Genomic DNA, 247,677 nt, shown 5'->3' with positions numbered 1-247,677 from the left:
CTCCAAACACTTCCCATGGGACGGACCCTGCCCGGTCCCTTGTGATGACTCACCGGCCTCTGAATGGCTCCCTTTTTTCAGTTGTTCTGGCTCCTTGCTCCTGTGTGGGTCCACGGGAACCCTATTAGTGGTCTTGCTGGCCTGGGGGCCACCAAGGCCCTTTTCTCCCCTGCTGCCTCGAAGCAACTTTATCCGAAGGGCACAGCTGCAGCTTTTGCTAGTGCCGGCTCCTGCTCCATGTGCTCAGCAGCTCTAGCCTGGAAGCAGCATGGATTCAAAATGGTTGGAGTGTTTTTTTCTTTCTCTCATCATGGCTTCTCCTGCCTTCATGTACTCTGTAGGTCTCTCCTCCTCTTCCCCTGAGCTCTAGCGGCCCCAGCTTGGCTGTCATTGCTTTTTTATAGTTGTAAATTGGTTGATATATGGGAGAGAGTGACATAGGGGACTGTCTATTCCATCCTGACTGGAAGTCTCCACCAAAAGGTTTTATAGGGATAGGTGTGTGTGGGGGGGGCTGATTCATGGTGATCTAAGAAAGGACGTGCAAGCATAATCATAAAATTGCAAATAAACATCAAAGAACTTCTCAGATGAGAGCCAATTCATGGCTACCACCCTTCATGAAGTCAAGTCGCAGATTCAGTTCGTGTTAACCTCAGAAAGATCTAGTTAGTAAGCTAGTAAAGAATGGCCATCTGTGTTAATAATTTCTTCTATAATTATTCTGTGTACAGTGTAAGCAAAAGTCATTATGTGAACAAGAATCATTGTATTCTAATGTCCAGCTACAAACTATGCAGTTTGGGTTACGAGAGTAAGAAAAACAACTTTTTAATTTAGAAGTTTAACAAAATGGAATCACTTCTGTTCAGCCTGTTACAATTTCATCAAACCCAGGAGACAGTCAATAGAAACATACCCAGAAATTACAGCATAATAAAATTAGAATACAAGGATTTTAAAACAGCTATTATAAATAAGTTCAAGTATTTAAGGGAAAACACATGCAATTCAGGAGGAAATTAAAGATTTTTTTTAAAAAGTATTTTTTGAAAAATGCAATGTTTAAAATTAAATTTTACTTCATGAAATTAGAAGCAGATGACAGTGCAGAAGAAAATATTAATGAACTTGAAGATATATCAACAGAAAGTATTCAAAAAGGAACATGGAGCACAAAGAAAAAATAAATGCAAAAACCCAAAAGAACAGAATTTCAGTGACCCATATGACAATATCAAGCAATCTGACAGAGATGTAATTGGACTCCCAGGAGCAGGATCAGCAGGGTGAGGGATAGCAGAAAAAAATTTTTGAAAAAATAACAGCAGAAAAATTTGAAAACTATAACCTCAGATGCAAGAATCTCAATGAGTCCCAAGCAGGACAAACAGAAAGACAACAAGCCAAGGCACATCACAGTCAAATTCCTGAAAATCAGTGATCAAGAGAAACTTGAGACACAAACAAAAGACATTATGTACAGAGATATAAGCCTAATAATAACTACAGACTTCTTTTCACAAACCAAGCACATCATAAGACAATGGAAGGATATCTTTAAAGGACTGACAGAAATTGTCAATATAGAATTAGGTAACCAGTGAAAATACCTTTCACAAATGAGGGGAAAATGAAGATGGTTTTACAAAAACAAAATCTGAGAGAATTTGTTGCCGTCAGACGTACATGTTAAGAAATGTTAGATAAAGTTCTTTGGGCAGAAGTAAATTATACAAAGGAATATAAAACATCAGAAATGGTAAATATAAAAAAACCCTTCAGACTTTTAAATTTCTTTGAAAGATACTTTACTGTTTAAAGCAAATATAGTAACAGTAGATTGTGGGGTTTATGAAATATGTATGACAACAATAGCATATAGGAGAGAAAAGAGAAATAGAAAAACTATTGAGAAATACAAAATACATGAAGTGGTGTAATATTATTTAAAGGCAGATTGTGATAAATTAACAATGCACATTGTAGGTCCCAGAGCAACTAATATAAAAAGAAATTAGAGAAATATGGCTTATAAGACAATGTGAAGGTAAATAGAATTATAAAGAAATGCACAAGTAATCCAAAAGAAGGCAGAAAAAAGAGGAGAAAAAGGAGGAGATCAAATCATATTATGATTTCATTAAATGTAAATGGTCTAAACACTTCAATTAAACTACAGAGATTGGCAGACTCACTATAAAGCCATAGTAATCAAGAGGGTATGAGACTGGCATAAGGATGAACATATAGGCTAATGTGACAGAATAGAAAAACCTGAAGTTGGCCCACACATATATGGTTAACTCATTTTCACTCAAAGATTGAAACAGATTTCACTCAAACTGAATTCATTTGAAGATGCCAAAGTAATTTGATGGGGAAAGGATAGTCACTACAACAAATGGTGCTGGAACAACTAGATATTCATATGCAATAAATGAATAAACCATAAACCTGTTTAAAACCATATACAAAAAGTAATTTGAAATGGATCTTATACCTAAATGTAAAAACTAAAATCACATACACACAGACACAAACACTTCCAGAAAAAAATCATAGGAAAAAATCTTTGCAATCTTGGGGTAGGCATTGATTTCCTTGATATAACACAAAGGCATAAATAGTAAAAGAAAAAATGATAAATTTGATTTTACCAAAAAATGTTAACTTCTGTTCTTCATAAGACACTATGAAAACAAATAGACAAGCCCCAGATGGGGACAAAATATTCACAATACAAAGGACTTGTATACAGGTAACACATTGTTAAGAAAATAAGCAACCAAAAAATATGGGCAAAGAAAAAATAAAGATATACAAATGGCCAATAAGTACCAGAAAAGATGCTCAATATTATTAGTCATCAAGGAAGTGCAACTTAAAACCACAATGAGATGCCATTACAGACCACTGAGAATGAACAACTTTATAAAGACTGGCAATTAAAAGAAGTAGGAATATAAAATGGTATAATTACTTTTGAAAATAGTTTGTTTCCTATACAAGTAAGAATACACTTACCATTTGATTCAGCACTTCCACTCCTAGGTTTTTACTCAAAGGAAATAAAAATATATGTCCACACAAAATCCTGTGCATTCACACTTTATTCAAAATAGCAAAACCCTGCAAAGAATCCAAATATCTATCAACATGCAAATGCACAAATATATGCTCTGTCCATAAACAAAATACTATTCAGTGATAAAAAGTAACAAACTACTATACTGATACACAAAGCAACATGGATTTATCTCAAAAATATTAATCAAAAGTGAATAAAAGAATTCCAACACAAAACAGTATTTATCATATGATTCCTTTTATATGAAATTTTAGAGCAGATAAAACTAATCTGTAGTTACTAAAAGCAGATCAGTGGTTGACTGGGGTCAAGGATTGGAGAAATTTTACTGTAAAGGGGCACAAGGGAACTTTTGGGGATATGAGAAATGGTCTACAGCCTGATTGTGGGTGGTTACACAGGTGTATACATCTGTCAAGCTGCAATTAATGTCCAGATCTTATTCTTCTTGGCCAGCAGCTAATTAAGGCATATTCTTAATGTAAAATGCAAGAGCGTAAAAGGGGAAGCCCAACTATATGAGCACTTTTCAAGCCTTTGCTCATATTGTATCCACTAACATTCCATTGCCAAGGCAGTTTACATGGTTAAGACTAACATCTTGATCCAGGGAAGTATACTCTGTCCACAGTGGGAGGGGTAGCAGGGTGAATAATTGCTCAATAATAGCCCCGACTATCACAACACTGAAATCGATTTTCCTGTATCAAATATTCATATTCATTCAGCAAATATTTATTGAGCATCTACCTACTCAGGGCCAATTCTAGGCTCATTAGTGAACAAAAAGACTGTCCTCAGAAAGTTTATAGTCTACATTTTCCAAATGAAATATTTATGTAAAACCCCAGTATACGAAATGGATGAAAGCAGAGCAATTCTGGCTGGAGTTGGGATGGGGGTGCTGGATCCTACTCCTGAATCATCTCAAAGGAGCAAGGAATTCAGTGTGAGAACCAGATGCTAAGTCCTCTACACAGCCAACAGTTGGTAACAAAATGCAGCTATTACCCTGCCGTGCATTAACTCAAAAGCCCTCTGTGACTTGCTTTGTCTGTATGAGAAGTCCAAACTCCATGGCTTGGCAGTCAAGGCTCCTTTTCCAGTCCTTCTCCACTCAGTCTGTCACACCCCTGGAGCAGCACGTTAGGACTGATGGTTCTGTCTGTGTGCTCCCATGATGCTGATCACATTCCATTTTAACTGGCCACATGTTTGTCTCCTCTGTTGCACTGTGAGCGCTCTTTCTACTTGCCTCCACGTACCAAGGACCTCACACAGTGTCTATTTCTCAGCAGGAGCTTAGTCAATACTCACTATGACATGCCAGGCTGAGATTTCAAATCAAGAGCCTTTATGCATGGGGTGTGTGCATATTCCCAGGTCCTACAGCTTTTTCAAAAACCTACAAAAATGTTTCAGACTGTAAAAAGGACTTTAGTTTCAAAGTGTCTTAAGAACACTGTGAAGGTCAATGTATGATTTCAAAAGCAAAGTTATTAAATATTTTCATTATATTTACATATAATTAATAATGCACACACACACACACACACACAATGTGGAACACGGTGCACTTTACTGTACTCTGTGACAGCGTGGGGTCTCTGGAAGTGAGAGTTCCTAGGCCCTATGAAGGTCATCACATAGCTCAACTTCCCATCCAGAAAACATACAGGAAATATCCTGGAATAAAGGAAACAAGACTCACAGTTCTATAAATCTGGAGCTTTGCTACTGAGTGTTAATGATATGTACATTTACTGACTATATATGCAAGAAAAATGGGGAGTCCATCAGCATAGTTTTCTGCACTGTGTGCAAGTTATACAGGAGGGTATTTTATGGGGATTCAGCAGCAAAGGGGGTAGATGGGCTTTGAATTCACAGTTGAGCGCCACTTCTCAGGCCTGTTGAGCCACAGAGTACACCCTCCCTCCTTCCAGTGAGCAGCTTAGTCCACGCTTCTTTCAGCCTCTTGTAGGCACGAGAGAGAGTCTGACCGCCATCTGGAGGCCACGCTGAATAAACGCGCGCACATGGCGGACCAACATCTGTCCTCCACACTCACTCACTGAGTGCCTTGGGCTCAGTGCTAGGTTCTAGGGGTGAAATGGTAAGATGAAATCAAAACCAAAACCAAAAAACAGATGCAGACCCATCCTCGTGGTTCCCACAGTCTGGAGGGGCAAGAAGGGAAATCACAAGATCGCACCTATATATGTGTGTGTGCAAACTATGTCAAGTGCTTAAAAAAAAAAAAAAACAACGGACAGTACTTTGGAAGCACATTACCTAGAGTGGGGGACTAAGAAAGACTTCCTAAGAAAGTGATTTTTTAAAGATGAAATCTGATGTCTGAGGGGCGACTCATTCCAGGAGAAGGACCAGCTGTGCAAAAGTCCTGAGTCAGAAAGGGGCATGTCTATACCTGAGGAGATGAAATGAAGCCAACATGGCTGGATCTGAGCAAGAGAAGGGGGGACAGGGTGGGAAGGTGCAGGTGGCGAGGGAAGCAGGAGCCCGATCGAAAGGTGTCTTGTGGCTAGTGTTGAGAACTTGGAGAAGTTGGTGAAGGGCACAAGACAAAGCACCAGAAGGCCTTTTTGATTTTGAGTAGTGTTAGTGTGTGTCAGGGTTAAAGAACTGCCCGGCAGAGGAGAAGACGATTGAGCTGAGTCCTGTAAGAGAAATATAAATTTATATTTATATGTGAATTGGAGCAGGAACAGGGCATTTTATGAAGAGGAAACAGTGAGAGCAAAAGCGTGAGGGTGTGAAATAAACATTTCTGTTCGGGGTGCACCAGGTGGCTTGGTTACGCCAGAGCACACAGTGGGCATTAGGTGAAACTGTGTGTCTGTGTGTGTGTCTAGGGGGTGGGGAGAAGGGAAAGCACCGATAATTCACGGCAGGCTTGGTCAGCCCGGCAAAAGATTCTGGAGTGTGTCGCATATTCAGTTAAGGCCACTGAAAGGTTTGAAGCCAGAAAGAGACATGAATAAAGTTGTAAATTAGAGAGGTTAAAATGGCAGCAAAATGGAGAATATAATATGTGGAGGTGCGATGGAGCAAAGGGCACAGAAGGCCTTAGACAGCAAAGAAAAAAACTGCACAGAGAGGCCAATAAGGAGAAAGTGTCAGGAAGGAAGAGGTCGCTGGAGTTGGGTGGGTCAGGAGGTCAGAGACTGACTTCTGGGAAAAGCCCATTGGGTCTGACAAATAGGAAAAAATGGACAGCTAAGCCACATTTTTGAATTAGTGTATGGTAAACAAAACAAAACAACAACAATCGACTATTGCTATGGGAACTTAGTTGTAAATGGAGGAAGAAAATCCAGGGAATGTTATCAACAGAAAAGGAGACTCAAGCATGTCTATAGACTGGGGAGAGGTAGTTCAAAAAGAGAGAGCGATTAGTCTCACTGCTGGCCAAGATGGAGTGACAAAGAGCAGATTCCGTCCCTTCCCCTCCATATCTGAAGCTGAAAACAACTGGACAAAATATATGAAACAATGGTCTTCAGATGCTGGACATTAGGCAGCATAGGACAGTGATCCTTAAGAGAAAGGAAACTTCAAAAGTGAATTCTTAGACTAACGCAGCTTACTTCCTGGAGAGTTTTAGTGCAAGGAGGGGGAATCCAGGCAGAAACCAGCAGTCTCCCGGGCTGAGAAGACAGAGTTGAGGGACCAGGGAACACAAGGTGGTTAGAGTTTGCAGTGTAGAGCATGCGAAAGGTAAGAGATGCACAGAGAGAAAACTCTGGAGAGACACCAAGGGCCCCATCAAGTCTTCAGCTAAGTACTGATCAGCACATGTGTGTGAAAAAACTACCTAAGGTCAGGGAAAGGATTAAAGGATGCAATCCCTAGAGCTCAAACAGAGCTGTAACTCCAGTGTGTTTCTACCATTCAGAGTGGATAAACCTTGTAATCAATGAGACAGCAGGTAGGGTGCTCAGAAAAGTATGGCCTCAGTAGGGGGGCAAAATAAATCCTATAAGAAATGCTATTCTTATCCCATCCAAAGAAAAGGCTTAAAAGCAAGACTTGAAAAGGATAAAACTATTTCTAGATAAATTAATACATCCCAGAACAGCATTCAAGGATATTCATAGAAACAGAAAAATTTCCAGCACATACCAGTTTAATTCACAATGACTGGTCTCCAAAAGATTACCAGGCATACAAAGAAGCAAGAAAACTTGCAGGGAGATGAAACCCGGGAGGAGCCTGGAAAGTTTCCCTAGTTGAGGAGACAGATCTGAAAGACCAAGGAAACCAAGGCAGCTAAAGTTTGCAGGACAGAGTACTGGAGAGAAGAGAGATGCATAGAAGGAAAACTCTGGGGATCTGCAGGAGTTTCAAGGAAATACTGATGAGTGTATGCATGTGAGGAAACTACCTAAGGTCAGGGAAAGAACCATCTGAAAAGATTAGAGGCAATAGTGCCCTGTGCTCACACAGGGTCAGGAAGAGTACCTATTCCCAGCAGACAGAATGGAGAAACCTCATGGTTCAAAGCCATTGGGTAGAGTACACAGAAGGGTCTTGCCTCAGGATCCAACTATGTTCTACCTGTAAGAAACCCACTTTAAATGTAAAGGCACAAGTTGGATGAGTGTAATTGGATGGAAATGATATACCATACAAACACTAATATAAAAATATCAGAAAAAGCAGATTCCAGAGTAAATAATATTAGCAAGAATGAAGAGGGTGATTTCATTATGATAAAGGAATAAATTCATCAAGAGGACGTAAACATTTATGTGCCTAATAACAGAGCTTCAAAATACGTGAAGCAAAACCTGATAGAACTTTGGAATAGACAAATTCACAAATATAGTTGCAAATTTCAATATTCCACTCTCAACAACTGTTAGAACAAATGGAATGAAAATCAGTTAGAGCACAGAAGACTTGAGCAATAGCACCCGTCAACTTAACCTGACTGACATCTACAGAACACTCCATCTAACAGGTGGAGTGCACATTCCTTCCTAGCATACATGGATCTACTCAGATAAAGCATCACCCAGGCCACAAAATAAGTCTTCATAAATTTAAATAACCTAAGTCATACAAAGAATGTTTTCTGACCACGAAAGAATTAAATTAGAAATAAAACCCGAAAATTTCTAGAAATTTCCCAAATACTTTAAAACTAAATAACATGGTTACAAATAACCCATGGGTCAAAGAAGATATCAAAAGAGAAATGAGAACGTGTAGAGAGAAAAAAAAAAATCAAATTCAAAATTTAGGATTAGCTAGAGTAGCACTTAGAGATGCATTGCAGTAAAAGCTATACTGGAAAAGAAAAATGTCACAACACAATGACTTTTTCTTTTCCATTAAGAAACTTGAAGAAAAAAGAACAAATTAAACCCGAACATATCAGAAGAAAAGAAATATTAGAGATAAGAGAAGGAATCAATGAAATAGAAAACTAATATGAGAAAAAGAAAAAGAATTGTTTGTTTCTTTTAAAAAAATAAATAAAATTGAGAAATCTCTAGGTTGACTGATCAAGAAAAAAGGAGTGAAGACACAAATTTCCAATATCAAGAATGAGAGAGGTGACATAACTACAGAGGGTCCTGCAACCAATCCTCCACAGAGACTGAGGGACAACTGTATACAAAACATGCAGAATCCTATGCTGAAACCCACAAAGTGCTGATGAAAGAAAAACAACCTAAATAAATGGAAAGATATTCTGTGATCATCGATTGCAAAACACAATATAGTTGTCAATTTCCCCCAAACTTATCTATAGATTTAATGCAATTCCAATCAAAATCTCAGCATATTTTTTTAAAGATACAAACTAATTCTAAAATTTATATGAAAGACAAAGGAACTAGACTAGCCAAAACCTTTACTATAAGGCCATAAGAATCAAGAGAGTGTGGTATCCATGAACAGGCAGACACACAGATCTACACAACAGAACAGAGATTTCAGAAACAGATCCAAACAAATATGGCCAGTTGTTCTTTGTCAAGGGTGCAAATGTAATTGGATGCAAAAAAGACAGTCTTTCAACAAATAGTGTTTGGAACAATTAGACATTCACATACAGAAAACAAACAAACTTGGACATCTACCTTACATTTTAAACAGAAATTAAGGGCTGGCCCGTGGCTCACTTGGGAGAGTGTGGTGCTGATAACACCTAGTCAAGGGTTAAGATCCCCTTACCAGTCATCTTTAAAAAATAATAATAATAAAAAATTAACAGAAATTAATTTGAAGTGGATCACAGATCTTCATGTAAAATGTAAAACTATTGATCTTTTAGAAGAAAGCAGGAGAAAAATTTGTGACCTAAGTTTAGCAAAGGGTCCTTAGGACACGAAAAGCATGATCCATGAACAGGAACAAAGATAAACTATACTTACAAATTAAAGACACTGTTAAATGGGGAAAAAGATAAGCTACACACTGGAAGAAAACACTTGCAATCACATTCTCGACAAAGAACTCGTACACAGAATATATTTTTAGAACTCTCAAAATTCAACAAGAAAAACAACAACAACAAAAAATTGGAAAAAATAGGCAATAAATTTAAAAAGTGACCTCACCAAGGAGAGATAGATGGAAATAGGTACATGAAAAGACGTTCAGCATCGTCAGTCATTAAGAAAATGCAAATTAAAACCATATGAGATACCACCGCCCCTACCTGTTACTATTACAATGGCTAGAATTGAAAAGAGCAATATCATAGAGTGTTGGCAAGGGTGTGTAGGAATTGGAACCCTCATACACTGCTGAAGGGGATGTTAAATGGTATAGCTACGGTAGGAGACAATTGGGCAGTTCCTTTAAAAGCTAAACATTTGTTGACATTACCACCCAGCCATTCCACTCCTAGACATTTTCCTGAAGAACAGAGGCATTTGCTCATACAAGAACTTGCATAGGATGTTCAGAGCAGATTTATTTGTTATAGCCCCAACCTGCAAGCAACTCAAATGTTTATCAACAAATGAAAAGATAAATTGTGGTATATTTATATAATTAATGAAAGATTACTAGGCAGTGAAAAGGAATGAATCACTGATATAAACAGCAAACATGGAAGAATGTCAAAATAACTATGCTGAATGGAAGAAGCCAGAAGGGAAAGAAAGAATACCTGCCGTAAGATTATTCTATGTTTATAAAAATCCTAGGAAATGTAAATTAATGCTTAAATGTCAAAGCAAAGCAGTCATTATAGGGACTGGGTTGGAGGCAAGAAAGGGCAAAAGAGAGTGATTACAGAGGGGCATGAGGATACTTTGGGGTATACCATATACGTTCATAATCTTGATTGTGGTGATGGTTTCACAGGGGTATGCATGTCAAAACTCATCAAATTGTACCCTATTAAAAAAACTAGAAAAAAAAAATGCTTGTCTTTATTTACTATAAATCCAAGCCACTATCCCACTGGATAGAGGAAAATTCAGTTTCATCTAGTGTTGACCCCTCTTCCCTGAGAGCTGCATCAGAATCTAGGAGGCTTACATGGTGCCCTGCAAACAAGTAAGATCCCTGTCCCCACCTCTGGGGCACCCCTGCCCAGTCCCCTGGCCTGAGACTCAGTCCTCTGCTCTGGGCCCTTCAGGTTCAGCCTCTGAAGTAAAGATCACTTAGTCTCCTTGATCTTCTTTTCCTGAATCCTTTACCAAAAAGGTTTTGTGAAAGATGCTGAAGAACTGAAAAATTCCTACTGACTCTGGGAAGGCCTTAGCTCCCAGCTGTTTATCTCCATCTCAAAGGCTAAACCCTGATTCACCAAGAAACGGCCCAACAGCTCCAGACTCACAGTCCTTGCATCCTACCCCCTAACTCACACAGCCCATTTCCCCATATCTTCAGAATTTGAACAGTGCCTAAATATCTAAGCAAGGTGAACTCTTACTGAAATCCCCAGTCTAACCTCTGAAGTTTTCAACTCCTGGCTCTCTGGGACTGTTCTCACATTGCAACATCTTAATAGAGGCTTAAGCTAATGGTTCTTGGATGTTTCCCCCTTCCTTCCATAGTTTATATGTAATGTTTCTTCTAAATCCAGAAAGTAAGTATCTTTCCCAGGAGGAAATCGGTCTCACCAAGGGCCCAGGGACGTCCTCTTACAAGTGATGTTGTCAGGGCAGCTCTGTGCACGGCCGGGCCCTGGCCACGCTGCACCCACACAACCCACCGTGTCACCCTGTGCCCCCACAAGCTGATTCAGCCTAAAAGGTACTTCTCACGGGCTGCCAGAGTCTCAGGGCCAGCGTACAGGTCAACAAAGAGTTTGACTTGGAGAACATTTCTTAGCTTTTATAACGCTTCCTGAAGCAAGGCAGCAAGAGTTGGGGGGGGGTTAGTGTTTGATTTTTGCAGGCCCAGCTCATCACAGTTCCCGTCTGTGGTTTCTTGAAGTCTGTGCCTTAGTAGTTTTCTCCTCCACTGCATGCAGAAGGCAGCAACTTCCAATTCCTCTGGGTCTGAGGAAGGTTGTCTCAAACCCTGGAGGAGAGAAAGATAATTACGTACTGGGTGACACTGTGCATGCTTTCGCAGTGTCAGCTGACTGGAGCTCTTTCTGATGGGATTCCTCCGAGTGGGGTTGGGACTGGCTTTCTGATGTTCTATCCCTAATTTTATAGAGATAAGGAATTGTGTTTGGAGAGGTCCTCTGAATTGGAGCCCATCCATTCTGAAAGGAGAAGCAAAGCAGAACAAAGGGTTTTATTTATATTTGTCATAGTGGGATGTTCTGAGAATGTAGCCAATTTTTAAAAATTCTCTCTCCACCCTAGATCCTGCTTCCCTTTGCATCTTGCTTTACTCGGTTCGCTTGATGCAAAATATCCATTGGTCTTTAGGCCAGAGGCCCAAGCAGAGCCAGGACACAGGTGCACGCTGCCAACACTCAGCCTGGAGATTGGAGGGTGGGCAGTGGCCCTGCTCGGCTGGTGCTACCGGATCAATAGAAGGCTGTGGATTGTGGCCATGGCTCTCAGGGAGGGAGAGCCACTGCTCCACAGGGGCTAGGACTGAGTTTTTCTCACAGCCTTTTTTTTATTCAAGGGGCTTTGGAACTTGTAGCTGAGATATGCACATTCTTTGAATGCTTTTAACTGAATGCGTTCAGTCTATGTACTCTGAACTTAACTGGTACAAAGTTTCTTCAAACTTGAAATGAAAATTCTCACTCTATTTTTTAGCACCTCTATGCACTAGCCCACTAGTCTAGATCTGTGACTTCATGGAGTTTACATTCTAATAAAAGAGCCAGCCAAATAAATAAATGCAAGGAAAGAAAACAAATTTATACTAGAAAGGAATCATGCAAGGTACAAAAATAGTGGAAACTGGGTGTGATTTAGTTTAGATATAGTGAAGGTGTTTCATCCCTTCTGAGGAGGTGAAATTTAAGTTCAGGTCTAAAGGACGAGAAGGGGTCAGGCCTGGGAAAATCTGGTGGAAGCGGAGGGAGTGGGGGGCGTCTCACACAGGTAGAAGAGCACACACAGGCTCTACGCAAGGTGTTCTTTTACGCACTCGAATATTTTCCATTTCCAGCTTCCCCTTAGGATACAGAAAGCTGGAAAGTGTGTTGCTCCCACGCTAACAAGAAAAAGTCAGTTAATCCACAAAATCGTCACTTTTCTTGAACCCATTAGAGAGCTGAGGTTGAAGGGCAACTAGCCAAAAATCTAAGAAAAGACAGACACCTCCAAGGAGAGACAGGGATAAGCACCAGGTTACCTAGTACAGAGCACAGGAGGAAGATGGGGATACTGTATAATCTGATAAGATTTTAGTTACAATTTTTAACAAATTGCTAATGGCCAAGTATAGACTACTGTGAGTGTATAGAACCCATGGCAGACACAGCACAAGAAAAGGCCACACCTATTCACAGGTTTTTGATTAGGGCCTCACCTGGTGCCCATGACAAAGGCCTGGGACAGGACGAGAGACTGGGAATGCCTCCCTGTGGTGCCGGCTTTGGGGAGGGGGCAGGCACCACTGCCACAAAGGCACAAATCCCTGCAAGATCTGTCTCCTTGATGGGACAAAAGCCATAAGCCACTGAGGAAATGATAGCAAATCAGACATAAGGCAATGCTAGCAGGTTTGATGCCGGTGGTGCACCGATGGTGACTATAACAACAATAAAACCCTAACTCAGACAAATTCCTGACCATAGTGACTCACCTACCACACTGAAGGCCTAGAAAAGATACGCCCATTTTTAGGCATAAATGCTACACATTTATTCTCTACCAGTCTACGCTTAATGTCAAATTTTCAACGGAAAATTACGAGAAATGCAAAAAAGGAAAAAACAAAACAAAACAAAACAAAAAACCCCATAAAAACCAACCCACTGTCAAAAGACAAAACAATTAAAAAAAACAAACAAACCAAATCATCGGACAGGAAATTAAAAATAACCATGAGTAATGTATTAATGACTTTAGTGGAAAAAGCAGACAAAAATGCATGAACAAATGGAGAATTTTAGCAAAGAGATAAAAACTACTAACAAGAATCCACTGGAAATGCTAGAAATAAGAAAAATCATGGTAGCCAATATAAAGAATGATTGACAGGCTCATCCACACACTGGATACAGCTGGAGAAATACTCAATGAAATTGAATGTAGGTTGATAGAAATTAGCCAAACTGTTAAAAAAAAAAAAAAAGGTGAGCTTATAGAAGTAGAGAGTAGAATTGTGGTTATTAGAGACTGGTAAGGGTAGGGGGGAAGTGGGATAGGGAGAAGTTGGTTAATAGATACAAAATTACAGCTAGAAAGGAACAATAAGTTCTAGTGGTGCACAGCAGTGCTAGGTGTCTTTGTTTTCAAATGGCTAGAAGAAAGGTGTTCAAATGCCCTTACCACAAAGAAATGATAATTTTTTTGCCATGATGGATATGCTAATTACCCTGAATCACACATTGTATACTTGTATTGAAATATCTCTCTACCTCACAAATATGTGCCATTAATACATGTCAATTAAAAAAATAAATAAATTTTTAAAAAATTAGCCAAACTGAAACACAAGAAATCAGGTGACAGGTTTAGGGAAAGAATGAAGTTAACTTTAATAGCTAAGAAGAAGGTAGACATCTCTGTGACTGTCTGCAATTTACCGTGTTCCTGCAGGCCTGTGACCCTGAGCCATGGTGCTGTGCATGTGTACTCTGTGCCCAGGCCCACCTTCGGGGTCAGCACTTACCTGGAGACTTGCAGCCTCTGCAGCTCTTAACAGTCTTGAAGACAACCCGGAGGAGCTGCTGTGCATTTTCTACTAGGAGCTCTTCAGAGGAATTGCTTCTTGCTAGGGAGGCCTTTACACTTGGGAATTTATAGAATGAAAGCAGATCTTACACCAGGTAAGAGACGCAGTACCAAATAAACAAATACCAGAAGGTTTTACCATGTGAGCCTCTTCCAGAAAATTGAGATGACTTTGTGGGGCTATTACAAGAAAGAATGCTCTGAAGGCCTAATTCAACATTTTAAAATAAAATTTTTGTTTTAATACTAAGAAAGTATGACTCACATAATATATATAAATTAACAAGAAGTCTGTTTTTAATGAAAATAACTGAAGAGAACTAGCAGAACAAATACTGGCTGCCGCACATAATGAAAGGGAATGAGAAATTTTGTATGAAATTGTATTCGGGGTTTAGATTAAACGTCTAATCAAAGATCAGACTAGTACTTCCTAATTGAATTACCTGCCTCAATGGTATTTGTTTTAAACTGAATGTAACTAAATTTAGTTAGACAAGTTGTTTTCTACCATTGAAAATGAAAGTACCATGAAACATAAGTGACTAACTTTGGCAAAATGTCTGGACTTTGAGATCCTTTAGAAGATTGAGAGCTTGATAAATACACCTGTATTGATCATGCCTTTTAATATTCTGTATTTCTATGCTTTCACATCGCGAGGCCTTGCTGCGATTGGAGAGCCTGCCCCTCCTAAGGCTAGCTACTTCCTAGAGATAGTAGACGACTTGCCTGCAAGCACACGTTCCAAATGCAAACGAGCCAATCCAGAGCCCCAACACCCCGCACGTCCTCTATCCAGCCCTTACACTCCAGACACTGTTTATCTGCCCTAATCATCGCAGGGCAGGTGCCTCACAACTAGAGACAATCCCTATGTGCCAAAGCCAGCCCACTGAAATGATCCAAACGAACCAACCTAAACCTGCTTAACCTGCTTACCCTGCCTTGCCCATTCCTTCCCGTGAAAACCACAATAAATGTCGCCCATGATCTCCCCTCCCTCCTTCTGACAGCCCTGGTGCTTCCACGTGTGCCTGCTTGGCTTGCTGTGCCTCCTGTTTCCAGGAATCTGTGAGTACAAAAACTTCTTTCTTTATAATGGTCATTTCCATGTCTGTGTGTTTAATTTCCATGTCTACCTGATTAAAGAAATTCCCAGGTATCCTTACAACAATACCCATATTTGAAATGTTAAAATTAATTATGATTCCTGTATCTTAAGTAGGAAAATTGTGGTAGTAAATCTTGAAATAATTATGTACCTAAAATATTATTTCCTGGAGAACAGCAGCCAGATTTTATTTTGAATTTTAAAACAATTTATATACCCTGGTTTTGGCAATGTTACTTCTGTACTTCTATGCCTCGCAACAAATGATAATAGTTTTAACTATCAGGCTTTTCCATTAAATAAGAATATTACTGGAACTGGCTGGTTAGCTCAGTTGGTTAGAGGTTCTTGGGTTCGAGCTCTGTATCAAGGATCCCTGGTTCAAGGTGTGGGGTTTGATCCCTGTATCAGCCAGCAAATAAAAAAAAATTACTAACAGAAGTTTGTTACTGGTAAATGTGCCACTGCAGGTACTAGGGGACTCAGACTGAAATGAAACCATTCCATAATTATATTATGATGTTCTATAGTATGAACAGGAAAGTTGCTATAAGTAGGCAATTAATGAAAACTGCTCAATTTCAGAGTTTGGGCATATTAAATGGATTAATGTTAACATAAATTCTGTGCAGGAACAGTTTTTCTTGGGTAGATGACATTCACAGTGCTTTCACTTTGCAATAAATGTCTTTAAAGATGTTGGGAAAATAGAATAATTTAATCAGGCCTCCTCACCTTAGGTACAGTTGGGGGTGGTGCAGCGCATTCTTTGTAAGCAAATTGTGTGTGTGTGGGTGGAGTAAGTGCGCATGCACAGCGCCACTGTTTTGGGTGGCATCCACCCCACATGGCCATGCTCTCAAACCTTCCAAGGACCTGTTTGCCAGTTACCTAGCTCACAGACCTGCATGTAAGGGGTCTGGGGACCCAGCCTGGAGTGCGAAGGGTTTGTGACGCAGTCTGTGAATGGGCTTGAGAAGTCTGTGGGCTCCAGACCCAGCCCTAGCTCGACAATTGGCTCAGTCAGCAGGATTACGGGCAGGTAAAAGAGCCCGACAAAAGATAATTGGGGTTTTTTTGTTGTTGTTAGATATGATTAGTGTAAAAACAAATGGAGAACTAATGGTCAAAATTTAGACATTGTTTTAAAGTAAGGAGATCAGTCATCTATGTGGTTAACCCTGCAGTGCTGTGAACACAGCAGTGTCATTGGAGTAAGTCAAGGGAGGAGGGACAATTGTTGCAGGGCAACATAATTTCTAAACTAAAATTTTCTAATTTAAAAATTCCTTGCATGGTTACTTTATGTTTACACCTACTCAAGAACTAGTTTTCTGGGCCAGCCCGTGGCTCACTCGGGAGAGTGTGGTGCTGATAACACCAAGGCCCCGGGTTCAGATCCCATATAGGGATGGCCGGTTAGCTCACTGGCTGAGCGTGGTGCTGACAACACCAAGTCAAGGGTCAAGATCCTCTTACCGGTCATCTTTAAAAAAACAAAACAAAAAAAAAGAACTAGTTTTCCATGTTAAATCTTTTTTTTTCTTTCTTATATGCGTTATCAGATATAATATAGTTGTGATAAAATGAGAAATGGCTCTAACTTGGTTTTTGTGCTCTGTAATGATTCTCTATATTTTCAACATTTGTTTAATATTCCCCAAATAAATGTAAACCCTTGGAAGATAAGAAATCAAAATAAAGTATATGGAAACAGACCCCACCTCCACTGCCTCCAGGTCCCGGGAAAGCAGAGCTTCATGGCTCTCACCAAAGAGGCTCCTCCCTGGAGATGATGGGAGCTGGCTGCTCATTGTTTGAATCTGTTCTACCACGCTCAAAAGCTCCCAAGAACATCTTTGATCTATGCAGTTCTTAGCAATGATGCAGATAAGTTTGGCAAAGTTTTGTCCAGAAGTCGCAATTTTCCTAGCAGAGATAATGAGTTGATCTTTGGTCTACAGCAAAAAAATGAAAGAGTTAGAAGTAGGTGAACACTGCCCTCACAGGTTTCCCCCAAGAAATGGGTGGCGAACTATAAAGCATCCAAGACTTGTTTGGCATATCTTACTTCAGCCCCCAAAATGAACATATTGTAGCTTAAATCACGATTTCCTGAACCTCCTCCAAAGGCTACGAGACTCCTGGGTTAGTGAGAAGCTTATTCTCCTGAAAACCAGCAGAACAAGGTGGCCTGGGACCATCCATCTGTGTGGGTCCACTGAAGGGAACGCAGCCCAGCCTCCTGGTCATGATCTAACCCATTTTGCACAGTAGCTGTGGCCTGCACTGTGCTTCCAGTTTGTTTTCAGCAGGCCCTGGGCCGCGCGATGAGGCCCCAAAGAAGGGCTGCATGTGAGGAACACCCAAATTGAAGGGGATCTTGGCTGGGGCCAAGGTGTGAAGGACAGCAGTCACATGTAGAGCTTCCCAGATGGGGATTTATAATTAATAGACAGGTGACAGAAGCCACCTATTAGTTAGCCGATTTGGGCCTCACCTTTCATTACTTGAAAAGAGAAATTTGGACTAAATCAACAGTTTCCCATTCCTTTCCTTTCCTTTTTCTCTCTTTCTTTCTTTTTTTAAAGCAACAGAACACTTTACTCAAATAAAATCTTAAACGTAATGGCTAATGTTGAGGCAACTAACACAAACAGAAGATGGGATGCTCCAGCAGATACAGAGCCAGCCCCAACCAAACCTCACCTGCTCATTAACAGGCCACAGGAAAGTAGGCAGAGGTCAGAAGAGGTAACTCCAGGGAATGTCACAAGTCCTGCTGTTGTGGCCACCCAGCAGAGTTAAGATGGAGTTCCCTTCTCAAAATTTCGTTCAGATGTCAAGATTGATGATGCCACATGTAAACCAGGAAGTGTATAAAAAGGTTTATTATTTGCATAATGAGGCTATCTGGGGAGATCAGGTCAGGCTCCCAACCAGGTCTGAAAATGGATTGAGGGAGCAGGGAAAGAAGACTGGCTCGGCTTTTATGATGGTTAGGGGCTGGGGCTGGGATGAGGGTTTCCACCCACAGGCCAGGGGTTATGTGGCTTGAACCTCCCACTGTTGCCACAGGAGGCAGGGTCTGGGCTTTCTTATTGGCTTGCCCACGTGTGGGGCAGGAGGAGGAGAAGAAGGAATGAAGCATCAAAAATGGGCTCAGACTATTTACCTGCCCTGTTGAGGGACCCCTTAATGCCATGAGGAGTGGACACTAAGTTAATGGACAGGACTTAACTTTCCTTTTCCTGTACTTGTCAAAATGGCTGGACCTGGTGGAGACCCACTTCTTGGATCCTTCTCCTCCACAGATCATGCTTCTCTAGTCAGAAAGAAAGTAATCCTAAGAAACTTAGTGTTAGAGGCTCAGTTTATTAGAGATGTTTGCAATTCCAGTCAGAAGGGAGTGAATACGGGCATGTCCAGTGTCTAACTCAAAGCAATTCCAAGCTCCATGGCAGGCCAGTGGGAGAAGACTTTGGAAACAAGCAAAGCTTTTTTGAAACACAGGACTCAAGTAGTTGTTTTTAAACTAGCTAGACCTGCACCAGGTCATTTGGCACTGTGTTGTTCCTTTTTTAAAGATTGATGTGGCACCCCCAAACCAAAATACCCAAGGCAGCACCACTTCTTTATGACGTCCTGGGGGAATACATGAGTCCTCATACCCTTGAGAATTTGTTTTACAATATGGCACCCCAATCATTGATCAAGTCCTAAAATATATACCTTTCTTCTCTCTGGATGAGGCCTGGGTCTGGGCAAACTCTGCATCTGCCAGTTTTCTCCCTGTACTAAATGTGGGTTTGATTGTCTGATTTCAGAATCATTGGCCTTTAGGATAAGAATAAAAAGGAATACTCCAAGGATCAGGAAGGGAAGGGTGAGAGACAGCCCTCCCCGCTCCCACCTGTTTTCCTGTGTGTTGTGACACATAACGCTACAGTTCCCTAACTGGGATAGTGACTTCAGGAAGGGCTGCTGCTCTCTGCTGGCACACAGAGCGTGTTCAACAAGTACCTGTGGAACAAACGAAGATTTAAGCTATCGTGATGTTGTAGAAAGTCTTCAGCAAGATCACTTCCATGTGTGAAGGGGAAGTGCTCCACTGAAGCGGTCACTCCGGAATATTCCGGAACTTATAACCTGGGTCTCAAGGGTACCAGAGAAAACTCAAACCACACAAGAATAGTCTTGTGTAGACCTCTGCCAAGAAAGGAGATGCTTATCTTTTCTGCCTCTCCAAAGGAAATCTTCTTCCCATGTTCCCACTGTCCTCCTTGCTTTCTCCAACTCTACCCCTGGCCTCAGGGCTGAAGCGATGCTAATATGGCAGACTCTCAACTGCTGTGTGAAGGTTAGTTCTAGATGTCAACTTGGTTAGATGAAGGAATGCTGGGAAACCTGGTAGAGCAATCTTTTCAGGTGTGTCCATGAGGGTGTTTCCAGCAGAGATCAGTATGAGAGTCTGAGTGGCCTGTGTGGGAAAGACCCACCCTCAGTGTGGGTGGGAATCATCCAATCCACTGGGGGGTCCAGAGAGAACAAAGACAGAGGAAAGAGGTGACTCTCTCTCGCGATCCGCTGGAGCTGGGACACACTCTTCTCTCCTGTCCGTGGACATCAGAGCTCGAGACTCTTCAGCTTTTGGGTTCCAGAACTTATACCAAGGACACCATCAGCTTCCCTAATTTTGAGGCTTTTGGACTTGGACTGAGCCATGCTACCAGCATCCAGTTTATAGACGGCCTATCGTGGGACTTTTCTTCATAGTCACGTGAGCTAATTCCCCTAATAAATCCCTCTCATATAATTATAACATATCCTGTTGATTCTGTCTCACTGGAGAACCTTGACTAATACATGGTGTCTTAAAATCTGACTGTGCTGCTTCAAGAAACCTTAGGTCCCCCACTCCTCAATGGCCAGTTGCCCCTAACCAGCCATTTTAAACTCTTTTCTCTGCTTTACTCAAGAGCACCATGTAGTTTGGTTGTTAAAATCTGGCAGGAATTAAGGTCAGCATTTGGGGATTGTGGGGGAGAATTCTGCACAGCCACTTCATCTTGCCACGTACTAGCCTCACTATTAAAAATGGTCCTTTGGTTCTCCTCCTGTCATTTCCTTTCATGTGTACATTTTCCCCAGGGGTGGAGGGTTTGCATATCCCTGGGCCACACACCCCTGCCAGCACCCAACTGTTACTTACTTTAGAATGTCTGAGATGTTTGGAAAGAAAAGGGGAGTCAGTGAGAAGAGGAAACCACTCACTTCCGACCTAATGGCTTTGGGGTAACTTCCAGGGAGCAGCTGACGGGTTGTGGTGGGTGGGGGTTGGGAGGAGGGACGGGATGATGGAAGGTCTGAGTCTTGGGTGTGGCAGGGGCTGCTGGGTTTCGCTTTGAGTCACCTAGTCAGGGGATGCCTGGCATCCACCCTTCTCATGTGGACTCCCCTGCACACTAGGATGAAAAAGTGGGGCCCCACGCAGCCCAGCCATTGGTATCCAGCAGACCCAGGCTGGAGGGAGTTTTCTAAATGGTTCCTGGTGCCATTCTATCTCTTCCTCTTGGTCCACCCACTCAGTAAATGGACTTCTATTTTTTTACTGTTGGTATGTTGATATTAAACAATGCTTAGATAAACTTAATAAAGAAGAGGGATAAAGAGAATTAGAACAGGCCACACATGATTAAAATTGGCCCCCTCAAAGCCAGTGGGAAGCAGCCCCCTTCCCTTCCAGACTCTGCTGGCCTTAATGGCTTTCTTCTGGAGGCTGCAGTCCTCGTTACCTCTATTTTGAGGACTTTTTAAAGATGTGAATGGCCCCCATTTAGTTCATCCTTCTGGGATATGAATGAGTCCTTGACATTACTAAGTCACAGCTTTTGGGAAATTATCTTCCCTGGTGGAATAAGACAAAGCCTTAGTTACTGACTGTAGTGGATGGATTGAATTATATCCCCCCAAAACTCACTGAAGCTTGAATTGTGTACCCCAAGTTATATGTATTAGAAAGTTGGCCCCCACCGTGACTGTTAAGTGGATGGGAAGTTCTATGATGGTAATTGATGGTGGGGCCTTGAAGAGGTGATTAGATTATATGATCACGCCATAGTGAATGGATTAATAAAGGTGGTCAGGGGTGTGGCTCAGAGTGTTTTAAAAGGGGAGCACAAAGAGTCTGTCACTCTCTCTGCTCTCTCTGCTCCACCATTTCACAATGTGATACCTTGTTGTCACTGAAGTCATCACCAAGGAACGCCTTCACCAGATGTGTTCCCTGGACTTTGGATTTCCCAGCCTCTGAAACTGTAAGCAATAAATTTCATTTCCTTCATAAATCACCCAGTTCTGTGTATTTTGTTATAAGCAACAGAAATGGACTAATACACGGACCCTAAATGAGGTGGGGAAGAAAGGTGAGGTGAGCTTTATGATATACCCAGACAGAAAATGAAGAGAACATGCAGAAATGCTGAGTGCAGAATGCCCCCCACCCCCGAGTGTGGCCCTTCCTTCCCGGGAGCTGCTCCGGGCTGCCCCAGCTCTTGGGGGGGCAGCAGTGGGAGCCTCAGTCCTCCCGCCACCACGGCTGCTGAAGCCCAAGTACCAGAATGCATCCTCTCCTCCTCAGACTCGGAGCCATCAGGAGCACCTCCTTGGCCATCTCTTGAGTGACCTGGGTGATTCTGTTCTCACTGTTCACGCTGCCATCCTCCGGAAGAGGCTGGCCCAGCTCAGAGTGCAGCCTGGCCGGACAGATGCGGGAGCCAGAGGTGTCACTCTGCTGCTGCAAGAAGACGGCAGGTTAGAGCCAGTGAAATTCCCTGAGTGTCAGGTCTTTTCATCACTTTTTAAAGAAAGAGGAGTGAAATCAGGAGGGTTTCCTTATTCCCCATGTGCCACCAGCTCTTGGCAATCTTCAGATATGCAGGAAAACAGTGAGAAGAGGAGATATCAGGATTCTCTATTAATTTGTGCTCCATTCATCCAGGATTTGCGTAAACTGAAACCTGGTACACTCAGATCCCAATATAGTTAAAATATCACATTTTCTTTCCTGTGTATTTTCAAGCCTTATATGGGAGAAGGGAGAACCTGCAGAATCAAAGAAATTCAGGGATTCTGGAATGTTCCAACTTTGGGAACCCAAACTCTTTCATATCAGTTATTCCAGAAGAAGAGACTTTACAGTTGTAGTGTGAATAATTATACCTTTTTTCCCCATTAGCTTGTCTGTTGTTACTTTCCAGTGAGAAAGAGAAAAGAAGCAGCCTCTGACATGTGGAGGTGAGCTGGAGGACCTTTAGTGGAGCCTCCTCTAAGCCTTTTCCACACCCCAGAATCAAGACAAGTTGTTCTGCGCTTGGAGGTAAATACCATAGCAAAGGGTCAAGAATGTCCTCGATTGTCTCTTTGCCTCATGCCCTGGACCCTGAGCTCCTTAAGTGCAGGCGCTGAGCCCTAGGTGTGGGTGGGAGATGGAAGATGGGCAGGAGGAACCTCTGGGTCTTCCCCCACCCCTTTTCCTCCCCAAATACCCCAGTGTGGCATACTAATGCCTCAAAAGGGAAATGACACCACTGCTGTGAAGTGCGAGATCACAAACATGATCGTAAATTGGGAGATAGAAGTTCATGATTCTATTTGGTCCGAGGCTATAAGTGTAGCAAATACTTCACCAAGAAAGAAATGGAAATCAAAGGATGCCTGTGCCAGCCCCTGTGGACAGACCTGCTGTGTGGCTCTTGTCCCTCTGCCCCTACCCTGTTGGCCAGCGAGATCTTTGTCTTCCTCCCTCACTGCCTAGCACACGGGAAGGCCACTGTGGCCAGCGATGTGGCACCAGGAGACCATCTATCTAGGGAAGGGGTCAGTGGATCATCTACTTCGGGTGTTTAAGTGAGCAGTCGTCACGTGACAGATGAGAGGACTGGTTAACTCGGGGCCCAGGAGCAGGTGAATAGCAGAGAAGGGAGGGAACTCAGCTGATGCTAGACTCGGCTGCAGTGACTGAAAAGCAAGAAGACAGAAAATGGCAAATGTGCTTTGGTGGCCCTTGAGCTGAGGGTTAAGAAACTGGGAAATATCCTTTGCAACTCCTGTCCTATATTTAACTGTCAGGGACCTGAAGTATCCAAAGCTGGAAATGTCTCCAGCCTCATCAAGAATAAAGAGGCCTAGGACTGTGTGTTGGAGATCCCCATAGCTGGAAAAAATAACTTCCAGGTGGTGACCTACAAGTTCCCAGAAGATGCACGGCCCCTTCCCAAACCCATGTCCTCCCTCAGCAGGTTCTGACGGCTGTTTGAGGTGCTTTTTGGGGTGAGTTGAGGCCATGGCTCTTTACCATGTGAGCCCCAAGGAGTGGGAGAGCGGAGCAGACACACCCCAGAGGGCCGTCCCCCTCCTGTGACTGCCCACACACCTGAGGGCAGGCCCTCGGGGCAGAATCCTTCTTCCTGTGGTTTCTCAAAACTGGAACTGTGTGTGTAGAAGGCAGAAACATTGGAATGAGAGGCTTTGCTCTCCGCCCAGAGGAGGCTGGTCTCCAGCACGAGAGATGCTGCAGCTTCCTGGACAGGGGCTGTGATGGGGGCCGAACCAGCTGTGTTCTCTCCATTCCAGAAGCCAGGAGACCTGGGCAGCCAGCATCACCCAGCCCTGTAGCTATGGGAGACACTCTATAGAGAGGTTTTGGTGAGAAGGGGAATGTATTGGGTGAATTGACAGAAACAGAATGTGTTGTCAGTGAATCCAGTGGCATTAAGTATGTGTCAGAAAGACCCTATGGAGAAACAGACAAGAAAAGGAGGATCCTGCAGGATATTTATTCATGAGACCAGGAAATACGGAGCAAGGTGAGGCTAGACAACGGGCTGGAGTCTCAGCAAAGAGGACTGAGGCTGCAGGGAGAAAGGAAACCTGCTCTCTTCCTGGCTACTTTGGTAATAGGGTCCCTTCCTGTGGTAATGACATTTTAAGGAGGAGAATAGAGTAATGGGATGGAGAAACACGTGGTCTGGGGGTTTCATCTTGGGAGACAGCCCAGGGAATGGTTGGGGAGGGTCTGTGCTGCCAAGCATGAGGTCAGAAAGGGAATAGACCAAGCCGTGCATCAAATGCTGGGCTGCACACGTCTGCTCGGGAGCTGCTCAGGCACTGCCAACCTTCTGCATCTCCCACTGACTTTGGTCATGGTCAATAAAGTAAATCAAATGTTTGGGATCCACAACACCTAAGTGTCCTGCCTGTGGCTCTGGAAGGAAATGACTTTGTGTAGAAGGTGTTCAATATACCTAGCATCCTTCCAATAAATCCTTCTTTCTGCCTATGCTAATACAAGTTGGACTGCTGCCATTTGCAAAAAAAAAAAAGACCTGTGATTGGAGGATAAGGTAACATTCAGAGAGGTCAAGGTGGCATGAAGCAGCCTGATCCATAAGAGGAATCTGTCAGTCACAGCAACGGAATTATTTCCAGTGAGTCATCAGGAAGTCTTCGTGGAAGACAATAATAATTATAGCCACTATTTATAGGATACTTACTACATGCCAGGCAGATGCAGATATTTTGCATGAATGCTTTCATCAACCCTCCATCAGGAAATTATGAAGGTTCCCATTTTCTAGACTAAAATGTTGAAGTCCAAATAGGCCATGAAGCTTCTCTGAGGTCTCAAAGGTAGGAAATGGTAGAGAAAGGCATAGCACAGGCAATCTGATTCCTGAGCTTGGGCTCTTAAAGCTGCCTTGCTGTGCCTGATGTGAATTACACATATGGACACCAAGACAGCTTTGTCTGGAACTTGGCAGGATCTTTGGTTACTAGAAAGAGGGTTGAGGTGGGAGTGAAGGAAGGATGCAAAGTATCTTACCATGCCCAGGTCCGCTGTGGTTGACCCGATGATGGCTGGCTCAGCAGTGCAGGTCCCCAGTGAACTATCTGGAATACTTCTGGGGCCCTGAGAATCCACACTGCCCACCACAGCAGCTCCTGCTGCACCCTCCTTGCTGTGGAGCTGGGGCTGGATAGGGTCCTGTTCTGGGGCTCTTGCTGGCTCCTCCCCAGGTTTTAAGCACTGGGCCAGGAGTCTCCAGGTCTTGGTGTGACCACCTTTCCAGGCTTGGAGCTGGGCCATGGCAGAGTGGGCCTTGGCTGCCCACTCCCACTGAGTGTTCTCAGAGCACAGGGACTCTCTGGGCCACCTCCTTAGTGAGGACAAGAATGCTCTTAAGAGCCATAAGAAGGTCATCCTGGCAGGTTCCGGACTCTTGACTTCCTGCCATGATTCCCCAAACAGTTTGGATACCAGACACCATTATTTCCAGGGAGCTTTCTGGGCCAGTCTGGGGATCCTTGCAGACAGAGAGCCTTGGGCAGACAGCATCTTGGAGGGCACATTCATAGTCTGCATTGATGCTGCTGAGGTGGCCAGTCAGGACCTTGGCACGAAGGGTGAGCTCCAAGTAGAGAAGTTCAAAGTGTGTAGACAGGCTGGGAGATGGTTTGGGGGAGGAGGCCAGGATCTGTGCCACATCCAGCAGAGCATCTGTGAGCACGTGAACTTCCCTGTGTGGAAAGGAGACCTCACCCTTTACCTGCTCATCACCACACAGCAGGCCAGACAGCCTGGCAGCCTCTTGTAGCCTCTGAGAAACATCTGCTGTCTGATCCAACCCTTCCTGCAGCCCCTGCTGGTCCTTCACTGCCTGTCTCAAGAGAAGCAGGAACAGGCCTTGTCTCCCATTGAGCATCTCCATGTACTGGACTAGGTCTTGGACAGCCACTGACCACAGAAGGCATTCATCTTCAATGCTCTCTTCCCATGATCTGAGGGCTTGAAGCCCATCAGAGGCCAGAACCTTGTCCAACAGCTGTTTAGCACGGGTCTCCACCTCTTCCAATCTGCTTTGCATTTGTAAAAGTGTTTCTGGATGCCCAGTGGAGTCAGGATTCTTCTTATCCAAATCCGTGTGCCCACTTTCAGCTGCTAGTTGAACCATTGAGGCTAAATTCTGCTGAAGCTCCATGAACACTGTCATGTTCCCTGGCAGATCAGCTGTTGGGTTACAGCAAAATAGTTGTTGACACAAAAGGTACCAGTCACCAGCCATGGCTACCAAACCCTGCCTGGTTTCCCTGGTACTCCCCGACAGCTGGAGAGCCACTTACAGACGCCCATCTGTTCTAGCAGTTGTACATTGTGCTATCTCCCTTGGCAGGTCAATAATAGAAGGTGCCAGTGTTGAGATTTCTTGGCATCCCGTCATCCTCTCTGACCCCAGTGCTCCCTCCGCAGCCAGGTCCTCTTGAGCTGCACCCACAGTTACATCCTGTCCCAGCACATTGGTGCAAGCCGAGATCACTGCCTGGTGGTCATGGCTCTCTACAGCAAGGTTGAATGGAGAGCCCTTCCTCTGTGGATTGCTGTTGGGAACCAAGGGGTGGGAAGGATAGTCTATTGGTGAACAGGAGGTACTTGGGTCATTTCCCCTAATCCAGGCACTCTCTGATATTTTAACTCAGGAGCTGTGGAATTCTGGAGGCTGGGGAGAATGAAATAAGGCTGTCCCTTAGCAATGTCAAACCTTTGGACTTGGTCTCGAAGGGGGCTGAGTATATCTGGATGGTTAGTCCCATCCAGCCACTCTTGGATGCTGTGAGCTGAGTAGATCAGATGTTTTGCCATCGTTAAAAATGTATCAATGTCCCGAGAGCCATACCCAATTGAACAGTGTTCAGTGGCTGCACCCAAGACCTGAGAAGACTGTTCCAGCTGCTGGATCAAGACTCTCAGGCCATTCTGGAAAATGGGATCTCGATCTTGGGCCACAAACCTTCTTCATTACCTGCACTAGGTGTGTGGCTCGACCCTGTAAATATGCCACATGTCCAAAAAACTCCCTGGAATTTCCATCCCTCAAAGCCCATGTAAAGAAGTCCAAGTGCTTGGTCATTTCCTGGATGGACATGCTCAGGAACTCAGGAATACTGAGAACATCATCAAAACATGCCAACAGGCATTCAGATGCCCTGGCCCAGGCCTTAAGCAGGGCCTGCAGGGCGGTGGGGCTCCAGTCCAGACCAGACTCTTGGGGGCTTTGCGAGAAAAGCTGTTGCACTCTGACCTCAAGCCCCCAAAGGCCTGCCAGGGCGGCCTCCACGTCTCTGCCAGTTTGTTGTCGGGGGCAACCAACCAAGACCAAGTGAGCCACTCTGAGCATCTGCTCGGCGTGGTCACAGAAATCAGCCAGGAAAAGCTGGAGGCTCTTCGGCAAGGCCTGGCTACCCCACGAGGATCTTCCAAGGGGAGTCGCCAAGGCGGCTTGGACCAGCCTTTGTAGAGGACTTTGAGTGTCCGTGAATGTGTCCAGGATCTGGCGTATCAGCCCGGTGCGGACTCCTTGGGAGAGGGCCTCGGTCGCGGCGCTCCGCAGCGGGTCACTAGGCGCAGCCTCTCGGGCGGCGCGGCGCGGAGCAGGCGGCCAGGCGCACGCAGTGCAGGATCGCGGCCGCCGCGCAGGTGCTCGGGCCCGGGCGGAGCTGCCGCAAGTGCCGGGTGAGCGCGCTGTGCCGAGGAAGGCGGAGCTGCCGCAAGTGCCGGGTGAGCGCGCCGTGCCGAGGAAGGCGGAGCTGCCGCAAGTGCCGAGGAAGGCGGAGCCGCCGCAAGTGCCGGGTGAGCGCGCCGTGCGGAGGAAGGCGGAGCTGCCGCAAGTGCCGAGGAAGGCGGAGCCGCCGCAAGTGCCGGGTGAGCGCGCCGTGCCGAGGAAGGCGGAGCTGCCGCAAGTGCCGAGGAAGGCGGAGCTGCCGCAAGTGCCGGGTGAGCGCGCCGTGCCGAGGAAGGCGGAGCTGCCGCAAGTGCCGGGGAAGGCGGAGCCGCCGCAAGTGCCGGGTGAGCGCGCCGTGCCGCGTGCCGGCCGCCGCAGGAGCTCGCCGAGGGAGGCGGCCAGCGGCGGGTCGCACGGATGCCGGAGGTGGCCGCCCAGGTGCAGCAGCGCCGCCGCCAGGTCGGCGAAGGGGCCGCGTGCAGGCAGGTCAGGCACCAGCCGGCCGCCCGCACAGTCTTCCTCGCCGTCGCCGCGTCTTCCAGGAGCAGGACCCGTTCGGCAGTCAGGGGAAGGGAGGCTTGGAGATGCTGCCGTTGCTGTAGCGACGGTGAGAGCAACCGCGGAAACGTCCCTCCTCCAATTTTACAGATCAGCGTCCCCACACCTCCCAAGACTAAAGGTTGTACAGTCTTTGACATCTGACTTAACTGAAAATGGACGGCCTCCGAAATTTGAGATACGTTTAACGTGGGGCCCAACCTGGGTCTGGAGTGCAGAGCTGCAGGTTAGGGTGGAGCAGTGAGCCGTCTACGTGGGAACCCGCACGTCAGGGAAGAAGAGTGTTTAGCGAGGACTTTCTGTTTGGATGAGGGTAATGGGGGCTGGAGGAATGGCATGTCCAGGAAGTGCCTCTGAGAAATCTGTCCTAGCCTGGCCCTGCCGCTCCCAGACGGTTCGATGCACCCCTTCAACCGAGCTGGCACCCAGATGCTTCCAACAGCCTGTCCTTCCTCTCTCCAGCAGATGGCCAAAGCCCTCTGCCCCTGTCTCCCTGTTTCCAACCTTCCCTTAATAAGGAGCTGTAAGTTACAAATACCCCTCCTCCCAACAACCCACACTACTAAAGTTTATCATAATGAACAGTAATACCCCATAATATATAAGGCATATAGATTTTAACAGAGAGAATCTGTTATGTCCCTAAAGAGTTATGCCATAATGGTGGAATGTCAGGATAGACAATGGGGCGTATTTAGAGGCTTGAGGCATTATCCTGGCTTCATGAGATCCTTGCAGAGCTGTAGGACAACACAACAAGGCTTTCATTCTGGAGCCAGGTTTGCCAGATAGGTTGAGAATGGCAGAGGTGTCAGTGGCCTCTCCCCATAGCTCCTGGATATGGGCAGGGTGGACAATCACCACTTTGGTGACATCTTTTCATTAGAGGTTGGTGGCTAAGCATGGGGAATGAGGGGGCTGACATGGGCTTAAGATCAGAGACCCTAACTCAGTGTTTCTACCCAGCTCCCTATGGCAACTTCCACATTTAGCATTTATCATTTTGGTAATGAACTCTTTGCCCGTGATCTTGGCAGAAACTTGGGCAGGTTTCTCTCTCCAGGGCATGTGTCCCTTATAGGAATAACATGCCCCACCCATGCTCCCCAGAAATGAGCTCTCTGTCCAGACCAACCAGCCAGCTAGCTCTGACATCAGCCTAACCTTTGTGGTGTTCACCAGGATCTGCTGAGCTATGGTCACTAGCTCCTCCCGGTGGCACTGACTTTCTGGTTGAAGATGGAGCTTCTGAGCCACCAACATGATGTTGCTTCCAGACAGGATCAGAGACTGGGCAGCAGGCTCCATCTCCTCCCTGAGCCACTCCTCCTCAGAGTCTCCAGCCAGCCTGCCCAGACAGGTTACACTTGTAACATGTTATGTGACAAAAAAGGAAACATACCCATAAGGACATTATGATACAAAGAAGCTACTGAGCACTAAACAGCCGTTAGAATGGAGATATACATTCATATTTTTGGTCATAGAACCTCTCCAAGACATAGTGTTCAGTTTAAAACAAGCAAACAAACAAAAACCCACCAAGTTACAGAATAGCATGTGTGACAAGATCCCGTTTGTTTTCATTTGTATACAGATCTACACAGAGAAGTATCTATCTAGAAGGATAATCATCAAAATGTGGTTATAGCTTGGAGTTTTAAAATATGCTTTGTTCCTTTTTGAATTGCTTTGATTTTCTCTGCAATGAACTTGTATAATTACTACAAAGCAATATATCTATTTTTTAAAGAAAGAGAACAATGTCTGGAATCTCATTTCAATCCATGCTGTCAAGAGAGATTTTATGTAACAAAATTCAATTTCCATGAATGATCACAGATGTCCACAGCAAGTGTTTGGTTCATGTGATCTCAATCATTTCTCTTTCCATAGTAATACCTAACCCTACAAAGCAAAACAGAAATCCCACTCCTTCCAGCTGCCACCCTTAGAATGGTTGGTTATTCTTTAGAAATGAGGCAGAACTGTGTGTCCTTGGGATTGTGGGCTGGGAGGACATGGGAGTGCCAGTGCGAGTGATTGACAAGAAGCTCCTCCCAGCTTCTGGTTCCTAACGAGTGGCAATCTCGTTTCAACAGCCCTGGCTCCTTCCTACCCCAAACATCCCAGCTACTCTCATGTGAAATATCCCCCGAATTCCCAGCGTGTAGAATCACACCACTAACACCAAACAACCCAGCATGGCAAAAATGCTGAAACATCGGGGGGAGTGGAGAAGGGCAGAGAATGCATGTCAGCTGTCTCTTCCCTTCTTTTACTTTTAATTCCTTGTGGAGAATTTGCACATCAGCTGCAGTTGACACTCAGGTCCCTCAGCCCATGAATAGGACTTTATACCGTATCCTGGCAGCTGTTCAGCTGCAGAGCTGGGGCCCCCACCCAGGCAGCCTACCTTCCTGACTTTTCTGATTTCTCAACGTGAAAATGGAGAGGAGAGAAGAAACAAAGCTTCAGAGGATCAGGGTGTGGGTATGAAATGAGGTGTGGAGTCCAGCGCTGAGGCAATTCAATGGCTATGTCCTAACAGGACCTGAGTACAAGGCACATCACACAGCGAAAGTCAGTAGAAACCCTGCATGACCGGCTAATAATCCTCTGATGGCCTGTCCCCACTCTCCTCCCCCGTCCCTGAGAACTTCAAAACGTTTTTCATTCTTCTTTCTCCTCTCACTCCCACGCCTACTTTTAGATTTAGCTGAGGTAGTTTAATGTTCTTGATTTGAGGATGCAATTAGAATTTCCCATAGCTCTGCATCTTCTCTTTCAGGAATTTTGACTCTTAATCCTTCCAAGATAGTACACTAGCTTCCTTTACATTCTCTCCTTTATTTCCTCTTGTCCTAGCAGATCTGCATTTATATTCTTCTCACTGTCAGGTTAATGATAGCTGTCTGGGTAGAGCAACTGGACTCTCAGGCCTTCCCTCTCAGCAGCCTATAGACTTAATTCTAGTATCTTTGGCCTCCAGGGCTGCAGGTGACGAACCTGAGGCCACTCCATCTGATACCAGTCTAAGAGATTTTCCTCTGTAAGTAATTTGTGGTTTTTTGGCTTTTTGTTTTTTCTGTCTGAAAGCACTAGGAATTCAGGAATCTTACCAATGTATGCTTTATCTTTTCTCCACAATTTCACCTAGAACCCAGGGTGCAGTTTTTAATCTACAGATTTGAATCATAAACTGGCTCGGAGAAATTTTCTTTTACCATTTGTTTAATTTTTGTCTCTCCTCAACCTTCATTTTTCTCCTTCTAGAAGCTCCATTATTTGCAAGTTGAGTCTCCTAGATCTATCCTCCGATTCTACTCTTTTCACGCATGATTTCTGCTTTTACACTCTGGTTTGAATTATACTGTTGGGAGTGGGAGAAAATATTTGCAAAATATACATCTGACAAAGGATTAATATCCAGAATATATAAGGAACTCAAACAACTTTACAAGAAGAAAACAAGCAACCCAATTAAAAAATGGGCAAAAGAGCTAAGTAGGCATTTCTCTAATGAAGATATACAAATGGCCAACAGACATATGAAAAAATGCTCAACATCACTCAGCATCCGGGAAATGCAAATCAAAACCACATTGAGATACCATCTAACCCCAGTTAGGATGGCTAAAATCCAAAAGACTATGAACGATAAATGCTGGCGAGGCTGCGGAGAAAAAGGAACTCTCATACATTGTTGGTGGGACTGCAAAATGGTGCAGCCTCTATGGAAAATGGTATGGAGGTTCCTCAAACAATTGCAGATAGATCTACCATACGACCCAGCTATCCCACTGTTGGGAATATACCCAGAAGAATGGAAATCATCAAGTCGAAGGTATACCTGTTCCCCAATGTTCATCGCAGCCCTCTTTACAATAGCCAAGAGTTGGAACCAGCCCAAATGCCCATCATCGGATGAGTGGATACGGAAAATGTGGTACATCTACACAATGGAATACTACTCAGCTATAAAAACGAATGAAATACTGCCATTTGCAACAACATGGATGGACCTTGAGAGAATTATATTAAGTGAAACAAGTCAGGCACAGAAAGAGAAATACCACATGTTCTCACTTATTGGTGGGAGCTAAAAATTAATATATAAATTCACACACACACACACACACACACAGACACACACACACACGCACACAAACCGGGGGGGGGGGGGGAAGAAGATATAACAACCACAATTATTTGAAGTTGATATGACAAGCAAACAGAAAGGACATTGTTGGGGGGGAGGGGGGGAGGGAGAAGGGACGGAGGTTTTGGTGATGGGGAGCAATAATCAGCCACAATGTATATCGACAAAATAAAATTTAAAAAAAAGAAAAATAAAAAAAATAAAAAAATAAAAAAATAAAAAAATAAAAAAATAAAAAAAAAAAAGAATTATACTGTTGGCATGATCTTTCAGACCATTAATTTGAGTTGTAACATTTTCAAACTTCTGCTTCAAACCTTGAAGGTATTAGACCACCTCTTCCACCAAGAACACCTGTGGAAGATGAACGAAATATATATTTTTTAAAGCACCAGCGGTTTAAGGTGCTAAAGAGCAAACAAGGCAGTCAGCAGTTATTCCTAAGTAACACACACCAAGAGGCAGAAAAGCTATGCAGAAAGTGGCAGGCTTGCTGAGACCAGTCGTACTATGGTGCTGAGAAAACAAAAATTAGAGTGTAGGTCTTGTCAATCTGGAGGGAAACTGATACACACTCCAGGCCTTCAGCCAATACCCCCAAAATCAATCCCTTAGGACAAAGAACATACTGGAAATAAACATCCCCTCACAGAGACTGAAACTAATCTTGAATCATCTCAAGGCTTTCTCTGGATAACAGTGACTTGTCCCTACTTTAACTACCCACCAGAATAAAATTAAATCTTTCTGGAAGGAGGTAATACTCTCTAGAACCACTAAAACTTTGCAAACACACTGCTATGGTCTGAATGTTTTGTCCCTTCGAGATTCATGTGTTGAAATCCTAACCCCCAAGGTGATGGCATTAGGAAGTGGGGCCTTTGGGACTAGATTAGGTCATGTGGTCAGAGCCCTAATGAATGGGACTAGAGCTTTTATAAAAGAGGCCCAAGGCAGTCTCCTTGCGCCTTTCACCATGTGAATGCATAGCTAGAAGCGACCATATATTAACCAGAAAGCAGAACCTAACCAGACACTGAATCTCCTGGCACCTTGATCTTGGATTTCCCAGCCTCCAGAACTGTGAGAAATAAATTTCTGTTGTTTATTAGCCACCCAGTTTGTAGCACTTTGTTGTAGCAGCCTGAATGGACTGAGACACACACAGTACTGTATTAAGTCAAAAAAAATTATCCCACATGAAAGATAAAGGTGACAGCTCAAACTACTGGGGCAAAGATAGACTTTATAATAAATGGTGCTGGGAAAACTGGGTAGCCATTTGGAAAAAATATTTTAAAAGATCCATATCTCAAACCATACAGAAGTGTGAATTCTAAATAAATTAGAGATCTAAAAGTAAATTCAAATCGTACAAGTGCTAGAAGACAACATGAGTAAATTCTTCTGTAATCCTGATATAAAGAAAATTTTCTATGACTCAAAATCTAAGGGCAATAACAGAGTAGACTGATAAATTTAAGCATGTAAAACTTAAAAATTTGAATGAATGACAATTGACACTGTTTTAAAAAGTCAAAAGACAGATAGAAAACTGGGAGAAAATATTTGCAACATATGTGACAGACTGAGGGCTAATAACCCTAATAACATATTTATTTTTAATTGAATATCAAGCCTAGAAAATAAGGAAATGCTTTTAAAAGAATGAAGATATGTCACAAGGACACAGAAGTCAATTGGAAGGTGCCCCCAATGACCAAAGCTGGAACAAATTGAACAATAAAAGATATACTGACAGTGTTAGATGACAGCCCATAGAATTAAATACATATCCATAAGTCAATAGTGTATAAATAAATAATTGCATAAATAAATAAGTGGGAGATAAACAATAACACTTCTCTACAGAAGAATTTTAATTAATAGATGTAGATGGAATGAGGGAAATAAAAAAATTATCATTTGGCAAACACCATAGTAACAATTCTTGTAGGCAAGATACACTGATCTATGCTAGAATCAATGGATGAAAGTTTGAGGAGAAACAGAACAGCTACAGAAGTAACTCCACTAAGATATTTATCAATTACAATGGGAAAAATAATAGAGAAATCTGTTAGACAACACATCAACCAAATGATAAAGTTTAAAATAACCAGTAATAAGACATATCAACATCACGACAGAAATGCATATAGGACACAACATCACTTCTATCATATTCTTGCCACAAATCTAATCATGGAATAGAAATCTAATAAACCCAGACTGATAGATATTCTACAAAATAACTGAACAGTGCTTATCATCGTGTCAGGGTCATGAAATACAGAAAGAATGGGAAACTGTTACAGATTGGAAAAGCTTAAGGAGAGACAACGTTTAAATTCACTGTGGAATCCTAGATCACATCCTGGAACTCAGAAGAACATAAGGGGAAAAACCAGTGAAATTTGAATAAGGTCTGTAGTGCACTAGTACCAATGTTAATTTCCTGGTTTTGAAAATCCCACTATAGATATACAACTTGTTAACTTTAGGGAAAGTCAGGTAAAGGGTGTATCAGAAATCTGCTTCATTTTTTAGCAGCTTTCTTGAAGTATAACTGACGTATACATATTTAAGTGTGAAATTTAATACGCTTGACACGTGTGTTCACTCGTGAAACCATCACCCCACTGCAGGCAATCATTTGTCTGCTTTTTGTCACTATAGATTAACATGCATTATCTAGAGTTCTATATAAATGAAAAAATGTAATGTACTTTTTTCTGGTAGGGCTTCTTTTATACAGCATAATTCTTTTGAGATTCATCTAAGTTATTTGTAGAACAATAGTTCATTCCTTCATATCACTGAGTAGTATTCCATCGTATGCCTATGGTCACAGTTTGTCCATTCATCTGATGGACATTTCAATTGTTTCCAGTTTTTGCTATTATAAATAAAGCTTCTATGTGCATTCGTGTACAGGGCTTTGTATGGACATATGCTTTCATTTCTCTTGGATAAATACTTATGAGTAGTAGGTGTGTATTTAACTTTTAGAGAAACTGCCAAAATGTTTCCCAAAGCAGTTGTACCATGTTGCGTTCTCATTAGCAGTGCGAGAGTACCAGCTCCTCCGTGTCCTTGCCAACACTTGGTATAGGCAGTCTTTTTAATTTTAGTCATTCCAATAAGTGTATAATGCTGACTTGTGGTTTTAATTTGCTTTTCCCTAATTGCTAACAATGTTGAGAATTTTTTCATGTTCTTACTTGCCATCTGCATATCTTCGATAAAGTGTCAGTTCAAATCTTTTAAACCTTTTTTATTAGGTTTGTTTGCTTACTTTTGAGATTTGACAGTTCTTTACATATTTTGGATGTAAGTTCTTTATCATATATATACTGTAAAAATATTTTCTCCTAGTCTCTGACTTCTCTTTTCATTTTCTTAGTAGTGTCTTTTGAAGAGTGAAAGTTTTTATTTTGATGAAGTCCAATTTGTTCTTTTATGAATTATGCTTTTAGTGTTGTATCTAAGAAATCTGTTCTTGACCCAACATCTCAAAGAATTTCTTCCCCAATGTTTCCTCATAGAACTTTTATGGGCTTAAGATTTACATTTAAGTCTTTGGCCCATTTTGAATTAATTTTTGTATATGGTCCAAAGTTCATTTTTTCTTTTTTTTTGCATAAAATATACAATTGTTCCACTGAATTACCGTTGTGCCTTTATAAAAATCAGTGTCCATATATGTGTGTCTACTTCTGGACTCTATTTTGTTTCATGTTCATGAGTAGAGAGAATAAATATTGTTTATCCCAGACTGATCTAGAACTTCAACATAATCTGAATTAAAATCCCAGCAGCCATTTTTCTTTATAGAAATTAGCAATCTTATTTAAAAATTCACATAGGAATGCAAAGGACCTGGAATAATCACCTTTGAAAAAGAAGAACAAACTAGAGGTCTTAAACTACCAGATTTCGAGACTTATTATAAAGCTACCATGTTCAAGATAGGGTGGTATTGATATCGAGATAGACACGTGGAATAAAATGTCCAGAAACTGACCCACACTTATATGGTCTATTGATTTTCACAAAGGTGCAAAGGCTGCAGAGAAAATAGTCTTTTCAACAATGTTGGAACAGTAGGGTATCCATATTTGTAAAAATGAAACAATCTGTATCTCACATCGTATTTAAAATTTTACTCAAAATGGATCATAGATCTAAATGTAAAATCCAAAACTACAAAGCTTCTAGAAGGAAACACTGGAGAAAATTTTTGTCACCTTGCAATAGGCAAAAGATTTCTTAGGTACGTTACCAAAAACACAATTCATGGACAGGAATTATTGACATGATGGACTTCATCAAAATCAAGAATTTCTGTAAAACATTGTTAAGCGAATAAAAAGCCAAGACACAGACTGGGAAAAATTTTCAAAGCAGATATCTCATATAGGACTTGTGTGCAAGATATATAAAGAGCTCTCAAAACTAAAAAAATAAGAAACCAAATAACTCAATCAATAACTACAAAAATATTTGAAGACACTTCACCAATGAAGCCATACAGGTGGCAAATAAGCACACAAGATGTTCAGTGATATTACTCATTAGGGAAATTCAAGTTAAAATCACAGTGAAATACCTACTAAAATAGTTAAAGAGAAAAGGACTGATTATTTCAAGTGCTGGAGAGGATGTACAGAAATTGGAACTCTCATACCCTGCTGTATATAATATGACACATCCACTTTGGCAGTTTGGCAGTTTCTTAAACAGTTAAACATTCATCTACCGTAAATCCTAGGTATTGAATTCTTAGGTATTTGTCCAAGAGAAATAAAAGCAAATGTCCAAACAAAGACTTGTACACTAATGTTCTTAGCAACTTTGTAGTAGCCAGAACTGGAAACAATTGAAATGTCTATCAACAGGTGAATGGATAAACAAATTGTGCTTATCCATATAGCAGATACTATTCAGTAATAAAAAGGAATATACTTGCATCAATGAGCTCAAAATAATTATGCTGAGTGAAAGAAGCCAGACCAAAAAAAAAGTATATAGTGTATGATTTCATTTATACAAAATTTTAGAAAATGCAAACTCATCTATAGTGACAGAAAGTAGATCAGTTTGGGGGCGGGTGATGGGGTGGTCATCAGGGTGTGTGTGAGAGAGCACAAGGGGGCATTAGAAAACTTTTGGGGGTGATAGGTATGTTCACTATTTTGATCATGGTTATGGTTTCTTGAGCATATACATATGTCAAAATGGGTCGAATTGTTCACCTTAAATACATGCAGGTTATCGTATGTTAGTTATACCTTAATAAAACTGTTTAGAAAAATAGGGCAAAATGAAGACTTCAGACAAAAAAAACAAAACAAAACTGAGGTGCAGTAATTCTTAACTAGTAGATCTGCACTAAAAGAAGTATTAAAGGAAATTCTTCAGGCAGATGGAAATGATCATAGAAATCTAGGAAGGAATGAGGAACATTGGAAAGGGAAAAATTAAATAAATATTAACAGATAAAATAATAATAATGATGTCTTGTGGGGGGTTGAAGTTTATGCAGAATTAAAATATAAGACCACAGTAGCACAAAAGAATGGAAGGGAGTTAAATAAACGGAGTTAAAATGTTTAAGGTCCTTGCATTGTCCGTGAATTGATAAAAGTGCTAATTTATTTTAGAGTACAAAAAGTCAAGGATGCATGCTGTAATCAGCTAATTCATGCATAGTATACACTATAAGAATAATTTTAAAATGCATACCTGCCAAACTAATAGAAGAAAAATAAAATAATAAAATATGCTTGAGGAATCCAAAAGAAGGAAGGAAAGGAAAAAGTAACAGAGAATAGATGAGACTCATATATTTCAGAAATTATATGAAATACAATTGTAAGAAATATCCCAATTATAATACAAAGATTGTCAGACTAGGGGAAGAGACATATCTGAAACATAAGGTCACAGACCAATTGAAAGCAGGATGGAAATGATGTACCATGCAAACACTAGCCAAAAAGTTGGGGATACCTATAGTATTTAGACAAACCAGACTCTAAAGAAGAATTATTAGATATAAAGGGGTACATTTCATACTGATAAAAGGGCCAATTCGACAGGAAGAAATAACAATTCTAAATTTGTAGGCCCTTTATCATATAAGTGCAATATACAAAAGCAACTAGTAACAATGCTAGAAGGAGAAATAGATCCACAATCATAGTACAAGATTTTTAGCACACTCCTGTCCGCCAAAAATAAATAAATAAATAAATAAATAATCCATAGGGATAGAAGATTTGAACATGTAAATTTGCCCCAAATTATATATACCCAACTCTATAACCCAGTTAATTTATAATATGTACATGTCTATTCAAGCATACATGGAACATTTACAAATATAGGTCAAATGCTGGGCCACAAAACATGGCTAAAAATTATATAGAGTATTTATTGGACCATAGTACAATTACTCTAGAAATAAGAGCAAAACGATGACTAGAAAATCTCCCACTGCGTGTCCAGCAGAGGCTGAAGTTGGAAGTGGGGGGGAGAAGATGTGGGAAGCCACCATCTGTCCCAGAGCTGCTGCGATGCTTGTGCCCACTGTGCACTGTCCAGCCCCAGAGGCACTGCCCACATGGACCCTGGGGTGAATGATACCCTTGGGTGAAGTGCAGCCCGGAGCCCTTCCCTGTTTACCAATCAATATGACCCATATTGTATATGCACATGTACATGCATATGCATATGTATACATGTATATGGGTAGATATACTCACACAGATATATCTTTATATGAGTTTTAAAAAAAGGAAAAATGAAAAGATGGGGAAGAAAAAAGGACAGGAAGAGGGAGTGAAAAGGAGAGAAAAGAAAAATATCTGAAATAAGTATATAACAAAATGTTCTCAGTGGCTATCTCTAGGCTGTAGGCTCATGGGTAATTCTTTCTTCCTTCAGCTCATTTATATTTTCTAAATGTTCATCATATGATGTATTTTTAAATAAAAGAAATCATATGCTGCGTTGGTCACTTCTCCCAGGATCCTGCCTGAAGCCCTGTCCTCCTGTCAAATACTGGTCCAGGGGCTGCTGATGTGGCAAGTTCTTTCTGGCCTCCCGAGAGCTTACCCAGCACAGAAGAAGGCTCGAAGCTGCCAGCCTAACACTCGGCACGCTTTGTGCTGATTGCTGCCTTCCCTGAGAACTGCTCCAGGGGCTGCTCTGAAAGCCGGCAGAGCCAAGCTCAAGTCCAAATATGAATTATTTGCAGTATTGCCCTAGATGGGCTGGACTGTTTCCCATCATCAGAAGTACGGGTAATTCTCTGTATAAATAATTTACCTTGCCAGGAACAGGCAATACAGCAAAAGCATTTACGATGAAACCGACAAAAAGGATATTAAACTTCTCTCAAAATTTAGTGTCTTTTTTTGTGATTACAAAATGCATTGTGAGGGGCCGGCCCGTGGCTCACTCGGGAGAGTGTGGTGCTGATAACACCAAGGCCATGGGTTCAGATCCTATATAGGGATGGCCGGTTCGCTCACTGGCTGAGCGTGGTGCTGACAACACCAAGTCAAGGGTTAAGATCCCCTTTCCGGTCATCTTTAAAAAAAAAAAAAAAAATGCATTGTGTTAGAAAACTTAGAATGTACAAAAAAGTATTAAATTAGTGTAGAATCACCCCATTCTCAAACTCCTAAATAAATTTTTATAACTATTTTGGCAAATTTCTTTCCATGATTTTTTTTTCTTTTTACCTAATTGGGGTCATACCATGTACAGTCCTCCCCACCCCGGATCCATATCTTTGTGTGTGTGTGTGTGTGTGGTAAAATATGCATAACATAAAATTTACCATTGTAGCTATTTTTAAGTGTACAGTTCTGGGGCATTAAGTATGTTCACACTGTTGTGCCACTGTCACCACGGTCCATCGCCAGAACTTTTTCATCTTCCCGAACTGGAACACCCATGAAATAACAACTTCCCATTCCCCTCTCCCGCCTCCCTGGCAACCACCGTTCCACTTTCTGTCTCTATGAGTTTGACTACTCTGGGCGCCTCACACACAGGAATCATACAGTATTTGCTTTCTTTGTGTCTGGCTTATTCCACTTTGCATAATGTCCCTGAGGTTCATCCATGTTATAGCATGGGTCAGAATTTCCTTCATTTTTAAGGCTGATTAACATTCCAATGTATGAATATACCACATTTTGTTTATCCACTCATCCATCTATGGACATTTGCTTTGTTTCCACCTTTTGGCTATTGTGAATAAAGCTGCTATGAACACGTGTGTACAAATATCTGCTTTCAATTCTTTGGGGTATAGACCCAGAACTGGTATGTTAGATCATACGTTAATTCTATTTTTTATTTTTTTGAGGACCCATGTGCAGTTTTGAATCCTCTTTCTATTAATTTGCTTAATTTTTGAGCATAAGTATTTTTTCAACAGTATTTTCGTAGCTTTTAATTTTTTTATAATTTTAAATGTATAAAAGTTGCAAGAATAGTACAGCATACTCCAATATAACCTTCAACCAAATTCACTAATTGTTATTATTTTGCCACATTTACTTTATCATTTCTCTCTCTCTCTTTCTGTGTGTGTGTGTGTGTGTGTGTGTGTGTAGACAGTTCCAGGCATGACGCCCCTTTATCCCAAAATGATTCAGTGTGGATTCCCTAAGAACAAGGACATTCACTTTCATAATTACAAAACAATCATCAAAATAAGGAAGTTAAGCATTGGTACAATACTATTATCTAATCCAAATCCAACATTCAAATTTTGCTAACTATCCCCATCTGAGAATGTGCATTACATTTAACTGTCAAGTCCAGTGGTGGCAGAATTGTAAAGAAGCCCTTTCCCATTCCCCCACCCCCAAGATTACAGTCTCTGTTAGTCAGTAAAAACACTAATCTAGGTACTGCTGTGCAGGGGCTTTGCAGATGGAATTAATGTTGCTAGTCAGCTGACCTTAAAATAGGGAGGGTGTTCTGGACTATCCAGGTGGGCCCAGTGTAATCACAGGAACCTTTAAGAGCAGAAGAGTGAGAGATGAGGCAGAAGAAGACTGAGATCGAAGTATGAGAGGAACTTGACTTTCGTTGCTGGAGAGGGCCACGTGGAATGCAGGCAAAGGCCAACCTCTGCGTGACAGTCAGCAAGGAGACAGGGACCTCGGTCCTACAACCACACAGAGCTAGAGCTAGCCAACCTCCTGAATGAGGCTGAAAGCAGATTCTCCCCACAGTTTCTAGATAAGAGCCCGGCAGGCTAACACCTCAATTTCAGCCTGTGAGACCTGCAACAGAGGAACCATCCAAGCTCACCAGCTTCAAACCTACAAAACTGTGAGGTTATAAATTTGTGCTGTTTTAGGTTACTAAGTTTGTGATAACTTGTTCCCATGGGAATAGGAAATGAATACAAATCTCTTTAATCTCCTTTAAACTGGAACTTTTTCGGTCTTTCTTGACATTTGATATTTTATGAAGAGTATTTGTAGAAAGTCCAATTATTTACAGGAAGTCCTTCAATTTGGGTTTTTCTGATGTTTTATTAATAGATTCAGGTTATACATTTTGGGAAGTAATTCTCCAGAAGTGACACTGTGTCCTCACTGTATCACATCAGCATGTGATGTTGTTTTTGTCCCAGTAATGTTAATTTTGATCACGTGGGTAAGGTGATACCTACCAGGACTCTCCTCTGTAAAATTACTACTTTCCTTTTTGTAATTAACAGAAACTTTGCAAGAAGATACCTTGAGACAATATAAACATCCTGCTTGTTTTTTAAAAAGCTTGTGGAATTTTTATAAGATTGCATTAAATTGATGGTGGGGGTGGGATTTAAACACAGGCAGTCTAGCTCTAGCACCTACATTAAATTTGGGGCAGTGAAAATGTAAAACTTTTGTGGTAGTATTCAGTTTTCGTCTACAGAGTTTGGTTTTGCTGTTGTAACTGCTCCTTTATATTAACCCTGAAATTGGAACTTGAATATGGAAATAATTTGCATGCAGGTTTAGTAATAAAGACTCAGGCCTAATGCACTGAATGACAGACATGAAAATTATGTTTAGACAACTCTGAAAATCATTGTCCCAATAATAAAAAATAATTAATCTGTGAAATGAAATGAGTGAATCTAGAAACTTTTTTGATGGGATATAGACTGCTTCTTAGTGGAAAGCTCATCCAACTAATTCTCAAATATTTGCATTACTTAAATTACACCCCAAGTAATAAATAATAACATATGAAATAGATTTGCTTTGTGCTTTGTCAATTTATTTTTTTTGCATCTAACTTCTTTCCAAAAGCATTTAAGAAGACTGTAATAAAGCTCTAATTACACTTTCTCTCTTCTGCAAATTTGTCAGTTAAGAGCTTGAGTTCTTTGAAAGTATTTCCTTTTGGGAATTTGTCCAAAGTCTTCACTAGCTCCAGCCAATTCCTCTGCCATTTTCTCCAAAGAGGCACATCTTTCCTCTCCATTGAGATGAGCAGATGGCAAAGCTGAATCATTGGGGAGACGATTCTCTCAATGCCCTTGTTCTGTGTCACCGAGCCGATGTCATCCAAGAGGAAAGACTCCATCTCTTCTAGTCTGTGAACAGAAGTTGTGACATGGTTGTGGCTCGTGATGACTGACATTCAAAACTACTTCTTTTTGATTTGATGTTCATCTAATTTTACTTCTTTTAATACAACATATTAAAGGGATAAGTAGGCGTTATTTTCAGGACCTTTCAAGTATGGGGTAGGTTGTGGCTGAAACATGTGAAGAAGTGGAATAAAGACACAATGAGATATGTTCAGAGAAAGGCAAACAGAATGGCAAATGGAACCACAAACTGTATGAAATGTTTAAGAAATTCTTCATCTAATTATGAAGACGTGGTTGAGGTCTTCCTTATTCATAGTACAACATACAGTAGAGGGAACAGATTTTTATCTAACTTTTATTCTATGGAGCTGCTCAGAACAAGGTGGCAACAGAAAGGTCTCCTTCAAATTGCATCTCAGAGCAAAATTCTTAGAGATCCTAGGAGTACATGAGGATATAATAAACTTTCTTCCCCTGGCAGGATACCAAGCTGGATGACAACTTGAGGGTATTATATAGAAATTTCAAGTATTGTGGGAGTGGGTGAACAAAATTCCAGTGCCAAACTTTTTGATTTGTTCAATGTTATCCTCTCTTTAAAAATCTCCTCCCTAATAGTGATTAAAAGAGGAAGGCTCAGACTTGCTTTTCTGATTAGGACATAATAGATTACAACAGGTCAAAGTTCCTGCTATACTGTCTGGAAAAGTCAGATAAATTACAAAAATTACATTCTAAAAAACATCAGAGAGTGTGGAAGCGAGGATCATGAGATTCTTTCCAGCAAGGAAAGAATCTTTCAGAGATGAAATGTGTAAATAGTGTAAATGACTATTTATTATTTTAGGGGCATTTGCTGATTCTGGGCACAGGCTGAGGAATAGAGCCTGGACCAATCAGAAGTCCAGTGCTGGAGAAAACAAATTAAAAAAATTTATGATTAGAAGAACTCCACACTTAGACACATTACATAGTCCTGCTGCTGAAAATTAAATACAAAGAAAAAATTTAAAGCATCTGGAGAAAAAGACTACCTTTATTTATTTATTTATATTTTTATTACTATTTTTTTGGTGGCTGGCTGGTACATCTGAATCCTTGACCTTGGTGTTTTAACACCGTGCTTTAACCAACTCAGCTAACTGGCCAGCCCTAAAAAGATTACCTTTAAAGGAGCAGTATTAAATTTGACAGATGACTTTTCTTCAGAAACAAAAGAATCAAGAAGACAATGGAATGGCAGCTCTAAAGTTAAAAAAGAAACAGTTAACCTAGAATAGTATATCCAATGAAAATACCACTTAAAAAATTGATGTGCTGGAGTGATAGAACTGTTTAAATCTTGATCATTGTGGTTACATGACTGTATGCATTTGTCAAAACTTGCAGAACTGAATATTAGTGCATACAAATTACAAGTTAATTTTTTAATGGAAAAATAAAGGTGAAACAGAAGCATTTAAGGTGAACAAAAACTGAAGGGATTTATTACCAGTAGGACTGCACTGAAAGAAAAAAGGGAGATTTTCAGGAAGGAGGAAGATGATCCAAGAAGGAAGCAAATGAAGAAGGAAAAGAAGCAGACCAGAAGGGGTAATACACAGGTAAATATAAAAGAATATTGCTTATGCAAACAATAACACCACACCTTGTGGAGTTTAAAATATGTGTAGAACCACATACTGGCCAGCTGCCAAAAAAAAAAAAAAAAAGTGTATAACTAAAATGTACGACAACCATAACACAGAAAGCAGGAGAAGTGTTCTAGAGTTACAACATCATCAAGAAAGTGCTAAAAATATCCATCTGTGTTAGGACATAATAAGGCAAGGACAAATATAATCTCCAGGGTAACCACTGGAAAAGTGAAATAATGTTAATTAAAAAGTTATTACACAGAATTAATACAAACATTAAAATTTTGATTATTTTTAAAGGCAGGTAAAGGAAGAAAATGGGAAAAAAAAAAAAAAAACAGGTGGCAAAAATAGGAAAACATCCCAGTAATTTATAAAGGCTAATATATCAGTAAGTACATTAAATGTGAATGGACTGGATTCATCAAGTACAAGACTAAAATTTTCATTCTAGATGAAACAAATTTCATCTACATAAACTGCTTATGAGAGACATAGTTAAGGGCAAAGAGGTTGAAAATAAAATAGAGCATACAATGAAAACTCTAACTGAAAGAAGACTGGTGCTGCTGTATTAATGTTAAACAGAGTAGACTTACGGTAAGAAGTATTACTAGAGATGAAGAGTATTACTTCATAGATATGACAGGGTCAAATTCAATTATTTATGCTATTATCTCCAAAGCTAAAAAGCAAACCTAAGAATGTACAAATAAGGAATTAATAAAGAGCAAAATCAAGGTAAAAAGGGGAGGGAAAGGTATAATAGAAAAAATCAACAAAACTTAAAAGTTGGGTTTTTAAAAAGATTAATTAACTTGCTAAACCCTTAATATGACAGATCAAGAATGCATAGATTGAATATGTAGTGATTATTAATAAATTTAAAAAGAGATCATCGTTATAGATTTACAGATGCCAAAAATATGTTAAAAGGATATTGTGAACAGCTTTATATCTATAATTTGAAAACTTAAATAAAATGGACATAATTCTTCCAAAATACATCATAACTAAAGAAATTTAATCTATGTCTTCACTTATGTATTCTTCCAAACATCTAAGAAAGAAAAATATCAATCTTATACAAATTCTTCCAGATAATGGAAGAAGAAGGAACACATATCAACTCATGTTGTGAGGCCAACATTATCCTGATACAAAAGCCAGAGGTTAGAAAAATTATAAGCCACGCTCTTACATGAGTATAGATACAAAAATCCTAAATAAAATGTCAGCAAATTAAATCCAGCAGTATATAAAAAGATAATACATCATGACAAGATGAGACTATCCCAGGAACATAAGTTTTGTTTAGCATTTTATTTTATTTACTTATTTTATTTTATCAATATACAATGTAGTTGATTTTCATGTCCCTTTACCAATTCCTCCTTCCTCCTTCCCTCCCCCCCACCTACCCAACAACATCATATATGTTCACTTGTCTTAACAAGTTCAAGGAATTGTGATTGTTGTGTCTTCTTCCCTGCCCCCCCATTTGTGTATTTATTTATTTATTTATTTATTTATAGCTCCCACAAATAAATGAGAACATGTATTTCTCTTTCTGTGCCTGACTTATTTCACTTAACATAATTTTATCTAAGTCCATCCATGTTGTTGTGAATGGTAGTATTTCATTCTTTTTTTTTTAGCAGAATAGAATTCCATTGTGTAAATATACCCCAGTTTCTGTATCCACTCATCTGATGATGGACATTTGGGCTGGTTCCTACTCTTGCAGGAGAATGAACTTAGACCCATACCTCTCACCACATACCAAAATCAACTCAAAATGGATTAAAGAATTAAATATACACCCTGAAACAATAAAACTCCTTAAAGAAAACAGGGAAAATACTCCAGGAAGTAGGATTGGATACAGACTTCATGAATATGACCCCAAAAGCACAGATAACCAAAGGAAAAATAAACAAACATTTAGCATTTTAAAAGCAACAAATGCAATTTACCACATTAACAGGATAAAGGGGAAAAACCTTACTTGTGATTAACTAAATATATGCACAAAAGCATTTGATAAAATCTATTACCTTTTCATGATTAAAAACGAAAATTCTCACCAAATCAGGAATAGAACTTCCCTAGTCTGCTAAATAATATTCTCCCTCACAAAAACTGAAAGCAAACATTGTATCTAATGAAAAATATTAAAAGTGCCCCCTGAAACTAGGAATGAGGCAAGGATGTATAAAACTATAATTATTCACAGATAACATGATTGCATATATAGATATCCAAAGAAACCTACAGAAAACTAGAATTAATAAGTGAATTTGGCAAGGACACTGGATACAAGGTCCATACACAACAATCAGTTGTATTTTCATGTACTGAGAATAAACTGTGAAAAGTGAAAACTTTAAAAAATGCTATTTACAGTACCATAAAAAGATCAAATACTTAGGAATAAATTCTACTCAACATAATTAGACCATAAAATGAAATAATCAATGTAAATACTGGAAAATAGGCAAAACCATTCAAGATACTTAAGAAAAAAAAAAAAAGAAAAGAAAAGAAAAAAATCTTAATAAGAAAATTTGGTTAAATAGTTGCAAATATTTACTCTATTAACAAAAATCAGAAATAGATACAGACAGCCAACTGATTTTCAACAAAGATGCCAAGAACATACTTCAGGGAAAGGACAGCCTCTTCAACAAATGGTGCCTTGAAAACTGTATATCCACATGCAGAAGATTGAAACTGGATCCCTATCTCTCACCATGCACAAAAATCAACTCAAAATGGGTTAAAGACCTAAATTTAACACCTGAAACTATGAAACTACTAGAAGAAAATATAAGAAAAACAGTACATGAAAGTGAGTGGGCAGCACTTTTTTGAGCAAGATTACAAAGGCACAGGAAACTAAAGCAAAAATAGACAAATGGGACTACGTCAAACTAAAAAGTTTCTGCACAGTGAAGGACACAATCAACAAAGTGAAGAGACAGCCTACAGAATGGGAGAAAGTGTTTGCAAACTACAATTTGACAAGAGGCTAATATTTAGAATACAAAAGGAATTCAACAGCAAAAAAAAGAACAACCCAATTAAAAATGGGCAAAGTCTTGCCCCATCCTATTACCTGGAGTGTTTCCCCTATATTTTCCTATAGGAATTTAATCGTTTCAGGTCTTATATTTAAGTCTTGAATCCATTTTGAGTTGATTTTGGTATATGGTGAGAGGTATAGGTCCAGTTTCATTTTTCTGCATATGGATGTCCAATTTTTCCAGCACCATTTATTGAGGAGGCAGTCTTTTCCCTAATGTATGTTCTTGCTGCCTTTGTCAAAGATCAGTTGGCTGTAAGTATGTGGGCTGATTCCCAGGTTTTCTATTCTGTTCCATTGATCCAAGTGTCTGTTTTTATGCCAGTACCATGCTGTTTTGGTTACAATAGCTTTGTAGTATAATCTGAAGTCAGGTAGTGTTATGTGGGGCTTTATTTTTTTTGCTTAGGATTGCTTTGGCTAATCAGGGTCTTTAATCCCTGATTAAAGACTATTGTGTATATATACCAAGGAATGGATATCATCATGTCTAAGGGATACTTGCACTCCCATGTTCATTGCACCTCTATTTACAATAGCCAAAATACGGAACCAATCTAAGTGTCCATTGATGGACAACTGGGTAAGGAAGATGTGCTATATCTAAACAATGGAATACTACATAAAAGTGGCTGTAGAAAGGAATTAAATTCTGCAATTGCAGCAACATGGATGAGAAAATTATGTTAAGTGAAATAAGCCAGACAAAGAAACAGAAATACTGCAGGTGCTCACTCATAACTGGGTGCTAGGAAGGAAGGAGGAGAGGAAGGGATGGAGGAAGAGGGAAGGAGGGAAGAAGGAAGGAATGAAGGAAAGAAAGAAAGAAAAGACCACAACAATGTGTTGAACTTTCAAAAGGCAAGAACAAACCTAAGGATATTAGAGATGGGGGGATGGAAGGAGAGGACTTGGGAAATGATAGGTTGGGCAAAGGGCATAAAGAAATATCACGATTTGTAAGAATGAATATGCTAATAATAAATAAATTTTTTTAAATGGGCAAAAAGACCTGAACAAACATTTCTCAAAAGAAGGCATATAAATGGCCAACAGGCACATGAAAAAATGCTCAACATCACTAATCATCAGGGAAATGCAAATTAAATAGATATTTGATTGTTCTGAGACAGTCATTCTTTCTCTTCAAAGAATCAATGACATTCAGTCACACCCAATCAATTCTACTGTCCTCATAGTTACCAATCCTCCTGTACCCCTCAAAATCCAGTGACATTGCATAGGAAGTGCATCTGGTCGTTCCTTGTCTTGATTCACCACAGGTGAAAGTCTCAGTAGTTACACTGCTAAATCAGAGCAGGGCTATCAATACTCCACCTGCAGTGAAGATGCGGTGCCCACTACCACCTGGCTGGTGAGTGATCCGACCCCAGAATCCTGTCGTTAGCATTTGCTTCCCAGAACCACTCCTGGTACTGACCCTCTCAGGTTGGGCTCCCTGAAGCAGAGCAGGAGATAGGGATTTGTGTGTACGTGAGTTGCTGAGAGAGCAAAGCAGGATAGGGAATGGGACAGAGACAAACAACTTCTTGGCCTGACATATGGGAGAGATCTCTGGAGCATAAACCATGTTGCAGAATTACTCCCCTTGAGGCAAAGAGCCAGCATTTTGTACCCCCATATCTTACTCATTTGGGGCCGCTATAACAAAATACCATAGATTGGGTGGCTTAAACAACATTTATTTCTCACAGTTCTTGAGACTGGGAAGTTCAAGATCAAAGAGCTGGCAGATTGGATATCTGGTGAAGGCTCTTCTCCTGGATTGCAGATGCCTGCTTTCTTGCTGTATCCTAACACGACAGAGGGAAAGATCTTATGTCTCTTCCTCTTTTTATAAGGGCTCTAATTCCATCCTTATGACCTAATCTAACCCTAACTAACTCCCAAAGGCTCCACCTCCAGATACCATCACACTGGAGAGTAGGTCTTTAACATATGAATTGGAGGAGGTGGGACACAAATATTCTGTCCATAGCATCCCATAACATTCAGTTTGGGGACATACAGAATCCTGACAGAGCTTCTTAATTATTCAAAAAGAGAGGTGGTTGTATCTAGTAATGTATTTTTATTTTTAATTTGGTACATCTTACATACTCATTTTTAAATGGATAAGCCACACAATGTTTTTAGCATAAACTCTGATAATGAAACATTTTAACACACCAAAGTGTATTATAAAATAAACTATTCCAGATAACAAGTTTAACACGTAAGAGAAAGGGGCGTGTGATTATTCTTGCTTCTGAATACATCTGGAGATCAGCCAACACCTTCTTATTCAGAGCATGAGTTGTAAAAATCCTATAATCCATCTCTGATTGATAATGATGACAGTGTAGTCACCTATAGAGAACCAACAAGGGGAAACATGGACATTTTTACTTACCTTGATGGGAAGACACTTTTCACTCTCGAAGTGAAAGATCAGGTCATTGGATTCACCCTAAATGTAAGAAATCCAGTTGTTTTACCAGCCATAGGAATCTATCTCCATCTACACTATGGTTCAAAACCGTGGCATCTCCCAGCAACTGTTAACTGACTCTACTACTGACGTCACAGACAGCATTGCTAACAAGCAAACATCATAACTTATGCATGAAGCTATGGAAGGTCTGCTGTTTCTGCAGTATGGAAGGCTGTGCTTATTCACAGAAATAACTGACTAGAGTCTGAGAAAGAGGCTGAGTTTTAATGAATCCAGTTGTAAAGATAAGGCTCAGCTGTGGGTCTTCAAAACGTTTTGTTCTTGGAACTGAAAGAAAATTAGGTACTGTTAATAATAAAAGCCAGATGATGAATCACTGAGCAGTTTAATTAATGTGGCTGATTCTTTCTAGTTCCCTCATGTGTGCATTTTCATAAGAATTTGGTTTGTGAGTAAATATTCAGGCTGCCGTTTCTTAGGAACAATAAAGGAAATGGGAGCTGCCTTGGGTTGAATGTCCCCCAAAACCTTAATTTCCACTGTAACTGTTGAGAGTGGGAAATACTATTATGATAATTGAAAGGAGGGACCTTGAAGAGGTGATTGGATTAAAAATGGTGGTCAGGGGTGTGGTTCTGAGGGCTTTAAAAGTAGAGTGCTTAACAATGGAATACTACTCAGCTATAAAAACGAATGAAATACTGCCATTTGCAACAACATGGATGAACCTTGAGAGAATTATATTAAGTGAAACAAGTCAGGCACAGAAAGAGAAATACCACATATTCTCACTTATTGGTGGGAGCTAAAAATAAATAAATAAATTCACACACACACACACACACAAAAAAAAAAAAACCGGGGGGGGGGGGAAGAAGACATAACAACTACAATTCCTTGAAGTTGATACGACAAGCAAACAGAAAGGACATTGTTGGGTGGGAGGGGGGAGAGGGAGGAGGGAGGGGGGTTTCAGTAAAGGGCCACAATAATCAACCACATTGTATATCGACAAAATAAAATTAAGGGAGAAAAAAAAAGTAGAGTGCTTGAGGAACTATTCTCTCTGCTCCACCATTTTGCAATGTGATACCCTGCTGTCACTGTCACCACCACCAAGAACTTCACCAGCTGTGTTCCCTGGACTTTGGACATCCTAGCCTCAGAAACTGTAAGCAATAAATTTCATTTTCTTTGTAAATCACCTGGTTCCATGTATTTTGGTATAAGCAACAGAAATCGACTAATACAGGGACTTAAACTGGAGAGAAAATAGATTAAAATAGGGCTGGCCCCGTGGCTCACTCGGGAGAGTGCGGTGCTGGTAGTGCCGAGGCCACGGATTCAGATCCTATATAGGGATGGCCGGTGTGCTCACTGGCTGAGCGTGATGCAGACGACACCATGCTGAGGGTTGCGATCCCTTACCGGTCACACACACACACACAAAAAAAGATTAAAATATATATTAGGTGTGTACTGTGTTCCAGGTGTTTTCCATATTTTATCATGCTTATTCCCCAGTGCAATTTTATTAAAGTATTTTATTATTTTTTTCATTGAAAAGTAAAAAATTGTATGTTTTATGGCATACAACATGATGTTTTGATATATGTCTATATTGTGGAATGGCTGATTTAACATACGTTTTATTAACTTTACCTTACAGATGAGGAAACCAAAGCTCACAGAGGCTCACCATCTTGACTACAGTCTCAAAGCTAATGAGTGTATGGAGACTGGATTTAAATCTACACATGGGTGATACGAAAGTCTGGTCATTTGTGTGTATGTGTGTAAGTGTGAGTGTGAAGATTGAAGCATATAAGTGGTGCCAAACCTGTGAGAATTATTTCCTATTCAAATTATCATTTACTCCTTGACTTGCAATAAGTTTCTGAAGACTATAGTGTTTGAGTTGTGTTTGGTCAGGAAAACAGAAACCACTCTAGGTATTTACAACAGAGGGGATTTGATTCAGGGAATTAATTACGAAAGAATTGGGAGGATGAGTGATTCAGGTGGGGCTCCCACCTATGATCTAGTGAGGAGATCATCAAACCATCTTCCCTAAAAGCAACTATAAAGATGGATAAAACTGCCCCTAAACAACCATTTCAGCATTCTGGGAATTGACCAAAGGCATGCAACAATCTGAGAAGTGTTTGTGCTTGAGCACCTGCTGGTCTTTGTGGAGATCTGTGGCATTCTAGTCTGGGGCTGATTCCACCTATCCCCCCACCCCACCAGCCTGAACAGCATGGGGGTTCTATCAGGGAGGGCAGCACATGAGGACCAGCAGCTTCTTTATTGCCATTGAAGGGGGCTTGCTCTATTAGGAGCAGTGGATGACACTGATACCCAGGATCCTTGTCAGTGAAAGTGATTCCCAGAGGCAGGGGATTGGGGGAGGGCCAAGGTCTCATATCTACAAACCTGTGGTTGAGGTTGTGATTGGGGCAAGCGTATTCCTGGCTGATGCTGTGCACATGTATAGCAGAAACTGAGAATCCCTAAGCTATTTACACATTCCTGGCTGACTTTAAGGCTTTAGATATGAGCACTGAAGACTAAAAAGGGCCCGTCACAAAGTAGACCCCAGGGGAGACCTGTGAAAAGCCTAAGCTTTGAATGAGCTCCCCTATCAATATACAGAAGCATCAGCAGAGGATGCAAGCCTGACTGATTCTAGGTGTTTGATCACAGTCCCTCTAATCATTGGCTGACACAAGGCAACCCTAGGAAACTAGGCTAAGAATAAAAACAAGAATATAGTATGGAGCAAAGACATCAATGGCTGCATACCATAGGGAGAAATATTTCACAGATACAGTCCAGGTAAAATGCTAAACAAACAGCTACGAGAATAACTTTTAGCAGGAAAAAATATCAGAATCAAGAGTTGCTACAATGACCAGTTTTAAACAAAAAATTACAAAACACGCAGAGAAACAGAAAAGTGTAATCCATACTCAGGGGGAAAAAATGGTCAACAGATGCTTCCTCTGAGTGACCTATGAGTGTTAGGTTTATCAAAGATTTCAAAGCAGCTGTGGTGACTCAAACAAACTGAAAGAAATGAAGAGTTCCTATAGAGGTACTCACATAAGTAATCATCAAGACAATACACATATTTTTCTATTTTTTCTTTTAATTGATTTAAATAAATAGTGTCTTCCCAAAATTCATGTCCACCTGGAATCTGTGAACATGACCTTATTTGGAAATAGGTAATCAGTTTATCTACTTTTGGACATGATGAAGTTAAGATGAGGTCATACTGGATTAGAATGAGCCCTAATTCTATGACTGATGTCCTTATATGAGTAAGAAGAGGGAAATTTGGACATAGAGACACACGGGGAGGATGTCCTATGATAACAGAGGCAGAGATCAGAGTGATGTTTCTACATGCTAAGGAACACCAAGGACTGCTGGCAACTACCAGATGCTAGAAAGAAGTAGGGAAGAATTCTTCTGTAGAGCCTAGAGAAAAAGCATGGCCATAATGACACTTGATTTCAAACTTCTGGCCTCCAGAACCATGAGAGAATCAATATCTGTTGTTTTAAGCCACCCAGTTTGTGGTAACTTACAACAGCAGCCCTAAAAAACTAATGCAAATGCCTCTGTTATTATAAGGCAAAATAGACTTTAAGACAAGGAATAATACATTAATAAATAGCCTATGGTCAGAGAAGAAACCAGAACTTAGAAAAACATTTGAATTGAATAAACATAGAAAGCACAACATATCAAAATATATTTGATGCAGCTAAAGCAAAATTTACAGCTTTAAGTGCCTATATTAGAAAAGATGACCAGCCACCCAAAAAAGAAAAGAAGAAAGATCTCAAATCAGTAACCTAAGCTTCCACATTAAAAAGTCAAAAAAGAAGAGTAAGCTTAATCCAAAGTAAGGAGAAGAAATAATTAAGATTAGAGCAGAAATCAGTGTAATAGAAAGCAGAAAAATAATAGAGAAAAATCAAGAAATTAGTAAAACATTAGCTAGACTGGCCAAGAAGAAAAAGAAGTGAAATCAGGCATAAAATGGTCCATTTCACTATTGTCCCTACAGAAATTAAAATGAATATAAGGGAATAGTATAAACATATTTATGTAAACAAATTAGACAACTTTCATCATAGGCAAATTCCTAAAATAACATAAATTGCAAAACTGACTCAAAAAGAAATAGAAAATGTATATAAATCTGTAACAAGTAAATAATTGAATTGACAACTTAAAATCTTCCCAGAAATAAAAGACCAGGCCCAGATGGTTTCACTGGTGAATTCTACCAAACATTTAAAGAAGTAATAATACTAATTCTTCACAAATTCTTCAATAAACTAGAGGAGGAAGGAATGCTTTATAAATGATCTTTTGAGGCGAGCATTACCCTAACAACTAAAAGCCAGGCAAGGACATTACAGAAAAAGAAAACTACAGATCAATACCCCTTGTGACCAAAGATGTAAAAATCCTTTTAAATATTAGCAAACTGAATACAGAAATATATAAAAAAAAGATTATTATACACCATCACCTAGTGGGAGTTAGCCCAAAATGCGAGGTTGATTTAATATAAAAAAAATCAGTGAATATAAAACACCACATTAATAAAGGACAAATATTATCATAAACATCTTAATGGATGCAGAAAAAGTATTTGACAAAATCCAACACCCAGTCATAATAACAACTCTTGACAAACCAGGAATAGAGGAGAAATTTCTCCAGACTGTGATGTATTGACACAAGGACAGGCATATACATCAATGGAACAGAATTGAGAGTCCAGAAATAAGTTTTTGTTGCTCCATATGAATGTTAGTATTAATCCTGAACAACAACAAAAATAAAGCTGGAGGCATAATACTTCCTAACTTCAAATTATACTACAAAGCTATAGTAACCAAAACAGCATGGAACTGGCATAAAGATAGACACTTGGAACAGTGGAACAGAATAGAGAACCCAGAAATCAACCAATAAACTTACAGCCAATTTATACTTGACAAAAGCAACAAAAACATACAATGGGGAAAAGACTGCCCCTTCAATAAGTGGTGCTGGGAAAATTGTATATCCATATGCAGAAGAATAAAACTAGAGCTGCACCTCTCACCATATACCAAAATCAACCCAAAATGGTTTAAAGACTTAAGTATTATGTTGAATGAAATAAGCCAGGCACAGAGAGAAAAATACCACATCTTCACCCATAAGTGGGAGTTAAGAGAGAAAGAAGGAAGGAAGGAAAGACCATAGTGGTGAGTTGGACTTGCAGAGGGAGAGAGCATACCTAGGGTTACAGGGTGGGGAAGGAGAGGGTGGAGGGAGAGGGATTAATTGAATGAAGGACATGGTAAATAATCACAATTTATGATAATGGGCATGCTGGTAGTATTGATCTGGCCATCACATCTTGGGCACAGGTGTGATGGTCAGCTTTGTACCCCATGAATATGTGTAATCAATGAAAAAAAAAAAAAAGAAAGCAGTCCTTACATTTATAGTCAATTTATTTTTAACAAAGGTACCAAGAAAAATCAATACAGAAAGAATAATCTTTTCAACAAATAGTCTGGGATAATTGGATATTGACACTTAAAAAATGACCTTAGATCCTGTCCTCACACAAAGATGAACTAAAATGGATCATATACTTGACTGTACAAACTAAAATTATAAAACTTCTAGAAGAAAACATAGCAGATTCATGGCCTTGGGTTGGGCAAAAATATATTGGATATGACACCAAAAGAATGATTCATAAAAGAAATAATTGGGATTAATAAAAATCTAAAACTTTTGCACCATGAAGAAAATGAAAAGATAAACCACAGACTGGGAGAAATATTTACCAATCATATATCTGATAAAGAACTTGCATCCAAAAATTATAAAGAACTCACAAACTTAATAACAAGAAGACAACTCATTTAAAAAAGGGCATAAGATTTAATAGACACTTCACAAAAGAAAGCACATAAATGGCAAATAAGCAAATGAAAAGATGTTCAACAAAAACATAATTATCAGAGAAATACAAATTAAAACCACCAGACACCACTACACAGACAATTAAATGACTATAATAAAAAAGACAGACAATACCAAGTGCTGTCAAGGATGCAGGAAAACTGGAACCTTTGTACACTGCTGGTGGGAATGTAAAATGGTAGATTCACTTTGAAAAACAGTTTGGCAGTGTCTTAAGATGCTAAACATAAATTAACGTACAACACAGCAATTCCATTCTTAGGAATCTACCCAAGAGAAATGAAAACATATACAGGGTCTCCAAAAAGTTCATGGAAGGATGTACATCATCTTTTAATTCTATTTTTCCACAAACTTTCTGAAGTACCTTCATATATCCACGCAAAGATGTATATGTGTGAATTAATTCTAATAGCCCCCAACTGGAAACACCAAAATGTCTATCAACTGATGAAAGAATAAACAAAACATAACATTTCCATACAGTAGAATACTGTTTGGCAACTAAAGGGAGCAAACTGATACAAACTAACATATGGGTAAACTTCAAAAACTTTATACTAATAATAGAAACCAGACACAAAAGACTTCATTTTGTAAATTGCATTTATGCAAAATATCCAGAAAAGGCAAATTTATAGAGCCAGAAATGAGGACAGTGGTTCCAGAACGCTAGGGGTGAGAATGAGGATTCAGTGTAAACAGGCTGAGGAAACTTTTCTTGGGAGATGAAGTGTTCTAAAACTAAATTGTAGTTTTACAATTACACAATTTGGTAAATTTACAGAGTTATTGTAACTCTAAAATTATTGTAAAGTCATTTATAACAAATGGCTTTTATTATATGTGAATTATATCTGAATAAGGCTGTTATGTTAAAATGTTGAAAGGGCTGAAGGACCAAAAGGGGAAATGGGATTACCCAAAGATCAGTGACTGCAGGGGGCCACCATCCACTTAAATTGACGGAAGAAGGAAAGGTCTTTTCTAGCACCCAGTCACTGTGCTGCTGAAGCTGCTGGGGTATACCACTGCATCAAGAACAGAAAGAAAAAGCCTCCCACTGGCAGAACCTAAAATCAGAAGCCAGATGAAAAGAGAGTCTAGTAAATGTAGTTTGCAGGCTTCCCACCCCTGTGATATGGAGAAACACACAAGGGTGAGAGTGGAGTTAACAGCCATTAGATGACTGACTGGCACACCTGGGAAATAGCTCTCCCTGCCACCCCACCTTAAACAAACAAACCACACATGACTTTTTATTTTGAAATAATTATAGATTTGCAGAAAATTGTAAAAGAAAATGCACTGGGAGGTCCCTTCTACCGTTTCCTCAGTTTCTCCCAGGGGTAACATCTTGAATAACTGCAGTACATTATCAAAACTAGGAAATTGACATGGTACAATTCACAAAGCGTATTCAGATTTTATAGATTTTACTTCTCTCCCTTTTAAAGATCTCTAAGATAAAGAAAAAAATGCAAGTGACTAATCCAAAAAAACATTTTGGGCCTTTCCCCTCAGATTTTTATTTTGAGCTTTGCTTTGTGGTGAACCAGGACGTTTGAGTTGAGCCTCCATTGGTATTCTGAACAGGATGTGAAGTAATTTGCCTGGGGGAGCAAGGGCCTGGTTTCCAAAGTGGAAAAGGCTTGGAATTGAAAAATGATAATTTCAGTAGAAGATTCTGAGGAGAAAGTATGAGAATTGATCCTTAATTCTGCTCCAAGGCTGGGTATGACCTCTTTGGAGAGAGAGAGATACTGTCCATTTGGGGCACATGGGTGGTCTCTCTAACTTAGGGTGTGTACCAGGCAACACAAACCAGGAAGGAGAGGATTTACCCTGAGGTGCGGCTGCAGGGTGGGGGAACACAGAGCAGGCTTAGCAAGGCTTGGCTTGAGAAGACAGCACCCTCTCAAAGTCCTAGGAGTATCTGAGGGGAAGAGATCTTCACAGGTGGCAGAGTCTGAAATTACATAGGTGAAGGAATGAACTAGTGAAACCTCGATGTTAATCACTGATGTGACCTTGCGATGCCCAGAGGCAGATGAGCTTTAGTGATAAACTGGGTAGAGGAAGACGCTGCCTTTGGCCTTTCCTCCAGTCACTACATGTTGGAACCAGCTCAGATGGTATGCATTTGCCTTCCATTCTAAATCTAACTCAAAACTAATTTCTTCATAGAAATTTGCCTGCCTCTCTTATATGCGTCTTCCATTCCTATTTCCTTAGCATCTCCAGTTATTATAGCTTAAGGGGCGCAAGTTATCTTAAACCTGTATTTTCATTCGTAATTTTTCTCTCATTGTTTACTTTGTGTGTGCTTCATCTCACTGAATTGTGAACTGCTTGGATTATGAGATCGTGTTCTTTTTTGCCACTATTGCCCAAGCACAGTGGGAGTTAAGGGCATGGACTTTGGAGTCAAGAGAGGTAGGAACCAATCCCTGAGCAAGTTACTTAACTCTTGGGGGGCCTCATTTTCTCCTTTGTAATATGGATAGGATAATCATAGTACTTACCTCATGGGTCTATAGTAAGAGTTAACTGAAAAAAAAACTTGTAAAATGCCTAGCACAGTGGCTGGCAGACATTATCTACTGAAATAATAATAATATAATTGTAACTATTGCTAGAGCTGCTCACAACATGGCATCTGGCTTCCCCAGAGACAGTTATCAGAGAGAGAGAGAGAGAGAAACTATGTCTTTTCTAACGTAATTTTGGACGTGACCTATCATCACTTCTGCCATATTCTATAAATCATGCAGACAAACCCAGGTACAATGCGGTAGGGGGCTACACAAAGGTGTGAATACCAGGAGCTGGGATCTCTGGGGCCAGTTTAAAAGCTGGCTGTCCCAGCCCCATGACACTGGACTGCTTTTGACTGGTGATATGTGTGGTGCGACGTCAGCATCCTCCTCTTTTGCTCTCTTTCTCTGGCACCATGCCCAATTGTGGGAAATAAGCAACACTGGAAACTGGCATGTATGTTACATTCTGTCTTCACTGAGATGCCTTTACTTTTCCACAGTTTAAGAATAGTCTGGCATGTTCTTTCCTAAAATTCTGTGCATATGTCCTTTAACAGTTTAGGCCTTTCCCCTTGAAACAGGAAGCCTAATTCTTTGGTGGTATGTGGAGTGGCTACTTCCTGGATGTCTTTGTTTTAAAAGATGCCCCAACATCTATAAGTTGGTGATTCACAGACCTGTTACACTGTGTGCAAACCCTGGGCAAGCATCACATTGTAGCAAACATGACCTGAGCAAAAGGAGAATGTGGGGCTCCATGAGAGGCCTCTGGACATGAGGCACAGGTGTCACCTTACAGTCATTGGCACCCTGTCACCCTAGGAAGTTTTTACAATGTCCTCTGGATGCAACCCATTGGGTTGTTTTCCTATATCTTTATGTGGGAACCATTGCATTCATCTCAGAAAGAACAGAAAACAAAAGGAAAAAATGACTCATGTGACACACGGACATCAGTAGTTTCCTCCTACATGGTGAGATGTGAGGGTTTCCAGAAGGAATTCATGTTCCCACATCTGTCACCCCCAACCCAGAACTCCAGCAGCACAGACAATGGGAATATGTGCTCCTCCCCATAAAAATCCCTCTACCTAGCGTCCACTAAATCCCTAGGAACGTAAGCTCTGTAAGGGTAGAGACTTTGTCTTATCTTTTCCATGCCTAGAACATTGTCCGGAATTGATACTTGTTAAATGTTGAGCAAATGGTTCATGCCTTCAGAGTAAGTCATTTCCAGCATTCAAGAGTCTGTGTTCAACAATCAATGCTGCTAGAAAGGACAGCATACCAGTTACTGTAACCACAGCATTAATAAGTTCATTCAAGTGGAAGATCCTTTTGTCCCAGTTTTAAGAAATACGTGGAGGGACACAAAGTCAAGGCGCCTGTCTTGAATGACCTCACAAACTGTTGTTCGTTGGCTTCCTGAGTGAGCTGCCTGAGAACAGGAAAGTATGACACCAAAAAAACAGATTAGTTCAGCAAATATTTATATATTACTTAATGTATTATATTTATATTAATTTATATTAACTTATGATATTGTCATTCGAGCAGAGACAACTTGGCACGAATCTTAACATAGAATGCAATGAAACAACACAACCCCTGTATTACCAACCACTGACAAACTTTGTACCCTCTACCAATCCCTCTGTTCCATAGACATAATTGAGAGACACCATCCCAAGCTCTGCTGTTCCCATTTCCACTGCTCTGTATGGTCTCTTCTGTAGTTGGAAGTAGGTGCCCTCCTGGTCTGTGTTCATGGGCCACAACCTGCATACTCAGCCCACTCTCAGAGTCAGGTAGGAATCTGGTGGGGAGGGAGCTGTCCTTAAAAGGACAGCACCTGGGACATGCAGTGGGGCTTTGGGTGGTGTGTGTGAGGGGATGAAGGCTGAAGATCTAGGCTGGGGCAGGGGAGAAAAAGTGTTAAAAGATGTGTGAAGTTGAATTTCACCAACTTACCTATGTGCCTGGAGATGCCTCCTCTTGGATAGTAAATGAAAGTTTTCAAGCTCACCAGCAGGGATAACCCCTCTCTACATACTCTGCTTTCTTTCTATCAGAAATATTATTTTTAGTCTATTATGTAAGTGCAGCATCTAAACTTGGTAACTTCCCATTTATGGAGAACTTATTATATCTCAGGCATGTGCTAGGCATTTTACATGTCATTTAATCCTCATAATTGTCACATTATTATTCATTCTTCAGAGATAGACTTCGAAGCCCAGAGAGGTTGAGTAATTTGTCTTGAGTCACACAGAGTAAAACTTGCAGAGCTGAGATGTTAGTACAGGCCTGGCTGGCCCCAGAGCCACAGAGTCTTCATCTCTCTATCACACGGCCTGTGCAGAGTAACAAGCCCAGATACAGTCACCTTCCAATGAAAGTGGCTCCAAGCTCTGTCCACCTCATGAAAACCTCAGGCCTCATGATTTTTAAACAACACCATCCTAAAACCCAGGACCTGGTTGTGGAGCTCAAAGCCCCTCTCTATGGTTGGAGCTCTGGGTGGCCTAGAACATACTCTCGAGGAAGTCCAGCCACTCTTTGAAGAATTTTAAAGGTAAGAGAATAAAAAAAAAAAAAAAAAAAGGGGACCAGTTGCTTGAGCTGAGGATACTGTCTCCAGAGGGGCTGAGACCTTTGGGAGAGGTGCATGGGGGGGGAGTGTTTATGGAAGGATGAAGGTCTCCCCCATTCTGGAGGCTAAAGAAATAATAAATCATATTATTCAGTGCAACTGTGAGATAAAAAATGCTGGGTAATTAAAGGTTTTGGCTAATATAGATTTTATGACCTATTTGGTACATGGTTCACCCATTTTGAGAGTTAATACATTTCCAGCATTAGAACTCCATTTGACATACTGTAATTTAACTTTGATGATGACTAGGACACTTCAAAGACTTTGGCTGACGGAGTGTGGTGAATATGGCAGGACAGATACAATGGGAAGACTTAAGGAAAGGCCCTGAATTTGTAACCGAGGACTCTGGCTTCCATGAGCCATTGCAGTGCTTGATGTATGGCTGGACGTGATGAATGGCATGTTTTAGAGAAATCAATTTGGTAATGGGGTTCAGGGAAGATTGGTGAAGTGGCTAAAGCAAGAAAAGCAGCTATAAGGTAGTTGCAGTAACCAAGGCATGGAGTGACTGTGGTGGTGTTAGAGACAATGGGGAAAAACAATTTTGAGTTGTTTTGGTGTCCAAGTACAGGTCACAAAGAAAAGGGGAGGGGGTGAAGGGTGGTTCAGGATTTTGAGGCTTGTTTCTTAGGAAGCAAGTAGGCCCATGTTAGAAAGCTTTAGAGGCTCTCACTCTGGCCCCACTCCAGCCGTGTTCCTCCCTACAGATGAGGCATTTGTGAGGTCAAGGAGCTATGGCTACCCAGAGACTGTAACCCTCACCCTTTCTAGAATATGCTGGGAACTAGAATTTACTGTCCAAATATCCAAGCCTGTCTCCTGAACCTGCATGGGATTCTTCCCTGGGTCCGTTCTCCCAAGGGTCAATGGCACTGCTGGTATGTGTACCCTAGGCCTGCGCAGTGGCCAAAGGGCAGTAGTTTGTAAGGGGTGATGGGTGGGTGGAGATTGGATTTCCTGGCTATGGTGTCCACACATATTCATGCATGGCCTCTGCAGTGCAGGATGAAGTCTGGGGTGGAAAGAACTGAGGGAAGGCCATAGGCAGCGGTCAGGGCCATCTCTCCCAGTAGTATCAAGTTCCGGCATGGAACTATGAGTCTAAGAAATCTAAAACTCCTCGCCTTCCGGGTCATCCTAATAACAGTATATTTGTAAGGTAGAAAGACAGACATTTTATTTAGCAGTTTATTGGCTTGGTTTATAACTTTAAGTTTATTATTATTATTCTTTTTTTGGCAGCTGGCCAGTACAGGGATCAAATCCTGGACCTTGGTTTTATCAGCACAAAACTCTAAGCAACTTAGCTAACTGGCTAGCCTATAGCTTTTAAATATTTAGACATACAGTAGACATTTAGACATATGGCTCTCATTTGTACTCTTGCCTTACAACTATTAGATGTGAGACTGCTTTTTAGCCAAACATATTCCTTATTTAGTTTCTCAGTATGACTCTTCTCTAAATCTTCTCTTTGCTGGGAGCTTACCTCTTAGGTTGTCCCTTATAAATATCCAGATCAGGTCTTTTGTTAATTGGCTTGCCAGTTTTTTGTTTCTTTGTTTGTTTGTTATTAATTTGTAATTCTTTTTATATCCCAAAATGAGTCCTTTGTCAGATATGTATAAATACATATACACATATATACATATATCAGATATCTTGTCCTACTCTATGGCTTTCCTTTCTTTTTCTTTTTCTTTTTTTTCCTTTTCATTCTCTTGATGGTGTCTTTTAATAGATGAAAATTTTAATCTTAAGGTTGCCAGTTCATGAATTTTTTCCTTTATTCATAGAGATTTTTGTATCCTCTTTAAGAAATCTTTACTTAGTGTTAGATCATAAAAATTTTTCTCCTGCTTTCTTCTAAAAGCTTTATTGCTTTACCTTTCGTATTTAGATGTATTAGATCATAATGCATCTGCAACTGATTTTTGTGTAAAGCCTGTCGAAGGGATCAAGATTAATTTTGTTTTCCATATGGATATGCATTGACTCAGCTCCATCTATTAGAAAAGACCATCCTTTCCTCAACTAATCTGCAGTGTCACCTTTGTTATAAACCACGTGACCATAGATATGTGGGTTTCTTTACATTGGCCTGTTTGTCTCTCTTTATGTCAAAAATCACACTTTCTTAATTACAATAGCTTTGTACTTAAATACCATAACTTTTATAGCTAGGTCTCAATATCTGGTAGTGTAAGTCCTTCAACAATCTTCTTCAAGACTGCCTTTGCTATTCTTGGTCATTTGTATTTCTGTGTAAATTTTAGAATTGCCTGGTCAATTTCCACGGATAGCTCTGCAGAGATTTTGTTTGGAATTGTATTGAATCTACACATCAATTTGGCAAGAATTCACACTTTAACAACTTTGAGTCTTCCAGTCATGAACGTGGTATATTCTTTCATTTATTCTGTGCTTCAAAAATTTCTCTTAATTACATTTTGTAGTTTTTGGTGTAGAGGTCTTGCACATTTTTCATTAGACAGTCATAAGTATTTGACATTTATTTATGCTATTGTAAATTGTGTCTTTTTAAAATTTCATTTTCTATTTCTTTGTTGTTGACACATGGAATTACAATTGATGTCTGTATGTTAACCTTGTATCTAGTGACTTTGCTATATTCCGTTATTCATTCAAATTGTGGATTTTTTAGGATTTACTATGTATACAACCATGTCATCTGTGAAAAATTACAGTTTTATTTATTTTTTCAAATTTTGCCTTGCTGAACTGGCTATTTGATGTTATTATAAATGAAATTGTTTTCTTAATTTCCCTTTCAAATTGCTCTGCAACTTTGCTGGATTTATTTACTAGTTCTAACATTTTTTCTTTGCTGTGTGTAATCTTTAGGTTTTTTTGTTTGTTTTTTAGGGTTTGCTACATATATGTCACCTGTGAACAGAATCAATCTCTTTAATATATATGGGATTATTCAGATTTTGTATTTTCTGTATTTTTTTGGCAAACTAGGTTTTTTAAGGAAGTTGTCTATTTTGTTCAACTGTTTAATTCATTGGCAAAAATTGTTTATAGTATCTTAATCTTTTTAATACCTTCAGGATATCTAGTGATGTTCCTTTTTTCATTTTAATATTGATTATTTGTGCTTCCTTTTATTGGTTGGTCTTGAATGCTTAACAATTTAAATAGTCTTTTAAAAAAAGCCTCCTTTGGCTTTGCTGATTTCTTTATTGTATATTTATTTCCTATTTCCTTGGGTTTTCCCCTTATTGTTTCTTTTCTTCCATTTACTTTGGGTTTGATTTGTTATTCCTTTTCAAATTTTATGAGATGGAAGCTTAGATCATTGATTTTCAGTCTTTCTTCTTTTTCTAATATATGTAATTTAGGTTGTAAATTTCCACTTAAACTCAGCTTTAGCTGTACCCTACCAGTTTGGATATGCCATGTCTTTATTATCATTCAGTTAAAAAATATTTTCTCATATTATTGTGATTTCTTCACTGACTAATGTGTCATTTAGCAGTGTATTGCTTAATTTCCAAGGAGCTCAATTCCACTGTCAGTAGAGAAAGTCCTCACAATTATTTCAATCTTCTGAAATGTGTTGAAGTTTGCTTTAGGAGCAAGCATATAGTCAATTATGGTAAATTCCTTACATCTTTTTATTTCTATTATTGTTATTGATTGGATGTCCTGCCTCCAGGAGAAGATACGCCCAAATTCTAGGGTCTGGACTAGGAACTGATGCACATCACTTACCCAATATATTCATATATCCGCATGGCCAGGCCTAATGCAAGGGGGATGGGAAGCTGAATTCTCAGACAGGGTCCTCCCTGATATTAAAATAGCTGCAGTTGTTCCACACAGATAGTTTTTCATTTAAGCAACACCAGCTGAAAAAAGAGAGAGAGGGAGAGACAGACGCAGTGAGACGGAGAGTCTTCCTCTGTAGCTCTGGTAGAAAAATCCCAGAGAGAATCAGATCAGCCTGATTTGGATCATTTTCCTGTTTTAGCAGTCACAAAAGGGATGGAGTAATCCTGTTGGGTCAAACCTGGATATTCATTTTCCTGTGCCCACAATGGGCAGAGTTAATCCCACCAAAGCCACATAAAAATGGGTTCCAAGGGAAAAGATGAGTGCTGTTATCAAAAAGAGGGGATAAAGAGTACTGTACAAAAACTAAAAGTAAAATAAACAAAATAATGCTCACTGCAAAATGAGAAAAAGGAGAAAAGTAACCACTGGATTTGGAAATTCAGAGGTCACTGGTGTCCCTAATGAGATCCATGGCTGTGGTGTGGAGAGAGAGAAGCCAACTACGGTGCAGGAGGAATGAGTGGATGGAGGAATGATGGGTCACGGTGAGAGTGGATGTCACTTTAAAGATGATCAGCTGTGATAAGCAGCAGAAAGTGCCCTGGCTTGGGTTCCCCCCAAAAGTGGCCCTGGAACAAGGATTTGAGTGCAAGTCGTTTATTTAAGAGGTGATCCCAAAAAACATCTGTAGACGTGTGGGGTAGTGGGTGAGTCAGGGTAAGGAAGCCAACATAAGGTGTACTGATGAGCAAGTTACAGCTGTGGACAACTGGAGCTCCCTCCTGCAGAGCCACTGAAACAGCCTAGGATATCGGCCTCCCTGCAGATTCACTGGAGGTGTGAGGTACCCAGGGCATTACCGCCCAACTTTTGTACCTCACTGATGGAAGGAACCCGGCACCTCTGGGCCTGCCTCCTTCCTGCTCTGAGCAAGCTCCCGCAGCAGCTAGTGGTGAATGCCCGCGGGTGCAGGCGGGTGCGCAACAGCGGCGAGTCCCGCCCCATCGAGTAGGGGCGGGGGAGCGAGAGGAAGGCGCTTTCCCAGCACGCGCGGTGGACACCGTGAGCGCCGGGAGAACAGGCTGGGCAGGGGTCCCAGGGTGTTCTTTCTCTGAATAGCAGAAGATGTGAGGCGCATGGCTGACCTGGGTCATTTTTGAGGGAATCTAGGAAGTTTTGCGGGAAACCTAATAGTCATTGTTCGCTGTGTCCCTCAAAATGCACCACAAACGGTCTTCTAAGAGGAAGTTAGACTGCGCTATCGGGACCGAAGGGACGTCAAAGTCCCACTGCCCCCACTCGGAGGGCGCAATCCAAGTCTGGAGAAGGAAAGCGAGTTGCCCAACGCCGGGAAACGGCGGGACGGGGAGCGGAGTCCAGGGCTCCCCGGGGTTTGTCCCGCACGGTCCCCTCCAGCGGAGTCTGAAGTCACCGCCCCTGCCCGGCCTGGCGCCACCCAGCGGGTCTCGGCAGATGACGCGAGCGCTCAGCAAAACCTACCCCTCAGACGCACGAGCCCTCAGCGGTCGGCAGGCGCCGAGGGAGGGGAGCGCACGGCCCGCGGCCGCACCAAGGGCCTACGGCTTTTTGGTTTCGCCCAGAAAACCCCGTCTCGGAACAGGTGGAAGCGCCGGGGCGAGCCGGAAAGGGATCTGCCGCCGCCCCGCCCCCGGCCAGGAGTCGCCAGGAGTCGCCGCCGCTGCCGTGTCCCGTGCTGTCTCCGCTGCTCGTTGCAAGCGCTGCGGCCGCAGCCGCGCCCGGCCCCTCGGACCCCCCGACCCTCCGCAGCCCGCGCGGGCCGGGGGCGGGGCGGCGGCGCGCGGAATCACGGGCAGGGGCGGGGCCGCGCCGGGGGCGGGGGCGGACGCGGCGTCCCCGCGGCGCTGGCGTCTGGGCGGAGGCGCGGGCGCCCGGGCCCCGGGGAGGCGCGGCCGGAGCGCGGCGGGAGCGGCGGGGCCGGCTAGTCCCTGCGGCGGCCGCCGGTGCGCGGCGCTCCGCCATGTACACCTTCGTGGTGCGCGACGAGAACAGCAGCGTCTACGCCGAGGTCGCCCGGCTGCTGCTCGCCACCGGCCGCTGGAAGAGGCTGCGGCGGGACAACCCCCGGTTCAACCTGATGCTGGGAGAGCGGAACCGGCTGCCCTTCGGGAGGCTGGGTGAGCCCCGCCGCGCCTCCCCGCCCGCTGGGCGGCGCTTTTGTTTCAGGGCCTACATCTTCCCTCCGGGGCTTCTCGGGCACGTCAGAAATGGATCCGGGAAGATCCAAACGTGCCGCTTTTACTGTCTTCTCGTCTCCTAAGTCGGTTCGGAGCCCGAGTCGCGGTGCGGCCGCCCGGGGCCGAGCTGCCTCCCGACAGTGACTAGTGCCTGCAGCCCGGGGGCGTCGGCCGCCGGGCTGGGACCCGAGGCCGCGCGTGTCCCGGCTCCCCCGGCGCGGCGCCCGCACATCCCATCGGGCAGGTGGCGGGGCTGGGGCGGGGCAGGCTCCGCAGAGCCGGTGGCTGACATCCGGCGGGAGTCATCTTGCCGCTTTTCTGCTCTGAGGATTCTGCCCTGCCGAGGGTGGGCGCAAGAAGGGGACTTGTAGGTGTTAAACCCCCGGAGGATCTGCTACCCGGAGGCTCAGATGAAGGGTAGAGGACTTGGGAAAGACCTCCGGATTCCAAAAGCGGGAGCTTCACGGGGGGCCCTAGCCCAGGGAAGGGTGGAGGGGGGTCTGGCTTTAAACCTCTCCTTGTTTTCAGCAAAGAACGTGATTTCTCAGTTATGCACTGAATTAAGGTTTTGCGTGAGGCTGCGTTCGCCCTCTGTCTCTGCCCTGCTGTCCCCGTGGGAATTACCTTCGTGCACATGGTTGAAGTAGGTTTGGCACCACCATACCCGCCAGGGAAGGGGCAGGAGAAAGGAACTGCTCCTTTTATTTTTTTTTGCGACCGGGAATCCGACCTTGGTGTTACAACACCGCGCTCTAACTGAGCTAACCGGCTAGCCCTCTACTCCTTTCTAAAGGATGTAACCCAGAAGTTGTCCAGATCGCTTAACCTCATATCTCGTTGACCTGAGCATAGTCTCACGGCCTCCCCTCACTACACAGTCATCTGGGAGGTGCAGCTTGGCTCAGAGTAGTCATGTTCCTTGCCAAAGGCCCCTGGGGTGGGGGACAATTGTATTCCAAGGACAGAAGGGGAAAATTGATACTGATCTCTGCTTTGGAGGACAACCAAAGGAGAATAATGTTCTATGTCTAGGAGAGGAGACAGTTTTTAAAAATAGGTGTGGTCAGAGGATGAATGGGCAAAGACTGAAAATAGGTCATTCGGAATTGACTGGCCATTGGTGAGCTTGCATAGAGCATTTGGGCGAGGGTAAAACTGTAATGGTTTGAGGAATGAAGGGTGTTGTGGCATAACCTTAGTGAATTTTTTTTTTCCTTTGGGATAGTACTGGGAACAGCTTTGCATTGCTATACACAGTTATGATGTACAGTGGTGTCTCCATGGAAGGGCTGATTCAGACCCCCAGAAATCTTAGAATACAGTATGGGGAGTGTACCTGGAGAGTCCCTTTTGTTAAACTGTCTCTGCAAGAAGCCTCAGCAAAGGGAATACCTTCCCTGCAAGGAGGAGGAGGATAACCCGTTTTTACAGTTGAGAACAGTTATTTCCTCCTTGCTTCGTCCACTTCCCTTCCTGACTCACTTTCCTCTTTGGACCTGACTGTGAAAGCTAAAGTGGAATCCTGGTGTTAACAACAGACAAAAATGCCTCTTCCGGGGCTGGGGCAAAGGTGATTGGCACTGCTGTGGGTGCTCAAGCCTCGGGATGAGAACAGAAACCTACAGAGTCCTAATCCTAAACAGGTACCACAAATTCAGCAATCAGCAAGCATTTGGTTTTTATGAGAAAGGAAACATCATCCCACAACCAAAATGGTTATGTACCATCATTGTTAGAGATATTTACCTTTTGCCTAAAGTGCACTGTGTGAAACCCAAGGAGAAGGCTCACAGAGCTGGGGTAAGGCTCAGGAGTACCTGGGAATGAGAAGGTACGAGTCAGGTCTGTCTGCCCTAGGGAGAAGTGAGAGCCAGTTAATATCTGAAACTTGTGGTTTGATTGTATGCCATTCTCAGATGAATTCTTCTTACCTCTGGCATCTTCAACTCAAAATCCCTTTGTTTGGTCTTACTTTGAGTTTTGTTACTGGAAATGAAATGCATTTTGTTAAGATTTTAAACAAAACATTTTTAATTATAAATACAGATTTGTTTGTCTTTGTATCTTTCCTGCTCTAAGGTTATAGAGAAGGGAACATATAACAAGAACTGTTGAAAATGAGTTTCCCTGTGGGATGATGCACAGAAGGATGTTTTCAGGGCTTCTGATTTTTATAGACATGGCTTCTCCACTACCTTCCTTTGCCTTCTAGTGGCTCTCCTAGAAGCTTGCAGAGGTAGACAAGCTTGAGACCAACAGCATCGTAGTTCTGCTGCCTTCCTTGATGGCTGTAGGAAGCATGGTTGGAGATGTGGAAAGCGTGGTCTATTGAAGCAGCCTTAGTGTACAGAGATTACAAGAGTGTATGTGTTAAGCCAAGAGAGGAGTGTGGTGGGATCAGGGGGAGGTGAAATAGAAAATACTCCCAATACCCTTTACCCTAACAAGAAAAAGCAGAGGAATAGTGGTCTTTGGCAGACCTGTGATGTTGATATTATAATATCCACTATAAAGTGGGAGGGGGGAATACTGCGAGAAAGAGGGACCTCAGGGACAGAGGAACAAAAATGTTCCATTTCTAACAACCAGTCTTGAAATGAGAGAAAGCAAAGCTGGGTATAACACAACTGTTCTCTCTCCTGCGTGCTGGTGCTGATGCTGGCATCCCCACCTGTCCTGTTTCCCTTCTAAGCCTCCTATTTCCTTCATAGGTCACGAGCCTGGGCTGGTGCAGTTGGTGAATTACTACAGGGGTGCTGACAAACTGTGTCGCAAAGCTTCTTTAGTGAAGTAAGTGTTCTTTAAGACCTGTGTTTCCAGTTTTTCATATAAATGTTTTTAATTCTCATCCTGAAACACTTAAGCAAAAATGTGGGATTATTTAAAGGGCAAAAATTCTTTTGTTTAAAAAGCCAGCAAATATCAGTTCTGAAGCTTCCTCTAAGCTGCTTTGGTGGCATTCCAAACTGTTGCTGTCCGGTGCTTCATAAAGCCTGCTCTGAGGTGAGGCTCACTGGAAGCAGAGCCTGACTCAGGGTTTCTTGTGTAAGTGATTTCTTGGGGGAGGGCTCTTAAGAGAAGCCCATCAGGAAGCAAGTTGAGCAGGGCAGGGCAAGGCAAAGGAGAAGCCAAGCAAAGAGTTAGTTTCAGCTGAAGTCCTGCCTCAGCCTGACGTCACGGAGCACTGGAGCGAATGGCACCCCAGAGTTGTCGCATCCTGAGGCAAGGGGACCCGACTCCTGTATTCCAGTATCAGTCAGTCATCGGCCATGGGGAGAGGCAGAAGACATAGTTTCCCATGCATTTCTGTGTAGGGCCTGTTCCCTGGAAAAGGGCATGCAAAAGCCCTTAGCAGCCAACTCTCATAGCAGCTAGGGGGCCTTCAGAAAGGCTGCCAAAGCTGTCTGGGCAAGGCATAACAGTATGTAGTCCACCGCCCATCTCCAAGTAGTGGGTTATAGCAGGTATCACAAGAACAGCATCATAAGGTGGAAAGAGACAGTATTATACAGTGGCTAAAATCTAAGGTCAGCAGCTTGGGTTTTAACCCCAGCTCTTCCTCTTGTTAGCTCAGGCAAATCTCATCCCTCTAAACCTCCCTCATAAGGCGGTTGTGAGGATTAAATGAGGCGATGTGTGTAAAGTACATGTAGCACAGTGGCCTGCTATATAATGTGTGTGAATCTGTGCCTTAGTTTTCTTCCCTGTAAAATGGGGATGATAATAATAGTAACTACCTCAGGGTCGTTGTGAGGATTGAGTTAATTTATGTAAAGGCTCTGAATAATGCCTTTCTTGTAGTTCACACTATACAAATGAAAGCTCTCCTCTTTATTCCTATTATTATGGTTGTCATTGCTATTACTGCTATTGTTTCAATAGGGAGACACTGGGTATGGGCCCTAACATCAGGGCTGTAGTAGGTCTCCAGTATTCTTTCCATGGTGACTGGTGAACATGTATGTGTAGCCAAAGTGGTGAGTTAGGTAAGAAGACACTGGAGAGTACGACTCAGTGCAAAACTCTTTCCCACTAACGTTTCTGTCTGGACTCTAGATATTCACCAGGTTGAGTTCTCACAGGAACATTTCGTTTTTTATTCAGAGTCGCTGGCCCTGGTAACTTACACAGCCACTCTTCTCTGTGATGGGTTTTTGTGATTCGTCAGCCATTCCTAAAGACACGTGAAGCTTCCTGAAGTCTTCTTATGACATATTCGTATACTTAGAATGCACGCAACAGTTTCACTGCAGTCAGGAGAAGTGGGACATGATTGTTTATTCAGATTATTCATTTTTTTTTTTTTTTGGACTGGTAAGGGGATCGTAACCCTTGGCTTGGTGTGTTCCGTACCACGCTCAGCCAGTGAGCGCACCGGCCATCCCTATATAGGATCCGAACCCGCGGCCTCGGTGCTACCAGCGACGCACTCTCCCAAGTGAGCCACGGGGCCGGCCCCATATTATTCATTTAGAAATGTTTATAAAATGTTTATTTAGTCTTTTCTACTATGATTTTTTTTTTCTCTAAAGAGAGGTAGAATTTTTCTTTCATAAGTAGGAAGCAGAGGATGCTGTAAAACAATTTTCTACATATTTACATATTTAGTAACTGTAATGAGGCAGAGTGAGTACAGGACTAGAGTCATGACCAGGTCTGAGCAGATATCTGTGACCTTGGACAGTACCACTCTGAGTCCCAGTGTCGCATCTGTAAAATGGGGATGGGTGGTGGTGACAATACTTGCGCTTTGCCCCTTGGTGGCATGTGACGTGATCTGTGGTGGCACCTTATAAATGATGACATGACGTGGAGGCTGGGGTTGTCATCATCCTCATCAGTTTCCTCCATTCTGTCAGGTGTCCTGCAAGGGACTGTAGTAATTCCAGGAGATGATGGTTTACTTTGTCAGGGTGTCTCTCTCCCATGATTTTGTATGGCTTGAAAGGACTCCAGAGAGGTAGAAATGTAATCTCCTTCATTTTATAGGACAAAATCTCAGCTTATAGAGGACAGCCAGGTTGCCCACAGCCACAGAAGTTTGCATTGAGCCAGGACAGTTCTAATCTGTACAAATGGGACCCATGGGCAGTGTGACTGGGTGCCCTCAGAAGGCTTCCCAGAGGCTCGGTGGGGTTCTACGCTGGACCCTGCACAGCCCACTCCTTTCTCCTGTCCCTTCGGGGAGTTTCAGAAATTCATCGAGGCCCCCAGGCCATTTTCTCAGAGCCTTGAAGGGCTTTTCTTATCCTGGCGCAAATTGGAGGCTTTCTTTTCCTCTTGTAAGCATCACTCCCTTGTAGTTGTGAATAGACCTCCCTTTGCGGTGGCTTCCCAAATGGGCTGATGAGGAAATGGAACAACTACAAAGGATTTGCTGCAGAGCCTGGCCCTGGTTCTGTGCAGGAAGTCAGGGCTTGCAAATGAGGGTCACTTACAGACCAGTGCTGTCCAGCAGCAGAAATAGAATGCTAGCCTCACATGTAATTTTAAACTTCCTAGTAGCCACATTAAGTGCAAAGAAACAGGTGCAATTAAATTAAGCTATTTTATTTAACTGAATAAATCCAAAATACTATTATTTTGACATTTTGACATGACAATTGACAACTAATGAGATATATATAGATATATATATATATATATTAAATTCTGAGTCTTCAAAATCTGGTATGTATTTTACATTTGTAGTATATCTTAATCCATACACTACATTTTCACTGGAAACCCTTGATCTGAATTTAGATTTTATAAAAAATTTATGGTTGAAGAAGTAGATTTACATACCCAAGCTGTTTCCACATACAAAAAAGTTTTTCAGTAACTAAACTGAGAACCAAAAATATCATTTTCCTTTGGTATTCACATACATTGCGAAAACTCATTCATCTTTTTTAGGAAAATTGATTTGACTTTTAAGCAAAAGCATATCATTTTCAAAACTCTGTCCAAGTTATGTAAATTTACCTACTCTTGTGTCAAGTCAATATTGTTACTATCATATTCCAGGGGGTACTGAATATATTGAAAACTCCAAATTTATCAATATCAACAGGGCGTTTTTTCATTTTTTTAGCAGCCAATTTTCATAATGCTGTCTATTACAAATAAAATCTTCTCATATTCAGTCATTTTATAAAAATATGTAAAATTATTCTTATTGACTTGTGTTTGTTATATTATTATTATTATTGATTTGTATTATTATTGACTTGAAGTTGGAACATAAGCTTTCATACCTGTCTGTATAGATCATAAATAAGGTCTTCCTTTCATTCCCTTGGAGCTTTAAATTTAGCTTCTTCATATGCAGTGTGGATATAGTGAGAGAATGTAAATAATGCTGCCATTTTTTATCTTTGATTATTGAATGAAATAATGAATTTTTGAGTGAAAATAATGATTTGGTGAACATTCCTTTAATTTCAAGAAAATCTGAATTGGAGTTAACAGTACAGTAAATCTTTGTAAAACTTCCATCTGTCAGTCCACCAGTATAGGCAAAGAACACAGTATCATTAAATTCACTGTCTTTTGTTTCTTTCAACAGTTCCATGAACTGGCAGATCATTGTAACATTTGCAAGTATATACTGAACCATTTCAACAGCTGTATCCATAGCACTTGTCATAGTCTGCCTCAGAAAACTGAGCACAATGTTTTCAATATGTATCACACAGTGCAGTGTTTCCAGTATGTATCATACAGTAGAATGAAGTAATAAAGGAAACATGAGTTTATTAAAATCCCAGCAAATCCATATTTTAATACAACTTAGTCCTGTCTGTCATGATAGTAAGTAATTTTTCTCATGTAGGTGAAATTCTTTGACAAATGTAGAAGATTCAAGATACCTGCACCATGAGTTTCATATTTTTTAGGCTGTAATTTGACAATATTTTTTCATATACAAGAGGTCTTCAAAAAGTTCATGGAAGGATTCGTATTATCTTTTTTGGTGGAGAGTAGGCAGCTGTCTGGCATGGGGATCCATATATTATCTTTCAATTAAAAATTTCCATGAATTTTTTGAACTTTTTGAAGTACCCTCATATTCGGAAATCCTTTTAGACAAAACATATCCAAAATATTGATTGGGCAGCATCTTATATGTCACACAACTCATCTAAAGCTTAAAAAAAATGAAATATTTTTCAAATTTTCAATCAATCTTTGATACTGTTAGTTAGAAAGGTTTTGTAGTCTGTGGGAAATTGTGGCTTAGCTGAAGATTATTGACTTTTGGAAAATATCTTTTTTAAGTCTTTTCCTTCCAGCATATTTTCATCAAAAACGGGTTTTTTTGGTGAAAGAATGTAAGCCATTCTGTAGTTGATCAAAGTTATAAGCTCAGATCCTGCTAAAAATTTGTTAAAATTTTTTATTGTTGGATATTTAGTTGTGATTTCAGCCACTAATGTCATTTATTCTTTTTTGAGAGAAAAATGCTAATGAAATTTATTGTGTGTTTGCTGAAAGTCTCCTTTAAACAGCAAAATGCTTTTTCTCTTTACTCAGCCACAGCATATTGCAGGTCCCATTCATTGTGAATCTGTGACATCCCTTCTTCCAGTTATTTTTTCTCTCCCTTTACTGTCCTGGTGATAGTTCTAGTTTCTGTGTCTCTATTCAATTCTGCATCAGTAGTATGCCTGTGTTTTAAATTTTAAGATTTGTTCATACTTATGTTTTTAACTAGGAAAAGAATTATTTTTCACCTTATTTACCAATTATGATTTACTAGCCAGCACTGTCTCTTGTGCTCTCTGCATTACAAACACAGCATAATGTTTCATCAGTGCACAGAAAGAAATCACTTGAACTGAATCAATCTATTGTCCCTGACTAGAACAGCAATGTGTTTGTATGTGATACTAGAAAGGACATGTGGGCCTGACATGCATGCTGCGATACAACCATAAAGTAAAATGTCATCTTACCAAATCAATAAAATTGTGCTTAATGGAAGAATATTTTACAGTGCATCAGTTTTTAAATTAAAATGAAATAACGTTTAAAATTCACTTTCTGAGTCACATTGCAAATGCTCAGTAGCCATGGCTCATGGCCACCATAAGGGACAGTGTGGATATAGAGTTGGATGTTAGTGACTCAGAAATTAGTTTATTTTTGTTTTTTTGTTCCTTTTTGAGTTCAAGTAACTTTCAAATTCTATTGCCTTTAATTTAAATATTACTCTATTTTTAATCTCCATTTAAAGTTTCTTTTCATTATTTCTGCCGTTTGCTCACAGACTGGGTTTGGTAGGTGAATCTTAACACTAACAGCTCTGTTCTAGACAGATGAAGGAGGTGCATTAGCACCTGCACGTGTCTGTGGGTAGGGTCCTCGCTGGTTTTGATTCCTTGGGAGTAAGGATAGATTTAGAGATAGACTTGGCGGTCCAGGGCTTGCTTCCTGGCTGGTACTTACTACTTTAATGATCTTGAGAAGTTTACTTCTCTGTGACCCATTTCCTAATCTGTGAAATGTGATGGTAGTGCCAATGGCTCTGGGGGTCTGATTGGAGAGTAGATACAGTGGCCCTTAGCTTTGTTAAGTTCCTTGCCCAGGGCTAGGCTTTATCTTCTGTGGTATTATGTTATTTTGGGAGCAAGAGGCATGTTTCATTGTGACCACTGGTGTCCTATGTCCCATTAGAAAGAGTCCTTCTTCTGTCACTGAAGCCAGGCCGAGCTGAAAGCAAGAAATGAAGAATTTTTAAAAGTCTTTAGGTAATTCAGATTCCTAAGTAGCCTTTTCTCCACCAGAGAGTTGGGCCAAGATAGTATTTTTGCTAGTTATCCAAATATTTTCCTGTGTTCCCCACTTCATTTTTTAGTGTTAGTCTGGCTCAACTGCAACATTTTTGTTAAAAAGGTGTTGGCTCAGGATTATGTCAAGTTGAGTTTCCTTAGAGATGGGTTTTTTAAAAGAGGTACAGTTCTGGACATTAGCCTCTGAGTTACCTGGGGCATGCCTTTAAAGCTGCATCTAACAGCTTTGTCCTGCGAGACCAAGAGCAGACAGAGGGGTTAGAAGGAGACCAGGTCATGCCTGCCTCCTTGAAAATCTCTAGGGGAAAGCAGTGGCCTTTCTGAGTAGAGTGGCAGAGCGCACAGAGAAAGGAGACTGACCCTCTGTCATCTGTCAGGCTAATCAAGACAAGCCCAGATCTGGCCGAGTCCTGCACGTGGTTCCCTGAGTCCTATGTGATTTATCCAACCAATCTCAAGACTCCAGTTGCTCCAGCGCAGAATGGAATCCAGCCACCAATCAATAACTCAAGGACAGATGAAAGGGAATTCTTCCTGGCATCTTTTAACAGGAAGAAAGAAGATGGAGAGGGCAATGTTTGGATTGCAAAGTCATCAGCTGGTGCCAAAGGTGAGTTGGCATTGTTGTCCCCTTCCCTATTCTCTGTAGATTCCTGTCATGCTTTGTTAAATGGTACGTTAGATTTACAAACATATTTAGATGAATGACTCTATTTTAGTCTGAATCATCAGGGTAGAGACCATGTTTAGCCACAGAGTTTTAAATACCCATGTATGTGCTGGTGCCTTCTAAATGTCTCCAGTCTAGGTCCTTCCCTTTAAGCTCCAGATCCAACAGCACCCTCACCATCTCTGGAAGACACTTCAGATTTAACGAGTCTGATATAGAACTCTTTATTTTTCCTTCCCAACTTTGCCCACCCCAGCCCACTCCTCTGTCGGTCTTCCCACTTAGTATATGATCCTGCTGTTCACCCCGTCTCTGAAGCCCAGCACTGGGATTCACCCTCGACTGCTCTTTCTTTACAGTCTGTACCTAATGCATTAGCAAGTCCTGCTAGCTATACCTTCAAAATATATTCTGATTGAGACTTTTGCTTGCCATTTCCACTGCTCCACTTTAAATCAAAGCCCCCATTCTCTGTAGTCTGTGTTATTACAGTGCTGCTCACAGCCCTTCTCCTCCTCCCAGACAGTGATGTTTTAAAAATATAAATCTGATTATGTTACTCCCTGCTCAACATTTACCAGCTGGCTTCCTAATACAATTGGAATAAACTCCAGATTCTTGACGGTAGCCTACACCATTTGACATTTGCCTATATCTGTGATCTCATCTCCTTCTGTTCTCAGCCTTGCTCACTGAACTGTAGTCACAAAGACTGCCTAGTGTCCCTCAAATACTCCAAGTTTCTCTCTGTACCTGGACTGTGCTTACATGGATTATTGTCCATTTCTTTGAGCTTGAATGCTGCCTCATCAGAGAAGGCTTTTCTAGTCTAGAATAGCCTATATGCCCATTACTTTCTGTCCCTTTCCCCTGCCTTGTTTTTCCTTCTTGCACTGACCTCTTTCTAGCACAATATTACTGATTTATCTGCCCATCTCCCCCATCATATGTAAACTCCATATAAACACACTTTCTGTCTTGTTCATCTTTGTACCCTCCTCATAGGCACTCAGTAAATGTATGTTGAATGAATACCTAGAAGAGGTGAGGTTTATAATTTTAACTCAGGCTTAAAGTAGATGCAGTTCCCAATGTAATGGGCACATGAACAGTCTTTCTCTATAACTACCATCATATGCTCTTTTAGAAACCATTCCATTTTGAACTTACTTCTTCTTTTATTGCCTTGGAAGACCATCTGGCCATGGGTACTCATTTCTATTCCTGGTCCAGTGGACCTCACCTTCTTTTCCACCAACCATGAGACAGGAGGGCATCACCTGGAATCTCCTGAAAGTGGGAGAGTTGGACTCTTGCCACAAGCCAGGTACCTCACCTACTTCCCTTTACCCTCTTGTGACCTCTTCCCAAGTACTGGCCCCTAGTTTGGTTCTGATGTTAGATGGGGGAATTGGAAGAGGAAATAAACATCCTTAGTGTTCTACATTCCTACTGTGGATGGGCTTGGAGTCAGAATGGCCATTGTGAGGATACATGGGTGGTCCCTGGGCCCTCACCAAAACAAGACATGGAGGCACACCAAGAAGCAGGGAGAGGTAAAGAGAACAAAATGCCAAACAAAAAATTTTTGCTTTATGAATTGAGGAGAGAAAGGGTGTATATTTGTTTTGTTTAGGAACTAAAAAGTGAAACCAATAGGATGAATGAATGTCTTTTATTCTTGTTAAACAAATGTTTATTTAGTACCTATGACATACTCTACATAGCTGACTCAGCCTTCAGACCATATCCAGCATCAAGCCACTGTTCTCCACCTCCACTGCCCACCTCTGATGCAAGCCACCTTCATCGCTCACCTGGAGGCTTGCTCCCTGTCCTTCTGCTCTTGGCCATTCTCCAGAGTCTACATACAACATGGCAGACAGAGATTTTACTAAAGCATAGTCAGGCCATCTCAGACCATGTCACGTCTGTGCTCAGCACTGTCTCCTCTTGTGCCAGGACAGCACATGGCACCCAGAAAGGTTCAGTGTACATAGTATTGAGTGAATGAATGAATGAATGAATGAATGAAAAACAAGGAAATAATGAATGTTTGGAGATACAGGAATAAGTAAGACAGACTTGATATTTTCCCCTCAGGGGCCCATAATCTAGTCAGAAAGAAGGCTAAAGATCCATTATTTCCAGATAAGCTAAGAGTTGAGATGGCAATAACAAAAAGAACAACAAAAATACTGTGTCCTTGAAGCTCCTTAAAGCTTCCAAAGTTCCTTCATAATTTTTCCTCGTTAGTGAAAATATGAACAAGTAAGTGCTTGCTATACGATATGCAGTTAACAAACATATGGAAGCGTGCTACACCAGTTTCCAAAACTCACAAAATAAATTTAAATTTTGTGTATCATTTTACACCTACAAAATAAGAAAACAAAAACTTTTAGTTACACTGTGGCTGAAAGTTTGTTGTGAACTACCCCCGTTAGTGACTGTTCACAGCCCTTTAAAATGCAAAAGGATAACGCAGAGCAAGAGCCATAAGGGTTCGTATCCTTTGGCCCAGTAATTTCATTCATGAAAACTTAGTCCAAAGAAATATTTAAAAAGAAACAAGAATGATCTACAGCAAAGACATTTACTACCATGTGACCTGTAATAGCAAAATATTATTTAGAAACAACCCCATTGTCCAGCAGTCAGTAAACAAATGTGTGATTTTTTTATGTCTACACAATGGGATATTTTTCAGCTGCTAACATCATTGTGAAGTTAATGTAGAAACAGTGAAAATATTAACAATATAAAGTGAAAAAAGAATATGAAATGAGTACACTGTGATTGAATCAGGCATTGCCCATATGTAAAGAAAGGTAGTATGAGAAAATAAAAATAATTATGTTAGGAAATAAGACTGGGTAACTTTTCCATTTCCTGTTAAGATCATGTTTTTAAAATGATAGTTTTTTAAAGTTATAAAAGGATATCTATCTATCTACTTACTTTTTCCCCATTATTTTCCAACTTACTAGCATTAGGTATATTAATTTTCAATAAGAAATAGTTTACATAAGCAAAATAAGGTTGGAGCATATGGGAGGGAATGGGGTCAGATTATAGTAGAGCACAGTATCAGTAGGTGATATAGTTTCAGGACATTAGTAGGAAAATGGTGTTTTAGAATGATTATTATAGAAATATTTTGCAAGGTGCTATAGCGGAGGGGAGATTAAAGTCTGAATTTAAGAATTGACAAGTGGAAATAAAGAGAAACCAGAAAATCTGAGTGTGGTTCTTTAAGGGAAATGAAACAGGATGAGTCATGTGTGTAAGAAAAGAGAAGAAAGGAACTTTTCCAAGTTGATTTGTAATTTCTTGTTTAAGAAGCTAACCATATGGTGGGACAAATGGCATAAGTGGGATAGTTGAGAAGGGAGTTGACTTTTAGGAAAGATGAATCATTGGATTAATGAACTTCATGAAACTCAAGTGCAGATGAACTATAAATCTAAAGCATAGGTGGGAATGTGACAGGATATGAGAGCAACACACAAAAGGCACTTACTTGCCTTTCCGTATTCTAACAATGAATACGGGGAAGCCAAAATTAAAAACATAATACCACTTCCAGTCACTCCAGAGAAAATGAGATGTTTAGATATAAACCTAATGAAACATGTACAGGTTCTGTATGCTGGAAATTACAAAAAGATTCTGAAAGAAGTCAAAGAGGATCTAAAAAAATGGACAGACATACCAGTATGTTCATGGATTGCAGGACTCAACTAGTGAAGTAAAGATGTCAATCCATCCCACAGTGGTCTGTGGGTTTAATGGAATTCCTATCAAGATCTCTGCAAGGTTTTTGTGTTGACATAAGACTTCTTCTGAAATTCACATGGAAAGGCCCAGACACTAGAATAGCTTAAATGATCTTGAAAAGAAGAATAAAGTGGAAGTAATCACTCTACCTGATATTAAGATGTGCTATATGGATACAATACTCAATACACTGTAGTGTTGGTGGAGGGATAGAAACATACACCGGTGGAACAGAAAAGAGGACTCAGAAATAGACCCAAACATATATGAGTATGCCCATCTGATTTCTGACAGAGGTGCAAAAACCATTCAATAGAGGTAGGAGAAACTTTTCAACAAATGGTGCTGGGTAAAGTTGATATCCATAGGCAAAAAAATGAACATCAGCTAAACCTTACACCTTATACAAAAACTAACTCAAAATGAATCATGGACTTAAATGTAAAATGTAAAACTATAACATTTTTAGGAAAAAATAGGAGATAGGACTTGGCAAAGAGTTCTTAAACTTGACACCAAAGGTACAATCTATAAAAGTAAAAATTGATAAATTGAACCTCAACAAACTAAAATTTTTGCTTTGTGGAACACCCCTTTAAGAGGATGAAAAGACAAGCTACAGACTAGGAGAAAGGATTTTTAAGCCACGTATATGACAGAAGACTCAGATCTAGAATATATAAACAACTTTTAAAACTTAACAGTAAATAACAACAAGCACAATCTAATTAGAAAATAGGCAAAAGACATGAAAATACATTTCATAGAAGAAGCAATACAGATGGAAAATAAGCAAGTTAAAAGATTTTCCATATTATTAACCATTAGGGAAATGCAAATTAAAACCACAGTGAGGTGTCCCTACACTCCTCTTAAAATGACTAAAATAAGATATGTTAACAGCAAATGCTGACAAAAATCTGGAGAAACTGGATCACTCATATATTGCTAGTGGGAATGTAAAATGTTACTGCTACTCTAGAAAAAAGTTTGGCAATTTCTCATAAAACTAAACACATAACTACCATACAACCCAGCAATTGCGCACTCTAAGGCCTTTGTCCCAGAGAGATGACAACTGATGTCCACACAAAAACCTGTACATGATTGTTCATGGTAGTTTTATTTGTAATACCCCCAAACTGGAAACAACCCGAATGTCTCTCAGTGGGTAAATGATTAAACAAACTGTGATGAATTGATACCATAGAATACTACTGAGTAATAAAAAGGAATGAACTATTGATATATGCAACAACTTGGATGAATGTCCAGGGTATTATGCTGAGTGGAAAATGCCATTCCCAAAAGATCACATACTGTATAATTCTATTTATATAACATTCATACTGTATAATGATATTTATATAACATTTTCAAAATGACAAAATCATAGAAATGGAGAACAGATTAGTAGTTGCCAGAGATGGGGGTAGGGTGGGGAGGTAGGTAGGTGTGGCTTTGAAAGGGCAACATGAGGGATCTGTGCAATAATGGAACTGTTCAGAATTGGAGAAGATAGATATAGGTAAATCATATATCCAGTAAGGGAGCTGTATCCAGAATGTATTTTTTAAAACTTTGGTTGGAGTGCAGCCTTTCAGTACCAAGGTCACAGGTTCAGATCCCCAGCCAGCCACCAAAAAAAGATAAATAAATAATAAAAAACTTATAACTCAGTAATGAAAACATAAATAATTCAGTTGGGAAATAGACAAGAATCTGAAAAAACATTTCTCTAAAGAAGATATGCAAATAGCCAATAAGCATGTGAAAACATGTTCAACATTATTAGCCATTAGAGAAATGCAAATAAAAACCATGTGAGATAATATGTCATAACCAAAAGAATGGCTGTCGTCAAGAAGGCAGATGATAACAAGTGTTGGTGAGGATGTGAAGAAATTGGAACCCTCGTACATTACTGGTGGAAATATAAAATGGTGCAGCCACTTTGGAAAACAGTTTGGTAGTTCCTCAAAACGTTAAGCATAGAGTTACCATATGACCAGGAATTCCACTCATAGGGTATATTCCCAAGACAATTGAAAAACAGGTGCCTACGCAAAAACTTGTACACAGATCTTCATAGCAACATTATTCATAAGAGCCAAACAACAGTGGAAACAACCCAAATGTTCATTAATTGATGAATGAATGAACAAATTGTGGTGTATCCATACAGTGGAGTATTATTCAGCCATAGAAAGGAATGAAATACTGATACATGCTACAACATGGATGAACTTTGAAAACTTCATGCTAAATGAAATTAGCCAGACATAAAAGGCCACATGTTATATAATCCCATTTATGTGAAATGTCCAGAAGAGGCAAATCCATAGAGACAGAAAGTAGATTAGTGGTTGCCAGGGGCTGGGGTGAGGAGGGAATGGGAAGTGACTGCTGATGTATACAGAGTTGATTTGGGAAGGCGATGAAAACGTTCTAAAATTAAATTGCATTAATGGTTGCAAAACTCTTGAATGTGCCAAAAACCATTGAGTTGTGTACTTTAGAAGGGTGAATTATATATGTAAGTTACATCTCGAGCTGTTAAAAAGAATATGATATCATTTATTTAATGTTAATTCTATTGCAATGCTGCAAGGGATGTATTTGTACATTTGTCTTTATGCCCTAACCTTCCTGATATTTCTATGAAGGTAAAATGTTGGAAGTGAATTTATTGGTCTTAGGCAGTATGCAGTCTTTATTGTGGTAGCCAGTGACCAATAGTAAAGTAGCATTTATTTTGAGTTCTTAGAAATTTTGAATATCCGTAAAACTGAAATTTCATGGTTGGAGCCTGCCAAGATCATGCTGACGATCCTATATGGAGAAAGAGTTGGTTGGATAACCCTGGGTGCTCTCGTGGGGAGAGGGAAGAGTGACAGGTTGGAGGAGGGAAGGGGAGGGAGAAAGAAGACAGAGCAGGCCACTAAAAGCCTCCTGTATGTTTTTTTTGCTGTCAGTATTTCCTTCCTGGCTTTTCCTCTTAGAGTGAACTGGACTAGTTTCTGTTTTGCTTTTGCTGTGTCAGGTGAAGGCATCCTCATCTCCTCGGAGGCTTCAGAGCTTCTGGATTTCATAGACAACCAGGGCCAAGTGCATGTGATCCAGAAATACCTCGAGCATCCTCTGCTTCTAGAGCCAGGCCATCGCAAGTTTGACATTAGGTAATGCGTCAGTGTCCATAGCTTTTGTGTTTATTCACCTGAAAAAAATGCTGTGGTGTATGGTGAAGAGAGGGACATGGAATGCGAGAGAATATTTGACTGTGTTTAATATGTTACCAAAATTGACTGCAGCTGAATGGACCTGAGCTTCTATACCTAATTTTCTGTTTTTCTTCCAATAATTTTTTTTTTCTTTCTAGAAAATGTTACTAAGATTATGGATTTTCTTTTTGTATTCTCTTTTACAAAAATGACTTGTGGATCAAAGAGAGGAGTGTAAATATATTGGGGCTTGCTTAATAGTAGAAGCTAAGAGATAGGCGTAGAACACATAATTCAGATTGCCACATAATTTGTCCTCCATTATTCATGTCCAACTTTTCATGGATTTCATGAACACTCCTCAGGTTTTTGGACTGGTTTCTGAGCAAAGGGCCTGGCATGATGAAAGAGGTTGTGTGGTGCTTTCTAAAGCTGCACAGCCCTCTCACCAGCTTGCCTTTGGCCTCTCTGTCATCTCAAGGAGGACTCTTGGTCTCCTTGATGCCGTCATAATGACTTGCTGCCTCTTGAACATCAGTCCTATATCAGATCAGCTTCAGGATGAACACCATTCCTCTTAAGATCAAATGGGGGTTTCATACATTCACCTTAAAAACCAGCCCATCCAAATCTCTTCAAAATACTGCACCTTTTGAATGGATCAAAGACTCCTTGTCATTTATGGTGAAATGTTTTGTTTGCCTCGTTATAGTGATAACCCACTATCTCGGCTAACTCATGGTTTGCCACGTATAATTTTAGAAACTACCTCTTTCTCTTATTCTTCCCACCTCCTCCATCCCCCCAAAATGTCAAGGTATGGGGATATAAATATATAAATATGTATATATGATATGGAGAAACTTTGGATGACTTGAGTAAAACATGTTTTTATTGAATTGCAGAAGCTGGGTCTTGCTGGATCATCAGTATAATATCTACCTCTATAGAGAGGGTGTGCTTCGGACTGCTTCAGAGCCATATCATACTGATAATTTCCAAGACAAAACCTGCCATTTGACCAATCACTGCATTCAAAAGGAGTACTCAAAGAACTATGGGAAGTATGAGGAAGGGAATGAAATGTTCTTTGAAGAGTTCAACCAGTACCTAACAAGTGCTTTGAACATTACCCTGGAAAGTAGTATCTTACTACAAATCAAACATATAATAAGGTAACTTCATTGTACCTTTTTTTTTTTTTTGGCTATGTGTTTCTTCTTGAAGGAGCTTTGGATGTTTATGCCTTTCAAGGAATTATTCTACTTAAGTTGCCTAATTTGTGAGCAAAAATTATTTGTAATATTCCTCTAGTTTCCTTTTAGTTTCTGTAGGATCTGTAGTGATGTCACTTCTTTCATTCCTGATATTGATAATTAGTGTTTTCTCTCTATTTTACTTAGATTGGCTAGCAGTTGATCGATTTTTTAAATCTTTTTTTGTGTGTTTGGCAGCTGGCTGGTAAGGGGATCCAAACCCTTGAGCTTGGTATTATCAGCACCGTGCTGTAACCAAGTGAGCTAACCTATTAGTCTTTAAAAAAAAAAAAGTTCAGCTTTATTGTTTTTTATATTTTTGTTATCAGTTTCTTTGATTTATGCTCCTTATTTTCTTCCTCTGTTTTCTTTGGCATTTAATTTTCTCTTTTTCTAGTTTCTTAAGGTGAAATTTTAATCATTGGTTTGAGAGATTATTTCTTTTAAAAAATATAAACACTTATTGCTATTAATTTCCCTCTGAGTACTACATTAGCTTCATCCCACAGATTTTGCTAGGTTGTGTTTTCATTTCCATTTTATTAAAGTATTTGCTAATTTCTCTTGTGACTTCATTGTTAACTCATGTGATTTAGAAATTTTTGTTTAGTATGCAAACATTTGGGAATTTTTTAGTAATTCCATTATGGTCAGAGGAACATATTTTGTACGTTTTCCTTTCTTTAAAAATTAAGGTTTTTTTTCGTGGCCTAGAATGTGGTCTGTCTTAGTGACTTTTCTGTGTGCACTGAAAGAATGTATATCCTACTATAGGTAGGCAGAGTGTTCTATAAATGTCAATTAGGTCAAGGTGGTTGATAATATTGTTCAAGTCTTTTATATCCTTGCTGATTTTCTGTTCTACTTATTCTATTCATTATTGAGAAAAAAAGCATCGAAGTCTCCAAATATAATTATGGTTTTGTCTATGTCTCCTTTCAGTTTCATCAGTTTTACTTTATATGTTTCAAAGATCTGTTAGGTGCATATATATTTAGGATCTTTTCTTTGGGAATTGACCATTTTATCATTATGTAATTTGTTTCTATCTCTGGTATTATATCTTATTTTCTAGTTTGTCTAATTTTAGTATAGCCACTCCAGCTTTCTTTTGATTAGTGTTTCCATGGTATGTCTCTTTCCATCCCTTTATTTTTATTCTGTTCTATATTATATCCTGTATATTCTGTATGTGAAGTAGGTTTTTGGTAGACAGCATATAGTTGCATTTTGTTTTCTATTTTCATACAATGTGATCACCGGATCAATGTGGAGATTATTTTTGCTGTCAACAGTTACATATATTTTCATACATATGATAGATCATCAGGTCGGATTGAGGAAAAAAAATAAACAAACTATATACTGCCTATAAGAGACCCACTTTAAATATGAAAGGAGAAAAATATTCTTTTATATTTACCCAGATACTTACCATTTCTTTTGCTCTTCCTGCAATTCTGGATTTCTGAATATCACTTCCTCTCAGATTGAAGCATTTTTTAAGAGCAGTTTTGCTGGTGATAAATCCTCTTCATTTTCCATTATCTAAAATGTGTTTATTTCACCTTATTTCTGAAAGATATTTTCACTAGATTTACACAAACAATGTTAAGCAAAAAGTACAAGCTATATACAAAATGCATACAGATTGATTGTGTTTATATAAACTGATAAACTAGCAAAACTAAATAATACATTATTTAGAGAAATATATACGTATGGTAAAAATATGAAGAGAAACAAAGGAATGAAAAACAAAATTCAAAATAGTGGTTATCTCTGGAGGGGAGGCAGGAGAGATACAGGGAATGTACTTAAAGATATTGGATGCTGGGTACATGTGTATTCATTAATATTACATATATTTTAAACTCACAAGACATTTTTATTATTATGTATAGTTAATATTCATTTCATTTTCCTCATACATTTTAGCCTTTTATGTTGCTTCTCTTTCTTTCCTACATTTCCTTGCTTTGATCTAGGATCATTTACTTTATTGTTAAAAAAAAACCCTGATTTTTAGTACTTTTTAAGTAAGGTCTGCTGGTGATGAATTACCTCAGTTATTATTTATCTGATAATATATTTTTTCTTCATTTTTTAAAGACATTTCTCTGGAAATAGATTTCTAGATTAGCAGTTAGTGTCTTTTACCACGTTGAAGGTGGCATACCAGCCTCTTCTGGTGTCTCTTTTCTGGTGAGAAGTCACCTGAAATCTTAGCATTGCTCTTAATGTAATTTTTCTCTGTTTTTGAGATACATTTTTGTTGTTTTTTATAAATTTTAGTAAGAGATGTGTGGACTTTTCTTTGTATTTATTCCTGCACTGGGTTTGTAGTGCATTTTGCATCTGTGGCTGGATATCTTTTATCAGTTTTCAAACGTTCGTGGCCATTATCTTTTCAGTAATGGCTTTTGCTCCATTCTCCTCTCTTTCTGGGTCACTAGTTACATGGATGTTAATCTTTTCACTGTTTCTCACGCTCCTCTTATGGCTTTTGTGTATCATTTTCTCTCTCCATGGTTCTGCTCATTCTTTTCTTCTGATTTATCTTTCTGTTTGCTGGTCCTTTGGTTATTAAAACTCATTAAAAAGTTTAAAAAGTTAAAAGCTTTTAAAGTCTGCTGTTAAACTCATTCTTTGACTTCTTGATTTTAGTTATTGTGCTTTTTAATTCTGAAATTTCTGTTTGCTTTCTTTTTTACATTATAGTTTTCTGATGAAATTCTCCCGTGTGTCTCATATTTTTTTGAACATATTAATGGCAATTCTTTAACATCCTTATCTGATAAGTCCAAAATCTGGATTACCCATCACAGAGGTCAGCGGACTGTACCCTATAGGCCATATCTGGCTTACAGCCTGTATTTGTAAGGTCTGTAAGCTAAGAATTGTTTTTAAACTTTTTAAAGATGAAAAACAAAAAAAGAAAAGGAGAAGGAGAAGAATATGCAACAGAGTCTGAATGTAGCCTGCAAACCCTAAAATATTTTCTATCTGGCTCTTTATAGAAAAAAGTTTGCCAATCTCTGACGTATAGGTCTGTTTCTGTTTCTGTTTTGTTTTTTTCTCTTTGTCTTATTTTTTAATATGCCTGGAAATAGTTTCTAAATGTCAGTATTCATGTATTACAGTTTACTAAATCCAAGAGAGATTTTAAAAAATCAGGTATAACATGCATAAAGTGTGGTTTTTAATTATACATACACTTACCTAACTGTGATACAAATTGAGATATAAAACATTTACAGCACCCCGGAAGTCTTTTTTGAGCTCCCATGAAAGTATGTATTCTCTGCCACAGATAGCCACCCTTCTGAATTTTATCACCATAGATTCCTTTTGCTTGTTCTTAAACTTTATGTAAATAGAATCATATTGTATTTCCTGTTCCACTTTTTTCAATATTGTATATGTGGCATTCATCCATATTGTTGCACATAGCAATAGTTTATCCTTTTTTATTGCTGTATAATATTTTACCGTGTGAATATTCGACAGTTTGTTCTTTCTATAGTTAGTAGACATCTGGGTTTTATCTCTAATATTTTAGACCTATAGTCTCTCTGGAATTGTTGTATGTTCAAGTTTCATGTTTTTCCACAAGGATATCCCATTGACCCAGAGCCATTTGTGCATAAGACTGTCCTTTCCCCACTGCATTGTGGTGTGCCTTTGTTATAAATCAGGTGGCTGTTTATGTGAAGGTCTGTTCCTGGGATCTCCCTTCTGTTCCATTGGTCTATTTATCTGTCATGTCATTGCCACCCTGTCATGATGACTGAGACTTTTTCTGTAACGTTTTCTTGCATAGAATCTAGCAGAATAACTACAGGACTTGGAGTCCCATTTCTTCAGGGATTGTAGGTGGTTAGAATTCTGACACCATATAAATCAAATATGCTGGAGAAAAAATTCCTATTCAGGCAAAAGACACGTTGGAAATTTGCTATACCCCCTCCACATTGTTCTATGCAGTCAGAGAGTATTGTCACATGGGTACTATAAATGTCCCTCACAGCTCTCATGTTTTCTTTTTCTTCAGCCAGCCAACCGCTAACTTCCCACTCCAGCCAAAAAAAAGATACACCAGATAAAGTCTCTGATGATGCAAAGCATCCTTTAAAGTGAATTATTAATCTTAAGCCTGCAGCAGATAAAAAATAATATTTGGTTTTGACTTGGTTCTCAGTTTTTCCTTCACGTGTAAGCGTATAATGCTCCTTTCACCTTTTATGCTTTAATATTGTTGGTTTCTCTCTGTCTCTGTCTCTTTTTTTAACCATGAGCATCTATGGAACTTGAACTTTTCTTAATTATAATGTTTTTAAGGGTGTTTTAATTAAAACAAAAGCTAAAGATTTTTTCTTGTAGAACAGAGCTAAGATATTTTCTTAAAATGTGATGTGTGGCTTGCCAATGTGGATTAAATGTGGATGGGAGAAGATGTTTTTATTATAATTGGTTCTTAAGTGGCTAATCTGTCAAATTATTTGTAAAGGTTTAAACATGCCATAGAAATATTTTAGTTTTTGGGAAAAAGAAAAGGAGATTGAAGTTGGTGGGGCGGGAGTGGAGAAGGGTTGGGAGAGCAAGACCCTGACTCCAGGTTCAGCAAGGCCTCAGTCCTTTTTTAAAGTCACGAGTCAAAACCTTCCTGTAAGGATACGTCTTGGAGTCAGTCAGTTATGTGGAAGCCAGTTCCCTGCATCTTTTTCCTTCTAGATATACAGCTGTGGAGGATAGTTATCTCTGGTGATCCTAGAGTCATCATGACACATTTTATTTACTAAGATAAATATTTTGCCTCAACGTTCAGTTGATGGAAAAAAATCAGAGAAGGTCTTCATAAAGCAGAAATGGCATAGGTTTTCTGGGATGGTTACACTAGGTAACAGGTATTTATTATTCATAAATAATAGATTTGCGATGATCATACTTAATGATGAACCAATAAAATATGCTTGTTCACAAGATTTATTAAATGTGGATTAAATATGGATGGGAGAAGACATTTATTAAATGTAAATAACGTTTATTAAATGCTTCCTGTGTACCAGGAGTTACGCCAAGTTCCTTATGTGATTATTTCATTGAACAGTCTCAGCATTAGGAATAAGTACTATTTTTACCCCTGACTTTATAGGTAAAGAAATCAAAGTTTGGCTTAGAGAGGTTAAAAAAACTTGTCTGAGATTTTGGCCTGAACTCAGACCTCACATATGAGATTCACTTTTGGCTTTTTTCTGTGTCACTAAAATGCCCCATTTTTTCCCAAACAGTAGTTGATGCTAATAATAATTCTATTCTATATTTCAATATTTAGTTTCAATGTGTATAGCTCTTAAATCTTTGAATTAGCATTCATTTGGCATTAGAACTAGAGCTAGTGAAAGAAATTAATGAGGCCAATATATCTTGTTTTTGCAAATTCTGCTCTCCAACAAATGGTAGTTCATTTTTTACATGGCAGAAATGCATGGAAATGTTTTGTTATAAACAAATGTGGCAGCAGCTCACCTTTTGGAGAAATCTGCACTTATAAAGGCCGCAGTGGCCCGGCACAGTGCTGCTCCTTGAGGCCTGGGAGGTGGCCTTTGCCTGGAAGAACAGGAGAGGTTGCAGAGATTTCTAACAAATTGCTTGATAACTAGCATTCTCTTGAATAATCTATTGGTAATAAATTGAAAAGACAGAATCATGTCAAAGCCGATTTAGATATGCATTTGATGTAAAATCTTCCAAGCACATCTCAGGTGTTCCTTCCACCTCGTGTACCCCATTCTCAGCGAGCTCTCCCCCTCCCACCCTGCAGGAGCTGCCTCATGAGCGTGGAACCTGCCATCAGCACCAAGCACCTCCCTTACCAGAGCTTTCAGCTCTTTGGCTTTGACTTCATGGTGGATGAGGAGCTGAAGGTCTGGCTCATCGAGGTCAATGGCGCCCCTGCTTGTGCCCAGTAAGCCTGAATGCCATTGTGTTTTAAGAAAGTTGTGCAGTTGGAATAGTCTGTCTTGGTAAGGTGGTGAGCTTTCATTTGAAGGGTTCAAGCGTAGACCCTGCTATCAGGGAGGATGTCACAGTGCTAGGAGTGCTTGGGGAGGACCCTGTCTGACAGGGGCTTTTCTGAGTTATTTCCTTTCTCCTTTCCCCCATGTGTGTTGGAGCAATTGGTCTGTGCTCGAGTGGGTGGTAGATGCCAGAGAGACTCTAATGTAGCAAGTTGAGTGAGCAGGGTCCTGTGAATGGGTAATGACCCACAACAGGGCTCCCCAGGCAGGAAGGGGTCTGAGAAGGTATCATAGACACAGTGGGGCTGGAGCTGGATGCAAGGGAAGAGTGTTCAGATGCAGAGGGAGGTGGAGAGCGCCTTCAGAGAGGGTCGCAGCATCCAGTGGGACCTTGCTCTGTGCTGGGCTCCATGCAAGCCTGGGAGATGCACATATGAACAGAACCTGCCCTGGGGAGCTTCTCTTCTTCCTGGGGAGAAGCCTGGCTGTAGAGGTCCCAGTGTCCTGGAGGAACAAATGACGAAGGTGAGAGGGTAAGTTGGGACCTTCCATGGAAGGCCTTAGTGTCAGGGCAAGTCATTTAGACTTAATCCTCTTATGCTGTTGGTTCTTGTGAGGATCCGCTTTCATCATGCCAAGACCCTTTGCAGGTTCTCATGCCTACGTCTTGGAGAAATTGAGAAATTGAGGTGATTTTTCAAAAGGTTAGGAAAAAGTCCTATACCTCCGCAGGACATTGTTAACACACAGGTAGTTCTTTGGTTAGGAGCTGGGCCTTTGCCACTTGCCTGATGGCTGTGACAGGTGTGATTCCATCTCATTTGTCACTCTCTGCAGTTCCTGGTGCTTGTTAGGTACCGCCTAGCCCTGCACCAGGCTGCGGGCTCACAGTGGTGAGTAAAGAGGGACAATGGGGAGAGACTATGGGAAAGACAGAGGACCAGACAAATATAGATGACAAACTAGGACAAGCACTTTAATGGAGAGTAAAGGATGTGGAAAGGTAATATAAGTGAGCAAAGGCCCCCACTGGGAAGCGATGTTTGGATGTGAGATCTGAAGGAGGAATGCGAGTTAAGTAGGCCAGGGGTGGAGGAAAGTGGGTTTTTACATCTTCCCGTCACTGCACTGACAGGTGTGTGCCAGTCTCTCCTGTCAAAGGTTTGTGCCTCTGTGGTGCTCTGGACCCTGCCCTCTCTCCTCCTGTCCTCTCATCTTCCTCAGTGTCATTGTCACCTTCCTTGCTGTGCAGTTCCATCAGCATGCGCCTACACAGCTTTTCCCAGCTATTAAAAAAAGTCCTCCCTTGATGCCACCTCCTGCTCCAGCAATCACTCCTCCCTGCTGCCGTCACCGCCGAGCCCCTGGAAAGCAGTGTCTGCACCAGCCTTCTCCTCTGCCTCTGTTCCCACCCATGCTCTGGTCCATTCCACGCTGGCTTCCCTCCTGACCACCCTACAGAAACTGTTCTTTGACGGTCACCGTCCAAGACCATATGGCCAAGTCCAGGGGCCCCTTCCTGTCCTCACCTCCCTGGACCTGCCAGCAGCGTCCGAGGCAGCTGACCGCCCACTACTGTGGCTTCAGGCTCACTGTGTGCAGGCAAGCTTGTCTTCATCTTGCTTATTAAGTGCCTCAGGTCTCAGCCCTGGGAGTCCGTCTCTTCCCTCTGCACACTCTCTCTGTATGTGACCTCATTCAACTTTATGATTTTAAAACCACCAAATTAACGCAGCCCAGAGTTGCAGACTAGTATCTGCACCTGCATTCCCAGTGCCTGCCAGAATGTCTGTGGACATCTGATAGGTGTCCCGCTTAACCTCCTCCCAGACTTGCCCATTTCAGTCAGTGTCTACCGCCCACCTTTCCCAGATCCTAGGCCATAACCTGATTGGGATCCTGCCTCCACCTTCCACTACCCTCAGGTTCTGTCTGCGGGGCATGTGGGTCCTGCCTCCAGCCTCCTGTGTCCTCTGCCCTCTTACTCCCACTGCCATTGCCCTGGTGCAGGTCATCTTCCCTTGGTGGTGGAAGTTTTAGCAAAGAGCCTCCTAACTGGGATCTCCACTTCTGCTCTTGCCCCTGTGAAATCCATCCTCACCCGAGCAGCCAGAGTGATAAAATGGAAACCAGACCTCCCGTTGTACCTGGGGGACAAACCAGACTTCCTCCCTCCACCTGCAAGGCCACTGCCTTGCCCACCTCTCCAGCTTCACCCCAAGCCACCATTCCCCTCAATTGCTCTTATCTGCCATAGGGCCGTTGTGGTTGCTGTCCCCTCCGTGTGGAGTCCCCCCACCAGTCTTATCATGGCTGGCTCCTTCTCTGCCAAAATGACATCTCAAGGAAGCCTCCTTGAATAATCCAACTTCTGATTTTCTCTAGTCAGAGCCTTAGTAGTCTCCTTTATTGCACTAACTGCCATCAAATTAACTAGTTTTTGTTCTAGCATGTGTACTCCATGAGGGCAGTAGCCTTGTTTTTCTCATCCATCGAGTCCTACAGCCTAGCAATGTGCCTGGCACATAGTTCTCTGTAAATAGTCGTCAAATGAACAAAGCATATGTTCCTGGTTAACACCTTTACTCACCTGAATAGTAATTGGTTTTATTTAAGTGGAGATGTGTTTATATCGTCCCTCTACTCCCTGGTGTCATTGGTGCTTAAATGCAAAAGACATGTTAATCAGTTAGGCCCACCCTCAGCACACCAGCTGGGAGGGGGCTGTGGGGAGGGCTTACTGTAGAGAGCTCTGAGAATGTACACATGGGGCTTTAAGTGACACAGTGAGTGTATCAAAGACAGGGATGCCATCAGGTCTCAAGCTGTGAGCCACGAACCAGCATGTAAGATGCTGTCAGGCATACAGTGTATTGTGTAGAAAGGAATACGTAATCTCACTGGCCACGGGGGAAAGCGGTTCTCTTGCCTGAAGCTCATCTGGATGTTAACTAAGCAGTGTTCTCCAGCGTAGCTCTTTGATGGTGAGCATACATTATCCTTGTCAAGACACAGGTAATCTTTTGCACTTCCTTATAAGACTGAACACTTTCCATAGAGATTGAACACTTCATTCACCATTGGCCCTAAAGGCTCTGGGCCTCCAGTCTCCATATTGGAAAGGGTGGATCTGCCTCTTTTACTCCATATAAGAAGTGAAGGCTGCCCAGGCAGAGGGGAGGGTGGAGAGACAGCAACCTCTCCTTAGTTGAATCGGAGTGGGTGAGAGTAATGGCTTCGACTTTCTTTCCCCACCTGTAGTGCCCATGTGGAAAAGGCTTCCAGAAATGGCTAATGAGTGTCAGGAGATACTGAACACAGCATGCTTTGACAGCTCGTAGCTCTCAGTGCCTTGCTGAGTCCCAGGTTTACTAATGACTGTCACTCCCTCATGCACCTCCTTGTCCCTGTCACTTCAGAAGTGGGAGGTTGAGTGGTTTGGCCTCACCACACTGTTGAAAACAGTACCTGATTGGTGCAGACAGAAAGGGCAGGGGCTGGAGAGTTGGGGGGTGGGGAGAGAGGAAAGAGCAGAGCCTAGCAGGAGAGGTGAAGGGTAGTGGCAGTGAGGACTTCCCAGAAGAGAGTGCAGAAGCATGGCAGCCCAGGAGCTCTGTCTTCCCAGAGGGCCTTGCAGGAGGCTGGAACACAGAAGTGCCAGCCCAAGGGCCGTACAAAGGGCTGAGGGCAGTCCAGAGGGCAAGGGGTAGGAGAAGTTGTTCTGTGATGGGAGGGTGATGTAAGGGGCTTGCCACTGCAGCGGGAAGGATGGGAATTAGACCGCGAGGAGCTCCTAACTGGTGGAGATTGGGATATAGCATCTTCTGGAAAATAGTCAGGATATAAAGACCTGTGTCCTTCCAGGCAGGGTGGCCTGGGCTCCTGCCCTCGGCTCCAGCCACCAAATGTGTCCTGTGTGAGTTGGGTAGGTGGACAAACCTGGCCCAGAGCATCATCTCAAATGTGGGTTTCTTCTTTGGACCGCATGTCTGGTTTCTCCCTGTGTTAGAGTCAGTCCTGAGACAGCTGGCTCTGGGGCCTCACGCGCTGCCACATGAAATGGCAGAAAGCCCACAGGGGTGAGTGGCTATAGGAGATGGAGGGCCTCAGAACTACCCTGAGAGGCTGGAGGGGAGGTTTTCCTCCTTAGCTTTTCCACTTTGGTAGTTGCATTGCCTCTGGATGAAGACCAGACCGCTGAAGCCGTGCCTCAGGGCTGTATGTGATCTACACTGCACTGATCCATTTGTAGTACCCATTTCTGCAGACACCCTGAGTGCTCTCTCCTCGGTGCATGCCTCTCCTTCCTTTTTGCTGCTCCTCTTCCCCTCACCCCCAATGCTCACACATGCTCTCTCCTGTTCCTCCTATCCCTTCTGTCCCCCCCCCCCTCCTCTCATTCCTTTCCTCCCCTCTTCTCCTCTGCTGTCCTTCCACCTCTGTCTCCTCTTATCTCCTCTCCTCTCCATTCTCCTCCCCTCCCTCCTCTTTTCTACCCTGTCGTCCATTCTCAGTCTGACTTCTGTTCGTTCTCCAGGTCTCAGCTTAGCTGTCACTCCTGAGGATTCTTCCCCAGTGTCCCCTCCACCATACTGGTTGGTCTTTTTCCTGGGTAGTGCCCGCCAGTCCACATGCAGCCTCGCAGACAGGCAGGAAGGCACGTGTGCGCTGAGGAGATTGCCTGTCGCCCTGCCAGGCGGAGCAGGCTTGTCTGCCTTGCTCACCTGTGACGCTTTCTGCAGCCGTTACCTGAGGGCGTGCTTCATCTGGCGCCTCCTGCAGCATTTGCATGTATGATGGAAACCAGTTTTATAAATGTGGTCACAAGATGGAATTTCTAGGGCAGATCTTGGTTAAAAACAGCAACAACAACAAAAAAAGGTTTGATTTTTTGCTTGTGCTTTGATGAACGTCCTCAATGACATTTTTTGAAATGCATTTCAGGAAGCTGTATGCAGAGCTGTGCCAGGGCATCGTGGACTTAGCCATATCTAGTGTCTTCCCGCCCCCAGACGTGGAGCAGCAGCAGAGCCAGCCAGCCACCTTCCTTAGGCTGTGACAGACGCTGGTGCTCAGAGCTGCCTCAGAAGAAGCGCGGGCCCTGCTCCAGGGGAGGCGGATGACCCAGGCCAAACAGGGAAGACGGACAGCGCACACAGATGCCATGGTGGAGGCCGTGAACATGATGCTACGCTGAGAGCCAGCTGCTCAGGGGGCCTCCCAGGCAGAGCTCTGGCCGGTGCTGTGGAGGCTTGAAAACTGGAGCAGGTGTCTGGGAGGAAGGCAGATATTCTTCTAAGGGGAAAAAACAGGGATATGGTTATGGTATGTTCTTATCCTTTTAAAACATCTTTTGACCCTAAGGCAGCATTGGAGCAGAACTTGTCCTCCTGGGACCTCTGGTTGGCGTCTTCCCTCCTGCTGTAGCCTTCGTGCCTTAGCAGTGTGCCCACCTGTGACCCCGCTGCTCTGGGACACGGATTGGACGTTCGAGCATTTTGGAGGTTGCCCGTGTATTCCCCACTCGTCCCTCCACAATACTGCCCCACCAGACTTGGGACAAGCATGCAAGTCCCTAGTTTCATGCTGTGCGTTTCCCCTCGGCAGGGCGCTTCTCCTCATCACGTTCCTGATGGTGTTTGGTCAGTCACCTGTCAGGCTTCGTGGGGACTGGGCGCCAGAACAGCAATCACTGCTCTCAGTCTGCTCTCTGCATGTTTTATTTTATTTTTTTTTTATTTATTTATTTATTTTTTTTGGGTTTTTTCTTTTTTATTATAAAATATTCACAACAAAATTTACCATTTTAACCCTTTTAAACATATACTTCAGTGGCATTATGTACTTTCATGTACATTGTTGTGCTATCACTATCACAATCCATTTCCAGACCCCTTTTCATTATCTCCAATTGAACTCTGTACCCATTAGACAGTAACTCCCATCCCTCCTTCCCCCCAGACCCTGGTAAGCACCATTCTCTTAATGTCTCTATGAAGTTGACTGCCCTAGGTACCTCATATAATTGGAATCGTACAGTATTTGTCCTTTTGTGCCTGGCTTATTTCACTTAGCATAATGTCTTCAAGGTTCATGCTTGTTGTATCATGTGACAGGATTTTTTCCTTTTAAAGTCTGAATAATATTTCATTGTATTTCTTTTTTTTTTTTTTTTTACTATTAGCAAAGTTACTTTTTTTTTTTTTCTTTTTTAATTTTATTTTGTCGATATACATTGTAGCTGATTAATGCTCCCCATCACCAAAACCTCCCTCCCTTCTCCCTCCCCCCCCTCCCCCCCAACAATGTCCTTTCTGTTTGCTTTCTCTGCATGTTTTAGAAACAAAGCAGCAAGTCTGCCCTGAACCTGTAAGCATCAAATATGCATGAGAGAGAAAAAACATGATATCAGGCTTTACTTCATAGCTTGGGTGTGGTGGGTCTTTGAAATATGATGATTCTCAATTAATTTGTTTTAACCAGAATTCTAAAGACAGTTTTGCAAAGTTCCCTTTTCTTCACTTTTTAAAAAAAAAAAAAAAAAAAAAACCTCTGGCCCTTCCCCAGACACAGGTACCTTCCCTTCTTTTTGTTTTTCTTGTGCTCCAAGCTTCTTCTGCAAGAGCTGGAGGGGCAGGTTTCGTTCCAGTTGGGATCTATGTCTGCTTGTGCCTGTAGGTATCAGGGGAGAGGCTCTCTGATAAATGTATGTCCTGCCTAAATGGGAAAGTCTTCTAAAATGGCAAAGAAGTGGTTTCAGAGCTCCACGCAGCATCCTATAAGTCTCAGCCACTGTGTCTTGTTAGGTATGGTTTCCATGTACTGGATTAACTAACACTTTGTAGGCTCTTCAGGAGGTTGTGTCACTAGCAGTGGGAAGAATATGATGTCATTTGTGTTCAGTGTGAGTTGTGCAAACAGGCCCTTCTTATAGTGTCTTGGAAATCACAGCAGACCCCTTGAAACTGCACTCCTCCCCAGAATGCGGTGTGTTGTTTCTTTGTACATATGTGTGCTCTCTTCTTTGTTTCTACTTGGCACAAGAGAACATTTCTGCAGTCAGGTGAGACTTTTGCAAAAGGGAAGAAGGAGCCACACCTCCTCAAACATGATGAGATGTAGGAGCTTACAGTGCAAAAAGTTATAACGGTAAACGTTATTTAACAGTTGCAGCAATAGGTGATGGGATGTGAAGGGGTTATGTCAGGGTTAAATGGAGGAGGGCCCAACTGGGTTGGCTCTCATGGGAATTTGAAATTACAAAATGAAAGTCCTGGTGGTTACCTAGAATGCGAATAATAAAGCTTGCATCCGGAGCAAAATGAAACAGTGGTGGCAATCAGTCCTTTAGGCCCATTGCAGTTAGTGTTTGGGAACTTCTGAGAAGGGCGTGAGATCTGATCAGATCATGGGAAGAGGTACCCATTTTGAAAGTGTAGGGTGCCGGTTCCTTGGTAAGTCTGGGGCCTGGTGATGGGGAGAGCATGGAGGTTTTTGTACTGCTGCCTCATGCTAACACAGGCTTGTAATTACCTTTTGCAACCAAATTACAGGGACATTCTAGAGTTTTCCAGCTCTCACAGTGACAGAGCTAAGAATTCAGATGTTAGGAAATCTGAATCTTGATGGATTTTCTAAGAAACTGATTTCAATGGCACAGATGTGAGGGAAGTACTGCTAAAAAAAGAAAGATATGCTTTATTCCTCATGTGGTTTCAAATAAGTATCTGTTTTATGCATTTATTTTTGATTAGGTGGAATGGTAGGCTCACAGTTGTTCTCTGCCTTTGCATGTTGCCCTTGGCACAGATGGGCATGCCTGGCCCCCAGTGAGTCTTCATGTGTTTAGTCCATGGAAGTGCTGCCAGTTGCCGGGGGAGGAGGCATTATTGATTTGGGGATGTCAGTTCTAATCTTGGCTCTGTTCTTTGACTGCACAGTAGCAGATGAGCCCGTTAACTTATCTGTGCCTTAGTTTCTTATCTCATGGAAGAGATCATTGCCTAACCTGGGGACTACCTCATGGGCTTTTAGTGAGGAAAAATGAGAGTAGGAAGACTCAGAGCCTTTAGTACCAAGGTTCTCAGCACTGACTACATGCTGGAAACATTTGTGAAGGTTTTAAAAAATGTTGGTGCCCACACTTTTCCCCTCCTCCTTCCCCTGGCCAATTAAATCAGAACCTCAGGCAGCAATATGTCTCGAGATGCCTTGAACTACTACTTGAGAAGGAAGGACAAAACACATTATTGCCCTGGAAGAATCACATAAAGTGTACTGCTTTGTAAAAAATTCTTTTTGGAAACACAGGCATTTCTTTAAGAACAACCAGGTGTTGATTTATGTGTTCATGGTATGAGCAAGTGTTGTCTAAGCAGGTTCTCTATTTGCTTCTCATTGTAGCATTTGGAAACTCAAACATGCTTTCATTTATGTAAACAGCTTATAAAGCCTTGACAAGAAGTGTAAACAGACATGAAATTATAAATCTGCTAAATATGTGTTAAGGTTATTAACTAACTGTTGAGAGAAAAGCCCCTTTCCTCACATTTAACTCTATGGTATTTATAAACTCCATCTTACCAAGAACACTTAAGTGCCTCAGTGTCTGTATGATTTAGTGGAGCAGGTGCTGGTATATTTACCAGCTGACATGATGTTTCCCTAGCTCCTCAGGATAATGGTCATATGCATGGAATATCTGGGAGTGCTGGAAATATACTAGGAACAACAGGACCAGGAAGTGTCAGTGAAGCTAACAGAGCATGCTTTTATTAACAGTTGAGGTTGTGTCAAGCAGTGGAGGATCAAGCCCTGTTGTGGGCATGGAGAGGGGGCTCTACCAGCAAAGACAAGGTGCCAGGGTGAGACCCATGTAGCATGTGGTTGCTTTAGAGATAATTCAGTGGTATACATGTCTCTGATCCTGGACACAGAATCTGTACCTTAGAGGAAATGAGTTCTGAAATAAGGTAATTTTGTGAATGTTTAAAATGCCTGGAGCATTAAAGTAAAGTAATGATATTTAAAGTGATTTTGTTCCCTTTGATGCTATCATCTTATTGTGGGTCTTGACTGTCTTAGGATATCACTGGTTATTTAAATCCATGATGCCATTACCCAGAGGTAGGCAGACTTTTTCTGTAAGGGGCCAAATAGTAAATCTGCTAGACTTTGAAAGCCATGTAGGGTCTCTGTTGCGTATTTGTTTTTTCCCCAACTCTTACATAATGCAAAAACTATTCTAAGCTCATGGGCCACATAAAAACAGGCCAGATGTGGCCATAGTTTGCTGACCCTGGGATGTTACCCAATACATAAGCTGGCAGATTGTCCTTCAAAGCTGGTGAGCTGCTCTAGGATGAAGCATAGAAACAATTTCAGCTGCCAAAATGCAGTTCATCCTTTCTCACGTCTTGACTATTGTCTGCATCATGATGCAAATTGTAAAGTGAGACCTATGGTTGTGAAAGAGAGTTATGTGTGCTTCAGACATGGGACAGAGTTGTAGGGGCTTCTGAAATAAGGGTACTTCCATAATTAGCCAGAAGGCTAAGATGTCCTTATTAAGCATTTCTCAAAGGCCACGTTTATGAATATCCATAAACCTCACATGTCAGGCACTTAGTCTTATGGTAGCAGAGGCTACATTTATGTAAATTGTCATAAACTTAGTTGTAGCTTCTTGTGTGATGAAGCTGAATGCTTTGGACTCCTTTCCCATGTACAGTTGGCCTACTTTTTGTGGCTGCTTTCACTTCATAAATCTACATCTGGCACAGAGAAGTGTCCTTCCAAGCCAGAAATCCTAGCATAGGCATCCCACTCCAAGTCAATTTCAGATGTGATGTGACACACTCCCACTGAACTCAGCTGAAATTGCATGGAGGGTGCAGGGACAAACACACAGGGACCCAGGCAGGAAGCTACACAGGAGCCTGAGAGTGGGCAGGTCCAAAGCCTTTGGAAGACTTCTCTTGGAGTCTGGTCCTACTTGCTGTCAGTAGCTGTCCCTTCTCATTTAAGAACCTTAAGTTCTTCCACGGCCCCAGAGGTTCAGTGATTCTTTGAAGATGTTTTCCCCAAAGTATCCCTAAAGGCAAAGAAAAATGAGCCCCTGTCGTATGGGAAACTTCATGGCACAACTCGAAGATTGCTGTAGGCAAAATTCTTTTTAAAAAATACATGAGAGGACGTCGTGTGAATCAGTGGGAGTAGCCGAGTAAGAACTTCTGCAAGTCCTCTCTTCCATAAAAGCAATGCGAACACTGGGAAAACTCCAGAAATTAACCAAAGTTTGGAGCATTTATTCAAGAAAAATGGTTGCATCTGAGTAAGAACGGTGATTTTTCTAATATTTAACTTGCTGTATTACCATTCTCCTTTCTGCAGTTCCACAGTAGCCTTGTAAACCAACAGCTGTACAGTCATGGTGAAATCCATCAGCCTAGCATCCATTGTAGGATACAGAATAGGGTTGGAATTCCTCCATATCCTCATTACCAGAGAGTTGTTATGATTTTTTTTTTTTTTTTTTTTTTTTTTAAAGATGACCGGTAAGGGGATCTTAACCCTTGACTTGGTGTTGTCAGCACCACACTCAGCCAGTGAGCGAACCAGCCATCCATATATGGGATCCGAACCCGGGGCCTTGGTGTTATTAGCACCGCACTCTCCCGAGTGAGCCACGGGCCGGCCCCGAGAGTTGTTATGATTTGACCTTTCTGGTAGATCCATGTAAGTCCCCACTCTTAGGGCTTAACTTTATTTAATGTGACTCAAAGCTAACCCAATGTGAACAACCTTTTTCCTGGGTACATTTGTCAAAAATGATCAAGCAGCAATTGTTTAACATCTCAGCTTCCTGAGGTGGCTATGAATATGACAATAGGAACAACAAACTGACCAAAAAAAAACTTAGAAGAAATGCTGGGAAATGAGAAGCCTGTATTAGGTTTTGAAAAGCTTTGACATATTCCTAAGAATATAGAAGGCTGCACATGTGTGGGGCTTTGCACATGGCTCGGAGAGCCCTGAGAATTCCCTCAGCTTTCACCTCTGGCTGATTTTGAGGCTCTGCTTATGTAGGAAGTGAAGACTAAGGCAGAGCAGTACAATGCCTGCCTCAGTATTGAAGGCATGCCCCCCGCCCCCCAGAGCCCTGAAGCAAAAGGCTGGGAGACTTATTGGTTCCAGGCATTTAAGGAAATCTCTTTTCAATCATTAGTTAACCACTAAGCTAACGGAGCAGAGACTTCAGTGGCTGCACACAACAAACAATATAGGCTTTACAGAATAGTTCAGGAAAGTCATTAAAACAAACAACAACAGTAAACCCCAGAAAAGAGAGACTATCAGTTTCCAAAGTTGCCCCATGATATTATTAACATTTTCCAATTTTTGATACTAGTTATGGGACCTGCACATACATGGGGAAAAAGTCAGTGAAAAAAAAAAAAACTGTCCTGGAGGAAGCCCAGGCATTGGACTTATTACACATAGACTTTAATTCAACTATTTAAAATATGTTTAAAAAACTAAAGGAAATGAGAACAATGTCTCACCACAAAGAATACCAATAAAGAGAAATTTTTTAAAAAAAAATAGGATCAAGTAGAAATTTTGAAGTTGAAAAATACGATAGTGCAAATGAAAAATTCACTAGAGGGATTCAAAAGCAGGTTTAGATTGGTGAAAAAAGGAATCAGTGAATTTGAAGTCAATTGAGATTATGTAGTTGGAGGAATATTAAAAAAAAAAAAAGAAAGCAAAATAAACAGTGCTTCAGACACCATCAAGCATACCAACATACACATAATAGGAGTCCCAGAAGAGAGAGGAGAGAGAATGTGTAGAAAACATATTGGAAGAAATAGTGACCAAAAAACTTTCCCACTTTAATGAAAAACATTAAAATGCACTCAAGAAGTTCAATAAACTCTAAGTAGGATGGACTCAAAGATATCTGCACCAAGACGCATCAGCCACTAGGGAGATAACTTTAAATATATAATAAAAAAGAAGAAAAGGAACTAAAATGTTACACTAGAACATATCTATTTAAGAAAAGAGAAGGCAGTAATGAAGAAATAGAGGGGAGGAAAAGACAGGCATAGAAAACAAATAGCAAAAGGGCAGATATATCCTACCTTATGAGTAATTTCATTAGATGTAAATGGATTAAACAAAAGGCAGAGATTGGCAAAATGGATAAATAAACTGCAATCTAACCATATGCTATCTGCAAGAGATAGATACACTTTAGTTTCAGAAACATAGGTTGAGAGTAAATGGATGGAAAAAGATATACCATACAAATAGTAACTCAAAGACAGCTGGAGTGTCTATACTAGTATTAGACAAAGTAGGTTTTAAAAAAATTGTTACTGTAAACAAAAACATTTTGTAATGGTGAAAGGATCAATCTATCAGGAAGATATAAAAGTTATAAATATATGCATCTAGGAAGAGAGTCCCAAAATATCTGAAGCAAAAATGGGCAGAACTGAAGGGAAAAATAAATAATTCAGCAATAATAGTTGTAGCCTTTGATGCCCGTTCTCAATAATGGATAGAACAACTAGGCAGAAGATCAATAAGAAAATAGAAAACTATAAACCAACTATACCTATCAAATGTCTATAGAACCGTCCACCCAACAGCAGGACACAGGGTACTTCAAAAAGTTCATGGAAAAATAGAATTAAAAGATAATACAAATCTCTCCACAAACTTTTTGAAGTACCCTCGGACACAATCTTCTCAAGTGCACATGGAACACTCTGGGGTAGATCGTATGCTAGGCCATAAAATAAACCTCAGTAAATTTAAAAGGATTGAAATAATAATACATATGTCATCTGACCATAAGAAAATAAAATTAGAAATCAATAACAATTTTTCTTTTAGTTTCTGTATTAATAAAGAAATATACAAGTAAAGAGATTCAATTACTAATTTTAAAAACTTCCCACGGGGAAAAACCCAGGACCAGGTGGCTTAACTGCTGAATTCCAAATGTTTAAAGAGGGGGCCGGCCTGTGGCTTACTCGGGAGAGTGCGGTGCTGAGAACACCACTGCTGCGGGTTCGGATCCTATATAGGGATGGCCAGTTAACTCACTGGCTGAGTGTGGTGCTGACAACACCAAGCCAAGGGCTGAGATCCCCTTACCGGTCATCTTTAAAAAAAAAAAAAAAAAAATGTTTAAAGAGGAATTGACACCAATCTTTCACAAATTCTTCCAAAAAATAGAAGAGGAAGGAACACTTCCTAACTCATTTTATGAGGCCACTATTAATACTCTTATACCAAAATCGGACAAAGACATTACAAGAAAAACAAACTCTTAGGAATATAGATGAAAAAAATCTTCAACAAAATACTAGCAAACCAAATCCAGCAACATATGAAAAGGATTATAAACTATGACCAAGTAGGACTTCTAAGGATACAAAGTTTGTTCAATTTACAAAATTCAATGTAATACACTGTTTTAATAGAAAAAAGGACAAAACATATATGATCATATCAATATACACAGCAAAGGCATTTAACAATATGCAACACTCGATTAAAAACACTCAACAAACTAGGAATAAAATAGAAACTTCCTCAACCAATAAAGGGCATTTTTGGAAAACCCACAGCTTAATATTTAGTGGTGAAAGACTGAAAGCTTTCTCTCTAATACCAGGTACAAAACAAGGATATCCATTCTTGCCATTTCAACATTGTACAAAGGTTCTACAAAGAGCAAGTAGAAAAAAGGAAGGAAGGTAAAAAGTATTGGAAAGGAAGAAGTATAAGTATTTCTCTTTGCAGATGACAAGATCTTACATATAGAAAACCCTAAGGAATTCACAAAAACTATTAGACCTAATAAAGGAGTTCAGCAACATTGCCAGATACAAGATCAATATACAAAACTCAATTGTATTTCTGTATACTACCAATGAGCAATTAGAAAATGAAATTTAAAAAAAAGAAACAACAACTCTGAGGCTGAGGCTGGCCGGTTGGTTTAGCTGGTTAGAGTGTGGTGCTGGTAACACCAAGGTCCAAGGTTCGATCTCTGTACCAGCCAGTCACCAAAAAAAAAAAAAAAAAAAAAAAAGTAAAAACAAATAAATAAATTCCACTTATATCAGCACCAAAGAGGATTAAATACGAGTAAATTTAACAAAAGTTCATTTGTATACTAAAAATTACAAAACATCTTTGAAAAAAATTAAAGAATACCTAGATAAATGGAAAGATATCCTGTGTTTATGGACTGGAAAACAATTATTGTTAAGATAAAGATATGCCCCAAATTGATCTACAGATTGAACATAATCCCTACCAAAAAGTTGCCCTTTTTTGTAGAAATTGACAAGTTGACTCTAAAATTCATATGGAAATACAAAGAACCAGGAATAGCCAAAGCAGTCTGCAGAAAGAACAAAGTTGGAGGAAGTACACTTCCTGATTTCAAAATTTATTACAAAGCTAAATTTATCAAGACTATGTGGTATTGGTATAAGGATAGACATACAGATCAAGGGAATAGAATTGAGAGTCCAGAAGTAAACCCTTCCGTGTATGATCAATTGATTTTTGACAGGAGGCTAAGACAATTCAACGGGGCGGGGGGCGGAGAATAGTCTTCAACAAATGGTACTAGGACAACTGTATATCCACATGCAAAAAAAAAAAAAAAAAATGAAGTAGTATGTCTTTCTCACACCATATACAAAAATTAACTCAAAATAGATCAAAGACTTAACTGTAAGAAGTACGAAACTCTTGAAAGAAAACATAGGGGTAAATCCTCATGACCTTGGATTAGGAAATGATTTAAGTAAGATATCAAAGGACAACCAACAGAAGGAAAAAAACTTTATCAAAATTAAAAACTTTATTGCTTCAAAAGACAGCATCACAAAGGTAAAATGATAACCCACAGAATGGGTGAAAATATTTGCAAATCGTATACCTGACAAGGACAAGGTAGACTATTTAAAGAACTATTACAGGCCGGCCCGTGGCTCACTCGGTAGAGTGCGGTGCTGATAACACCAAGGCCACGGGTTCGGATCCTATATAGGGATGGTCGGTTTGCTCACTGGCTGAGCGTGGTGCTGACAACACCAAGCCAAGGGTTGAGATCCCCTTACTGGTCATCTTTACTTAAAAAAAAAAAATAATAAATAAAATAAAATAAAATAAAGAACTATTACAAGTTCAACAATAAAAAGACAACCCAGTTTAAAAATGGGCGAAGTATCTAAACAGACGTTTTTTCAAAGCAAATATACAAGTGGGCAATAAACACATGAAAGATGCTTAACATCACTAGTCATTAGGGAAATGCAAATCAAAACCACGATTAGATAGCACTGCACATGTAATAGGGTGGCTATAATGAGGACAGACAATAACAAGTACTGGTAAGGATATGGAGAAATTGAAATCCTTACACACTGCTAGTGGGAATGTAAAATTGTACAGCTCATTTGGAAAACAGTTTTGTGGCACCTCAAAAAGTTAAACACAGAGTTAACATATGACCCAGAGATTTCTATTCCTAGCTGTAATACCTAAGAGAATTGAAAACATGTCCATACAAAAACTTGTGCACGGATATTCACGGCAGCATTGTTCTAAATGGCCAAACAGTGGAACAACCCAGATGTCTGTCAACGAGTGACTGGATATACGTACAGTTCAGCCATAAAAGTGGTGAAGTACTGATACGCTCTGCAACATGAATGAGCATTGAAAACAGTGGAGAGACAACGAGGATGGTCAATACTTTTAAGACGGTACAAAGGGGAGCAGAGAAATGGTGCGCTCGCCGAAAAGGGACAAGGGATGATGATTGAGTTTTTTTGTTTTAAGAGCTCTTCTAGCAAGTTTGTAGGCTGATGGAAATTATTGCTCCTACAATAATCCCCTTATTCTCCTGCCTTCTAGGAGTCCTTGACTGGGGGAGAGGGAATGAAGGGTTTTCCTCCGAAGGGGCGAGACACTGCAGAACATGTTACAGCTGCACAGCACTTTGGTAGATTTGGTGATGTCAAAATAAAATAGACACAGAAGTAACTTTTTTAAAAAGCCATGTAGGAATGAAAATTACCAGCTGAACTAGGAAAAGTGAAGTTGATAGAGGGAAGGATTCCAAAGGGGCAGGACACTTTAGGAAGTGGTAGATGAGCTCATTGTCTTAATTGTGATGTTGGCCTCAGGGGGTACACATAAGTCAAAACTTATCAACGACATACACTTTAAACGTGTCGTTTATTGTATGGCGATTATACCGCAGTACACCGTTAAGTACACACACGATGAAGCTGAAAGGCATTGCCTGACTAATCAGTATTCTGGGGAGATAAGTGATCGTAGAGACCCAAAGGATTTCAAGGGTAAGTTCCCTTGGTGGCCCCCCTCCCCCCCCCACTTTCCGTCTGAGACCGCCCGACACCCCCCACCTTCTCCCCCGTCCCCAACTTGGGGCCAGAAGATGCGGGGAGGGGGTTAGCGTGCGCTGACCACTGCCTGACCGTCCCAGTGATGAGCCTTCACTAGGTAAGAGTTGCGTAGAGAGGCTGGTGCCGACAACACCTGAAGCCACGACTCCACTGAGTGTCTTCCCACGGTAGACGGCAGCACTGGATCAGAAAGCGGTCAAGGGGAATAGAAGGAACCTTCCAAGGCCGCTCTCTTCCGGGCACAATTGACTTGACTGAGCGAATGAGAGCCAAAGAGGTCACAGGCTGAATTGGGCGGGGAGCGGTTCCCCACGCCCAATTTCGGTGTCATCAGCGGAGGAGGGATACGGGTGGGGCAGCGGCGGAGAGAAGGGGACCCGCCACGCTCCGGCTCTGTACAGTTTTGTTTTTGTTTTTCCTTTGGCTCTGTACAGTTTTAAGCGGTCCATTCACTACACGGTTTGGGTTCCAAGTCGACTCTATATAACCGGAGGGCAGAGGGCGGGCCGAACAAGAGGGAACCACATTTCCCAGCAGGCCGCGGGCGTCGGGACTCCGGAAGTTCCTTCCGGCGGGTGCCGACTGGCCGCTGGCGTCCGGTGTGCTGGCGGCCGCATGGATCCTGACGGCCGGTGGCGGAACCTGCCCAGCGGGCCTAGCCTGAAGCACTTGACCGACCCCTCTTACGGGATCCCGCGGGAGCAGCAAAAGGCAGCGTTGCAGGAGCTGACGCGGGCGCATGTGGACTCCTTCAACTACGCTGTGCGCGAGGGGCTCAGCCACGCGGTGCAGGTGAGCGCGGCGTCCTCCCGGGCTCCCTGCGGCCCCGCGTCTGCAGGCGCCGCTTCCCGCGGCGAAGCCGAGCTCGAGGCGGGCGAAGAAGGGCTGGGTGGGTCCCAGAGAGATGGCTGGGAGGCCACAATGTCGTTCCAAACACTACTCCTTCACAGTGCCAGGCTCATCGTGGGTACGCGGGAGAGCAGAACAGTTGTAGAACTGGACCCGGGGCTTGGCCTCGGAAGACTTGTCTTGTTGACCAGGGGACGGTGTATTTGAGATTTCTGGATTTATATGTGTTTGTGAACCCTAGTGCTTTGTAGGGCTGTTTCTGGGAGCTGTGAGAGTGAGGAAGTGGCCTGTTTGGGATGTGCTTCCTAGACATTTACAGCGTACACGCCTTTATATCACTTGAAGATTTACCTCTCCAAAACTTGCCTCAAAAGGCTCTGAACTTTTTCGTAGATGGGCTGTGACGTGCAAGTCCATCTTTCAGTTAACTTCTCTTAGAGCTTTAAGGAGAGAAGCTACTGGGCACCCGTTCTGAATTAGGCAGGTGTTGAGAAAGATATAAATGAGTCATAAAAGCGAGATTGAGTAGAAAAATGTGATAGCATTATTAGATGCCATATGCTGTCAACATTAAATGATCGGTCTGGAGGGTAGTGGTGGCAGGTGAGGATGGTGGGGTAAGATCTGGGAGATACATCCCAGTGTCTACAGGCACTAGGCTCTGACGGTGAGGAAGAGGGGATTAGGCACGTTAAAGGGAAGAGGAGAGTGCATTCTCTCCAGGGGAGGGGTAGGAGCAGAACCACATGCTTAGGGGACAGTAACCTGTGGTTTTGTTGGGTAAGGTTTACGTTGTGAGAGATAGGCATAGAGATAATGTGTGGAGAGCTTTCATGGCTAGTCTGATACTTAACTCTATTTTGCAAATAATATGGGAACCATTAAGGTTTCTTTAATGATTAATACTCCTTAACCTTTTTGAGAAAGAGAAGAGTGATGAGAAATACTAGTATCATTCCTGGACTCTTAGGATATCAAGTCTGTGAGAAAACCTACATCTAATTAAAAGTTAGGGCCGGCCCGTGGCTCACTCGGTAGAGTGCGGTGCTGATAACACCAAGGCCACGGGTTCAGATCCTATATAGGGATGGCCGGTTTGCTCACTGGCTGAGCGTGGTGCTGACAACACCAAGCCAAGGGTTGAGATCCCCTTACCGGTCATCTTTTAAAAAAAAAAAAAAAAGTTAACTGGTGCTGGGTTTATTGAGATAATGAAAAAAGAGGCCAGGATTGAGATGATCAAGGAAGACTTGCTCTAAAAATAAAAAAAGGAGCACCTATACATAGAATTTTTATGAAGGAGTAATATGTAGATTGGGAGTTCCCAAACTTTCTACTCTTAAAATTCTTGAGGGACCCCTGAAGAACTTTTGTTTTGCAATACAGTTGCCCCTCTATATCCATGGATTCTGCATTCTTGGATTCAACCAACTGTGGATCGAAAATATTTGGGGAAAGAAAATGGATGTTGTGTCTGTACTGAAGCTGTACAGACTTTTTTCCTTGTCATTAATCTGTGAACAATACAGCATAAAAACTATGCATATAACATTTACATTGTATAGGTATTATGAGTAGTCTAGAGATGATTTAAAGTATATGGGAAGATGTGCATAGGATATATGCAAATAATATGCCATTTTATGTAAGGGACTTGAGCATCTATGGATTTTGGGATCCATGGGGGTCTTGGAACCAATATTCTGCTGATACTGAGGGATGACTATTAGAAATTAAAATTGAGAAATTAAAAAATACAAATTCATTCAGAAATAAATCAATCACATTAACATTTTTGTGAAAAATATTTTCTAAAGCAAAAAAAAAAATTAGTAGATGAATAGCATTAAAAAAAATCTTTTAAATGGCCTATTGGAAGACAGCTGGATTCTTAAATCTGTTTCTGCATTCAGTCTATTGAGATATGTTGTTTTGCTTGAAGTAGATGAAGAAAATTGGCTCTGTATAGATAATGACACCACAGCTTTGCTGGTACCGTAATTCTGTTTGAAAATGTCCCATAAAACACAGTAAGGTAAATGACTGATATTTATAAAGCCAAGGGGAAAAACAGTCATACTGTTCATTTACAGTTTTACATGTTCTCAGGTGAGGTCCGATAAGGCAGCATTCATTTAGTGCACTTTTTTTTTCATTTTTTTGCTTTTTGTTGGTGTTTTTGCTATTTAAAATGTCTCCCAAGCGTGTTACTAAAGTGCTTTCTAATGTTTCTAAGTCTGTGCTGTGCCTTATGGAGAAAATCCGTGTGTTAGATAAGCTTTGTTGTCGTGTGTTGGTCGAAAGTTCAATGTCAATGGTCAACAATATACATTAAATGAGGTGTCCTAAAACTAAAACACACATAAAGCAACATTATGTATTGACCAGTTGACGAAATGTTGTGATGAGAGACTCACAGGAACCTAACTTTCTATTTCCCCTAGGAGCGACTCAGTATTTGTTTATTCAGTGTTTGTGGCAACTTTATAGAACAAAACTATTGTGAATAATAATGATTGTATTTAGACACAGATAGTGCAGCTGTGGCTTGAAAAAGCAAATCTTTTAATCGCCCTTTTTTAAACTTATGCTCCATCCTTAAACATGAAATATAAATTTTATTTTAAAATGGAGTATTAAATTCTGAAATAATACCAGCTTTAGGTCAAATTTAAAAATTTAGAAAAGGCCAGTTGAACTACATGAGGGTGGAGAACCTCCTTTGTATTCTTGGCACTTATTTGGCATAATTCATTATTCTAATGCTAAGGCTAGGCGTTTGATCATAGTTAATATGTAAGACAGCTTCGACTTGCCCCTTCCTCAGAACAGCAGAGCTTCATCCAGGGAGAGGAGCAGAGATAAAAACCACTGTGGAAGGGGGAAAACCACCCTGCCACCACCTTCACCTTTGGGTGGCTCTGGCTTCCGTATGAGGCTGCCATGGAATGAAATGTACAAATATTTGCCTAAACTGTACCGTCCAATATCAGGAGAATGTTTCCATATCCTTGCTCTATCAGCAGCAGTCCCATTTGTCTTGCTATGTACGTAAAGGACACGAGGTTAAGAGTAGACAAGGTAGGCACTTGGTTTGGAGAATAGGAGCTTTGTTTTATACTGTAGAATCCGGCACATAGTAGACACTCAAAAAAATCCATGCATTATAGTTTTAAGAACTTAATGAAATTAGGAGTAGACTAGATGTAGCCTTAACAGTCTTTTTAGATGTGTCACATTGACATGACAGGCATCAACGCTTGTAGAACATGTGGGATTTGGAAGAGTCTTAGAGAAAAAGTATGTTGGAAATGCAAGCCATTTTACGGTATGAATTGTATTTCAGGCCATACCTCCCTTTGAATTTACTTTCAAAGATGAGCGCATCTCTCTTACTATTGTGGATGCTGTTATCAGTCCACCCACAGTTCCCAAAGGGACCATCTGTAAAGAGCTCAACGTTTATCCAGCAGAATGTCGAGGCCGAAGGAGTACCTACCGTGGGAAGTTGACAGTGAGTACAAGTGATACTGTGTGGCCCTCACACTGCACATTTTTGAGAATAGGGCTGGTGTCTAATAAAGTTAATTACCAGAATTCTGCTTTCTTAGTGCTGTCATCTAAGAAATTCCGTCTTCTGAATCTAAAGCATAAAACCATTTAATTGTGGTCTTCTTCCTCACTCTTTTAAAATACCCATTTGTTCTTGTAGATCCAGATTGAAAATTTTTTTTTGCAAAGTTCATGTGCTGGAACAGATATTTTAAGTAATTTTTTTGTCTCATTTTCATTTAGGCGGATATCAGTTGGGCAGTGAATGGAATCTCAAAAGGAATCGTTAAGCAGTTCCTTGGCTATGTTCCTATCATGGTGAAGTCCAAGCTTTGCAACTTACACAACCTTCCTCCACAAGCCCTCATTGAGCACCATGAGGAGACAGAGGTAGTGGCGGGGACTCAGGCCCTGTGACAGTAGAGGAGGCCTGGGTTGGGAGTGAGAATCTAAGAAGCTTGATAGTAGGAGGCAGTTTTTCCTTTTGTGCTCCATTTCTGGATAAAGTGGGGCATTAATACCTTATCTGCGTACTGTGTGTGGCTCTTAATGACTACCAAATGAGACAGTATGAAAACATGGCTATACAATTAGAGAATATTGTTTTAGAGGAAGAACTGGTAGGTTTTTCCCTTATTTTCTGAATCATATGTATCTGGAGATGTACTTCCAAGAAATCTGGTTTTTTAAAGCTGTTTTATCCCACAAAACTATTGTCAAAAACATAGACTTTACTGACAGTAAGATTCTGTGAGCATGTTAAGTGGCTCACATGCAGATGCTCCCTGACTTACAATGGGATTATGTCCTGATAAACCCATCATAAGTTGAAAATATCGTAAGCCATTTATATACCTTTAATGCATTCCGTACATTTAATACACCTAACCTACCAAACATCATAGCTTAGCTTTGCCTACCTTAAACATGCTTGGAACACTGACATTATCCTACAGTTGGGCAAAATCATCTAATACAAAGCCTATTTTATAGTAAAGTGTTGAATATCTTATGTAATTTATTGCATACTGTACTGAAAGTGAAAAACAGTGGTTGTACAGGTACCATCGTAAAGTCAAAAAATCATAAGTCTAGCCATTATAAGTTGGGGACCAACTGTACCTTCCCTTCCTTGTTTCTTTCAGCTGTGTAAGGTGGCTTAGCAGTATTGAGTTGAGTTAATCAAGATGTACAGACTCTGCCTTCAAAAGATAGACTGTGTTATGCAGTGGGAAGAGGGTGTTCATGTCAGGTCTGGGTTTGACACTCAGTTGTGTGGCTTTGAGAAGTTTAATCTTCCTAAGCCTCAGTTTCCTCTACTGAAAATGGGCATAATACCTATCCCATTCATTGTTGTGAGGACTAATTGTTATGATAACATAGAGCACCTAGCATGATATGCCTATTTACTAGGCAACTAGTACATAGTAGCTCTTTATTACAGAAATGTGTTGTTGACCGGAACTATTAAAAATATTTTGCTGTTTAGCTAATCTAAATTTCTGGTGTTTAGAGCTTTCATATACTCAAAAGTTTTTTTAACTTACTTGGGAAATCATATTTGTATGGAAGCAAAATGTTTACTGTTTTTATCTTTCAGCTTCTCTTTGGAGTAAGTATTTTTGTAATAACATTTGAATACTGAAGTCATTTTATGGGACAGAAAGGCAGGTTAGATCGAGCCTGTCAAGTAGAAGGTAGTGCCCTGTTCTCCTTCTGTGCTTTTCTCCCATGTCCCTAGGATCTTGCACATCTTTAATGTGCGTGAGAAAACTGTTCTTTCACATACTGACAGTGTCTGTACTATTTTCAAGGGATCCGTGGTCCTTTTCACTTGTGTGTTCCTCTTTTGCATGTTGCACTGCATCTGGCTAGGAATAAAGCTTATGTTACAGTTAGTCATGTATCATTGTTTAATTCATCTCTTTGGCAGGAAATGGGAGGCTATTTTATAATCAATGGCATTGAAAAAGTCATCCGAATGTTGATTATGCCTCGGAGAAATTTCCCTATTGCAATGATAAGACCAAAATGGAAAAACAGAGGGCCTGGCTATACACAGTTTGGTAAGTTCTAGTGATTATTGGAATGTTCTTTTAGGAAAATTTAAAGCCATTTTTTAAAAAAGTAGATGCATCTAAATAGAGTCTTTGATATTTTTCTCTCTCTTTTTTGTTTGTTTTTTTTCTTTTAAGCATTTCTGTGTTAAGATTTCATAATGGGGGTAGGGAAGGAAATGAAGAGATGTTGGTCAGAGGGTACAGACTTTCAGTTATAAGATGAATAAAGTTCTGGGGATCTAATGTACAGCATAGTAACTATAGTTAATAATACTGTATCATTTACTTGAAATTTGATAGGGGAGTAGATTTTAAATGTCCTGACCAACCCCCACACACATACACACACAGATGGTAACTGGGTGGTGATTGATGTTTTATGTTTTTTTGGTGACTGGCTGGTACGGGGATCTGAACCCTTGATCTTGGTGGTATAACACTGCACTCTAACCAACTTATCTAACCAGGCAGCCAATGATTGACGTTTTAATCAATTTGAGTGTGGTAATTTTCTTTTTTTTATTTTTGACTGGCTCCAATTGAGTGTGGTAATTTTCAATGTATATCATATCATTACAATGTGTATACCTTGAGTTTATCAATTAAGTATTTTAAAATTTTTAAAAATTAGATTTAAAAGATTTAATAGTGGGAAATATTTCTATTACAGTATTCTATTTCTTTTATGTACCATCTTTTCATAGGGAAAGAAAGTGTATTTATGTTACTGCTTATGAAGATGAAAGCTAAACTGACTTGGCCACAGGTGGGCATAGAACTAGGAATTCTTCTGATTCAGGCAACTGTGGCACTCCCCTTGGGGATCTTTAGCTGACAGCCACCTAGTTTCTGTTTGAGCACTCTCTATGACAATGTCTGGCTTTACAAGACAACACATTATATTCTTGGGCAAACCCTACAATTAAACAATTTATCCTTATAATTGAGATTAAAAGCAGCCTTTAATTGTAGCCATATATACTATACCTAGAAAAACAGCATCTCAGCATGTCAGAATGTCTAGTCAGGACTGACTGGTTAGGTCAGTTGGTTAGAGTATGATGTTGATAACACCAAGGTCAAGGGTTTGGATCCCCTTACTGGCTTAGCCACCAAAAAAATAAAATAAAATAAAATCCCAAATGGGCCAGGACAAAGATAAGCAGTTTGGGATGTATCATCAATTTTCCTCCAGAATGGGTGTATCATTAACAACACTGTATGAGGTACCCATTTCCACATTTTCTTGCCAACATTAGATATTATCAGATTTATTTTTTTGCTAATCTGAAGGACCAAAAATCTTACTGGAATTTACATTTCTCTGATAGCTAGGAAGGTTGCATACTTGTGCTTTCCTCTTTTGTGAATTGCCTGTTCTTGTCTGTATCACAGAGGTTTTGCTGCTATAACAAATAAACCCAGTATCTCAGTGGCTTACAACAACAAGCAGTTAGTTCTTGATCATTTTTCATGAAGGCTGAGGTTGGTTTATAGCTCTGCTCAGTTTATCTTCCCAGTGCTGGCCCCAGCACCTGGAACAGGCTGCTCCCATGCAATAGAAAGGAAACACAAAAGGCTGAACATTTAAAACATTTGCTCAGATGTGGCATAGGTCACATCCTCTCACCTTCCGTTGGCTAAAGCATGTTTCACAGCCAGCCCTGGGTGTGGAGCAGGGAAGTATCCTCCTCCAACAGGGCATATGGAGACATTTAACATTGATACAGGGAAGGAGCTGATAACTGGGAATGAGATTATCTACTGAACTGTCTCACTTTTCTTTTGAGTCCTTTTATCCTTGACTTATAGGATTGTTCTATAAATTCTGGATTTATTTTATTCTTTTTTTGGCATGGGGTGGCTGGCTGGTATGGGGATCTGAACCCTTGACCATGGTGTTACAACACCTTGCTCTAACCAACTGAGCTAACTGGCCAGCCCTTTCTGTTGCATTTTCTACCTTTATTAAAGTAGACTTTCTTACATTAATAAATAATTCTACTTTTTTTCCAATACACTTTTTATTTTCTATTTAGCTCTTTCATCTATCTGGATTACTCTTTTTCCACAATTTTTATTCTTCCAACATCATTATTGAAGTTAGTTCCTTTACTACTGATTTCAAATACCTCCTCTATCGTGGGTTAAATCGAATGTACAAGGGTACTTCAAAAAGTCTGCGGAAAAATAGAATTGAAAGATAACGCGCATCTTTCCATGAACTTTTTGAACTTTCCATGAACTTGTATAAAGGAGTGACCCCCCACTTTGGGAATCCATTCTGTTCTATTAATCTGTTTTCTGCTGCTGTGCTGATACCACCTTTTTCTAATAACTGTGCTCTACAATATGTTCTGATATCAGAATGGCTGATTCCCCTTCATTGTTCTTCTTTATAAAAAATGTTTAGCTATACTTACACATTTAAAAAATCTAAATGAAATTGAGAATAGGCATATTACATTACTAAGTAATATACTGTTAATATCTTTGCAATGACTCTGCTGTATTCTACTACATAGGTGTACCAAAACTTATTGAGCCAATTCTGTATTTAAAAACTCATAATTATATCACTTTCTTTTCCAAACCACAATGTGATAAAACCCTTCTAGCTAAATCTTTGCTGATTTTAAAAATTATTTCATGGTGATGAATGTCTAGGCCGAATTGCTGGGTTAAAGATACTGATATTTTCCCGGGTCACATTGTCTTTCCGTGTTGCCCTCCTGAAATGCTTTCCCAGTTTACACTCCTAGTAGCTATGGTTGGAGCACAATTCCCTACACACTCCCCAACATTTAAAAACAATAATTTACTAAATTAAATACCAGGGTAAGGGGTGCACATCTATGTTTAAAATATAAGTTAAGTTATATAGCTCATTATTTGGAAATATTGAACAATCATTAGTATTCTCTGAATCTTGGTGTCCAAAATCTCAACCTACTTTCAAGAAATATTATGAATAATTAAATGATATAAACATTTGAAGGTAAATTAGAACAATCAAGAACACTATGGAAAGTAAGTTATTAAAATATTGATGAAGTAATGGTAATGACTGAGGTTTATATTCTCTTTCCAAAAGCAGCAAATGGTAAAGCTGGTTGTTAGACTGTATTTCAGGCAATGTATGAAATGCTTGACATATATAATCTTATATTCTCACAACAATCAGATGACTATTTTTAGCTCCATTTTGTGGATGAGCAACCAGGCTCAGGGAGCTGAAAGAATGCTCACTCACCCCAAATAAAAAAAAAACACCTGGATAAAAGTAAGGGCGGGAATTGGGTTCTGGTCTTTTTCAAAGCCTGTGCTCACTCCACTGGAGACTGCGTTGTGGTCACTGGCTGTTATCTGACCCTAATCCCTGGAGAGCCAAGTGCCCCATGGTCCTCTGGAAGGGGAGAGGCTTATGGAGGTCACTAGATAGAGTTTTGGCCGGAGCCCATCTCACAGTGGATCAGGAGGGACCTTGAACTAATCTTGTGGTTATTTCCCCAGTTGCACCAAATATACTTCACAACTGGCAGAATCCTCACAGTTCTTCCCTGACCCAAAGAATAAGGGCCACTATAATGAAACAGGCTGAGTGAAAGCTCCTAGGACTGCTCCCTCCTAACCTCCACCACCAAAATACCAAAACAAAAGGTGGGCCTGGCCAGTTAGCTGAGTTGGCTAGAGCACGGTGTTATAACACGAAGGTCAAGGGTTTAGATCCCTGTACTGGCCACCCGCCAACAAAAACAAAATGTCTAATCATTTATTGTTTTGTATCAATTCATGCAAGTGTGTCTTAGCAATCTTTGTCTGAAGCTGAAATAAACTTAAAATCTAAAATTCTGCTTTTCTTCATTTGTACTGGTAGATCAAGCCACCATCTCTAACTGGACTCCACAGTTTACTAGGGATATAAAGTTCTATATGACCATGCTCTGCAGAGTGCTAGATATTAAGTGTGATAAGATACAGACCCTGGTCTGGAGGAAAACTTTGAAGTTTGGTTGAATTCATAGCTCCAGTTATGTTATATCAATGTTTCTCCGCCAGGGAGATTTTTGTACCCCACAGGACATTTGGAATGGTCTCGAGACGTTTTTGGTTGCCAGTCTTGTTTAAACTTAGTGATTTGGCTCTAGTTATGTCTAAGAGGGTAAAATTTAGTTCAGAAAAAAATGATCGAAGCAATCATAGTGTTACTGAGTTTCAGCTTTTTTGCTGTTTGTTTCAATAGGAGTTTCAATACACTGTGTGAGGGAAGAACATTCGGCTGTTAATATGAACCTTCACTACTTGGAAAATGGCACAGTTATGTTGAACTTTATTTACCGGAAAGAACTGTTTTTTCTTCCTTTGGGATTTGCACTTAAGGTATGACTTAATGGATGAAGAAATTTGTTATGAAGAGATTTATTGGAGGTAGGATTCTGTGCAGAGTAGGTGGTTCTCCCCATTAATGTACATGGTGTACTAATAATCTAGTGCTCCGTAATAAATTACCTCAGAATTCAGGAGCTTAAAACATCAGTAAACCTTCCTCTCTCTGTTTCTGTGGGTCAGGAATTTGAGTGTGGCTTGGCTACGTACTTGCGACATGGGGTGTCAGGAGATTGCAGTCATTTTGAAGACTTGACCAGAGTGGGAGGATCCCCTTCCAAGGTGTTTCGCTCGTATGGCTGGCCAGTCACAGTGCTGGCTGTTGGCACGAGGTCTCAGTTCCTCTCCACATGGGCCTTTCCATAGGCGGCTTGAGGCAGCTGTCTTCCCGCAGGTGGTTAGCCAAGGGGAGAAGGTGGAAGCCGCTGTGCCCTTTGTGATCTGTCCTTGAGAGTCATATTCTCTTGGTCACACAGGCCAGCCTTGATTTAGTGTGGGAGGAGACTGTATGAGTTTGTGAATACCAGGAGGTGAGGATCATTGGGGGCCATCTACAAGAAATGCTTTACTTTGGAGAGTTCGCTTCGATTCAGTAGTTATGGAGTACTACTTTTTCTTGGGTATTGAAAACAAAAAGAGAGAATTGTTACTAAATGAATAAAATATTTTAGTTCTTATTAGTGAGTGAATAAAAAGAAAGTCTTTTTTTTCTATCCTAGGCACTTGTCAGCTTTTCCGATTATCAGATTTTTCAAGAGCTCATCAAAGGAAAAGAGGATGATTCTTTCTTTAGGAACTCTGTTTCTCAGATGTTACGGATTGTAATGGAAGAGGGTTGTTCCACACAAAAACAGGTCCATAACTATCTAGGTGAATGCTTCAGAGTAAAACTCAATCTTCCTGACTGGTACCCAAACGAACAAGCAGCAGAGTTCCTGTTTAAGTATGTGTGCTTTGCCTAAACTGTTAGGGGTGGAGGGGTAGCAGTGGTCCTTGTATTGATTTTGGAGATTGAGTCATCTGATAAGCAGTGAACCTGGGGGTAGAATTCTGGTCCTGACCAGTAGGGGAAGCTTTATTTCTGTGGCCATTGTCACTTTTCTCTCTTTTTATGATAGTTCTGTTTTATTTTATACTTTTTTTAACTTTTATTTTAAAATAACTTCAAATGTTCAGAATAATGTCCAAATAGTACAATGGACATTTACTTTCACTAATTGTTAACATTTTACTTTTTTTATTTCTTTGCATAGATACACATTTTTCTTTATTGTTTGAAAGTTGCAGGCATTATGTCCCTTTATTTCCCCAAAGCAAGGACTTTGTCTTATGTAACCACTGTATAATTATTAAAAGAGCCCAGACTCAGACCAGCGCTGTCCAATATGTAGCCACAAGCCACATGTTAAGCACTTGAAATGTGGCCAGTGCAGCTGAAAAAATGAATGATTAATTTTATTTAATTTTAACTAAATTTAAATGCCACAAATGTCTACTTGTTACCATATTGTCCAGCACAGCTCTAGACCAGTGACTATATTTTCACTAATGTTGTCTGTAAAGGTTAAAGACAATTTTTCAAAGTGAGTAAGGATTTTTATTTTAAGTAAACATGAACTGGGGACCTTGGTTAATAGGACATTAATGAGTATTAGCAGCTGAATCATTTTAAGCTTTTTCTCTTTATTTTGACAGCCAGTGCATCTGCATCCACTTGAAATCCAATGTTGAAAAGTTTTATATGCTTTGTCTCATGACTCGGAAGCTCTTTGCTTTAGCCAAAGGAGAGTGCATGGAGGACAATCCTGATAGTTTAGTGAATCAAGAAGTCCTTACTCCTGGTCAGCTCTTCCTGATGTTTCTGAAGGTAAATGCATGCTGCTTTCACCCTTTGCCAGTTGTGTCACTTGTGAAATGATGTGATGGCATCAAGCAGTATTGTTTTCTGCCTGTTTATAATTTCTAGTTTTGGCATTTTGCATAGTCTGTTTTTGTTTGTTCATTTAGCAGAAAGGAACTTAATCAAAAATCCTAGCTTATACCAAGTTCAAAAATTTGTTTAATATTTTTATATAGTCCAAAGACAACATCAAATCTTGGTTATAGCATTAATGATAAAGTGTAAATGGCCTATATATGTACATACTGTTGATCCTCGTTATCCACAAGTTCCGTATTTGCAAATTCACCTACTCGATAAAATTTATTTGCAACCCCAGTATCAATACTCTGTGCTTTTAAAGTCATTCACAGACCCAGGCAGAGCAGTGAAAACTTTGGGTCTTCTGACACACACATTACCGTGCTCTGCCTTCTTCTTTCAGCTCTCATTCTGTAAACAAGGGTCCCCTTGAGGTCTGGTTAATGCCATGTTTTTCACATTTTTGTGCTTTTTGTTGATGATTTTCACTGTTTAAAATGGCTGCCAACCAACCATAGTGCTGATGTGCTAATATTCCTAAAATGCAAGAAGGCTGTGCCGGTCCTGTGAGTTCAATGTTAGTGAATCAACAGTACATATATTAAATAAGGTGTCTTTCCATAGTAACACTCATAAAACTAGCTTATGTATTGATCAGTTGACAAAAATGATATGACTAGAGACTTGTAGGAACCCAGCTCTGTATTTCCCCATTGGAGCAGCGGTTCAGTATTCACTAATTTGGTGTTCAGAGTGGTGGCATAGAACATAACTACTGTGAATAGTGAGAGTTGACTTTGCATGTGTGTGTGTGCACGCATGCACATGCATGCACGCATGCATAAACACACACATATATACGAGGTATATAGTATGCAAGGGTACTCCAAAAAATTCGTGGAAAAGGAGAATTAAAAGATAATAGGAATCTTTCCATGAATTTTTTGAAGTGCCCCATATATATGTAAATAGAGAGAGAGTTGGGATGGCACAAAAATGATTCATAAGAAAGTTGATTCGGTGGCATTTTGTATTTTGCATATTATCCCTAAAAAAGATGTAATCTAAAAGGTAATGTAGGGCCGAGCCCGTGGCGCACTTGGTAGAATGCTGCGCTGGCAGCGTGGCGACGCTCCCGCCGCGGGTTCGGATCCTATATAGGACTGACCTGTGCACTCACTGGCTGAGTGCCGGTCACGAAAAAACGACAAAAAAAATAAATAAAAAATAAAAATAAATAAAAGGTAATGTAATGGGATGGAAGGTGGAGAGGCCTGTAGTAAAAATCTAATTTCTTTTCTAGCCAGTAATTCTTAAATTCTTATTGAAATGTAATAATTTTTGTTTCTGTCTGTTTAATCCATAAAATTGATTGAAAAATTTCAGCATCCTAGAATTTCCCTGGAATTCTAACTATTGAAGTCAGGCAGCAGAATAATAAGAGTTTTCAAATAAAATAAAACTGAAAAAAAAAAAAAACAAAGAATAATAAGAGTTTTCTGTTATTGATAGCCTTTCAAGTAAAGGCTAATGTATTTCCGATCTCCTTAAACTGAAGCATGGTGAGTTATTGTATCCCACACTGTTAGAAATGTGTCCTTAGTAGCAAGGCATTACTAAGGTGACCTGTTTACGCAACAGGAGGAAACAAAGGGAAGATTGGGACTTTTTCGGAGAATTCATTGCTTAAGAGTATCTTAATTTCCTTACCTTTCACCAGCGATATTTAAGCTTCTAAAACTCTGATTTTGAAACATGAAAACAATCTTCTGAAGATACATGACAGTGGCATAAGACGAGTGACAGACTTCAGCCCTTTCACTGAGTGCTGGCAATAGAGACGGAAGTGTGACTTGTATGATTGGCTCTGAGGGCTGTTTAACAAGGGCGAGGGAGGGAGAGGCCCTGAAGAGCTGCCCTTTCTGCTTTTATAATAGACAAGGTAGACGCCGTTCATCGTCTGTGGGGTCCCCGTCTCTGTCATAGGCATTGTCTGTTCATCTCTTCAGATGAGCACAACTTTACACATTTACACCTTTACCAGGAAGGCTGGTGAACATCATAAGAAGGTTTCTTAGAGGTCTCTTGCTCACTTCTGCTGCTTGTACTGACATGTGCAGGCTGCACAGATAAGTCCCCTCACCCATCCATAATTCCAGCTCCAAAAAGTGCTGGAACCAAAAAAATGTGAGTTGGCAGCAAAACCTCACCTGAACTAACAGAAGGCCACATATAACTTTTATTTATCCTACTTGGTGTGACTACTCGTGTGTTTTACTGTAGAAACGTGTTTGATTACAAGTCAGTGCCTCAGTAGCCACCATGGGTGTTAGGTAACACAAGGATCTTCAGAAAGTTTGCAGAAACATAGAATTAGAAGATAGTATGAATCTTTCCATGAACTTAAAAAAAAAATTATCAATTTTATTTATTTATTTATTTACTTCTGGCAGCTGGCTGGTACAGGGATTGAACCCTGTTGGGGTTGGACCTTGGTGTTATCAGCACCACCCTCTAACCAACTGAGCTAACCGGACAGTTCTCCATGAACTTCTTGAAACACGCTTGTATATGGTTTATGTATCTGTTACTTTTCTAAAGTCTGAAAAATTCTTAACACTGGAATACATTTGGCATAAGTATTTTTAGTCCTATAATGCACTTCTTCCTGAAGAAAAGTTTGTTGTGAGGCTTGAATAATGCAGAGTGCCAGTTAAATAATGCAGAGTGCCCGTGTGTGCCCGATAAATGCTCGTTCCTTGCCTTAGTGAGTTAACTACAAAGAGACGGTAGGCAGACCTCTGACAAAGGAGAGCGTTGAGCTTATGCTTCCAGCTTTGTCTTGGGTTGCAGAGCTTTCGCCTGCCCAGGCTCTGTTCTTCATCTTTGTGGTTCTCTTTCTTTTCTGCCTTTTTGTCTTCTGTTCCTTTTCTGCCATGTCTCAGATTTTATTTTATAGTGTCAGTCTTTCCTACTAGTTTGTCAGCTGTTTTGGATGTTGGATATAATTTGGGGACTTCTGAGCTCTTCTTGGTTGTTTTTGTTCTTGGGGGCACAGGGACTGCTGCTTTGGTCTCAAAGCTTTGCTGTTGTTGCTGCCTGACTCTGGGATTGAAGCTGTTCCAGTAAGAGCATTTAAATTAAAAGCTTACCTAAGGCCAGAGCAAACAAGTTTGATTCTTTCCATTAATGTGGGTAATCTAGAGCAGTGGTTCTGCCCCCACCCCAATGTCTGGAATGTTTTGCTCTCACCACATCCCCCAAGGGACATTTGAAAATATCTGGAGACATTTTTCTTGTCAGACTTGAGGGCTGCTACTGGCATCTAGTGGGTAAAGGACAGGGATGCTGCTGAACATTCTACAATGACAGGGAAGTCCCCTACAACAAAGAACTCTTCAACCAAAATGGTAATAGTGCTGAGGTTAAGAAACCTTGATCTAGAGTAGTTTGCATCTTCTGTCTCCAGAAATGCCTGACCAGTGATACAGACAGTCCCCCACTTATGGTGGTTTGACTTACGAAGTTTTGGCACTTTTGCACCATACGTTAGAAGGTGCAAAAGTGATATGCATTCAGTAGAAACCTTACTTCAGTACAGTATTCAATAAATTACATGAGGTATTCAACACTTTATTATAAAATAGGTTTTGTGTTAGATTATTTTGCACAACTGTAAGCTAATGTAAGTGTTCTGAGCATGTTTAAGGTAGGCGAGGCTAAGCTATGATGTTTGGTGGTTAGATGCAGTAAATGCATTTTTGACTTAGTGATATTTTCAACTTATGATGGGTAATTGGAATGCAACCTCATCATAAGTTGAGGAGTGTCTATATGTTAAAAAGCCGTTTTTCAGGTTTGTGATTTAGATGTTTTCCACGTCAAGTGTATGAATTAGTGCGCCTTTGTTATGGATTGTACAAATTATGTGGGGGTAGATATGAAATTTGTTGATAATTAAAACACATACTCTTTTAAATTTAAAATATTTTTCTTATTTCAGGAAAAAATGGAAGCTTGGTTAGTGTCTATTAAAATAGTTCTTGATAAGAAAGCTCAAAAGACCAGTGTATCCATGAACACTGAAAATATGGTGAAGATTTTTAATCTGGGAACAGACCTTACAAGACCATTTGAGTATCTTCTTGCTACTGGGAATCTGCGTTCTAAAACAGGTGAAATTAAATAGATAGGCTTCATTTTAGTTATTTTTCAAGTTATTTGCTTAATGTGGATTTACATGTTTCTGAGAGAGGTTCTTTTTAAAAGTAAATCTCTCACTTTTACTAAGGACGGATTTCATGTTGTGGTAAATTTTGACAAACGTATATTAGTCTGAAGGGCTTTAGACAAGGTGTCTAAATAGCTTAAATCCAATTCTTTTGGGAGTGGGAGGGACTGGCCAGTACAAGGATATGAACCCTTGACCTTGGTGTTATCAACACTGTGCTCTAACCAACTGAGCTAACTGGCCAGCCTTAAATCCTTTTCTAATGACCAAATACATTTCCGGAGATCCCTAGAAAACTAAGCACCCCTAAGCTCTCTGAGGAAGAGATACATAGCAGGAAGTCTGGAGGGGTTGCTATATATGCACATCCCTAAGCCAGTTGCATCAGAATGACCTGGGAAACTTAAAAAGTAGTAATTGGGGGCCCAGAAATCTGCATATATTTTTTTTAGATGCTACTTAATGATGCAGATTCTTTTGCTAGCATGCTGACATATGCTGTGTATTATCCAGCCCTTGCAGATGAATTTAATTACTTGCTATTTTAGTGCTCGTTTAATGTTTTCCTACAAAGGAAGTAGTAATTGAGGAGATAGTGACCCAGTTGGCCTAATAGGACTTGTGAATCCTGGAGATTTTTAAAATTATTTTTTACAAACTCTTTCCACTCATCAGAGCTAATAGAGTAAATGTAATAACTCACTCTGTCATCTGTAGAGTGCTTTGAGGGTTTGTCATCTTATTAAAGCCTTGAAAATGGACTTTTTTTTTCAAGTTTGGCCTGTTTTTGAGTGACTTTTGTTTCATTAAGGTCTTGGCTTCCTGCAAAATTCTGGACTTTGTGTTGTGGCTGACAAGCTGAACTTCATACGCTATCTCTCCCATTTCCGCTGTGTGCACAGAGGGGCTGATTTTGCTAAGATGAGGACCACCACAGTTCGCAGGCTGCTGCCAGAGTCCTGGGGCTTCCTTTGTCCTGTGCACACCCCAGACGGGGAACCCTGTGGTCTGATGAACCACTTGACTGCCGTGTGTGAGGTTGTCACACAGTTTGTGTATACAACATCTGTTCCAGCTTTGCTCTGCAGCTTGGGTATGTGGTGTGCAACGATAAACAGTCTTGTTTGGTTATATAGTTTTTAACAGATGCAAACTGTTAAGTTTGGAGTTTCAGCACAGAATTCCTGCAAGAACTCTTTTTCACTGTTCTGTGCAGGAGTTGGGTTGCTTTCTTGGCTTCTTTATAGAAAGTTGAATGCATTTTTTGAAAAATGAAAAGAAGAAATTAAATGTTGTAAGCATTTTGTTCTTTTCTTTCGAAAAAAAAAGATGTGAAAGCATTGATGTTGATTGGCAGTTAATATTGAAGTATAGAGGCTATTGTGTAACTTTTTGGTTCACTCTCCTTACATCTGTTAGTGGACCTTTGCATTTCTAAGTAGAAAACAGTGTTGGTTTGCAGGAAGACAGTTAAAAAAGAAGTTGTTCACTGTACCCTGATATCACATAAATAACACATAAATTTTGTTCCTGATAGCTTTGCAGCTGCTCTCTCTGCTTTGGCTGGAAAGCTATCTTATTATTATTCCAGATTTGATAGTTGGCTTGAGTTTACCTTCTTCTTTAGGCTTTGTACAGTCTTCTAGTCCTGGGGTTCTCCAGTAGTGATTTGTAGACCATAAGTATTTTGTGTGCATTGGTCTGTGAGCAGGCTTTCCACTGGAATTAATGTTTATGCAGTAAAACTTCCAGTTCACAGGGGTCAGATGATAGGTCTTCTCAAGCAACCAGAAAAGCATTAAGTCAAGGGTCAGGAAATTTCTGCCTAAAAGTACTTCTCCCAATTAGAGAGAAACCTATGAAAAGGGAGCCTCAGAGAAAGTAATCAAGAAATAATGAAGATTCAGAAGATATAATTAGTGTAATTTGTATGTTCACCCTCCACAAAGAAAAGAATAATTTTGTTTGCTACCAGTGATTAAAAATGTCCAAGTCCAAGAGAAGGTAGAAAGGAGAAAAAAACATGGAGAGGTGGAAAATATATCCCACTGCAGAAGAAGAGATGGGAAGGGTTATTTGCTCTGGCACTAGGGAAGAAGACAGAATAGAAAGTGCTAACTATAACTTTTGATAGAGATGGTCATATTAGAGTGACAGATGAAGCACTGAGTGGGTAACCTGTGATACTCTGTAAAACACTTACTGTCTTCACAAGGTATTTATGGTTCATGGAAGAGTTCTTTTTTTTATCTAATTATAGTTGATTCTCATTGTTTGCTGTATTTGTATTCTGTAAAGTCACTGCCAACACTAAATTAGCAAATTCTGCACCATTGCTTCTAGAGGGAAATACAGGATTAGGTTCTTGTCTCTGTTCACAGCATTTTCATCAACTGATCAATATATAATATAGCCTCATTTTGTGTGTGTTTCTGTTGAAAGATACCTCATATATACATTGTTGAATCATTAACATTGAACTCTATAAGCTTATCTAACATACATATTTTCTCTGTAAGGCAGCACTTAGGAATACTAGACAGCACTTTAACACTACGCTCGAGGGCCATTTTAAACAGCGAAATCACAAAAAAATGCAAGTAATGTGGCACTGAACAGACCTCAAAAAGGACACTTGTTTGTAGTATGAGAGCTGAAACAAGAAGGCAGAATGTTGTCTTGTTTGATCTCAGCTGGTAGCGTGTGCATCATTTTTTGCCACATGTCCTTGAATAACCTCAAAAGTACCCCTGGTATTGTTTTTGTGGTTACAAATAAAATGTAGCAAGTAGGCAAATTAGCAAATATGGAATCTGCATATACTTGCAAGGAGGATCAACTGTAATTAGACTTTTTTGGAAAAAGTTAATACATTTACATGGCTCAGAAATCAGATTATAAAAAGGTATACAGTGAAAAGCCTCCCTTATCCCTGTCCTCCAGTTACTCTCCTCACAGCAATCAGAGTTACTAATTTCTTGTGTGTCCTTGCTGAGGTGACTTAAACTTGTATGGGCACCACAAAAACATATCTGTTTTAGAGACAGGGATGATTAGATGCCTAAACTGATGAAACAGTTGTTGAACCATCTGGAGGGAATTTGCAGTGTTGGATAAAGCGTTCTGATGCGATCATTCTGTTTGTTCCCTTCACCAGGGGTCACTCCCATCGATGGAGCTCCACATCGACCATACAGTGAGTGCTACCCAGTCCTGCTGGATGGCATCATGGTTGGCTGGGTCGATAAGGAGCTTGCTCCTGGCATCGCAGATTGTCTCCGTCATTTTAAGGTTATCATGAGTCTTTGTCAGTTGTCATATCCCTTGACCTTAGATTTTCAGTCCTTTTCTAGTTGGTGAGGTAGCCCCAGGGCAGTCTAGAGTGATAAGCAGGCAGGGGGTTGAAGCTAATTCCAAAAGTGCCTGTAAATTCCCTCTGGTGGCAGTCTTGCCTTGTACTGACTTCTTTGATTGGGGTCAGTGACAGATATTTGACACATATGCATTTTTTGGTAGTTTCCTTGAGGCACCAGTCTTCTTATCCAACACATTTTAACTTTTTTTCCCCTTGTTAATACTAATGGCTTATAAGGGATCTAAAAATAGGGACATTTCAATAATATTAAAGACATAGGTCATAACCTGTTGCCTTCTAGGTCTTGAAAATATGTTTTTAAAGTCAAGTAGAATGACATTCTTTGAATAAATTATCTTTGGAATTTCCTTTGTTTTCAGTGCCCAAGAACAGTTTGTGAAGCATGGGGTTATCTGGTCTGCTGCTGGCTCTAGTGCTTTCTTGGGGGCTAGTTTCCTGATATTTTTACTTCTAATACTTTTAGCTTTCTATCTCTGTTGAGTTCAGTTTTGATAACCTGCTTTTTACCCATTTCATCTTGGTTTAGTAGACATATGCAAAGTAGACCTATAATTTGTAAGGTTTTGTTTCATTAATTTTCTCCCCTTGTCATTTCTTAGTCAATATATTCATCCTTCCCCCACCCCCCTTTTCATTCTTGATTAGATTAATTAGTGGGTATTGATTTTTAAGAAGAAAGAATTATGATTTATTAATTTGATCTTTTTTCTGTACTCTTACCTCATTAATTTTCGTTTTTATCTTTATTATAATTTCTTGTGCTTTCTTTGGTTTATTCTTTTTTTAAGCTTTAGAGTAAAAACTTATTTATTTATTGTGTGTATATATGTGCTGTGTGGTGAGAACACTTAAGATCTACACTCTATCAAATTTTAAGTATTCAGTATAGCACTGATGACTGTACAAGTTGAGTATCCCTTATCTGAAATGCTTGGGACCAGACGTGTTTCAGATTTCCGATTTTTTTAGATTTTGGAATATTTGCAGAATATGTACTGTTTGAGCATCCCTAGTTTGAAAATTTGAAATGCTCCAATGAGCATTTCCTTTGAGCGTCATGTTGGTGTTCAAAAAGTTTTGGATCTTGGAGCATTTCAGATTTCAGATTTTCAGGGCAGGGATGCTCAGCCTGTAGTCATATGCTATATGTTAGATTTCCAGAATTTCTTTGTGTTGCATAACTGAAACTTTGTACCCTTTGACCAACATCCCCCTATTTCCCCCTCTACCCAACGTCCTTTCATTTTTGTTGATAATGCTTTTAGCTGTGAATCCCCATAAGTTCTGATACATTGGTTTCATTAGTTTTTTCAAATTTCTGTAATTTCAGTTTGTATTTCTCCTTTACAGCAGGAGTTGTTTTTTGTTTTTTTCTTTAATTCCCAGGTAGAAGGGCCTTTTCATTTAGTAAGTTTAAAAATAAAACCAGTATGTTTTAAACATCAGAGAACAGAATTTTATTTAGTATGTCTACATGCACATTCTTGGTTTACCTTATCTCTAGTTTCAGTCATTACTAGTTTGTGTGACAGTGGAGCTGAGCCCTCAGGGAAGTAGGGCTCGTGTCATCTCTGGATGTGGGGTGAATGCCATTCCATGTGGGGGTGAGACTGGCAGGGTCAGCCATGACTTTGGGGCACTAGGTTTGTCACTTGCGTAGCTTAATTTCTTAAGATAGTGCTTTTCGTATTTGGCCACCTTCCCCATTCTACCCGTCTTCCAGCAGGGTAGGATGGGGGTCATGTAAAACTCATCACTTATTCTTTACCAAACTCTCTTTTTGTCGAAAACAGGTGTTGAGAGAAAAAAGAATTCCTCCCTGGATGGAAGTGGTTCTTATCCCCATGACAGGAAAACCAAGTCTGTACCCAGGATTGTTCCTTTTCACCACTCCTTGTAGACTGGTACGGCCTGTACAGAACTTAGAATTAGGCAAAGAAGAACTAATTGGAACTATGGAACAGGTACATAGTGTGTGTGCTGGGTGGGTATATGTGCATGTATAGTATATAACTTTCAAAGACTAAACTATCACTTTTTAAAATGTCATTATCATTGTTACAGTAACAGACATTTGAAAGAAAGTTCTGCCTTCTCTGTGACAAGCACTAAGCAGTTTCTATGGCTTAACTCACTTGTGGAGCCTGAGAGGGGGTTGGTGGTCACACTGCCTGCCCTTCTTGTCTGTCCCTCTCCCAGAGTTCCTTTGCACCCAGCTCTGCCTTGGCTGGTGAGACTGAAACATTCCATTAGATTCACTGTTAATAATCTTTGCCTACATCTTTGCAGTTGCAAAATTGTGGGCTTTGTGCTACTGAAAAAGTTTTTCTCTTCCTTTTTCTCTTCACAACTGGACTGGGGTGGATTTAGAATGGAATATGTAAGGCGAGTGGTATTTCTAAGTGGAAGTTTCCCTCTGCTTCCTGGTGGGTTCCTTCAGCATTCATGATGCTGGGTCGGGCAGGTTTTCTTTCAAGTTTTTGAGTACTGAAGAAATAGTAAGAGTTAGTATGTGAGCAGTCCTGGTTCTTTTGTGCCTTGAATGTCCTCGTCCTTCCTCTTTTCCAGATCTTCATGAACATTGCCATCTTTGAGGATGAGGTTTTTGCTGGAGTTACCACACACCAGGAGCTCTTCCCTCACAGCCTGCTGAGTGTGATTGCCAACTTCATTCCCTTCTCCGATCACAACCAGAGTCCGCGGAACATGTACCAGTGCCAGATGGGTAAGGTGGGGTGGAGGGTGGTGGTAGTCACAGTTACGGAAGAAAGACGTGTAACTTTTCTCAGTCTAAACCCTTGACCTTGATACTACCAACACCGTGCTCTAACCAATTGCGCTAACCTGCCGACCCGCTTGTAACTGCTTGAAATAATTTCAAACCCAGAGAACAGTTGCAAGGATAGTCCAGAAAACTCCCATAAACCCGTCCTCTGTATTCTGTTACCGTTTTCCCCATTTTCACTTTGCTTTTCCATCTGAAGGTAGGTTGCAGACATGATGATGCCCTTTACCCCTGAACATTTCAGCATGTTTTCCTAATAACAGGGAACTTCACTTACATAACCAAGGACACTTATTAAAATCAGGAAACTTAACTTAATACTATTATACTTTTTTATAGTCATTCAGATTTTGGCCTGTCCCCAAAATATATTTCTGGTAAGTTTTTTTCTGTGCAGCAAGCACCTAGTCCAAGATGAAGATTCAGGTTTTCATCACGTGTAATTTTCCTTCAGCCTAGAAAGCTTTTTTTTAGCATTTTTTTTATAGTGTGAGTTGCTGGCCACAAATTCTCTTGGTTTTTATTTATCTGAAAATATATTTTGCTTCACTTGCAGGAAATTTTCATTGAACTTACAATTCTGAGTTGACAGTTGTTTTTCTCTCAGCAATTAAAAGTTGTTACACTGCCTCTTCTTGGCCTCTGTCATTTCTAATTAGAAGGCAGCAGTTGTATGTATAAATGTATTATTTTTCTTCTGTCCTTAAGATTTTTCCTTTTTTTATTTTCCTAACAGATTGACTATAATATGCCAAGATGTGGTTTTCTTTGTGTTTGTCCTACTTGGGGTTTGCTGGTCCTCTTAAATCTGTTGAAAAAATCTTTTTGGGCGAAAGTTTTCTGCTGTTATTTCTAAAAATATTGCTTTTGCCCTATCCTCTCTCTCCTCCTTTTTTTCTGAGGTTTCAGTTCTCAGTCATGCATGTTTGACCTTTGGTATTGTCTCATAAGCCATGAGTTTCTATTCTTTTTTCTGTCCTTTTTTTCTCTCTTCTTCAGATTCGATTATTTCTATTGACCTGTCATCACATTGACTTACTTTTCATTCTGTCATCTACTGAATTTTTCCATCTAGAGCTTCCACTTATTTCTTTTTTTATAGTTTCTGTTTTCTTTCAGATTTCGTACCTTCATCCATTGTGGACATATTTCCTTTACATTTTTGAGCATAGTGTATATGTAACAGGTGTTTTAAAATCATTGTCTGCTAATTGCAATGTCTGGGTCATCTCAGGATTAGTCTTCATTGACTACATTTTTTCTTGAGTATAGGTCATATTTTACTGTTTCTTTTTATGTCCAGGAATATTGGATTGTATCATGGACTTTGCGAATAATATGTCTTAAAGACTAGATCCTGTTATGGTCTTCTGAAGATAACTGGTTTTTTTGTTTAATGGTGTTTGACGTCCCATTCCATTTTAATTTTTTTCGTTTTATGTCTTTCCTTAAATATACAGCCCATTCATTACCTTGGCCCAGTGCATATCATTTAAAATTCTACGGGGGAAGAGGATTGGTTTTTAGTTTTAAGTGATAGTTAACTCAAGTGAACAGAGCAGTTGAAGCGTGTTCTTTCAGCCTTAGGTGGGCAGGTTGGATCTGTCCCATATTCAGGAGTCCACCAAAGATTAGGACTCAGTTTTTATGCAGAATTTAAGGCTCTGCCTTTGTGGTCTCTCATTTCTGAAATTGGCCCTCTTACTTTCTAGTTGTGCTCTGAACTTTATCCTTGATTTTTTTTTTTTTTTTTTTTGACTGGTAAGGGGATCACGACCCTCGGCACGGTGGGGTCTGTACCACGCTCAGCCAGTGAGCGCACCGGCCATCCCTATATAGGATCCGAACCCACGGCCTCGGCACTACCAGCGCCGCACTCTCCCGAGTGAGCCACGGGGCCGGCCCTATCCTTGATTCTTCAAGCCAGTAAGAGTGTGGGTTTCTAAATTGTGGCCCTACACTGACTGGACCATCAGGCCAAAAAAAGAAAAGAAAAGAAACAAAAAACTGGAAATTCACTCAGTGCACTTCCTTTTGTCCAGGTGTAAATTTCTCTGTTTCTGATTGCTTTTTGTTACTCTCCAGTGATATGTATATAGTTGGGTTTTCCTTTTCTTTCTTTTTTTTTTCCTGGATGTTTTATCTTGTGGGTGGTCTTTTAGGAGTAGTCCTCTATTACTGAAAGCTGTAAGTATTCTATATTTTTAAAAAATTCCACTTTGTATATTTTAGTTTTTTAAATCAATTAACAAAAACATTTTCCTCTGCGTGTAGAAGAAAGTAATTAGATCATTACTGTCCCATTTTCTCCACCCAGTAATGATAGTCTATAGTTTGTGTCTATCCTTTATATTCCTTTTTAATGCTTTTATTACATTACTCATAGACTAGGTGTAGAATTGTTTAGGATGTGTTACAAATGTATATAAATAGTATCATGTGAAATGTCATTCTGTACTTTCTCCCACACAGCACTGTTTTCACGGTCTGCTCATGTTGGTACGTGTAGGTCTACTTCATTTTCACAGCTATGTATTAGTCTGCAGTAAGCATAACTACCATGATTTATTTATTCATTTATTATCCTGTGATGAGTATTTAGGTGTTTCTAATTTTATACATCACCCTTACAGTCAAGGTGAAAAAACAAAATGCCAAGCTGTTTTTTCTCTCTGTAGGTAAGCAAACTATGGGCTTTCCTCTTCTCACTTTTCAAGACCGATCAGATAATAAACTGTATCGCCTTCAGACTCCACAGAGTCCCTTAGTAAGACCATACATGTATGATTATTATGACATGGATAACTACCCAATTGGGACAAATGCCACTGTTGCTGTGATATCTTACACTGGTTATGATATGGAAGATGCCATGGTAAGTTTTACCTGGAAATGCAGTTCCAATCTTTTATTTTTTAATTTTTTTGCTTACTATGAGATCACTGAAGGAATATTTCTGTGTGCCCAAGTACCTAGTATTTGGCGCAGGAGTATTCTATTAAACACTTAGTTACTGGTCTAAGTCGGAAGTGGGCAAGCCTTGAAGGATAGTTCACTAAATGATTTGAGTGCATGTTGTGAGTGTTGAGCAGAAGTAGTCTTGGATAGATCTACCTTTTACATGTATGCATGATTAGGTTTTAAGCTGTTTATATTTGTCTGGGTTTTAATAGTTAGTATTGGAAAGTATGGGGAGAGTTTTAAAATCTAATGCTAGTTGTTCTAAACCAAGTATTATAGTCCTACTCAGTTTTATTTTGGAAATCCTCATTTGGCCTCAGTCTCTTAACTTAATGATTCTTTGACCTCACAGATTGTGAATAAGGCCTCTTGGGAACGAGGCTTTGCCCATGGAAGTGTCTACAAGTCTGACTTCATAGACCTCTCCGAAAAAATTAAACAAGGAGATGACAGTCTAGTGTTTGGAGTCAAACTTGGTGACCCACGGATTTTGCAGAAGTTGGATGATGATGGATTGCCGTTTATAGGAGCAAAACTGCAGTATGGAGATCCGTATTATGGCTATCTAAACCTCAACACGGGGGAAAGCTTTGTGATGTATTACAAGTAAGTTCGGGTATCCATGCTTTTTTTTTTTTTCCTCCCCTTTTTCTTACAAAAAAATTAATAAGTAAAAGGAAATAAAAACAAATTTTTAACTTACCTCTGTAATAATGAGGGTATGTTTTTTTGTTTTTTTTTCCTGGCAGCTGGCCGGTATGGGGATCTGAACCCATGACCTTGGTGTTATAACACCATGCTCTAACCAACTAAGCTAACTGGCCAGCCCAGACACGCTATATTTTAAAGGCTATTTCTCAGTGGAATTGCTGGAAGTCAATAAAAATTATTTTCTAACAGGATACTTTTTAGAGAAAATACAAGAATACTTCAAAAAAATTCATGGAAAGGTTCGTTGTATTGTTTTGTTTTTTGGTGGCTGGCTGGTATGGGGATCCAAACTTTTGACCTTGGTGTTATAACACAATGCTCTAACCACATATTTTAATTCTATTTCCACGAACTTTTTGAAGTACCTTTGTATAAGTGGTAGCTTAGTTATTGTCTTAGTCCATTTGTGCTGCTATAATAAAATGCCTTTGGGTCATTTATAGAGAACAGAAATTTACTTCTCAGTTCTGGAGCCTAGGAAGTCCAACATCAGGGTGCTGGCAGATCCAGTGTCTGTGAGGACCTGTTCCTCATGGATGGCACTGTCTAGATGTCCTCACATGGCAGAAGGTGAAAGGGCAAATGGGCAAACAGTACCCTCACACCTCTTTTATAAAGTCACTAATTCATTCATGAAGGCTCCATCCTCTCAGCTTAATCACCTCCTTAAGGCCCCACCTTTTAATACCACTACAATGGAGGTTAAGTTTAACACGAATTTTGGAGGGGCCACAAACATTCAAACCATAGCAGTTACTGTCTCAGTCATAACTGAAGTGGCATTGCTTAAATGAGACAAAGGTCTATGTCTCTTATGCAGCCTTTGTTTTTCTACTTTTCTTGTCAATCTGTTATAGTTAATGAGATTATATGTGATTTATTTTAAAACTGTATTATTCAAACTTTGTTTTTCTTTCCTTTTATTTATTTATTTTTTTGTGCACCTAGCTGGTACAGGGATTGAACCCTGGACATTTATCAGCACCGCACTCTAACCAACTGAGCTAATTGGCCAGCATATTATTCAGACTTTATCATCTATCTCATACACGTTCTTAGGAATGTTTCCTAGCCAAAATGTAAATTTCAGTAGATCTTCATAATAGTTTCTCAGTTGCCTTTGTTTTGAACATAATTCTGTAGTGAAAATAATCAGTAGTCCTATCCATAAATACTTTCGGGATACCAACTCTATTTATATTGGAGAATAGAGGTAAGAATAAGTTTTACAGGGCTGGCCGGTTAGCTCAGTTGGTTAGAGCACAGATCCCTGTACTGGCCAGCCGCCAAAAAAAAAAAAAAAAGTAAGTTTTGCAAATATCCTTTATGAAGCACGAATTATATCAAGAAAATGTATCTTTATAAGTTTAAACAGATATAGTGGCTTTTTATATGGTTTATTTTTTCCTAGGAGTAAAGAAAATTGTATTGTGGATAACATCAAAGTGTGCAGTAATGACACTGGGAGTGGAAAGTTCAAGTGTGTTTGCATCACGATGAGAGTCCCTCGGAACCCAACTATCGGAGATAAATTTGCCAGTCGTCATGGGCAGAAGGGCATTTTGAGCAGATTGTGGCCGGCTGAGGACATGCCTTTTACTGAGAGTGGGATGGTCCCAGATATTCTGTTCAATCCTCATGGCTTTCCATCCCGTATGACCATCGGTATGCTAATTGAGAGTATGGCTGGGAAGTCTGCAGCTTTGCATGGTCTCTGCCATGATGCTACACCCTTCATCTTCTCAGAGGAGAACTCTGCCTTAGAATACTTTGGTGAGATGCTAAAGGCTGCTGGCTACAACTTCTATGGCACCGAAAGGTTGTATAGTGGCATCAGTGGGCTAGAACTGGAAGCAGACATTTTCATAGGTGTGGTTTATTATCAACGCTTACGCCACATGGTCTCAGACAAATTTCAGGTTAGAACAACTGGAGCCAGAGACAAAGTCACCAACCAGCCTATTGGGGGAAGAAATGTCCAGGGTGGAATCCGTTTTGGGGAGATGGAGCGGGATGCTCTTTTAGCTCATGGTACATCTTTCCTCCTTCATGACCGCCTCTTCAACTGCTCTGATCGATCGGTAGCCCACGTGTGCGTGAAGTGTGGCAGTTTACTCTCTCCACTGTTAGAGAAGCCGCCCCCTTCTTGGTCTGCCATGCGCAACAGAAAATACAACTGTACTTTATGTAATCGCAGTGACACTATTGATACTGTTTCTGTGCCTTATGTTTTTCGGTATTTTGTAGCTGAACTGGCAGCTATGAACATCAAAGTGAAGTTGGATGTCATTTAACTTGAGCTGGCCTTTTGGGTTAGGAGCTGTATCAGATTAACACAAAATTTAACTTTAGTTCAGTGAAGATACTTACTAGGTTACTCTTGGGTTTTTTAAGGGTGTTAGAACTCTCAACCAAGACCTGGCAACTATGAATTCAAAATTTCTGAATCTCTCTGGTACAACTACTGAAGTTGATTTTTGGTATACTTGTTCAAAAAAAATTCCACATATAACTTCTTAAAAAGTGATACCTTGATAAATAAAAGGGTGTACAAGGAAAAGTTTCCTTTCCAATCCCAGGTTCCCTATACCATGCTTCCAACACGCAGTGAGTGTCACACATCTGTTAGTGCATCTAGAGCAGAGCAGTACATTACAAATATAATGCCAATCATATAGGTAATTTTATATTTTCTTATAGCTTCATTTGAATAAAAACAGGTTTTTTTAACAGCTTTATTGAAGTGTAGTTATACAACACCACATATGTATGCAGTTTGGCTTTGAACATATGCACACACTTGTCAAAGTCAAGGTAATAAACATATCCATCATCTTCAAAAGTTTCCTTGTGCCCCTTTGGTTTTTTGGGTTTTTTTTTTTTTTTTTTTTTTTTTTTTTTGTGGTAAGAACACTCAAGATCCTCTTAAAATTTTGAGTGTGGGGCCAAGCCCGCAGCGCACTCGGGAAAGTGCGGTGCTGGGAGCGCGGCGACGCTCCCGCCGCCGCCGCGGGTTCGGATCCTATATAGGAATGGCCGGTGCACTCACTGGCTGAGTGCCGGTCACGAAAAAGACAAAAAAAAAAAAATTTTGAGTGTGCAATTCAGTATCATTATAGGCACTATGTTGCACAGGAGATGTCTAGAGCATATTCATCTTGCATAACTGAAACTTCGTACCTGTTGAACGACTCTCCATTTCTCTTCCCTCCAGCCCCTAGGAACTACCATTCTACTCTTCTGTGAATTTAGATACTTGTATATGAAGATCATGCAGTATTTATCCTTCATACTAAATGACGGGCTTATTTCACTTATTATAGTGTCCTCAAGTTTCATCCATGTTGTAGCATACGGCAGGATTTCCCCCTTCTTTAAGGCTGAATAATATTCCATTTTATGTATATACCACATTTTCTTTATCCATCAATGGGCCTTAAGGTTGTTTCCATATCTTAGAAATAACTTTAATAACCTGTTTATTTTAATATAGCCAGTGTCATTTCAACATGTAATTAATGTAAAAATTAAGATAAGTTACATTCTTTTCTCATACTAGATCTCTTAAATCCAGTGGGTATTTTCTATTTAGTCTGTCCTACCCTTGGCTTTTTTTCTACTTTACTTATATTGAACTGCTTTCATGTCCCTTTGTAGAGTGCTGCTCCCCCCCGCTTTTTTTCATTGTATGGATGGATATTTGAGCTGTGTTGTATGGATGGCTACTTGAGTTGTTTCATTCTTCGGCTATCATAAACAGTGCTGTCAGTAGATAAACTTGTATACACTTGTGTAAGTACATGTTGCTTTTTGATGGTAAAAGCTTTCATAAGATAAATCTTTCCCGAGTCTGGCTTTGGGTGGTCTGTCACTAATTATAAGGCAGATGGGACTAGACTAAGACAAATCTATCTATTCAAAGTATATCCTGGCTTTTCTTCATGAAACCAATTGAAAAAAATAAGGAGATATAACAACCACAATTACTTGAAGTTGATACGACAAGCAAACAGAAAGGACATTGTTGGGGGGAGGGGGGAGGGAGAAGGGAGGGAGGTTTTGGTGATGGGGAGCAATAATCAGCCACAATGTATATCGACAAAATAAAATTTAAAAAATAAAAAAAATAAAAAAATAAAAAAATAAAAAATAAAAATCCAAGTTAAAAAAAAAAAAAGAAAGAAAGAAAGAAAAAAATAAGGAAAAATACCTTGAATCTGTTGGCTGATACCTCCCTCTACCATTAATAGAATCCCAACTTTCCCACCCCATTCTAGTCTCTGTTAATTTTGTGATCCCATAGCTGAGGTCCATTGTTCAAGTCTCTCCACTTTTTTTTTTTTTTTTTTAGCAGCATTAAGATTGTTAAAAAAAATTTTTTTTAGCTTTTAATTTTAAATTGTAGATTCACAACTAAGAAATTGACATTGGGACACAATCCACAAAGCTTATTCAGATTTCACCAGTTTTATAGGCACTCAGTTGTGCTGTGTGTATATAGTTCCATTTAGTTTTATCACCTGTATAGATTGATCTACGCAGGTAGACACCAGTGTAATCAAGACAGAACTAACTGTTCCATCGCCACAGGGCTCTGTCATGCTATCCTTTCATAGCCGTCCTTACCCCCTTCCCCATCTCTAATCCTTGGTCATCACTACTCTGTTCTCCATCTCTATAATTCTGTTATTTCAAGAATATTATGTAAATAGGATCATAACAGTGTAACCTTTTGAGACTGACCTCTTCCACTCAACAATAATTCTCTTGTGATCCATCTAAATTGTTACGTATCAGTAATTCATTCTTTTATTGCTACATAGTACTCCACGTATGGATGTACCAGTTTAACCATTCACGTTGAAAGACATTTTGTTTCCAGTTTTTGCTGTTAACAGATAAAGCTGATCTGAATAATCATGTACAGGTTTTTGTGTAGACATAAATTTTCATTTCTCTGGGACAAATGTTCAAGAATGTAATCACTGGGTCATGTGGTGGTTGCCTTATTTAATTTTACAAATATCTGCCAGACTTTTCCACGGTGGCTGTACCATTTTACATTCCCACCAGCAGTGTATGAGTGATCCATTTTCCCCACATTCTGAGCAGCTTTTGGTGGTGTCACTATTTTTTATTTTAGCCATTTTGGGAGGTGTGTAGTGATATTTCATTGTGGTGTTTTGTTTGTGGCTGGCTGGTACTCCTTGTGGTTTTAATTTGTATTTCTCTAATGGCTAAAGATATAGAACATTTCTTCGCATGCTTTTCCATCTGTATATCCTCAGTGAAATGTCTGTTTGTGTCTTTGGCACATTTTCTAATTGGATTGAGACTTCATTATATATTCTAGATAAAAGGCCTTTGTCACACAAGTGTTTCATACATATTTTCTCCCGGACCATAGCTTGTTTTTTCATCCTCTTCACAGGTCTTTTGCAGGCAAAAGATTTTCATTTTGATGAAGCCCAATTTATTGTTTGTATTTTTTGGTGGGTCATGTTTTTGGAGACACGTTTAAGAGCTCTTCACCAAGCTCAAAGACTTTATCATATGTTATCTCCTAAAGGTTTTATAGTTTTATGCTTTACATATAAATCTGTGATCCATTTACCCAGGTAGAGTTAATTTTTTTGTATAGGGAGTTTTAGACTGAATTTCTTTTCTTTCAGCCTGTAGAAATCCTATTGCTCCAGCACCATTATTTGAAGACTCTCCTTCCTCCGTTGACTTAATTTTGCAGTTTTGTCAAAAAACATGGCCATACTGGTGTGGGCCTGGTTTTTTATTTCATTTTATCTACCTTGTTGGCTTATTAACCCTACCTCTACATTTTCATTTTTAATTGTTTCTTTTAAAATTTCTAGTACACATCCTTAGGCTTATCACACTGATTTATTATGTCACTTCATACACACATAGTATAAGAACTTTGCAACACTACCCACTGCCCTGTCTCTTGGCCTTTGTTCTATTTTTGTCATGCACTTTATTTCTACATGTGATGAACCCCACAATATATTACCACTTTTGCTTTAAGCAGTCAATTACCTTTCAAGGAGATTTATGAGTTATTTAATATCTAGCACCATATTTGCCATACCTGGAGTTCCTTTATCTTACTGTATATACCAGCTTTTCATCTTGGATTTTCCTTCAACCTGAAGGGCTTGCTTCATGCTTCAGTGTTTCTAAACTTAAGTGAGATCAGGGCAGCCATCGGGGCTAATTTTGCGTCACTGTAGAGACAACATCTGAGCACCCAATGTGCAGTGAGGTTCACTGTGGCTGGAGGGACGTGGGTGATGGTGAGCCCGCGGACTGCTCTGCCTGTGCCTTCTGGCCGTTCTCTTCCTGGCCTCCTGGAGTGCAGAGGCATGCTGCGAGCTGAACCCTCTGCAACTCTGCAGCTCTCTGCTCTCCAGTACCCTGTGTTATGAACTCTTGGCCTCCCCAGATTCTCACCTTTGTCTCAACTCAGGGAGACCCCTGGATGTTTTAGTTCCTTTCCCCTGTGCTGTGTGGCCATTAGTGTCACCTCATTTGTGTCCTTACTCTCAGGGATCACTGAGCTGCCATGCTCGTTTTCCAACATCTGCACTTTGTCTTACGTTTTGACCAGATTTTAGGGTTTATGTTAGGAGGGTAAATCCCGTCCCTTTCACTCCATCCTGGCCAGAAGAAGATATTTAAAGAGAGTACGAAAATCTCACTGAATGAATAGTGCACTTTAAGAAATTAATTCCCCAGAAATATGGTAATCAAAACATATGCACTAATTTTAGTGTTTGAGAATTATTTTTGTGTGAAAAAATTATAAAAAATGAGAGAGATGTTTGACACAATACAGCCAGAACTTAAGTCTTCCCTCAGTATACATCTGAAGGGTATTTGGATGACCCATGTTCTGACTTGGAACAAAATAACTTCAGGTCACTGCTCACCACCAGTTCACTTATTTTGAGGACAAACGAGATCTGTTCAGAGTCTGCTGTTGAAGGCTGTGGCTTCACAGGGCCTCATCTACTACCACCTTTTTTTTTTTTTACAACACATGGTCTGTATAGAAAGCCTGGAAAACAAGTTTAAGGGAAGAGCTAGAAGTCTTAAAAGCATATCATTTTCTCAGAAATTTTGATTCTGCAACTGTGGCAGAATGGGAAGAAAAAGGAAATGGCCGAGATGAAGGAGACTAGCAAGGGCACAGCAGAACTGACACCTTCCTGGAACAGAAGCAAAGAGCAAGCACACCACCAAAGATTTGTAACGTCTAGTCTGAAATCACAGTGACGCTGGAAACTGCTGGCACTTGCTTGCCTCATCAGACACAGAGGAGAATATGGATTTCCCCAAGACTAAAGTCCACAGTCCCTCAGTGAGTGACTACATCTAGGGGCACAGGCTGAGCAGAGAAGTTAGCATTTCCCTTTGGTGCATGCACTCTTGAGTGCCCTCACGAGGGCAGAAATTGGTTCTTGGCAGGGGGAGGCAAAAATTTTTTACATGTAAATGGTACATACACAGATATAACTACAGTACATAGAGTTATCCAGTAATTATCCAGTATTTCTGTGATACTAACATTTTGTTGGGGGAGAGATTAGGAAAAAAATGTCTAAAAGGTGGAGGATGGGAGGCAGTAATGAAAAAAGGATCGAGAAAACTGCTTTAGCATGTCATTCAGTCCTAAGAAACGGAAGCAGCCACCCTGGCGTGCCATTTGGTTTGTGGCTCTTGACACCTACTTGAGGTGGGCTTCCACAAGTGACACGGGGAAAAGAAATGATAAAAATGAGACAATCTGTGACTTGTGGCTTTTCTGTGAGCCACACAATTCAGAATGTCAGAAATGTGGGGGCATATTTCCCCAGAAAGGAAATAGGGGGCGTGGTGGGGGGTGCTGTAGACGGATTTAGATCGAAGCTGGAGAGTCACAGCTTCCTTCCTGACCTTTCTCGTGCTATCCTTCCAGAAAGATGTGACCCTAGTCAGAGATAAACAATGAGAAAAGAAACAGTAGGGAACATGTGAAAAAAAACAGGAAGGAAGGGAGATATATTTTACCATCACCACCACAACAAAAAAATGACTTTTTTAAAAACAGGAAGAGATCAGACATTCTTCTCTGTTGTATCAGTTACCAGAAATTTTATATGTGATTTCTTTACGAGCTCCAAGAAGAACTATCTTATAAGAAAAACAACGGAGGTGAAAAGTTAGTTTAGAAATAAAATGGGAGAGAAAAATTTTTAAATTGCTGGATGGTTCCATTTTTGGTAAGGGCAGGTGAGGTTATTTCGAGCCAACTCTCCCACTGAGAACAACTAGAAAATCTGGACAAATATTTTAAAAAATCAGTGTGAAGATACCAGAGAGATACTACTCCACAGAGGAATTGTGGAGCCAGGTCCAAGGGTAGCGGGACTCGGAGGTGAGCTGTGCACCGTAGTCTGTGCCTCTATTCCCCTCAAGGTAAGGGCAAATTCTAAAAAAGGGGAGGATGACAAAGTGAGACTTGCTGAGTTGTGGGGACAAAATGTGTAATTCAGACTTCATCAAGGAGAGGAGGGGACTTGGTAAACATCCCAGGCTTAACACTGGGATCATGCAGGGCTGAATCCTACAAATAAGAGTGAACTGGAAATAGACCAGCCCAATCCCAAATTATCTCAACCCATGACTGGATTTAAATTATCTGGAATTTCTGGGGTCCCAGCCTACCATAAACAAAAGTAAATCCTTTCTGGAAGAATAACAAGAATAATGAACAAAGTATTTCCAAATGTGATGAAGTTCAATGAATTCTAAACTATATACAAAACTGAATGATTTGCTACTTATCTCTATGGAGTATCAGTACAAATTAGGTAACATAACAAATAATACCTGCAGTGAAAATATACATAGACAAGATCAAATGATGACATTACTTATCTGTAGAAATGGAGTGTTGAGGGCCAGCCCCGTGGCTCACTCGGGAGAGTGCAGCGCTGGGAGCGCGGAGGCCGTGGGTTCGGATCCTATATAGGGATGGCCGGTGCGCTCACTGGCTGAGTGCGGTGCAGACCACACTGTGCCGAGGGTTGCAATCCCCTTACCGGTCAGGGAAAAAAAAAAGGGAAAAAAAAAAAAAAGAAATGGAGTGTTGAGATAATGGAAGCCTAGAGCAGCTGCTGGCAATCCACAGCCGAATTTGGCCCACCATCTATTTTTATACAGCTTGCAAGCTAAGAATCGTTTCTACATTTTTTAAAGAGTTGGAAAAATAAACATTGTGTTACACGAAAGTGATATAATATTCAAATTTCATTGTCCAAAAAAAAAGTTTTATTGTCACACAGCCTTTTTCACCTATTTACGTATTGTCTGTGCCTGCTTGTGGCTATAATGGCAGGGATGAGTAATTGTGACAGACTGAATGGCCTAAAATATTTACTATCTGACTCTTAACAGAAAAAGTTTGCCGACTCCTGGGCTAGAAGTCAGCAGACTGAATGACACTATGTATCTGTTTGAATGTTGTGAAAAAATCTACATATGCAGTGAAAGGATAGAGTTATAGACAAGATGTAATATACGAATGGAGCGTTGGTATAATGCAAATGTCTTCAGTGAAAGAATAGAGCTGTACCTAAAATTGAAGATGTTACTTATATCTGTGAATTGGAATATTGCATAACAAATAAATTTATAAATATTTTAAATGAAAGGAAAGAAATGCAAAATTGAATGAGAGGTTGATTACATCTATGTATATCTGTATATTGATAAAACAATTAATAACTGAAATAAAATAAGGCCGTATGTTATATATTTCTAAATTATGTTTATAAAAATAAAAGTGAAGTTTTCTTTTTTATTGAAATGTGTCAATCATACATGTTCATATGGTACAGAGTTATGTTTCAATACGTGTGTACAATGTGTGCTGATTAAGTCAGGGTAATCATTTCTTTGTTATGAGGACATTCAATCTCAAAGTGAGTTTTCTAATGAAAGAACCATACACAAGATTAAATAAATTACCTGTTTCTATTAATGGAGTGTTGATATAAGATAACTTGTCTAGTGGAGAGAATAGACCTATAGACAAGATTTAAATGTTATTTATATCTGTGGGTGGAATGTTTGTGCAACAGAAGTCAGTCTATCTACTGAAGGGATAGCACTGTACACAGATTGAATGATGTTCTACTTATCTCTCTGAGTGGAGGGTTGTATAACAAAAAATAATTATTGAAAAGATAGTGCTGTAGTCAAGATTAAATGCTATGGTATTTATCTCTATAAACTGCATTTTTGTGTAACACAAATTAATATATCATCTGAAATGATAGCTGTACACAATATTGATGATGTTTAGCTCTATAAACATAATGTTGGTATAACAAGAAAATATCTGCAATTCAAGGTTAGGACTATGAACAATGTTGGAAGTGTTGGTGTTTTTCTCTTTGAACAGAATGTAAGTGTAACAACAAAGAATGTTCCTACTAAAAGGATAGGTATACAACTGAATGATATGTTATCTCTATGAATAGGGTGTTGGCATGACCCTAATACATGTCTGCAATAGAAAGATAAGAAGACTGACTGACATGTTATTTACTGAAATAAGTAGTTCTGTTTTAACACAAATAGCTGTATCTATTGGAAGGACTGACCTGTGTGTTACAAGGCTGTGCAGTTATCTCTATGAATGGACTGTTGGTAGAACACTACTGAATGTTCCCTAGCAGGCAGAACACAATTGAATGACCTAGACATATATGTTTGATTATGTTACTTATCTCTAAGTTGTAGTTTTTGTGTAACTAAAAAATGTATGCAATGTAATAATACACAGGCCAACATTCCATTTGCAGAAAGAACATTCAGTTCAATTTGTGTGTTATACAAACATATGTACAAATTGAATGTAAATTTGTATATACACATGTGTACGTTTGCATATGCAAATTGAATTAAATATATCACTGCAAATGGACTGTTGATATACTACAAAAGAATATATCTACCAAAAGCTAGAGCTAAACCAAGATCAAATGATAATTTTATCACTTCTTATACAGTGGTTATCTTCCAATAAGGGAGCAGAAACTACAAGGCCAGATAAGGGCTACACCTGAAACGGGCACGGGGTCACTTCTGCAATCTTTTGGTCAAAACAGTCACAATATCTGCCCAGATTCAAATGTGTGGTGAAATAGATTCCACCCAACGAGTGAAGCCTGGGAGATACTATTGTGGCAATCACTGGAAAATAGAATCTGCCACATATGAAAGAACATATACATAAGATTGAATGGTATGTGTATCTGTGAATGGAGTGAGTGTGGGTGAAACAACATATATTCTCAAAGGATGGAGTATACACAAAACTGAATGTATTGTACATTCCTATAAGTGAGTGTTGTTAAAACACAAACCAATGTAGCTGCTGAAAGGAAAGCATACACAGGTTTTAATTATTTGTCATCTATCTCTGTAAATGGAGTATTAATGGAATTAATACGTTACTGAAAGGAAAGTGTTATAAACAGTAGTAATGGCATGTTACATACCTCCACGAACACAAGTATATCGACTGAAAGGAACGTGCAATAAACAGGACTGAATGATATCATGTGTCTCTAGGAATAAAGTGTTGATAGAATTGAACATATCTCTGCAGTATATGGGAAAAGCTGTACACAAGTTATAAATATGCTCCCTGAAAGGAACATGCTCTCCTCAAGACTGAACATGTCATGTATCTCTGGTGTATTAGGCCGTTTTTGTTGCTTATAACAAAACACACTGAACTGGATGATTTATAAAGAAAATGAAATTTATTGCTTACAGTTTCTGAGGCTGGGAAGTCCAAAGTCCATCTGGTGGTGGCGACAGCAACCCAGGGGTCTCACATTACAAGATGATGGAAGCAGAGAAAGCAGAGAGAGAAAGACAGACTCTCCTCTTCTTTTAAAGCCCTCGGAACCACACCCCTGACCACCATTTTTAATCCTTTCATTACTGCACAGTCCTGCAATCCAATCACCTCTTCAAGGCTCCACCTTTCAATTACCATAACAGGATTTCACACCCTCTTAACAGTCACAGTGGGGGCTAAGTTTCTAATACATAAAACTTGGGGGACACAATTCAAGCTTCTGTGAATTTTGGGGGGACATAATTCAGTCCACCACATCTGGGAATGGAGTGTTAATACAGAACACCTTCGCTTTATAAGGAAAATGCTACACACCACACAGCATGTTATGTATCTCTATAAAACAAGTCCTGGTATATCACGAGTCTATCTATGGAAAGGAATGTGCTACACACACATACACACACACACACACACACACACACACACACACTCACCTGATATGTATCTCTCTGAATGGAATGTTGGAGAACAAAGGAAAAGTACTTACTAAAAGGAAAGATATACATATGAAATTTAACTCTTCAAAGGTTATTTGTCTCTATTATAGTATATTGGAGAACACAAACAATTTGAAAGAGTCAAAACCTGTGTGGGACTGAAAGGGTGAAAATCACCTTAGACTGAAAATAAAATAAGCAGCTTTGCCTTTAATCAGGTGCAGGACAAACACAGATCGAGAAAGCAGCAGAGTTAATGATAGACATCTCCCAGGGTCATGCGACAGTTGTAAAATGCCATAAAACCCCCTCCAGTGTTGCCCAAACCTGCTCTACAATTTCATTTATCACCAGGGCTGTCCAATTAATTACCCTCAACTCATCACAGCACCCAGCCCCTAGTAACCCCCAATTCTCAGTCTCTCCTCAAAAATAGCAACCAACACAGACTGATCCCCTCTTCTGAGCCTACACAGAATCCATCAGTGGAAAGTCAGACCTCACAAAAGATGCTTCGATTCTCCCTCGTCTGTGCAGTGTCCATGGAGTGACACTCCACAGATCCGCTGGCACTCTCTCCCTCACTGAGACTCAGTAGGTTGGATTGTGTTAAACTGAAGGCCTGTCCCTCGTGGTCTTTAGCTGATTAGAGTTTAGCAAAATGTGTCTACTGAAAGACAAGAGTATGCAAAATTAAATGTTATGAAGCAAATCTCTGTGAATGAAGTGATGGTAGAAATCCAACAAATATATTTACAAATAGGTAAAGTCTGTAATAAGTCTCAATTATACACCGCTGTAAATAGTGTTGGTAGAATACAAACTCATCTTAGCAATATAAGAGAAAAGTTAAATGAATAAAAAGAATGGATTGTTATGAAGTGTTTACTGAAATAAGATTCTCTAAACATAAATCAGTGATATGATATTTATCTATAAATGGAATGATTTTAGAATATAAATGAATATATCTAAAGAAAGGGAAGAGCTAGATGCAAATCTGAATATGTCTCTCAATGGATGGATGATTGAAAAACACAAAAGAATATGTTTTAAAAGCAAAAGCTATGTTCAAGATTAAATAATTTATGAATGGATTATTGATAGAAGATAAACAAAAGCAAAACTATATACATAAGGTCATTTATATTTTATGTTTCAGTATGAGTGGTGTTGCAGACACACATAATTTTATCTATTGAAATGAACATGCTATGCATAAAATTGAATATATGTTAATATATAGCAAGGATCAGGCAACTTTTTCCGTAAAGTGTCAGATACTGAACATTTTCAGCTTTGGGGGCCAAATGGTGTCTGTCACAACTACTCAACTATGCCAAAGCAGCCATATACAATAGGTTAGTGAATGGGTGTGCTTGTGTTCCATAAAATTTTACTTGCAAAAACTGAATTTGGGTCAGGGCCACAGTTTGCTGACCTTTGAGCTACAGAAAAGGACTGTGGGTAGAACACAAATGAATGTATCTCCTCGTAAAAAACTTTTTGAAAGGTTGAGTAATATGTGTCTCTAAAAATCATGTGTTGGTAGAACAAAAAATAACATTTATTGAAAGGAAAGAGTGATAAGCAAAATGGAATGGTATGTTAGCTATGTCTGTAAGTAAATGTTTGCTAAGACACACAGGAATATATCTATACAGAGGAAAGTTGCATACTCAAAATTGAATCCTATTTATTTATGCAAATAGAACAAAGAAATGTATCTAATGAAAGAAAAGAGCTATACTCAAAATGGAATCATATGAAATATATCTATGAGTGGGCTGTTTGTATAAAACAAAATTACTTAAAGGAAATATCTGTACTCAAGCTTGAACTGTTACGTATCTCTTAGAACACAGTATTGGTAAAATGCGATGTTATCTCTGCATTATGAGGGAAAAACTATATGCATGTAACTGTCATATGCTATGTATCTCTATGAGTGGGATGTTGGGAGAACGCTAATATATTGAAATAAAATAAATTCCTACAGACAAATGAATTATGTATTTTATCGCTGGGAATGAAGAGTTTGTGAATCTAAATGAATGTATCTACAGAAAGGATATATTTATTCAAAAAACTGAATGATATGAAATATATCCTTATAGATGGGATGTTGGTAGAAAACAAGAAAAGAAGGTGTCTACTGAAAGAAAAGACCAATAGACTATAGATATTACAAATCTCTAGAATAAAGTTTGGTTAGAATGTAAATGAATATGGGTATAACTACTCAAAAAATAGTGGTATACACAAGATTGAACAATAGGTTATTTATCTCTATAAATTGAATGTTAGTATAACAATGATTAGTGTATCTAATGAGACAGTGACAAGTTTTTAAATCACTATAAATGAAGTGTTTGTGAACACAAATGCATGTATCGGGAGTGTTGGTAGAAATGAACAAATGAAAGATCTAAAAACAAGACTGAATGAAAGGTTATTTTTCTATTAATGGATTGCTGTCAGAACAGAAATGATTATCTGCTGAAACAAATTACTGTATACAATACTGAATGGGATTTTGTATCTCTGAATGGAGTGTGCGTGAATACAAATGAATACATCTACTCAAATGAGAAGAGTATATATAAGATTCTCATATATATGTATATGTTCGCACATGTATATTTATATGAACATATATCCTAATAAGTGAAGCATTAGAACACAAGCAAAAAAAAATCTATTTAAAGCAAAGATTTATTCACAAGATTGAATTACATGTTATGTATCTCTATGCAAAGAGTGTTGCTGGAAAACAAATAAATATCTTCAATGAAAGGGTAGAATCAGACATAAAATTGAATGTTACTTTGATCTATAAACGGACTATTGCATAACAAAGAAATTTATAAATATCTTAAATGAAGGGGAAAAAGTAAATTCAAAATTGAATAACAGGCTTTGGTTCCTGGGATGAGTCCTGCTAGAAACCAAACCCACAGCCCCAGCCCACCTTGGAGACAAAGACAAAGAACACAGCTCCTCAATGCAGCCCAGGGACTACGCGAGTAGATTCACAAAGCACAATCCCTCCGACTGTCACAGAACCCGCTTTCAAGTAAAGTGTTTCTAATGCAGAAGCCACTGCTGCATGCCAGCCCTGTGACTCTTCCCCCATTTGTCTTGTAAATGAGGCTGCATCACAGGGCGTACCACCAGCTCCTGGCAGACGGATGACATCTAGTCTTAGACCTCCCCACCCCAGGGTTGTCAGGGGTCCCTCACCATTGTTGACACTTCTCCAGGTTATGGTGTTGCTCTCAGCTCCAGTCCTGTCAGTCAACTCTGCACTCCAAGGTGGCCCTTGAAACTGTTTTATTTAATAAACATTCCACACACCCAGTGGTTGTAACTAGTTCTACAAAATGTATTATAAAAATAGATGTTTTAAGTATATGTAGTACTTCTCTTGAAGTACTCCTTTGATGGTAAGGGGTTGGGATAATGCTGCAGTGAGAACAGCAGCAGTGGGATGAGTGCACATCCGGAACCCAGCCGGCACCCCCAGCCAGCCCTGTGGTGTGGGCAAAGCAGTACAGGATGGGTGGGGGGAAGAGATCTCTTTGAGAGAGCTGGGAGAGGCCAGCGTGCACGGGCACTGCCCAGCATGCCACAGACTGCCCTCCTTCTCACATCAGTCCTGATGAGCCTTTTGAATAAAAAGTGTTCATTAATAACAATTATAGAGAGGGTAGTCTGTGGCAAAAAGACACTGGCAAAAACACCCCAGCAAAAACACCCCCTGGGGTTTGGATTTGGTCTCCCTTTAAGAGAAGAAGACACAGAGAGACGCATAGGAGGTGGTGATGTGAAGAGTGATGGGTCTACATGCTGAGGAATGTCGAGGATTGCTGGCAACTGCCAGAAACTGGGACATGACCATGGAACAGATTCTCTCTCAGATGCTCCAGAAGGAACCAACCCTGGCAACACCTTGATTTTGGATTTCTGGCCTCCTGAACTGTGAGGGAATATATTTCTGCTGTCTTAAGCCATCCAGTTTGTGGTACTGTTGTGGCAACCCTAGGAAACTAATGCAGCTGAGGCTCAACTCCCAGTCGAGCAAACTCCTAGGTAGCATGGGCTCTAAATGGGAAATTCCTCAGGATAATACCTCTCATTTGATCAGAATGTTTAATATTGAGGTTGGTGAGGGGGAGGTGAAGAGGCCCAGACCATCTGTAAGAGAACCAAGCCTCGTAACTCTTCTCACACTTCCTTTTCCCTTCCTAAGTGATGCAGCATTCTGCTTGAAACATCAAATGCAACTTCTAGAAGGAAAAGCAGAGATGTGGGGGAAATGCCCTCTACGTGTGACATTTCTGCATGTCTCCCTATCGTCTGTGGCCCATGGCTCAGAAGACCTGGAGGAGATGAGTACCGGGAACTGTTCATCAGCTGCAGTTTCTGAATCTGCATCTCCCTCTTAATCTTCAAACCCCATGAACTTGCAGCAGGTGAGGAAGGCAAAGGCAGTGCAGAGAAGGAGGCCAGGCCCACTGGGAAGCCCAACACCAGGCAGCCGTCCAGTGCAGGAGAGAAGGAACTGTCCTGAGTGGGCAGTCAAAGTTCTGCGTAGGACTTCTCCAGGAGGGAGCTGTTCCCAGGGGGCACAGTTTGGGGCCAACCTCACAAGGCCACCTCAGAATTCACTATCTCTTAGGAAGGTCGTTAAGCTTCTCTGGGATAGAGCCATAGCTTTCACTTCTTTCCCATGTCTTACCTCGCCAGCACCATGGAGTGCATGATACAGGCCTGTGCAACAGCATGGTGGGACCCAACAGGTGGACCCTCCTCCAGGCCTGACCAGCCCCTGCCTGGAAACACAAATGGCTGAAATCCAGAAGCAGGAATCCTAAGGCTGGGTTTGCACTCTGGAAGGGTAAATCTGGGAGACATGAGATCCAGGAGATACTAGTAAGAAAGAGGAAGTTAAGCTCCAAGGAAAGGGTTAATTCCCCCTCCCCTTTTTAAACAAAGGTGCTTAACATGGAGAAAGGGGTGGGGGTAACAGCCAGGAAACCCCCTCAGAATCAGAGGACCTGGCTTCCTCTCACAATTCTATGTGCCACCATTTCCTGAGGAGGGGTGATTCTGAAGTTCTAAGTCACTACCATATGGCTAGTGAGGAAAGATGAAACATGGCTGGAAGGGTGTATCTACTCACCGCTGTCCTCACAACCTGGAGATTTTACATGTATTGGGCTACCAGGATTGGCCCGTATAGCCCCATCATGCCAAGATCTGGAGGGAAAAGCTTTCCCAAAGAAGACAGGATGGAAAAATCCAAGAGTGGAAGGTGGCAGTGGAACAACATGAGGGGAGAGAAAGAGCCCTTAGGAACCCAGGAGACTCTATCCTAGTCTATAGTACCCTCCTCCAGTTAGAAAACCACCTACACACCCAGGTACCATCTCTTCCTGCCACATAGCCCCTTCAGGATAACGAGGGTCAAGGACTCCCTTTGCTGCCAGCTCATAGGTCATCCGGTCAAAGTCATTTCTGCACAGCCATTAATGGCAGGTCTCAAACCTGGCCAGAGATAGAAGCACTAGACTTAAACTCCCTCAGGGTTGGCCACATTCTCTAAGTGCTCCTCCCATCCATTACCTTGCATCCACCTCATCACACTCCCTGCCCCTCATCAAATCTGACATGCCCTGATTCATCTGTCCCTGGCACATCTCCCTTCCCATGAGATCTCCAGACTTCCAATCTCCTATCCCATTCCCTTCACCATACCCTCCCTCCTTCATTCATATATGATGAATCTGGAAACCTCATATAAGATGAAACAGCTGATTCTCTTTCTCTTCTCCACCTCCTCCAATTTGCAGTGCTATGCTCAGCTAACTAAGCATTAGGAAGAAAGCAATCATTAACCCTGACCAAAGGAGCTTGCATTTTTTTCAAAGATACTCTTTAACTCAAATATATCTTTAATTAAAGGGTGAGTTGTGTTTTGCATATTTGTTTTCAAGTGTTTTGCTTTGAGGATACCCCTCAAAGAGGGGATCAATACTAGGACCCCCACTTCTAGAAGAACCAGTCTAAAAGAGGCGTTTCAGTGGAAATATTTGAATCCTCAACACTTTCACTGAATCCTCAAACATTATCATAGATAGAATTACCTTGGAAAGCTTACTGAAAACACAGAATCCAGGGCTCCCTGCTCACGCTCTCGCTCAGAGTAAAAGCCAAAGTCCTTATAATTGCCCACAAGGCCCCACACCGTCTGGCCTCCTGCTACTGCCCTGACCTCCCCTATCATTCTCCACCTCACTCCCTCTGCTCCAGCGAACCAGCCTCTCCTCGTTGTTCCTTGAACATGCATCATGCGTGCTCCTCTCTAAGAGAACTTGCTGTTGTCTCTGCCTGGGACACTTGTCCATGTGCCTCACTCACTTCAGGTCTTTGATCAAATCTTACCTTTTCAGTAAGGCATTCCCTGGACACCCTGCCTAAAACTGCCACTCTCCTGACACTTACCATTCCCTTCCCAGAGTTATCTTTCTTTTTAGCATTTATCACTAATTCAGTATATGTCTTTCTTATTACTTTGATTATTGTCCGTCTCCACCACTAGGATGTTTAGCTCCACTATGGTATAAACTCCTGCCTGCTTTATTCGCTGCTGTCCCAGTGCCTGACACATAGATGGCACTTAATAAGTATCACAGGAATGAATGAACGGATTTCGTCTTATCCTAACAGAAATGCTGTGACCATATGGTTTTATTCATTCCAGTATTACTCTGCCAAGACCTATGCTGTGTAAGGGGATACAGTTGTGAGCATGAGATACAAGGCCCCTCCCCTCATGGGATGAAAAGCTTTCTTTCAGTGCCCATGGCTTCAAACCTACTAGTGTCATTTGAGGTAGATTCAGATGGCCAGTGGCGCAGTCATCAGATGCCAACTTCCAACCAGGGCAGCTCATGGTTACAGCCTTCTATAATAGCTCTCACTTATCCAGAACTCTGCTTAACCATTCACCTGCACTATGTCGAGCACAGAGACACCAAATCTATAGTACCCTCCCCCAGTTAGAAAATCACCTACACACCCAGGTACCATCTTGTGAGCACGTTTGTCACTTGCTCACAATCAAATAGCTCTAGTTCATTTTAAACACCATAACTACCTGCATCTTCTCATTTTGGCTGGAGCCTTGGAAGACCTTTGCATACTAGATGGCAGGGCTGATGCTCAGTTCTCTGACCAAGGGATATCCAGCCTCATAAACGGGGAAACGCACGCCCAGGTCTAACCTCACACTTTAAAGACAGATGAGAAGGGAGGTGGAACCGTCGCTACGCCAGGAAGAACTACAAAGAGAGGAAATACTTTCCCGTGGTCGCATAGAGCCAGGATTAAAACCGACATCCGTCCTGGCTTCAGAGCCTGTGCGGAGCGGTAAGCGGCACGTCTGGGTAACCCGCGCAGGGCAGATGGGAGGCCCAAGCCGGGCTGATCCGGCTCTTGGGGTGACTCCCCCTTCCCGAGGCTCTGAGCGCGCGCACCAACGTATCCCGGGAGGGCGGTGGGGACGCGCGCAAAGCCGATGGTGGCAGCGCAGCATTAGAGATAGGCCCCTGTCCCTGAGCCCAGCAGCCGGAGCCAACGGCGCCCAACCAAGCCGCGAACGGCAGCATGTGGAAGGGCCGCGACTGCAGTAGCCGCTCGCCAGCAGCTCTTCAGACGTGGAACCCGTGAGACTCTCACTGAGCTCTACGAGGCGCCGCTCAGCTCTAAGCCGCACTCGCTTTGGGGCCGAAGCACCGCCGGACTTCCGGTCGCCTACTTCCGGTGAACCCTGGACGCCGCCATGGCAAGGCGGAAGGAGAAGGGGGTAAGGCCACTGAGCCGACTAGGCCGGAAGTGGCTGCACAGCGCGCCGCCGCCGTGACGGACCGGGGCCGGAAAAAGAGGCAGGGCGCCGCCATGACGGTTTGGACCTAAAGGGAATGGGGCTGCTCTGTGACCGGAAAAAACGAACACCGAGGGCTGGGTGGGCGCCGCCATGATAACCTGATACCGGAAGAGGCGGGTCGCTCCTCCCTGACTGATCCCACACCAGCACCGGCCTCCAGATGTGAGTAGCGGGAGCTCCTACCCCGTACTTCAGTCGCGCCCTTATTTTATCCCAGTGACCTGGACCTAGCCGAGGACCTCGGCAAGAAGGACTGGCCTCTCTGCTCCTTGGAGATCCGACCGTCAAGATTCCTCGCCTTTTCTCACAAGCCCCACCCCTCCTGGTACTCAGGCCCCGCCCTCTAAGCGTTTAGGCCCCGCCCCCTTTCCATGAGGTGGCTGACTTTCAGGGCCAGGACCCAAGGCGCTGGACCTCACACTGAGACCCTAGGACTCCAGACGTGTTAGGACCTCTAGGTCTCCTACACCGGTCCTTAGAGCTCCAACCCTCTCCCTGGATCACCAAACCTTACAGTTTGAACCTTCCAGAACTGTCCAGGACTCACAACTCACCCCAGAACTACCCAAGGCCCACATTCCACACACTTGTTCCTAGACCCCTCCCAACCTTCTTCCGGATTCCCAGACCTTGTCCTCCAAAACTCCAAGAGCTCACTTGCAGGTCTCTCCATATCCAGCCCAGATTCCCCAGCCTTACCCAGGGCATCCATATTATGCTCCGAGGACCCCCAAACCCACCACAGGGCCTCAGATCTCATCTCTAAGCCTCTCTGACCAAGTGACCCTTTCCCAGGACCCAAAACTCCACCTCCTGGATCTCTAAACCTCACTTTTAGGACCTCCAAACCCAGTTAATTCTCCCAGGATCTCTCCCTTGAACTCTAAATCTTGCATCTAAGGCCCCAAGCCTTCTCCGCATGATCCCTGGGCCTACTGAAAGATGCCTGGATGCCAAGATCCTTCTTCCAAGATACCCAAGGCCTGCCTTAGAATAATCAGACTTTGTTTTAGGACTTTTATCTCCCACCCTGCTGCACAACCCCCAGGACTCAGGCCTCACCTCTGCCTCTCTGGCCCCATCCCAGGATCCTTCAGATTCCTGTATCTGCCCAGGACCCCTAGTCCTACCCCAGACCCAGATCAGAACTCCCTTTCTTCCCTGCTGCCTGGAATTATTCTCAACTAACCCTGTCTCACAGGCAGGCGGCTTTGGAGGTCACTGCTCGCTACTGTGGCCGGGAGCTGGAACAGTATGGCCAGTGCGTGGCAGCCAAGCCTGAGTCATGGCAGCGGGACTGTCACTACCTTAAGATGAGCATTGCTCAATGCACATCCTCCCAGTGAGTGTGGGCAAGTATGATGGTGGGGTGGGAGAGGGGGAGGGGATGAGTCATGGCCTGAAATGCCCTACCCCCACAGCCCAATCATCCGCCAGATCCGCCAGGCCTGTGCTGAGCCTTTCAAGGCCTTTGAGGAGTGTCTTCGACAGAACGAGGCAGCCGTGGGCAACTGTGCAGAGCATGTGCGCCGCTTCCTGCAGTGTGCTGAGAAGGTGCAGCCGCCAGGCTCACCCACGACTGTGGAGGTAAGGGGGTTCACCAGTTCATCTCTTTCCCCCCTAACATCCCATTTTATCTTTCTAGTTGTTCAGGGTAAAGACCTTGGAGTCATTCTAGTCCCAACCCCCGCCCCCCACCCAGGCCTTCCCTGTGCATCCAGAATCTGAACGTGGTCATCTCATGTCCCTGCTTTAGTCCAACCACATTCCCCATTCCTCCACTGCCAGAATACCTGCTCCAGCCTTCTCTCTGGTCTCCCGAATACTTCTTCTCTTGCCTCCATATAGTGCCTTGAGCGAGCATTTCAGAACTAAAATCTGGTCACATTACACCTTCGCTTAAAGCTCTCCAGTGGCTTCCCATTCACGGTGAGGAGGAAATCCCTTGCTGCACTCTGTGTTCTTCCTCAGGCTGACCTCATCCACCTCCTCCCTCACCTACTCTCTCATTCTCACTGCTCCTTGGCAGAGGGGTTGGGTGGGGTGGGCAAAAAAATCTTACTCCTTTTAATGTATACAGTATATGAAAAGATATACAGCATATCTGTGATATTAAAATTTCATGGACAAGGCAATTAGAAAAAATCTAAAAGGATTTTTGGGAGCAATAATGAAAAAAAGGTTGAGAAATTTTCCTTTAGATATTTACTGCCTCCCCCACTGGACTATGAGCTCTAAAGGCCAAAGTCATATCTTTCACCAGCCTCCTCTGAACCCCCATCATCTGGTCCTCTCTGTCCCTGCAGCCCCGTCTTTTCTCTCATATCACCATATCAGCCTTCTGGGCCCCCATGCTCCCTCTTACCCTTTCAGTTGGCTGTCTGTGATGGTCCCAGAGTGATCTCAGAGGAAATCTGACCATGTTCTGCTTCTACTTAGAAACTTTTCTGTGGTGCTCACTTTACCAGGCTAAGTCCCAACTCCAGCACGACCTGCAGTGTCCTGCAGGATGCAGCCCCTGTGACCTATGGCCCCACTTCTCCCCACTTTTCATCTCAAAGTCCATGTACCAGCCCCAGTGAACATACAGTTACTCAAGTGCATGTTGCTCCTGCTACCAGGCTTTGTCTAGCTATTTCCCTCTGCCTTGACTGCCCTTCCTAATCCATCTCCTGGCCAATTCCTATTCTAGCTTAGATAGCACCTCCTTCAGAAAACTTCCCCTGATACCCCAACCCTGTCCCTGGGCTCCCGAGGTCCCCAGGCCTCCTCCATCATGGCTCACATCCTACTGCCTCGTAACTGCTTCTCTCCCATCGCCTGCTTCAAGGGAGCTCTTGGCTAAAGACTGGGGAGATACCCTTCTACTCAGGCCCTACAGTCATTGTTGCTTTTTAAAAGGCAAGGATAAATAAAAGGTTCAGGCCCCAAGAGCAGGAACCAATGGAAGGAATTTAATTCTCCTCAGGAAACATTCAGTAATGACCACATACTGTGCACACTAGTTTCTCAGCCATCGTTGGGGACATTTCTTTCTTTCAAGTTTTTTGGGCATCTGAACAGTTACGACCCCACCGTCCCATCTCACGGCCAGTTGCTCCTTCCCTTCCTGGTCTCCCTGTGGCCACCCTAGCCCCTACAGTCTACTCTTCCCTGGCAGCCAAAAGAGCTTTTGAAAATGGAAATGAGGTCACATCTCTCCCCTTTAAAACTTTCTCGTGGCTCTCCAGTGCACTCAGAGTAACCAACACCCAGCTCCTCCCCACCGTCGTCCTCCTTGCTGGTGATGACGTGCTGGTTACAGCTTTTCCTTCCTGACTGGGGGCAGTGAGGTTTGGGCCTCCTCTGTTTTCTAGTCTATACGGTAGCAGACACACAAACATTCCAGTCTCTTACAACATGATGTGAAGACTGTGGAACATCTCATGGCTTTGTAGCCAACAGTTTAAAGTGCCACATGTACGTCCCATTTCACACACACCTCTGTTCTTCATCCTGATTTAGTTTTCCATATAGAATTTTATCTGTTGACATATTTTTGTTGATTTCTTGTTTGTTGCTTCCTACTCGACTATAAGCTCCCCAGAGTTAGAAACTTTTGCTTGCTGCGTCACCAGCAATGATACGGGCACACACACAGCAGGTGCTCAGTAAATACAGCAGAATGGTGCCTTTCCTGCTCCAAGTGACAATTCAGCACAGCCAACTTATACACATAGCAAATGGCCAAGGTCATCACCTGACACCCTCTCCTTCCAGACCGTGGGCTCTGCACAGGCAGTCTATGCTGTGTCTACGTAATCTCCCAGCAGTGGTCCCAGGGCCGGGCACAGAAGAGGTGTTAGTAGTTCTTACTGTGTTTTCTCCACAGACACAGTCGCTTCCTGCCTCCTGAGGACTCCTTTGACTGCAGGGACACTGGACATGAGTGACTGACTACTTGATGCCCCCACCCCTGCAGAGTGGCCAGATGGAGTCACAAAGGCTCTGGCCCTGGGCCTGTCTTCCCTGAACATCAGGACTCCCAATAAATAAAGACTCTGTATACTGGCCTTTGATTCCTGCCTTCTGCAGCTGAGGGGGCAGAAACCCTAGTGTTCTGCTCCCCAGCTTCCCCCTGCTGTGCCAGGGAAGGGTCTGGGAGGGGCAGGAGGCTCCATCTGCTCACCAGGCTTAAGGTGACCCCTCTTCCCTTGTTAACTGCCAAACAGCCATTTCCTGTCTCCTGCTGCAAACGCATGGAGCAAAGGCCCTTTTTACCTTCCACTCTACCATTCACCAGATCTTTATTGAGCTTTCTTGAGGCTTGGGGGGCAATAAATAACACACCTCTTTTCCTGCTGAGTTCAAAACCAGTTAAGCAATAGACACAGGCGTTAGGTGATGGAGATGAAAATAATGGCTTTATTATCATAAACAACTGTGTGGAAGGATGTGGCTTAGAAACCTACTGCACTCGACTTCTGTTCTGACCTGGTTTGCATTCCTCCAGAAGCCAACCCTGAGAATTTCACTGCGGGTAGTATATTTGGTAGGGGAGTGGAGAGGGAGACAGGGAAGAAGGCAGCCAATGAAAGGTACATTATCAAGTCAGCTACCACTGCGGGCAACTGGGAACCTCTGGGAGAATGCATGGAACATACCTCAGTTACCCATCAAAGGGCCAGTAAATTGGGGTTTTTACCCACCACCTCCTCATCTGTCACTGAGGGCTGTTTTCATAGGCATTGACTGTCTGGCACTTCTGCCCTGATGGGCCAAGTGTGCTCCTGCTATCAGAAGAGAGCCCTGAGCAGAGAGTAACAGGATCAGGTAAGCAGCCTTCCGTGTACAGAAGTGATGCTGAATGGAGCCGGGCAGGTACAAGCAGTGGTAGCTATAGCTGCTTTTTTGGCAGCTGGCTGGTATGGGGATCTAAATTCTTGATCTTGGTGTTGTAACACTGCACTCTAACCAACTGAGCTACCAGCCAGCCCTGATGCAGCTTCGTAATGTTTCTCTTTGGGATTACGGGCTCTATGGTACAGCTGGTTGATCACAGGCTCTCCAGTAGGGTCAGGTCCTAAAGAGCAGAGAGCAGACAGGCAAGTATGCAGCGGGGAGAGAGCCCAGAGTGCTATACTGAGCTTGCTCATGCCCTGCACCCAGATTCACCATTCAGACAAGTCTCTCCTACGTGGAGGTGACTCCAAACCTCTGGAAATTGAAGTAATTGATCATTTGAAACCTAAGGCCTGGGCTCTGGCTTGGAAAAATGAACCTAGCCTATGGAAGTCCTTCTGGGGATTAATCTCCAAGACAAAGGAAGTTGTCCATTGATTTAGGAGCCAGAGTGGAAGTCCTGTACAGTCAGGGTTGCAGGAGCTACCAGATGCCATTTGGCCAAGACCGGAGGAGACCTGGGTAATGGAGAGAGGATTGTGATCAGTTCCTGTGGTCCTTGAAAGAGCTGCCTGTGTCCTGGTGGCTTTGGATTTCCAAATTCATTTTCCTTGGGAAGTGGATTGAGCCCTTAGATTTTGGTGGATGTTTTCAGCCCACCCCTTTGCTTGAATAAGCTTGACTGGAGTTCTGTTCTATGCAAGTAAAAAAAGTGGTTAGAGCAGACAAAATGGAGATGCAGACTACGTTTTAGAACGTCTCTATGTGGCCTCTTCTGGTAGACTAGAGCAGCTTCTTTATATGGTGGCTTCAGGGGTCAAAGAGAGTGAAAATGGAAACCACAAAGATATCACTTTTACCACATTCTGTTGGTCAAAGAAGTCATGAGTCCATCCCACACTAAAAGGGCAGGGAGACTTCACTTCTTGATGGCATTTGGATGCAAAGAATTTGTGCCCATATGTAAAACTACCACAAGAATCGAGTAGTTTCTTCCCGTGTCTGTTTTTGCATGTTGCATTTTTCGAGAAATTTTTTATAGTATCTACATCTATAGTATCTACATTTCTTTTTCTTTTTTGGCAGCTGGCTGGTACAGGAATCGACCCCTGGACCTTGGTGTTACCAACATCACACTCTAACGAACTGAGTAATTGGCCAGCCCCCAGTATCTTTGTTTTCAAATTGCCATAAATTGTTCATAATATCCTCATCTTTTTAAGGTCTATAGAATCTGTAGTGATAGCCCCTTTTTCATTTCTGACATTGGTTATTGGTACCCTCTTCCTTTTTTTCTTCATCAATCCCGACATGAGTTAATCCATTTTATTAATCTTTTCACAGAATTTACTTTTGGCGATTTCAATCTTTCAAAATTTGTTGAGACTTTATGGCTTGGCATATGCTCAGTTTTTGTTAATGTGCCATATGTGCTTGAATCATAATCCTTGGTTCATGATGCACAGTCTCAGCTTGGGTTCCCCCAGAAACAGGCCCTGAGACAAGGATTTGGGAGAGGATCCCAGAAAGTATTGGTTGGGCAGTGGGAAGTGACACAGGGAAGGGAAAGTGGCAGATAAAGAGTGCGTTACTAAGCACGTTATCACTGTGGGCAATGGCTTAATTCTCTGGGGAATGCTGGGAGACTGTAGAACATATGGTACCCACTCAAGGGGTGAGGGTACTTATCCACCAACCCCCAGCAGTCGCTTGGTTGGGGGCTACGTGGGGGGCTGGGGTTTTCATTTCCTGTCACTTCCTGCTTGGCCCCCACACAGGCAGAGTGGACTTTAGTGGAGAGAAAGCTTTCCAGCAAACAGTCACTGCCTCAGCTGCTGTCATACCCTCTGGGGTCACCTCACTGTAGCCACCGTCAAGGCCACCGCATGTTGCCACAGCTGCCCTGGCCTCAGCCTGTCATAGCTGCCTCAGCAGCAGCCACCATCATCTTGACCACTTTTGCTTGTCACTGCTGCCACCAAAGACCCCATCCCACAACTGCCACCACTGGAGGAAGTGTTGAGATGACAAGAAATCTTTCAAAATGCCTGCCTCACTTCACGAAGAATGGCTATGTTCAACCAAGGAAGCCAACTAGAAGTGGTGGGCCTGAAGGATGGGCAAGTATTGGGTACAGTGGTGGTGGTAGGTGGCAATGTTGGAGGAGGCGTGCAGATGCCAAAGTGGCTGAACGAACTGATGACACTCAGGATTCTGACTGCCAGTCAATAGGCTGTGGATGTGAGAAGGTGGGGTATGTTAACCAGGAAGCAGAGTCACCATTTCATCTTTGATGGTTTTCAAGTTGTAACTGAGGATTTTGTGTCTGCCCTTGAACATACTGACTTTGTTGATAAACATAATCACTATAATAACGATAAGAAATATTTTGGTCAATACTTACTTCAGAGGGTAAGCACCTACTTAGTGCTGTGAAAAACTTTCAGGCAGAATGTATGCAAATAGAAGCCAGATTCTCTAAGGAAGTTAATAATCTTGGAAGAAAGTATTCTGGCTTCCATTATAAAGTGTGTTGCTTTTTTAAAAAGCCCACACCCAGATCAATCAAATCAGAATCTCTTGAGGTGAGACCCAGACAATGGTATTTTTTTTTAAATATCAATTTTAAAAATCGATTCAATGTGCAGCCAAGGCTGAGAACCGCTGCTCTGGTGGAATTCCTCCTTTTTGGTTAGCTGTGTTTTATAATATCAACTTGCTTGGAAATAAGGTCCTGGAAGATGTTGAACCTATTCTGAAGTCTCTGAATACATAGAGTTTGCAGAGTCTGGGGAGTCTATGAGTGTCACAATAGCATCTCCTTTTTTTTTTTTTTTTTTTTTTTTGTTAATGACCAAGAGGAAAAGCAAAAAGTATCTATTTTTTTTAAATCAATGACAATTTACCAATGAGGTGGTGACATATGAAACAAGACCACACCCAAATCATTTGAATCCCTTTCTTTTCTGATGAGCCAGAAATTAGTGGCTGCATGGTGTATCAGGTTAGGTGGACCTAAGAAGAAGACCCTGAAAAGTATTAAGAAGCAGCAAAATGCCAAGGATGTGGACAGTTTGCACAATGAGGGGTCCTACCTCTTGAGGCTCCCAAACCCAGACACTTGGACATTGCTGCTGGAGCTGTTTTGCCGCACATTGTGAGCGCATAGTCCCAAGGTGAACCTCAGGCTTCCTAGGAGAAGCTGCTGATGGTAACACAATGACTGGGATACAGCAGCTCAAGGTGCTGGTGAGGGAAAAGGGATGTACAGATCAGAAAAGTGAAGAAGCAGAACAAGTCCCAAGAATCTATAACCGGCAGAACTCAAGCCCCAGGGGAGCAGGCCCAGGGAAGCCTGTATGTTCTTAAGATACATAAGTGTGAAAATGTAAACACAGAAGAACTAATTAAAGTGGATATTACCTATAGTTAATAATAAAAAAAAGGGTATTTCTTTCTGTCCCATGATATGGTAAGATATTTTTGCTTTTTCTGTTTTCTTTTCCAATGATACTTCTCTAAACTGCCTGCAGCCTTTAGCGCATCCTTCTTTTCTTGTATGTAGTGGTAAAACTGGAAAATCTAAGTGTCCCGTGCTCGGTGCTTTTGTTGAGAGGATATTTGGCTTGATGTCATCACACTGGACTGGCACCAGGAATCAGTGTAGTGTGAGCTTGATGAGAGCAGAGCTGCAAGTCAAAGTGAATTTTATGTGATTAAGTAAAAAATCTCATTAAATGCTTCTGTATATTTTTAGGAAATGGTAAAATGACTAAAATGCATGTTATGAAAGCCTCAATATCACAGGGCAGTAAAAACACATCCCTTTTAGCAAACTCATACACAAGGTGTCCAGGACGGTTAGCAAGTAAGATTTTTTCATTTTCTTTGGTTAGGAGCTTATAGACTGAATGGGATTTGCTAATATTTACATTTGTATTGTCTGCCAAATATGCAGATAAATAAGCAAAGTCTAGTTTCTCTCTGGGTGAGATATCAGCAATCTTTTGTTTTATGTTTTTTGAAGTTTCATTTCAATCTTCATAGAACTCCAGAAGATGATTTGAAACTCCGTTTTTCAAAACAAAGGGGGATGCTTTGTGGTTGCTGCTGCCATGCTTCAACTAGAAGTATGGTCATTGGTAAGACCTGACAGAATCTGCTTTTCTGCAGGGGCCAACACATCTGTTATCAGAACTACCCCCTTTTGCTCCCCCACTGGACATTTAGTTGCAATATCTGAATCAGAAAGTATAACTTTATTCAGTTTCATAGAGCAATCAAGGCAACAATATGATAATGTGTGCATGTCTGTGTGGTGTGCCCAAACTAATTTAGCAGCCACTATTTTTGACTGAGCATTTGTGTCTTTTTGGGAGGCAAAAAAAACCACAACCCACTTTTGATTGATTTAGAAGTACTTGCCTGTCTCATCTTGAACTCATGAGATTCAGTCTCCATATGTGCTTTCACATACCCTTTTCCACCATGTGCGATCCCAAACTATTTTCTGCATACCCAGAAGTATGATCTGTTTTGGTTGCTTACTTTCCTAATCCAGATGTATGAGTCCTTCCACTTATTAAAACAACAGAATCATTTGGTCTTTGTTTTCAGTGATGTCTGGGTCATGCTGACACTGGTATTGTAATCACTCTCATTTTCATTATCTGAACTCCCAGAAAACGTGGTCATGATACAACATTAAAAACTAAACTAGCACTGTCTCAATACAAAGCACAACAGCTAACCCAGTCAAAGACAGACTGTTAACACACAACTACAATGTACTCAGGTTGCACACTTACATCATTCAGAGTGGTGCATCAATGGGCGTGCCAGTGTTAAACGTACTGGGTCTGATAAAGATGAGTTAATATAGAAGAATGTCCTCCTTGTCCTTAGAGATACATGTTGAAATGTTTATGGGTAAAGTCTTATAATAAATGCAACTTATTTTCAGATAGTTCAAAAGAAAAGTGTGTGTGTGTGTGTGTGTATAATTATATATTGACAGAGACATAGTCTATCTCTAGATGTCTCTATTTATCTATCTATATAATTATATATTCATGACTCATATATGTATATATACACATATACATATGTATATGAGGACACATATATAAACATATATGAGAGTACTTCTAAAAAGCTCATGGAAGGATTTGTATTGTCTTTCAATTCTATTTTTCCACGAACTTTTTGAAGCACCTTTGTATCTATTATCTATTTACCAATGTATAGAGAACAAATACAGAAAAAAGTTAACAATTGCTGAACAACCTGCAGCCTTTTCATAGATTTAAAAATTTTCAGAAAAAAAGTTGGGGAAAAATGAATAAACACATAAAATATAAAAAACCTGGAAGAACTTTTTGATAACTGTCACTCAGGTCATGTTGTCATTCTCTTGTTTTTATTTATAGTCCAGAAAGATCACCTTTTCTAAACAAAATCAGGTCTGAGGCATAATTTAATAATTTAAAGCACAGTTCAATTGGTAGCACCTGTATTAGTCCGTTTTTGTGTTGCTATAACAGAATACCTGAAACTGGGTAATTTATAAAGAAAAGAGGTTTACTTGGCTCATGATTCTAGGACAGCTGCATTTGGCATGAGACTCAGGCTTCTTCTACTCATGGTGGAAAACAGCAGGGCAGTCAACGGGTACAAGGATATCACATAGTGAGAGGAAGCAAGAGAGAGAGGAGGTGACACGGTCCAATAAACAAACATCTCCCTCAGGAACTAATAGAGTGAGAACTCACTTACTACTCCACCCCCAGGGAGAGCATTAATCTATTCATGAAGGATCTGCCCCCCATGACCCAAAGAGCTCAATCACTGCCACATTAGGAATCAGATTTCAACATGAGCTTTGGGGAGACAACATATCCAAACTCTATCAGCAACTTAACTTAAATGGGTCAAGATTATTTCAATGCAGTATTCTTAAAAAACATGAATAACATAAATTTAAGTGGTTTTCTTTCTTTCTTTTTATTCTGTTCTAAGCAAGAGAAAAAATTTAAGTTTTTGAGAAGGCAGGGGCATACCTGGGCACCTCACCAGGAGCCGCAGGAAGTCCCTGCCTGACAGAAGGCAGGAGTGAGCCTGGGGACTTTAGCCTTGCCACTGCTGCAAACACCACTTCTGCGCAGGTGGTCCACCACAGCCACCACCAAGCCACTACCACTGCAGGGGTGGCCCACCGCAGCCACCATGCAGGCAGACCACTGAACACTCAACTAACTGCATTGACACAAGGAGAATCACCAGCAGAATCCAGAAAAAGAGGAAGCCTCTCTCTTCAAATCCCACTCTAGAGTAACAGAAGAAGCAACTACTCTACCAGATGACCAAACGTCAATGTAGAGATACTAGAAATATGAAAAAACAAGAAAATATGACACCAACAAAGGAATACAGTAATTCTCAAGTACCAGACCTCATAAAGCAGGAAACCCTTGAAATGACTGAAAAGGAACTTTGAGCAACAATCTTAAGGAAACTCAATGAGATATGAGAAGACTCAGACAACACAATGAAATGGGGGAAAAAGTATACAGGATATGAAGGAGGAAATCTACAAAGAGATTAATACCTTAAGAAAAGGGCTGGTCTGTGGCTCACTCAGGAGAGTGCCGTGCTGATAACACCAAGGCCATGGGTTTGGATCCCTATATAGGGATGGCCGGTTCGCTCACTGGGAGAGCGTGGTGCTGACAACACCAAGCCAAGGGTTAAGATCCCCTTACCGTCATCTTTAAAAAAAAAAAAAAAATTAAAGAAGGTAGTAGAACTCCTTGAGCTAAAGGATTCATCCAACAAAATAAAAAACACAACCAAGAACTTAAGGAGCATGTTAGAGCAAGCAGAAGAAAGAATTTCTGATCTTGGAGATGGTCTTTTCTTTTTCTTTTCACCAATTAAAAAACCCCCAAATTAAAAAAGCCAGCTAATTCATTCATACAGTCAAACATTTATTAAGCATCTATAAAGTGCTACCAACTGGGGCTGACCAGATAGCTCAGTTGGTTAGAGCTCCACCTTGTCCATTTCTTTTTTTTTCTTTTTTTTTTTTTTTTGTCTGTTTCGTGACGGGTGCTCAGCCAGTGAGTGCACGGGCCATTCCTATATAGGATCCGAACCCGTGGCGGGAGCGTCGCCACACTCCCAGCGCCACACTCTCCCGAGTGCGCCACGGGCTCGGCCCAAAGAGCTCCACCTTGTAACAAAGTGCTACCAACTGTTTTAAGTGCTGAGATTACATAACAAAACAGACTAAAATCCCTGCTCTCAGGAAGGTGAGAGATTAGAAGAGGATACAAGGAGAAATGTTTGGCCCAAGTGCTAGAAAGACGATCTGTAAAAAATAAAATGGTTGCAGGTTGCAGGTAAGTTTATTCCCCCAAATTAGCTAGGCCAATTTTTCTTTTGGTCCCAGGAAAAACAAACCTCCCAGGGCGCCTGACAATGCCACATTCTCATACTTCTTAAGGCACAAGAATTACCTAGAGGTTTGGGTAAAAATGGAAAATGCCCAGACTTCTAGTTCCTTAGGTCTCTACATTTAATTGCACTTTTCATTATGAAGAATTTAAAACAAATATAAAAATAAGCTGGAACAGTCATCCAGTCCCAGTGACAGCTCTGGAGCAACAACTGCAGTAAAGGCCAGGCAGAACAACCAGCTGTCCCAAACCAAGGTGTTCAACCCGGTCACTGTTGACACTTGGGGCTGGATCATTATTTGTGTGGGGAGCTGCCCTGGCCATTGTAGATGTTTAACAGCATCTGGCCTCAACCCACTAGAAGCCAATTGCACCCCCGGCCCCCATTGTGACAATCAAAAATGTCTCCAGACATCGCCAATTGTTCCCTGGGGGTCAAAAAAATCATTCTTGGTTAAAAACCATTGCCTTAGATGATACTCTGAGAACCAGTCATATATTTTTACTGACTTCTGGACTCTTCCCAATGGTCTAGCCATCTCGTCTGTGGCTTGGAAAACTACAGATTAGCAAATTAAAGACACCCCTCTTTGGGCCACAAACTATAAAAACGAATTGTGGTTGATGATTCAACATCTCCGGCCCACAGTAAGGGACCTTTCTCTGATGATACTGACTGGGATCAAGCTGCCAACCTGTGCTGTCCAGATTGCCCCTGGATCTATGACCATATTACATCTATGGTGGCCCTGCATCTACTGTCACGTGCTGGGCACAAAGTAAGGACCCTGTGTGTGGTTCAGAAGCCTCCACTGCATGCCAGACTTGTGACTTCTGCCACAAGTTGGCCCTGTTTATCTCACATTGGAAGAAGCTCATTACAGGGAGCGTTGGCTCTACCCACATAGGACAGATTGATTACATTGGGACTTTGATCACCCCTCTTGTGGCCACCAGTGGTGCTTTACCACCATAGACACTTTTTCAGGTTATGATGTTGCTGTTCCGGTCTGATCAGTGGACTCCATGCACACCATTGTGGACTTTAAAAGTAAGCTGTCATATGTTTGGCTTCCTGAAACATTTCCAATGTACAAAGGCTTTTGTAACAATGGACCGAGAGTCCAGATAGTCAATGAATTATCATCCACACACATCTGGTATTGTTGCGCTCTGAAACGCCTTCCTTAAAATTCAACTCACAAAGATTTCACACTGTACCTCTGTCACCTCCTCCTGGCCCGCCCACCTTAGTAAGACATGTGATTCATGTCTTTGTTATGTGTCAGCTTTGCTAGAATGAACTACATTTCCCAGAATTCCTGTAGCTCACTGTTGGCCTCTGCTAGTGGCAGGTTGAATTTTCAGCCGTGTCAGAGCCCCAGCAGCCTTGGTGAGGGGAAGGCCACCCTCTCGAATCCATGCATGGACTCCATTGTACCCACTGTGGCCAGGTCATCTCATACATGGTCTATCTAGTCCTACTTGTGCATGCACCCAATTGAGCATGGGCGTCACCACCTGATTAAACCTGTGAAAACCCATCATTTGGCTTCTGTACAGGTCAAGTGTGTGAGTAAAATGCAGATGTGGTGGGAATCTCTACCTCTGCATCTGTGAAATCCTTGATAGTGGCACCAAGGATTAGGGATTCCCCCAGGGACAGGGAATCGCTTTCTGTATTATTTAATGATATTTAATGATATTGTTTTGTTTTAGTTTTTATTTTTGTTGGCAGCTGGCTGGTATGGGAATCCAAACCCTTGACCTTGGTGTTATAACACCGTGCTCTAACCAACTCAGCTAACTGGCCAGGCCCACCTTTTGGTTTTGTATTTTGGTGGTGGAGGTGAGGAGGGAGCAGTTCTGTCAGCCTGTCTCACTATAATAGCCCTTATTCTCTGGGTCAGGGAAGAGCTGTGGGGATTCTGCCAGTCGTGAAGTGTATTTGGTGTGACTGGGGAAATAACCACAAGATTAGTTCAAGATCCCACCTGATCCACCGTGAGATGGGCTCCAGCCAAAAGTCTATCTAGTGACCTCCATAAGCCTCTCCCCTTCCAGAGGACCATGGGGCACTTGGCTCTCCAGGGATTAGGGTCGGATAAGAGCCGGCATCCACAACGCAGTCTCCAGTGGAGTGAGCACAGGCTTTGAAAAAGACCAGAACCCAATTCCTGCCCTTACATTTATCCAGGTGTTTTCTGGGGGAGGGGGTGTCTTTCAGTTCCCTGAGCCTGGTTGCTCAGATGGAGCTAAAAATAGTCATCTGAATGTTGTGAGGATATGGTAATATTATACACATCGAGCATTTCATATGTTGCCTGGAATACAGCCTAAGAACCAGCAATATAACCAGAGAATATAAACCTCAGTTATTACCATCATCACTTCATCAACATTTTAATAACTTACTTTCCATAGTGTTCTTGATTTTTCTAATTCACCTTCAAATGTTTACATCATTTAATTATTCATAATATTTCCTGGAAGTAGGTTGAGATTTTGGACACCAAGCCAGACTTGGGTCGATTGACATTTTAATGTTAACTTTTCCTTTCATTTTTATCATTTAGATATTTGTACCTTTATATTTAATTTACACCTGTCCTTCATTTAATGACTAATTCATTTCTAAAAACCCTGGTGCTAAATGATAAGCCCACACATGAAAAAATATTTCCATTGGTGGGACTATAAATTAGTACAGCCATCATTGAAAATAGTATCAAATTTTTTCAAATAACTATAGGTACAACTGACATAAAATCCAGCAATCCCACTGCTGGGCATATACCCAAAGGAATGGAAATCATCATGTTGAAGGATACCTGCACTACCATGTTTATTTCAGCTCTGTTTATAATAGCCAAGATATATTCAAGAAATGTTCACTGATGTATAACTGGATAGGAAAAATGTTATGAGATAAAATGGTATAAGAAAAATGGTGGTATGTATATGTATTAATCCGTTTCTGTTGCTTATAACAAAATACCTGAAACTGGGTGATTTATGAAGAAAAAGAAAATTTATTACTTACAGTTTCTGAGTCTGAGAAGTCCAAAGTCCATCTGCTGGTGGTGACAGTGACCCAGGGGTCACACATTGCAAGATGGTGGAAGCAGAGAACAGAGACAGACTCTCTTTTTCTTTTAAAGCCCTCAGAACCACACCCCTGACCACCATTTTTAATCCATTCACTACTGCACGGTCCTACAATCCAATCACCTCTTAAAGCCTCACCTTTCAATTACCATAGTAGGATTTCCCACCCTCTTAACAGTCACAGTGGGGGCCAAGTTTCTAAAACATAAAACTTGGGAGACACAATTCAAGCTTCAATGAGTTTTGGAAGGACATAATTCAATCCACTACAGTATACATGATGGAATACTATTCAGCCATAAAAAAAGAATGAAATTCTGCCATTTGCAGCAATGTGGATGAGCTTGGAGAGAATTATGTTCAGTGAAATAAGCTAGGCATAGAAAGACAAATACCTCACGTTCTCACGCACAATGGGAGCTAAAAAAAAAAAAGAGAGAAAAAAAGAAACAGTAATTACAATGATACGTTGAACTTTGAGAAGGAGAGAACAGAACTGTTCTTACTAGAGGTGGGAAAGGAGGAGGCGGAGGGAAAGGGGGGTTAGCTAAAAATTGGTTAATGGGCACAAGAATGATTACATATTGTAATGATGAATATACTAACTATCCTGATTTGATCATCGCATATTGTCCTCAAGTAATGATAGTCAACTCTGTAACTGGCAAATATGTATAATGTTTCAATTAAAGAAAAAAAAAGAAAATTCAGAAAAGAAAAAAAATTTACTTTCATTAATTTTAATATGGAAAGTTACAACATAATTTATCCCAAACCAAGACACTGGAACAATATTCATAGATACAAAAAAATCAACCAAACACAGAAAACACTTTATGTAAGTAATAAACAACAATTTTAATGTAAATAAATGTAGATTGTACATAAACCTTTATGTAATGGAGGCTTGTTACCCTTCCCAAAAGACGACAGGACTTGACTATGGGGGTTGAGTTGATGGAAGGTGCGTTCTTCATTTTGCACCATTCCTCACCAATGTTTCAATCTATTGGAAGCCCATCATTACCATACATTCGAAGTGCACACGAAACAAACTTATAACACCCCAAATCCCTTTAGAGCATAATTAAGACTAAGCAAGGACCCTTTCTTACATGGAAGTGCTCGTAAAATTCTGTAAGATGCTTGCTCAAACCATGCCCAGCAGGTGGCGCTGTCTTATGGCAACAGGAGGCAGCTCTTTCCCGTGAGCCTCCGGCTGGAAGCTGCTGTTCTGGATTTGTGAATGTGTTTTTGCTTGAAACGCTAAGGTCAAATATCACTTCTAATAGTGTATTTTATTTAGTCTGTTTTGGGGCAAAGTCATTAGACTGAAAAAAGGGAGTCATTGCAAAAAGTGGCGTAACTTTAGTCATTAACTGAATAGTCATTACATACAGATAAGTACATATCTCTATATTTTATTTTGTAATTTTTTTTTTTTCTTGGCGGCTGGCCGGTACAGGGATCGAACCCTGGACTGGACCTTGGTGTAATCAGCACCATGCTCTAAGCATCTGAGCTAACCAGCCAGCCCTATATCCCTATATTTTAAAAGTATAGAGATATAGTTTTTTCCTTCTAGTTCTTAGATTGTGCACTGACTACATAAGTAGTCATTATACTTGTGTCTGACTACACAAGTTGTTTATTATATTATCTTCAAAAACACAAATAAAAGCAGGCCATTTATAGGCTAGCAATGACAGCGTACAATGGAAAAAAGATTTTGATTGGCCCAAGTCTGAGCTCCTGAGGTACAAAAAGTAGAAAAAAGGAATAAGTAAAATTAAAACCTTGTGTTAATAAAACAGGAAATTATAACAAAGCAAAAAAAAAAAAAAAGATAGTTAAATAGATTAATCCCAAATTGGTAGTTTCAGAATAAAATATAAATGCCCTTCAGAGCACTTATATTTCAGGATAAAGCAAGTAAAAGGTTAAAGGAGATGCATCTAAAAATTAGAAAGAAAACATAACCAGAAGTTGTCTGGAGATTACTGTGTCCCACTCTATTAAAAATATTTCCTGGGCTGGCCGGTTATCTCCGTTGGTTAGAATGCGGTGCTGATAACACCAAGGTCCAGCGTTCAATCCCTGTACTGGTCAGCAGCCAAAAAAAAAAAAAAAAAAGAAAAAAAATTTTCCTGCTAAACTTTTAAGGATCAGATTTGACACATGAAGTAGAAAACATTAGTTTCCTAGTTACTGTGGAAAAGTCTGGAAAAGTGATTAAAGAACAGTACAAATTGGACAAAAAAGGTATGATCTAATACTAATAGACTGAGGGGGAAGATAGAAGGGAAGCTGACTGGAGTGTCATTTGACTGCATAACCAGAAGAAATGAGGAGCTGAGGAGCAGAGCCTGATGTCGTCCACCACAATGAAAATCACAAGTCCTCATTCAGTTTCTAGATCTGAGTTAGTTCATGGACTCAGACCCCACTGGCAGACCGGCAGCCGAGTTCCCCTCAAAGGGTCCAACAATGCTACTGCAAACATATGCAACAAATATTGCTCTAGTTCTTCCTTAACAGTACCTATGGACATGTTCTGGAGTAACTGTCCACCACAGAAAGGGGAATACCTAGATTTCTCGAGGGCTGTAGAATACTGGGTTCTGAGGTGACACTGACACCAGAGGATCTGAAGTGCCATAATGGTTCTCTGCCTAGAGTGGGCAAACAGAGGCAAGGTGGTGATGGAGTCCAGTCTCAGGTTTGTCTCATTTTGGTTCTTGTGGGTCCACAGGTCCCTCCTACAGTTATTGCTCAAGACTTCTAATTGGGATGGATATACTTAACAGCTAGCAGAACTTGCATAATGGTTCCCATACCAATATGACACTTAGGAAGATCCAAGTGTCAAATGTCAAGATGGTAAATAAAAAGCAATACCACATCTGGGGAAGTATTGCAGATTAGCACCTCCATCGAAGATTAAAGATGCATGGATCCTATCGTATTCCTATTTGGGTCAGATGCATAAAAAAACCATAGGGTTGTGATGGATGACCGTGGACTTCCATCAGCTTAACCAACTGACAGCCCCAATTTGCAGCTCTAGTTTGGATCTTTACCTGAACAGATGAATACAGCTGTTGGCACTTGGTGTGCAGCTATTGATCTGTAAATGCATTCTTTTCAATCTTAATCAGTAAAAGACTCAAAGGCATTTTGTTTATATGTGGGAAGGACAACAGAATAGCTTGGCTATTTTGTCCGGGTGCTATGTTAACTCTTCTGCTCTATATCATGATATAATCCACAGGGAACTTGATCATTTTGATATTCTATATAACATGATGCTAACTGACTTGGTTGGAACAAAATATGACAAGTACTCGGAGTGGCCAGATGCCAGCTGGTGGGAAATAAGACCCTCCCTCCCCTAAAATTCAGAGGCTTTGCCATACTAGTAAAATTTTCAGGGGTCCATTGGTCTGGGACTAGATGCTGGACCTCAAGCATCTCCCGCCTCTAAGAAAGAGACATAGGATTTGTTAGGAGTCTTTGGATTTTGAGGCATCATATACCACATTGGCATTACAGCATTGACTCATTTATTTCCTAGTTCAAATAATGCCCAGAGCAAGGGGAGACTGCAGCAGATCCAGGGTGTGGGGCAAATCGCCCTGCCCCTTGGCCTCCTTGCCTGCAGGTCCAATGGTGCTAGTTTATCCATGGTAGGTAAATATGCCATGTGGAGTCTTTGGAAGGTTCGATAGGAGAGTTGCGGCAGACCCCGGGGGATCTGGAGCAAGGTCATGCCTTCTGTAACAGAGAACTATTTATCACTTGTCATTTGTGTTTGCAAATTAGCTCCTGTCATGCCACTGGGCCCTAAAAGAGACTTTGAGATTGACTGTGGGGCATCAAATGACTTCTCAGGTGGAATTCTCTTTCAAGTATGATGGAAATGGTCATTCACGAGCAGGTCCAGAGAACACAAGTAAGTTAAATGGATACACGGCCCAAATCCTCATGTCACCCTCCTCTGAGGCTTTGAAGCCATTCTCTCAGTTCATGCCTGGAATAACCTCAAATGGGGCTGGCTGGTTAGCTCAGTTGTTATAACACCAAGGCCAAGGGTTCAGATCCCTGAACCAGCCAGCTGCCAAAATGAAATAAAATAAAATAAAAGCCTCAAGTGGGTCTGTATGATCAACTGATGGAAGAAAAATCTTAGGCCTTGTTGGTGTGACCTGAAATGGACTGCTATACACACTACAGCCCTACTTGAGGTGGCCCTAAACATAGCAATGAAAGGCAATTTTTCCAGCAATCGAGCTGTAAGTAGTATATTTTGCTGTGCACTTTGTATGGAGACAGAAGAAGCCTATGGTATGTATGTGTATGGAATCCTCAGCTGTGGTGAATGGCCGGGTTATTTGGTCAGGGAAATGGAAGGAGTGAGATAGGAAGATTGGAGACAGGAGGTCTGAGGAAAAGACCTTTGTGCCTGTACACAGATGTGTGTGTCTTTGTGTTTCAAGTCATTGCTCACCGGAGGGCATCCACTTCAGAAGCCATGTGGACAGGATGACTTATCTGGTGGGTATCAATGGGCCCTTGTCTTTTATAACTTCAGTGCATGTTTGATTGACACCCGACATGTGGCCACGGTGGCAGTGATGCAGTTTACGCAGGGGACCAACAGAGTGGGCTCCCTCTCTCCAAGGCTGACCTAGCTCAACGGCCAGCTTGTGGGACTAGCACTATTTGGTATGGTAGCATCCCTTGAGGATATCAGGCAGCCTGTCGGTGGCAAATTGGTTACATCTTCCCAGAGGGGACAGCACGTCATCCATACTAAGATGAATACCTCTCCCACACGTGGGTGTACTTCACTGCCTGCAACGTCTCTTCCAGCACCGCTGTGTACACGCTTACTGAATGCCTGATCTTCCAACACAGGTTCCTGTACGGTATCACCTTGGAACAGGGGGAACATTTGAGTGTGAATGAGATAGAACAACGGGTACCTAATATTGGATCCATTAGTTCTTTCATACACCACACCACCCAGAAGCAGCCATCCAGATAAAACTTTGGAATGGCCCATTACATAAATCTCAGCCATGGTGCCATCTTAGGAAAAACTTTTAGGGTTAGGACATTCCCTTTTCTCCAGGGATGCAGCCTATGCCTTGCACCAATAGCCAGAATATACAAGTCCTGCAATCAACTGCTAAGATTGAGTAAGAGTGCTTTTTCTTGACACCATTCACGATCAGCCAGTTGCCAGCTTTGGGCTTCACGTCCTTGCAACTTGAGGTTCTGCTGGATCTGAGGTCCTGGTTCACAGTGAATGAATGCTTGCAGCAGGGGATGAATCTGCTTCCTTGGATTTATTTTGTCCTTTTTGCTACTTCTTAAGTTGGACACTTACATGAATCTTTAATTTGTAGCCTTTATTTTTCTCTAACATGAGCGTTTAAGACTATAAATATCTAGAGAGCATTGGTATGATACAGTAATATTGTAATTGTTTCTCATTTCTACATATTAAGCGACTTCCACTATGGTTTCTTCTTTGACATGTGAGTTATTTAGAAGTGAGTCTCATGAATTTCCAAATATGGTGTTGTAATTTTCTCTTGGTTAATATTTTCTAATTTAATTGAATTGCATTCAGGGAACGACATTAATCCTTTAAGATTTGTGAAATATTCTCTGTGGCCCAGTGTGAGATCCTTCTTTATACTTGTTATGTGAGATCCTTTTTCATACATGTTCTATGTGAGATTCAAAACAATATGGACTCAAAAAAAAAAAATCAATATGTACTCCCCAATTGTGTGCACTGTTCTATGCCTGCCCATAAGTTAAGCTTGTTAGCTGCATAGCTTAGTCAATATAGTAACATCTTGATTTAGATATTACAGAAAGCAATGTGTAAAATATCCCATGGATGGTGGCATGTTTTGCTGAAAGTTTTTACTTCGTTTAGGTTCAAAGGATTCGTTGGTAAAAGAAACCACTCGTCACACTAATAAGCCAGTTTATTATATTTATTAAGATACAGCAATAAGCAAATAAGCAAAGCAAGCAAGATTACGCAGGCATATTTAAAAAAAAGAAAATGTGGTACATCTACACAATGGAATACTACTCAGCTATAAAAACGAATGAAATACTGCCATTTGCAACAACATGGATGGACCTTGAGAGAATTATATTAAGTGAAACAAGTCAGGCACAGAAAGAGAAATACCACATGTTCTCACTTATTGGAGGGAGCTAAAAATTAATATATAAATTCACACACACACACACACACACACACACACACACACAAACCGGAGGGGTGGGGAAGAAGATATAACAACCACAATTATTTGAAGTTGATACAACAAGCAAACAGAAAGGACATTGTTGGGGGGGAGGGGGGGAGGGAGAAGGGAGGGAGGTTTTGGTGATGGGGAGCAATAATCAGCTACAATGTATATCGACAAAATAAAATTAAAAAAATAAAATAATAAAATAAAATAAAATTAATGTACTGTTTATTAAAAAAAAAAAAAAAAAAAAAAAGAAAAGAAAAAAGAATTAAACACTGTTTACATCACCAAAATGGGGAAACACCTACATCCAGATCCAAGCAGCGCTGGGAAGTCCCGTGAACAGCGATCTGGAGTCCCAATCAGGATTGTCCCAGCGGGGGCGTCTACTCCACGGGTGAGACTTCAGAGAGCGGTTCGGGAAAATCCTGGTTATATCGCCCAGCCACAGACTGCTAACATTAGTCTGTGTGCAAACGTGCGGTTGTGATTACTTCATTAATGCTTGGATCTTTTCTCACAAGTCTTCGGGATGTTCTTTGGTCCTGGGAACTGGCCAGGTTCCCAAGGTCCAAGAGCTCCAACTTACTTTCCTTCTTATCTGATGGTTACCAAGCACCTGTCCTGTAGGTTTGCACACAGGTTCTGAGAGTCTGGCACCGTAGCCTATACAGGGTCTTTCTTCGGTCAGAGGCCCAGCAATGCCTCTGAAGCCTGAACAAGACTATAAACCTTAATTTTTCCAACATGGCATTGTGAATTTCTCCTTCTAAATTCTGTCCATTTTTAATTTACATGTAGTTACATTGATGCTATTTAGTTAGGTTCACACAAGTTTGTTTTTGTTTTATGTTCCTGGGGAATTAAACCTTTTATCATAATGGAGTGATCCTCTTTTTCCCTCGTAATGCTTTTTGCCTTAAATTCTGTTTTGTCTGATATTAACATAGCCGCATATGTTTTCTTCTCTTTGGTTTGTCTAAATATATTCCATTGCATTCCTTTACTTTCAATCTTTCTGGAAATTAAATATTTAGGTGTTTCTTGTCCACAATATAGAGCCGCATTTTTTGTAATCCATTCTGACAATCTGTCTTTTAAGGGAAAATTTTCAGTTGTTTGTATTATATACATTCTATTACAATTTACATGATAATCAGTGGTCTATTTGGATTATTCTGACCATCCTATATTGTGCTTTATGTTTGCCTTTTCTTCTATCTTGATTCCTCTTGGCTTCTTTTGGATTGATTAAATATTTTTTCTAATTCCTTTTTTCTTTATACAAGTGTGGGATTTATGTTTCTAGCCTAATAAATTTTTATGCTAGATATTTGGGCATTCACAATTAACTTATTAAGGTCTAAAATTAGTTAATAGCTTGACCGTCCTTTGAATCATACAAAGATATTTGAATACATTAGCCTCATATCCTCTCCGCCTTCTATATTATTCATCTAGTGCTTTTAAACCCGCAGACATTCCCATTGTGCTCTGCGCCACCAATGGTCCTCATTCCTTCCTGCATCTCTGATTTTCTTCCTGAATTGCTCTTCTTCTGCCCAAAGTATATCCTTTAGAATTCACTGAAGCTCTTTGGGGGGGGCAAACTCTTTATTTTGTTATCCTAAAAATGTCTTTATTTTGCCCTAATTCTTGGAAGAATTTTTGTTGCATATAGAATTCCAAGTTGAGAATCTGTGTAGAAAAGAGTTAACATGACAGGCCTGAGATTGCTGTCCTTGGAAAAGCCTGCTTGTAAGGTTGGCCCTTGGCTGGCATCTAGGCACTTGGATCTTGTGCCTAGATGCCAACCAACATTCCCTGATAAGAATTGCTCATTGAACTAAACTGTTGTACAGTGTGGTTTACATGGAACAACTGCTTTCCCTGGGTGTCTTGAATTTTGGTGTGTGGATGGATGCCTACATGACCAGTCCCCCATAAAAACCTTATACACGGAGTCTCTAATGAGCTGCCCTGGAGACATTTCACACGTGTTGTCAAAACTCGTTGCTGGAGGAATTAAGTGCATCCTGTGTGATTTCTTTGGGAAAGGACTCCAAGAAGCTCGTGCAGGACCGACTGTGAGCTTGGCCTGGCCCAGTATCCCATTTATTTCCTGGCCCCCATAATGATGATGCTTTAAATCTCTGATTTTTAATGTTAACTCAGATCCTGTGTCCAATGGTCCTGGAAATGTCTGGTTGTTCCTTGAGTATGTGAGCCTGTGTCTCCTTGGAAAAGAACTCAAGGGAATCATTACCATGTACATTTGCCATGATGCTGTAGGATCTTTCCTTATGCAGTCCGGGCTCCCCTTTAAGCAAAGTATACTGGCTCAGGTCTGGAAACCGGGCCAGGGATATATAACTTTTTGTTGGAATGGCTGCCTTAAGCCCTTATCATCCTTGCTGATTCCCTTTGATTGTATAAGTTAAGCTATATCCCGCCCCTAGGAACACCGTGTTCTCTTCTCATCTCTGTGATTCTCTGTGGAAACAGACTCCCCTGACTTCCATGTATTGCGGAACTCTCACCACCTTCTGGCAGTGGAGTGTTATCACCTGGCCGCTGTTATTTCCGGAGTGTATCATTCCCACTAGTATTAGGAAGACAGTTCTGTAATAGCATCTCCTGCAGTCAGCCCTGGTTGACAGGACAGCCACACTGAGCTTTTCCCTGGTGCTGGTGGGCCCCTTCATCAGCACGTTCCTATCACTTCGGCGAGCAGAATGTTCCCCAGGCCTTCCTGTGGGCCAGTCGCCTGGTGGGTTTTCTGTCCTCAGTAGTATGTCCACTCTAGCACGCCCACATCTCTGAGCTGTTTGATCCCTTTACCCACCAGGTGCATGGAGCTCTGACAGTTCCATCTCACTTAGTGTGGGCTATTGCTTTTTCCAAGCCTCCATGAGCTGACCGGGCAGAGCCTTTGCACCATCTCCAGGTCCTTGCCTGAGTATTAGTCCTGTACTACACAGCAGTGCTCCCATACCAATAAACTCTCGTTTATACAGCGTTATGTTTTGTCTCACTTGACACAGCACAAGGAAAACCAGCCCCGAATCTATCTCCCCTGTGCCTGCTGGACACATTGGCCATGTCTTGCAGTTCTTTTGGTCTAAATTTATTTCCTCCCTTAGCAGACCCAGTATCTTCCCATCAGGCAGTCAAGTGCAGTCCCTAAGCAGCAACGTGGTAGCTACAGCTGCTAAGTGTCAAGCACCGGCAGGGCCTGGGTCACATGTTTGACTAGTAGGAAACGGTGAGCCTTTTATTAGACTAAGCAGTTTATTACTTATATAGACAGCAAAAGTGCGTGTGGTCAGAAGTGTTGGATCCCTGTGGCCCTTGCACAGGATAACATCAAAACCAAAGGGGCCATGTGACAGCAGCATGGATGGTGGATGGAGCCCATGCCATGCTGCAGCCAGGCAGTTTTGTAGCTGGCAGCTGTGCTCTAAGGGGGCGTGTGGAAGGCAAATCTGGGAAGACCCCGAGGTTAAGCAGGTGTTTCAGGGAGGTCCACTCCCTGGTGTACATGCCCAGTGTAACCAACTCCCCTTGAGTGTGGGTGGCAACTCTAACCTATAGCCAATGTTTTCTATTCTGCAGCTGTATTCAAAGGAGGGTGAGGCTTAAAGCCTCGTGCCTCACTGGAACCAGGGAGGAAGTGACCAACTGGCTCGTGACAGTCCCTCAGAAGTCTGCCTATCATGCTGTGTTTCAGGAAGGTCAGCAGGTATTCCTCCAAGATGGGAGTCACACTGTCTGCATAGCCCATGTGGAGACGTGCAAGGTCGCTAGGGCACCGTGGTAGAGGTGTTCTGCTGTTCTGCAGTTCCCCTCCCTCACTGGCCTTCCACGTGTCCTGCTAAGCTTTCCTCTTAGACATATGGGCCACTCCATCAAATACCCTAGTTGATTGTACTGAGAGGGGCTTGGATCAAATCCGTTTTCTTTTTCCTAGGCAACACTGAATGAGAGTGGCCATGACTGTGACTGCCAGGAAGATGATTAGGCCCACTTGGAAGAAGACAGACTGCAACCAGACTTGCCATCCAGAGCCAAATCAGTTAGATATGCCCTTAATTTAGGTGCCCTGCTTGGCTGGCCAGCAGACAACCCAGGGCAATGTGATCATCCATCACTACTCACGCTAGGTAGTTCAGACTAGTTTACGTGTGGTTGGCCATTATACAGCTGATATGCACCATAAGAAGTACTATTCATTTGGGGAAAAACTATATTAGAAGTGTAACTATCCAGCTACCATGGCCCAGCCTAGTCTCAATACTGTGTCTTGCTCAGGATGAATTAGATTCTATGAATAGGTTTGAGTCACCTCAGCAGCTGCAGAATGCTGATGTGAGGCCAACATCCAGTGCTTATCAGACTGGAGGTTGGGATTAACAATGTAAGGGAAATTTAAGCAACAGAAAGAACCTGTAAGAAGGAATACATCCTGGAAAAATACTTCCAAAGTATTCAAAGGAGGATCTATTAAGGATTTATCAGGAGGCTCAGAAAGAGTAAGACAGATTCAGCAATACAAGGGAATTTTGTGAGTTTTTTTTTGTTTGGTTGGTTTTCTTTTTTTTAAGTGGGAGAGAGAGACCAGATAATACCAGCAATATCAAGACTAAGTAGAAACATGTGTCCAGAAAATTATTTTTTTTTCTGATGTCTTAGGCAGTTCTCTACTTCTAAAATCAGTGGTCATCAGTTTAAGGTCTCCTAATAGAATGGGTGTCCAGCAGTTAGGCTGAAGGTAGTGGTGATAGTCTGGGATAAGGTTACCAAAGGATTCTGAGATGACAGGCCAAGCAGGTGTCCTGCGGGCAAGAGCCAAGAGATGCAAAGTGTTTCTTCACCACCAGGCTGGGTTGCTGCTCTGCTTTCATGGCCACGTGATTGGTATAAGTAGTTCCTGCAGTCCTCCAGCTCTAACGCACCACATGTCTGAACTCATTCCTAAGTAGCTCGGCTTTTTTTAGTACCATCCTGGAACATCTCACATCCCTAACCGTGCCAGGACCACTTCGGGAGCAGTCACTTCATATTCATGATCAATACCATCGATATCCATAACTGCAGATTCAGTAAGCATAGCTGGAGTAAAGGAAGCATCAGGTTAGCACCATTCTGCACAGTAGCCAGTCACCGGCACTTGTAGCTTAAAAGGCTCATTAGAGCTAGAGGGCCATCTGTGCAGCCTGCTGGGCAGTGCTCTTAAGCAGGCCTGCCTCTCCCAGCTCTCTCACTGGTGGGGTCTCTTCCCCCCTGCATTCTGTACTGCTTCACCCACACCACAGGGTTGGCTGGGCGTGCCGGGTGGGTCCTAGATGTGCACTCATCCCACTGCTGCTGTTCTCACTGTAGCATTGTTCCAATGGCAACATTTCTTATCATCAACAGAAGTACTACACATAATTAAAATAGGCTATGTGTCCCCACACTGGGGAGGGTGCATGACCTGGGGTAAGACTGCTCCTGGTAATTCTTGGAAGGGGATTGGACTGTGAGTCATTAGCAGTCAACACCCCTGAAGCTCATGGAATGACTGCCTTGGTCCTGACAGTAGATTCTGGGAAATATTCACAGGTCCACTACATGCTCTATAGTCACAAGGATTGAGTCCACACTCCTACCATAACTGAGACTGCAGCAGGCCTTTCCACCATCCTGTGAAGCAATCTGCTGCTAGGAGATGTGGCACGTAGTAAGACCGGTGAATCCCGTGGTCATGGACCAATGCCCAATATCTCTTATCATAAAAATACATCCCATGGCCAAATAATTTATAGGACACCATTACAACTGAATAAGCATTTTTAAATCTATGAATAGTGGTGCTGGCAGGTGTGCTGTAGGGAGGGCAAGCAAATCCATACCTAGAATGTTTGTGTTAACTTACATCACTCCCCACCACTATTTGTCTTTTGCACCAAATAGGTGAGAAAAATGACGATGTTATGGAAATCACTAGCTCTAAATCTTTTAAATCTTTATGGAACTAATTTCTGCAGTGTCCTCAGAGGCACAGAATTGTTTTTAGGTTATTATATTGGCTGTAAGCAGCCCTTTCAAAGACTCTAATTGGCCATTCCTACCATAATAGACCTCATTCCTCTGGTAAGGGAAGCAAGACTGGCAAAATAGCCATAAGGGGTATCTGGGATCCCACTCAACCCTCTGTGACATGGACTCTGGCCAGGACTTATCTACCTTCTGATCTCCCTAAGCCTCTCTTTCTCCGATGGACTTCAGAGACTCCAGGGATTAGCCTCAGATTAGCACCAGTATACACAAATGTGGCTTACAGTAAAATGAGCACAGACTGAGATTGAAGAACCTGATTCCTGCCCCTTTCTGTTGCTAGGTGTGTGTCAGCCAAGATCATTAAACTCCCTAAGCTTGTTTACTCATTCTAAATTGAAGCGAAAAATATTCTTCTGATTTTGTTGTTTGTGCTGATGTGATAAGATTACACACGTTAAGTGCTTTACACTTTTCCCAGAATACAGCCTAACAACCATGAGTACCATTCACCTGAAAAGTATAAAGAACAGAAATGGTCTATTACTATTCATCAGTATTTTAATAACTCATATTTTATGCACTTTTAATTATTCTCATTTACTTCCAAATTTTGTCACTCTTTTAACAACATAGAACTTAGGAATAGGAATTTAGGACTAGGTCAATCTGATACGAATATTCTTACACGACAGATTGGATAGTAAGGCCTAGAGAATCAAATGACTCAAAGCTTATTTTCAAATAATTAAGCTATAAGATTTATCTTTTTCTTCTTAACATATAATTTGTACCCATTACCTAGGATTTAATTTGGAAAAGTTTTTTTTTAATTGATAAGACTGTAGAAAATGGTTGCTTATGGCCAGCGCTGGTAAGCATGTGAATTGGTAAAGCATTTCCACAGAGCAGAGAGGTTCTCAAACTTGATCATGCATCAGAACTACCTGGAAGGCTTGTGAAAACACAAATTGCTGGGCCTCAGCCTAGAGTTTCTGATCCAGCAGGGCAGGGCCCAAGAATTTGCATTTCTGACAAGTTCCCAGATGATGCTGACTCTGATGCTGCTGGCCCACTTTCAGAACTACTGGTGTAGACGGAGCATGCTGGTAACATTTAACCAAAGCCAGAAAAATACTCAGAAACTTTACCCAGGATATAAGCTGAAGATGAGCAGCCAACACCTGCTTGGGAGGCTCTCCAGTTGACCACTAAGGGCCTGCCACAGCCCCACCTGGTCAACTGGTTGGGGAGAGGGGGCACTCAGGACCCTGGCCCAGCTCCCTTACCCTACTTAAGCATCTCCATAGCACTTATCAACATCTAACATATACATTTGACTGATTTACCTCGTTTCTGTTTTCTGGTGGCTGGCTGGTACAGGGGTCTAAACCCTTCACCTTGGTGTTATAACACCGAGCTCTAACCAACTCTAAAACTGGCCAGCCCGGATTTATCTCATTTCTTGCCTGACTCTCCTGCCCCTTGTTAGAATGCATGTTCTCTAGAGCAAGGATTTTTGTATGTTTTGTGCAAGAACAGTGCCTGGATCATAGCAGGGGCTCCAGAAGGATTGACTGACTGTGTGACTAACCAAAAAGTTTTTTTTTTTTTTTTGGCGGCTAGCCAGCATGGGGATCTGAACCATTGACCTTTGTGTTATAAGGCTGCGCTTTAACCAATGGAGCTAACCAGCCAGCCTCAACTGAATGTGACTACGTGCATATGTTTGTGTTTATGATACTATTCTAGAAGGATCCACAAGAAAATGGCAGCAGACTTTCTGTGGGCAATGGACATGGGAAAGGAGTGGGAGCCAGCAGAAAAAACTCTCTAGAAAAAAACTCTCTAGAGTCCTTTAAATTTTTCCTACCTTTTTTTCCCCCTCACTGGCCAAAAAAAATTAGATCCCTATTTTTTTTTTATTTTTATTTTTGGTGGCTGGCTGGTGCAGGGATCCAAACCCTTAGACTATGCCGCACTCTAACCAACTGAGCTAACCGGCCAGTCCTAGATCCCTATTATTCCTTAAGAAAACAAGTTGGAAGAGAAATAGACATAATAGGAAAAAAACATAAACAACCATCTCCTGTCCCCAAAGTTGGTTAGATCATCATTTAGGGCTGTGTGCAAACACCTGAGATAGAGTTGAAGAAAAGTTCAGTGTTGACTGAGCATCCTGCCATGTGACCAGGGGGCCTGGATCCAAGGCCCCAGCCCAGTCCCACTCTGAGCTGGGCCCTACCCCAGGCTAACCCTAGGGGCTCCAGAGGTCCCTCCTGAAAACCAGAAGTTTCCCGGCCCTTCTGCTTCCCCACCTTATTTACAATTGTCAAGTAAGGACAGCTAATAGTTAAGGGGGGAGATACATGCCTGTGGCTGCTTCAGGAAGGAGAGACTATCTCTAAGTCCAATGAACTAATGTCTAATGAGAATCCAGGTGTCCAAAAGGGAGACATAAAGAAATACGTAAAGAGAGAGAAAGGGGAGAGGCTGTGAACTAGATCTGACATGATTTGTAAGCATCCCAGAGGGAACCAAGACCAGGGTTGAGGAATCAGAAGACAGATGCCTTGGTGACCCCTGGTTGGGCCACCAGTAGAAGCAGCTTGGAACTGGGAGAGCCAAGCAGGAGGATCTGGGCTTGGAACAAGCAGATGTCATGGGGTTAGTGTCTTTAGAAAGAGGGTTTTGAGGAAGAGGGGCAATAAACTGTAAAGTTGCTCTCCCAAAGACAGGAGCAGTTTTTACCATAAGTAATTGCTGGCCCAGCTATTTACTCAGTAAATACTTATTGAACACCTGGTTGGGTTGGGCCCTATGTCAGAAAAAGCCTTCTAATAAAATGCAGACTTATGTGAACTGAGACTATCTTCTTGAGACCTTTCAGGAGGCACTGACCACAAAGAAAGCCCCAAGCCCTCCTTGGAAGATGGCAGGAAAACAAAAGCTCACTTCACAGATGTGGAAACTCTAGGAGAAGGGCCCTTTGGATTTGTCTGTTGTCTCTGAACCCACAGCAGCTTCTGTGCCTGCCCAGCAGAGGGCAGCCTGAGACTGGGCGCTACTGTCTAGCCACCTGTGTAGGAAGCAGGACAGATGGGTCTCTAGCCCCCTCACTGCCCACTGAAGGTTGGGCATGGTGCCCACTTGCTGGCGGCAATGGCACTAGAGGAACAGGATGCACCAGGAGGCTGTGAAAAGGCTGTTTTGAGTTCTCCCTAAGCTGTGTTGATTCTGCCTGACAGATGCTCAGCCCTGGCACCCTGCCACACTCACCCCCTCTAGGGTCCTAGGATGAAGGATCATTTCCTTCTGCCTGGTGCAGGCTGCTTACCCTGTTTGTACTCACTATTCAGAATCTGTTTTTCCAAAGCATAGAATCCTAGAGCCCCAGAGCTGGAAGGGACTTGATTGCTGCTAGTCCGTGAGTTGCCATTTCAAATATCATCAAAGGGCAGGCAGGGAGCCTAAATTTGTGAAGCCAACGTGGGGTGAGATGGTAGGAAATGGTAGCAGCTATGCTGAGCTGGAGAAAGGAGCTTTGTGCAAAAAGGACCTGAATTTAATTGTTTTTCTGTGAATGAAATAAAACATGGCCCTGGGCTGAGCTGGGACACTGGCTGCCAGTTCCTCCCCCTCTAATTTACCCCCTTCATCTTGTAGACAGGAAACTAAAGTCCAGAGTGGGGGAACTACTTGCCTAAGATAGAGCCCCATTGCCTTTTTCACCCGAATCTGGTCTTCTTTGTTCGTATCATGGGGGCACAGGGCACTTATTAAGTGATAGTTGGGGATGGCTTGGACTTCTACATCTGCCTGCCCCATGGCTGCTGATTAGTCTTGGATTGCTTCATTTCCTTCCCTGGCCACAGATCCCATTTGGAGAAAGCTGCCTCTCCCAGAAAACAGGGCACTCCTTTTCCTTGGAGTGAGTCACAGCTTCCTAGCAGACTTGTGGACAGCATGACTCCAAGACAGAGTCCTCCTCTCCTACTGCTTTTTCCAGTGAATACCTGCAGCAGGGGCATCCCATGTCCTCTGGCCACCTCCCTACGGCTGGGAGCTTCTATTGACTCAAGTTTTTTCCTCCTTAAAACGAGGTTCTACAGAGAAGTACCCAAGGGCCTTTCAACCTCGATTCCTCGGATCTCATAAAGAAATACAGATTAGAGGCATAAAGTGCTGTTTTCCCATCATGGGTGGTCACAGGGACATGACAAGTACTTGATAGTAGCTTTGCGAGTACAGGAGTGGTTTTTCAGAGATCCAGTGTTATACTGGCATGGTCTCCATCTCCAGGAGAATCAGCAGGCCACGATGAGCTTGGTGGAGATGCTTCACTAGGGCATGAGACTTGAGCTGTGTCCTCCTGACTGGCAGGAATTGGGCTGTGGCCCCATTACCAATCATAGGAACTCCTTTGGGACTGGGGCATGTATTTATGATTGTGCTAGTCACATGAAGAATGTCAGCTCATTCTCACCATGACTGACTGTGCGAAGATTAGTACACAACTAACCCCATTGTCACGGGGCTCCTGCTTGCCCCATACCTCCCCACCAACATGTACAAAAGATAATGGGGTCCTGAAAAACTGGTCTCAAAAGAACACTGTCTCAAGAATACCTTTGAAAGGACGAAATAACAACATTTACCTGTTTGTTCAAGGAAAAAGAAACAGAGAAAGAAAAAAAAAAAAAGAGACTAATGAGATTAGTTACCTGCAGGCCATGGTAGGAACAGGATGGAAAAAATAAAGAGAATGAAAGGAGGTGAGACTTCTCTCAATACATCTTTTGGCTCTGACCTGACGTTTGGAACCATTTTAATGTTTCACATCTCAAAAATGAATAACAATAAAATAAAACTCACCAGGATGGGGAAAACCCTAAAACTGAATATAAACAGAAATAAGCAAATAAAAAAGAATGCCCTTTGACTTCTACCTTACCACTTTGTAGTAAAAATAATTAATCCCTTACTATGTGCTAAACATTTTCCCACAGTTTCATTTAACCTTTGCCACATCCTTAAATGGCAGGAACTATGACTCTCCTAGCTTACAAAAGGAGAAGTGGCACCTTAGTGAAGTAAAAAAGCTCCCAAAGTCTCAGGGACTTGAACTCAGGTTTTGTATCAGATTTGTATTAGATCTCAGTTCTGAAATCCTATTACATTCTCTACTCTGAGCCAGGCACAGAAGGATGAATTGGTGTCCCTTGGATTCCAGATTCTACGATCTTGGTGATAAACATAGAACAACATGAGATTATACATAAGAGAATGAATGATTCCCTTATCATTCGTAAAGATTTAAAGGTCATAAAGATTTTAGGAATTCTGGGCACTCCATGTGGGTTGGTTTCCTGGACAATATAGGATTTGAGCTAAACCACACAGGTAGGAGGATTCAGGCAGGTGTAGAAAAGGGGCGAGGGAATTCCAGGCAGAACCCAATGGGAACGAAGGAGCAGAGAGGGGCATGGTGTTCAGGGAGCGAAGTAGACCAGAGTTGGCTTAGGTGTGGACAGCACAGAAGGGCATGTGATAACTCTCCTGGGGACCTCTTAGAGTTCAAGTCAAGGTGAATGTCCTGGGAGGAAGATGTCCACAATGAGACTGGGGTAAGTTTGGTGAATTCCAGTCCCTAAACTTTAGCTCTTTGATAGCTACATATTGATATTTGATGAGTTGCTTTCCAATCTCTGGGCTCCAAGAGATTATCTAGGAAAAGGCACATGCTGTATTCTGGATCTACAACTAAAAATTGTTTTGCTTAAGGGGAAATAAAATGCTAGCTCCTTTGGTTGTTTTTGCTTTTCTCTTCCATCTCTACTTTCTAAGCAGAGACTTACAAGCAGGAAGAGAGGTGCTTCCCTGTTTGCTGAGCTGAAAATGAGGCTCTCAGCCCTGCCGTGTCTTTCCAAAGCCAGCTTGCCTGCGGCCTCCAAGGTGTGCAAGGAAAACACTGCTCCCCCCTCTTGTCCCTTCCCCAGCTGGAGGGTCTGGTGCTTAGCAGGAATAAGGAGAGGAAATGGGAAAGCAAGAGCGTTTGTGTGGGAAAGGAAGCAGGCCACGCCTGGGGATCAGACACCAGCCCTGGGCCTAGCTGGACAGCAAGGTGGAAACATGAGGAAAACCAAAATATGCATAATTCCTAACATACCACTCACTCACTGGTTCACTGTATCTTAAGTTTTAATCAGGACCAATGTTCAGATAAACTTGAAAAATCCCTAAAACGGGGGCAAACAAACATCTGGCCCTCAAGTTGCTACCCTCCATTGTCACCCCCTTTGAAACAACAATAAAAATAATCCCATGTCTCCCGCAGGATGAAGTCAATATCTGGCCCCTCCTGATCTTTCCATCTCTGTCTGTCACCATTGTCCCTGTGTCCTTCTCCAGCAGACAAGCCTTGCCGAGCAGTCCCTTGCCTTCGCCTGCGGCTCCAGGCCATCTGCAGCACCGCTCTCCCTCCTTCCCCAGCCAGCTTCGGGAGCAGCCCGTGCACCACCGCCCAGGAAGCACCAGCCCGCGCAGGCAGCTCATGGCTCCTCCACCCCACTCCAAGCACTCCGACACTCTTCTGCCAGTGTGGTTTTCACATCCTGTCCTAGTGATGTTTATCTTTTCACCCCCAGATTCAGAGCTTCCTAAGTGCAAGAGCCAAGTCTTGCTCTTTTCTTTACTCAAGTACAAGATACAGTTTCTGGTCATATTTGTTTAATATTTGATGAATGGATGTTTTCCCTTAAAGCAATGCTCCTTAAACTTTTTAAACCTTAACCCACAGTAGGAAATACCTTTCACGTTACCATCCAGTTTACACAGACTCACACATACACACATATAACCGAAACAGAAGTTTCATAAAGTAATACTTACTATGTTGGACGCACTCTAATATTTCCTCTTTTATTTCATTTTTTAAAGAAGTGCTTGTTGGGACTAGTAGGTAGAAAGCCACAGTCTTAAAGAAGCTGTCATTGCTCAAGTGAGAAGAAGACCTTTGCTTCCAAGCCAGAATCGCATTAGGATTAAGCTGTAAACAAATGAGGGTATAGCCAGCTCTGATTTGCAGACCAAGAGAGTCTGGTCTCATTATAACATAGAGGTCGAGGTAGAGGTTTACTGACCATGGTGACGAACTTCATGCTCTGGGCAAGAACTGGGCCCTGGTCCTGCCCTCTGCAGTTTTCCTGTTCAGGGCCTTCTATCTTCCTTCACTCCTTAAACACACGCATCCCCACCCCAAAGAACTCCCTGCACTCTGCCCGCCGCCCCGGCTGTACCCTGAGCACCTCTCTGTGATGGCTCTGCACCCTGTCCCGTGATGCGGTTCTTGTTAGCTGCTCCACCGAGCTCGTGGAGGAAAGCCGGCGGACGAAATTTGTGTGTGAGTGAAAGGAGATGAACTGCTGCACTCTTGGGGTCTACAGTGCCCATTTCCCCCCTATCGTGGCCTGGGTAGGGGTTGCTATGGGCTCAGGAACTGCAGCAGGGAGAGCCAGGCCATGGCATAGCACCTTGGAGCAGGGTGGCAGGAGCTGCCCAGGGCAGTGTACTCACAAACCCAGTTATCCCTTCACTTTGTATAGAAACCTCACAATTTAAGAAATTAGGAAAATAAACCCGAGCTTTGGATGTGACCTTTGGTACTCAAAAGAAGGCTCTTAGTTAGAGCTGGGGTTGCAGGTGAATTAGCCATTCGAAGGGAATCATGGCAGGTGATAACCAACTCAAGTGTGACCCTAGTGCTCCCCTGCCAGTTAACCCAGCCCCAGATCTTTCAGAGCTTCCCCTTCTCCCTGGCTGTGCCTCACCCTGAGCAACCGGTGAGTGGAATATAGGGCTGGGGGACGGTGGACAAGGCTGGGCTCCTACCTCCCGTTACAACACAGCAATCACAGAGATAGAAAACTTTTTGGGTAACTGTCAGAAATGACACACATCATGAAACATAAGTGGTACCTAAATCACATTACATTGGGAAACGCAAGTCATGATTCTGTTGGTCCACTGATAGCAGTAACCACATGTCTTTCACGAAGAAACAACAAGCACGATGCGCTCCATTCTGCAGAGGGCCCATCACCTCAGATGGGAATCCCAATGAGAACATTCCAGCCAGCTTCTGCCTGTGTCCAGGTCCCGTCGACTTTGTGTCTTTGCTCTTTCAACCTTATCGAATGCCTTTGAGGAAGACAGCATTGTGCTGTCTGCCAAGGGGGAGGAAATTTAATTTTTAAAATGAATTCGAACCACTTTATAGATTAAAAAAAAAACAAAAACAAAAATACAAGTGGGGCTTGTCAGTTAGCTCATTTGGGAGAATGTGGTGCTGGTAACACCAAGGTCAAGGGTTTGGATCCCCTTACCAGCCAGCTGCCAAAAAACCCCAAAAGGCAAAGAAAAAGAGATTAAAGGAAAAGAAGAAGGAATGTTCATCTTAACTATTTACTTAACTGCACTTTCTCTTTTGTTACATATTGTAGTTGTGGCCCATCTGCAGCAAACTGAATGTTTGTGTCCCCCAAATTCCAAATTCATATGTTGAAATGTAACCTCCAATGTGATGGTATTTGGAGGTGGGGCCTTTGGCAGGTGATTAGGTCATGAGGGTGGAGCCCTCACGAATGGGATTAGTGCCCTTACAAAAGAGACCCCAGAGAGCCCCCTCATCCCTCCCACCACGTGAGGACACAGAGAGAAGACCGTCATCTATGAACCAGGAAGCAGACCCTCATCTGACACCAAATCTGCTGGCACCTCGATCTTGGATTTCCCTGCCTCCAGAACTGGGAGCAATAAATTTCTGCTGCTTATAGGCCACCCAGTCTATGGTATTGTCATAGCAGCTAGAAGGGACTAAGATACCATTGTATGCACTGTTTGCCCCAAACAAAAAAAGTAGAACCTGGCCCATGTTCCCAGGAGCTTACAGTCTTCATGTAAGTAAGGTAAAGCGGGTGGGCCTTGAGCTGCAGAGTAAAAAGGGCCTGAACTGCAGCCCTCCCGCTCACAGCTCCGTGCTCTTGGGAAGGAACTGACCACTTCTGAGCCCTGCTTTCTCCTCACCTGTAGACTCTGGGCTCCCCAGGCTTGTGTGAGAAGGGAAATGAGGGGTATACTTGAGGGCAGCTAACACGCCTGAGAAAGTCAACTTTCCAAGGCAACCATGCACGGCCACTCGCTTCAGTGCACAGGATGGAGGTGGCAGTGCCAAGCCAGAGTGGGCAGAGCAGATTGTTCCTGCTGCGAAGCATGGAAAATGAAGCTGGACGGACAGAGGAGGGTCCTGCCATGGAGAGCCCCAGCCAGACAGGACTGTCTGGATTTTGTCCTGTGGGCAGTGGCAGTGGGCAAAGGCTTCTTAAAAGTTCAGCAGACTAGTCTGTCCACCTGTGCAGGTTGGTTGGCAGCACAGCAAGGCTGGAGGCTGGGAAACAGTGAGAGGTAACAAGGGGTGAGTGGCTGGACTCAGAAGCCTGGGTCAGTAAGGGAGAGGGCAGGAGAGAGCTGGGCCACAGGAGTCAGGACTGGGGGCCTGGTTTCCACGTTCTAAGTTTCCTCTTGCATCGTTCTCGCTCTGCCTTTCTCTCCCTGTCTTCCTGTGTCCACCACTATCACCCACCTCCCATATCAGTCTCGCGTCCTTCTACCACCTGCCAGCATGTACATGGGGCTTAGCAAATGCTCCAGATGGGAAAGGTGTTGTCCAGGGGGTCCTCCCTGGGTAAACTCGGTTTGGTTGGCTGTGAGTGGGTCCGGAGTGGAGGAGGGGCAGGCCTACTCTTTCTTTAGCATGTGATTGAGAAAAGCTACTGCTGCTTAGATCTCACAGGAAGCCAGAGCCCTGTGGCAGCACCTGCCATCAGGTGCTGGGTGAGAAGAAGAGCTGACACCTCTGGGCCTGCTGAGGCCAGCTGCTCCTTCTACTCCCAGCCAAGGAAATCAGGTCACCCTGCCCCCATCAGCTCTGCCAGACGCTGAGGGACTGCGGGACTGATTGCTGCTTCTGGGGAATCAACCATAAAGAGGTATTCATGGAATAGCTGCAGGGCAAGGCACCTGGCCGAGGATTTTAAACTGGTGTCCCACGCGTCTATTCAACCTGCAGAGGGGCTTTGTACGGCCAACAAAAGCCCTTCTACTCTGTATTATGTGACATGCCTTCCTCCCTGTCTACCTTATGTGTCTGCCTTCCTAGTCTTGCCCATGAGCTCATGAATTCGCCAACCCCATCCCAACAGAGCAGGAAGAAATGTACAGGTGCTCCAGGAGCTTCAGACATTGTCAGGAAAACAAAACAAGTACACAGGCAAAGAGGGCTGACCGTGCCAGACATTTGTGTGCTGGAGTTGAATTTAGGTAAGAGGTCTTCTCTCGCAGAGGTCATAATAAAGGGATGCAGAAAGATGAGCTGCAGACCGGGCCGGGCAGGAGAGGACGCTGAGATGGCCACAGAGAGGGAAGTTCCACAGTGGGGAAGGACACGCAGGAGCTGGACTGGGGCTTCATTCCACATGCTGCAGGGGACCTCTGTGTGTCTGCGTAAGGGAGTGATGTTGAAGGACTGGGTCACCTAGGATTGAAACAACCCAGGAAGGGTAGTAGGAGTGGGAGTTGAAAGAGGCACTGATTTGGGAGGACATAAAGACTGATGACGCAGTGTGGAAGTTGAAAGATTCAAAGGACACTAGGCTTGAAGCTTCAGAGTATCTACAAGGTGCAGCTCTAGATATTGAAATAGGGAAGGCATGAAAGGGCAGCTGCTTGGGGTGGGAGGTGAGAAGCTGAGAAATCATGACTTAAATGTGTTAACATTTGATAGAAGAGCTATGCAGCTTGCATTTAGAACTGTACACTAGGAGATGGCAGTTCGGTTGAAATGTGCGTGGAGGTGGTGATCTAGGGCAGGGATGGATTAGGTGAGACCCCCTCAAATGAGACGTGGAGAGACACTGGGGATGGGCAAGGAGGAAGAGGAATGTAGGAAAGAGACTGCCATGGAACTGGAGAGGCGGAGCGGACAGAGAGGTCAAGTGGAGAAGACAACCTGGAGGAAGAGCTCCACCAGCACTATCGCCTGCAGAGCGTTTTGAAGGAATGAGACGGGAAGAGGTTGGGGTGTTTGGAGCTAGGAGCTAAATAGGGATTTCAGCAGGGGTGCCGAAGGGGGCAATACATTTCAGAGTCAGAGAGAGCAGGTGGAGGGGAAGGCAGGGAACGACAGAGGACCATTATCTCAAGGAGCGTGCAATTGGTAGTGTGACAGTTGGAACAAAAGGAAACTTGCAGATGTTTGAGGACAAGAGGGAAGGAGACGGGGAGAGAGGAGTATTGAGTCTGCTAATGATAAAGGAGAAAACAAAGGGCAGATGAGGCGAAGGGAGCAGAATGAAATGCTAATCTTGGGTTTCACAATGGGCTGCATTCCCTTATCCCTCCATCTGTGCCAGGTCTGCCAGCCTCTGCCTGGCCCTGTGTCCCCCACTTCCCTGGTCTTCATTCTCCTGGTTAGGCAGGCAGATGGACCAGGCACTCTCTGGGGATGGTGAGGGGCTTCTTGGTTAGGGCTGGGATCTTTTCCCTCTTGTCACTGAACAGGTGTGTAATGTAGGCAGAGCGAGTATTATTATCCTATCACACAGAGAACTGGGAGTCCCAGAGCCCATGGTCCCACAGGTAGTAAGTAGGGGAGTGGGGCCCAGAATACCTGGCACAGCAGGCCCCGGAAGGCACAGGATGAATGAATGACTGCAAGTCCGGTGTTCTCTCTCCTTTCTCCATCATAGGACCCCATCAGAACTGGTGGCTAGAAATCATCAGAGGGCTGTAAACATTAGTGAAGCACAGAGTGGCCATTCTGGGTGCCCAGGCTCCATCAGATGGATGGGAAGTGAAAGTGGGCAACCCTGGGAGGCGAGGGCAGCGCTGGCTTAAGCATCAGTGCTCTCAGCAGCATGCTCTATGAGCCAGCCTGAGCTGAGAGGGTGAGTAACTGCAGATTTCAAGTTCCTTGCAGAAACGCTGTGTCTCTTCAGGGTTTGGTGACCCATGCTGACCCCGTAACCACCACCATGCCACCAATGGATGTAAAAACATCGACAAGCAAGGAGATGAGGGTGAGGATGACCTCACTGGAAAAGCAAACACATCCCCACCCCAAGGGGAGGGAGGCACTCATCAGCTGGGCTGTGGGAGGCTGTTCTGGAGGGTGCCGGCCAGGAAGAGGATGGACAGAGTAAGGAAAGAGGCCCCAGTCTAAATGGAGAGGGCCAGTATAAAGGGAGAGACAGGCTGGCTCAGGAATGACAAGGACAGGGCTGGTAGGGGAAGGCCAAGAAAAAGCCACATTGTTGAGGGTGACAGTCCAAAGGTTTCATTTTGACTAAGAGTTAAAGAGATGTCAAGAAGGAGGTTGATGCTGGTAAAAGAGATGTAGATGGGCCATTAGGCCACCACCATGTGTGATCTGAAGGAGATCTACAAACAGCTCCAGCCTTGAAACTGGCATTTTCTCTTATGTACTGGGTGGGCGCCTAAACTGGTACAGTCTGGCAATATCATATAAAATTAAAACATTCAAATAGCCTATGACTCAGCTTATCCACCTGTACAAAGACACACACACACACACTTTATAATGAACAATTATGTACATATTAAAAAGAAAACAATCAGGGAGATCTATACGCAGTGATGTGCAAAGTTATCTCAAACAACATGAAGTGAAAAGAACAAAGAACAAATTGCATTGGTTACTTAGCTTTATGTTTATTACAACAGAAAGGTAACCAAGATGAGGATCTGAATAGTGGTATTAATATAATTACTAGTCTGGTTAATTAGTGTGGGTTACATAATTGCAATATAATTAATTTAATTTAATAAATATATTAATGATATACATCAAAAAAAAAAAAGAACAAATTGCATTAACTCCATGCTATCATTTCATTTGACTAAAAATGGTATATATTATGTATTACAGAAAAATATAAATCACCTTATGTGTGCGTGTATCACAAGGAACCGTTAACAGTAATTATTTGGGGGTTAGATTAGAAAGTTGGGATTATAAGGAGGTATATTTTTAACTCACTGCCCTTCTCTATGGTATAGCTTTTACATCAGCATGTATTATTTTTAGAGTAATTTTTTAAAATCTTGAGCTCCTCTTGCCCTAAACTATTCCCCTATTAGTCTAGGAGGTATAGTGACCATATTTTGTGAACTCAATAATCAGAACATGAGTCTGATAAATATGAGTTCTTATGGGGACAACAAAACAGTATTTGCAATAGAGGTCATCTTACACAATGAAGTACTCTCTCCCTTAACGGCCTGGAAGTTCCATCCCCTTCCTGATAAATCAAGCCACTTCTCTGATTTCAATGTGGAGGCAACACACGGTGGTGGGAAGAACACTGGACTTGTAGTTATTCATGCATCCAGTGCCTGCCAGGGCCGCTGTGCCGGGTATTCTGGGCCCCACTTTTCTACTTGCTAGCTGTGGGACCACGGGCCCTGGGACTCCCAGTTCCCTCTGCGATAGGATAATAATACTTGCTCTGCCTACATCGCACAGCTGGGATGATGAAATGAAACAATGCTTTTGAAGGTACCTGGAACCAGGAAGGTGAGCCCTGTACAAATATTTACCATTTTTTATAAATCATCACTAAAAAGGTAGAGGCATTTTCCAAGGTCACAGTTAGAAAGTTCAATTCCCTGCAGATGGTGGGTATTGAATGGCTGAATAAATGGACAGTTTTGAAATGGTTATATTTTGGGGTAACAGTAAGTTGCCCTCAGGAATAAAAGTCACCTTTGAAAAATAAAACGAAGAACCTGTGCATAATGGATGAGACCACCAACTACAGAAGTATTTTGTCCTAAAAGATGGTAAATGTAGTGTATACAAAATTTGGGGACACCCAAATCCAATTAATATCCAAATGAGTGCTGGCTAAATGCTAGGTATAGTGCTAAGCACTTTATGTATTTAAGCCTTATAACAACTCTATTATCTCCACTTTACAGAGGAAGAACAGGAAGCACGGAGAAGTTAATCAACTTGCCCAAAGTCACAGCAGGTAAATGGTGGAGGCAAGATTCTAATTTCAAATAGTCTGACCCCCAGATCCCACACGCTGAACTACCTCTTATCTAAAACGGCAGGAGCACCTGCGCAGGAAAGTAGGACTTTGTATAGAAAAAGGTGGTGGTTTTCAACAGCTGACTGAAAAAGAATGTGTCAGCATATTGTTTCTAAACTTAACAAGTAACAAGAATCATTATTCTCCTTGCACTTGCTGCCCAAACTGTAATATGCATGTGATCACAGGATCCCATGGGATTTGATCCAGTAGGTTTGCAGTGGAGTTAGAGATTTTGCAAGCCTCCTTGCTGCTGGTCTGGGCACTACACTTTGAGGAGCACAGCTCTAGGCAGAGGGCAAGAGGACCCCCACAACTGGAAATTAATATCCCCACTGAAAACGAAGAAATTGGGTTCTGCTCAGAACCCCAGTCTCCCACGAGGCAGTTCCCAACAGCTGAAGCCCCTCTGAATTCCCCAAACACCTGAATTTGTAGACCAAAAAAGCTGAGGTGCAGTCCCAGGATCTAGCAACTCCCCTAAGACAGACAGCCTTTTTTTTTTTTTAAATAAAGATGACTGGTGAGGGGATCTTAACCCTTGGCTTGGTGTTGTCAGCACCACGCTCAGCTAATGAGCGAACTGGCCATCCCTATATATGATCTGAACCCATGGCCTTGGTGTTATCAGCACCGCACTCTCCCGAGTGAGCCACGGGCCGGCCCTGACAGCCTTTTTTAACCCCCTCTCCCCCAGCTGGCTGGGAGGAGATGCTGGAGAGCAGGAGCCTCTGCGGGGGTGGGGTGGACCATGGGATGAGTGGCTTGGCACGGTCTCTTGTGCTCTGGAAATGTCTGGCGAGAGACCAAATGGTAAATAAGGGTATGCTGGAAGATGAAGTGTGTGGGCATGTACAGAGCTGGCATGTCTGGTGGGGGATGGACGGCAAGTGGACTTTGTCTGCTTGGCTGTTGTGGTCCTGGCCAGTCCTCAGTGTGAAACTAAATTCAAGGAGTTTGTGTTTTGTGAGGGTATGGGCTGGTCGATCCTGTTGATTCATTAGATCCATAGCAGGCTGTTTGATGAAAGAACGAGCAAATGAACGAATGAACGAAGAGCGAGGGGAAGCCATGGAAAGCCTGAAACTGTCCCCCTCCTTCCTCCTGGGATGACTGTGTGGATGACTCACGTCCTGCTGCCCCCTCACTTTCTCAGCCTAAAACAACACGTCCTGGGGTGTGGGGACAGTGGGCTGACCCTTCCTCTTCTGCTGCAGGATCTTCATTATACACAGTTCCTGAGTTCCTGGCAAGTTGCCTTTCTTCACTGTTTAAGAGCTGAGAAAGTCGGGCCTTAAAAAACGGGAAGCCCCAGTTTAGGTCTCCAGAAAGGTCTTTATGAAGAAGTGTTCAAGAATGCTGTGATATCCTGAAGCCTACTCAAAGAAAACCAGAAACACCTGGGTCATTTCAGGCTCTAAGAACTGTGCTTCTGTTCCCTCTGTCTGGGTCCTATACCCCATCACACCCACGTGAACTCAAAACCAAAGGGAGGGACAAGGCGATGAGCAGCGTGGGAGGAGGCACATAAAGTCTGGAGTGGGTGGGCCAATCCCCCACTGCTGTATAAGCAGCGCAATGGACTGACCAGTTTGCCTGGCACAACCAAAATCTGCCTCTTTCTTGCTGTGGGATGTTGGCCTCAGACCAGTCTCTACCAGTGAGTGTCCACATCAAAGCTTGGCTGTCTGAGTGTTTGAAAGCACCCCTGCCTCTACCTTCACCACCCCATCCCCAGGTCCTCAGCTTCCCCATGACCTTGTGGCAGCACAGCCATGGATACGGGGTGCCCAGTCCTGTTTGATGGCAACTGAGGAAATGGGAAATATCTGGAGACAGAGAGGCCAGCCACATCCAAAGCAGGTGGGAAAGTGATAGTGGTGACGTGTGCTCCTTGCTTGAAATACTATTTTGAACCTATTTCCTGTAGGAATTGCCTATAGGTGGGCTTTGACTTGCAAGACAGGCTTAAATTTGTGAGAAGTCTCAATAGAACAGAATTTTCAGTGACTCCAAGACATGGTCAGGACACTATCAACTTTATTTCTGGAGAGGACATGTACTCTGGCTTCCTGCCTCTTCCTGCTCTGGGGGAACTGGGGCCAGTCTCAGACACAAGTCTCCTAGCAATGCCCTTTTCCATTCCAACAGGGTTTGAGGAGGCTTAAAATACAGGCTGTAAAAGCAATGGAGTTAATAAAAATAAGGAGGAAAGAAGGGGGAAGTAAATGTGTTAACATAAGTGCAAATAAGAGTTAACACCTCGGGCTATCATAGTTCCTCTGCACTTACTGGCATCCGGGAAAAAAGGACTTAGAATCTTGAAATTAGTTAGGTTTTTCACTGATTTAACTGTTGCTTCATTCTCTGTGCCTCAGTTTCTTTGTCTGTAAAATAAGACTGAAGTACCTCATCAGAGGTTTACTGTCACATGAGATAATGCATGCAGAGCACTGAAACTGTTCTCAATACAGAGTAAGCATGCAATTGCATTGCAGATATTATTATTACCTCATTCATCTGGGGATGGGGAGTGGACTGGTGGGGAGAGAGGAGGTAGTTCTCTTTTACTAGAAGGCCCCTACCTTCTCTTCCCTGGATGTTCTCTCCCCTGCTCCCTCCAAGTCCTAATGGATGGCCTCTCAAACTGCCTTTAATCCTGGTCTGGCTCCACCATGTTCCCATGCCCACCGAAGCTCCCCCTCGTCCAAGCAGACTATTTCCAGGATGCTTACTAGATGTACACTGAATGATGACTTCAGATGCATTTCCTTGACTTCAAGTCTCTTTGAACTCAGAAAGCACGCAAGTGGTATTGTGTCCTCCTTTTGGCCGGACTTCCGCAGATCTAGAAGGGCTGGTGGGTCAGCTGTCCTAGATCACAGCAGCTCAACTCCACCCACTGAGTTAGAGAGAGATGGAAATATCCCCAAGAAAACTCCAAACTCGTAGTCCCAGCTTGGTGTTCTGCAGCATGAGGTAAGTTGAGTTTTTCTGTCCTCTCTGAGGTGAAGGTGAGTGAGGGACGCAAGGGCTCATGGCCTCTGTGGCAATGACTCACCAACCATCCTGTAGGCAGTCAGGGTCTGGGTCAGGCTAGTGAGCCCATAAACATGCCATGACACTGCTCCTCCCCCTCTGGTAGCAGACCGTTTTGCACAGCCCCTAACTTTCTTTCAGCAGTGGTAGAAGTTTGAAAGAACTTGGCCCAGATGGCAGGGGGAAGGGGAAGGCCTTGTCACCTGACATGCACTTCATTTTCAACGTGGGTTACACACAGCAAGCCTTCAGCTAGTTGTTAAATAAAGAAGTGCTTAGATGTGCAAGGTGCCCTGGAGAAGGGCTTTACATGCATTGATTCACTCAGTCCTCACAAGTGCCCTGTGAAGTAGGCACTCTGTCTCTCTCCTTTATAGATAAGGAAAGTGAGGCAGAAAACTTATTTGCCCAAGGTCATATGACTAGTGAGCAGCAGAGCAGATAGTTTGGTTTTAGTCTGTGTTTAACCACTAAACCAAATGGCTTCCCTGAGATCCTAGACCATGTTTGTACCAATGCCTCAATTTTATTTATTTATTTTTTTATTTTAATTTTTTTTATTATCAAATGCTTTTTATTTTTTTATTTTTATTTTTTTTAAATTTTATTTTGTCGATATACATTGTAGCTGATTATTGCTCCCCATCACCAAAACCTCCCTCCCTTTTCCCTCCCCCCTTCCCCCCCAACAATGTCCTTTCTGTTTGCTTGTCGTATCAACTTCAAATAATTGTGGTTGTTATATCTTCTTCCCCCCCCCCCCCGGTTTGTGTGTGTGTGTGTGTGTGTGTGTGTGTGAATTTATATATTAATTTTTAGCTCCCTCCAATAAGTGAGAACATGTGGTATTTCTCTTTCTGTGCCTGACTTGTTTCACTTAATATAATTCTCTCAAGGTCCATCCATGTTGTTGCAAATGGCAGTATTTCATTCGTTTTTATAGCTGAGTAGTATTCCATCGTGTAGATGTACCACATTTTCCGTATCCACTCATCTGATGATGGGCATTTGGGCTGGTTCCAACTCTTCCAATGCCTCAATTTTAACAGATACTAGATTATCCTTAAGATCTTTGACTTCTTTCTCTGGTGTTCAGATAACAAAGCCAGAACCAGTGCCATTCATGCATGAACTGGCTGTCCTCATTCCTCCTTTTTCTTTCCATTTTCATGGTACTCTAACTTCTGTCCACAGCCAGGGCCCTATCTTTCCTCCCCTCTGGGAGGATGAAAGCATCCCCCACTGATCGTCTCACAAGGTGAGGCACCCCACCCCAATCCCCTACCATCCCTTCCAGCCTAATGGCAGAGAAACTCTGAATGTTGGAAGGATAAGGATTCCTTCCTAAGGAGAAATCATATGACCATTAAAAAGTCTGAAGACAATATAGGATTCATTTACAACACAAAGGAATTCCCTTTGAATCTCCCCCCTAAGGCTTTCCCACTTCTAGCAAACCCACCTGGAGAGGCCTGAGCTGGGCGCTCCCACCTTGACAAATAATCACCACGGCTGCGCGACAGTGGTTGTCCTGCAAGTGTCTGTCAACATGAGGAGCTTCTACCACAGACTGGCGAAAGGATGCCCATCGACAGAATGAAAAAACAAAACAAAACACATACTAGAAAAAGTCCTAAGCAATTTCCTTGCAAGTAATTACTTTGAAAATTATTGGTTTAGATGGCACAACAGAAAGGACCTTTAAACAGATCAGTCTTTTTATTCAATGTTTTCATAACCTTGAAATGAAGTAAAAGGTGGCAGGAGCAGAACATTTTAAGGTGCCAGAATTACACTCCAGGTCAGTGCTCCTGGACATGATCTTTCTTTTTCAGAAAAAACTTTGGGACCTAGAGCTTTGTAAGTTACTTTTGTAACTCCACCAGATGTTCTAAGGTATGTCAGAAGACACTCTGGTTGAGTCTAAGCCTTTATGGATAACTCAGACATAGCAACCATTTACAACTCTGTTTCTGCTATCCAGGGCCCTGTTGCTAGAGATAAAAAAAAAAATGCGGGGAAGCCTTCAGAACATTCTAAGCCTGGTAAGTATTTCTGGATGGAATTTTTAAATCTCACTACAACCCTGACAAGAGACCATAACCTTAATCTCCCATGGTATGATTGGTTAGTCTTGACCTGAAGCGTATAATGAAATACCCCCAAATGTGCAGAAGAAATCTTATGTCAAAAGTACATTATATACCATGTAGGAGCTCAGAAATCAATCTTTACCTCAAAAGGATAAGAAAGCTTCCAGTATTCAAAGAGAACATCCTCCCACAGTCTTCTACATCCTAAAATAGGCATATTTACCAAAAGAGCATTGGTTAGATCGTGATGCTTATAACACCAAGGTCCAAGGTTTAACCCCTGTACCGGCCAGCCGCCAAAGAAAGAAAAGAAAAGGAAAAAAAAAGGAGCAAAACGGAGATTAGCATTTCCTGAACACCTACTCAATTCTAGTCACAGTCGTACACGTTAACTCATTTAATCACCGCCCAAGGTCGGTACCAACTGTTAACATTTTACATCCGTGAGAACCACTGAGAGATCTGGGACCTGGTCAAGGTGACACACTGCAGCAAGTAGGAGTCAGAATTTGAATCCGAAGCAGTGTCCTTCCCCGTTGCACCACAGTAAACGCAGGTCTGCAGCGGGGAAATTAATGACCCACAGCCATCCTGTAGCTCTGGGCCCTAAATGGGAGACAAACTGGGCCCCGTGACTCTTCAGTCTTTCTGTTTTCGGCTAACTGCGTGACTGCGGGAGCAAGGCGACCACGTGAGCGTCCACCCCCATGCGAGGGACCGCGCCCATCTGCCCAAGGACAAATCACAGGTGCGACATGCCAAAAATGGATCCGGAGCCCCAGGGCGCAAGCTCCACCGCAGCAGCGCCGGGCGGACAGGAGGGAAGCGGGCCAGGTGTAGCCCCCCGGCGCGGCAAGTCATAAATGCGCTGAAAGTGAGGCTTTAGGAGCCGCCAGCATGGCAAGACGGGGTCCGCGAAGGAGGAACCAGGAACGACCTCCGACGTGGCCTCCGCTACTTCCCACGATGACCTCCGGGGGGGGGGGGGCGTGAGGGTCCTCTGCCCGTAACCAGGCTCCGCGGACAGACGGCACAGAAAACGCCCGGGCGAGGCCGACGGGAGGGGGCCGTGCCGCCCCACGTGGACGAGCTCCCCGCTGGGGGCGTGGCCGCCGGCGCAGTCCGGACCAATGAGCGCCACCGTCTGGCTCACCCGGCCGGGCGCGCGGGGCTGGCGGGGGCTGCGTCATCCCGGGGGCGGGGCCTCAGGCCGGCGCGAGGCGCGGCAGGTCACGCGGGCGCGGCGCCGGCTATAAGTACTAGCCGGCGGCGTGTTCCGCTAGGGTGATGGCCGCCGGCGCGCGCTGCGTGCTTCCTCTTCTCCGCCGCTGAGGTGCCCGCGGCTGCTTCCTGGGTGGGTCGCGAGCCCCGCCGAGTCGTCCCCGGTGCCGCCGTCCCCGGCCGCGCGGTCGCCGAGCGCAGGTGCCTGCGTCCGTGGCTCCAGCCCGCCGCCCGCAGCCTCGATCTCCTCGTCTGCCGCTCGGCCCTTCGTTTCCCCTGGTGAGTGGTGGCGACGCCCTGAGAAGCCTCTTTCTTCTCCCCGGGGCCAGGGGGGCGGGCTTCTGGCGACGCGGCCGTCCGCCTCCCTCCCCCGGGAGGCGCGCGCGGGAACGGCCCTTTTCCGGTTTGCGCGCGGGCTGGCGGCGCGGGGGCCGGGCTTGGGCGCGCGGGGTCTGGGGAGCCCCTGGCGCCACGTGCCCGCCGCCTGGCGCGTCCTACTGGGGATTCGGGACGAGGGTGGCGGGCGGAGGTCATGGCGGGGGCCCGGGTCGCGTGGGCAGAGCGGGACGCAATGCTGGCACCCGAGGGGCGCGCTGCTATTGTCATTTTTTTCCCCACCCCCCAGGATGAACTTGCACCCTTTTTCTTCTTCGCCATGGAATTCTCCGTGCTTTTAGTCCTCCAGAGCCAAAGACACCCCAGACAACAGATGCCCATACGCAGCGTATAGCAGTAACTCCCAGCTCGGTTTTCGTGCCGTAGTTTACAGTATTTAATTTTATATAATATATATTATTTATTATAGCATTATTCGATACCTCATATTCTGTTTACACATCTTGAAAGTCGCTCAGTAATTCTCATTCATTAAAAAAACCACTAATCTAGAGAGTGGCCTCTACCATGGCAACGCTGGTCACCAGTGCTGTAGCTGCTACTGCTGCTTCTGGGGTGGACTACCTATGGATGCTCATCCTGGGCTTCATTATTGCATTTGTCTTGGCATTTTCCGTGGGAGCCAATGATGTAGCAAATTCGTTTGGTACAGCTGTGGGCTCAGGTGTAGTGACCCTGAAGCAAGCCTGCATCCTTGCTAGCATCTTTGAAACAGTGGGCTCGGTCTTACTGGGGGCCAAAGTGAGCGAAACCATCCGGAAGGGCTTGATTGACGTAGAGAGGTACAACTCCACCCAAGCGCTGCTGATGGCCGGCTCCGTCAGTGCTATGTTTGGTAAGTTTTATGTATTATCCTCTTAGTGTTGGGTGAACAAATGTGTATCATGGGTGGTTCCATTTTTCTGGTGAACCTTTTCAGATTATTTCCTTCAGAAGGCACTGCTTACATAATAGAATTTTGCCATTCACTTAATTAAAACTTGACTGTGTTTTAGGTTCTGCTGTGTGGCAACTAGTGGCTTCGTTTTTGAAGCTCCCCATTTCTGGGACCCATTGTATCGTTGGTGCAACCATTGGTTTCTCCTTCGTGGCACATGGGCAGAAGGGTGTCAAGTGGTCTGAACTGATCAAAATTGGTATGTTTAATTCTGAATGGCTTCTTAACTTTTATTCTCGTTATAGGTTACTGTGGCATTGTGTATGGGAGTATATGGTGTAAAATGGCGGGACAGACTTAAGAGTTTTGCAAATAGAAAGTTAACAACGTGTTTTTTGGTTCCTGGTTTTCATTAGTTGACGTTTTTTCTCAATCTGTTCTGTTCCAGTGCTGTCTTGGTTCATCTCTCCACTGCTTTCTGGTATCATGTCTGGAATTTTATTCTTCCTTGTTCGTGCATTCATCCTCCGTAAGGTAATCTGCCCTCTGTTAATGACCTTTCATAGGCAACACTATATTGAATTCAGATCCAGTGGCCTTCTTGCTGATGTGATTGGTGTGTAGATATATGGGCTTGGAAAGTTAAAAAAGTTCTTTGTGTTCCATACACCTTGTATGTTCTGGAGTTCTCTGAAAGAAACAAGTTTTTAATACCCGAAAAGGCATTCAGGAAGGAAAAATTGAATGAGTCACTGTGGTGTGCCAAGAAGTAGGAGAGTGAAAAAATAAGGAAATTTATTTAGGATGGCTTCTCCTAGCTGTATGCAGATTACTGCTTTATGTAAACCACCATTATATTTAGACCAATCTGAATTGTGAATTTAGGGTTCAGTAGATCCCCTGTGGCTTTTTCTAAGCTCCCAGTTAAATGGGTCTTCACAGTTTATAAGCTCCAGATGAGGACTCCACCTCCCACAGTGACGTCTCCAGTTTCTCAGACTAGCTAAAAACAATCAGTAAAGGTAGTTGATTTTGGCAAAAAAAAAACCCCAAAAAACAAAAAGAAAATTCAGGCAGCCATTTAATTTCCTGTCCATTTGAAAATCCCTTCTGAGGGAAGTGGTAGCATTTCTTTTATCAAGAAGTCTGAGGCTGGCTCCAAAGTAAATGTAGACAACAAGGGACTATGTTGGCATTGGACTGAGTTACAGTAAGAATAAATGTATTTTTCTCAGGAAACAAAGTTGTCCTTTTTCTAAGGTGAATGGCTCTTAATGGTCCATTGTAAGCTCTTAAAAATGCCCCTAAACTGTAGAAATCTGAGTCAAGGGAGATAAGTAGCTTAATCCCAAGAGGTAAGAATGTATTCAGACCCACTTGTCTGGTCTAGTTTTAAGCTTCTTTAGGGAAGGATTTGCACCTTTTCTCTGTAGAAATTCTATGACTGGCAAAGTGATTCACTGATCACTGTTGCCCCTAACCTGAGTCTGGCAGTTTATGTAGCATTTTGAAAATTTGAAATATCTGTAGTTTGGTGTTAACAGCTCATTGATGTTGACTGATTCCAAGTTGGGTACTGTTTTATTCAGCCAGCAGGTATGTTTAGCACCTGCCCTGCTGCTCCCCACAACTGCAGTGTATGATGTGATAGGATGCTTAACTTTGAGGCTCACCAGTAGTCATGGACCAGATTTTTTAGTGTTCTTGTTTACGCCCTGTATCCTGCTACGTACCAGAGAATCAGATGAATGAGTAGGATTGCCTGTTAGGGATTCCTGCTGTATAAAGGTTTATACTCACCCTTTGTTGGTTATTGGGAAGCAGATCACTCTGATTCTGGAGAGGCATCTGCACAAAACAAACTTGTCTTCTTTCCTGGAGGGAGAATGGTGGTGCCCTGAGGTGCAAAGTGTTTTTCTTTTCCTTTTTTTTTTTTAATTTAAAAAAATTGCTTTTTAAAAAGTTTCCGATTTCTGAATGTTTGTTCCAAGGGTGTTGGTAATCTAGTAGGAAAAGGCAGAGTGGAGGTGAGGTACTTCTGTTAAAGGACTGTGGCATTAAACAAAAGGAATATAGGGGAAAGGAAAAGTTTTCCTGTTGAATAATTAAATTCTAGTCAAACAAAACGGGGCTTTCAGCATTTGTTAGGAGTCACATAAAATATATTTAGGATGTTTTCTCTTTTTTTTGGACAAAAACTTACAGGAACGTCTAATATGTAAAAAAAAAAAAATAAATAAAATAAAGTATCCCGGTGAAGGTGGGGGGGTTAAGAAGACCTGTTCCCATACCACATAACTAGATGAGGTATTCACATTATTACCAGGTGAAGTTTTAAGTATGTGTTAGGTGGATTGTATGGTGATAAAAATTGTTAGCCCTGGTTACCTCTTGGTGTAGTGAGTGGGAGGAGGCTGGAGAGGGAGTAGAAGAGATACCTTTCTTTTTTTTTTTTTTTTTACCTTTTTCCTAGGCTCTTAGGAAATTTAACTTAAAAAAACAAACAAACTATGTGCCTCTATTGTATAATAAACTATTTGTAGTGTCTTTCATTCCCTACCCCATTCCTAACTACTATTGTTTGTTTACCTTAGGGAATACTTGATTGAGCAGAGGCTACTTAACTCTGACCAGTCAATTACACTTTGATTTGTAGATAACCATATTGCCAAATAGTCTTTGAAAAGCTGTTAAGGGAAGTCCCCACATAATGTCTATAGAACCCTAGGTGGGTTTTAACCTTTTGTGGGGGAATGTCTTAGGTTTTTGGGAGAATTTTCTTATAACTATGGATAGTCTTTGGAAGAAAAATATTCTGTTCAGGTTCATAACCTTGTTAACTGCCCTCAGGGTGTGACCAGCACTGTTGAGTTATTCAGGGATGCTGAACATGCTATCTGTTCACATTCTTTTAAACAGTGGATAAGAGAGGTAAAATTCACAGTGGCTTTTTCGTTTTTTTTTTTTCCTCTGTATCTTTGAGTCACAGTGGTTTTCAATGAGGGCCTGTCTTCTCTCCTGATTGATAGGGCACCGGAACTCCACCCATGGTTCTCTGAGCTTTCTCTTCTGTTTCATTGATGTTAAGCTGGTACCTCCCTCTCTCCAGTGTTTTGGTAATTCTTGTCAGACTCTTTAGATCACTTTGGGTCTTTCCCTCTATCTCTTCCCCTCTAAGATTTTCTGTTGGAATTTTGATCATGATAGCATTAAACCTTTAGGCTAAGGTCTTTAGAGTTTGGCCATCATATTTATTCAGACCTGTGCTTCCATTCTTTAAATGTTTGACTTGGGTGTTTTCCTGTAGAATTAATGTACGTTCATTGTAAGTGGAACTCATTTTCAGTCATATTGGCCTTGCAGTTCCTTAAACATTTCAAGTTTTTGCCTTGGGGCCTCTGTACTTCCAGATATGTGGAACATTCAACCTCTAAGTAGCCAGGTGGCTGGCTGGCTTCTCTACCCCTAGTTAATATAGATGGCTTGTTGGCTTACTACTTCAAGTTTCTGCTCAGCTGATGCTCACTCCCTGACCCCCCTGAATTAAAATATGCCCCTCCTTCCATCACTGTCACCTTACCTTTTATTTTTCTTCACAGCATTTATCAGTACTTTATTATCTCATACTAGAATGTGAATGTCAGTTCTGTGAGGACAGGAACTTGTTCTCATTCCCTCCTATATTTTAGTGCCCAGAATAGTGCTTGGCACACAGTCTGTTGAAGGAGTGGATGACCTAGTGCACAGTTGATTTTTATCTTTGCATTTTGGCAAAGCATTAATTATGGCATATTTATCAGATGTTGAGATAAGATGGGTGGTTGCAGGTATATTCTCCATGTTTTATTTTCAATAAATCTTTGAAAGTATAAAGCCAGGTAGGCAGTGTTCTAACATCTCATAGTCAGTTTTTTGACATCTGTTACAAATATAGTAACCTCAGGCATGTGCTCAGGTTTACATGTGGACTTCAGATACCTTAGAACATGGGTACTGAAACTGATTATTCAGGACGTTATCAGTCACTGGGTATAGGTAGACTTCATATTAAAAGTAGCAAAAAAAATAAAATCTGTAGTTAGAAGGTGGAATTAACATTTGTAGGGAGACTTCCAGGAGCAACTGCAAAGGAAAAGCCTATTTGGCCTTGGAAACTACTGTGGAGAGTAATATGGCACTGTAATTCCTGAACCTGCTCCGTTACAAGGTCCTGTGGGAAGTGGGTTAACTTACAGCTTTTAAGATTTTGATCTTAATCGTTTTACAGGCAAATCCAGTCCCTAATGGTTTGCGAGCTTTGCCAGTTTTCTATGCCTGCACAATTGGAATAAACCTCTTTTCCATCATGTATACTGGAGCACCGTGTAAGTGTATATCAAAATATCTAAATGTGAATTTAAAGTTGTTTACAAAACTTGCATTAAATGCCCAATTTACCCCTTTTTGCTTTACAGGGCTGAAATCTCCTAGAAGGTGGCTGGCCTGCACCCATTTCAGAAGGCTGCAGGCTAGTGTATGCTGAGTTAACCTAGATAGTTTTTCAACCAAAGAGACCTGCTCAGATTCTAAATCACTGCAGACCTTTCCTCTTTAGTCTTCACAGGATTTCACCGATAATATGATCTTCTCCCTCCCTTTCTCCTATCTATGCTAAAAATGCTGGAATTGATACTGATCTCCACTACTGAAGAGTCATTAGTTATACGTGGTCTTCAATAGTCAGTCATCTAGGACTGGTTTGCTGGATGTTCTCATTTTTCTCTCCCAAACGGAGCTACTTTTGTTTCTAAGTACTAAATTTACTCCCTGAATCTGCTTGAATGAGAAGAGTTGGGATGTTTAACACCTGGTCTAAGTGCACTTGGAAGAAGAATTCATGCAGCTGAGAGGAAAAATAATTTGTGAGAATATGTTTGAAATATTATTTTCATGTTGGGACTAAGGCAAGGCACGGATTAAATTATGGTGCTACATGGTTAATTTAGCAGCTACAAAAGGTAGATAACTTGTAACTTGTCAGTCAGGACAGTACAGTTTTGGTATCTAGGATTGCTTGGCTTGGTGGTCTGTGACTGTGTAGTCAGTGGCATTTAATCTCTTGATGGTGACCCACTGGAAGAAATATATTGTATGTTGCTGCCCAGGACACACACGCAGAGAGAGAAAGATAACTGGAATAGTGTTATGAAGCCACTTATTACTATGTACTATGTGCTCATATTTTGAAATACTCTTTTTTGGTTTTTTTTAATGCTCATTGTGGCTCACTATATTGATTTCATTTCCGAGTAATGGGTTGTGATTTGCTTCTTAAACCTCACTGAAGTAATGTCACTGAGCAAAATGGATTGAACTAAATATTTTTAACCTTGCCTTTATCCTTGGAATAATCAGGAAAGAAACACAGCTTTATAAGAATATCGATCTTATGGGATACCAGACTCCTTACCAAATGGTGCAGATGAAAAAAAACTTGTATGCCAAATTTCCATTCTGTTGTAAATTGTGTTCTCCTTCATGCTGAACTGAAAAGTCTCCCATGAGCCTCTAAGCACTTATGGTTTATGTGATAGCAGCAAAGCTCATAGTTAAGTGAAATTAGAAACAAAATTTGAAATGTTTTTGAAAATGGAAACTTTCATATTTTTGTTTTGTCCTGTATGGATCATTTATAAGAAAAACAAGTCTTTCATTTCCTCTTTTGACTTGGAACATAGCAGATGTAAATTGTATTAGAGATTAAATTTCATGTATATTTTAGTTTGTATGAATATGTGATCAGTATCGAAAGCGGTTAAAATGAAATGACAGTCACCATAGAACTTTAGTTTTGAGGGGACCTCAATTTATTTCTGATTTTTAAAGATTAATCATTTTGGGGGGGCAATAGAATTTCCATTTTTCAAAGTAATTTAATATCTAATAAGGAAAATAGAGCAAAATGAGTACAAGTAACTGAGCTATTGTATAAACTGCAGATCATTATACCATCTTTCAGGCTTACATAGGATTGTATAATGCTTTGTTTCTGTCTTTAGTACAGGATAGCAGCTTGGACTCTTTTGGCATGCAAGTAACACTTTATGGCTATTACTGATCCTTGAGCCATGTGAAAAGTGTTGGTAGATAAGTTTCTTTTTAAGATAAGGCTTATTAGTGAAATTACCACTAAACTTTCCCTTTTTTGAAAGACAAAACTTTAAACTATTATCTGTTTTCTGTATCTTAGTTTGGTCATGCTTTCAAAGGGAACTTTTCCACAGAGTTATATCAACATGACAAATGTGGCTACTGGCGTACTTTTCTGACATTAAAGTAAATCTGTTTGTGCAGATGTTATGATAGTTACAGTCAGGAGCAGGAGAGTGGAATGATTTTGTCTTTTTCATAGCTAGTCTCAGGTCCTCATATAGTATGTCAATCTTCACTGTCCTCTAAAGTGAAGAAAGGAAAAGAGGTAGTTTGTGAGAAAGCTTAGAGCACTTGAGTCTAGCAGATGTTCAGGTGGACCAAGCTGAGGTGTGTTTACTATGATCACTGGATTTTTCTCCCAGATTTGTGTAGCCATTAGCACAGTAAGCCCTGCGGAATTCAAGTTGACAGCAGCTGTCGAGGGTGATGGGCTGGCTTGGGGAACCCCTCAGAGTCCCCAGAGGAGGGTTTACATATTATTGGCAGGGGGCCGTTGCCCTGGGGTTTTCAAGATGCACCATTTTATCTCCTAGTGCTGGGCTTTGACAAACTTCCTCTGTGGGGTACCATCCTCATCTCGGTGGGCTGTGCAGTTTTCTGTGCCCTTATCGTCTGGTTCTTTGTATGTCCCAGGATGAAGAGAAAAATCGAACGTAAGTAATAAATTGCAGTGGAAAAATTAAACTACTAATGTTCTGCTTATTTCTTTTTGTTTGGTCACCTGTAAAAATCTATTTGGGTAGATTGATAAAGATTTTAAATGGAAATTTGAGGATATGGGTTTGTTGTCCAGGCTATGTTCTTAAATGGACTTAAAATGACCCTGAGCCCTAGTCATAAAGAATATTCGACCTGTGGTAAAGACAAGCAGGTCATTTAGTCTGTTTTTTCAATGTACCTTGGTCAGTTGCCAGTGACATAGTAAATACAGAGAAATTGTAGTCATTAAAAAAAAAAAAATTGAGGTACCTAATAAATATTTTCATAGAGGAAACATTTGCCCCAACCACGCTGTTCATGATTTCAAATTCAGACAAGCAAAGCTAAGTGTAATGTGTTTATCTGATAGTGTATGTGTGCTAGAATACATGTACACATGTTGTATTACCAATACCCATGTTGTTTAATACAAATTCATATACAGATACACAGTACTCATACTAGAATTGTAGCTCAAAGTCTAAAAGTAACCAGTCTCAAGTGTCATGTGAAGGAGTCAGGCCATTACCACCTATTATTGTGTGATTAAGTAGCAAGGAAATTTTGGTTAGTATTAGTCTTATTTAAATCTTGCATTCCTTTTTTAACTGGCCAGCTCTCTTTAGAAGAGTCATTTTCTGCCTTTTTGTCTGCAAGGCTAGGCGAGCGATTCACAGTCTGTGCTTTGGGAGCGGAGGGATGCACGGACTGCAGTGGCATTAGGAAGAATGCTGTGTCACTGCAGCTGAATTGAGGAGCTTCCGAGAGGATCTGTGCTAGTCTGGCTGTGCCGGGTGCACAGTGGGAATGAGGCTTTCAAAAACTCCCTGACCTCATTTTTCCATCACTCTGGGAGATGAGACAAGTCTGGATTTAATGCTCGTCTAGTTTGAGGTGCTGAACTGATAGGTAAACATACTGAGCACTGGCATGAAAGGCAGAAAATATTCCTATCTTGTCATGGAATTTAGAACAGTGAGGCACATCTCTGTTATAGAGGTGGACATTTAAGTGGTCATCTTTAGTTGTCTACCTTGAGCTGTGTCCCTTTGAACTCTTGGACTGAAATTTGGGAGAGTCCTTTTTTGAAAAGAACATGAATTAGGTGCAGATTTCCAGTTGTCTGGAATGCTTGAGCCACCTACCACTATAGAATGGGTCGGCAGGGAGGGAAGAGAGTCCTTTCATTTGGAGACGGTTGTAAAAATGAAAACAAAAACAAGCGGGATGCATCAGAGCCCGCAAAACCTAAAATGTTTACTCTCTGGCCCTTTACAACAAAAATTTGCTACCTTTTATACAGGGTGTACTGCATTGCTAGTTCTTGAGTGAAAGATGAGTTGTTGGCAAATAATAAAGCAGGCAGGAAAATCCTCCTGAATTTTATCTGAAGTTTACATACTTTCTTATTTTGAGATGGGTTTTTCGGGGTGGGAGAACAAGGGGAGGGAGATGTGTGGAACAGAACAAGGTAGTTTGGTCAAAACCAAACCAAAAAAACCCTTTTCTTCTAGGAGAAATAAAGTGTAGTCCTTCTGAAAGCCCCTTAATGGACAAAAAGAATAGCTTGAAAGAAGACCATGAAGAAACAAAGTTGTCTCTTGGTGATGGTGAAAGCGGGAATCCTGTTTCTGAGGTAGGGCCCACCACTGTGCCCCTCCGAGCTGTGGTGGAGGAGAGAACAGTCTCCTTCAAACTTGGAGATTTGGAGGAAGCTCCAGAGCGAGAGAGGCTTCCCAGCGTGGACCTGAAAGAAGAAACCAGCATAGATGGCACCATCGACAGTGAGTTGAAATTCCTAGAGTTTCACTTTGTTACCTGTATAGAAGTGAGGAAATTTTGGACTTTGTGCTCTTTGTATTGAATGTTACCTGTTTGTTCTTGGCTAGGTGCAGTGCAGTTGCCCAGTGGGAACCTTGTTCAGTTCAGTCAAGCCGTCAGCAACCAGATAAACTCCAGTGGCCACTATCAGTATCACACCGTGCATAAAGATTCTGGCTTGTACAAAGAGCTGCTCCATAAATTACATCTAGCCAAGGTGGGAGACTGCATGGGAGACTCTGGTGACAAACCCTTGAGGCGAAATAATAGCTATACTTCCTATACCATGGCAATATGTGGCATGCCTCTGGATTCATTCCGTGCCAAAGAAGGTGAACAGAAGGGTGAAGAAATGGAGAAGCTGACGTGGCCTAATGCAGACACCAAGAAGCGAATTCGAATGGACAGTTACACCAGTTACTGCAATGCTGTGTCTGACCTTCATTCGGCATCTGAGCTGGACATCAGTGTCAAGGCAGAGATGGGTCTGGGCAACAGAAAAGGAAGTAGTGGCTCTCTAGAAGAATGGTATGACCAGGATAAGCCTGAAGTCTCTCTCCTCTTCCAGTTCTTGCAGATCCTTACAGCCTGCTTCGGGTCATTTGCCCATGGTGGCAATGACGTCAGGTCAGTCGACTTTGAATCTTAGTATTGCTGACTTTTAAAACTGTCTTATCATTTTTATAAGCCTATGCTTGTGATAGTAGTACTCTGCCTCCCATGGTACACTGAATAGTGTAGATAGGTTGAGGTAATAGCCGTTATTAACTTAATAAAACAGTAAAGTTTTATTCTTTAGAGAGATTACAAAAAATATTTTAAACTTCTGTTAAATATAAACGCAGATGTCTTTCACAGAGAGGCCTTTTGCCTATCAAGATGTGATCTAGTTCTTTGATAGTAAATTGTGGGATGTAAGATGAAAAACTTAAATCACTGCCCTGTAAAATGAACTTGTAGGTCATTAGTCTTAGTTCTGTGGTTTGTAAACTGTTCATTAGAACCCAGGAATTGCTTTAAGCTACCTGTAGGAGGAAAGAGGACCCCAAATGCTTGGCACTCCCCTCCATCAGAACAGCTTTCATTCCCTTCTGTTGTGAATGTTGGGATTCTTTTTATTGCCTTTGAAAGAAAGGCTTGTGTACTGAATGAGCTTGAAAGCTGTGCTTTAGACAACCTAGGAAGTCATTTAGCAAATTGGATTTTGCTAAGATCTAGTTCTTCCTGAGAAATCTTCTTTGTCCTCTTTTCTTCCAGCAATGCCATTGGTCCTCTGGTTGCTTTGTATCTGGTTTATGACACAGGAGATGTTTCTTCAAAAGTGGCAACACCAATATGGCTTCTACTCTATGGTGGTGTTGGTATCTGTATTGGTCTGTGGGTTTGGGGAAGGAGAGTTATCCAGACAATGGGAAAGGATCTGACATCAATCACACCCTCTAGGTAAGTTGGGAAAGCAGGTCTTAGGCTAATACTCTCATTTTAAGAGATGTAATACTGTGTAGTGCTAACACACAAGTCTGGTTAGAGTACAAGTTTCCAGATGTTATTCTCATTATTGGTGTGAACTTTTTAGATTTTACTTATTGTTTAACCCTTAAACATTTTGGTCAAAATAACTTTTGAGAAAAGTGTATGTGCTAAGAGTGAATAGCTGTGTATACTTGGCTTATATTTGCCTTTACTTGGGAGCTAAGACTGTTTAATTCTTCAAAATAGAAGTGCAAACTTTAATAATGAACTTCCACAAGAACTTAAAACATCAAGCGTTAGGGTAAAGGGGAGTCCTGTGGCCCTGTTTATACGAGATTTCAGGAGTTATAGCAAATAAAGATGTCAGTGGAGGTTTTATCACTAGGTAGAACAAAGCAGGATTATGTTAACTTGAGGTAGTGTTAGCTTATCCAAAAGATGAAACTAAATTCTTCACCAGAATTTTCTTGTGTCTGTAGTGGCTTCAGTATTGAACTGGCATCTGCTCTCACTGTGGTAATTGCATCAAATATCGGCCTTCCCATCAGTACAACACATTGCAAAGTAAGTGTCATGGGAATATAATGTATCTTTTGAATGGTTTCTGGTAATAATGTAGGGATTTTTATCTTATTTCTGCAATATTTTGCTCTAGAAAGTTTTGTGCAGTTGGAGTCTTTTGAAGAGTTCACAAGTTTAGGACAAGTGACCACAAGAATAAAGGCTTATGTTTTATGATTTTTTGCATCTGTTCTTGTTTATGTAAGCAGTTAAATATATATTCTCCCCAAGTATTAGGAAAGTTCTTTTATATAGAGCTAGCTATGATTTCTGGCTATTGACCTCTTCCTTTGTTACTTAATCCTCCCTCATATGTCAAGAGTCATTTCTGCTTAGCACCATTATGTTCTTTTTCTTTGGGGGAAGCCATTCAGTGTCATTTGGGTATGTGCTAATAAACTTGTTAGCAGTTTGGTTCTGGCTAGATGGGTGATAGCTTGAAGCCCTGGTTTTAAAAAGTCTGTGAAGCTTGTTGGACTGTTGGAAGGGCAGTTTATTTACAGAAGGCATATATTCAGGGCCTCTCAGGATCGAAGTACTGAGAAACTTATTGAATTTTAAGGTTGCTTGGTCACTATATAATAATTACAGGAAGAGGAAGAAACTGGCTTCCTTAAGAGAACTTCAGTTCATCCGTCATGGAGCCTGCTGAGTCATCGTTTCCGTCAGGATATCTGGGCAGGAGATCATCTTTTAGGTCTAATATCAGCTGCCCTCTAAATGATCTTTGGAAAACCCAAAACTTAATTTATTACCAAAAGCAGTACATGTTCATTAAATTCTAGTAGCTCAGAAGGCAAAAGGAAAGTGTTTTCATATCGTTTTACCATAATTAGCACAGATTTAACGATTGGATTTTTATGTTGCCTTCATCTTCCCACAAGTAATCTTAACCTGTTGTAAACCAGCTTTCATGGAGTTGGTCTCATGCAGTTTTAGTGACCAGTTTTCCTTTGTCTTTCTCTCCTAGGTGGGATCTGTTGTATCCGTTGGCTGGCTCCGATCCAAGAAGGCTGTTGATTGGCGACTCTTTCGCAACATTTTTATGGCCTGGTTTGTCACAGTCCCCATTTCTGGTGTTATCAGTGCTGCTGTCATGGCAGTCTTCAAATATGTCATCAGCGTGTGAAGCTGAGTGAGATTAAAGTTTGTGTCAATGTTTGGGACCACCTTACATATTCCTGCTCCCTTGAAGAATGATTCCAGTGTTATCGAAGACTGACAATAGTCTTTTTAAAGTTTGGGAGCTGGGGGAGGGAAGTGTTACTTGTGCTATAATCGCTTTTGTGCTAAATATGACTTGTCTCCAAATTAGCTGTGTAAAATAGCTAGGTTTCCACTCGTTCCTAAAGAGATCCCTTTCCTTCTGGGCTGTGAATTCCTGTACATATTTCTCTACTTTTTGTATCAGGCTTCAATTCCATTATGTTTTAATGTTGTCTCTGAAAATAACTTGTGTGTTTTTTGTTTTTGTGTTTGCTTTTTTTTTTTTTTAATACAACCATGCAGAGTCATTTGATAGCGTGCTCTGCTTTGTTGATTTCACCAGCTTCTGCCCTAACACGCACAGGGATTTAACAAAAAATGTAACTGAAACTTTCCTTGTAGTCTCTTGTAGAAATAGAGTCATTGAATTATGCCCTCCTGTCAGTAGTGGCAAGTTCTGTTGGCATGTATGGGAAATTCTTAGAGGGACGAAGTTCTTTGGACACAGTGAAAATTTAAGTTAGTAGTAACTTCTTTACAGGCAATTCATTAACTGTTGCTAAGAAGAAGTAGGAAAAAAAAGACTTGGCAATCTTGATCATTTAAGATTTCTGGCAGTGTGGGATGGATGAATGAAGTGGAATATGAGTTTTGGGCAAGTTAAATGGGATAGCCTTCCATGTTCATCTGTCTACCTCTTAATTAAATAAAAAAGCCTACAGTTTTTAGAAAAGTTGTTCTTGTGGTTTTTGTTCATATTTAAATCATCTGGGCTCCAGATCAGTTAAGCTTTTTGTCATTCTTAGGAGAACGTAAATGTCTATGCAACTTACAGTCCCCTACTTCTCCCTGTTACGTTTCTTTTTGTTTTCATGTTTTGTTTTTGGGGGGTTTTTTTGGTGGTGGACTGGTTGGGGATCTGAACCCTTGACCTTGGTGTTATGTTTTTTTGTGATCCTACATCATGCACGACATTACTCCACAGCGACTATTGTAGCAATTTGGCACTTTCCTTTTTAATAGCACAGTCTAGACATTTTCATGTTACCATGTAAAGATCTACTCGTTTTTAATACCTGAAGTCTTCTTGTTTGAATGGACTATTTTGCCGTGACTTATTTTGTGTAGATAGTTTCTAGCTTTTTTAATACATAGAAAGCTACAAAGAGAGTGCGCACGCGCGTGTGTTTGTAGCTCAGCTTTATTTTAAAATTCTGTGTTGGGTTGTTCAATCTTGACCGTTTATCTCTTTACCCTGGATCAGAACAGTTAATGAAAAGCACATTTCTTTGCAGACTCAGTTGATGATTCCTATTCTGAGTTTTTGAGTTATTTAGAGTATTTTAATAGAAACAGGATAAGGCTATCCCTAGTCTGAGCTATGCCTGAGAGGTTAGACCACTGGTTGAGTACATGCCATTGTATCCTGTTGTCACTTTAATAATCTTACTACTGAAGAGTTCTCAATAAATTTTCACCATTTATTGTATTTTATTTTTTTGGCGGCTGGCTGGTACAGGGATTGAACCCTGGACGTTGGTATTATCGGCACCACGCTCTAACCAGCTGTGCTAACTGCCAGCCCTGTTCACCATTTAGTGTTAGGCAATGTACTAAGCTTTTTATATACATTTAGTCCTCAGGACCTTTTGTGGTAGGTCTTAGCCTTACTTTGTAGATGATGAAACAGGCCTGGAGAACTTCTGTACTTCCCCAATACTATATGTTAGCAAAGAGTTGTAGCTTTTGGGGCTGCCTAAAAAACAGCTTTATGACTTTTTATTTGAGGAAGAGGTGGGCCTGTGGTGAAGGGCAGCTGAGCATTAAGCTCTGAGCTGAGCTTCTGGGAGGAGACCCCTCAGTTCTGGAACTGGCCTCCCCGCTTGTTTGCTCTATGACCTCTCATAAGCCCAGATTCTTCCAGAGTCCTCAGATTAAGTAGAGAATAGCACCCTCCTCGACATTGTCCTCTTGGGGTAGGACAGCTGAGGAAAAAAAAAAAAGTTAATCTCCTACTACAAACTAACTTTTAGCACTACTGTTGGGTAATGTTCCAGATTCTCTCAGGGGCCTGAATGAAAATGTGAAAGTTTGCCTTTTACCATCAAACACAGCTTTCAGTTTTTGGCTCAGTGTGTGGGTGGCACTTGTGGGACTGTGGGGCCTTTGTCTTGGGCAGTGGTTCTCAACCAGAGGTGATTTTTGCTGTCCCTAGTCTCAATCCCCATCCTTCCCTTCATTCCATATGTGGTAGTATTGGGAGGCATTTTTGATTGTCACAATTGAGAGATGCTGCTGGCCAGAGATGCTGCTATAAACATCTTACAGTGCACAGGGCAGCCCCACAGCGCAAAGAATTATCTGGCCTGAAATGTTCATAGTGCTGAGGCTGAGAAGACTCTGATGGAGGGTGATCTGGTTGGGGTGTTTCCTTGGGGGAATCCCGGAGAAGACTCAGAAGGGTCTGACTGCTCAAAGTTCCAGGGCTTAGTGGGGAGGTGGTCCCCATGTATTTTAACCTCCCTTTTTTCAGTCCAGGCAGTCTCTGCTTCGTGTGGCTCTAGTATGCACAGATTTCAGTTACCACAGTTTAGTTAAATAATACCAGTCCCCACACAACATGGCTCACATAAAGTATAGACTTCAATGCTAGCTCTTGAGTCCACAAGTCACATTTAGAAAATAACAGATACACATCATAATCTGATCCATGACGTCACTTTTCAAAGTGCAGCTTTTATTCAGTTCGCTCCCAGATGACAAAGTTTTTGGTTGTGTTGCCTCCGTATCTTCCAGAGGCTAACTACAGGCTAACTTTTAGCACTACTGTTGGGTTATGCTTTAGATTCTCTTGGGGCTTGAATGAAAATGGTAAAATCTGCTTTTTACCATCAAAAAGCAACTTTCATAAGTCCAGCGAAAGAACAAAGGTTATTTCTATTATTAAAACTTATTATTTTAGATGGCCTTTCAGGTAGGCTTTTGATCCTACATCCCGAGAGCTTCCAATTTCTTTGAGGTTTGGAAGAAATCGAAAGCATTGTGGCATAAATATAACCGTAATATTAAGTGTGGCAGAAACTTAGTACACTGCAAATAACTGCAGATTTCAAATCACACAAAATTACATTCTGTTTGACTGGGGGAAGGTTGACGAGGCTGCTGTTGGAGAGATTCTAGATAGGCAGCCAGAGGGACTTCGTGAAGGTAAACAAAAATGAGGAAAGTGATTGTGATGAAGGGAATGCAGATGTTCCAGAAGAAGTGATGCTGGCCAAAACTTGAAAGGACTTCTGAGACTATTTCACAACACTGAAGGGTAAAATGTTGGAAGCTGATCCCAAAACACTTGACCACCCAATATTTCTAATGTTTTAAATTACAAAGTACTAAATAAACAGTAGTCTTACTATTTTTTTCATTTCTGTATATTTATAACAGTTTTTAATGCTTTAACAAGGTTTTTAAAGTTCACAGGATGCTATGGGTCACGTGTCCACCAAAAGCTCATATATTGGAAGCCTGATCTCCACTGTAACGTGTTAAGAGAGTTGGAAGTCCAATTACGATATTTGGAAGGCGGGACCTTTGAGAGGTGATTGGGTCGTGAGGACCATGCCCTTGTGAATGGATCGATCCGTTCATGAAGCAATGAGTTGTTATGGGCGTGGTTCTGATGGCTTTATAAGGAGAACAAGTGAGAAGTTTAGCTCTCTTGCTCGTGCCATGTCTTGCCATGTGAAATCCTGCATCGCTATAGAGACTCACAAGAAGAAGACCCTTATCAAATGCGCACTTTGGACTGTGGACTTTCCAGACTCCAAACTGTAAGAAATAAATTTCATTTCTTTATAAAGTTTCAGGTATTCTTTTATAAGCAATGGCAGTGAACTAACACACAGGATTATGGATTTGCTTTAATCCAAAGTCACAATTCTACCTACTCTCACTAGAACGCTAGAAGCTGTAATAGATTTTCAAAGTGGATGCAAAAGTACAAAAATTTCCAACAAGGTTCAGGTGGGAAAAAAATTTCCAAGTGCAGCTTTTATTCAGTTCACTCCCAGGTGACAAAGCTTTTGGTTGTGTTGCCTCTGTATCTTCCAGAGGTAGAGAAATTACAGGCTAACTTTTAGCACTACTGCTGGGTTATGCTCTATTTTTCCTGTTGATTATTAGATCTCTGCATGGCTTTAGCTTGCATGGTTATTTTTATGGACCCACACCTGTTCAAAGTGAACACTGTATATTACTTGTCCGACTCGGGTTTCCCAATACATGGACCCTCTGTACCATTTATAAAGCAAACTTCCAGCCTAATGCCTTGGGGAAGACAGATGCCTGTCTTTGTGATGTGGGGAAAAAGATCCTGAGACTTAACTGCTGTTGCTTTAAAAAAAGTTTCATTATGGAAATACTCAATATACATGGAAGTAGAGGAGTACAGTGAACACTGTACTGTTTCCCTTCATCCAGCTGAAAGAACAATCAACTTTCTGCTATTCTTGTTCCATCTATTTCCTCTTCCTCACAAATTTTTTTGCTACAGTATTTTAAAGCAAATCCAAGACACATCTCACCTGTAAAATAGGGTATTTCAAAAAGTTCATGGAAAAACAGAATTGAAAGGTAATATGAATCTCTCCGTGAACGTTTTGAAGTACCCTCGTACTTCATGTTTAAAAGTTGCAGTGGGTTTTTTTAAAAACATTACCACAATACATTATCACATCCAGTAAAATAGTAAATTCTTTAATATCATCTAATATTCCATCTGCCCTAACTGCTTCGTAGACTTTCAGTCTTTCTGCTTTTAGCTTCCTCCTTCATTGTCTCTTCCGAGGTACCAGATCTCTACTTTCCGAGCTATTCATAGGGGCCAGCTTAGCTTCAGCCACTAGGTCTGCCAAGTCTGTTTCTATCTGCTGTCTAGTTTCCACAGTCATGTGGTTTTGTCTTTTGCCTGTACACTATACCTCTACAATGTTCTCTTCCTCACATTTTGGTCTGTTTTAAATGGAGTGAAGGTAAATGTTTCCATCTGTCTTTACCTAGAAGTTCTTGAGTAATTGATATTTTAGTAATATTTTTAAAAAGTGAAAAATTTATTGGAATGTTTACATTGAAATCTTTTCTGAATAATTATGTGTAGAAAATAGAGAACGAAAGAACCTTGTTTACTTTTACCTTCCCAGTCCCATTACCCAAGGGAAACCACTGTAAGTAGTTTGCATATCTTAAGTATTTCACCTATGCATATGTGTACATATGTACACAAAAGAACTTGTAGAATCTTCTTTTTGGGATGAAGCTGTTTATTCCTTCGTAAAGGCCCCTTGGTATCTAAAAATTAAATGGTTTCATTCACACAATAAATGTCAATGTTGAGTCATCTGGTTAACCTATCATAGCTGAGGACTAGATAGGTGTTACACAATCATGCAGGTGATTGCAAGTTGCTGTAAGTGTTGCAGGCTGGGCTAAACTTCAGGCCAAGCTAGTGCTTTCAGCAGTTCATTTCCTGATGACAGGAAATAAGAGGATTTGTTCTCACTTGTACCTTACTCACCTTTAGGCAACACGAACTACTTAAAGGCCAAAGGTGACAAAATTAAGACTCTCACTCACGAAAAGCTAGATTGTGGCATTTCCTGTATACTCTACTGGTGTGGGGATGCGTGGTCTGCTAGAACACTTTGTCCACTGTAATGTTTGTGCAGGGTATGTTATATTTGCAAATATCTAAACTGCCAATGGTTTTCTCCTGACTTACCAAAATCTTGTTCAGTGCTCCAAATTTCAATGAGGTTACTGAAACTCATTCCCAATGGTGTGAATGTCGTTTCTCATTTTAATACTATTCTCTGCCTTTATCTTCACTTCTACTTGAGAGATCTAAATTCTTCAACCTTCCATCGTCTCACCTGAGACATAATGAGATCACTGAAAAGCTGAGAAGGGTAAGGCAGCTGGAGATTGCGGAGGTGCTCATACCAAACTTACTTTCTTAACAAATGGAAACTTGAGACTCATCTCAAATAGTAAATTAACAGATTTAAAAAATAACTACTAAAATGAGTCACTAGACCTGCTCATTGGCAGTAGTTCTTGCCTTTCTAATGATTGGGCTTTTGTGTAAGCCCCTTTTGTTATATTCAGAGATGGTGCTGGATTTCTTAATCTCTTCTGGACATAACTATGGTGCAGTGCAGAATGCTAGTACACTTATTAAAAGGAGCAAGATGGTTTATTTTCTGGGAACTGCTGAAATTGTAGCAAGATCTCCCTTCCCAGGGTATTATTGCAAAAGACCTAGATAGCAGGTCTCTACTTCCCATTCATTCTATTTCTAGAAGCAAGCAAATGTTCTCTAATTGCAGGCTTGGGCTGAATGCCTCTGCAGTGTTTCCCACTGTGCTAATTGGAAAAATATAATTTTCAACTAACTGTGTCCTGCTTTGCAAAATAATAGTTGGCATCTGAGTTGCTAGTTGGTTCCTAAAGTGAACTAGTACAGTTTAGTTTAGCACTAAGGATAATGGACCTTTGGAAATGTCAGGGAGAGCCTGTGCTGTGTACAAGGACCATTAGAGATCTAACTTCCACCTATAAGAACAAGTGCCTATTGATTTGAATTCTTTTTCTAGAAACCTTTATTAAATGTAATTTCAATTAAAAATTTTTTGGGGACCAGTTTCTGGGAATGACAGTCAATATTGTCTGTTAGCTGAACAGTCCTATGATGGGCCTTATAGGTACCTTATTGATTTGGAAGGGAGATAATTTTCTTTTAGCTAAGGTCTTGGTTTCTGGCAAGCTCCCAATCAGCCTCAGTGTAGTTGGGCTTGCCAGCTTTTTAGAAATAATGTCAGCTTGGGAGTACAGAGTTGGTAAGAGATTCTTTGGTTTTTCTTAGTTATTTTGTTGTGGTTTACAGAGAATTGCTGTCTAACATACAGAAAGACTTTAAATTCTAAGTTACCACTAGACATAGAGATCTTAGTCTGTTTATTACCTCCTGAGTGTAATATAGTGTGGTGATTAGAAGCATATGCTTTGGAACCAGACCTGCTTGCGTTCTAATTCTAGCTCTACCACTTGAGAGTTGTGTGACCTGGGTTATTTAATGTTTCTAAACCGCAGTTCTCTAATCTAAAGATTTGTGATGATAATGGTATTTATGTCACAGGATTTTCATGAGGATTAAATTAAATAATGCATGTAATGTGTACATTGCCTGACTTCTTAAGCATTTTGTAGTGTTTATTAACTGATCTCATTTTTCAAATACATATATATAACTTTTCTTGACATGGTAGTATTCTACTTGGCATTGATTCCCTACCACCTTTCTCTGACTGTGATGAGACAAGTGACTTAACTATAACTTTGTTTCTTAAGTCTGAAATGGATGATTTAGTTTTGGTGGATTGCCTTTGAAGACCAGAGTATATGAACCTGTATTAATTATGGTTAGGTTAAAATGAATGACAGAAAACTTCAAGAACAAAGGAGAAAGTTTATTTCTCTCCCGAGTAAAAGAAGCCCAGGGCTATTAGTGGTGGCTCTGTGGTCATCAGGGTAGAAAGGCACTTTATGTCTTGTTCTATCCTCAACTTGTAGTTGCCACCTCAAGACCCAAAGATGTCAGTTGTCTCATTGTTGGTAGTATTAAGTTTGATCAAATCACTTACTAAGGCATTTATGTAGTTTTTTTTTTGTTGCTTATAACAATACCTGAAACTGGGTAATTTATAAGAAAATGAAATTTATTTCTTATAGTATTGAAGGCTAGGAAGTCCAAGGACTGGGGGCACATCTAGTGAGGGCCACCTTCCTCGAGGGAACTCTCTACATTGTCCCGTGGTAACACAGAGAGTCCTATGGTGAGAATGGCAAGAGCATTTTCATTACTCTCCATATAAAGCCATTTGTCTACACCCATGATAACCATTACCATTACTCTATGAATGGATTAATCCATTCATGAGAGCGTAGTCCTCATGATCCAATCACCACTTAAAGGCCCCATCTTTCAACACTGCCACATTGGGAATCAAGCTACCAAAATGAGCTTTGGAGGGGACAAACATTCAATCCATAGCAGCATCTAAACTACTTGCTATTTCCTAGTAAACATCCTAGAAGTTGGGATATAAACCCCACTCCTAGTACCAATTTCTGCATCAGGATCCAGTTAGGAGACATAAATCATGGTTATTTTTAACAGGGAATAATAAAGGAATTGTTAACTAGATATAAAGTGTTAACCAGGAACTGAAAAGGCAAGAAACTAAGGTAGCAGCTGTGGAGGCTGGAAGAGCAAATAGAAAAGGTTGGAATTACTAAAACTTAAGAAGCTTAAAGAAGAAACCTTGTGAAGCTGAAACTCAAGCACCTGAGGAAGGGTGACTGGCTAGTGCTGCTGTGTCAGTTTGGTAGACAGTCCTGTGGGCCTGGGCCCATGCTGCTGAGGAGGGCACGCTGGTGACCGGTGATTTGAGAGGTCTGTGCCGAGGCTGGTGCTGTGAGAGCCGAAGAACTCAGACAGGATTCAACTGCTGTACCAGAAGGCATTGCTGCTGTCAGAGTGAAGAAATGTGAGGTGACCTTTGTGGGAACAGGAAATAGACAAGGAGTGAGTTCCTCTTCCCTCCTCCAGCCTTGCGGGCCTCTCAGAGCAAACAGGAACAGCTGGCAAAGAAACCTGGCTGGGAGAGACCCAGCCCCAGTGTCATAGCAGGGCATAGAGGGCTGGGTTGGAAGCTGAGATAGGCCAGCTTCACAACTGACACAGGTGGTGGTATCTGCCGGGTTTCTCCATTTAAGAAGTATCTTTTCCCCTTTGGAATCAGTGCATTATCTGTGGGGTGATACGTTAAGATCGTGTGAATCTCCTGGATCCCAGTTGTCTTTCACTCAGTGACCTTAGTGTCTACTTATGAATCATGCCTGGGTCATTTATTACTAAGGTGGTTGTGAAATGATTTTCTATTTTTATCATTCCTTGTACATTTATTAGTTGGTATTCTTTGATAAAGAAGAGCTTTGTCCAGGTACTGGCCAGCTACCAAAAAAAGAAGTGCTTTCTTTCTCCCTCATCCCTGTCTTGGAAAATGTGATTTTTAGTTGGGTGGCCACATACCCAGCTAAAAGCTAGAATTCTATTACTAAGGACTGGAGGAGAACAGATACTGGTGTAGGCAGCTAGCACTTCTCTGTCACAGTGCTAAGCCTGAGCAGTCTCATTATTGCAATTGAATCTATGATGGAAATGAATTGTAAAAACTTATAGCAATAAGAAGGAATTACTGTTTTACATATGGAAGGATGGGGAAAGACAACCTGAATTCACAGGTGGTATCTGGTGTTTCAGGGTCATCATTCTCCTAAGGACCAAGCAGACCAGTGGTTCTCAGCTTTGGCTGCACATTGGACTTACCTGGGTGGCTCAGGTCTGGATCCTGGCCTGGAGTACTGTGATTTAACTGGTATAGTTGTATCCTGGGCATCAGGATTCTAAAAGCTTTCTTGGGTATTCTCAGGTGGATTCAGGATTGAGAACCCTGAAACAGGCAGTCTAACTTGACCACATGGGTTAAATTAATGCTACCTGTTACAATCCATTGGCTAGGAATGAAGGAACTGAACTAATAGTATTGGCATGTTTTGCTTTCAGATCAGCACTTTCAAAAATCTGTCCACTGCTAGTGTTTGACCACATGGCATATTTATAGATTTAATTTCTTGCCTTCATTTTATTTACTTTTCCTGTTTTTGGCTGTTGACTGGTGTGAGGATCTGAACCCTTGACCTTGGTGTTAGAATACCACGCTCTAATCACATGAGCTAACCCGCCAGTCCATGAATTCTTGCCTTCAAAAAAAAAAGAAAAAAGGTGACTTCTCAAAATCCAGTTTAACTCAGCTGGTCCAGATCCAGGGAACCAGAGTCTTTTTCTGACTTTAGTCACCAGGTCATTTGAGCTTTTGTAAAAATGGCAGCATCTTCTTTTCTTTTTTTAAGAGATGACCGGTAAGGGGATCTTAACCCTTGACTTGGTGTTGTCAGCACCACGCTCTCCCAAGAGAGCTAACTAGCCATCCCTGTATAGGGATCCAAACTCGTGGCCTTGGTGTTACCAGCTCAACACTCTCCCAAGTGAGCCAAGGGCTGGCTTTCTTTTTCTGTCTTAAGGATGGAGTGAAGGAGGGAATCCTGAAGTGGAGTGAATAACAGAGTGGGCTGTCTGAGGAAACTGATAGCACTTGCTACTTACTGTCTGTGGGGCCTGCACCACATTCCCAGCACTGTGCTACACACCTGATATAAAGGAGGTCTTCAGAACTTGAAATTTGTTGCAAAGTGTATCAGACATAGAAAAGGTATAAAGAATAAGATAGTAAACACTTTGGTATCCACTGCACAGCCTAAGATTCCAGGGCCTGGATTGTTTCCCTTTTGTCCCATTCAGGCATACTAACTGCTGACTGAATTTGGTGTTTATTATTTCTTTTTTGGCAGCTGGCCAGTATCAGGATTTGACCTCTTGGCCTTGCTGTTATTGGCACTGTGCTGTAATCAGCTGAGCTAACTAGCTAGCCCTATTTCTTTTGATTTTTAAAACACATGTATATATCCCTAAATAATGTATAACATTGTTTTGCACATATTTAAGCCATACATAAATGATCTCACACTATATGCATTCTTATACAAATTACTATTTTTGGTTAGCATTGTAGTTGTGAGATTCCTTCATGTTAGTATGTGGAGTTCTGGCTCATTCATGACCACACCACAGTTTGTTGTCTGTTCTCCTGGATAACATTTAGGTGGTTTTCATTTTTCAGCAATTAAAAAGAGTGCTTTCGAGGGATCGGATCCCTACAGTGACCAACTACTGCCTCCTCCAAAAAAAGTGCTTCAGTTAGCATTCTTATATGGGTTTCCTTGGGCACCTGTGCAAGAGTTTCTCTAGGGTCTAAACCTAGGAGTAGAATTGCTGTGTTGTGGTATATGTTTCTCTTTAATGTTATCAAATATTGGCAAATTAGTCCTCAAATTGAATCAATTTTTACTGTCATCAGCAGTGTTCTAAGAGTTTCAGTTCCACACTTTTGCCAACCCTTGGTAGATATTGTCAGACTTCAAGATGTTTTGGCAAATACATTCTTTCTTAATTCTCCCAACAATCCTGTGAGGTAGACTTCTTATTTCAGGTGAAGAAATTGAGTGTCAGATATTGAGCAACTTGTCCAGGGAAGTAACTGGTAGAGTTGGTTCTAACCCAGGTCTGCCAGATTCCAAAGCTCTAGCTTAGCATGAAGTCATTGGAACATAGTTGAGCTTCTGAATCTGTAACTGGGGATGAGTGTTGGCAGGTATGAGCAGAGGGCAAAGGATCAAGAGCTGGGAAGGAGTGAGAGGTTCAGGGGAAAGAGCACATGAGGAAGTATGTAAGGCAAGAAAAGCTGGTAATGGCTGGTCTGTGGCACCAGTGCATAAGGCTGGCATAAGGAAAGGGTAACTGAGAGTTCAAGAATAGTTGCAGATTCTTTGACCCTCTTCCCATAGGTGGGATCTATGTCCCCTCTCTTTAAAGCTAAGTGGGTTCTAACTGCTTTGATCTGTGGAATTTGGTAGAAGTGACTGCCAATTTTCAGGTCTAGGCCTTAAGAGCTGGCAGCTTCCACTTTCTGTCTTTTGGAATACTTGCTCTGGGGAGAGAAGTCTGACTACTGTGAGACTGTTATGTTGTGAGGTAGCCCAAGCAGATTCATGGATAGGAACTAAGATCTCTCCCCTCGCCTCTTCAGCCAACAGCCGGTCCTGGCTTGCCAGCTGTGTGAGTAAGCCATCTTGGAAGGTGATTATCCAGCCCCAGGGGAGACACTGCAGCTGATGCCATGTGGAGCAAAGAAGAGCAGCCAAGCTGAGCCCTTCTCAAATTCCTGATCCTCCAAGTACAGGCAAAATAAATTGCTTGTTTTAAACCACTAAGTTTTGGGATAGTTTGTTATGTAACAATAGATAATCAGAGGCAGTCAAGGCAGAAGCTAAAGAGATGTTTTTATTCTTCATGGATATTGCAAGATATGTATATTTAATGCATTTCAAAATTTTTAGTTCACTGAATACAACTCTTTCGAATTTACTTTTCCCATGTTATATAAACAGTATATTACAAAATCACTGACCCATGACTCCCAATCCATTATTTTCATTTTTACATGTTGTTGTAGTCTTTGCTTTAAGTGCATATTTAATTTGTAATTAAATATGTAATTATGGAATAGATACAATTTAGATTTCCTGTGTTATGTAATTTTTAGATGGGTTTGGCCAAAGGGAACTCAGACAGTAATTAGGGTGATGCAGAATTAGTCATAACTTGTATAATTAATTTAGCTCTCACTTGCTCTCACTGTTTTACTTCCCACAATAACTCAATCAGGGAGTTACATCTTACAGATGAGAAGACTAAGGCATTGTGGAGGTTAGGAAAGTAATCCAAGGTCACATAGCTGGCACACTAGGGAATGTGTCATTACAGTGGTGGAGAAAGTGAAAACAGCAGGAACAGTTCATCTGGTGCCCATACCCAGAGAAAACATTTAACCGGTGAGGTGGGAGCATTTCCAAACCTGAGATAAGTGAGACTGCTGAATGCCAGTTGGATGCCCCTCCCAGAGTGAGTGAGTGCACAGAAAATTACTTCAGGGCCATCGAAACAACTTTTGGTGTGCGCTTTGGCAGCCAGCAGGAGATCCGAGTACCGTAGAGACAAAGACACCATCAAGACTTCTACATGGGCTCAAAGAAGAGAGTCCCTACTGTAAAACCTGTGACCTGTGCTTTTGGGGTCTTCAAAGCCAATAAAAATAAACGAGTGATTGAAGAAGGAAAATAAAGCACAGGGAGGTTATTTTTGGCTTTGTAGATGGTAGAGGTGACTCTGTTTTCCATTTCTGGGGTTTTGTTGCTGGGGTCTTATACTCTCATTAAGATCTTCCATATAAATGAGCCAGAGTGTAGTGCTAGACTAAAAACAGGTGACTGCACAATTATAATGTTGTTGATAACACTGCAGTTTTGTTCTCTTTTTTGCGGTTGGCCAGTATGGGGATCCGAACCCTTGACCTTGGTGTTACAACACCACGCTCTAACCAACTGAGCTGACCGGCCAGCCCAATGCTGCAATTTTCTGAATGCCTGGCATTTAGCGCTGGTTTCCCCAGTGCAACCCTATGGCCTGTGGCAGCTTGGTCTACCCTGACTGCAGGAGGAACCTTGAAGCATGCTGGTACCATAAAAGGCTATGCCTGCGTTTGCCCCCAGCTTGTGTGGAAGAGGGGACTCATCTCTTACCCTCATGCCTCCCACCCCCGCCTTGCAGAAACTTCTGCTAAACAGAGCAGAGTTCATGGGTAGGAGTCACTGATCTACTTGATGGGGAAGGATGATCTAAATTGCTGGGACATGCAGATGAGAAACATGTTTTGGAGAGATAGGGAGACTGTTCCAGGCATTGCCTTTGCAAAGCCACTGGGCTGACACCAGCCTGGGGCTTGCTTCCTTGCGCCATCCCTCCTGGCACCCAGGGGCAGCCAAGCATCTCAGGAAGGGCAGTGGCTATGGCAGGCCAGCTTGTGTCACCAGGGCTCTTTTTGCTGGAATAGTCACAAACTGTTTCCCAGATAGAACACTGTTACATGACCTGTGTCACTTAGAGCTTTGTGTGTGCCCTTTATTGAGGGACTGGCCAGAGCATTCAGTGAGAACCTGGCTTTGCCTGGCATTGGGGTTCTAGTTCCTGATTGAGGTCACATGCATGCCTTGTGTGTACACTTCTTTAGCTTTACCCTGGGGCTGACGGGGTGTTTGAATTCTTAGCTTGGGAAGAAATTGTAAAGACGTTATAAACACAAATGATATGTCTATTGAGGGTGTAGGAGGCAAAGTTCCTGCAATGACACAAGTGTTTATTTCGAGCCTGCTTCCCTTTGTGTTCCTTCAGGAAGCCTGGTGCAGTGGGCACTTGTGGATATCCTGGCATCCATTCCCTCTTCTGTTTCCCCTTCCCAGCAGCCACAGGTTCTAGTGGGGACTTCAGTGATTCCCGTTCTAAGCCAGTCAGGACAAGCCATATCCTCCTCCAGGATGGATGTGTGAACAATGCGGGTCTATTCAGAGTGAGTCTTAGGACTTGTGCTGGGATTCTGGGACAAAGAACTTTCTACTGCTTGTGAAAGGGAAGCATGCAGCCGAGGAAACCATCTGGGGAGCACCGAGTCCAGGCCTTCACCAAGGATGCCACGAACCATGAGGAAGATCGTGCGGAACCAAGAAAAGAAAAGTGTTCTTGTAACATCATCGAACTACTGGATGAAGCCTCCCTGTGACTCTCCTGTTACATGGGCTTATAAATTTCTCTGATTGTTTAAGGCACTTTGAGTTATGTTTTTTATTTCTTCCAAGTGAAACTATCCTAACTGTACTCTTGGGATGCCAGTCACTACTTCGATCTGAGCTGTTTTACAGTCAGAGATAGTCCGAGCCCCTGACACAGAGGGAGACAACTTGGCAGTCACTGTTGGGCTCTTCTGAGCAGATGGAACTGGAAATGCTAGAACCCTTGGGCTGTGGGCTCCTGGGGGAGGCAGCCCTGACCTCTTCATCCCAACATCCCCTGGCAGAGGTGGTACCCTCTTTCCCAGAGGTGTGGGGGACCTAAGTTCCCTGTCCTGAGGGAGTTTGCCATCGAGTGGTCATGCCCAATAGGATATGATTCCTTTCCTTAATGGTAGCTCAAAGGGCCAATTCCCTAGAAGGTTATATTTAGTTCCTCATGGAACAGCACAAGTGTATATATCCTGTAAATAATCACAAATGTCCTGCCCGCCCCCTCCATCCTTCCCCTATTATCAGCAGTTCAAAACACTACCCCCTCTTCCTGTTTTTGTTTTCTGTGGCTCCTTCCTGCTGGGTCTCACCAGATGATGCTGGGGATATGGCTTCCAGGTCCTATCAGGCGCCTTTTCTCCTATCAGTCTCAGGCAGCCTTGTGCCGGCCGGCCCAGCCCAGTGTGCAACTCTTTGACATGAAGGTGGGGTGCCCCTTGCACCGGAGTCTGCCTGGATCTCTTGTTTCTTTCTTACCTGATTGCTCAATAAGATTATTCTCTGTGGTGGGTTAAAAAGGAGACTGAGAGAGCAAGAACATAAACTGATTTAAAAGTTAATACAAAAGCACAATAATAAAAACAGTTTGGTACTACTAGTCCAAGAATAGATATCTACTCAATGGAACTGAATAGAAAGGCTTGAAATAGACCCAAGTATATATAATATATAAGAATTCACTGCATGGTAAATTGATATTTCAAGTCACTGGGGAAATAATAAATCAGTGGTTCTCAGCTGGGGGTGATTTTGCCTCCCAAGGGGCAGTTGGCAAAGTCTGGAGATGTTTTTGGTGGTTGCAACGGGGGGGATGAGACTGGAATCTGACAGAGGTCAGGGATGCTGCTGAATATCCTACAAAAGTTAGATTCTGAATCGTACCACAACTAAAATAATTTCAATTTAGATAAATTTTAATAAGTAAAATCTTTAATAAGATATTTAATAATATTTGGAAGAAAACATGTTTTTATTCTTAATGGTGTAAAGACTTTTCTAATCATGCAAAGGAGAAAAGATAAAGGAAATACTAATAGAGTTAACTTCATAATCATGAAAAAAACACTAACCAGACAATATAAAAAAAACAACAAAAGTGAGGCAAAGGATTTATATTCTTAATATACAAAGAACTCTCAGAAGTAGTTAAGAAAAAGACAATAGACTACAATAGAAACATGGGCAAAGGAAATGAATGACTAGGAAGGCTATTAAAGAAAAGAAATACATATAGTCAATAACCTGTGAACAATGTTTGATTTTTTGCAGTAAGTGGAGAAATGGAAATTCTACCTATTAAACTGGAAAAGATGGAAAAATGATGAAATCCTATCCGTGTTAGGGAAGGTTGAAGAAATGGATACTCTTGTGTATTGCTGGAGGCATGTAAAATAAAGTTACAACATTTTGGGGAGCAGTTGTCAATATTATAAATACCTTAAAAAGGAAATAATTATGAAAGTGTGTGGGGGAAAAAAAAACCCCACAAGAATGCTTGTTTTAGCATTGTTATAATAGAGCAAAACTGGAGAAAACCTAAATGCCCAATAATCAGAGGTTACTTACACAACCATTCGGTGGAATACCATATAGTCATTAGTGACAAATGTAACAATAGTGTAGAAGGATATTTGTGTTGGAAGAATGTTTGCTATTCATTGAGGGGGGGAAAACAAATTATAAAATGTTGCGGTATCACATTTTTGTGAAAGAAAAAATACAGATATTTACATATGAGTAGGAAAAGGACTATTTAAGTAAAGATACCGAACAGTTGGCAGAATTATGTCTGGTTGGGGGGCATTATGGACTTTTAAAATGTGTTTTGTGTATTTTTGTATTTTCAAAAATTTCTAAAAGTGTTTTTGTGTTGTGATAAGAAGAGAATGCTATTTTTAAAATTTCAAAGCAAAGAGGTTATAGAGTACTAACCAGGTACGAAATGCTCCTCTCTGTGTGTGCAATCTTGGTTTCTGGTCTTTGGGCCAGCCCCTTCCACTTCTGCTCTTGTGGCCTCAGTCTTCTCATCTATAAAATGGGGCTTGGATGATCTTAGACTCTACAGTCTGCAGTCCCTGCTGTTGAAGGCTGATGAGCCCTGTGAGGATTTTGTGGCAAACATTTGCTCATTTTTCTGATTCATTTCTAGTCAGCAGTGTAAGGCCTCGCAAGTTTCTGACAGATAATTTACCCACAAAAAGGGACATTGCTTGGGTTTAGTGTGTCTTGTCCAGGATTGCTTTAACTGGATTCCGCCAACCCCAGAGCTGCTTTATTATTAGGTCACTGAAGAAAACTGGGCAGAGTCCGAAGGGAGAAAGAATCTGTTAGTGACAGAAACAAAAGCAGTTTTATCCCAGTAAAAGCTAATTTAAAAAAGATATTTGGAAGTGGCTGATCTGACAGAAAAGTCCTCAAACCCTTGGGAAAAGGATGTTCTTGCTGGTTGATCATCAGGGGATATCATTTAATTTGCTCTAGGTCTCAGTTCTGTTATCTGCTTCAGGGGATGAGGGGAGGGAGTGGTTGGACTATCTGACCCTTTCAGCTGAAAAATTCCAAGACTTTTATATTTGACAGGGATTTTTACAAACCCTCCTCCTGGCTGCGCCCACACTCCAGGAGATTCAAGAAGAAGGCAACAGAAGAAATAGGGTTGTAATACCTCCGTCCATCTGAGTAGCTCTTTATCATGCCTTCTTGGTTTTCTAAGCCAGCACTGTCCAATAGAAATATGATGTGAACCCATATGTAACTGTAAGTTTTCTAGTAGCCATATTTAAAAAGGCAAAAAGAAGCAGGTGAAATTAATTTTAATAATACATATGACTTAACCCAATATATCAAAAATATTATTTCAACATGTAATCAAACTCAAAATTATTGCAGGATTTTATATTCAGTTTTTGGTACCACATCCTTGAAATCTGGTGTGTATTCATAGAGCACACCTCAGCTTGGATTAGCCACACTTCAAGCGTTCAATAGGCACACGTGGCTAGTGGCTACCATATTGGACACTGCAGCTCTAAACCCTGTGAAGTAGGCGGGATTTATTTCCCCCTGTTTGCAAATGGAAAAAGAGAAGCTCAGAGGGACTACAGGTGTTCCCCGGCACAGCAGGGACCGGCCCTGAGCCTCCCCTCTCCCTGTTCCCTGTTCTTCCCACTATACCGACTTCCTTCCACATCATAGTCCCAGCCTCCTTGGAGCTCACAGGCAAGCTGGGGAGACAAAAATCAAGTTCCTCTCTAGTGCAGTGACTACAGTAACTGCAGTGTGGTGGAGATTTGGAGTAGGAAGGGGGCCGTGAGGGCTGGAGAGGACAAGGCAATTGAACTTTAGTGACAGGTGGCTTCAGCTGTGGCCTGGGGTGGGCAGGTCTCCCCAACAAGCTGCCCCGACAGCAGATTCCCTGAGATCTTGCGGACCCGCCTGCTGACTTCCCATATCTGTAACCCGTGCTGTTTATCTGCGCACAGCATTTTGACCCCTGCAGAGAGACTTGAAGTGCCCGGGAGACAGAAGAGAAGGCACCCGTCAAAGTGACAACCATCATATTTATACTAATGCGATAGTAGTGTGCATCTTCCCAGGGTACTGTGGTTCTAGACCCAACATCCCCGGGGGCAGGGTGGATGCACATTATTTCCTGTACCGAATGCCTGTCTCCACCGCTCGCAGGCCCCTCCTGGCCTTCAGGGGGACTGCCCCACGCCAGTCCCACTGGGGTCTGCAGGCTGGTTTTCCCTGGGTGTGGCCAACTGAGAGATGATTTGATGTGATCCATGAATTTAGGTGCTTTTCCTAATGAAACCTTTATTACAGTAAAAGCAAATACTGACCACTCATAAACTCTTAGCTCTATAGACAAAAATGTAAGGCTAGTGATGGTGTGGGCATGGGTCACACATGAAGAGACTGTGCTGCCAAGAGAACAGGGGGAGGGCAGAGGATTAGAAGACCACGCCTGAGCCTGGCCCTGCCACTCACCACAGAGACTTGAGAGACATCTGCACAAATATCACAAAGATCTAAATGTGCTCTAGGTAACTGTAATAACATAGCCAAGTCTATCTAACAGTGTCAAACTGTAGTAGTCAATGAGATCTTTAAAGTGCTTTTCTGAATTGATATAAAATTTGACAGCGTGACCTTGGACATGGCTAATGTTTCCTGTCTTTGATGTTGCTGTGAAGATCAGGTGAATCAGTTTAAACACACACTCTCTAAACCAAGAGGCTACAAATACCTGTACGTTGTTAATATGATTAATCATCATTATTCATTTTCTTTTAACCAAGCTGCGGCTGATATTAACCTTTGAGAATCTTCTCATCAAAAAGGCTTTGCAGTCTTAAATTCCCAGGACCAAACTATTTTGCTTTCATCCCGGAGCTCACCTGCTCATTCTGGAATGTGTGAATCTACCTTTAGCTGCCAGGAGCTGGCTACAGCTGCAACTCACTGTAACTTTGTCCTCTTGACCACTGCTTTTACCATAGTCAGGATAACGTGTCCCCACACCCTTCCTGCCCTCTGCTTTCCTTTTGAAGGCAGGTGTTCGTGACAGTGTCTGTTGGGCTGTCCTCTTTTCTCCCCCGGACCCAGTGATCAGTGATGGTAGGACTGGTGTCAGGACCCCTGCCCTGGAGTGAACATAGTTTGAGGACAAAAGCCAGGGGCCCCTCTGGCCTCTCTCCCAAAGCAGGGCTGAGGGACCCCAGGACTCTGCTGCTGCTGGGCTCTAACTGCACAGGGCAGAGCACTCACTGGGTCATCTGCGAGGAGGGAATGTGGATCTGTCTCTGGCCATCACGGACATTACTTTCTAGGGTCTGCTTATCATGATGTTGCTCGTCTGTTTCCCTGGGGGGACAAACATCAAATTGTGAAAATAAAATAGAACCTGGGCCCCACACCTGGTGCTCTACTGATGAAGATGCATGTGGGCCTGACAGTTGGCGCTTCTCAGTGGTGACAGCAAGCAGGTCGTCACCCTCCTTCCCTGAGCCTACCTGGGCCCTGCAGGGATGGCAGGGAGAGGAGAGGTGCTCCACTGCTCGCCGTGGCCTGGTCTCCTTTGGTGCCCGCAGAAAGGACGCGAGGGGACAGATAGAGGCCTCAGCCTCGCTACGCCCTGAATGCAAACGGACGACGGCGGGGGCTTGAGCTCCTCGATGGTTCATTCGTGGACACCACCGAGCGCACGCCCCGGAGGCGACACACCCTGCACCGCTGTTCCTCACGCCAAACCGCCTCCTCTATTTGTTTTTTTATATCAACTTTTTAACCACTGTGCCACTTTGCATACAATAAAATGCATCCTTTTAAAGTAGACAGTATGTGGGTTTTGTCAAACATATACACCAATGTAAACATCCGCATTATCAAGTTAGAGAAAGTTTCCATCATCCCCCCAAACTCCCTCTTGCCCCTTTGCAGTCTCTCCCACTCCTGCTTTCTGATGCCATAGTTTTGCCCCTTCTTGATTTTTATATTAGTTCAATCATACGGTACGTGGCCTTTTCTGGCCCTTTCACTCAACGTAATGTCTGTGAGACTCTTGTACATTGTTGTGGGGATCAGTAGCATTTTCCTTTTCATTGCTGAGTGATATTTCATTGTATGGGCTTATCACAATTCTTTAACTGCTCTCTTATTTTTGACCTTGCAACAGGTGGTCTTTTCAGTCCCCTTCCTGGTGGCAGTGACCTCTGGGGCCAATGGAGGTCTTTTATATTGATATACTGAGTTTTTGGTCTCCCGCCTCTTCCTGCTAACTTGGACTCCTCTCCCATCCTGTGCCCGCCTTATCTTAGGTCTGCTGCAGAGCAGAGCTACCCTTCTGCTGGTTGTTCAAGATTATTTTTAAGAATAATAGTTTATTGCACAAGTAATATAAAGCAACATCAAGACACACTAAAGAAAAAAGTAAAAAAAAAAAGTGTGGTCCTGACAGCCCACCACGTTGATTCTCAACTGACGCTAACAGACCGCCAGTTCCTCACCACCTGCTTCTTCAAAAGGCTCTGCATTTTGCCAGAATGCATATTTTACTTTATCTTTTCTCTTATGTAGACACTCTGATATTTTTGTAGATGTAGGACATTTTTAAAAAATAATTATTTTAAACTTTGAAAACATTTAAAAATAATACATGAATGTGGTAAAAAAAAAAAAAAACAACAACAGCAACATTCAAACAGTTCAGAAGAATGTCAAATGAGGAGAAAGTCTTTCTCCCCACATCATTCTCAGGGGCAGCCACCGCGACCAGGTTGGTGAGTACCATTCCCAACATTTACAGCGACCGATATGCACATCGTACGCAACCCAAACAAAACCGGGCTTCCGTGCTCTTGCCTTAGCACCGTGATGTGTTCAAAAGAAACACAATTCTTGCTTCACTTTTGAAATAGCCTAGATCTTTCCTTAGTCTCTACTGTGGGTCCCTTGAGAAGATTAAAGAGAGAGGCACGCAGCACACGTGTATGTGTCTCAGCCAGGATTCTGGGCTGAAAGCAACAGAAAACATTGTTTTCTATTAGGCAATATTTCTGCTCACAGAATCTCTGTGTAGCTCACGGCTGGGAGGCTCTGCAGGCAAAACCAGTCCCCAAAATTATGTCACAGAGGTGGTCTGGTTAAAATACCATGGCCACCGATGTGGGTACTAGTGGCTGCAGCTTGCAACACCTCGATGCCCACTGTGGCCCCTAGTTGCTAGCTGTGAGGACCACTGCAAGTGCCGTCCTGGAGACTGGATGTAATGCTACCCCTGGTACCCCACTGACTGGGTTGTACAGAGTGCATAATGCCACTAATTTCTGATTCAAACGCTGGTTAGGACAGCCAGCCCTGGATGGTGCAGCCCTGTGTCTACACCCTCCCTGCAAGGGAAAGTGGGTACATGAGTCTCTGGCCTTTTCAGTTGCTATCGGGAAGGGAATTCTGCCTTCTGAAGAGGGGGTTCCTTTAACATAGGGGCTTAGATGCTGGATGCCTCAAAAGAATGAAAATTGCCTTCCACAATGCCACTCTGCAAAACTCCTTAAAGATGTTGTCTTTCGTCTGCTCCCCAAAGTCTCTTTCTCTCTTTTTTTTATAGGTTCCCTGTCTTTTGAGTCTCCGTCTTGCTCATTCCTCTTCTGAAGCTGCCTTGCAGAGCTCCCTTCTTCCTTAGGGGAAAACTCTGATGGTTATTCTTTAATAATTCTGTCCCTGTCATATATACATGTGAGATGAACCAAAATATGTGTGCATTTTTTATGCAAGTGGTGCCATACCCTGCACAATGTTTAGCACCTTGTCTTGAGCAGTGTAGACTGGAGATCATTCCATTTGCACACAAACAGAGCACTGCCTTATTCTTCTTGATGGCTGCATAGTGAACAACCATGATTTCTTAACACATTCTTCTCCTGTTGAGTGTTAGGTTGTTGTCAAATCTTTATGAATTCAATCGATGCTACACCCCAGTGCATGTGCATTGCTTGCCTATGTAAGTAGGGACATTGCTTAGCCCAGCTGGAGAAGAATTCCAGTCCTTAACACCCCTTGGTGTGAAGTTACAGTGGGCCGGGTGGGCCTCCCAGGGGCTGCTTCCAGCAAAGCCTCCATGTGCCTCGTGGGTGGATATAGAAACCTGAGGGAGGCTTGGCAGGAAATCTGCGGTGAGAAATGCCACAACCCAAACAGTAACTATATACAGAGAGCTTTGCCCGTCTTGTTCCACCGTGACCAGCAGCCATTACCCAGAACTACAAAACCTGATGAAAGCCCCAGAAATGGCTAAATTAGAGGAAGTGCTTGGGACTTGTTTGGCGATTTGGCACAATATCTCTTAGACATTTTAAAAGTCACTGAGCAATTCAAATCCTCACTTTCAGGGATAGATTCAGAGGTTTGTCCATCCACTGTCGGACTGGAATGAAGACTTTTGGTCATCTGACCTCCCGGTATTCTGGATGCACAGCCCCATTTCCTTCAGGGGAATTCTTTGTCCAAGGTCAGGTGCCCTCTAGGGGAAGCATCCCTCACCAGGCAGGATGTGAGGGTGTGTGACTCCATCTGGGCCAACCAGACCCTCTCTGCTGGGCTTTGATGGCTGAGTGGAGTGAGGCTAGATCCAGAGAACTGTGGCTGAGCTGAGTCATTTCAGAGGCACCCTGCCAAATGTTGTCAGTTCCAAATGACTGCAGTGTCAGAGCGCAAGTTCCTGGAAACCGGCAAGCCTGAACCTGACCTCTGGCTTCTGCAGTGAGGCAGCAACAGTAACCCCAGGTAAGCCCCTCCCCAACTCCTCAGGGCCTGCATCGTCCAGATTCTCCTGCCTTGGTCAGGCATGGTGTGCTGCACCTGCTTCCTTATTCTAGCAGCGGCCTTGCCCTGCCTGTCCCATCCATGCCCCCTCACTCCCACGCCCACCGGGGAGCTGCAGCCAGAGCCAGCCAAGGCTCTGCATCTGCCCTGCCTGAACCTACCTTTGCTCTCCCTCCAGAGTCTCTTTGGCCTCACCCAGATTAGGTGCTGGAGATAGTTACTCCCTAGTGATTGGGGTCGGTTTCTTCCCAGTCCTGTGACATCTGCCTTTGATCACTCTGGTGTGGTAAAGCTGGGTGGGGAGCGATGGGCAGGTCTGAGAAGGGGGGAGGTAGAGAGAGGGTGAGTCACTGGGAGAGAGGGCAGAGGTGCTGAGGAAGGACATGAGTGCCTGAACATGGGCCTGCAGGCTCAGCTGGTGAGCACCGAGATTCCGTGATTTGAAGGTTCCAGAAAATTCTCTCTGCTTAGAATTAGCTCTCTTACCAGCCCGGCTTAATACGTGATCTTTGGATCCTTTGAGAAAAAGAAAATATTTAAATTGTGAGCCCATTAAAATCTAGACACTGTCATTTGGATTTGTTTATCACTAACACCCAGAAAAGAGCAAGCAGTAAGAGGATGAGACGCAGGCCTGGTGTTTCGAGAAAAAGAAAGACAAGTCAGAAAATCTGGATTTGGGGCCCAGCTCCCCATTTATGACAGAGCAACGTAGGCAAGGTATTTGATTTTTTGAGACGCCATTTTTCTCATCCATAGCAGGTCCCTCCTGCTGTGTCTGGAGAATGGGTGGAAATGGGTGAGGGAGGCAGTGGCCATGGGCAAGCTGCAGTGAAGCTGACAGGTGGGGGGGAGGGGAGTGCCAGCGAGCTCTGCTCCTGCCCTCACTGCCTAGGCAGCCCCCACAATCACCTCTCCATGCCCAGAGTCCCCACCTTGCGTCTCCATTGAAATTAGGTGTTCAGCCCTGAACAGGCACGTGAGGTTTTCCTTCCTGTGCATCTGCAGTTACTGCTTAGAGTGAGAGTAAAGACCCAGTAAACTCACTGAGTCAGCATCTCCTGAAGGTGACAACCTGGCAGTAAGATAGGTAATAGGTAAATAGGCAAAATGAGGTAGCCCTGGGAGAGAACAACTCATCTCTGGAAGACTCATGTGACCAAGAGGGCAGAAAAGATGTCCTGTTTAACATGAAATCTGGCCCAGCTTGCACTGGAAATCCACTCACCTTCTGGTTTGCCCCAAGCTGAGCCCTTTCTGATCTCATCAGACCCCAGGCTGCTCCCCAGCAGATCCAGCAGCTACTCAGGCTGGGGTTTGTGCACCCAGAGTTTTCAAAAAAAAAAAAAGAAAGAAAAAAAAATATATATAGCATCCTGCGTTCTGGAATACCCATGGGGCCTGCAATAGACTCAGAGCCATTATGCTCGCCAAGGACCAGGATACCTGGTGAACACAAGGGGAGCCTGGCTGTGCGCCGGGTGGGGGCAGTTGTCACCAGCCTGTTGTGTTCAGGAGGCGCTAATGCTTTGCAGGTTTACTGGGCCTTTCCTTCTGCCCCTGGAAGGCCTCCACTGATGGCACACTTTTTTAACAAATGGTTAGTGCATTTAAAAAAATTGATCCCTGTTCTCCAGGAATTTATAATCTAAAAATAATTTTAAGGGAGATACAAATTTGAAACCTTATTTTAAGTCAAAAGAGTGAGATTTAAAAAATTCAATACATTTTTAGTTAGAAAAGTAATACATGGATATGAAGAAAATGGATCCCTTGTGCAGTGTTGGTGGGCATGTAAAATGGGGCAGCCTCTGTGGAAGACAGGTTGATGGTTCCTCAAAAAATTAAATGGAATTACCATATGCTCCAGCAATTCCACGTCTAGGTCTATACCCCCAAAATTGAAAGCAGGGACTTGAACAGATATTTGTACACCCATGTTCATAGCAGTATTATTCACAATAGCCAAAAAAGTGGAAACAACCCAAATATCCATCAACAGGTGAATAAATAAACAAGTATGGTACATCCATACAAAGGAATATTACTCAGCTTTAAAAAGGAAGGAAATTCTGACACATGCTACAGCATGGATGAATCTTGAAAAAATTATGCTCAGTAAAATCAGCCAAACACAAAAGGACAGATATTCTATGATTTTTACTTACATGAAGTAATAGGCAAACTTACAGACAAAGAGAATAGAATAGTAGTTATCAGGAGCAAAGAGGTGGGGGAAATGAGCTAGTGTTTAATGTGCACAGAGTTTCAGCTGGGAAGATGGAAAAGTTCTGTGGATGGACAGTGCTGATGGTTGCACAGCAATGTGAGTGTGCTTAATTTTAATACCACAGAACTGTACACTTAAAAATGGTTAAAAAGTGACACGTTTTATGTTATGTATATTTTACCACAATGGAAAACAAACTAAAAGTAATGAATGTACATAATTTATCAAAAAAATCATTTTCTGATTGGTCTTCCCTTCTCCCATTCCCAGTCTCTCCTCTGCCAGCTCCCCATCGTCAGCAGATGCCAGCGGATCCTTCTGGTTTCTATCGACACACTTGTCCTTTATCATATTTTCAAATAGAATCGTGCTGTTTTCTAAATGGCAACTTGTTTTTTCACTTGCTAACATTTTTCACTTGCTAAACAGCCATCTTTCCAGTTTAGTATAGGCACAGCTACCTCTTTCTGTAGAGGGTTTCATTTTAGGATACTCCATAATTTAACAAGTTCTCTGTTGATGAACATTTCAGTAGCTTCCAGATTTTTGCTGTAGAAACTATGCTGCATTAAATATCTTTATATGCCACATTATCTTTTTCATAGCTGTGGGAACAAATCTGTTGGGTACATTCCCAGAAAAGGGATTTCTAGGTCAAAGTGTATGTGTGTTAAAAATGTTGATAGACTGCAAAATTGCCCTGCAAAAAGGGTACCCCAATTTACGTTCCCATCAATGGGTTAACTGCCTGCCTGCCTTCCTACCCTCCCTCCCTCCTTTTCTTTCATTTAAGGAACAGACAAGCAAAAACTCTACTTTTTCCATAGTAACCTAACAGAAATAAAAATAAAATGTACATTGTTTCTCATAGTTTGGTGATTCAGGTTTGGTGTGTTTATATGACAAATTATCTTGAAATGTTTGGATCTTATTCATGCCTTTTGTGTTGTCAATACAAATTTAAAATTACATCTTTTATTCTAAGGAATGACTGTTATGCTCAAGGTATAGTTTTGCTTTTGGCTGTAGTTACACTTTCTTTATATGATAATTTCCCTCAGAGTTTTAATCTAATTTTTTGAATAGATAATACATTTACGTGGCTCACAATTCAAAAATAGGAATCAGTGTACTGTGAAAAGTTTCTCTCTTTCCCTTATTCCCTGTCTCTAGATTCTATAACCTTCCCTGTCCTCTGAAATCCTGTTTTAGTTCTTATTTATTATTCTAGAATTTCTTTATGCAAATGCAAGCAAATATAAATATAGATTCTTATTCCCCTCTGTGTTATACAGAATGTAGCATATTATTTGTCATGCAAGATTTTTTTTTTTGTCCCCCAGTTATTGGTGTATCTTGAAGATCTTCCTTTATTAGTAGATGGAGTGCTTCCTCATTCTTTTCTTGGAGGCTGGCGAGTATGGGGACCTGAACCCCTGACCGCGGTGTTACAAGGCCACGTTCTAACCAGCTGAGCCAACCAGCTAGCCCTCATTTTTTTTTAATTGAGGTATGATTGACATACAAAAAAACTATATACTTAATGTGTATATCTTGATCAGTTTAAAGATAAGTATACACCCATGAAACTGTTACATAATAATGCCATAAACTTAACCATTATCTCTTAAAGTTTCCTCCTTTACTCCCTCTTTATTTGTGTGATAAGAACTGTCCTCTTAAATGCATTTTTAAGTATACAATACAGTATTGTTAACTATTTGTGCTATGCTGTACAGTATATGGCTAGGACTTATTCATCTTGCATACCTGAAACTTTGTACCCTCTGACCAACAACTCCTTGTTTCCCCCTCCTCCTGGTAACCTCCTCATTCTTTTTCACAGTTGTGTATTTATAAGGTATTGCATTATGGTGGAACCTTACTTTACTTAACCAACACTCTATTGATTTTGCTATTATGAACAGTGTTGCAATGATCAACCTTGGAAGCATGGGCATTTTGGATTTGTACAAGCCAATTTGAAGCATAAAAGTGGAACTACCGCATCAAAGGATTTATCTTAATTTTTATAGATGCTGCCAAATTACCTCTCCAAAGGGGTTGTACCAATTTACACTCCCACAAAGAATGTGTGAAAGTTCCTTTTTCTCTGCAGACCCATCAGCACAGTGTGTTAGTAGGATTTTTTGCCAATCTAGGTGAAAATTGGTATCTGTAGTTTTAATTTGCACTTCTCTTATGAGTGAGTTTGATGAACTTTTTATATATTTTAAGAGCCATTTGTATTTCTTTTCTTTGAATTATTTGTTCGTTTTTCTCTTATTGGGTTATTGATCTTTTTCTAGAAGCTCTTTATATATTAGGGAGATTCACCCTTTGTCTATGATGTGAATTGCAAGCTCCCTTCCCTGCCATTTATCACGTGTCTTTTGGCTTTGCTTGTGATGTATTTCATTATCGCTTTTTAAAGTTTTATAGCTTTCAATTTTTTTAAATTTTGCAGTCTTGAAGAGGAAATAAAGATAGTACAGAGAGTTCCCTTATGCCCTTCTCCTGGCTTCCCCCATGCCCTTAATCATGGTACAGTTACTAAAACCAGAAAATTACCATTTACTTTGTACTATTAACTAATGTCTAGATTTTAGTCAGATTTCCCTAGTTTTCACCTAATGTCCATCCTGTCCAGCATCCAATCCAGGATTTAGTTGTCATGTCTTCTTAATCTTTGCCCATCTGTGACAGTTTCTTAGTCTTTTCTTGCTTTTTCTGACCTGGGGACAGTTTTTAATAGTAACAGTCAGATATTTTGTAAAATGTCCCTCAGTTTGAGTCTGTCAAACGTTATCTTATGGTTAGATTAATTTTATGGATTTTGGGGACAAATCACACAGAAGTGATGTGCCTTTCTCAGTGCACCATATCAAGATGCATATTAACTTTGATTACTTGGGTAAGGTAGTGTCTACCCAGCTTCTCCACTGTAAAGTTTCTATTTCCCCCCTTATAATTAACAAGTATTTTGGGTGAGGTACTTTGAGGCTATGAAAATATCCTGTTTTTTTTTTTTTTTTTTTTTTTTTGTCTTTTTCGTGACCAGCACTCAGCCAGTGAGCGCACTGGTCATTCCTATATGGGATCCGAACCCGCGGCGGGAGAGTCGCGCGCTCCCAGCGCAGCACTCTACCAAGTGCGCCACGGGCTCGGCCCTATCCTGTTTTTCTTTAAGCTTTCACTCACTAATTTTAGCATGTGTGCTGATCTTGCTATAGACTCGACCAGCTACATAATTTGTAGGGCTCAGAATAAAAAGAAAATTTAGGATCTCTTTTTGAAAAAGTATTAGGAATTTCAAGACAGAGACAGCAGAGCATTAAACAAAGCATGGGGCTTTAATTGTTACTATGGAATTCTAATGGTGATTTTAATATTTCCCTCATTACTTCTACATTTATTAATTGGAATCATATGTATAGAAGAGCTGTCCTTTCTCTCCATTTATTTATTTATTAAGTCATTTATTTTTCTAAATAGGAATTCACGGGTATTTATTTTATTCTTTGGGTTATAAGTCAATACCTTTGTTATTTATTTTGCTGCTTTGTTTTGTTTCAGTTTTGAACACTGAGAATTCTTTCAGATTGGTGCTATTTTTTTTATTATGCTTCCAGTTTTTTTTATGTTTTATTTTTTTTAATACTTCCTTTATTTTTTATTTACTTTTTAGTACTTTCTGGTAGCACAAGCTGCTCCATGCTGATTTGCATTTTCTCAACCCTGGAATCAAGCACTTCTCCAAGGAGCCCTGATTCCTTTTATTGGAGAGTGATATTGAAAAACCAAGATTCGGATGCTAGGTGTGCTCGTAGCTGCTGGGTTTCACTGCTGCAAGGTTCTCTCAGCCTACGGAGCTAAGAACAAGACTGATAAGATCCATGCTCTTTTGAGTTTGCCTGAAGGATAGCATCTATTATGTAAGTACAAACTTAAAAAGAATACATACTTGTTATTTAAAAAAAGAACAAAATGAAAGTGTATAAAGTAGGATATGAATGTTTCCTCCACCAATCCTAATCTCATTTACCTGCAGTCTCTACAGTTAACAGGTTGGGGTGTAGACTTTGATGGTACCTTTTGCTAAACCAAATTCGTGTGACCTGGAGGTCTCAGGTTGTAGCCGATCTGGCTAAAGCACTTCTGGATGGAAACTGGCATTGGTTGGGGTATAAAAGCCAAGTCAAAAGATCCCTATTCTAAAAAGTCTGCTTTCAATAGTCCTGCCTGACAGTTGCCTGCTGACCTTGGACGTACTTGATAATGCATTTTCCAGAGTGTGCCGCTTGGAACCCTGGCTGGGATATTCTACTGAAGTAAAAGATTCCATGATCAAAGGAGTTTGGGAGACATTCTCTATTATATTCTACTCTTGGGGGGCTCATTATGCATATCAGAACATTAAAGCTCTGAGAAGTCCTGCAATCACAAATCCTATTTATTCCAGTTTCCTCCAAACTTATTTAATCACATCGTCTCTGTTCCATAGACTCCTCCTGCCACCTTGTTGATCTCAGTTCTGTGGGACAAACCCAGTGAGCCTAGGAGCTTGTGCTAGTCCATCTGGATATGGCTCTTGCACTAAGAGCTTATGAAGGTAGTCAAGCAAAGTGTCCTGGATCAGTGACTCAGTGACAGTGTCCTGTGCAAATGTGCTGTGAACACAGCATTTCTCCAGGGTCTTTTGGAGCCTGCCAGGGTAGAGAGAAGGCCTCCGAGGATGTGAGCTTCTTGACAATCCCTGCAGCAGTTTATCGATAGAGCACGCCACCCTCTCCATGGCTCATGCAGCGACATTCTATCTTCAGCACCTTTGCTTATATAATCCAGTGACCACCGTGCACTCCAGGCTTATCTAGACATAAGCTTGGTTTGAACTCCAAATTCCATGCTTTATAGAAGTCCAAAGTACTCCCTGGGCCTCTCCATTTCCCTGGGGACTATGTCCTCATGTTATCTCTGACTTCAGCTCCTGTTCCCATGAGTGCTGTCCCTGTTCCATGCATCCAGATGGTAAATGTCAGCCCTTGAGATTTCTACAAAGGGAACTACTCATGCTAAGCATGTGGTGTATGGGAGGCTCTTCTGAAGCTTTGGAGCAGGAGTAGGGACGTGAGGAAGGCAGAGAGGGGAGGCAGCCCATCTGTAGAGGCTGATCTTGGGGACACCACTGGCCTCCATCCCACCCAGTCCCAGCGCAATGCTGCTGCTCTCCCTCTGTCTCCTCCTTATCTCCCCTTCTCTCCATCTCCCTCCCAGGCGCAAGACTCCTGACTCACAGAAAAGAATTGCAACCCTATCTTTTGATCTTGCCTTGCTCAGAGGGGCTTATCTGGCAGGCGGTGAAGGAGAATGATCTGTAAAACTTTATGAAGTGGCTCGGCCTGTTGGAGCAGGAACTCTTTTTTTTTTTTTTTGCTTTGTAACTTGGTATTTATTCTTCTTGGGGTTTCCGGTGCTTTCTGGAAACTCTGCTTTCTCAGGCTTTAGGTATGGGAATCAGGGCATGTCCCAGTGTGGACAACGGAGGAAGCATAGACAGAGAGGCTGTGACATGAGTGAGAAAGGACAATTTTTAAATTTTTTAATTAAAAGTTTTTTTTTTTTCTTTTTTTGGAAAAGGTAATATAAACACAAGGAAAAAAATTCAAGCTATCAAAAAAACTACGTATATAGTGAAAAGAAAAAAAAAAAAAAGATAGTGGCTCGGCTGTCCTTCAGCTTGGGTCCCAG

The 247,677-nt window shown here is 41.7% G+C and overlaps 5 protein-coding genes across 5 annotated transcripts; 4 read left to right on the top strand and 1 right to left on the bottom strand.

The window, feature by feature from the left end:
* Positions 1-11,419: 11,419 nt before the first annotated feature.
* Positions 11,420-67,373, bottom strand: LOC134362627 (uncharacterized). The gene is given in 18 exon segments (XM_063077813.1): positions 11,420-11,608; positions 11,994-12,013; positions 14,360-14,457; positions 15,326-15,343; positions 17,318-17,472; positions 22,131-22,310; positions 25,398-25,698; positions 25,700-27,017; positions 27,020-27,362; positions 27,364-27,956; positions 27,959-27,986; positions 27,989-28,452; positions 28,487-28,627; positions 29,799-29,989; positions 43,231-43,288; positions 43,291-43,415; positions 65,542-65,678; positions 67,105-67,373. Coding segments are annotated over 17 exon segments (4,245 nt in total). The 5' UTR covers positions 65,565-65,678; positions 67,105-67,373.
* A 154-nt stretch (positions 67,374-67,527) lies between these two features.
* TTL (tubulin tyrosine ligase) lies at positions 67,528-97,723 on the top strand. The gene is made up of 7 exons (XM_063078476.1): positions 67,528-67,760; positions 70,532-70,610; positions 76,975-77,207; positions 84,091-84,226; positions 85,174-85,443; positions 91,349-91,492; positions 96,489-97,723. The coding sequence occupies exons 1-7, from the start codon at positions 67,604-67,606 to the stop codon at positions 96,601-96,603; spliced, it is 1,134 nt and encodes a 377-aa protein (XP_062934546.1). The 5' UTR covers positions 67,528-67,603; the 3' UTR covers positions 96,604-97,723.
* A 10,860-nt stretch (positions 97,724-108,583) lies between these two features.
* Positions 108,584-137,693, top strand: POLR1B (RNA polymerase I subunit B). The gene is made up of 15 exons (XM_063078599.1): positions 108,584-108,808; positions 112,212-112,379; positions 112,661-112,807; positions 114,351-114,483; positions 118,721-118,857; positions 119,583-119,806; positions 120,559-120,730; positions 124,788-124,959; positions 125,827-126,108; positions 128,173-128,306; positions 130,185-130,355; positions 130,960-131,121; positions 133,860-134,051; positions 134,490-134,743; positions 136,260-137,693. Exons 1-15 carry the CDS (start codon positions 108,632-108,634, stop codon positions 137,140-137,142), a joined length of 3,408 nt encoding a protein of 1,135 aa, XP_062934669.1. The 5' UTR covers positions 108,584-108,631; the 3' UTR covers positions 137,143-137,693.
* Positions 137,694-155,240: 17,547 nt separating this feature from the next.
* Positions 155,241-159,218, top strand: CHCHD5 (coiled-coil-helix-coiled-coil-helix domain containing 5). Its single transcript, XM_063078992.1, has 4 exons — positions 155,241-155,333; positions 156,373-156,513; positions 156,593-156,758; positions 159,043-159,218. Coding segments are annotated over exons 1-4 (333 nt in total). The 5' UTR covers positions 155,241-155,331; the 3' UTR covers positions 159,067-159,218.
* A 44,301-nt stretch (positions 159,219-203,519) lies between these two features.
* Positions 203,520-217,422, top strand: SLC20A1 (solute carrier family 20 member 1). Its single transcript, XM_063078216.1, has 11 exons — positions 203,520-203,743; positions 204,090-204,695; positions 204,856-204,996; positions 205,186-205,271; positions 209,005-209,101; positions 211,463-211,582; positions 213,143-213,412; positions 213,518-214,076; positions 214,707-214,892; positions 215,402-215,486; positions 216,454-217,422. Exons 2-11 carry the CDS (start codon positions 204,368-204,370, stop codon positions 216,610-216,612), a joined length of 2,031 nt encoding a protein of 676 aa, XP_062934286.1. The 5' UTR covers positions 203,520-203,743; positions 204,090-204,367; the 3' UTR covers positions 216,613-217,422.
* The last annotated feature ends 30,255 nt before the right edge of the window (positions 217,423-247,677 follow it).

The sequence above is a fragment of the Cynocephalus volans genome, chromosome 14 (assembly GCF_027409185.1).
Source record: "Cynocephalus volans isolate mCynVol1 chromosome 14, mCynVol1.pri, whole genome shotgun sequence".
In the NCBI taxonomy this organism is placed as follows: Eukaryota; Metazoa; Chordata; class Mammalia; order Dermoptera; family Cynocephalidae; genus Cynocephalus; species Cynocephalus volans.
This window is presented reverse-complemented; position numbering and strand designations above follow the sequence as displayed.

Bases quoted from the DNA above. Each gene is read 5' to 3' on its own strand.
- POLR1B (XM_063078599.1), top strand. From the start codon at position 108,632: ATGGATCCTGACGGCCGGTGGCGGAACCTGCCCAGCGGGCCTAGCCTG. The intron at 112,808-114,350 runs GTAGTGGCGGGG...TCTCTTTGGCAG, and splicing joins AGCACCATGAGGAGACAGAG to GAAATGGGAGGCTATTTTAT. The intron at 118,858-119,582 runs GTATGACTTAAT...TTTCTATCCTAG, and splicing joins CTTTGGGATTTGCACTTAAG to GCACTTGTCAGCTTTTCCGA.
- TTL (XM_063078476.1), top strand. From the start codon at position 67,604: ATGTACACCTTCGTGGTGCGCGACGAGAACAGCAGCGTCTACGCCGAG. The intron at 77,208-84,090 runs GTGAGTTGGCAT...TTGCTGTGTCAG, and splicing joins GTCATCAGCTGGTGCCAAAG to GTGAAGGCATCCTCATCTCC. The intron at 91,493-96,488 runs GTAAGCCTGAAT...AATGCATTTCAG, and splicing joins GGCGCCCCTGCTTGTGCCCA to GAAGCTGTATGCAGAGCTGT.
- SLC20A1 (XM_063078216.1), top strand. From the start codon at position 204,368: ATGGCAACGCTGGTCACCAGTGCTGTAGCTGCTACTGCTGCTTCTGGG. The intron at 205,272-209,004 runs GTAATCTGCCCT...ATCGTTTTACAG, and splicing joins GTGCATTCATCCTCCGTAAG to GCAAATCCAGTCCCTAATGG. The intron at 214,893-215,401 runs GTAAGTTGGGAA...TTGTGTCTGTAG, and splicing joins ACATCAATCACACCCTCTAG to TGGCTTCAGTATTGAACTGG.
- CHCHD5 (XM_063078992.1), top strand. The intron at 156,514-156,592 runs GTGAGTGTGGGC...CTACCCCCACAG, and splicing joins GCTCAATGCACATCCTCCCA to CCCAATCATCCGCCAGATCC. The intron at 156,759-159,042 runs GTAAGGGGGTTC...TTTTCTCCACAG, and splicing joins GCTCACCCACGACTGTGGAG to ACACAGTCGCTTCCTGCCTC.